This window comes from Haematobia irritans, chromosome 5 (assembly GCF_050003625.1).
Source record: "Haematobia irritans isolate KBUSLIRL chromosome 5, ASM5000362v1, whole genome shotgun sequence".
NCBI lineage: Eukaryota > Metazoa > Arthropoda > Insecta > Diptera > Muscidae > Haematobia > Haematobia irritans.
This window is the reverse complement of record NC_134401.1, coordinates 175,376,101-175,664,458: the sequence shown is the minus strand read 5'-3', so window position 1 is coordinate 175,664,458 and position 288,358 is coordinate 175,376,101. Positions and strand designations below refer to the sequence as shown.

General features: G+C 33.6%; 20 protein-coding genes and 1 long non-coding RNA gene across 73 annotated transcripts; 11 read left to right on the top strand and 10 right to left on the bottom strand.

Annotated features, from left to right (window-relative positions):
* The first annotated feature begins 30,305 nt into the window (after positions 1-30,305).
* Hdc (histidine decarboxylase) lies at positions 30,306-48,588 on the top strand. The gene is made up of 8 exons (XM_075312038.1): positions 30,306-30,695; positions 40,587-41,165; positions 41,242-41,351; positions 42,766-42,995; positions 43,058-43,326; positions 43,390-43,638; positions 48,137-48,279; positions 48,352-48,588. The coding sequence occupies exons 1-8, from the start codon at positions 30,668-30,670 to the stop codon at positions 48,586-48,588; spliced, it is 1,845 nt and encodes a 614-aa protein (XP_075168153.1). The 5' UTR covers positions 30,306-30,667.
* Positions 48,445-51,106, top strand: LOC142240338 (uncharacterized). Its single transcript, XM_075312042.1, has 2 exons — positions 48,445-48,584; positions 49,458-51,106. The coding sequence occupies exon 2, from the start codon at positions 49,490-49,492 to the stop codon at positions 50,105-50,107; it is 618 nt and encodes a 205-aa protein (XP_075168157.1). The 5' UTR covers positions 48,445-48,584; positions 49,458-49,489; the 3' UTR covers positions 50,108-51,106.
* LOC142240336 (uncharacterized) lies at positions 51,068-55,024 on the bottom strand. The gene is made up of 5 exons (XM_075312040.1): positions 54,702-55,024; positions 54,490-54,634; positions 54,302-54,427; positions 54,087-54,236; positions 51,068-51,356 (listed from the first exon to the last, which is right to left on the bottom strand). The coding sequence occupies exons 1-5, from the start codon at positions 54,818-54,820 to the stop codon at positions 51,189-51,191; spliced, it is 708 nt and encodes a 235-aa protein (XP_075168155.1). The 5' UTR covers positions 54,821-55,024; the 3' UTR covers positions 51,068-51,188.
* A 3-nt stretch (positions 55,025-55,027) lies between these two features.
* LOC142240337 (uncharacterized) lies at positions 55,028-56,271 on the top strand. Its single transcript, XM_075312041.1, has 5 exons — positions 55,028-55,325; positions 55,391-55,541; positions 55,599-55,724; positions 55,787-55,936; positions 56,067-56,271. The coding sequence occupies exons 1-5, from the start codon at positions 55,195-55,197 to the stop codon at positions 56,208-56,210; spliced, it is 702 nt and encodes a 233-aa protein (XP_075168156.1). The 5' UTR covers positions 55,028-55,194; the 3' UTR covers positions 56,211-56,271.
* LOC142240333 (uncharacterized) lies at positions 56,251-57,654 on the bottom strand. Its single transcript, XM_075312039.1, has 5 exons — positions 57,462-57,654; positions 57,262-57,406; positions 57,078-57,206; positions 56,576-56,728; positions 56,251-56,500 (listed from the first exon to the last, which is right to left on the bottom strand). The coding sequence occupies exons 1-5, from the start codon at positions 57,593-57,595 to the stop codon at positions 56,339-56,341; spliced, it is 723 nt and encodes a 240-aa protein (XP_075168154.1). The 5' UTR covers positions 57,596-57,654; the 3' UTR covers positions 56,251-56,338.
* Positions 57,655-57,693: 39 nt separating this feature from the next.
* On the top strand, positions 57,694-59,160 carry LOC142240186 (uncharacterized). Its single transcript, XM_075311886.1, has 5 exons — positions 57,694-57,773; positions 57,832-57,967; positions 58,595-58,726; positions 58,800-58,952; positions 59,026-59,160. The coding sequence occupies exons 1-5, from the start codon at positions 57,694-57,696 to the stop codon at positions 59,158-59,160; spliced, it is 636 nt and encodes a 211-aa protein (XP_075168001.1).
* Positions 59,161-59,194: 34 nt separating this feature from the next.
* On the bottom strand, positions 59,195-63,993 carry Syb (Vesicle-associated membrane protein synaptobrevin). 7 transcript variants are annotated; one of them, XM_075312043.1, is made up of 4 exons: positions 63,851-63,992; positions 63,025-63,112; positions 62,581-62,912; positions 59,195-61,021 (listed from the first exon to the last, which is right to left on the bottom strand). In XM_075312043.1, exons 2-4 carry the CDS (start codon positions 63,075-63,077, stop codon positions 60,945-60,947), a joined length of 462 nt encoding a protein of 153 aa, XP_075168158.1. In that variant the 5' UTR covers positions 63,078-63,112; positions 63,851-63,992; the 3' UTR covers positions 59,195-60,944. The 7 variants fall into 7 exon arrangements, with proteins under 7 accessions (XP_075168158.1, XP_075168161.1, XP_075168159.1 ...); XM_075312046.1 differs by having other exon boundaries at positions 62,581-62,855; positions 63,851-63,991; XM_075312044.1 differs by having other exon boundaries at positions 63,799-63,933.
* Positions 63,994-72,242: 8,249 nt separating this feature from the next.
* Positions 72,243-86,209, top strand: LOC142240815 (uncharacterized). 3 transcript variants are annotated; one of them, XM_075312557.1, is made up of 6 exons: positions 72,243-72,478; positions 82,424-82,626; positions 82,685-83,067; positions 83,123-83,252; positions 85,318-85,734; positions 85,849-86,033. In XM_075312557.1, exons 1-6 carry the CDS (start codon positions 72,461-72,463, stop codon positions 85,892-85,894), a joined length of 1,197 nt encoding a protein of 398 aa, XP_075168672.1. In that variant the 5' UTR covers positions 72,243-72,460; the 3' UTR covers positions 85,895-86,033. The 3 variants fall into 3 exon arrangements, with proteins under 3 accessions (XP_075168672.1, XP_075168669.1, XP_075168671.1); XM_075312554.1 differs by having other exon boundaries at positions 72,248-72,478; positions 85,872-86,209; XM_075312556.1 differs by having other exon boundaries at positions 72,249-72,478; positions 83,123-83,210; positions 85,872-86,209.
* A 7,090-nt stretch (positions 86,210-93,299) lies between these two features.
* Positions 93,300-96,231, top strand: LOC142241044 (uncharacterized). The gene is made up of 5 exons (XM_075312790.1): positions 93,300-93,556; positions 93,618-93,783; positions 93,839-93,938; positions 94,006-94,215; positions 95,371-96,231. The coding sequence occupies exons 1-5, from the start codon at positions 93,449-93,451 to the stop codon at positions 96,194-96,196; spliced, it is 1,410 nt and encodes a 469-aa protein (XP_075168905.1). The 5' UTR covers positions 93,300-93,448; the 3' UTR covers positions 96,197-96,231.
* Positions 96,232-96,681: 450 nt separating this feature from the next.
* CAP (Cbl-associated protein) lies at positions 96,682-175,369 on the top strand. 38 transcript variants are annotated; one of them, XM_075313561.1, is made up of 21 exons: positions 96,682-96,845; positions 96,974-97,029; positions 120,655-124,398; positions 129,819-130,043; positions 137,028-137,090; positions 149,787-150,161; positions 150,958-151,056; positions 151,428-151,567; positions 151,727-151,799; positions 153,541-153,573; positions 155,222-155,369; positions 155,433-155,553; positions 156,961-156,993; positions 158,722-158,774; positions 158,843-159,021; positions 163,853-163,912; positions 171,582-171,915; positions 172,000-172,114; positions 172,415-172,636; positions 172,703-172,941; positions 174,629-175,369. In XM_075313561.1, the coding sequence occupies exons 1-21, from the start codon at positions 96,697-96,699 to the stop codon at positions 174,795-174,797; spliced, it is 6,630 nt and encodes a 2,209-aa protein (XP_075169676.1). In that variant the 5' UTR covers positions 96,682-96,696; the 3' UTR covers positions 174,798-175,369. The 38 variants fall into 38 exon arrangements, with proteins under 38 accessions (XP_075169676.1, XP_075169679.1, XP_075169677.1 ...); XM_075313547.1 differs by lacking the exons at positions 96,682-96,845; positions 96,974-97,029 and adding exons at positions 117,900-118,029; positions 118,192-120,216; XM_075313546.1 differs by lacking the exons at positions 96,682-96,845; positions 96,974-97,029 and adding exons at positions 117,908-118,029; positions 118,189-120,216.
* A 3,769-nt stretch (positions 175,370-179,138) lies between these two features.
* Positions 179,139-187,412, bottom strand: Klp98A (kinesin-like protein 98A). Of its 2 annotated transcripts, XM_075308789.1 has the most exons (12): positions 186,839-187,412; positions 184,910-185,133; positions 184,354-184,837; positions 184,210-184,293; positions 183,829-184,144; positions 182,834-183,766; positions 182,638-182,760; positions 182,447-182,560; positions 182,190-182,377; positions 181,269-182,131; positions 181,031-181,206; positions 179,139-180,962 (listed from the first exon to the last, which is right to left on the bottom strand). In XM_075308789.1, exons 1-12 carry the CDS (start codon positions 186,886-186,888, stop codon positions 180,720-180,722), a joined length of 3,798 nt encoding a protein of 1,265 aa, XP_075164904.1. In that variant the 5' UTR covers positions 186,889-187,412; the 3' UTR covers positions 179,139-180,719. The 2 variants fall into 2 exon arrangements, with proteins under 2 accessions (XP_075164904.1, XP_075164905.1); XM_075308790.1 differs by lacking the exon at positions 182,638-182,760.
* Positions 187,413-188,239: 827 nt separating this feature from the next.
* On the top strand, positions 188,240-189,023 carry ND-B18 (NADH dehydrogenase (ubiquinone) B18 subunit). Its single transcript, XM_075312013.1, has 3 exons — positions 188,240-188,390; positions 188,461-188,871; positions 188,943-189,023. Exon 2 carries the CDS (start codon positions 188,465-188,467, stop codon positions 188,816-188,818), a length of 354 nt encoding a protein of 117 aa, XP_075168128.1. The 5' UTR covers positions 188,240-188,390; positions 188,461-188,464; the 3' UTR covers positions 188,819-188,871; positions 188,943-189,023.
* Positions 189,024-189,885: 862 nt separating this feature from the next.
* LOC142240185 (uncharacterized) lies at positions 189,886-193,226 on the top strand. The gene is made up of 4 exons (XM_075311885.1): positions 189,886-190,491; positions 190,550-190,684; positions 192,038-192,802; positions 192,859-193,226. Exons 2-4 carry the CDS (start codon positions 190,597-190,599, stop codon positions 193,224-193,226), a joined length of 1,221 nt encoding a protein of 406 aa, XP_075168000.1. The 5' UTR covers positions 189,886-190,491; positions 190,550-190,596.
* A 6,219-nt stretch (positions 193,227-199,445) lies between these two features.
* On the top strand, positions 199,446-201,226 carry LOC142240976 (trafficking protein particle complex subunit 2-like protein). The gene is made up of 5 exons (XM_075312723.1): positions 199,446-199,590; positions 199,643-199,815; positions 199,875-199,962; positions 200,776-200,855; positions 200,941-201,226. The coding sequence occupies exons 1-5, from the start codon at positions 199,558-199,560 to the stop codon at positions 200,984-200,986; spliced, it is 420 nt and encodes a 139-aa protein (XP_075168838.1). The 5' UTR covers positions 199,446-199,557; the 3' UTR covers positions 200,987-201,226.
* On the bottom strand, positions 200,869-208,631 carry LOC142240972 (endoplasmic reticulum metallopeptidase 1-like). Of its 2 annotated transcripts, none has more exons than XM_075312714.1 (13): positions 208,263-208,631; positions 204,583-205,090; positions 204,351-204,525; positions 204,198-204,282; positions 203,577-203,697; positions 203,165-203,319; positions 202,725-203,108; positions 202,490-202,670; positions 202,246-202,430; positions 202,047-202,190; positions 201,886-201,988; positions 201,316-201,713; positions 200,869-201,255 (listed from the first exon to the last, which is right to left on the bottom strand). In XM_075312714.1, the coding sequence occupies exons 2-13, from the start codon at positions 205,052-205,054 to the stop codon at positions 201,088-201,090; spliced, it is 2,571 nt and encodes an 856-aa protein (XP_075168829.1). In that variant the 5' UTR covers positions 205,055-205,090; positions 208,263-208,631; the 3' UTR covers positions 200,869-201,087. The 2 variants fall into 2 exon arrangements, with proteins under 2 accessions (XP_075168829.1, XP_075168828.1); XM_075312713.1 differs by lacking the exon at positions 208,263-208,631 and adding an exon at positions 205,166-205,302.
* On the top strand, positions 201,120-270,586 carry LOC142240974 (endoplasmic reticulum metallopeptidase 1). Of its 6 annotated transcripts, none has more exons than XM_075312720.1 (10): positions 201,120-201,259; positions 263,994-264,691; positions 264,755-264,839; positions 264,919-265,194; positions 268,215-268,779; positions 268,851-269,035; positions 269,312-269,455; positions 269,520-269,731; positions 269,792-270,074; positions 270,139-270,586. In XM_075312720.1, exons 2-10 carry the CDS (start codon positions 264,021-264,023, stop codon positions 270,304-270,306), a joined length of 2,589 nt encoding a protein of 862 aa, XP_075168835.1. In that variant the 5' UTR covers positions 201,120-201,259; positions 263,994-264,020; the 3' UTR covers positions 270,307-270,586. The 6 variants fall into 6 exon arrangements, with proteins under 6 accessions (XP_075168835.1, XP_075168833.1, XP_075168836.1 ...); XM_075312718.1 differs by lacking the exon at positions 201,120-201,259 and adding an exon at positions 244,073-244,261; XM_075312721.1 differs by lacking the exon at positions 201,120-201,259 and adding an exon at positions 244,381-244,545.
* Positions 211,272-218,049, bottom strand: LOC142238335 (endoplasmic reticulum metallopeptidase 1). The gene is made up of 10 exons (XM_075309946.1): positions 217,793-218,049; positions 214,013-214,680; positions 213,747-213,949; positions 213,537-213,691; positions 212,999-213,382; positions 212,572-212,937; positions 212,314-212,457; positions 212,156-212,255; positions 211,645-212,042; positions 211,272-211,579 (listed from the first exon to the last, which is right to left on the bottom strand). The coding sequence occupies exons 1-10, from the start codon at positions 217,796-217,798 to the stop codon at positions 211,412-211,414; spliced, it is 2,592 nt and encodes an 863-aa protein (XP_075166061.1). The 5' UTR covers positions 217,799-218,049; the 3' UTR covers positions 211,272-211,411.
* On the bottom strand, positions 222,867-229,423 carry LOC142238336 (uncharacterized). Its single transcript, XM_075309947.1, has 2 exons — positions 229,143-229,423; positions 222,867-224,207 (listed from the first exon to the last, which is right to left on the bottom strand). The coding sequence occupies exons 1-2, from the start codon at positions 229,144-229,146 to the stop codon at positions 223,390-223,392; spliced, it is 822 nt and encodes a 273-aa protein (XP_075166062.1). The 5' UTR covers positions 229,147-229,423; the 3' UTR covers positions 222,867-223,389.
* Positions 259,346-259,760, bottom strand: LOC142240977 (uncharacterized). Its single transcript, XR_012723445.1, has 2 exons — positions 259,655-259,760; positions 259,346-259,583 (listed from the first exon to the last, which is right to left on the bottom strand). It is a non-coding gene; the product is annotated as an uncharacterized LOC142240977 (long non-coding RNA).
* Positions 270,587-270,945: 359 nt separating the features above from the next.
* Positions 270,946-279,200, bottom strand: LOC142240973 (endoplasmic reticulum metallopeptidase 1). The gene is made up of 10 exons (XM_075312715.1): positions 278,475-279,200; positions 277,959-278,043; positions 275,954-276,229; positions 275,488-275,877; positions 272,459-272,639; positions 272,218-272,402; positions 272,013-272,156; positions 271,734-271,939; positions 271,392-271,674; positions 270,946-271,322 (listed from the first exon to the last, which is right to left on the bottom strand). Exons 1-10 carry the CDS (start codon positions 279,155-279,157, stop codon positions 271,155-271,157), a joined length of 2,601 nt encoding a protein of 866 aa, XP_075168830.1. The 5' UTR covers positions 279,158-279,200; the 3' UTR covers positions 270,946-271,154.
* Positions 279,201-281,095: 1,895 nt separating this feature from the next.
* On the bottom strand, positions 281,096-286,195 carry LOC142238141 (endoplasmic reticulum metallopeptidase 1). The gene is made up of 13 exons (XM_075309692.1): positions 285,923-286,195; positions 285,032-285,690; positions 284,876-284,960; positions 284,700-284,820; positions 284,478-284,632; positions 284,129-284,415; positions 283,975-284,071; positions 283,739-283,919; positions 283,493-283,677; positions 283,197-283,440; positions 283,030-283,132; positions 282,681-282,963; positions 281,096-281,402 (listed from the first exon to the last, which is right to left on the bottom strand). Exons 1-13 carry the CDS (start codon positions 286,019-286,021, stop codon positions 281,235-281,237), a joined length of 2,667 nt encoding a protein of 888 aa, XP_075165807.1. The 5' UTR covers positions 286,022-286,195; the 3' UTR covers positions 281,096-281,234.
* Positions 286,196-288,358: the final 2,163 nt, after the last annotated feature.

The window sequence follows — 288,358 nt, the reverse complement described above, 5'->3', positions numbered from 1 at the left end:
CTTTCACTGTGACCCACTGTAGCAACTCCATCTCTTTCAAATTGATATTTTGTTAAGATATTGTTTGTTAATAGGTTCTTAATAATGTTTAATCATGGCTGCGTATTTACTATTGGTCTGATCATGTAAAGGCTCTCCATTGTACCTGCTACAAAAAAAGGAAACTAACTGAAAATAGTTTCTCGCCATAGCCCGGTATTCCCGATCTCTTGAGCATTTAGGAAAAATTAATATTTTCTGGCGTTTGGTGGCCATACGTCAGTTTTTTCACAACCTTCAACAATTCGTGAATTTCGAAACGACAGATATATTCCGACTTGCCTCCCAGTACCAGTTAACTAAGGCTAGTATATTGGGCGACAATTCGCACTATTAATCCACGTTTCATCCACGCTGTTATACACACGATTGTTGTTGTTGTTGTGTAGTATAAATAGGAATTACTGATGGTGAACAAACAACATGGTGACTTGTATGTTAGAGTACGTGATAGTTTTATTGAAAAAAAAAATGTTTGGAGCCTATTATATGTTTCGATGTGTAGTAGTGTAGTGCATAAAATTGAATTGAAATTAATTAAATTCAATTAACTAATAATGAATATTTACGGCAAACATAATTTCTTTTTTTCGGCAAACATGTTACGTTTGACGAGAAAAACGAAAATATTCCGTGTTCCCCATTAAAAAGTAACATTACGTTCTAGAATCATTTTTGGGGTAATTATATTGCTTCCCTGAGTGTGAGATTCCTTTCAAGGAATATTTATCTAATAATTATATGACAATAAACAATATGGGAACGTAGATCGGTAAAAACAAAAACATAGGTAGACAAAAAAATCCAACTTACCTCTTATAGTGCTCGGCATTATTGAAACTTGTAACTAAATCTCTCTGTTTAATTGATATGCATTTATTTGTTTTTATTTTAATTTAAAATTTGTTTTTGTATACAATCTTTGTCATAATCACTCATCATCTACCATCTCTCAGTATTACATCGCTCTGACACATACGCGCCTGTGCCATTGTGTATTTTAGCACATATTTGAGTGTACGCGTGTATGTATCTGGGGGAGGTGATTTGCATATGCACATGTATTTGTATGATTTAGTGTAAGCATGTGGGTGTAATTCATATCTACATATTTTTGTTTTTGTTTATTTATCTTGATTTTCACGATTCACACACAGCCAACGTACATATCAAGTGGCAACAATCACGGGGACATGAGGCCAAACTTCTTTTGGCCACAAAATCGTTAGACACAAATGAGACACCAATGCCACAAACAGAAAGACATGATAATCTTGTTTGCCACCACATTTAGACCTGGTCTAGTTTTCAATGAGATCTGTTTCGAGGTGTGACGTCACAATGGCCTCGTTTATTTTCCTTTGCTGAGAAGGGAGGAGTACCTTGCAATTTGGACTAACATTTGGGACAATTTTTGTTTTTAATTTTCACGAATTATTGACCGTTTTTGCGTTGTTTTTTGTACGATCATGGAAAAAATCAGTTACGAGCACAATGGAATGATTTGGTCGTCTGGACTAACGGTTACTCACTGACACCACCTTTCCTTGCATTGATCGCTTAGAGGAACTGAGCCAATAAAGCCGTACTGTAATGTAAACAAAACAAAAAGCACCATCAACAACAATAACAATAAAACATCGGTCGCATCCAAATGCAATGAAATTTTGTTTGGTTTTATTTTTGTTCGCAACGAATGAAAACTCGACAGTAGCGGGAGATTTTACTTGAAGCTCGTTGGCAAGCTGGATCGTTTGATTGCCTCTGTGCAAACCAGGCAACAAAACCAAAAGAAACCGTGTTCGGTAGGTACTTCCCATGCATCCAAAGTTTGTTAGCAGCATCTTTTGCTTGGCCTGTATCATGTATTCATTGCCGGAATACTTGAACAGGTCGGCATCAGTTGCTATGAATTGTGGATAGATGCCACGGAATCAAAAGGATATTGGAGATTTATTTTTATTAAAGAGCCTAAAGCCTTAAGAAGTTTCATTGTTTTTATTCCACCCTACATATTAGAGTAAAATATTTCAACATTATAGAGATATTTGTAGCCAATTATTGAAAAAAGTTTATAATTTTCAAATATGAAGAGAGTTATAAATGGCGTCAATGGTTAGCGTGTCTGCATTTCACAAAAAGTGTCTTGGGTTCAATGCGGATTACGGTCAAGGACCAAAATGTTATTCAGTGTAAAAATCCTCTCAGTAATACTGGTGACATTTCTGAGTGTTGCATGTGTTATCACACGTTGTGCACGCAAAAAAATAATTCTTTCCTCCCAAACGAAATTTTAGACAAACAAAGTTCGTTTCTCATTTGCTTTTCGCTGTAAGGAAGTGTATTTGGAAGAAAAGTATATACTTTTTGTGATAAACGTTTATTCTTTTCCAGGATGTAAAAACCATTTCATAAAGACTAACTCAAAAAAATTTTTTTCTGGCTAATTGCATTTTCCCTCACATCTTTCTCACTTCCACGAAGATTTTTAGTTCTTAGCACCTTTTTCTGTAATACAAACAATGTAGAAGAAATTATACGATTTTATAAATTTTTAAAATTTTTTTACCTTTCGCCTGGACGGAGAATCGAACCGCGGACCATGCACTTTGTAAGCCAACACACTAACCACTGAGCTATGTACCTCTTATGGTTATCAATAGATAAATATCCATATAAGTTATATTTATATAGCATAGCTTGCGGCGCCCACGAACCGAATAAACAAAGTTTATTTAACAGAAACAAACATTTAGTTTGGCACCGTGGAGCAGTGGTTGCTACGTCTGACTCTCATGCCAAGGGTCGTGGGTTCGATCCCTGCTTCGACCAAAGTTTTTTTTTTTTTTTTTTTTTTTTACATACATTCTACATATGTTCGGAAGATTCCGAAAAAAATGTTCAACATTACATTGTACTATATTAAATTTTGAACTGTAAAATGTGTTTTATTAAAGACCAAAAGTCAGAAAAGAACAGTGTTTGATATAAACGAAATGGACTGTGTTGCTGTTTCAAAAATAACTTTTTTTATTGAAAAAATAAAAACTTTGTAACAAACGAATTTTTTTGGTGATAAAAGTTTAAAATTTTCGAAGCAATTCAAAAAACTCTAACAAAAGAAAAACGTTTTCGGTACACGTTTTCCAAACGTTTTTTTTCTTTGCGTGTGGGACCACGGTTGCCACCGTTGGTAGAATTCTACCAAAAATGGTAGATTTTTACTGTTTACTGGTAGATTGGTAGAATTTTTAATTTTTGTTAGATTTTGCAAAATATTCCTCTCCAAAGAGAGTTACTCCACAAATTTTCTCTAAAAATAACATTTTTCAATAGAAACAAAATTTTTATAGAAATAAAATTTTGAGAAAAGTTTCTATAGAAATAAAATGTTGACACAATTTTTTATAGAAAAAATTTTGGCAAAATTTTCTATAGAAATAAAATGTTGAAAAAATTCTCATTATATTTCATGTTAGCCTGATACCGAAACAGGCAATTGACGTCCAAATGCATTATATCTAATTATACAATTGTTTTTATGGACAGATATAGATTAAGGAACATGGTTAATAGAGCCATTAAAAAAAAATCTCTATAGAAATAAAACTTTGAGAACATTCTCTATAAAAATAAAATTTGAAAATGGTCTATGGAAATAAAATTTTATTTTCCCTATGGTAATTTTTTTTGACTGGAGTGGCAACTGTGTTATTCAGCTAAATCATAGACAAATTAGAAGAATACGCAGTCTTGTCATTGCAAAACTGAAGCACCAGAGGACTCTGTCAATAAAATATCATGAAGTTTGCGTCGACGTGTCTCTCAAATGTACTGCCGTTTGCTTCGGAAAATATCATAACATTTGTGTTTTTTTTTGTGAAATGTTAGGCTAGTACAAGGGTGATTCAATAAGAACTTAAACGCATCATCCGAAGATTTTAAAAGTTACATAGATGAGAAGTTAGAAAAAAATGTGCCAGTTTCAAAAAATAATTTTCTGACCTTCGTTTTAATTTTCCGGCTTTTGTTTTGCTAATAAAGAGCAAAATGCGACAGTAGATACTTCGAAAGATACCGTAGGTCAAAGTTGTCGACATGATTTCCTCATCCTGAGTCCTATTGAAAAATGAGACTTCTCGGAAAAAGGTATATTTGATGTAGGTTTTCTTTTAAGCAAAATACTACTCCGACCATCTTCGTATGGTAGGGTAATTTTTAAGTCACCTAGAGAGACCAAAGTGATCTTCAAAAATAAAACTGATACATGTGACCCGAACCATAAACCAGAAAAATTCACCACCACCCTTTCGCACACATGAGCAATACGGTGTCGTAATAGCCATCGCTATTCTTGAGTCAATTGCTTGCTTGCTGATTGCATGACGACAAATGTTTGCGCCGTGCGTTGGAGTTTGGCGGCAAAAACTATCATCGGATGAGGGAAAAATGAAACAAGTTTTGGAGTACCGCTATTTGACTGACTCAGCAATGCTGGATGGGTATACGAATTCTGTTCTTCTGTTCACCATACACTCACTCAACAACCATTTTCTCACAGGAACGCACGCACGCACACACATACCACCAACGAGAAACCACGATCGGGTTTTGTTCTTTTGTCGTTTGCTTTGTTTCCACTTGTGGAGCGTATTCTACGATCAATGTACTACCAACCAGCTTAACATGGGCTTGGGGTCAACGAACGTTCTTCCATCGGCTGCCATAAGAATACGGGAATCAAAACAATCAAACGAAACGAATAACGAGAAGTAAACAGAATGTGTGAAACAAAGGCAGAGGAAGAAAGCTGAAGCGAGCAGAGAATAACAGTAAGAAATAAAACGGGAATCAAGCTGAAGTGTATTTAAGAGCAGAGTATCAGTGTGTGTATATATGTGGCTCAGTCACCCAGTGGTTTTACACCACCACCAGTCATAGACTCGATGAGCATAATCAAAATAAATACGAAAGAATGTTAAGAATTGTCTGATAATACGGTCTGCCTTTTCTCTTTGCCTTTCCCTAGGCATGAAGTGCAGAACACGTACAAGCCAAGTTCAAATGCTTAGCAATGGTACGTGATCCCTGTGTGAAATGCAAAAACAAACAAATAATGAGAAGAGTAAAGGAGAGGTTTTATGATCTCTCTTAAGAATATAGTCTTAAGAGATTTGCTTAACTCTTTATGGCACACAATTCTAGACAAAGAAAGAGAGCAAAGAGCAACGATCCCGGAATTACAATCGTATATTGGTTTGTGGGTCACAGAATTGGTACAATGATCCTTTATGTATCATACTCATATACTTTTAACTTGAATTATGGAAGTCAACAATGCGTGATATAGGCAAATATGAAGGCGTTGCATTGAGTATCTTGATTATTGGTCCCAGAGATTTTCTACCCAATACGGAACTCATTATAACTTACACTTGGAATTTTTATTATGAAGCTATTTTCTGACATCCAACCACTATTACAAATCGATGAGTTAGAATATAGCCAACTTTTCGGATGCCGCCCAACAAGTTTCCCACACTGTTAGAAAAATATGTTTTTCATATGTTCCGATATAAACAAAATGTGTTTCGGGCACAATTTTAAAACACAATATATTTAAGTGCGAACATGTAATGTTCCTAAACTAACACTAAATGTTTGGGACATCTATGTTAATATGTTAGAATATATTATGTTTGGGGCATGAATGTTTCATAAAAATCATATGTGTGAATACAAACATATATAAATTTACAAATTTCGACTAAACATACATATGTTCAAAGCGACAGAGAGACTATAGAGAAAGAAATAGAGATGGAAACCGGGAGAGCTGACGAAAGATATCAACATAACACAGCAAAAGAATCAAAAGAGAACAATTTCTGTGAAACCGCTTGTATGTTGTTTCGGAAAACTGTTTTATGATAAGGCCAAAAATTTGATATGCTTAAGTCTAAATATTATTTAATTTGAATAAAGAGAATAGACATTCGGAACCAAGAGAATAGACATTTGAAAAACAAACAGCATATGTTTTCGCCTTGAGAGCAGCATTTTATGTATCTGTGGACATGTGTTTTGTTTATCATTTTAGCATTATGGGCTCAATTTTTTTCTTGGTTCGTTAAAAGAAATCAGGGGTCTTCATAAAAATAACGAAAGGGCCCTATACTCTTTTTAGAGTTAGGACAGTAATATGAAATAAGGGGGAAATAGTGAAAAATTACACAGTGAAATGTATAAAAACAAAGTTTAGTTCCTCTTTATTAATAAGTAGTCCACGAGGAGTTGACGGGCACCATCAAATATAAAAGCGGACATTAAGTTCGAGTTTTACAGCTAAAACAATTTAAAAAGTTTATTTTCTTTAAAATGAATTATTAAAGAAAAATAACAGGCATTTTAGAGCGATGGTGTTAAATGCTAGTAAAAAACTGTTCACGCCTAAATAAATTTATGTTTATATTATAAAATTATTTATATATGTTTATACTCGACTCCACGTTCTTCTTTTGTTAGAGTTTTTCCAAATTTCCAAATTTTAAAGTTTTGTACCAAAAACTGTTTTTTGTTACAAAATTGTTATTTTTGCAATAAAAAATAATATTTTATCCAAAAATCAGTCACTTTCGATTATATCAAGCACTGTTACTGACTATAAATCTTTAATAACCCACATTTCGAAGTTTCATTATAAAAATTTAATATAGTATAAATATATATGTGTAAATAAAAAAAGTGTTCGGTCGGAGCAGGGATTGAACCCACGACCCTTTGCATGCAAGGCAGACATGCTAACCACTGCTCCACGTGGCAAACAAATGTATGGTGACTATAACAGCTGGCTTACAAACTGTATGGTTCTCGGTTCGATTCTCCGCGCAGGCGAAAGGTAAAATTTAAAAAATTTATAAAAGTGAATAATTTTTTCAACATTATTTGTATTACAGAAAAAGGTGCCAAGAACTAAAAAATTCGTGGAGGTGAAAATTACGAGTATGTTAGGAAAAGCACAATCGTGTTTGGGAAAAATTCTTCCAAGCATATAATATTTTTGGCTAAAAATGCTTCCAAACATATAATATGTTCACATAAAACAAACATATTAATGTTTCGGCAGTATCCAATAATATATGTGCTTCCTGCAAAATATGTTTGGAACATATGTTAAAGAAGCGATTTTTTTTTAGGGTGCATGATCGCTAATTAAACTTGTGACATTAATTCTAAAAACAATTCAATAACCCACAAATTTCGTTATATTTATGAAATTGTTTTCCATTTAACAGGCTCAAGTTTAAAAATACTTCGTTGATTTAAACAGATCCATTCTTGTGCTAAATTAGTGGATTAGGCTGAAATTGCGACCTAGCCTGGGCTTACAGACAAAGAAAGTTTCTTTCAAATCGAGACCACGTTATATTTTCTTTGATTTAATGAAATATGAAAATGTTCGTTATATTTACGAATTTATTTCGTTGGCTCAATTTTAGTGGCACATTTCGTCATTGTGTACAAAAATGGTCATATGTTGCCCCACTCGGTTTACACACATATGCACTATGCTAAAATACCCCGTAGTGGTATAGGGTTTAGAAATGCATAAATGAGACATTTCATTCACAAGTTACATTGAGGTCTAAATTTTAAGAATATTCTATGGAATGAAAAGTACAATGTGAGTTGAAATCTACAAAAAATGTTTTTTACTTTCTTTCATACGAAATTCGTCACGATAAAATGTCATTGCCCTCGTGCGAAATTTTTAAAATCTTCTTTTTTTGATAGGAATATCGTGTACAAAGAGACAACAATTGGTCAACACATCTCACTGATGCATTGTTGTTGGAGTTGGACTGTCACTGTGCAGTGTCAAAAATAGAAATTCACTGACTTTATCACTTGCAACAACTGGCTCGGGCGAAACCCCTATTACTGTCGATTCAGTATATTTTCCTTTTTTTTTGCTTTTCATTTTGTGGCTGGTCTTTTTGTCATTTCGTACGATTCATTCATTTCGGTAAATAAGCATTTTTGTTAAATTTCATTAAAACGTGAAAAAGCAACAACAACAATAAATTAAAAAAGAATATTTCGCTTTTTGTATTGTTGTAGTTCACTTTTTTTGTATAGTGGCTGTTGTTGTTGTTGCTGCTGCTGCTTTTTAGAATCTCATAACATAGCGGTATTCTTACGAAATACCGTAGAGCCCGATAAGTAAAGCTCATTGACCCGATCCAGCCGAAATGTACGAAGCTCACACCTTCAGTCAATGCTCAGCTTAGCGATTTTTACCGGCATACTCACGTCTGTGTATAGGTGAGTCAGTTGGGATCTGCTGTGTTAACAGCATTCCCCCTCCTGCACTCGACGACGCCGGATTATGGATTGTAGTACGAATGTGATATTCATACTTTTGGCTGATTCTTGAACAGACGAGACGTTATTGATTGGATGTTGATGGTCGATCGGCTGTATGACTCCTATTACTCACCTTTTTTTCGTTTAGGGCGGAACGAATGTCTAAGTCTAACAAATGAGTATGGAGTCAGCGAATAGAAATATATAACGCACATCAACACCCAAGCAACATTGCTGAAAACGATTGCCCAGTGCAAATTTCTCTTTCTTTTAATATGAAAAAAATTTACGAGAATTTTTCAATTAATGTACAATTAACAATTTGATATGAGGATTCTTTTAAAAATTACACACAAAGAAAAAATACTATCCTCAGGAACCAAATGTTAGACAAATGATTTCCTTTTGTTGTGAAGTATTTCCTTTAGGTGGAAATAAAAACGAATTTGTAATAAGCAATGCAACGATTGGCTCTGTGTAAAAATTGAGAGATCTAATCATGTCTAATAATATCAAAGTATATATAATTATATCTGCTCAGATATGGTTGTAGATATAAATAGATCTACGGAGATATGTTATGTATAGTGTTATATATGATTAGATCTGATTCAAGATCTAATTATACATGTTGTTATATCTATTTATATCAGTCATATCTGGTAAGATCTAATTTTATATCTTCATATATGACATCATGTCTAATTATATATACTATATATAGCTCCATATCTAATTATATATATATATATCGCATTAAATCATGAACCAGTTCTGTAACACGGATAAAAAAATATTTGTATATGTTTGTAACGTGATATACTTGGTTACAAGCACGTATGTTTCGTCGCACATCAAAACAAGTGGTGAACATAACCAAACAATCTTTATATATTGCGACAGTTTCAAGAAACCCTTTTAAATATAATTTTGAAGTGTCTTCATAAAATGCTTAACTTTCAGACACAACTGTCTTTTTGTTTTCAAAAATGTCACCCCATAACTATCACCATTAGCAACGCCTGTTGTTATTAAATTAAAAAAAAATATATATATCAAATATTTGATAATGCGAGTTTGATATTTTTATTTCATATAAAAATCTAATGTCTTCTCATTTTTCGAGGAAGATAAAAGAGTAAGAGAAGCTGTGATAAGGTAAGTTTATTGTTTTATTGCAATTTTTATATATTGATGAAATGCAAATGCAAATAAAAAAAAACATAAAAAGACGTATAACTACGTCCAGTGACGAGGTAAGTTTTGTGTTTTGTTATTATCTATATATAAATATAAAAATAAATGGTTTTTCTTTCAGGAAAATGAAATTGAGGTTCTGCAAAAGAAAATAAGGGAGACGGAGGATCAACTAGAAGCTCTAAAACAAAGCCAGGCTTTACCAGAAATTACGGTAGAGCAATCTAATTCTAACTCAGATCTAATTCTAACTCCTTTAGAATTAGATCTGATCAGATATTACCATTTTTCGGATCTGACCACATCTGCCTAGATATACTACCGTATCTAATCAGATATGGCGGCAGATCTAATAATATCTGGTCAGACCTACCAATTTTTACACGGGATAACCATTTTTATTTGCCTTTAAAAAAATATTTTTTCGTTTTGTTTTTTATTGTCTTCAATCATATTTGTTGTTTTGATCTCAGCTTAAAACCATTGCGTCGACTAAAGAGTAGCTTAACCAACAGAGGAAATGAATGTATGTCAAATTTATTTATGTTATTTATTTATAGACTGCAAGATGGTTGGAATTACCACATTCCTCATCAGCATCCTGTACTTGCAGCAAAACTATCAACCAATTATCAGAATAAATTCGGGTTGTTCACTAAACCCAAGTGAACCACACTTGAACCTCCCGAAAAAAGGTTTATGATAGTCGGCTTTTGCCGAAATAAATCTTTGTACAAAAAAAAATTCTTTCAATGTATTTCCAAGAAAACGCACAGATTTCTTTCTAGAATAGAATTATAACGTAATAGCTTTTCGATGATCTTAACATCAGCATACCCCAAAATGTCAAGGGTATAAAGACCCTAAACCTCTACGTGGTCATCGGTCAGAATATCAACTTTGGATCGATGAGTAAATGTGCATAACACCCTAAAAAAACAAAAAGTTTACTTGGATCCAAAGGTTTTGACCTTCCCTTAATGATTTTGGTATTGATTCCGAACCAAAGATGCGGCCTCTTTAAAATAAGGACAGTTTAAAAAATTAAAATTAGAACACATAATAACACGTAATTCGTTAAATTGGCCCTGTAAAGGCTTTGAATTGCTTAAATAAATGGAAATAAATAAATATCTCATTTATCAAATGTTCATTCTCTTTTTGCGATTTATTAACAAAGTTATTCATGCATAAATAAAAGTCTGTTAAAAAGTTCGCACTATAATAGATACTTCAAATTCGACCGTAATTTAAAAAGTACATTTTTAAATCAAAGATTAAAAACTTCATTTTGATTAAAATTTCTTTATTTTGAAAAAAAAAACTTAATATTGTGTAAATTGAATATCTTAAAATTTAGGTTCCATAATCTTTCCCATTAGGTTAATATTTTTCTCAGTGTAGCTTTAAATGAAGGCTTTATAAATTTAATTTGGTCTTATCTGCAATACATCAACAAACGTATTAATATGCAAATAAATGTCAGTTTAAAATTCATATTATAACTGATAGCTCCAAGCAACAAATATTTCCTTAATTTCAAACAAAATTAAACCAAAGATGCAAAATCCTCGAAAAAAGTATTAGCTTATTTTAAAAGCTTTTTTACCTTTAATCCAATGATTCAATATCTTCAATATAATTTAAAGATTATTTCTTTCAATCTTAAAAGTTCTTCTTTACTTCAATGATATACGACTTTAATGGAATGATGCAAATTTCATAGATTCGTGTCCTACATTTAATGAAAACAATTCTTAAAGCTATGATCATATACTTTTATGTGTGATTTATTTGATTATTTTTTATTTATTTATGACATGTACAACAAGAATATTAGGTTAGAAAAGAAGTACAGGTTACAGTTATCCATTTAATATAAAATATTAACATTATAATACCTAAGAGTAAGAGTTTTGGTAAATTCACATTTGATATTGATTGATATTAGTTTAATTACAATATCTTTATTTCAAAGAAATTTGTCCTTAATTTTGGGTAAATTTTGGTGAAAAGGCTAAAATTTAGTTTGCATTAAATACTCGCTCAATATTTTTTCAGTGCAGAAATTCCCACATTAAATATGCTGATTGGCTCAGTATCACTGCTGGAGTCGATTTACACCGATATTTTATATGTTATAAACGAAGATTTCTTTCAACGTAATAATTTCTCTAAAAAACGCAAATTAATAATATAAGGAGCCACCGTGGTGCAATGGTTAGCATGCCCGCCTTGCATACACAAGGTCGTGGGTTCGATTCCTGCTACGACCGAACACCAAAAAGTTTTTCAGCGGTGGATTATCCCACCTCAGTAATGCTGGTGACATTTCTGAGGGTTTCAAAGCTTCTCTAAGTGGTTTCACTGCAATGTGGAACGCCGTTCGGACTCGGCTATAAAAAGGAGGTCCCTTGTCATTGAGCTTAACATGGAATCGGGCAGCACTCAGTGATAAGAGAGAAGTTCACCACTGTGGTATCACAATGGACTGAATAGTCTAAGTGAGCTTGATACATCGGGCTGCCACATAACCTAACCTAACCTAATATAAGGCAAACACTTTTTGTTTGGCTAAAAATTTGTTAAGGAGAATTTTGGCCTTGCAAGGGCCAAAATCCCACTTACGACGAACACCAAACCTATATTTTTTGTGGTATGAGGATTTCAAAGCTTCTCCAAGCCTTCCAAACTGAGTTATAAAAAGGATGTCACTTATTATTATTTAACAAGTAAGGAAAGTCTAAAGTCGGGCGGGGCCGACTATATTATACCCTGCACCACTTTGTAGATCTAAATTTTCGATACCATATCACATCTGTCAAATGTGTTGGGTGCTATATATAAAGGTTTGTCCCAAATACATACATTTAAATATCACTCGATTTGGACAGAATTTGATAGACTTTAACAAAATCTATAGACTCAAAATTTAAGATGGACTAGGGTGGAACACAATGTTTGTAAAAAAATATGGGAAACATTTAAATCTGAAGCAATTCTAAGGAAACTTCGCAAAAGTTTATTTATGATTTATCGCTCGATATATATGTATTAGAAGTTTAAGAAAATTAGAGTAATTTTTGTAACTTTTCGACTAAGCAGTGGCGATTTTACAAGGAAAATGTTGGTATTTTGACCATTTTTGTCGAAATCAGAAAAACATATATATGGGAGCTATATCTAAATCTGAACCGATTTCAACCTAATTTGGCACGCATAGCAACAATGCTAATTCTACTCCCTGTGCAAAATTGCAACTAAATCGGATCAAAAAGTTAGCCTCTGTGGTCATATGAGTGTACATCGGGCGAAAGCTATATATGGGAGCTATATCTAAATCTGAACCGATTTCAACCAAATTTGGCACGTATAGCTACAATGCTTATTCTACTCCCTGTGCAAAATTTCAATTAAATCGGAGTAAAAGATTGGCCTCTGTGGTCATATGAGTGTAAATCGGGCGAAAGCTATATATGGAAGCTATATCTAAATCTGAACTGATTTCCACCAAATTTGACACGCATAGCTATAATGCTAATTCTACTCCCTGTGCAAAATTTCAACCAAATCGGAGCAAAAAATTGGCCTCTGTGGACAAAGGAGTGTAAATCGGGCGAAAGCTATATATGGGAGCTATATCTAAATCTGAACCGATTTGGATGATATTTTGCAAGTTTTTCGAGACTCATAAAATATTCGGATGTACGGAATTTGAGGAAGATCGGTTGATATACACGCCAATTATGACCAGATCGGTGAAAAATATATATGGCAGCTATATCTAAATCTGAACCGATTTTTTCCAAAATCAATAGGGATCGTCTTTGAGTCGAAACAGGACCCTATACGAAATTTTAGGACAATCGGACTAAAACTGCGAGCTGTACTTTGCACACAAAAATACATCAACAGACAGACAGACGGACAGACAGACAGACAGACGGACATCGCTAAATCGACTCAGAATTTAATTCTAAGACGATCGGTATACTAAACGATGGGTCTCAGACTTTTCCTTCTTGGCGTTACATACAAATGCACAAACTTATTATACCCTGTACCACAGTAGTGGTGAAGGGTATAAATATGGGAAACGTTTAAATCTGAAGCAATTTTAAGGAAACTTCGAAAAAGTTTATTTATGATTTATCGCTCGATATATATGTATTAGAAGTTTAGGAAAATAAGAGTCATTTTTACAACTTTTCGACTAAGCAGTGGCGATTTTACAAGGAAAATGTTGGTATTTTGACCATTTTTGTCGAAATCAGAAAAACATATATATGGGAGCTATATCTAAATCTGAACCGATTTCAACCAAATTTGGCACGTATAGCTACAATGCTAATTCTACTCCCTGTGCAAAATTTTAACTAAATCGGAGTTAAAAATTGGCCTCTGTGGTCATATGAGTGTAAATCGGGCGAAAGCTTTATATGGGAGATATATCCAAATCTGAACCGATTTCAAGCAAATTTGGCACGCATAATTACAACGCTAATTCTACTCCCTGTGCAAAATTTCAACCAAATCGGAGCAAAAAATTGGCCTCTGTGGACAAAGGAGTGTAAATCGGGCGAAAGCTATATATGGGAGCTATATCTAAATCTGAACCGATTTGGATGATATTTTGCAAGTTTTTCGAGACTCATAAAATATTCGGATGTACGGAATTTGAGGAAGATCGGTTGAGATACACGCCAATTATGACCAGATCGGTAAAAAATATATATGGCAGCTATATCTAAATTTGAACCGATTTTTTCCAAAATCCATAGGGATCGTCTTTGAGCCGAAACAGGACCCTATACGAAATTTTAGGACAATCGGACTAAAACTGCGAGCTGTACTTTGCACACAAAAATACATCAACAGACAGACAGACAGACGGACATCGCTAAATCGACTCAGAATTTAATTCTAAGCCGATCCGTATACTAAAAGGTTGGTCTATGATTACTCCTTCTTGGCGTTACATACAAATGTACAAACTTATTATACCCTGTACCACAGTAGTGGTGAAGGGTATAATTATATATTTATTTAGCATAGAATCTCCCATATATATCCATGCTCGACTTTCATAAATTTAACCATCCTCTATTGTAGCGCCCTCTAGCGGATTTATTATATCTGAGGGATGAAGTTTTCTTTTGAACTTAACAAATTTTTCCATAAAAAATAATAGAAAAGGTTGGACACAAACTGTTCACAATGGTAAAGAAGTCGAAATATGTCATTATTAAAAATTCGTCGTACGTGATATTTAGGTAAAACCAAACATGGCACGCGACATTTGCGCTCATACACCCATTTAATATTTGCGTTCCTCCAAGACTCCAAATTGACAGTGCAATAATATATATAACAACGATTTTGACGATTTTTTCTCTTTTATTAAGTCTTCTCGTAAATTTGAATTGAACCTGTGCCGTTTGACTTTTTCACTTCCAAGGGAGTTCTTTTGAGAAGGTTTTGCAAATTACGATACTTTCTTTGTTTTTGTTGATTTTTAATGGAAAAAATAAATTTATACAAAAAATATATGCCGAAAAAAAAGAAAATAAAAGCGATGTATAACATAAAAAATATTTTTATAGAAAAATATTTAATAAAAAATTGCCGCTGGTGAGATTTGAACCAGCGTTCTTTTTTTTCATTCATAATAATAAAAGACATCTCAGGAAGTAGTTAGAATGTCACACCTTGGTGTCAAATTGGGTTCATATCACATTCTTCTTTTCTTTTTTTTTTCATTCATAATAATAAAGGACATCTCAGGAAGTAGTTAGAATGTCAATAAGGGTGATACGGTCAAAATTTGGTCAATATAAACTTGACGTATTTCTTTCAATTTTGCATTTAAAAAACCTGAACACCCCTCATTTTGATGTTGTGTGTGTGTAGAATGTTGCTCCTATTTTGATTTTGGAATTCACTCTTCAGTTGTCAAAATGCCGTCCAAGCAAGAAGAGCAGCGTATCAAAATTTTGCTCGCGCATCGTGAAAATCCGAGCTACTCGCACGCAAAGCTGGCAAAATCGCTAAAAGTTGCCAAATCAACCGTTACAAATGTAATTAAAGTGTTTGGGGAACGTTTGTCGACAGCCAGGAAGTCTGGATCGGGGGGAAATCGAAAACCGGAAGTCGCTGAGACGACAAACAGAGTTGCCGGTAGTTTCAAGCGAACCCCTAACCTCTCTCTCCGAGATGCCGCAAATAAGCTGGGTGTATAGTCTACAACCGTGCATCGAGCCAAAAACGAGCCGGACTATTGACTTACAAGAAGGTACACAGAAAAAAAAAGTGTCTTGTAAATTTAAGGACCATTTTAACTTCCACATAGTTCAACAAATTTACTCTAATATAGTTCATTTTTCGTAACCACAACGAAAATTAACTTAGCTAAAGGAAAACTTATAAAAATTCGGTAAATGTTTTTTAGTTCACTAACTACGAAATGGGAAGGATTTTTCCTTAAATAAATTTCCAACACAGTAGTTAATGCATCGTTGATTCTATTATAAATATACATGGGCAATATAAAAATCTTACTACGAAATGTGGACAATTTACTAAGAAAAAATTTTGTATGGAAAAAAATTTTTGTAGTAAAAATTAACTTAACGACATTACCGATTCGTATGATGGCTTCCTACAGATTATTTCCCTTTTTATTATAAGTTGGAGTGTTTTTCCTCACATTGAACATTTTAGATAAAGTAGAATAAAAAGTAGTTAATATAATCCTTGACGGGTGTATATAATTGTTTATAGATTCCTCATAGATTTGGTATATATTTTACCTTAACTTATAGATAGAATTCCAACTAATCAATAAACGTGCTACTGGAAAATGTGAGTGCATCATGCGAGGGAGTTCTTAGAGACATTTTGTGTATATCTCGTATGATTGTTTGTGTTTGTTATTGCGTCACTTATGCTGTTGTTGGTTGTTTTGATTCTAGAGACAATGGAATGTTCCTTGTGTGTTGTTGGTATCTTTTGTGGTGAGAGTTGTTTTCTTGCAATAGCGAGATCAGAAAGGGATCGTGTGTGTGTGTGGAGTTGTTTTTCTTTACGGCAGCTATGTATCCTTTATGACTATTTGTGTCTTTGAGTTTTATTGTTGCATTGAGTTATGTTGATGCATTTATGAAGTGCACATGTGGATTTAATTTTGCAAAATTGTACGTGCGGTATTGGTGTTTATTAATGAAAATACATTTATTTCGAAACATTTTAGAAACTGAGAAGTGAATGATGTGATGTTAGAGGAATCAAAAACGCTTTTTATTGATAAAAAACAAATACCAGATTAAGGAACTGTATATTTCTGTTAATATGTTAGTTTAAAATTAGTGCGGATTTTAAATTGATTTACATAAAAAATATACAACATGAGTGGTAATAGAATGATTTATATTTATTCTACATCTGGATCACAGGTTGAGAATCATCCATTTTTTTGAATCTATATTTTTTATGTTACAGCAATTCCTACAGGTGAGTACTAAGTTCGAGTTTAGCCGCTAAAATTAAAAATAAATCACTAAGCAAAGTATAAAATTATACGTCTTCGATACAAATTTAAATATAACTTGATGGAGAATAGCCCAAATCAAATTTTTTATAAAGATTATTTTTTATACTGGATTATTAAAGAAAACTTATCATGGAAATTGCAATTTTAGCCGCTAAACTCGAACTTAATATCCACCTTAAATACTAAATGCTATACTGACAAGTGGAAATTATGTCTAATTTCATAATATTTTTTATTTCAAATATATTCTGAGAATAATTTCAATAACGTCCCATTTGTCCATGGATATTATTCCAATAATGTACCTACTGGATGGATTTTTCAAAGTGGTAAGTTTTTCTATAAACGGTATTTTGTCCGTTTTTAATAAAACCAAAATTTCAATTTATTAAAAATAATTTTTTTCACTTGCAGTTAGACAGGTCTTGTAATGGTAATTTTTTGAATATTCTTACTGTTTAATGCTAATTAAGCTGATATCCTTATTGGCTCTAAGAAATACTCTTGAAAACCGTAAGTTAAAAATCAATATGAACGATAGAATTAATTAATTAATAATATTTTTCTTATATTTTGTATAACTTTGCAATTTCAGATGATTAAAAGACAAATCCGCCCAACAAAAGTTATCCAAAATCGATTAAATTGGACAATTCAATTGAATATAGCAACTTATGCCACATATATCTTTCATATGGATAGAAAACATGGAAATTTAAATTAATTACTTTAGTCCTATTAACATAGAATATTACTCTTTTGAAGAAGCAATTACTAACTACCGACAAGTAACTGCATCCAACGTACGAATAAAAATATTTCCTTTGTTGTATATCATAAGCCATAGTTTTGTGTAATATTATAAAATTTTTTTGAAATAAAATACTGGTGGTTATAGAAAATTGACTTGCTTTGTACGAAAAATTTCTTAGTTGTATAGAGGCTTGTTGTATCTTTGATTCCTCAATTTCTCTACTTTTTTGAAAATTATACTGACAAACAGTTTATTTCAAACCAATTTCTTAATACAGGTTTCCCAAAAAATTGTTCATTTTTCTGGATAGCAGGAATATTTTGAATGAGTTTAACTATATTCTTCCCACAGCATAGTAATAATGAACTAAAATACGATGCAATACATGAACTAATTTATAAGAAAATCATGAACTTATCTAGATGAAAAAAATCTTTGGCGCCAAATCATGGTCATTCTTACTATGGGTTAGTTCATTTTTCATAAAAAATAGTAAACTTTTTTTTCGGTGTAGTGACTCCAAATCGCGATGATAAACAAAATACGACGGCCAAAGCGCGATCCCGGAGGCTGTACACGACGATGCTGACGAAGTTTGACTGCGTGGTAATGGACGACGAAACCTACGTCAAAGCCGACTACAAGCAGCTTCCGGGACAGGAGTTTTATACGCCAAAAGGAAGGGGAAAGGTAGCAGATATTTTCAAGCACATAAAACTGTCAAAGTTCGCAAAGAAATATCTGGTTTGGCAAGCCATATGCACCTGTGGCTTGAAAAGCAGCATTTTCATAGCTTCCGGGACTGTCAACCAAGAAATTTACGTGAAAGAGTGTTTGAATAAACGTCTGCTGCCTTTCCTGAAGAAACACGATTGTTCCGTACTGTTTTGGATTTGGTATCTTGCCATTACGGTAAAAAGGCCATGGAGTGGTACGCCGCCAACAACGTGCAGGTGCTTCCCAAGGACAAGAACCCTCCCAACACGCCAGACCTCCGCCCAATTGAGAAATACTGGGCTATTGTCAAGAGGAACCTAAAGAAGACCAAAAAAACTGCTACGGACGAGCAGCAGTTCAAGGCAAACTGGCTTTCTGCGGCGAAGAAGGTGGACAAGGTGGCTGTACAAAATCTGATGACAGGTGTCAAGCGTGAGGCTCGGCAATTCGGATTTGGAAAAGCGAAAGCCTAACTGAATATTTTTCCTGAATTTTATATTAATTGAACTTGAAAAAGAAATTTAATTTGATTTTTTAAATAAACGATTTCACCGATTTACACGCGTTTTCCCTTGACGAAATTTTGACCGTATCACCCTTTACCTTTGTGTCATATTAGGTTCATATCACAAACATTTGAATAGATGTTTTAATGCATCGTATTCAATGACGTTAGTGGCAGAGTATGCAAGACGTCCTGGGCCAACAGACCCAGGTTCAACCCCCGATGGAAGCGAAGAAGTTTTTCAATTTGTAAAAATTAGATAATAAGAAAATAAAACGTTTTTTAGTTTTTTAAATTTCTTCCTCCAAATGAACTTCCAAGACACAACTTCAATGCAAAGGATCAGAAATGGAGTACTTCCGTCCTATGACAAGCCCATGTAAAATTCATTGGCGATGATCCAATTGTGCACTACTTCCGGATCACAAATTGGGTATCCAAACTACTTTTTTCGAAGGTCTTTTTTTGCTTGGCTGTCAATCCAATTTGAAAAGCTAATTTTACAATTCTATAGAAAAAGCTGCTCTAAATGAATTTAACCCTCTAATTCCCAAGCCCGCCTTTAGGCGGCCTTCATTTAATAAGGAAGCTTTTAATAAAACACACCTTAAGACAACAAAAATGGGCAAAATAAAAAGAAAACTTATTTGAAACTATTCAAGAGGCTTTGCAGCATATGCTGAATTTTACCGTATAAATTGTTGTTGCTTAGTTCTGTTGCTTTTGTGTCTTTAACATAGAAAATTTAATCAGCTGGCAAAAAAAATTGGGGCATTAGAGGGTTAATTCGTTTGTTTTCTTTCAAATCCTTTTTTTGCGAATAAACAACAATACGAATAAAATACTTCAAAAAATGGATCCTCCGATTTGGCCCCCATTGAGAAAACAAATTAGAAACTCTGTATAGTCTTCAATTTTCCAAAATATGCGTCCAAATATATCTTCGAATATAAGTGTTGGCATGAAATTCCTGAAAGTAATTGAGTAAATTAGCAGCTGTCACAAAAACTAAATAAATCCTTTTCTACGTTACTCTCAGCATCAATCTTGCTAAGTCCCTGTATCCAGTCTGGTGGTATTTCACATTAATGCGTACACACATACACATAAAAAAACTTTGTTTGACAAATACCCGAGCACACTTACACTTTCATGCACAGAGGGGGTAGAAAAGACAGAGTTGACTTTTCATTGGCTATTTAATGTCACTCTTGCTGCCGAAGGATGTTTTCTTAAATGAATGGAAACAAGTGTGTGTGTGTGTTTACGCACACACACACACACACACACACACGACTATCTGGTGTAGGGTATTACATCGGCATTCGTCAGGGCACTGATTGGCTTCGTCTACTTTTTAGCTGTCGGGAAGAATATAAAAAGGACCAATGGCAAAACCGATGTTACAGACCATCTGCTATAGATGTGTGTGTGTATGTGTGTGAGTGCAAAGGATATGTATCCTCACTGGACAGTGGCTATAAAAGACAGGCATCACCCATAGCAGTGCTCAGTCGAAATGTTTTTTTGATCGATTCTTCTTCAGTTGTTTCCATTACGGTATCCGCGAGTGTTCTAAAAGTGTTCAACAAGTGTGACTCCCATTTCATAGATCAGAATGTAAGCTCTAAAACAAAAAATGTTATCCAAATTATCATCCAGAACATCCAAAGGGTAAATATGAAAAATATGGAAAAAGCATCCGCTTACCCATTGTCCAATTTCCTTCAATCAGCTACAAACCACAACTGTGTCTATTGACTTGCGCCAAACATTTGAAATCGGAATGAAAGAAATTATGAATGTCGTCTTAAATTAAATTCGAAATTATACGCAATAATTTGAACAAAGCCAATTAACATTTCATAATTTGAGCACTGAGATTTATTTGCGAAAGTGCGATCGTAAATTTTATCTGAACGAAAATTTATTAGCGACATTCTTTTCATGGGGGGCCGGGGATTACCAACATAATCGCTCGATAAGTTTATGATTTCGTAATTTAAACGAAATATTATAAATAAAATATTATCAAATATTTTATTATAATTTATATTTTAGCGAAACTGTTATTCTCCCATTGTTTTCATATTTTGTGTGATTCTGTTTTTTCTTACTACACACTACATTATAGCATTTAAAAAAAAATGTGAAGTATGAATTGCAATAATTTCCATGAAAAAAGGCTCGCTTTGGTTATTTTTAGGATTTTTTTTGGATAAAAATACTTCCCTGATGGACGTAATTTTAACCAGCAGATACTTTAATTGTTATATAGATAATTGTGTTTTTTTTTTCGTATTTTTATAATTAATTAAGTTTCAATATATTTGAGGTAGTTAGAGGATTAGTTCATATCCTTTAACTACCTCTAATATATACACACACAAAAATAATAACATAAAAAAGGACACTAAAAAAGTTTTCTTATTTAAAATAAAGTCATTTTGTGGGGAGCTATGTAGCATTTAATCTAGACTCGTATCAATTTAAAATTAGGATACATATCTAATTTATCGATTTTTTGTTCTCTTTTTGCGATATATCATCAAACGTATACCATAAAAACGAGAACCTTGAATTTTCTTATTTTCAAATGTGTTTCAGCTTAAAGTTCAAGTTTAAAACAATCTTCAAATTTAAAGAAATTTAATGAAACATTTATAATTTTCTATACAATAAAAAAAGTCGTCATATTAGAGAAATTCGCCTTTTGTTTTAATTTAAGGACAATAAATCTAGCACTAAGATTTATTGTCCTTAAATAAGAAGAGAATGATTTATATATTTTTATAGTTCTCTCTAAGAATTTTAATTGACTTATAAAACATTGGCACATTTACCTCAAATTTTATGATGTTTCTTTAGGGCAAGAGTAGATAATGAGCTGTTAACCATAAATACAAATATGTTTCACACACACATATGTTATGCCCATTAGGTGTGGTATGAAAATAGGCCCCAGAAAACCACTTCGGATTCTGTCCACAGGAAAAGCCCTAAACCACGGTCGAAGGCCTGCCACTTATATCACTTTTTAATTTGGCCTAAGGCATGCAACTTTTATCAGCGTCCATAGTCCGAAGACCAGTCACTTTTACCACTTTGCAATCGCGTTAACCCACATAGAAACCCGACCATGTTCAAATCAAAGAAAACAAAAATAGTCTCACTTGAAAACGAAGCACAATCCCAAAAATGAATTTGGGGTGCAATTTTCATTTGTAATATTAGACTCCAATGGAGTTACACCCCAAAAAACATTTGGTGGTCCATATCCATAGAGCCCCATTAGGTATTGAAATGCAAAATATTTTTCGCACATTGCGGTAAAACCACTTAGAGAAGCATTGAAACTCTCAGAAATGTCACCATCATTATCACAATGGACTGAATAGTCTAAGTGAGCCTGAATCTTAATCGGGCTGCCACTTTAACCTTTAACCTAACCTATCATTACTAAAAGCATTGAAAAACTTTTCGGTGTTCGATCGAAACTGGGATTGAATCCATGACCCTTTGTATACAAGGAGGGTATGCTAACCATTCTACTAAAATTGTAGTCAAAACTCTCCAATTATATCTGCGTAGGGTATAAACTGAAACTCTTTTAAGGCTACTAAACGGAGAAGACAAATTATGATGCCTCTCGAATTTTTCCGCCTACGATCTTATTAGCACGCATTAAACTCCAGTTGTATTTGTGACGCACGCTACCTAATCTTTACTTTTGCTTGTTGACTTTTGCCTTAGTTTTAGGTCGGTAATGACAAAAAATGAAAAAATTGCAAAAGAACAATTTAACGATTGTCAGCTAAGCCTCTCATAAATTATAGTCGAAGTCACATTCTAAATCTTTTTTACCTAATCTCAGGGTGTGTGGCAATAGAAATATCGAATAGGAATCTACGAGGGGGGGCTACGGACATTTGTTTGCAATTTCAAAAGTGAATTTCATTTAAACACCCGCTGTAAATTTTGATTTGTTGGAAAGGCAATCTAATCGCTGAAATTTCTTTCAATCACTTAAAGACAATTCAGAGGTAATTGTTTTTCTCGAAGGGGTCGGTAGATTTGTTCGGGAGTCATAACCAACAGATACCAGTACACCAGAAAAACGTTACCTTCTAATAATTAAAAACATAAAAGACAATAAAATATTGGGTATTATTGCAAAAGTCGAGCTTTTAACGACACTTTCTGAGATTATGTAATAAAAAACCTCAAAGTGTCGATGCATACCATAGGGAATCGAGTTAACTTCAATGTGATTTCAAATAAAAAATCACTGTCCAGAACTCTCAAGATGTCAAATCTTTGAGTCGATTTATTTTTGAGGCTTTATTTAGTTATGTGTGCACAGAAAAAAATTTCGTAGTTAAACTAACGCTAAATTTAACTTATTTTTATTGGAAATAAATTATTTGCTTGTAGTTATATTTTATTATTTTTATCGAAATTTTCCACAGCTTAATGAAATCTTACTTTTTTAAGTATGTCTCAAAAATTTTATGAGCTAATCGTGAGTATAAAGTTCAATGACCATACACATAAATTCAATATGAACTAAAGCAAAAGAAGATTTTCGTACGATTCCCAAAAATAGTAAGAATGAACTACTGTATGGTTAAAATGGTCATGATTTGGCGCCAATGATTTTCTTCTTTACTTTTAGTTAGTTTTATCTCCTATGAGATGATGTAATTTCGTGAACTGCAGTTAAAAAGTACAACAGGGCATTAAAATTTCCTGGTTTCAACAACGCTTTGTGGAAATCTCAAAATGTGGAGTAAAATTTAGTTAAATTTTCGTGCGAGGTAGTTCATTTTTCCTATAAAACAGTTCACTTTTTTTCGGTGTGTGGATTTATTTTGAAACCAATTTTCAGTCGGTTTATCTCATTTTCTAAACCAGCAAATGAATTACAAGCACTCCCCGGAAAACACTATTGAAAACACACTTGATAAAATAAGAGTTGTAGTGTCAGTTCTACAAAATTAACATTTTTTTACTCTAAACGTCAATAATTTTAACTTTCAGTTGTACCGGAAGTATTCATAATTTTGTATATTTAATTGAAATTTATCATAAAATTTGCACAATATTGTTTAACCATTGGCATTGTATTCTGTTAATACAATATTGCTGGCAACCAATGGCGTACTTCTAAAATAATAAGAGGCCGATGGTGACGTTTTTTTCATAAAAAAAACAGTAGTCAGCTATTTCAGGGATGTCACACCTTGTTATTACTTCATGAAAAAGCACCTACACATATAATTTGTATAAAATCTGAGAACCCTTTTTCTGCCTGAACATTTTCAAGGAGCAAGGAGAATAATGCAAGAATAAGACAAAAAGTTCCCCTTTACCAAAATTGCAATATCGCTTCATCATGAAATAAAGGGTGATTGTTTAGCTATTATCTATTAGACAATACTGGTTTAAATAGCTTACGTACGTTTCGTGTGTTGTTTCACTGTCAAACATCTTCAGTTAGGTCTATAATCGCAAATAGGTCTATAATTTGCAAACGAACAAAGCTGCTCTGTTAGGAAAGTTCATCGCGCAAAAAATTGTGTCAGCGACAAGGTTTATCTTTGGTTCAATGATTACTAATTTTTTTATGTGTTTCTTTATTTTTGAAAAATGTTCCTATAGCTCATAAAAAATGACCATTTATTTGTAACTCTGCGTGTTTTATTTGAATGTGGAAATTTTAGTAAATATATATAAAATATTTCTAGATATGTTAGTGGTGACACCATCTAAAAGAATATGTCAAATTAAATATTTTTAATCTAATAATCTATATCTGTCCATAAAGCTCGAAAAATAATTGTATAATTAGATATAATGCATTTGGACGTCAATTGCCTGTTTCGGTATCAGGCTAACATGTAATTAAATATTTTTATTTCCTTATTTTTTATATTGTGAAGAAAAATGGACAAAATAATTTATTATTAGGTACATAAATAAATTTCAAATGTTTTTGTAATAGATCCCTTTGCTAGTGCAGTTTGTAACCAACCACACTATACCTTGGACCAAGCTCTTACAGCTTGTCATGAACACACAATTATCACTATAGCCATCGACCCTCAAGCAACACATACAATCAAGCAGTTCTATGTATAGATCAAACTATTGGGTACATACAAGCCAATTTACAGAAAACAATCCACTTTGCGGCGCCAATGATTTTCTTTTAATTCGTAATTAAATATTCGAAAATGTCAGAAATATTTTGTTATTTTAACAATTACAATTAATACAATTTAGTTTAACTTCTACACGTAGTTTCTTTTTCCCATAAAATATTATTCCCCGTCCAAAATACCATTTTGATCTTAAAACATGATTGATGTGATCGTATATCTTTTCTGCGTGTAAACACTATAATGTTTGTTTCTTAATAATTAGGATGAGTCGATGAGCCATCTTTCTACTAAAATAGTTATATTCATCACATGGAAATCACATCACATTAAGACTTTGCGTGATATTGAACAAAAAGATTGATAAAAATGTAATGTATGTAAAATTCATCCGATAACTATACACTTATTTGAGATTTCTATCGAAATCTTAACCGATTTTGCTGATATTGTAGGTTAGGTTAAGTATAGTGGCAGCCCGATATTTCAGGCTCACTTAGACTATTCAGTCCATTGTGATACCACAGTGGTGAACTTCTCTCTTATCACTGAGTGCTGCCCGATTCTATGTTAAGCTCAATGACAAGAGACCTCCTTTTTATAGCCGATCCGAACGGCGTTCCACATTGCAGTGAAACTACTTAGAGAAACTTTGAAACACTCAGAAATGTCACTAGCATTACTGAGGTGGGATAATCCACCGCTGAAAAACTATTTGGCGTTTGGTCGAAACTGGGTTTGAACCCACGACCCTGTGTATGCAAGGCGGGCATGCTAACCATTGCACTAGGGTGGCTCCCAAATTGTAGGAACCCCGAGATATCATAGATACATTGAACCAAAGTTCACTAAATACATGAGGGGAATATTAGGTTGGGTGGCAGCCCGATGTATCAGGCTCACTTAGACTATTCAGTCCATTGTGATATCACATTGGTGAACTTCTCTCTTATCACTGAGTGCTGCCCGATTACATTTTAAGCTCAATGACAAGGGACCTCCTTTTTATAGCCGAGTCCGAACGGCGTTTCACATTCCAGTGAAACCACTTAGAGAAGCTATGAAACCCTCAGAATTGCACCAGCATTACTGAGGTGGGATAATCCACAGGAATCGAACCCACGACCTTGTTTATGCAAGGCGAGCATGCTAACCATTGCACCACGGTGGGAATATTAATCAAAAACGGGAGATACATATGAATAGAAGCTATACCTAGATCTCCAGCGATTAGGGGTTTCTTTTTCCCGGACTTTTTCCATTCCCGGGAAAACGGGAATTTTTTCGAATTTACCGGGATTCCGGTCAAAGGGAAACCAACTTTGATGTGGTATACATTTGAATAAATTAGAAATCGGTTATAAGGTGCTGTCTGGACAACTGACAATATATATAATGTTGATCTCTTACATGAAACCTACCAGCGACATACCTGAACTTGAGTAAAAAATCCCGAATACTCAATATCATGAGGATAGGATAAAAATTGTCTATTTACATTGGGAAAATATTTAGATGGGCAGATGGACAAGCGAAACTAGGATTCTGGAGGTGATTCTGGCTTGATCAGTTCTTATAATGTGGGCACTCACATATAGAGGGTTTCGGCTATCGTACCCAAATACCGAATACTTTAAAAAATTAAACTGCCAGACACAAATTGATTGTATAGGTTTTTATTAATTCAATAACGACTAAATAAACAGATTTAAATAAAAACAAGTATGGAAAGTCTAAAGTCGGGCGGGGCCCTGCACCACTTTGTAGATCTAAATTTTCGATACCATATCACATCCGTCAAATGTGTTGGGGGCTATATATAAAGGTTTGTCCCAAATACATACAATTAAGTATCACTCGATCTGGACAGAATTTGATAGACTTCTTCTATAGACTCAAAATTTAAGTCGGCTAATGCACTAGGGTGGAACACAATGTTAGTAAAAAAATATGGGAAACATTTAAATCTGAAGCAATTTTAAGAAACCTTCGCAAAAGTTTATTTATTATTTATCGCTCGATATATATGTATAAAAAATCAGAGTCATTTTTACAACTTTTCAACTAAGCAGTGGCGATTTTATAAGGAAAATGTTGGTATTTTGACCATTTTTGTCGAAATCAGAAAAACATATATATGGGAGCTATATCTAAATCTGAACCGATTTCAACCAAATTTAGCACGCATAGTTACAATGCTAATTCTACTCATTGTGCAAAATTTCAACTAAATCGGTGTTAAAAATTGGCCTCTGTGGTCATATGAGTGTAAATCGGGCGAAAGCTATATATGGGAGCTATATCTAAATCTGAACCGATTTCAACCAAATTTGGCACGCATAGCTACAATGCTAATTCTACTCCCTGTGCAAAATTTCAACCAAATTGGGGTAAAACTCTGGCTTCTGGGACCTTATTAGTCCATATCGGGCGAAAGATATATATGGGAGCTATATCTAAATATGAACCGATTTCAATAAAATTTGGCACACTTGACTATAGTACTAGTTGTTCTTCTTTGCACAATTTTAAGCAAATTAGGGTAAAACTCTGGCTTCTGGGGCCATATAAGTCCATATCGGGCGAAATATATATATGGGAGCTATATCTAAATCTGAACCGATTTCTTCCAAAATCAATAGGGATCTATTTTGAGCCAAAACACATACTTGTGCCAAATTTGAAGTCGATTGGACTAAAACTGCGACCTAGACTTTGATTACAAAAATGTGTTCACGGACAGACGGACATGGCTATATCGACACAGGAGCCCACCCTGAGTATTTTTGCCAAAGACACCATGTGTCTATCTCGTCTCCTTCTGGGTGTTGCAAACATATGCACTAACTTATAATACCCTGTTCCACAGTGTGGCGCAGGGTATAAAAAGGCCACCATCACCTCCTCTAGTAAAGGCTAATGGACTGATCCTCCCATGCTGTGATTGTAATTGACAAAGAGTGTTGGCATTTGGAAGTCCACCTGCTCCCTCCGATACTTGCACGACCTAGTGGATGTATATGATCAAAATTGGTTCCTGATATATGATAAAATTTATTACTGATTTGCCCATTGTCCCCAAATGGTGACGGTCCGATAAAACATTGCCTGGTAGTGAAATTTTAAACTTTTATATTACAATAAACTTCCCAGTTTTATCTACATACAATCGAGATATTATATGCGAAGAATTATAGATTTTAGATCACTTGGTACACGTAAAACAATTGAAAATATTTTACGAAAGTTATCCGTATCAATAACAAGAATAGAACGCACTGAATATGACACTCTTTTATCAGATACGACCACGTGTCTTTGTTTATAGATCAGATGCTGTCATAAGTGTATTTACAATGACAAAAATAACGGGAAGAGAGAAGTTCATCAATGTGGTATCACAATGGACTGAATAGTCTATGTGAGCCTGATACATCGGGCTGCCACCTAACCTAACCTAACCTAAGAACGGGAAGCTCATAGTTGTATGACTTTAAACTGGTATCCTCATATGGGGACAGAGGGCGGCAACGGGATAAAGTGTATAGTCAGCAAAGAAGTTTTATAAAAACGAATGCCATGAAATCGTTAACGATCTGTTTTTAACAGTGTACTTGAAATACGAGTATGTAGACAAAATGTACACGCTCTGTGGAGGTTTGTTTGGAAGAAAAGTGTAGCCATCAAGGCACAAGCAACGCATACAGTCAAGCAGTTCTATATTAGTTATTGGGCACACACTAGCCGATGTAAACAAACTGTGTTTAAAGAAACGAATCACTATAGTCGGCCCCTTTCATACAAACGACGTATCAAATACAACTATAGTAAACGGAAATAATGCAATTTTCCATATTATATTCTAAAAATTTTCTCAAGATTTCAAACGAATGTTCGACATTGAAAAATTTGTACTATGAACCACACAAAATGAGTCTTATATGTCTGGAAAAAGCATTAAAGAACAGTGTTTTTATTAAACGAAATGGACTATTATTTTGCAATAAAAAGTATTGTTTTATTGCGAAAATAAAAAGTTTGTAAGAAAAAAATTTTGTTTGATGATAAAATTTGAAACTTTACATTTGCAGTAGTTTCAGTCTCTGATCGGAAGTTTATTTCTACACGGACGAAAAATACTGTTTTTCAAATGTTTGGGTGTACAAATTATATGTTTGGTACTCAAATTTTTTAACACAATATTTTCAAGTGCAAGCATATAATGTTCATAAACTAGCATAACATGTTTGGGACATATAACATATGTTAATATGTTAGAACATATCATGTTTGGGACATAAAATGTTTGTAAATATAATATGCTTAGATGCAAACATATATTAATTTGGAAATTTAGAAAGAGAGACCTAGAGAGTAAGCTGCAAGTAAAATAATGGAAGTAACCAATTGGCGCCTTAAAAATATATCCACACAAAGAAAATTTCATTAAAATTTTTTACTACCAGTGTATGCCCTAAGGTGAAACATAATATGTTTGAACAATACAAACAATATTTTGTTTGGACCAATCCCGAGACTTTTTCTATGAAAAAATCTCACCGACACTTTTTCTATGAAAAAGTCTCACCGACACTTTTTCTATGAAAAAGTCTCAACGACATGAATTTCGGAATATTGTGTGATTTACATACACAATGTAGAAAAATATTCGCATTTTCTCTAAGTGATTTTAAGATTTCATTATGTACAAGTTATGATACATTTGAATTTAAAAACAAATTGACTAAACAATGCCATTGTAATCACATGCTAACCCTTATTTTCTCTCAGTGTATTACAATGTTTCTCATCCAGTTAGCCCCCCAAAACAAAAGGCTATAGCTTCCAAAATGCTCGCATTAACGAAATGGGGAATACCGCTTTCGTTATCGGTTCTATTCTACTCAATCGAGATAGTATTCGAGCGAATACACGGTTCGGGTACTACCATTCCCCCCCAACAAATGCAAAATAAGTTAGAAGCCCTATAAAAACAATTGACGATTTTCATTCCAACGCTATTTCACGCAGTGACAGAGGTCTGTTTGGAAGGTTTAGTTGGATTTCCGATTCACATTGGCAGTTAGAGGCAATAATCATCAGACACAGAAAACGAAAAAAAAATTAATAATAAAACCTAATCCCCAAATCCAGCAGCCAAGAGCAAAGAAAACCTTGTGATCTAAAATAACACCATTCCAATACGGATACTAAACAGCCAATATTTCTTTTGTTTTTTTTTTCATCTAAATCACTGTGGATATAAAAATAATAAAAAAAATTAGCCTAATTGACATCGTTAGAAGATTGCAAGAAAACAACTGAATCAGTCACCCACTGACTTTTAACGGCCGAAAAGGATTAAACCAAAGGCAATCATGGATGTAAAGGAATATCGTCAAAGGGGTAAGTGAAAACTTTTTGTGTTGTTGTTCCGCTTCGTCTTGAAAGAATTTCCACATATATGGAAAACTCTGGGACAGTTTTCAACAAAACAATATCGGATTCCATGGAAATAAGATGGACTTTATTACACAAAACTGTCTGTTGGCATAAACGTTTATGGCTCGACAGACCACAAGAGGAGGAAGGGGGAGCGCAAATATCGACTGACATTCCAATTTGCGTTGAATAAATCCTATGATTTTTCATCGGATAATTTATCTAGGAATAAATTGCAGTTGGAATGGAATGGTCTGTTTATTTGTTGTTGCCTTAGTCAATTTGACATTCAATTTTCTCCCAACAGACATAAAATATAATAAAGCCTATTAGCCTAAAGTTCACACACACACACACGCACACAGCAAACAATGATGGACTGTAAGCCTTGGCGAGGAAAAAAAAAACAAAGTATGAACAAATGTATGTGATGGGACCAAATATCCGCAACAGCGTCCATGTCCCATGAGAGCTTAAATATTTCTTGGTTGCAGTGTATAAATCCTTCGAGAAAATGCTAGACATCTAGGACGACAAATGGTGTAGTGTAGCAGTTTTTGTTTTGAAATTTTATTTAAAAAAAAATTAATTATATTAAAATCTAGAAGCGTGAGTCTCATAAATATTGAAAAAACGCAAGTCGGTTAACAAGACAAATTATTGACCAGCCCAGGACACTACCTTTGGTATAAAATTTCGTTTGTCAGAAAAGAAATTATTTTTTCTTTTGAGTATGGTAGTATGATCTTTTTTTTTCAAATAAAGTTCTTTTCATATTTTACCCGGCATTCAAATACATATGTTACATTCTAGCACAGTGCTTTGGTAGGGTACTTTCTAGTTAATGCGGATTTATACTTTCCCTAAAAAAAATAATTTTATTTATTTACACAGCTATTAGCAGACGGGACTTACAAAATATAACTTAAAATCATTAATCAAATATCAATTTATAATTAAAAATGGGCCAGTATGGACCACAGCAAGTCAGTAGAGACTTCGTTTTTTTTTTCTTAGGACCAAAATTATGAATATATGGGAATTTCTTTGCACGCTAAACTAGTGTTTTATTAAGGGATGATATCAAAATATATTGGCATTATCAGGATGTTTTTTAACGTCAAAAAAACGACACTTTCATTATATCAAAATTAAAATAAAAAATATTTACTTTTCAAGAAAAAATGGTATGATACAATATAACAAATTATTAACAACCCAGCAAAAAAAGTGTCGCCAAAAATAGTAATGAAAATCTTCTTTTTGGATCCGGAAGTGGTGCAAAATTGACGCAGAAGCGATGAATTTAACATGGGCTTGCCATATGACAGAAGTCCTCCATTTCAATAGCCGTTGCACTGAATTTGATTCACTTCATTGGGTGTGATCCGAATTCAATGTTTTGGATGTAAAGTATTAAGAAAACGAACTATCATAATGTGGGCTCTTGAAAAATAGTTTTAAGTAGGCTTCAAATGTCTCATTGATAATATCCACCAAGGTCACGATTTACCAGGAATTTTGGTTCTACCAAATCAAGTTTGTTGCGAAAAAAGTAAAAGAATGTAAAAATATATTTACTTTCTTTACCGTATTCACACTAAACTTCCAAACTCCACTTGAACTACCCAGCAAGAAAAGGAATGAAAATGTTCTTTTTGGGTCCATAAATGGTGCAAAATTGGCGCAGAAGCGATGAATTTAACATGGGCTTCTAACGCTTGTCTGAAACTTTTGACTTCAAAAATTTTCAGAAATTCAGCAATTTGTGCTTGCATGTATTTTGCATTTTTTCGAATGAGTAATTTGTATCACTTTATTAATTCTTCTCTGTTCTTAACCTATTTGAAACAAAAAAGTTAAAAATTCCCATTAAAAAATGACAAAAAGCGAGTTATAAAAAATCGAATTAAAAGAATTTCCTTTTTATAAAATAAAAAACATATTTTGGAGGACATTTTTGGAAGTGGTTTTAAAGTAGTGCTTTTAGAAGAACTTCCAAATTTTTTGCTGGGTACAATTCGGCGGTCATTTACATTATAAAAAAGGTATTTCAAATTCACTTTTAGTAGCCTAATGTCTGAGGTATTATTACCTAGCAAAAGAAATCCTTTTTTAGAATTTCTAAAAATGTCCAAGAGTGGATCCACTACCACAAATTTTTATGTAGTTGTTAATATATTATTTTAGTTGAAAATCCCATTACCGCCAAACTTCTGTTACCAGACCGTAAAGGTCTTATCAGTTGACAACTCACCCTCATATGGTAGTACGGATTGGATTATCTGGGTGATTTAAAATCCAAAAATTGAAACTAATCCATAAACTATTAATCCATAAACTATATTTGCATTTTTTGTTGGCGTTATTCAATTGATTCCGAATGCTCACATTTCCGGATTTGTTTTTTGACGTTAATTGATAGAGATATTTTTTAAATTTACTATAGATTTAGTAAACATGGTAGGAAACTGGTTTTTATGAAGTTATTCTGGTTCCAAAGATAAGGATAAACCCGATAGCATTTATTCGTTATTAGTTACATCGGTTGGATTGATTGGCATTCTTGAATTTATCGTATCCAAACGCGTATGCCTTGGGTAAGGTCGATGAGACCCTGACCTAGGACGGGATATTGATTGCGCATTCTACTAATTTCTGTCTGTGCTACTGACAAAACAAACGTACAAACCAGTAATACCCGTATTCAAACCAATTTCTCGACTTAATCAAAGCATATTTTGGGTAGGTATTTTCATGCTATCGGGTGATTACAATTTGTTCGGTTTCGGCAGAAGTTCATTTGTTTATATTAAAATATATTTTGTTAATGCCATTGGCGTAACTAGAGGGATCTTATGGGTTTGCCATCTCCCTTTACCAAATACCGTGCAGTATTCCTTCAAACTATGATAAAACATGCTTGTATTAAATACTCCGTGTTCGTCCCATTTACTCGAATTGATTTTTTTCTTTCTACACCCATAGAAAAAATCATGAACGGCGTGGTCATTTTGAAACGATCCGTTCATGAAAGTGAATCAACACACATGTGTTGTCAAACTGAGAACAGATGGGGACAATCTGACAACGTAAAAATGACACCATAAGTTTTCAAAACAACAACCAGCGTTCATGATCTGAAAACGTAATTGTTACGAATTTATAAACAAAATTAAAAAAAGATTTCCCCTACCGTGACTCGAACCTGTGTTGCCTGCACGATAGACGTTAACAGTCGCCTTAGCACATTGCACCAACGGCGGAGTTGACATAACAACGTCTAACGATTATTTTAAGACATTTCATGACCAAAGAAAAACGAATGCCGTTCATGAAATCGTGAACGCCCGTGGACGAAATCGTGAACATTCCGTTTTGATTTTTTGTGAACGTTTCCGTTTCATTTTGACAACGTCCGTTCACGATTGTGAAACGCAATTTTTTCTATTAGTGTAAGGTACATATATTAACAAAACGCACACATTGTAGCTTTAACCCCTTACACTGACAAAATAATGACCTAATATGAAAGATTATGCAGCCCAAATTTTAAGAGATGCAATTTACACAACATTTAGGACAAATTCCATTAAAATAATGAAATTTTAATTAAAAAAAGTTTATAATCGTTGTTTAAAATGTTTTTATTTATTTTTTTTTTTTGATTTAGGATACGAATCTTTGTAAATTTGCATCTATCCGTTAAAGTAGTATGTTCCTTAAAGTAAAGAAAAACATTTTTATTACATTTAAGAAATCGTTTTTAAATTCATAGATATATGGAATCTTAGATTTAAGATAAAAACGCTTCAAATATTGGCTAAGATTTATGTTGAAGATTTTGCATCTTTGGTTAATTTTTTTTTCGATTTAAGAAACCACTTATTACATTATTACAGATACTTCAACTGTTATAATTTGAATTTTTAAAGTGACATTTATTTGTATGTGAATTGTTTTATTAATATATCGCAAAAACAAAGAATGAAAATTCGATAAATGAGATCTGTATCTGTATGATTTTTACTTTATTGATCCTAGATTTAAAGTTAAATAGTTCCCTAAAAAATGCCTTTATTTTAAGGAAGCCGCATATTTGGCTAGAAAGTAATAAACTTTTTGTTTTAGTGTGGGAGGAAGTTGTGATTAGCTGACAGCTTTGACAAATAAAACTAAAAATTCGAAAATAAAATTATTTTATACAGATAAAATTTGGAAATGTTGAACTTGCTTTAAATGATTGAATTATTGATATGAGGAGTCGTTACATATTTTCTCAAGCAAATATTGATAATGTTCCCAGCAAAAAAATCGTCGCCAAAAAAGTAATGAAAATGTTCTTTTTGGATCCGGAAGTGGTGCAAAATTAACGCAGAAGCGATGAATTTAACATGGGCTTGTCATAGGAAGGAAGTCCTCCATTTCAATAGCCGTTGTACTGAATTTGCATCACTTCTTTAGGTGTGATCCGAATTCAATGTTTTGGTTGTAAATTAAAAAATTCTGTGATATTTTGTCAAATAAATAGTTTTTATAATTTTTAATGGATTCTAACGCTTGTCGGAAACGTTTGACCTCAAATATTTATTTTCAAAAATTCACAATTTTTTCAGATTGCATTTAGCATTTTTTTTTTCGACAAAATTTAAATGATTTGTACCATTTTATGAATTCTGTCTATTTCAAACAAAAAAAGTTAAAATTACCCATTAAAAGTATGAAAAAACCATATTATAAAAAATTGAATTAAAAGAACTTCCTGGGTAGTTAAAATAAAGAACATCATTGGGAGTGCATCTTCTGGAAGTGCTTTTAAAGTTATGCCTCTGGAAGAACTTCCAATTTTTTGTTTGCTGGGTTGTAGTTTCCCTTTCTTTACATTTGCGACTTGTTGAATAATTTTTAATTTGATTGACAATCAAAATGGCAAAATGGCTTCTGACATTGTTGTTTTTGTAATACTGAAAGTAAGTTATTTAATATGCCGTAGAATACATTTGGGAAAAATCTGTTTTAAAGTTTGACTTAAGATTGCTTTTTGCGTATTTCGTTAAATATAGAAATTATTTTGTATTAAGACCTTGTGATTATTGTCTCCACTATTGACAAAACAAACAAATAAAACAGAACATAAATAAAAAGTTGTTGATATCTAAACTTTGTTTTTACAGTCTGTGCTACTGACAAAACAAATGAACAAAATAATAAATAAATATTTTTTAGTATTTAAACTTAACGTTCAAAGCCTTTTCAGTGTATGTGTCTAGCTTTCCCAGCCATTTTAACTATATTCTGAAAATGTTGGTTTTTGGCTTCATGTCCTAATTTAGTAGTACACCCAGAAAAAAGTGACCCCTTCTTTAAGTTAAAATGAACTCATTGTGAAGAAAGTTGAACTTCGTATAGCGCCAAAGACATTTTTATTTGTTTGAACGATGTGATTTTCGTAGAAATTAGGAATAATGCATTCCATATATTAGTTAACATTTTCCTATATTTATATACCACTATACTACAGAATGAAAAAATTTAACTAATTTGAATTCATATATGGAATGATTTTATTGAAATTTTTTCATTCATTTCGACAAATCTTACACATTTGTGGTAAAACTTTTACTTCATAATTAGAACTGCTTACCTTCGTTTTTAAATACAATTTTATTTATTTCTATAAGCAATTTTATCTTCAATAAAAGACATGTTTTATTAATATATTGAATATATTTATTAAGAATCAACAGCATCGAATCTCTTTGAAATATTAGTTTATTATTCCACTATTTCCAATTTCCGTGTGATATTATCAACTGTAAAACGCACTTTTTCTTCTTCTTGTACTTTTCACTTTTAATAAGTTGCTGCCTAACGATTTTGTCCTCCTTTTACAATTTCAATACCTACAAATATAAAAAATCATAAAACATTTTTGTTGCAAAAGGTTAGCGTCACTGAATATTACCTGATAATTGAAGATTCCAAAATGAAGACAAATGAAAGGGTTGTTATTCTGCTGGTGTTTTCTTTCTTTATACACTATCACGAACATTGATAGATTTATTTAAAAAAAAACGAAAATTTTTCTCACTAATTTAAAATAACAAATATTTTATATATTTTATTTGTTATTTATTATATTATTTTACCATATTATTTTTTAACAATCTCTCCGAAACAACGCGATTCCAACTAAAAAAACAACAGACGCGCAAATATATCGATTACACCCACGCGCAAACACATCGATTACGATGACAGGTATCGATTACAGGTAGACAATAGAAAAAATTTCCTATATTCTAACAAGTGTGTTTCCTTAAGTTTTGAAAGGATTGCATACTTCTTAGTACGAATGAACTAAAATATTTTTCTATGCCAAGTGTTGTTCGTATGTATGAAAAACTTTCTATTATAAAGGAAGTCGCAATTATCATTTTATAAGAAATTTTACTAATTTTGAGGAAACTTGGTTTTAGTTCGGTTTTTGTTTATTTTTACGAATGCTTTGTTATCGGCGAATAAAATTTTCTTTTTCAGTAGTAAATTCTTATACCCAGCGAAGAAAATAGTATGAGTAAAATTCCATGCCTTATTCTAGTTAATGAACTATTCCTAACTGCTTACAGTTTAGGATTTTTTTACTGAAACGAGTAAATTTTATTATTTTTCACAAAAATTTACCTTAATGGAAATAAAATGGATAAACTATATTGATGAACATTTTTTCCTTTAGTTTCGAAGGCACTTTTTTCTGGGTGTAGAAGTAGTACAAACAAGATTGTTAATAAATAAATAAAAATTCTTTGTTATATAATATTAACGTTTAAAGCCTATCTGCTATAGTCACAATCTTTTGAATGTATGTGTCTAGCATTTCAACTACATTCTGAAAATGTTGTAATTTGCCACTAGGGTTTTCTTTTTCCCGGACTTTTTGCATTCCCGGGAAAGCGGGATTTTTTTTTTCGAATTTCCCGGGATCCCGGTCAAAGGGAAACCTGCTTTGATGTGGAATACATTTAGACATTTGAATAAATTAGAAATCGCCTAAAGCTACGGTTATAACGCGCTCTCTGGATAACTAACAATATATATTATGTTGTTCTCTTATATCAGCCATATATCATACTAAACTACGAAATATTTTTTTATACAAAACATTTTGACAATGGTTAAGGCAGTCTCTTTCAGTATAGTTTTCGAAAGAACACTATTAATATAGTGGGATTTTTTGTAACACTAAAAAACTGTTTGGAAATGAAAGAAACTTATTTCGATTTCACCATCGTTAAACTGGTCAATAAATGCACATGTGCAGCCAATATTCACAAAAGGGAAACACTACCATGTAATACGACATTCACATTACACTTCCAAAATACACTTTAACTAGATTTCAGTTGTCGTATGATTTAAACCCCAATTTTAATAGATTTCAAGCTTAATGTGTATAAGGAATAAATTTGAAATTAGAAAAAAAGGTTGGAATTTTCTTATTTCATAAAAAAACATCCTTGCAATAATTATGAAATTTTGAAATTATGCAATTGCCAACGTGAGTTACATAAGGTAAAATGTCCCGTTGTTTTTAAAGGTTTACTCAGTCTACCAGTCTATCGGAATGTCGGTTTACAGAGAGCTCGAGCTCGTTTCTATCAATAATTCATTAATTGGAGAAGTATGACATTCATAAATTAGGAAGTGCAAACTTCTTTTTAACAATTGGGAGCCCGTTGGATTCTGGATTAGAACCCACGACTATGTATGTTGCACAAGGCAACTACTACGACTTGGTACCATAGTTATTCACATTACACTTCCAAAATCCACTTCAAATAGATTTCGACTGTCATTTGCCATATAAAACCCTCTATTATACATAAAATATTGTAAAGAAAATTTCCCGGGAATTCCCGCACTTCATTCCCGGGAAAGCGGGAGCGAAAAAATAGCAATTTCCCGGGAATTCCCGGGATCCCGTTCCCGGAAAAAAAAATCCTATTTGCCACAGTCCCACATGTTAGACTTCAGAGAGGGACACTAATGCAAGGGCTAAAGACATTTTTAAAAATTCCAACTCCATTTTTTTCTTAAAAATTTTCTTACACAAGACAAAAAAGTAATCGTGTCTAATAAATGTTAATGAATTTGCCAAAGTTAAACTACGGTTTCTTTTCTAATGTGTAGTTTAGCGTTGTATGTTACACACAAAACATTTTTTTTCTGATTCAATCATGATATCAATTGATCCAGTTATTTTTATACCCTGCGCCACACTGTGGAACAGAGTATTATAAGTTAGTGCATATGTTTGTAACACCCAGAAGGAGACGAGATAGACACATGGTGTCTGGCAATAATGCTCAGGGTGGGTCCCTGAGTCGATATAACCATGTCCGTCTGTCTGTGAACACATTTTTGTAATCAAAGTCTAGGTCGCAATTTAAGTCCAATCGCCTTCAAATTTGGCACATGTTCCTTATTTGGGTCAGAATAGAACCCTATTGATTTTGGAAGAAATCGGTTCAGATTTAGATATAGCTCCCATATATATCTTTCGCCCGATATGCACTAATATGGACCCAGCAGCCAGAGTTTTATACCGATTTGCTTAAAATTTTGTACAAACATAACACTTAGTCGTATAGTCAAGTGTGCAAAATTTGATTGAAATCGGTTCAGATTTAGATATAGCTCCCATATATATCTTTCGCCCGATATGGATTAATATGGTCCTAAAAGCCAGAGTTTTGACCCAATTTGGTTGAAATTTTGCACAGGGAGTAGATTTAGCATTGTAGCTATGCGTGCCAAATTTGGTTGAAATCGATTCAGATTTAGATATAGCTCCCATATATATCTTTCGCCCGATATGCATTTATATGGACCCAGAAGCCAGAGTTTTATACCGATTAGCTTGAAATTTTGCACAAGGAGTACAATTGGTAGTATAGTCATGTGTGCAAAATTTGATTGAAATCGGTTCAGATTTAGATATAGCTTCCATATATATTTTTCGCCCGATATGGACTTATATGGCCCCTGAAGCCAGAGTTTTGGCCCAATTTGGTTGAAATTTTGTACTAGGAGTACAATTAGTAATACAGTCATGTGTGCCAAATTTGATTGAAATCGGTTCAGAGTTAGATATAGTCTCCCATATATATGTTTTTCTGATTTCGACAAAATACCAACATTTTCCTTGTTAAATCGCCACTGCTTAGTCGAAAAGTTGTAAAAATGACTCTAATTTTCCTAAACTTTTAATACATATATATCGAGCGATAAATCATAAATAAACTTTTGCGAAGTTTCCTTAAAATTGCTTCAAATTTAAATGATTCCCATATTTTTTACTAACATTGTGTTCCACCCTAGTGCATTAGCCGACTTAAATTTTGAGTCTATAGATTTTGTAGAAGTCTATCAAATTCTGTCCAGATCGAGTGATATTTAAATGTATGTATTTGGGAAAAACCCCAACACATTTGACGGATGTGATATGGTATCGAAAATTTAGATCTACAAAGTGGTGCAGGGTATAATATAGTCGGCCCCGCCCGACTTTAGACTTTCCTTACTTGTTTTTAATTGAAATGTCTTCAATCACAGAAATGATAGTATCAATTAAAAAATAATTGAAAGTCTATTAAAAAATTAATTGATCAATTTAAAAAATGTATTTCAATTAACAAAATTTGATTCAATTAAATTTTTAATTAATCTTTTAATAGAATATTTTTTAAGGCTCAATTAAGACTTTAATTGGAAAAAATTTTGTAAAATAGTTTTCTGTGTACACACTTAAAAAATGTTCTTAGAAAAAAAACTTTGAAGTGTATTGTTTTTTAGGGAAGGAAATGGTGGACTATATCGCCGATTATTTGGAAAACATACGAGATCGCAGAGTTTTGCCTGACGTTAAACCGGGATATATGAAAAATCTTTTACCAGATTCGGCCCCCGTTGAAGGCGAAGATTGGCCAAATATTTTCGAAGATGTTGAACGAGTTATAATGCCCGGCATCACACATTGGCAAAGCCCCCACATGCATGCCTATTTTCCAGCTTTAAATTCATTTCCTTCTCTCCTGGGTGATATGCTAGCTGATGCGATCAATTGCATAGGCTTTACATGGGCAAGTTCTCCAGCTTGTACTGAACTGGAGATAATTGTTATGAATTGGTTGGGTAAAATGATTGGCTTGCCAGATGATTTCCTTAACTTACACAGTTCCAGTCGGGGTGGTGGTGTCGTTCAGACAACAGCCAGTGAGTCCACACTGGTGTGTCTCTTGGCCGGCAGAACCAGGGCGATACAACGGTTTCACGAGAAATGTCCTGGATATCAAGATGCTGAAATAAATGCCCGCCTTGTGGCCTATTGTTCAGATCAGGCCCATTCGAGTGTGGAGAAAGCAGCCTTAATAGGTACGTATAACGCAAATCAGTGGAATCCACAGCAGCAATGATATTTGTTGTATCATTTTACAAAAAAAAAAAATAGGTCTTGTTCGAATGCGATACATTGAAGCCGATCAGAACCTATCAATGAATGGACAACCTTTACGTGAAGCAATTGAAGATGATATACGTCAGGGTCTAGTACCTTTCTGGGTAAGTTACAAATGTATGAGATTTCATGTCCTTAAAATACGAATCCGAATTTTGCTTAGCATAGAAGATGCCTTACTCTGATATAAAGTTTTTTCCTTGTCCAAAAGCCGATAAACTTTTCAACGAAGTCGTTTTGTCCTTATACTTAAGTGATTCGACCTAAAATTGCGTATCATTAAGGTGAACTTGGCCTTAATAATTCTGAAAAAATTTCTACTTGTAGTCGAGTCCGAATTTAAGTTGTCGTTAACATGATTTAAAGGACTCTGAAGGCATATAAAGATAAAAGCTTTGTTTCCTAGAATTAAATACGCAAAACTTACATCTAAAAGAGAATTATTTCTTAAAAAATGCAATTGGCGCCTTAAAAATATATCCACACAAAAAAAAATTCATTAAAATTTTTTACTACCATTGTATGCCGTAAGGTGAAACATCATATGTTTGAACAATACAAACAATATTTTGTTTGGACCAATCCTGAAAATATATATGCTTGAAGCAAAATGTGTTTTGGGGTAAGGGGTTTTCCCTCGACTATAAATTAGGCACCTCAAATTTAAATTACACTTAACATAAAATTAGATAACACTTATTGACAATAAGAAGTTCACCACCTAACCCCTGGTTTTCATCAAGCTCCATTACTGCAGCTAACGAATTGCTCTAAGGAATACCTGCCATGCAATTTTCTCATATGCAAGTTAGAAACCTAACTGCTAAATTTTTTCAATTAAGAGAAGCTATCTGAATTCTAAATATTTTAACCCATTACCAACCGCCAGTATTTACAAGTCCCTCTTTATATTTTCTACAAAAAATCGGGTTGTCTTTCCAAAATCGATTTTCTTTTAATTAATTTAATAGCATCAATGTAACGGCTCAATAAGTTTTGAATTTTTTTTCTTTCACATAAAAATAATTGGTGTCCGTGTATGCTGCTCAAACAAACCTCTCTGGATAGGTGATACATCGACAAATCCATAACTGCGATGGTATTGTCTTGATAGACGGCCGACCATTTGATACCTGTCTAGTAATAATTAAGACAAAAGGATGATTCCTATTAGCTTTGTGGTAAACCCAACATGGGTACGATTTTATGTTTGCAGCAATTAAGCGTGGAGTGTTGAAGTGATTATTACAAAATATTCTGGCATTGCCAACAGCTGCGATTATATTGAAATATGATGCCCAAAGGCCTTTAGAATTCATTTGGGAAATCCTTTACAACATAGCTGAGGGTAGTCTGACTAGAGCTCAAGGGTTTTGTGTAGCAACAAGTGAAAGCCGATTAGGGACAAAATATAAAAGATTGGCCAATGGCATGCTCTCTTACATCAATCTAATAAAAATTTGTGTGTGTGTGAATGGGTGTTATATGTATGCGTGCTTTATTTTCTTATCCTTGTAGGTCTGCGCCACTTTGGGCACAACTGGAGCTTGTGCTTTTGATAATTTGGAGGAAATTGGTACCGTTTGTCGCGATTTCAATTTATGGCTGCACGTGGATGCTGCCTATGCCGGCAGTGCATTCATATGCCCAGAATTTCGTACTTGGCTCAAAGGCATTGAGAAAGCCGATTCTATTGCATTCAATCCTTCCAAATGGCTAATGATACATTTCGATGCCACGGCCCTGTGGTAAGTGTGGAGCCATGTGTAAATGACAAAACTCACTAATGCATTGTGGTACTACCGTTTAGGGTTAAAGATAGCGCCGCTGTACATCGCACGTTCAATGTGGAACCACTCTATTTGCAACATGAAAATTCTGGAGTAGCTGTTGACTTCATGCACTGGCAAATACCACTGAGTAGACGCTTTCGTTCCTTGAAAATTTGGTTTGTCCTGCGTTCGTATGGAATCAAGGGGCTACAGCGGCATATACGCGAAAGTGTAAGGCTGGCACAGAAATTTGAAGCTTTAGTTGCGGCCGATCATCGCTTTGAAATACCAGCCAAAAGACATTTAGGTAAGTTTGTTTTGTTTTTAAACAAATAATTAGATCTTTAATCTATTTTCCAAACCCAAATAGGTCTGGTAGTGTTCCGTGTGAAGGGTGACAATGAAATCACCGAACGTCTTCTGAAATGTCTCAATCATCGCGGCAATATTCATTGTATTCCCTCATCCCTAAAAGGAAAATATGTCATCCGATTCACCGTTACCTCTACACACACCACAGTCGATGACATCATTAAGGACTGGACAGAGATCAAGAATGCAGCCACCGAAATCCTAGGCGAAATTAATATCAGCATTTCGAATAGAGTCTATCTGAAAGGTATAAACCCCATGAATTGTGCTCCCACACCTTGGATGGCTGAAACACTAAAGGGATTGTCCTCGTGATATTTGCGCTTTCCCAAATTCCAAATCCCCTAGATAAGTGATAGCTGTCGTACAACTAGTCTTAGTTCAACAATATCAGTGGAATACATTTGCAACAAATGTTCTCATATATAAGTTATCAATCGACGAAATAAACAAAATACCCAATTACTTTAGTTTATAACAAACCAACAAACAAAAATGTAGGCTCTGACCAAGTCTCATTATCTTCATTATTTCAATATTTGGCAAAGTACAAATCTCTCATTTATTTCAAAACTGAGCTAGTTTGGATTCACAATAACCCATTGTGATGAAAAAATTCGTTATACAGTTTGATTTCAAATTTCAATACAGATTTATATTAAATTATGGGCAATGGTACATTATTTATTAACTCCAAAATAATTGCGAAAATAAGTTATCACTGCAATTATATACTGATCAGAGGATGAAGTATTTTTTACCAGCCCACGCCATCGCCAAATATGTCGAATCTTCTCAACTCGAATTTAGACGCCAATTAATCAAAAATATTTGAAAAATTTTCTGATAATTGTTGTATATTCGGCCAAAATTTTGAACCTTTAATTTCATAATTTTCCAAAATTCTTGCTCAAAAGGATCTGCTTCATTCTCTATAACTGACGTATATTGCCTTTATCTTGTCAATCAAACAAAGAGTAAGACAAATGAAAATTTTAGTGTACTATTTTCTGTTTGATTTTACATAGGTCTGATGCTTTCCAATCACCGCTATAAATAAATCAAAACCAATGTGACTGATAGTTTGCTATATCTATAGTAAATCCTATTAGACCATAAAAATTGTCTCAGGTGATAGTTGTGAGTAGTAAATATAATACTCGTAACAACATACTGGCGCAGTATAGACACATTGATAAATTAAAGCTTTATGACTTCTAACTTTATCTTTTTCAACCTTTATGAGGTTTAATAGTTTGAGATTTGGAGAATAGTTTTCAAAATGCATTGATCATCTATGATGCGCATCTCAAAATGGTAATACTAAAACAGCGTGATCCCAATAAATAGTGAACCCACTGGTGGAAAGTTGTACATCAAAAAAAGTTACTGTAAGTAACTGTTTTATAGGAAGAATGAACTAGCTCGTGCGAAAATTGAACTAAATTGTACTCCACATTTTGAGATTTCCACAAAACGTTGTTAAAACCAGGAAAGTAGTTCATTCTTACTATTAAAGGGTGATACGGTCAAAATTTGGTCAAGGGAAAACGCGTGTAAATCGGTGAAATCGTTTATTTAAAAAATCAATTTAAATTTCTTTTTCAAGTTCAATTAGTATAAAATTCAGGAAAAATATTCAGTTAGGCTTTCGCTTTTCCAAATCCGAATTGCCGGGCCTCACGCTTGACACCTGCCATCAGATTTTGTACAGCCACCTTGTCCACCTTCTTCGTCGCAGAAAGCCAGTTTGCCTTGAACTGCTGCTCGTCCTTAGCAGTTTTTTGGTCTTCTTTAGGTTCCGCTTGACAATAGCCCATAATTCTCAATTGGGCGGAGCTCTGGCGTGTTGGGAGGGTTCTTGTCCTTGGGAACCACATGCACATTGTTGGCGGCGTACCACTCCATGGCCTTTTTACCGTAATGGCAAGATGCCAAATCCGGCCAAAACAGTACGGAACAACCGTGTTTCTTCAGGAAACACTCTTTCACGTAAATTTCTTGGTTGACAGTCCCGGAAGCTATAAAATGCTGCTTTTCAAGCCACAGGTACAGATGGCTTGCCAAACCAGATATTTCTTTGCGAACTTTGACAGTTTTATGTGCTTGAAAATATGTGCTACCTTTCCCCTTCCTTTTGCCGTATAAAACTCCTGTCCCGGAAGCTGCTTGTAGTCGGCTTTGACGTAGGTTTCGTCGTCCATTACCACGCAGTCAAATTTCGTCAGCATCGTCGTGTACAGTCTCCGGGATCGCGCTTTGGCCGTCGTATTTTGTTTATCATCGCGATTTGGAGTCACTACCTTCTTGTAAGTCGATAGTCCGGCTCGTTTTTTGGCTCGATGCACGGTTGTAGACGATACACCCAGCTTATTTGCGGCATCTCGGAGAGAGAGGTTAGGGTTTCGCTTGAAACTACCGGCAACTCTCTTTGTCGTCTCAGCTGCTTCCTGTTTTCGATTTCCCCCCGATCCAGACTTCCTGTCTGTCGACAAACGTTCCCCAAACACTTTAATTACATTTGTAACGGTTGATTTGGCAACTTTTAGCGATTTTGCCAGCTTTGCGTGCGAGTAGCTCGGATTTTCGCGATGCGCGAGCAAAATTTTGATACGCTGCTCTTCTTGCTTGGACGGCATTTTGACAACTGAAGAGTGAATTCCAAAATCAAAATAGGAGCAACATTCTACACACACACACCTTCAAAATAAGGGGTGTTCAGGGTTTTTAAATGAAAAAATTGAAAGAAATACGTAAAGTTTATATTGACCAAATTTTGACTGTATCACCCTTTATTGGGAACCGTACGAAATTTTTCTCCTGCTTTAGTTCATATTGAACTTATGTATATATATTATTGAACTATCTATTGAAGATCATTAAATTTGGTATGAAAGGATTTCAAAAATAAATACATTTTTTTGAAAAAAACATTGTGAGGTGAAGAAAAACCACACCCACTTTCCATACAAATCTGAAGGTTTTATCAGTTCCTGCATTGTTGTAGTCAAAGTGCAAAGTGCAGGTCAATCGCTTAGAAATTGACATGAGTCACTTTTATCGAAGTGAATGGAATGGACTTCGATACATCAAGTCAGTGAGCGATTATGAGTGGATTAAAGCAAATCGAAGAACAAATGCGATTTGATGAATACATCAACAGACAAACACTGCGTATTTGACAGTATATAAATATCAGTGGCAATGTACTGATTTTTACATGTTTTATAAGATTTGTATCGAAAAAAGCGTATACATCCCGCAGATTTACAAACATATGCAAAACTTACTTATACAGATCCCGAAGTGGTGAAAAATGGGCGCAGAAGCGATAAATTTAACACGGATGTCCACTATTACAACAGCCGTTGCACTAAATTTGCATCACTACTTAAGGTGTGATCTGAATTAAGTGTTTTGGATTAAAAAAAAATTGTGATATTCTGCCTAATCAATAATTTTTGTAATTTTTTATGATTGTTAATGCATTCTAAGGCTTGTTTGAAACATTTGACTTCAAATATTTTCAAAAATTCTAGGATGAATTTGGCATTTTTTTCGACAAAATTTAAATAATTTGTACACTGAAAAAAATATTTAGGTGATATCAAAGATTACGCAACTTCAATTTTAGAATGCGCAATTTACACAATATTAAGGACAAATTTCTTTAAAATAATGAAATTTGAATTAAAAGAAAGTTTATAAGCTTCACTTCAAAATTTTGTTTCATTAAATTTAGGACACACATTTTGAAAATTTGCGTCCCTTCGTTAACGTTGCATGTCTTTAAACGAAGGTAAATTTTCCTTAAAGTAAAGAAACACGTTTTTGATTTAAGGAAATCGTCCTTAAATTAATTGAAATATTGAATCTTTAGATTTAACATAAAAACGCTTCAAATATAGGTCAAGACACATTTTGAGGATTTAGCATCTTTGGTTTAAAGTTTTTTTGGAATTAAGAAAATATTTTTTACTTCGAAGTATCCGTCATAATTTGGATTTTTAAACTGGCATTTGTTTGTACGTGAATAGCTTTATTAATATACCGGAAAAATAGAATGAAAATTAGATAAATGAGATCTGCCGCCTAATTTTGATTTTATAGATCCCACATTTTAAGTCAGATAGGTCGCAAAAAAGTTCCTTATTTTAAAGAACCCGCATCTTTGGCTCGGAATCAATACCAAAATCCCTACAGGAAGTCAAAATCTTTGGATCCAAGTAAACTTTTTTTTTTGAGTGTACCATTTTATTAATTCCTACTCTTTTTTATCCTATTTGAAACAAAAAAACTCAAATTACCATGCATTAGTTCATGGTTAAAATGACCATGGTCACGGAAATATTCTTCTGCATTAGTTCATATTATACGGTCATTAAATTTTATACCCACGCTTAGTTCATAAAATGTTTGAGATATACTTAAAAATGGAAAATTTCATTGGGCTGTGGAAAATTTCTTAAAAAATAATAACAATTTTTGATGTATTCTTCCAATACTTCCAATAAAGTATGTACCAACTTATTTTGGTACCTTTTTGAAAATTGTTGAACCTATAATAGGTCCCTTCCAAGAGTATAGAGCTTCTGGAGCTGAATATACGTTTGTCTTCTTCCTCTCGATATTGAATATGGTTTGGTTTGATTGTAGAGGATGCCCAGATTGATTCTAAATTAATTCAATATATATTTTTTTGCTAATATTTTATATATGCCCATAAATATTCTCTATCTTTTCAGATATCAAAGAGAAGTCCGATGGATTTGGTAGTAGTCTCCTGCTCTCAAATACCCCCTTGTCACCGAAGATTGTTAATGGCTCATTTGCCGCCATATTCAATGATGAATTTCTAGCCAAGACATATGCCGGTGTAAGGATTGCGGTATGTATAAGCACATTTCAAGGTTGCAGGATGTGACTCAATCACAAAGAGTTTTTTTTGGATTAATTGCAGCATCAGGAATCACCTTCGATGCGGCGACGAGTCCGAGGTATTATGATGTCAGGGAAACAGTTCTCATTAGATTCACATATGGATGTGGTGGTTCAAACATCCATGGACTCAAGAACAACCAATAACAAAGTTGTGGATAGCTATGGCAAAACTTCATCCACCGTGAAGCAGCAAGTAAAAGAACGTGAAACTATTCGCGAAGATGAAGAGACCCAGGAAGGTATGAAACCCAGGTAGTGTAATCGCCAATGTTCACACGTAAGCTTGATAACTCTCATACTAAATTTAAATAAGGACGTTTTAGCCGAAATCGAAATGTTGCTAGGTCAAAAAGAATACTTCAAAATGTTTGCTGCAGGATGCAATGACCTGGAAAGCTTTCTGCCTATCTGGGAAATTTCGATAACACCCCAATGTTTCTTTCGAAAATATAAGCCAATAATGATGCAAATGACATCCAATTTATGACAAATTCAATCGATGTTGAACTTCATTTATGCTAAAGAGAGTTCATATATTGAAGCCAAAAGAAAATGGTCCTCCAGAGAATAATTGCGTCACGTTGTATACGGTATAATAAGTTTGTGCATTTGTTGGTAACACCGAGCAGTCTGAGACCCATCGTTTAGTCTACTCATCGTCTTAGAACTAAATTCTGTGTCGATTTAGCGATGTCCGTCCGTCTGTTCATGTATTTTTGTGTGCAAAGTACAGCTCACAGTTTAAGTTCGATCACCCTAAAGTTTGGTACAGGCTCAAAGACAATCGCTATTAACTTTGTTTTCTTTTAGTACTTGACACCCAAGCCGTGACGGACTAAACGTACTTTACCCCCGCCCCGCCCGACTTTAGACTTTGCTTACTTGCTAAATTAGTACGAATTTTGAATAGTATTATTGAGAGTATCAACCTCCATGGATTTTTAATTTTGATCGAAATCCAGGCTACTCTTTTAGATATCGATTTCGCTTAGACGCTCTTTTTACAACTCACTTTCATTGCTTTTGTTAAAAATACCTATCCAAATATATGGTATCTCGATGTTTAAATCAATCCTCCGCTTATTAATACATTTTTGGGAATTTTTAAACGGTTTTACACTATAGATTGTGAGACGAACTGGTGGGATTTGGTGACAATGCCTCAACTGAAACCCATGCGAGCCAAACGAAACAGATCACCAGTCGCCACCATTCATCGCCAAAGTGAATCAAGTGGAGGCAGCCGAAAACATGGTCAACGACAACGACCCTCGACATTAACCACATCGGTGAATAGTGTCCGTGCACCGGTTACCCATTATCAGCTTTTATCCAAGTCCCCTCAACTTTCAACCATAATCGAGAAGGACAAATCTTCTGTTGGCAGTGATTCATTTTCATCTACGTCATCGTCTGGCATTGTCTCACAACCGTCCACAAGTGCAACCGAACATCTTTATCCAGGCAAAAGATTTCTATTTACCGAAGATAGTTTGAAGAACAACAGTACCTTCACTAATTCCGTATTTTGCCCACCAACACCAACCGAGGAGAATGCCATTAACCAGTCAATATGTGTAAGTTTCCACAGTCCTGAGGAAAATCCAGCCCACGACGGTGTTATCGGTGATCGTCTTCACAAACCACCAGATACCATATGCAACTCGGTTGATTCTTCAGGCTCACAAAATCAGCCATCAAGTGATTCTGAGGAATCATCGGAGGACACTTCAACCTCATCAGCCCTTGGTTATTCTTCCCTGGAATCAGTTTGATCGTACCTGATCAAAAGCTCCGCTGTCCTAACGATGTACTTCCCCCCAACACATTCTAGTCTGCTGTGCTAGCAATAATTATCTTTGTAAGTGCAAACCATAATCCGAGTACATGTCAATGTCTCAGCGAATTCCATCGCAAAATCCTTGTTCGTATAATCGTAAATGTTCAATGTTAAAGAATCCTTTTAATGATAATGATGTCTGATTGTATTCCTTAGAATGTAGTTTTCACTCTTAGTGTTGTTAACATTTTGCTTTAAGTACTCTATATTTATATATGTCGACAATGGACCATCCGTCCATAGGCTATATATCTATGTAGCTTTGCAATAGGAAATGTGAAACAATGGTATGAAATATTTCGATGTGCAATAAAAGAAATTTAATCACATTTATCGAAATCGTATAGATTCCAGAATAAAACCTAATAAAGATATATGAGAATAGGCCAAAGGATAAGAAATTAACTAAACTAAATAGAATATCCAATTTTAATTATATACTAAAAATATTATTTATTTAATCCATGCTGTTATATATGATCGTGTCACACTGAATAGAAAGAACAATGCATATCGCCCACAAGATATACATACTAATATTATTAATATTATCCATATAATCTATGCTAAATGTACTTGAGTACTTAATTACTACTCTCAAAATACTCATACTTATGAATGTCTAGAAATACTCACTTGTTACTAAGCGAATACTCGCCATTTATCCATGCATACTCAATATTTATACATACAACAACCACTTAGTACTAGCAACAACAACAACAACAACAACAACAAAATTGGGTTTATAATGATTAGCAAATACACATACAAATATTTATTAGCATACGTACACATTTATCAATGCATGCGTTTTTTCTCCTAATATTGTAATATTCAAAAAAAAAAAACATAAATTTATTCTATTAAAAATTACAAAAAAGGAAAATAATATACATATATGATGTTAAATAAATGAAGGCATAACAAAATACATATTGTCCAATTTTAATGGTATTCAAACGGTATGGAAACATTAACATCGCCTACCTTCAGAAGGTGGCTGAAAGAAAAGTTTACGATGCTTGTTTCAGACAACTCCACACTTTGGGCACAGAATAAAGTGACAGTAGCAGGAGTACAGTGAAATCGCAATATAAAATTATAGATGCCAGTATATAATCGGCCAAACGTAGTTCTGCATACCGGCCGCCATTTACAGTTTGAGTGTGATAGAATATAAACTAAAAAATATAAAAAATGAACAAAGAACAATGGTAATAATGCGTGATTAATCGATCGAGATATACTTTAGATTAACCTATATGCATAGAAAAAACCTGCAGTAGGTTAGGTGGCAGCCCGATGTATCAGGCTCATTTAGACTATTCAGTCCATTGTGATACCACATTGGTGAACTTCTCTCTTATCACTGAGTGCTGCCCGGTTCCATGTTAAGCTCAATGACAAGGGACCTCCTTTTTATAGCTGAGTCCGAACGAAACCCTCAGAAATGTCACCAGCATTACTGAGGTGGGATAATCCACCGCTGAAAAACTTTTTGGTGTTCGGTCGAAGCAGGAATCGAACCCACGACCTTGTGTATGCAAGGCGGGCATGCTAACCATTGCACTACGGTGGCTCCCAACCTGCAGTAGGGGTGTGCGCGTGACACAAAATTGTCGTGACACGCGTGAATTACGTGAATCGTGAACGAAATGTGAAACAACTCTCGTGAATGGGACTGAAACGTGTCGTGCGTCCCATTGTGTCGTGCGTGAGAAATAAAATCGGTTCGTGAATGTGCGTGAATAAAATTTCTGCAAAATCACGCTCACGAAAAAATTAAGATTTAATTCTTACTCGTATGTTAACTGAAATTAATTTAGCTGTCGAACTACATATATTCTATTCGTGAATTTTGTTACCTTTGCTGATTCCCGGTTGAAAAATATCGTGAGTCTCGTGAGTTTGTTGTGAGTCACGTGAATCGTGCGTGAGCGCGAGTCATTAAAAGTAGTTCGTGCGTGAGTACTCGTTTTCATTTCGTGAATGTGCGTGAGTGGCTACCACACGTATCGTGCTTGAATAAACATTTTGCTGTTTTAGCAGATTTTTCTGCTGTGACCAATTAATCTTACATATTTACAATATTTTTATACCCATCACAACTACTGTGCTATAGGGTATAAAAAGTTTATGCATTTGTACAGAAATTCCAGAAGGACTTTATGGATTCACAGTAGTACAGCACTCTTCTTTGACATAGAGGCGTTTTCGTAGAAATTCTGAAAATCTGAAACGGATTTGAATTGGAACAGCTCTGTTGGTCTACCAAGTGGCGAAGGGCATATTATGTTGGGCCCCGACTTTAGATTTTCGTTATTTGTTTTCGACTGCATTTCATTTAAACAAGTAAGGAAAGTCTAAAGTCGGGCGGGGCCGACTATATTATACCTTGCACCACTTTGTAGAACTAAATTTTCGATACCATATCACATCCGTCAAATGTATTGGGTGCTATTTATAAAGGTTAAATACATTTAAATATCACTCGATTTGGACAGAATTTGATAGACTTTTACAAAATCTATATACTCTAAATTTAAGTTGGCTAATGCACTAGGGTGGAACACAATTTATACCCTGTTCCACAGTGTGGCGCAGGGTATATATATGGGAAACATTTAAATCTGAAGCAATTTTAAGGAAACTTCGCAAAAGTTTATTTATGATTTATCGCTCGATATATATGTATTAGAAGTTTAGGAAAATTAGAGTCATTTTTACAACTTTTCCACTAAGCAGTGGCGATTTAACAAGGAAAATGTTGGTATTTTGACCATTTTTGTCGAAATCAGAAAAACATATATATGGGAGCTATATTTAAATCTGAACCGATTTGAACCAAATTTGGCACGCATAGCAACAATGCTAATTCTACTCCCTGTGCAAAATTTCAATTAAATCGGAGTAAAAGATTGGCCACTGTGGTCATATGAGTGTAAATCGGGCGAACGATATATATGGGAGCTATATCTAAATCTGAACCGATTTCTTCCAAAATCAATAGGGTTTTATTCTGACCCAAATTAGGAACATGTGCCAAATTTGAAGGCGATTGGACTTAAATTGCGACCTAGACTTTGATCACAAAAATGTGTTCACAGACAGACGGACGGACAGACGGACATGGTTATATCGACTCAGGGACCCACCTTGAGCATTATTGCCAAAGACACCATGTGTCTATCTCGTCTCCTTCTGGGTGTTACAAACATATGTACTAACTTATAATACCCTGTTCCACAGTGTGGCGCAGGGTATAATGAATATTTCATTTAAAGGGCTACACGCAAAGAAATTTGTAAATAGGCACAGCAGGAAAATCTGCTAAAATAGCGAACGACGTTTGCTAATCGCATTTAGAAAATTTTATACCTCATTCACAACATTATACTTCCGAAATCCACTTTACCCAGATTTCAAATATCATTTGCCTTCTAAAAAAGGGATTTCAAATCTACTTTTAGTAGATTTTGGGCCTAATGTGTATGGGCTATTACATTGGTCTCCGGAGCGACGATTTGGTCTCATTCGACTGTTATTTGTGCCTAACTAAGTGGCACGGACACAAATCGAACATGAGTTGTTGCGTTATTATGGAGACAAGCACATTTGGAATCGACCCAATAATTAGACCAGTTTTAAATACTGCTTTAAAGTCTGAATTGAGAAATCGTCTCAGCCATTACGGCGACAGCTTTCTTATGCCAAAAATTTATTTTTGAATGGCTAATGTCACAGATATCTCTTTCACTCTCAATGGGAAATATGACACAGTGGATTTTTTGTCTCGTTGCACGATTTATATTCAAAAAATAGGAATTGAACCACCAACCGATATTGCCCTTTTCCGTATTTCTCAAGTTCTCATCTTCTTTTTAACTAACTATATGGGAAGTGCTACTTACAATACACACAATGAATGTGACCAATCCATTAAAGATGTAAAAGGAAAAATCCACCTTGGCCACCGCAAACAAAGTCACAAAATAAACGGCAGCAATAAAAAATATGAAGGATAGGACAAATATGATGATCACATCCAAGGTAAAGTCATGCTATAGGTAAGAAACTGGGGATAATGCCTTTAATTGAAAGACTTGCACTAAGACAATATACAAACCGATAGGCAAGAGGCAAACAATATACAAACGGTCATGAGGATTGTTACATAAGCAAAACAAATCGACAACTCTTCCAAAGATATATAGGCTATAGTTCTAGCAACACCCGAAATGAAGCCTTGTACCTGCAATCAAAAACAAAATGACCCAAGTTGTGGCACCACAATTTCATCTGGATTTTTCTTACTATAAACAGAGCTAGCAGCCAGTTGAGGGGAGCAACGAAACGCACATTTTCCACAAACACAAATATGGTCAAAAGCATCAGAGCCATAAAAAAACAGGTCACTGCCAATTCGACATGATCAAATATGAATTTTGAAAGAGAATCACTGAAACGATAGAAATTTTGGTTACAGCAATGAATGCAATGTCCATCAGTCGGTACAATAGGCTTACAATTTTTTCAATGATATACACTCGGCAGCACTTAGGAGGATCAAAATTACAAATAAAAAATATGTTTTAAAAATAAAATATTTTCTAATATCTCGAGATCGTTGATTGGCCCTTTCCATTTTTGGGCTGTTGTTTATTTACTAATGTGTACAAATTTTAAATTTCAACTTCATGTCGAAGTAGAGGATTTTCCATTGCTTCCTAGAAATATATGTTTCAAGCCAGGTGTTTGGTGTCAATCCATTTTTGTCACAAATATTGTACATGCGATATATCCGTAAAAATTAAAAATTTCCATAATATTGTGAAATTCGGTCAGTTGGTCTATCCGTCATATGAGTCAGAAACTCGGGAAGTGTATTTCGTGCATAATCACTATAAACCCTAGAATGGCTATAGTAGTTTCAGGAATCCCTAGAGTATGACATTTCAATAATAAAAATATTTGTCATAAGTAAATGTCAGTTTACAATTTTACAAAACACCATGAAATATGGAGATTGCAGGACAATCCCTAAGGACTATAAGGAAAAGACACATTTCATTTGTGTACAAAGTGTATTTAATTGCATGTATTATGGTAGCCTGTTCCATCATCCAGTGGTTGGCAATAAATATCACACAGTGAGTACAGAGCAATCTAATCATATCTATAGGAATTGCACCAATTTACAATTTACTTTATTTAGGAAAAATTTTAGCAACCTGCTAAAAAAATATAATTCCATAATGGTGGGACTAACATTTCTTGCCTTCCTTGCATTATTGCCCGTTCAACATTTCTTGCACAATGAGAGACCCAAAAGAAAACTCATCCGTATCACTTACATATTTATAATTGTGAGTTCCTTAGTTTGTATGATTTCCTGAAAAGTTGAAACTAAACTCGTATTTTAGATGGAATTTAGTTCTTTCATTTTAGGCAGATCATTGGCTCAATCAACTACATCGCAGATTCTTAAGGCGAGTGTTCTAACATTAGTTGTCCTAGTAGCAAGCCTTTGTATCGCTTCCAGATATCATGTAAGTATTGCGTCAGATTTTGTGATCGATTCAATTTTGTTTCATCAGATGCCTGTACCTAGATGGAAGTAGAACAAAATGCAATTTACTTGGCAATGTGGACGATAAGATACTATTTGGCGACATCGGTTTATCATATGATGGCCTTAACGATTGAAAGTCAAAATGTTGAAATTAGTATGACATTGGTATTGATATTTTTCATATCTATTGTAAGTAGAACTTCTTCTCTGTAAATAAGCGTTGTGTTACTTTGTTTTCTGAATTGTAATGAGTTCTTAATTTTTTTGTTGCTAAAAAATGTTTGTTTTTTTTAAACACTTTCTTTTTCTCACTTTCTAGTTTGCTGTTGTATGGGGAAGATCATTGGGATCCTTGGTATTTTACAGAGACGAATCATGCCATCTAAGCTTGTACATAACTTTGGCTTATTTCATATTTCTCTCATTGTTTTGTAATTCAATTGAATTTTTTAAAAATATTTAAGACCTTGTACAAAGTTTAATAATTATAGCAAAAAAAAAAATAAAGTAATGTTATGAATTTATTTTCAGATGTATTTTCCTCTTCTGGATATTTGCATTATAACTTCAACCATGGGATCCATTTTCACTTTACATTACTTCCTGCTTTTGAAACACTCGCAATACCAGTAAACTAACCAAGTATATCATCACAAAATGCAAATAGACATTTCTAGCGGGAGCGACAGCTTTTATCAAGGCATCGCAGTGAAAACGTCCAGAGTTTACTATCATTCCTGTATAGATAATAGACTGTAGAATAGAACAAAATTGAAAAAGACAATACTAAGATAATGGGCATTGGTCCTTGACCGAAAAACTACTTACCGAAATAAAATACGGATATATTATCACTGCAAAAAGATACACACCCCATGAATAACTCTCTAAGGCATATACCACAAACAAGAGCACAATCATTAGGCCCAATGACATGAACCACCAGATTAACATAAAAGAAGCATATATGACAATGGAATCCTATGGATAAAAGAGGGCATTTTAATTATATTTTTTTGAAATCTAAAAATTGAAATTCAACCGCATGTTATCAATTTTTTTGGGAAATATTCGCCATTAACAATACTTTTCCAAAATCTACTTTAACTAGATTTACCACACTATCATTTTCCTCATTTTAAGCGTAATGTTGCTTATAAAATGAATATTTATTTCGAAAAGTTTTCATTCAGACTACGAGGCATTTCGTTGTATGACCAACTTCACTCTGGATGCATCCAACGTCTGGATGCATCAACATCATATGTTAACTTCAAATAAATGTTGGTCTATCCTTTAAATAGTAGGAAATTGCTTCTTTATACATTACCATTGAACATTTTGATCCAATAGCGGTTAGTACTACCATCAAGATAATCATATAAACCAATAAAAGAATAAATTCCAAGAATGTGGTTCCATTAATGATCCTTAAAGACCAAATCGTTACAGTACCTATCTAAAAAATTAAATCAAATCTACAAAATATCACATATTTTAGATTATGTATATACCAATAAAAATGTTAGAAACCATTCCCATCTTGGATGAAGTCTTTTCCTGGCCAAATCCATTGCAGTAAATGTAATTAAAATACTTAGCATTACAATTGAAGTACAAATGTGAAATAAGTCGCCAATTAAAAGTGTATTCAATTCCCTAGGAGAAATAAGTGCATTACAACATATGTATTTGTCACGGAATAAGCTCTTACAGTAATATGGTAAACAGCCACGATATGATCGTCATAAGAATAAAGGCCATTGTTAAGCCATAGATTTTGAAACCACATTTATATGATATATCAATCGATCCCAAGTTGCTTGAATTTCGGAATTCGCGCTGCATTGGAAAATTACAATAATTTTTATTTACACTCAAAATGTCAATTCTTAGGGTAAATTTTTTAATAACTTCAAAAAATGAAATACATATGTATGTACATAATGTCTACATGGAAATTACATCTTCTTACTATTATTCTCTTAGCAATATCTACATTGCAATGGCTAATTTTAGCTCTACTGTAAGTATTGCTGAATTTTCTTTAAAACTTAATGAATGTTTAAATTGCATTATTTTAGAGATTTAAGTGCTATGTTCGAAGATACAAATCTCTGTTTGGTTATATTTATTCTGGGTTTAACTGCTGTTGCCCTGGACAGATTTCTATTTGAATTGAAAAATTTGTGGATTCATCTAACTTTTGCTTTGACGATGGTAAGATGTTAATTTTTGCATATATTCTGATAGTTGATGTGATATACGTATGTTAAAGTTATGCTACCTTCCAAAAGAATCGATATTTATTTGAAATTTTGCAAAAGTCAACGAATATTGTTGAATCTGTATATTCTACATGAAGTTTCTTTGGCTTGAGGCAGATTCCTTGTTTATACAGACTGGCCAAATTAACAATTCAAATGCAAATTTCATTTGTGTTCTGTCAACGAAAAAGTTTTCCACTTCACCACTGTGGTGAATTGGTTGCATTATCTCCAAGGATTATGAGTAAAATCCCAAACTCTAACAAAAACACTGTCTTTACAAGTTATGCTTAACCCTGCATAGAGCGCCCTGAGCTTCTGGTATTCAAAAATATGTAAACAGATCAGTGGCATCGCTGGCCATTTTGTTCCAGACACATAAACTTGTACAAGCATAACTAAAACAGTTTTAAAGAGGCAGAGCTTTACGTCTAAATGGGCTATTGAGGAACCTTTTCCAGTAACGAATGAGAAATAAATTTCGATAATTAAATTTCATATCTGAAAATTCTAAGATACTTGACTGTTGTACTCAAGTTTTTGTTATATATAAAAAATAACCCACCATTTGTTGTTAAAGGTTGAATTTGTGACTTTAGGAGCAACGGCATATGTATTTAGTACATACTCTCTTCAAAGGATAGCAATATCTTTCGTAATTACTTTCATTCTTTTAATAACAATGGCTTTTATGGGTCCATATATGGCAAAGGTAAGTGGAATATTTATATTTTCACATTTTTTTTACTTTCTTCCATAAAGTTTGGATTTTGTGAATTTTCTAGCTCAATGTAGAAACTTTTCATGGGTGGATGTGTTTGGGCATATTTATATGTTTATTTACTGGCATAGTCATACTCACTGCAATGCTTTCCTCCAATCGCCAAATATCCTACGTGCATGTATTCCTCATGTTATCGCTATTTCTTGTATTAATTGTAAGTTCATTTCTATGACTTCTCATGACTTCACCATGTTCGCCATATAATGAACAATATTATCTTCTTATAGACTATGTTTTACGAATCATTTATAATACATCCTTTAGATGACTCCATGGGTTACAATGGCTTAGTACACTATTCGTTATTTCAATATGGTCAATTAATACTGTTCTTGGTGCTATTTTTAAAAGTAACGTATTAACAAGAAGCGAGTTATTGAGAAAAAAATTATTCCCTTGATAGATATTAATTAGACAGATTTTATTAAATATAATAATATTTTTATGCATAAACGCTCACAAAATATTTATTTGAATAATAATAATAATAATTGTAGTAGTACATATTTATATTAAATCTTAACATTTTACAATTGCTACCCTTTTTCATATATAACTATTATAAGATTAAAAATAATCAACGGACGTTCTTAGAGGTCAAGGAAAAAAAGATAATTTTGCCATGAAATGCGTGTTATTTTTCAACGATATGTGAAGGGATTCCTAAATGGAATGCCTCAGTACATATGGTGTGGTTCAATGGATGAATGATTATTATAAACAAAGAAATGACAAACAATATTAAGGATACGCAAAGCATCATCTAAGGATGACGTATCATTAGTTCTAATTAGTCTTGTGTCGTTCCGGAACGAACTAGTTCCAATGAACGGTTCACTAAAAGGAACGACCGTCACTAGTTCCATCTCTTTCGTTCTCATCGTTCCTTTTGTCATTTAGTTTAATTTTCAATTTGCGCTCCATCGTTCCGCGGATCGCAGTTTGATTTTTTTTACTTCTGTTTGAGCTATTTGCCAATTCATTCATTTTTGGCGCGTATGTTTTTAAATCATTGATTGATATGCTGCTATTTAATAGAATCATTAATTTCATCTCATGCTCTTCGAAAACGACAAAAAAAATCGTAATTTCTTGCAATGAATAATTTTGCACAGAGTGTAGTATTATTAAATGCAACAATCCATCCAAAGAGTTTGGCTTCCTGAGTTTAGTTACTTCCTTAAATTTTCCATTCCTTTCATTATTTTTTCTTACTATAAACTATTTGAAGTAATTTCACTAAATTTTCCATATTTTTGTATCGTTCAATTGACCACGAACTTCGTTACACAAAGTAAACAAACAATGTCATGTCTGCCTTTAGTAGATGACAGTGATGACAATTATAAAAATCCGGAACGAAAAGGAACGATGGAACGATTTGAAGGAACTAGTTCCTTTGTACAAAAGGAACGATGAGTCCGAATCACTACGGTGAACGATTTTGCCCAAGACTAGTTCTAATACATCCAACAACTTATCACTTTATTTGTTTCAACCAAACCACACACAAATTAAATAATAAAACTGCAATAATATTTTATATGAATATAAAATTACATTCTTTCAAATTGAATACAAGTATTTGGCAATTATTTTTATCGAATAATAGTCATAATGAAAACATCTTAACGAAAAATGCTGCTTTTGAATGTATAAACCGCATGTTTATAGCATTCAAGAAAAAGTTTACATTTTTCACTTTCACTCCAATGAAAAGAAAACAATACTTTTGTTTATAAAAAATACATACATATATATATGAAGAAATAACAGGCAAATGAAACACAATTCCATTTATTTTAATGGGGATTTTGAAGGTGTATTATTTACGATTTGGACTGATATGTTATTTTTTAGAGTTGTGCTTTTTAGGTTACAGCATCAACCATACAATTTAGTTTGTATAAAGTTTTTTTTTTTGTTTCTTGTAAATAGAGTCTCAAAATTGTACGATATTTTGTATATTTTTTATAAAAAATGTGTGCTTGTAAATAAGGCGCTTGTTTTGGCATACCAAATGTTATTGTATAAAGTTTAGTCTATTTTAAATATTTCCTTTAGTTATCTGTCGTTGGTTTATTAAGGTTTTCTCAGTTATAGTTGGATCAATTTCTGCAGAAATCATCTGTAGCAATCGATATCCTTAGGGATGAGGTGCCTGTGTAGGAGGTGGTAGTTGATTCTCACTGCTGCTACTGCCGCCAGATGGCATAAGAGATACTAAAATGTAAATAGAATTATTAAGATTTATAAAGATTTGTTTTCAGTGAAATTTGATCAGCTTCGGCATTGGAGTTAAGTTTCCTATACGATTTCATGATAAATGAGTTGATAAAGTAGCGAGTACAATATCATCCTAATGTCTATAGCATTATAGCGAGATTTTATCACTCCGGGGTTGCCCCTTTAGGAATAAATACTGGCTGTAAAAACAAACAAAAAATACAAACATAAGCGTCTGGGACGATAAAGACAATGAAGCAAAACCCCAAAAAACCTCAAACCATTAGTACTGCCAACACCTATATCTGCATATGAATATGAAATATTTTGGTACATTTTTTAAAAGGCAACAAGAAATGAAATTTTGTTTTGCAGAGAATGCACTGCATCCAGAACAATGCAAATGACCATTGAGTACTGGATATATGATATGTTCGATATATGGGATTTACTAATGCAAAATTAAATTAAACGGGGATGGAATTGTGGCCGCAGATAAATAACAAAAACATAATAATGATGGTGATAGTTAATAATGTTGGCCAATTAGATTCAAATTCCGTTGAGATGGAGATGGAATTAAAGTCCAATTAATAAAATGTTTATCAGATCTAAATTTTTCGATCTCTAGCTCTAGGATTGAGCTATAAGAAGGAGGTAATCTAGGAGGCTACCAAAACCATTGTAACTGTAGTCAGATGCAGAAAGTATACATGACTACGCGACTCTCAGCAATAAGAATTATGGCCAAAAAATAGATTCGATTTGTACCTACTGGTATTGTAATAAAAAACATCCAGTTTGACTAACGGCATGAATGAATGAAAGTTTGAAATGGCTTGGTCGCAAGAGCTATAGATTTATACAAGATAAATTTGGTCAATTAAAAATATTTAGCGTCTACGCGAACTGTGTAAACGAGTAAAAAGGACAGAAAAGGTTTGGTAACACATAGAAGACACTATGGGAAAATCCAAAAAAGGCAATCAACCTACAAATGTAAAAATAGGATAATAAGAGGGTACTTTTAATTGAATTGCGATAGATATTGGAAGAATAATTACTGAAAATATGGCTAGTACACTAAACATAAGATAGCATATGCAGAATAAGCGACAATGTTTGCCTCCATAGGTCTCATCACATGCAACATGCAACTTTGAATACACAAGACAAATTGGTGCGTAAATATGATTCCAGCATATAATGTTTAGCTAGCAGCAATGACTGCCACTAGTAAATGTATGCCAATGACCAAGATCTATATACAACAACCAGGGATATACAATTCCAATATATATACCCAGTGCCAGTGGCCTTCCTACTACCCTATGAGCTGTGGTCGGACTCAAAAAACAAGAGTAACCTCATAAATTCTCACCGCTTCAACTATAGTATCCTCCGGTAAGCTGCCTTATACAGACGAGCTCAATGAAATATAAGAATACCATATTAATTTCTATGTATATGGAATATAAATTTTTATGCCATGAAAAACAATTATGAACTTCCACCAATTGAATTCGAGGCATTTGTATCAAATGTAATTTTCTTACCTATGATAATGATAAGGAGCACCACACCAATAACTCCCATAATGATCATCATCTTCATGTTGGCCCACCATTGTTTGCGTTTCAGTTTACCAGCTTGTTGTTCGAATTGTGAAGCACCCTGTTCCAAGGCATCAGCCCGATCGCCCAGTTCAGATAGCTTTTGATCGCGTTCCAGAACTTTTTCTACATTGACTCGCATTATTCCCACAACCTCATCGACTTTAGCTTGTGTTTGCTGCAAACGCTTTGAAGCTGCGCTCTGTTGATTGTTATTGCTGGTGGGAAAGGAATTCGGTGAATTGGCAGATGGTGGTGGAGGTAAAACAGGAAAACTACATGCAATATTATTCATATTTTCAAAATTCAAAACTAAATTTTGCAAGCAAAGTTTCTAGACGAGTTGACATTTTTGTTGTTGTGTAGATTTAGCAAATGGATACTTACTCGGTATTTCCGGATGAACCAGATGCACCGGGGAAATCATTTTGGGAATCCATTGTTTGTTAGTTTCTTTGAGAAATGAGAAGAAAACCTGAAAAGAAAATCAAAACTAAGGCACTAGTAACACATAATGATATCCATAATTGGGAACTAACAGCGGACGCAGTGGTATGTATGTATGTCTTGTAAAATCTTGTACTCAGCTATCTGGGAATTTACTAATGAATATAAAACTCTAAACCAAGCCTGCTGAATTGGTGCAGTAAACGATCAACAAAAGCAAAACTGATTCCACTCACTATTCCTGCTATATAAATTAGGACATTACAGTCCATAACTAAATTTAGTCCGATTTTCCCAACTTCTCAATATGTGTTCGTATCAAATTTCACTGACACCGATTTTCTTTAACCTCGACAACTATCTTTTGCGTTTCTAGAACAGCAATAAATACATGACTTGGTATCCAATTCGAACGACGCCAATTCAAACTTTGAAGAAAAATCGAAATTCTGTTCTTTGCCTTAATAAACCAACATTGTTGGCCCCTATGTTATTCTTGGTTTTGGTTATAGGCCGCCGTTGTCGTGTGTCATCATTGTCATATCAAATGAATACGTTCTCTTATTGTCCCCCGGCATTCCACAAGTGAAACAAAAGAGGCGAATTATGAACTTTAGATTACTTTGACGTATCACCCTAAATGATTCATTGAGCTGTGTTAATTTCAAGAAATTTTCAAATCGAATTCGTTCGGTATGGACACTAGAACGTTACCTTTAATTGTTTGAAGTTGAATTATCACAAATTATGGACACTAGAACGTTACCTTTAATTATTTGAAGTTGAATTATCACAAAAATTCGACGACGAATTATCTGATGGCAGCAGAGATGGGACTATGATGGCTACGAAATAAACAACGCAGCCACCACCCTAGTTATTAAAGGCAACGGCGTTGAAAGTTTAATTCACAATTATTACCAAACAAACCCAAAGAGGATTTAAGGAAAGGGGCCCTTTACTCTCACAAACTGAGAGAGCAGTGGTGAAAGTTAATATGGGAACTAATTTATGTTTTTTTTTTGAGAAGGTCTATTTTTATTAGAAAACTAAAACAAAATAAAGCGACGACACGAAGTATGAAGCATGGTTGGATTTATGTATGGTCTCAAAATACACAACACAACAAAGAACAGCACAATCATTAAACATAACGGCGTTGAAAGTTCAATTAATTCACAATAATTCCATACATACGCAAAGACGATGAAGAGAAAGAGACCCAATAAACACAAACGTTTGAAAAATGCAAAATTTCAACAATTTTTCAAAGGATTAGGGTAATATTCAAGTTGAGAAATTGTTGAGAAAATCGCGTTCTCAACAAAAAACAGACATTACCCTCAACAGTGAAATTCAACACATTAGCAATAATAGCTCCGTTCGAGAACCCGATAATTTTTGATAATTATTACAAATTTTTACTGGAAGTCGTTCGTTTACACCAAAACGCCAACAAAAGAGAGCCGGAGAGAGACTACATTTGACAGTTATGAGATAGAGAAATTGCAAGTTTTTGCTAGAGATTTTTCCCCCAGTAAAATCTTGCAAACCAAAGCATAGTTTGTCAGCTGGTTTATGATAACAAACAAAGTACCAATACAATGTACATGTTCGGCAACTACGATTGGAAGTTAAATATACAGGATTTATTTTTTGTTGTCAATGTTTTAGCAGCTGAAATTTTCAATGTGCAAATAGTTACTGGATACCGTTCGTGTACTTTTCAGCAATTTTAAGCAAAGAGTGTAAAATACACTCTTACTCTCTTGCTAGTTTTTACTGGATATTTTTTACTGGAAAAGTACGCGAACAGACCTAATATTTCAAATTGAAATGCATCGCTACTCTCCAACAATTTTCGATGCGAGTCAAATTCAAAATTAACATCGTTGCAAATACTTTTCAACCTAAATTTGTATGAATGATATCCCCACTTCAAATTGAAAGTCAAAGCCAAAATTCTATGAATTTTGTATAATTTATTCATTTTTATCAAAATAAAATATATAATAATACACTACACTACATAATACACTACAATACCTATTGATAAATAATAATCATATTAAACATATCAACAAATAAGAAAAAAAAACAAACAACAAAACTTTAAATATCTTAAACATTATTAGTAAACACTTTTGCATTGACAATTCGATTTCCTTCCTTTTGGTGTCATAAAAAAGCATTAAAATTTATTAACATGCGGGCAATTTGAAATTAGGAACGTACTGGACCGCGTGTTAGAATTGATTTCCAGCAGAAGGAATTTACAAAATATCCATTTTAAACTGATAATAGCATACGAATTAAACTGACGATGTGATGCACATTTTCATCCAGAAGTTGTTGATTTCAACAATTTGTTGTTTTTAACAATTTTAATTGGTTGCACTTGTAATGTTTCTGGAAACTTTTTCTTGTCGATAAGCCACTCATTCTTCATTGGTCAGCTTCTTATTGTTTGCAAGAATGTAGCATCCAAAGATTTTAGTTTTCTGCAAAGAAATTTAAATTTAGTGACTTCTTTAAAGTGTTGATTTAATTTTTCATATTGACGTTAGAGGTGTGCACGTGACACGAAAGTGTCGTGACTCACGAACATTTTCGTGACTCACGCGTGAGTCGTGAGTCACGCTGACGGCAACGGCGTGAGTGTGCGTGAGCGTGATTAACCAACCAAATGTCGTGCGTGAGCGTGAGTCACGAATTTAATATCTTCGTGAGTGTGCGTGAGTAACGAATTTCGGAAAAACACGCTCACGAAAATAATCCCGCTTACGAATATAAAATGCTTACGAGTTGAATTCATTTATAATTTTAGTAACATCCTACGTGGTAAGAGTTTTATAACGCACTCGATTTTAACCATACTCATGTTTTCAGTCAGGTTCTATAGGTAAATCACTCATAAAATTATTCGTGAGTCACGAAGTTTTTCGTGAGTCACGATATTTTTCGTGAGTCACGACATTTTTCGTGAGTCACGATATATTTCGTGAGTCATGGCATTTAAAAGATTTTCGTGCGTGAGTGTGCGTGAGTATAAATTTTCTTTTCGTGAGCGTGCGTGACCGTGAGTCCTACCAAAAAATATCGTGCGTGAGTGGGCGTGAATAAGATTTCTCCGTCGTGAGTGTGCGTGAGCGTGAGCACAATATTACTCACGTGCACACCTCTAATTGACGTACCAATTATTATAAACTATTTGAAGCAGTTCCAGTTAATTGTCCACCATTTTTCATTGGTCAGCTTTTTAATGTTTTCAAGAACGTAGAATCCATAATTTTAGTTTTCTGCAAAGAGATATACATTTAGTGACTTCCTTAAAGTTTTATTTCATTTTTTATTTTCACTTATCTATTTTTATAAACTATTTGTTTATTTGTCTAAAATTTTCCATTTTTTTTAATTTCTTGCAATTGACCACGAACTTCGTTGCAAAAATAAGTATTGAAAACCACATGGTTTTTTCGTTGCATTTTAGGGTAGTGTTTTGTCAAAGTTTTCTCATATTATCTTCAACACCTTTTCAAAGATTTCATCAACATTTTGGCAAATTGGAAGTAATTCGCAAACAATTTGAAGATGTATTGAAGATGAGCTATTTCAAGTCAAGTTGAATTTATGTTGAAACTTATATTTACCCTCAAACTGAAAAGTTTTTGCATTTGAAAAACGCTCATCCTGTGTTTATTGGGGACAGCCAAATTCCAAGTTCGTAGGGCAATTAAACTACGAACAAAAACGAAAATACCATAGTGATCTGTGGAATTTGCATTATTCAATATTAAAAATTCAGGAACAACTTCACATTGGTGTAGAAGAAGGCATTTTAAAGAGAAAATGTTAAGTAAAAAATGGAGCAACTGCAGTTTATGAGCCCCTCACTGAATTGCTTAAAATTAATATATGTTGTGTCATTCGGTGAGCTGATTCCAACAAAGTGACCCATACCCGGGGGAAGTACCCGGGTCCTGAGATATAGCCCTCCAAAGGGTCAATAAAAACTTGATATATCTCTAGACAAACTTGGTGTCATATGAAAGCTTATTCAATGCACTTTTTTACGCAGCAAATATTTTTTTAATATTTAATTTAGTTTGAGAGATATAAATAAAAAAAGAAAATGTTTACCCTATTTTTTTGTTATTTTCGTTATATCTCAAAAAGTCTTCGATTATACACTAATATTGTTTATGCATAGCTTGAAAGCCTAGTTTCTGGCCTTTTGATTGATGTACTACATGTCTTTATAGGTCCATTTTTAGCAAAGTTATTGAGCTTTTATTCTGAGTAGAAAAAAATTGTTTTATTACTGAAATAATTTTTGTATGTTGTAAGTATTAACCCAAGGGGGAAAAGTGGCCGGCCGGACAGAGTCCAAAGTGGGCTAACGAGGACCCAAGGGGGGAGAGTAGCCGGCCTTCGGCCGGGGTTTAAGACTTTCTCCTATGGACGGAGTCCAAAGGGGGCTAACGCAGACACAAGGGGGGAAAGTAGCCGGCCTTCGGCCGGGGTTTAAGACTTTCTCCTATGGACAGAGTCCAAAGTGGGCTAACGCAGGCCCAAGGGGGGAAATTTAGCCGGGCGGACAGAGTCCAAAGTGGGCTAACGTGGACCCAAGGGGGGAGAGTAGCCGGCCTTCGACCGGGGTTTAAGACTTTCTCCTATGGACAGAGTCCAAAGTGGGCTAACGCAGGCCCAAGGGGGGAAATGTAGCCGGCCGGACAGAGTCCAAAGTGGGCTAACGTGGACCCAAGGGGGGAGAGTAGCCGGTCTTCGGCCGGGGTTTAAGACTTTCTCCTATGGACAGAGTCCAAAGTGGGCTAACGCAGACCCAAGGGGGAAAGTAGCCGGCCTTCGGCCGGGGTTTAAGACTTTCTCCTATGGACAGAGTCCAAAGTGGGCTAACGCAAACACAAGGGGAGAAAATATTTACTCTCCCCCCTTGGGTCCACGTTAGTCCACTTTGGACTCTGTCCGGCCGGCTAAATTTCCCCCTTGGGTTAATACTTACAACATACAAAAATTATTTCAGTAATAATACATTTTTTTCTACTCAGAATAAAAACTCCATAATTTTGCTAAAAGTGGACTTATAAAGACATTTTGTACATCAATCGAAAAGCCAGAATATAGGCTTTCAAGCTATGCATAAAAAATATTAGTGTATAATCGAAGACTTTTTGAGATATAACGAAAATAACAAAAAAATAGGGTAATTTTTTTTTTATTTATATCTCCCAAACTAAATTAAATATTAAAAAAATATTTTTCGCATATAAAAGTGCATAAACTTTCATATGATACCAAGTTTGTCTAGATTGACCCTTTGGAGGGCTATATCTCAAGACCCGGGTACGTCCCCCTGGTATGGGTCACTTCGTTGGAATCAGCTCACCGAATGACACAACATATATTAATTTTAAGCAATTCGGTGAGGGGCCCATAAACTGCAGTTGAGCTAATACAATAGCAGAAAGTCTGCTGCAAAAGGGACAGCAGTCACTGTTTGCAGAAATAGCGAACATTGTCTGCTTTTGTGTTTAGAATTGAAAAGTCTATACGCTGGCCATTCGGACAACTTGTACTAAAGCCAAAATTGAGAATAAATAAAGTAACAGACCTAAATTTGCAAAAGCATCGGATATGTCCAATTAATTCACGTACTTCTGAATGGTTCGATTCCGTTTTATATTCAATAGCATGGCTACTTGTTTTGTCAGCAAACTATTTAATTACACATTTAAATTCAAAAAATACAAAATGTCCATATTTTATCCTGATTAAAACCGCAGCAGTTCCCATTCAAGTACAGAATTTTTAGCAACAACTTCTCTCTAAAGAAATTACAGATTTGATGCTGTAAAAATTTCAGTAATTCATCTGTTAGTATTTCATACATAATCAGAAAAGTCTAATAAAATAGCAGAAAGTCTGCTGCAAAAGTGAAAGCAGTCACTGTTTGCTGAAATAGCTAACATTGTCTGTTTTTTAGAAACATGTATAAGTTTGTTTGAACCAAACATAAAAGTTAAACTAAGGGCTATCGTAACACAATAAAAACATTTTATTAAGAATAGGCAAATGTTAAAAATGCTTGTTTGTTAGACTAATGCGCTTTACAGACTATCAGTTATTCCGGACGGAATGTCGGTGTTTGTAAAGAATCTTACAATGTGTCGGATCGATACGACTTGTCGGCGATGACTAAATAATCGGTAAATGTGTTATCGATCCCATAAACATGCAGCATTATCGATTATGCCTTCGGACTTAACTTATAATGTGCACAATATATGGGATATGTTCGACACGAGCACTGTCGTCCGGAATAACTGATAATCTGTACACGGTTGAAAAAGACTGTTTTTCATATGTTTGGCTATAAACATTATATGTTTGGAACACAAATTTTTAAACACAATATTTTTGAGTGCAAGCATATAATGTTCATAAACTAGCATAACATGTTTGGGACATATATGTTAATATGTTAGAACATATTATGTTTGGGACATAAAATGTTTGTAAATATAATATGCTTGGATGCAAACATATATTAATTTAGAAATAGCCTATAAACATATATGTGTTTAGTAGCTTGGAGCGCTATTTAACAGGGAGCGATATTGAATTAAGTTGGTGGTTGTTGCTTGTTATTACAAAATTAACATTTTATTTTTCCTTGGGCAATTGATCAGCTACTTCTTTGATCCTTACAAACTGTGTGGTCCGCTGTTCGAATCCCCGTCCGGCAAAAGGTAAAATTAAAATAAAAAAAATCATACAATTGAATAATTTTTTCTACAATGTTTGTATTACAGAAAAAGGTGCTAAGAACTAAAAAATCTCGTGGATGTGAGAAAGATGTGGGGGAATATACAATTGGGCAGAAACAAAATTTTGAGCATTCAGGTCGAAAACCTATGTTGTTAGCACCTATATTACCTGTTTATTTTCATAATTCATTATGATTGTAAATATATAAATAAATAAATAAAATTCTGAGCACAATATTGTTTGGGAGAATTTTTTTAAGTATATAATATTTTTGGGTGCAAAATGCTCCAAACATATTATATGTTCACATAATAACATATTGTTTTTTGGAAGACAACATTATTGAATTTGGATGCAAAAATACAAAATGTTTGGAACTTAGACTACCCAAACATATATTGTTTAGACCAATATGCTTTCAAACATATTATATATTGGAAGAGATCAAACATATAAATGTTTGGGCAATACCCAAAAATGTATATGCTTGAAGCAAAATATGTTTGGGAGTATATGTTACAGAAGCGATTTTTTGTGAGCGTGTAGAGCGCATAAAAAATATAAAAATATAACAGCAAGTGTATGAGGGGCTATCGTAACACAATAAAAACATTTTATTAAGAATATGCAAATGTTAAAAATGCTTGTTCGTTAGACTAAAAAATATAAAAATATAACAGCAAGTGTATGAGTGCAGTCTCTTGCTCTTGAGAAATGTTTGGGGTGACCATAATCCTTCTCTGCGTGTAGAGTGTATGAAATATTAATATTATAAAAAAACGGAATATTATAACATTACTTTGTACACAATACTGATATGTTTTAATGATAGTTGCAAATGTTTTGTCCGATACTGTTTTTTAAGGCAGGCACAATGAAATATTTATTTATGTATTTTGTTTGTTTACATCGTTGTATTGTATCGTGATTTCTTCAGCATTTAGAATTTAGGAATTAAATACATTTACCGTTAATAATGAATGTTGGGCAAATACATTTTGATGATGATCTTTCGTGGATGTTTGCGTATCCAAAAACATCAGCTTTACACTGTTCTAAATGGAAAATAATTTTTGCAGTTTCATTTAAATAATTAAGCAAATGGGAGAAGAATCACTTGTACAATGACCTCTCACTAGCGAAGAGTACAAAAGTTTCACATGATTATTGCTAGTAACCCCCATTGTAATTATGACCCTATTCAAATATGGATTAGACAGAGTTATTTTTGTTTGCTTTGCTAACTTCAATTGGAATTCAATAATGAATCCTTTGAAAACCAATTAAATTTTTGTTTAATTTAATTTGGTTACTGTTTGGCAGTTATAAATTCCAGTTAGGTCTGAACTTAGTATAGGATATGTGGCGTACGAACGAATCGTTAACATTTACTAATGCTATCAATGACAATGGACAATAGCACTAGCAACGTTTATTATAGTTGGGGAATAAAACTTGTATGGTACTTGGCCGTTACTAATGGCTTTCACACGAATGGAATAATTTATCTTATTCAGAAGGTAATAACCTCAATTATTTTTCAGGTGTTGAAGAAAAGACACTACTCTCGGCGGTTTAATGTTAAAGATGTCAACAAAATAGCAAAAGTGTATCCTATTATTCTAAACTGGAGAACTCATTGCTTAGACGGACGGACACGTAACAACAAATCTAATTAATTTATAACGCATGACAAATTTATTAAAATGTTTGACTTGTTAAACTCTTTCTATCTCTCTCCATCGAACAATCATCTCGATATTAAATCATTGTAACGATTTGCCACCAAACTTCAACAAAGCGTAAAGATTATGTCACCAAAGAATCGCTACTCCCGCTCATACTGGATCGCACACATTTTCATAGTACATAACATGACATAGCTCTCCATAGATTAAAGGTGGGTATCCGTATAATCGTCACATCGTGGCTGTGGTTTTGGTATGGTGCGCTATTTCACGGTCACGGTCAACACCCTGTCCAAAAGGAATTGAAGTAAACGAATTAAAGCAAAGTTCAGATGCTTGGCTCTTAATTGCATAACCCCATACGCTACACCCAAATGCCAATTCCATCGAATTGAGGCATTCTTTGAAAATTTAAGAACGATTTTGAGGTGGCTTATTTGCCTGGGTGGCTACCACACAAAAGCAAAAAACTTCAATTCACTGGTAATCCTCTTGACATAACATACAACATACACACATACGCATGCACAGCACCTACCCCTTACACAAATACAACGGTCGAAGAAGAGAGCAGGCGGTGTGTTTATGTCTCTCGCCGCTTGCAACTTCCACCGGCTGAAGTCGCGAGCGTTCTCGCCGGTGCGTGAATATCACGATGGGAGTTATTCTATGCTGGCTGGCTGGCTGACTTTTTTTGGCTGTTCCGAATAAATATGGATTGTTGTCATTGTGGGAGCATCATTATAGTTTGGATTTCAACACAAAGCGGTTGTTCGTACTTGAATTCGTGGAGTGGATTGGACAGCAGTAGTACAGTGCCAAGGATTGATATATTGGAACATTTGTGATAAAGCTGGTGGTTTGGTGTATCACCAATAGAAAAGTTCGCCGGAATAAAAATGAAAATTCTGCAAAAGGTAGGTGCTCGGTACGAAAGTGTTATGTGTAGTAGTGAATCGAATACAAAAATATTTATCGGAAAATGTTGCCTTAAACAAAACGTAAAAGATGTTCGAAGCAGGAATCTATAAGTCAGCAAAAAAATATTAAAAGGCAATAGTGAAAACCAACTTCTTTGATATAAAGATATTTTCATTAAAAACAGTATCTATCCTCAGAATAAATTTAACGAGAATTTCTACAGCCGATTAAACTTTAGTTCATGAAAATTATATGATTTTAGTTAAAATATGAGAAAAATTTCCTTAAAGACATGAACTAAAAATGAGAAAAAAAGGATTTTTACAAATGATGGCCATAATTTTACTAAAATATGAGAAAAATTTCCTTAAAGACATGAAATAAAAATGAGAAAAAAGGATTTATACAAATGATGACCATAATTTTACTAAATTGGAAATTCGCCCAAATTAGTAAATTATTTTGTAACAATTTCTCTAAATTATGTGATCTTAAACTAAATTATTAACTCTAATTTTCCGTGCAAAATACTCCACTTCCAAAGTCCACTTTAAATAGATTTCAACTGTAATTTGCCTTATAAAAATGGGGTTTCAAATGTACCTTTAGTAGATTTCGAGTCTAATGTTAAAGGGCTATTCACAACAGAAAAATTAGTAAAATATTTAAGATAAAATTTTCTAAAATAAACAACTTTTTAACATATTCTAACTTTTTTTATGCAATTTTAGTTTTAAAGAATTTTTTTCCCGTTAAAGTTAGGGTACACGTTCTTAAAATTGGCTTCCTTCGCTTATTGTCGAGTATTTTATCACTGATTAAAAGGGCAAAATCTTTCAAACAACTGAGATATTTATATATATTATAATTTTAGTTAAATGTTGCCCTATATGGGCAAATGTTCCTAATTTTAATAATTTTTTGCTTACTTTAATGACGTGAACTAAAAATAAAAAAGAGTTGTATACAAATATAGTACATAATTTTATTAAATTCATATTTGCCTAAAATAGGAAAAGTTTGCTTAAATTGAGTTCATTAATATCTCAAATGATTAAAAATTACTAATATTTTACCTGTCTTGAACTTCGTATAGCGATAAAAACATTTTAACAATTTTTTCTTAAACAACAGAAAAAATTATTATTTTTATTATAACTTATTTGTAACATGTTGCAATTGGAAACTATTTTAATTAAAATTTTCTAAAACAAACTTACATTTTCTTTCACGGTGGGTTTACATTTTTTTGTGTATGCTAATGGCTACCTTCTCATTGGTTAAAATGCCCATCTTCATTACTCTGAACTTAGCAAAAATTTTTTTAACATATATTTGTTATAAAATTAATACATCTGAAGCGAAGATTGTTCGCAGCATATATACAAATTTGTCTGAAGAAAGTTAATAAAAATTCCAAACAGTTTTCCGTAAGAATTACGAAAGTAGAAGAAAATTTCGTATATATTTAATCAATAATGTATTTACGAAGAATATTAAGTATTCTTAAGAAGAATATTTTATAAAAAGTTAAGCAAATTATTGAGAACGATGCAACTTGGAAACATTTAGTGTAACAAAGTTATTTACCACTGATAAGACCCAAAAAAAGAGTCGTATAAGTCGTGTTTTTAAAGATCTATCAAATAGTGAAGCTAATACTTTTTGCCTTTTTTATTTTAGTACAATATAGATTAGGTCAGATTTAGTGGTTTACTTGGATAAAAAGAGTGTTAATTTCTCTTTAATATGTGAGTCCCTAAGATGCGGTTTCTTTAAAATAAAGAAACGTGTTATAAAGTTATCTAGATTTTAATCTATGCTCTATAAAATTAAAATTATATACATACATATTTCATTTATTAAATTTCATTAAAGCTATTTTCGTACGAAAATGTCAGTTTAAAAATCCAAATTGTAACAGATACTTAAAGAAAAAATATATCTCAGTAAACTTAGGGGTTATTGCTTTAAATGAAAAATTTGTTTTGATGATACTTTTTTTTGCCAATTTCATTACATTTATTTTAATCAAATTTTCTTTACTATGCATACAACTTTAATCGAGTAAGGCCAAGTTAAAAAATTCAAATCCTAAATTTAATGGGAAAAGATTAAACTTTCTTTTCATTAGGTTTGGTTAGGTATAGGGACAGCCCGATGTACCAGGCTCATTGAGACTACCAAATTCATTGATGATGATGGTGAACTTCTCTTTTTAAACTGGCAATTGTTTGTACGTGAATAGCTTTACTACGCAAGAAGAGAATGACAATTCGATAAATGAAAGCTCTATCCTAATTTTTGATTTGAATTGAATTTTATTGATCCTACATTTAAAGCAAAAAAAAGCAAATAAAAAAGATTAGAAACAATTTATTGCAATGATTGTCATAACTTCGGGTTCTTAAATGAAATTTTCCATAACAAAGGAGAATTTCGTTTGTCCAAAATTTCGTTCCGGGAAAAAGTACACCCAGAAAAAAGGGGCTCTAATGCCAACTGAACTTTATTTTAGTTCATGAAGATTAGTTGATTTTAGTTAGATTTTGCACAATATGAGTAAATGTTTCTTATTTGAATAATTTTTTACTAACTTTAATGACGTGAACTAAAAATAAAAATAAAAAAGTTGTATACAAATATAGTGCACAATTTTACTAAAAAATAAAATAGTTCATATTTTCCTAAAATGACAGAAGTTTGCTTAAATTGAGTTCATAGGTCTCTCAAATGAATAAATTTTACTAAATTTGTACCTGTCATGAACTTCGTATAGCGCTAAAGAGTTTTTTCGTTAATTTTAGAAAAGCAAAGTTTTCAAAAAAAAAGCAAATAAAAAAGATTAGAAACAATTTATTACAACGATTGTCATAACTTCGGGTTTATTTGCTCTTAAATGAAATTTTCCATAACAAAGGAGAATTTCGTTTGTCCAAAATTTCGTTCCGGGAAAAAGTACACCCAGAAAAAAGGGGCTCTAATGCCAACTGAACTTTATTTTAGTTCATGAAGATAAGTTGATTTTAGTTAAATTTTGCACAATATGAGTAAATGTTTCTTATTTGAATAATTTTTTACTAACTTTAATGACGTGAACTAAAAATAAAAATAAAAAAGTTGTATACAAATATAGTGCACAATTTTACTAAAAAATAAAATAGTTCATATTTTCCTAAAATGACAGAAGTTTGCTTAAATTGAGTTAATAGGTCTCTCAAATGAATAAATTTTACTAAATTTGTACCTGTCATGAACTTCGTATAGCGCTAAAGACATTTTAACAATTTTTAAATCCAATTTTTTCTTTCAACAGATGAAATTTTCTTAAACAAGAGAAAAAAAATTAATTATTTTTAATAAATTTTCTTCAATTTGACAAAAAGTATTAACTTCTTTGTAACATGCTGCAATTAGAAAACTATTTTAGTTAAAATTTTCTAAAATAAACCTACATTTTCTTCCACGGTGGGTTCACTTTTTTTTTTGGGTGTATTTTTCGTATTAGCAAAAATTTTCAAGTGTAGTTAAACTTCACCGTAATGTCAGATAAAATTAGTGAAAGTGATCACATCAGGATTTACAAATTTTTCCAGGAATTTCCTATAGCATTCCATTTGAAATATAGACATTGATAGTTTGTCATCATTCCAAAAAAATTAAGAGTTGATCCACAACAATAGACACGAAACGATTTATGGGTAAAAAATAAAAAAAATGTTGAACTGAGAAGATTATTGTAATTACATTTTGTCATTGTTCGTTAGCTCTGGCTGGTGACTGATGAATGGATTTGGCGATGAAGGTGCTGGTTATTGTCTGGGGTACTGATTGGATTGCGTGAGGGGGGAGGAGAGATATTTTGACAAAAACAGAACGATCCGCATAATTATAAAGTCAAATTGATAGAGCCACTGAGTAGACCCAGAATATGAAGAATACATGCAAAACCAACACACACACACATGTACATATGAATGAAGAATGAATCCAACTACTCTGGCCTTATGGACATGGACGAGTGTGTGAGTGCAGGTATTTAAACAAATAATTAACCCGAAAGGCGACCAACCGCACATTTGAATTATGAATAGGGGGAAAAATTATTAATCATCAGATATTAAACAAAATTCTAAAACAACAACGAAAACACAGCGAGAGAGGGTGTGCGGAGATCAATAGACAGACAGCAGACCATTGGTCGGTCGCTTGTTGGTCAGAGCTTCACTCTTGATGGAAGGTGACTTTTATGCCACATAGCAGCCGGAAATGGTCCCTGATGCTTGGCTAGCGAAGCGTGGAGAGTAGACCAATTTTGCAGCTTATGGAGAAGGTGATGTGTGATGTCAAATGGAAAATATTTCTGTATGACCGCCGTCACCCTGTACCCCTGCCGACATGAAGCCAGTGACGCTCAATCACTCCCTCGCATATTCACCCATATTAGCAAAACTTTGTGATTTCTTTTAGCATTTTGCAAATTTGCCGTAGTACTCTGTCCAAGTCTCTGGTATAGCTCTGACAATGTAAAGGTCATTTTTCTTTGTTTTCGCCAAAAATTCATAATGAAATCTGCACTGAATATTATTCTGGCGATGATCGATGGTCTGGTTAATGTCCATCCGTTCGTCTGTCCCCCGTCCTTCTACCTGACTTACGAAATATTTAGTTCACTTCATCTCATGCATATCTTTGACTGAGTGGCTGACGCTTTGATGGATAAGAGGGATAGGTAGAGCAACCTCCGCCTTTATCCAAGTGGACTTTGTCACTTTCATTCTATCCATGTACCATATGTGGTGATAGGTAATTATTTTAGCATTACCATAGAACATGACATCGAACATTTCCATACAGCCAGATTTGTATATTAACAACACTTGCGTAATCATTTCTCAAAATTTGGAAATTGACATGGTTTTCTAGTATAATTGGCCATTGTCATTTTGTAGCATTATTCAAAATATTTTGAGCGATTTTTACCACAGCAATTAAAAGTAATTGAGTCCCAATATAGACTTCCCCAAGGCAACGTTTAAATAATTATTAAAAAAAATCATAGATTATTTTCAAAGCTAGAGTACAGAATGGATATCAGCTAATAGTTAATCTACTTAGGAAAATACACTGTTTTCTTCATTTTATGCATGAATGAAAATCTCATTTGTTTTAAATAATTGACAAAATGTCATAGCTGTATTTTTTTTTTGTAATTATAGTTTAAATTTTAATTATGTTTATATGTTAAACATTTAAAGGAATCGCAAATAACTTTAGTTTGTTTATAGTTGTGAGATTTAGCTTTCTTGGAGTGTAGGTAGAGTTTGTTGTCGTACACTGGGAAACAAAAATGTCAATTTCCAAGGATTTCGTCTTTACACTAATGATCTTGGTATAGATTCCGAGCTAGAGAAGTGGAGACTTGAAGTAAGGGCACATTTAAGACACAATTCTCTTTTAAATTTTGAGTTTCGCGGAAACAAATATTACCCAGCAAAAAAAGAGCTTCCAAAACAACAGTTTTGATCCCCAATCTGTGATCCGGAAGTGGTGCAAACTTGGATCATCTCCAATGAATTTTACATGCACCCAGAGAAGGAATATGATCACCTCAAGAGCAAAATGTTATTTTTGGGTGGTGACCATGTAACATGGTTTTCGCAACCATGTTATTTTCTCGGAAATCATGTATCTGATTTCGGCAAGCAGTTTATATTTGACGATAAAATAACATTTTAGTGACAAACATGTTACATGGTCACCATACAAAAATAACATTTTGCTCTTGAAACATGTTTGAGGTGATCATATTCCTTCTCTGCGTGTGGACTTGTCATAGGACGGAAGTACTCCCTTTTTGGAACATTTGCATTGCTTTAGAAGTTGTGCCCTGGAAGTTAATTTGAATGAGGAAATTTAAAAAGAGAATTTTTTTTCAACCAATTTCACTTTTTTTCATCCATATGTTTTATTACACTATTATTTTCATGTTATCTAATTTTTTCAATTTGAAAAACTTTTTCGCTCCGACCAGGGGTTGAAACTGGGTTTGCTGGCACCATAACAGAATACCTTATAAATACCGAAAGGTCAATTCAAATGTTTGTGATATGATCGTAATACGACATCAAGGAATAATATTCTAATTGCTTCTCGAGGTGTTCTTTATTAGTATGAACGAAAAAATAAGAAACGCAGGTTCAAATCTCACCAGCGACAATATTTTTTATCAAACGTTTTTCAAAAAAAAAAAATATTTTTTATGTTATGCATCGTTTCTATTTTTTATTTTCGGCATATATTTTCGTATAAATATATTTTTTCCATTAAAAAAACAACAAAAAATTAAAAATTCTCGTAATGTGCAAAACCTTCTCAAAAAAACTTCCATGGAAGCGAAAAAGTCAAACGGAACAGGTTCAAATCCCAGCGGGGATGATTTTTTTTAATTATTATTTTTTTACTTTTTTATTAATTTTCAATTTTTTTATTAGTTTTCTATTTATTTATTTATTTATTTTTTTTTTGTAAAATTTAATTGTCCAAAATTTGCACTAAAAATAGCCTGATTGCGTTCTAATACTTGTCAACAAGGACTGCATCGGAAGTAGACAAAAAATCATTGGGGGATCCCAAGATGCGCTTTAGAAGAAATGTTTGTGCACTTGTCCAAAAGGACTGCATCGGAAGTGGAAAAAAATCATTGGCGGATCCCTCGATGTTTGTGGACTTGTCCAAAAGGACTGCATCAGAAGTTGAAAAAGCTCGATGGGGCATTCTGGGATGGACTTTAAAAGAAATGTTTGTGGAACAACTTCCAATATTTTTTGCTGGGTTATTTATACGTTTTGTTCAGCTTGTCTCTTCATGTTCCCGTAAAGTCCTTTAAAAACGTCTTAATTATAACTTAAATTTCCACATTCAGAATCGACTTCAAGTAGAAATTATGCTATGTTTAAAGTAGGTTAGGTTAGGTTAAAGTTGCAGCCCGATTAAGTTTCAGGCTCACTTAGACTATTCAGTCCACATTAACTAAAAGTACCTATTACCTCGTACATATACCCAGCAAAAAAAATTTGGAAGTTCTTCGCAAGGCACAACTTTAAAAGAACTTCCAAAAATGCTCTCCCAACGATGTTCTTTATTTTAACTGCACATGAAGTTCATTTGAGTCAATTTCTTTATAACTCGCTTTTTTCATATTTTTAATGGGTAATTATTTTTTTTTGTTGTTTCAAATAGGTTAAAAAGAGATTAAGAATTAATAAAATGATACAAATTATTTAAGTTTAGCCAAAAAAATGCTAATCCTTTCTAGAAAAATGTCGAATTTTTGAAAATATTTGATCACAAAAGTTCCAGACAAGCGTTATAATGCATTAAAAATCATAAACAATTTTAAAACTTATTTATTTGTCAAAATATCACAAAATTTCTTAATTCACATCCAAAACACTGAATTCGCCTCACACCTTAAAAAGTGATGCAAATTCAGTGCAGCGGCTGTTGAAATGGTGGACATCCGTCCTATGACAAGCCCATGTTAAATTCATCACTTCTGCGTCAATTTGGCACCACTTCCGGATCCAAAAAGAACATTTTCACTACTTTTTTGGCGACGCTTTTTTTCTGGGTATGTTTTAAGTAAAAAACTCCTTTACAATAAAGTATTGAATAACATGTCCTAGTTTTGAACGCTAGTCAGCAATTTTTCAAGGTTTTTTTTTTTAAATTATGATAGTCAAGTTGTCCTTGTTCAAACACAATTTTCTTTCATGTAAAATTAGTCTGGGTTAACACCGACATAAAATCGCCCCTAGACATAACAGGTTGGCTGATAAGTCCCCGGTCTGACACATAGATGGCGTCGCTAGTATTAAATACAAATTATTTTTATATAGTACCAACCTTCAAATGATTCGTGTCAAAATTTGACGTCTGTAAGTCAATTAGTTTGTGAGATAGAGCGTCTTTTGTGAAGCAACTTTTGTTATTGTGAAAAAATGGAAAAAAAGGAATTTCGTGTTTTGATAAAATACTGGTTTCTGAAGGGACAAAATACGGTGGAAGCAAAAACTTGGCTTGATAATGAGTTTCCGGACTCTGCCCCAGGGAAATCAACAATAATTGATTGGTATGCAAACTTCAAGCGTGGTGAAATGAGAACGGTGAACGCAATGGACGCCCGAAAGAGGTGGTTACCGACGAAAACATCAAAAAAATCCACAAAATGATTTTGAATGACCGTAAACTGAAGTTGATCGAGATAGCAGAGGCCTTAAAGATATCAAAGGAACGTGTTGGTCATATCATTCATCAATATTTGGATATGCGGAAGCTCCGTGCAAAATGGGTGCCGCGCGAGCTCACATTTGACCAAAAACAACAACGTGTTGATGATTCTGAGCGGTTTTTCCGTCGATATGTGACAATGGATGAAACATTGCTCCATCAGTACACTCCTGAGTCCAAGCGACAGTCGGCTGGGTGGACAGCGACCGGTGAACCGTCTCCGAAGCGTGGAAAGACTCAAAAGTCTGCTGGCAAAGTAACGGCCTCGGTTTTTGGGGATGCGCATGGAATAATTTTTATCGATTATCTTGAGAAGGGAAAAAAGTGACTATTATATGGCGTTATTGGAGCGTTTGGAGGTCGAAATCGCGGCAAAACGGCCCCATATGAAGCAGAAAAAAGTGTTGTTCCACCAAGACAACGCACCGTGCCACAAGTCATTGAGAACGATGGCAAAAATTCATGAATTGGGCTTCGAATTGCTTCCCCACCCAACGTATTCTCCAGATCTGGCACGCAGCGACTTTTTCTTGTTCTCAGACCTCAAAAGGATGCTCGCAGGATGGCTGCAATGAAGAGGTGATCGCCAAAACTGAGGCCTATTTGGAGGCAAAACCGAAGGAGTACTACCAAAATTGTATCAACAAATTGGAAGGTCGTTATAATCGTTGTATCGCTCTTGAAGGGAACTATGTTGAATAATAAAAACGAATTTTGACAAAAAAATTTGTTTTTCTTTGTTAGACTGGGGACTTATCAGCCAACCTGTTACTCATACGACTTTACGGAGACATGCAGATATACGACTTTAACGGAGGAGGCAAATTTGTGTCCTAAATTCAATAAAAAATGTTAATTAAAATTGCTCTATTTTAAAGAAATGTGTCCTTAATATTGTGTAAATTGCATGTCCTGAAATTTATGTTGCATAATCTTTCACATCAGATCAATATTTTTTTTCAACTGTATTATGTCAGTTGAAAATCTACTTATCGAGTACATCGTTAAAAGTCTATTAGTCAAATTTGGTCACTATTACATGTCCATTATTCCATTATGGTCAATATTGACTCGATTTTTTTAAAAATATCAACATTAACATTTTTACTTCGATATTTAGATCTGTTTCTTGCAAATAATCGACTTTAACCACATATCAATATGCTGAGAGTGATTCATATCTATCCATTTTTGGATATAAAAACACTCAAAAAAAGTTTACTTGGATACAAAAATGTTGATCTTCCCTTAAGGATTTTGGTACACGGACGAAAAAGACTGTTTTTCATAGGTTTGGCTGTAAAAATTATATGTTTGGAATTAAATTCAATAAATCAATAATTAGAATACAGATCTCATTTATCGAATTTTCATTCTCTTCGCGGTATATTAATAAAAAAACAAAACTTTAAACCGAAGATGCTAAATCCTCAAAATAAGACTTAGCCTTTCTTCTTTTCTCTAAATCTAAAAAGTGTTTCTTTATTTTAAAGAAAATTTGCCTCAGTTCAAAGACATACGTAAAATGCACATACTAAAATTTAGGTTGCATAATCTGTAATATTACGTAAATATTCGATGCTCTATCCAAGTACAAAAACTCTTATACTGCTATAGAATCAATAATCTCATGTACGCTCTCTTTTCAGATATCAGCATTATTTGCGACGCTTTGCGTTTTGCAATGGCAATCGATGCAAGTGAGTTCGGCCTCTACAGCATCATCCAGCCAGCTGAGTTATGCCAAAAGCTCTGGCGGAGATCAATCAAAGGATGGCTCTTCCTCTGGACTGTTGGGGGCGATTTATCGTAAGTCACGACAATCACGTTGTGTGACATGTTACGATGATAGGTAAGCTTTACAATTAAACCGGACAATCCAAAATGTTAACAACATCCTTCTATTGTAGGTACGATGATCGTAGTCGGTATTATGGTGGTGGTGCCGGTGCTGCTGGTGGTTATTCACGGTCTGGATCATCGGCAGATGAACGTGGCTGGTATTACCCTCGTAATGATCGTTATGACGACCGATATCGCGGAGCTGAAGGAGATTATGATCGCTATGGTTACGAATCACGGGGCTATCGTGGACGTTATGGCAGTGAAAGCAGAGGATATGGCTACGATAATCGTGACATTGAATATGACAGACGTGGGGAATACGATCGTAGGTATAGTGAAAAACGAGGATACGAACGAGGAGAGATGAGAGGTTATGGATATGGTGGAGGTTATGAAAGCCGCGATCGTTATTATGGTGGCTATGAACGTGGTGGCGATTATTCAAGAGGTTAGGTTTGCATAAATTCCATTGGTTAACATTTCCTTACATAATCCACTTGCAGATCGAGGTTATGAACGGCCACGATATGGATCTTCTGGTGCTGGAGGATATGGCTATGACCGTGATTATTATGATCGCTACTCTCCAAGGTATGGTTTTCGAAGTTATCGTCCTTGGGATGAGACATACAGGTAAAGTGCATTTGTCATGTACTTATACTGATTGTATGTGTGTGTGTATGTGCGTTTGTGTGTTGAAAAATGTAAATATTTATGTTAATCGTTCATTAATTAATCAAAAAACAAACACATTAATATTATAATTATTATTGTAAATATTTTATTCACCCGCTGTAAAAATGCCCATGTAACAAAAAAATATGAAGGATGAAAGGAGATTATCAGCCTTGATGATCAATTTATCTATCCTTCACTGTAGTAACTTTTTAGGGAAAGTTTATTATAACTTGATGATCCAAAAAAGTTTAATTATTTTAAAATGATTTTTTTTTAAAGTAACCTAAAAATGATTAGTTTAGCGGTGTAATGCGAACATAGTACTGGCCTTTAAGAATTTGCTTTTGACACATGGTCCTCTTTAAGAAAGGATATTCTCCTATGCCCTCTCTTCTGATGGAGAGCATATAAGACCTAAATAAGTCATTTGTTTCCCACCAGATCTATACTGTAGGCTATGGAAATGCACTTTCGCCAGGATTTAAACGTGTATAGTTAGGGGTGTTTTATTTGACATTTTCTTTTCAATAACTTAATAATATTGCTTCATTTTCTTTGTCTAAGAAAACTCATTTAACTTTGAATTTGGAGAATCACACATTTGGGCGTAAAAATCAACTGCATTGACATCAGAAAATCATGACAAAATATTTACTAACTTAAATGGAAAATTTTGAAAACTCTAAACCAGAATAAAATAATTCACTAGTTTGCCGTAGAAAGGATTTCTAGTAACTTAACTCGCCCTTTACTCATTTGTACTTATTGATACACTGAAAAAAGAGTTTAGTTTTCTGAGGAACGAAGTTTTAGACAAGCAAAATTTGCTTTTAACGCTAAAGAATTTTCTTTGAAGGTAAATAACATGAATTAGAGACAATCGTTGAATCGTCAATCGAAACTTTGATAAGTTTTTGCGTACGTTAAGTTAATGAACTAATAAAGTAGAAAAGATATACACAAATGAAGCATATATATTTACAAAATTTCAAAAAATTTGTAAATGTTGCCAATAATATGCCCATCTTGAACTTCGTATGGCACTAAAGACTCCATTTTTCCCCTTCAAACTACGATTTTTTTTAACAAGTAAATAAAAAAAACTATGTCTAATAAATTTTCTTGGATTTTTCGAAAAATATTTACTTATTTTATGAAAAAAATTTAGGAAAAGTACTTCTAAATATTAGTAGGATTAGAAGCACATGTAGTGGGTGGGTGTTTACTGCATTTGCTTAGTTTAGCTTAAGATGTGTAAATAGTATATTAAATAATTATTTTTTAATTTCATATTAACAACAACAAAACACATGTATAATACAAATTTTATGTTTTGAGAAAATTTCTTTGACTTTGATAAGTTTTTGCGTACGTTAAGTTAAATGAACTAATAATGTAGAAAAGATATACACAAATGAAGCATATAGATTTACAAAATTTCAAAAAATTTGTAAATGTTGCCAATAATTTGCCCATCTTGAACTTCGTATGGCACTAAAGACATTTTTTGACTCCATTTTTTTCCTTCAAACTACGATTTTTTTAACAAGTAAATAAAAAACTATGTCTAATAAATTTTCTTGGATTTTTCGAAAAATATTTACTTATTTTGTGAAAAAAAAATTAGGAAAAATACTTCTAAATATTAGTAGGATTAGAAGCACATGTAGCGATTCATATGTCAGGGGGTGTTTACTGCATTTGCTTAGTTTAGCTTAAGATGTGTAAATAGTATATTAAATAATTATTTTTTAATTTCATATTAACAACAACAAAACACATGTATAATACAACAACTACAACTACAACGACAACAAAACATTCTACAACACTACTCATAATTTGGTCCAACCAACTCTTCTCCACTACACTCTACAACAACCAATATTTCCAATATGCACATCTTCCCAAATAAAAAACAAACAAAAAACAAAAATGTCCCCAAAATACACCATCGACGACCGATACCACCTAACTACGAATACCAACCATCAATCTGTCCATCCTTCATCACAAACAGAATGCAAACAGGATACGAAAAGTCAACATCTGGAGGTTATTACTATGGCAAAGGAGTGAAGGAGGATCGCCGTTATTTACCCGAACCATCAGGTTATAGATCTCCATCAAGTTCGCCCTGCGGTGTTCAAAAACCCAATTGCCCCTATGCCCCACAAGATGGGGGTACTCGTGTATCTTCAGGTCCCATAGACAGCGGCAATCATCACATAGGTGTTCCACATTCCATATACAATCCTGGGGCAAATCAAAATGACAGTTCGAAGGGCAGCAGCTCAGGATGGTCCTATATGAGAGAGGAGGATGCAGATCGTCATCCTCCCAGAGGGACCAATGACAATAGTGGTAATGGTGGTGGTGTTGGCGGTGGTAGTAGTAGTAGTGCTAGTAATAGAGACAGGAATAGAGATCAACAAAGGTAAGTTGTAGATGGTTAAGCACCTTGTAAATAGACCACCTAACTGTATTGCGAAATGCTCCCAATTACAAATTGGATGGATGTGTCGATGAATAGTAAATTTATTGAGAAAAGATCTCTCCTCTCTCCTTTAATAGCCCTGCCTACGGTGCCCTATTAGATCGTGGATCGAACCTGATAGCCGTGGAGCCCGCCAAAACAAGCGAAGATGGTCAAGAGAACAATGACAAGACGCAATCTTCCTCTTCTTCCTCCTCATCCTCTTCAGCTGCGGTCGATAACAATGAACAAACTTCTTAAGAATGCTGCGCATCCAAGCATGTACATATGTGGTCAATGGAATTCACCTCTGGCGAGAACTATGTTTTATGTCTCCAGACCAAACTACTCGATAAGAAACAAGAAATCATTACAATGTGTGTTCAATTTACAAAATAAAATCTTAGTGTTTGTTTCCAAATGGAGAACAATTTGATTGGCCTTGTTTTTAATCAGCTCATCGAAAATAGGCCGGATTAGGTTTGTTACGGTGGCTGTCCGTTTTCGTAGCCACCCTTAGAGTGAGAAGTAGCGTTGCCCATTTGGGGGTTTACCAGTTTCCCACGATGCTCAAATTTGATTCTCCTGGTGGTGCAAGTTTCATGATATTGATATCCATCCTTTAACAAAAACACACGGGTATATTGGTCGGTATATAGCCCATATACACGCACAGAAAAACTATGTTTGGACATGATTGCCGCATCCATTTAATGCTTATCTAGAGCATGTAATTGCCGCGAAAACCATGTATTTTGTCTTTGTAAAAATAGTTTTCGAGCGGAGAAAAATGTATGGTGGCAATAAGCATTTGAATGGTTCTCAAATACCGCAAACATGTTTTATCATTTAAATGATAGAATTTGAAACCATTAAATGGTCGGGAAAATCATGTTCCTGACCATTCCATTTTTTTACTTTTTTACAGGGAAAATAGTATTTTTATAGGTTGAGTATAGACATGTCTAGAACCATTACATGGCCATAAAGACCATTTACATTTTTTTCGTGACCATTTAAATTTTTAACTTTTTTGCAGCGAAAAGAATTTTATAAAAACATTGACCATTTTGCGCGTCAGTCGTGTGTTGATTGTTTCTTGGAATGGACGAAGAATACGGATTTTTTGTGTTTTGTGTTAATTTATTTAAGGCACGTGGTTTTATGTGACCACAAAAAAAGGAAAGTGTAATTGAAAAAATGTACCTGTTTTTGTTCTGCATTTTGCTATATGGTATCATTTATTTTTATTTGCAGTTACATGATGTTTGCGTTTGTACATTTGATGGGCACGATGTAAATATGGAATAATTACTAATTGTTGAAATTGAAATAAAATAGAGTGTGTAAAAATATATGATGTTTGCTTGAACGGCATTATAAATACAAATAAACAATGAATTAGTTTAAAAATAAATAAAAACAAACAAAAAAAAATTAGTTTTGTGTTTTCTTTTCTCAAGTGGCGTCCTTTTTTCGACGATGAAAAAAGTTTTTTCATAAAGATCAAAACATTTTAGGTTGTGACCATGTTCTTTTAACTAGGAGAAAAACATTTTTAATGAATACCATAACATTTTAAATTGTGACCATTGTCTTTTCATTCAAACAAAATTCTTTTTATCAATATAATAACATTTTAGATGAGGACAATTATATTTTTCTTAGAATCATGTTCACTGAGCCAACATGGTTGCAGGTTAAAATGTTACATGGTCGCCGCAAAAATAGCTCCTATCATATTATTTTGCTCTTCGAATATGATTGTGACAATCATCTTTCTTCTCTGCGTGTATAAACTGATTGGTTCAAAGTTAACAGCCACAAAAAATTTAGCCTTTATCAGTCCATATAAAATATAACCCCATGTAAACCGATCTACACCCAAAGAAAAACTACTTTCCTCAACAACGAAATTCCCCTTTCATATAAAGTAGTTTCTTGTAAAACAAATAATCCCGAATTTATGATAAATGATTCAACGATTGTCTCTACACTATTTTATTAGCTTTTAATGAAAATTTTGTAGCGTCAAAAGAAAACTTTGCTTGTCTGAAATTTCGTTCCTCAGAAAAGAACACTCTTCTTTCAGTGTAGTATTCCTATACAGAAAAGGTGTGTATTCACCGCATGTTTGTACACCCAAAGAAGGAACATCATCACCTCAAACATGTTTCAAGAGCAAAACGTTATTTTTGGAAGGGAACATGTAACATGCTTGTCGTTAGAAAAGTAATTTTTATCGTCTAAATATACTCTCAGAGTTACTATAGGAATATTTGCATTACATTCCCCTTTTCAACTAATCTCGACCTTTCGACTTTTTCATTAAAAATTGATTTTGAGCAACATCCTAAAACGATTGGTTGATTTTCAAACATGTTAAAAGTCGATTAGTCGAATTTGAAGAATCGACTTTAGGGTTTTTTTAAACAAAAAGTCGATTATTAGGAAAATCGATTTTCGAATTTTTCATTTCTAATTTATTTATTAACATAAACAGTTTTCCACATTTGGCCTTTCCACCTTTATTACATTTTTCAATATGAGCTTTCAAAACAAAAATGGCCTAAATATGCAAGACTTTCATTGGGACCAACTTTTGACCAAGTTTTCCCTTAGGCTTATCAAACAACTACTTGTCTCGCAGGTCAAGTAACATACTAGCATCTTAAATAAACAGCAAAGCTCACCTCATACTTTTTCCATAATTAATGGAAAATGATAACATACCCTTACCTGTGGCTGCAAACAAGTAGAGCTAGGGTTGCAGAACACCTTGCCGGTATCTTCTATGACAGCGGCGGGAATGAGCGGAGACGAAGAATTCATTGTCAATCATTGTACTCGGGTATCTCTACATTGATACCACCAATGAAGGTACATCAACCGCAAGACAAAAAGTGCAAATTCCTTCTCCGATGTGCCTCAAAATGAAACCAAACAAATTAAAATCGTCTCACCTTAAAGAACAATTACATGTACATACACACAACTGAACGCTAATGACAATGACATCGACATCGAGCGACATATGAATGTTGCATTTATTGTGGAACAATGGGGCAGAGGTGGGCTAAAAGTCCACATATGCTAGAAATTAATCGGGTGCCAACTTTTTTACAAATGATTTTTAAAATCACCATATTCGAATTTATTCGCAAAAAAACATTCTGAGCATTTGAAATATTTGAAAACACCCAGAAAAAATATTTTTGTCTTTAATCCCGAAATTAATTGATCCAATTAATTTTTAATTGAAATTTCTTCAATCACAGAAATGATAGTATCAATTAGAGGTCTGCACAATTCCATTTGTAAATGCAGAGTACACGTGTACTTGCTACATGAGTACATCTATTTGAGAGAGTCGCAAAACTATTGGTACACATTTTGATGAACACCAAAAGCCACGAGTAACTTCTTGTTGCTACTCTGATGTCTTCACTACCAACAAACACATATTCCTCTCTCTCTCTTATTGAAATGTACTCAGAGTGATCACGTCGAGTATGTTGCGAAAACAAAACTTCATAGAGTAATCCATGTACCACGTGCAGTTTCAGAAATACAAAAAAACAGTTACTCTGAATAATATATGTTTTGGTTTGTTATAAAGAACGGCAAACGTTAAGGTAAGTGTGTGACATACATAAATATATGAAATATGTGATATACATACATATCATTGATTAATAATAATGGAAAGTTTTGCTTCGCATATAACTGAGAAATACTTGTGGTACCACGTGAAGTGAAGAGAATCCATGTTGTACTTTTTCTCAAGTACTTACATTTTTATTGTTCCTTTTTTTTCGGAACACATATTGTTTCGGATAAGTAAAGGGTGATTTGTTAAGAGCTTGATAACTTTTTTTTTAAAAAAAACGCATAAAATTTGCAAAATCTCATCGGTTCTTTATTTGAAACGTTAGATTGGTCCATGACATTTACTTTTTGAAGATAATTTCATTTAAATGTTGACCGCGGCTGCGTCTTAGGTGGTCCATTCGGAAAGTCCAATTTTGGGCAACTTTTTCGAGCATTTCGGCCGGAATAGCCCGAATTTCTTCGGAAATGTTGTCTTCCAAAGCTGGAATAGTTGCTGGCTTATTTCTGTAGACTTTAGACTTGACGTAGCCCCACAAAAAATAGTCTAAAGGCGTCAAATCGCATGATCTTGGTGGCCAACTTACCGGTCCATTTCTTGAGATGAATTGTTCTCCGAAGTTTTCCCTCAAAATGGCCATAGAATCGCGAGCTGTGTGGCATGTAGCGCCATCTTGTTGAAACCACATGTCAACCAAGTTCAGTTCTTCCATTTTTGGCAACAAAAAGTTTGTTAGCATCGAACGATAGCGATCGCCATTCACCGTAACGTTGCGTCCAACAGCATCTTTGAAAAAATACGGTCCAATGATTCCACCAGCGTACAAACCACACAAAACAGTGCATTTTTCGGGATGCATGGGCAGTTCTTGAACGGCTTCTGGTTGCTCTTCACTCCAAATGCGGCAATTTTGCTTATTTACGTAGCCATTCAACCAGAAATGAGCCTCATCGCTGAACAAAATTTGTCGATAAAAAAGCGGATTTTCTGCCAACTTTTCTAGGGCCCATTCACTGAAAATTCGACGTTGTGGCTCGTTAGTAAGTCTATTCATGATGAAATGTCAAAGCATACTGAGCATCTTTCTCTTTGACACCATGTCTGAAATCCCACGTGATCTGTCAAATACTAATGCATGAAAATCCTAACCTCAAAAGAATCACCCTTTACTTGGTGGTATTTGACAAGCAAGTGTTCTCTTCACTTCACTACTTGCGCTCTGAGAGAAAGACAGTGTATGTACTATATTCGACAGCGAATTGCATACATGTAGTGAAAAGTTACTCGATGCAGACCTCTAGTATCAATCATCAATGTCAATTAAAATCTAATCGACCCAATTAAAAATTTAATTGATACTGTAAATTTCTGTTTTTTTTTTCAATAAAAAAAATTTTGGAACTAATTAAATTTTTAATTGAATATTTTTTTAGAACTCAATTAAAATTTTAATTAGGAAAATTTTGGTGACATGTTTTTGTGTGCATGTAACACAGTGTAAGGCACACGAAGAGTAGGGATATGATCACCCCAAACATGATTCGAGACAAAATTTTATTTTTGAACGTTGAATATAGAACATTTTTGTCGCAAAAATATTGTTTTCTTGGCCCACACATTGCGACAAACATGTTCCTCCAAATATAACATTTTGCTCTTAAAACATGTTTAGGGTGGCCATATACCTGCTCTGGATGCACCATTTGAACAGACGCATCCTTAGCATCCTTTCGGATTTCATTCTTCATTCCTTCTTCTTATTGTCATTTATGATATGTATTTCATGTGTATTCTATGAGGATATCTCTAAAGACTTCTATTTCATAAAACATATCAAAAAGTCGGACGAATTATAATAGTTAGGTTAGGTTAGAAAAGTTGCAGCCCGTTATTTTAGATTAATTTTAACTACTCAGTACATCGCGTTGCCACAAGAGGTGAACATTTCTCTAATCAATCAGTGCTGCTCGATTCTAGCTTTGAAATGCTCCGGTGAAACACTTTTTGGTCGAAGCTGTGATTATCCATTATCCTTTGTATGCAAGGCGGGCATACGAACGATCATTGCAATACGGTGTAAAATCATTTCTTTTGGGGTAACATGAAACTGCCTCGTGACGGTGTGAGGCACCACATTGCACCCGTGTGTGGGGTGTTAAAGATTCCATTGGAGGAAACTGTCACAGTTTCATTTAAAATTTATACGATAATTAAAACGCCCACTGTGTCCACTCCAATACAATGTAATGTGTGTGTGTATGTGTTGGTCAAGAACATCCCAGCGGCGTAAATCGAGAGCACTTTCGATTTAAAGCATTCACGGAGCCCTTATTTTAGAGGCAATACTCATACGATTAGGTCTTATAAAATAATCCCTTTTGTAAGACCTCTTCCTTCTTTACAAAAAAAGTTGATACTCATTCATCATTCATTGCAAAAAACAGGCCTTAAAAAAGGTCTTTATTTACTAAGATCGCTATTCCTTTTCTCATAAAATACTTGTCGTGGCCTTTTGAAATGGCTTATCTGGGACATGTGTTTAAAGACACATTTTAAAGAACTCATAATAGGCCTTGTTTGGTACTGTGAATTACAATGTGTTCTTGCAACGAGGCAAAATAAAACGATTTTTAAAAAGCAACTCATATTCTCATAGCAAGATCTTATAATTTACGAGACCTTTGAAAAGCCCTTATGCCGTAAGCCAAGTTATAAGTTTTTCGACAACGAGTCACAAACATTATAACGGCTTTAAAAAAAAGACATGTTCTCACATGCGCACTTCTTTAATCTAAGAGACCTTTGATAAGCCCTTATGTCGTAAGTTTATAAGTAACCGAAAGTTAAGAATAAAAATAATTTTGCACAATTTAAAGCAACACGTGTTTCTTCATTCGGGTTTGTGATTTCGTTTGAGCAAGTCGAGGTATTTGTTTTTTATTTTAAGTAGCTGAAGTGTCAAATATGCGGTAAGTATATATTTTTTTACGAATATTATACTATATTGAATTGCATTATAATAATAATTTTATAATAATTTTACTTATTTATTTAGCGGCAACTTCTACCATGAAAGCCAATGATCTGTTCAATATGTGGAAATCAGACGTCCAATACGAAATCAGTTCCTATGAAGAAGGTGATTTATTTTTTATAGTACAATTTTATATAGTACAAAATAAAATAAAAAGAATTCTGCACAAATTTTGGGTTTCTTGTTTATATATGAAATTTGGAGTAGGTCCTTTATAAGGTATGTAAACAAGGCCTTTTAAACAGCCTTCATAAAAAGGCATTAAATTGGCATTATTTTAAACTCCTATTAAGAGGCCTCTATTTATATATGCTTCATAAAGCCTTTTGATGTATATATTATAAAAGGCCTTATTTTATCACACATTATAAAGAACTTATTTGAGGCACTTCCTAAAAGGCCTTAAAATAATGACCTTATATTAGCCCTTATGCTGTAAGTTGAAGTCGGAGCCCTTGGTCGGCTATGACACCCTGTGTAAAAATACAATGAATATGTAATGGGAAGTCAATGCCTTGTGTCTGCAAATAAATGCCTTTTAAAAGGCCTTATGAAGAGCGATTTCCGCCGCTGGGATGTGCACTATTACTATGACATCGTACGGACAATATTTGCTCTCACAGATCTTTGTGGTGGAACGAGAGGGTGGTGGAAGTGTTTTGTGTCTTTTATGTTTATTTGAGAAAGTGAATGTTTTCGATAGTTTTCGTGTTTTCGAAACAGTGGTGCTGTGGAACGAGAAAATGATAATAAACTCAATGGCTATTTAAGCATATCTACTATGTCTATGTCTCTTTTTGCCTCTTCCATGTGACGATGGAACGAATGGATAACACAAGCAGCACAAAAGCATTTGAGCAAAAGTGCAAATAAACAAAATACTTTCCCAAGAAGCTTCTGATAGTGCAGAACGCAGGCATTTTCAAAAGTGGTCAGACGGACGCACAATGTTGACGCTGTAACATTCGGGTGATACATGTAAGGATCTCTCAGAAATTCATTTCATTGATTCTCCAACGAACTGTGTGGCAATGTTGATTAATGACAATCAGCGCATTCAATATATTTATTTTCTCCTATCCGGTATTGTGGCAAGTAGCCTACTGATATTGGCCTATGTCTCCTTGACGACAAGAGCGGTAAGTTGCCTCTATGAGAGAATTGCTTTAGAAGATGATTTCAACATCTCGATTTGCTTAGGATGAGAAATTACAAAATGACATTAGAGTCATGCAATTATCGTTGGATTTAATTAAGCCCTCTTCGTTGATGTGGACCTATGACAATAGCTGGCGTTCTATTGGCTACAGTGGAATGAAACACAAAATTTACTCGGCCTATTTTGATCGACGAACAGATATCCTTGGTAAGCTAAGGTATTGTAGAAAATCCTAAAAAAATTATAACAAAATTATTCGTAGATTATCCCTATAAGTCAGACTATGGCATTGCTATTGGTTCCATAAGAATCATAGCAATTCTGCCAAGGAGATTTCGTGATGAGGTTTCTTGTGTTCTCAGGTATGGGCAAGGAGCATGATGAATTTTATACCATTTTGTGGCTAAATTAAATTTCATTTCATTGCAGGTCCGAAGATTTTTCACTGGCAAAAATTAAAGCTGAAAGCCTAAGACCACTGAAGGACCACCATGATGCCATTTTTGCTGCCTATACAATTGTCTGCCCCATTTACAAGGGAATGAGTGATAGTCTGAGGATTCGTTTACCCCACGCTGTGGCCATAACCTACAAATCGAATACGCTTAGCAAACAGAGTCCAACGTTCGTTTCCATAAGGTGAGTGTGTTAGTATGTACACTGAAAAAAAAGCATGCCCGGTTCTAAAGATTTTGTCTTTACTGTAAAAATTTTGGTATTGATTCCGAGCCAAAGAAGCGGAGAATACAAGTAAGGATACTTTTAAGACACATTTCTCTTTTAAATTTGGGTTTTGTGTACTTGCTTCTAGGAAGCAAATTTTAATTTTTCGTTTTTTCAGCTTTTTTTCTTTATATGCTATCAAAGCCCTTTAAAAACGAGTTAACAACAACTTTATTCTCCAAATCCAGACTCGACTTCCAGTTGAAATTATTCTATGTTTCAAGTAAAAAACGCCTTTAAAATAAAGTGTTGCAAAACATGTCCTATATTTTAATGATTTTTGCTTTTTAGTCAAGATGCAAAAAGACAACAAATTTAAAGACAATTTCATTTATTTTAAAGAATTTTTCTGAATTATTAAAGTCACGTTGACCTTAGTCCTAACATTTTTTCTTTCATGTTATGATACCATTTTTTAAGTGAAATCACTTAATTATAAGGACAATACGACTTCATTGAAAAGTTGATCGACTTTTGGACAAGGAAAAAACTTTATATTAGAGAAATGTGTCTTCAATGCTAAGCAAATTTTGCATTCGTATTTTAAAGACATGAAATCTTTGACCTCACAACAATATTTTTTTCAGTGTATGTTAAGTAATTAGTGGTCTGGCTTCCTTCATTTGACGCTTAACAGTCTATGTGAGGATAGTCAGACTTTCAGAGATTGTAGTCTCACAACTGTCGAAAAGTTTAATTTTTTATGCAAATCTTAAATAAAAACAAAAAAATCTTAAAGAAATGTCCTGAAGCACTTCATTCGGAGAAATTATGGGAAGTGCACAGTATTATCATGACCAATTTTTATTTGCCGACAATCTCAGATACAAACATTTTCATTGATATGAAAATGTAAAGATGTTTTAATTAAAAAAAAGTTTCTAACTTGCACTTTGAATTGTTTGATTAAATTAAGGGCACTAAACATTGAAAAGTGCGTCCATACATACGTTAAGGACGCATGTCTTTGAAGTAAGACAAATTTGCATAAGTCCATAATTTTACATTAATCTCAAACTTCCTATTCCCAGCAATTGTAAATTTAATATTTTACTCTCCCTTCTCTTGCAGCTATCCCCGTGATATGAATGAAATGTTCACCAAATCGAAACCAGTTCTATCGATTTGTGTTGCACCATTGGAAGCTAATACCACCAATGCCCTGAATGTAGTCGAATTTGTTGAAATGTACCGCTTATTGGGTGCCGGCCACTTTTATTTCTATACCGGCAATATCAGCAAAGAAGTCGCAGATGTTTTGTCTTTTTATAGAAAACAAAATTTGGTAGATGTCCTTCAATGGAATTTAGACGATTATACGGATGATTTGTATTCCCGCGGATTGATTGCCCAGATTAATGATTGCATTTATCGAGCCAGGGTTGTAGATAATTTTCGTTATGCTGTCGTTGTGGGTATGGACGAGATACTGATGCCTTTAAAACACAATTCCCTTTTGCAGTTTATGTTGCAGTGTGACGAAGGTTTGACGGCCACATATATTTTTCGTAATGTCTTCTTCTACAAAAGTGACCGAGCGGACTCTTTTAGCATTCCCGCAAAGACTCAAAATCGTCACTTATACACTCAGACAATGGTTCGACGTTCCGTGGAGATTTTACCGGCCCACATGAAAAGTAAATTCATTGTGAATACCCGAGCTTCAGTGGATATGGGGGTAGAGCGCATGTGGCGTGCTGCTCCAGGATACACAGATCACATATTGTCGCCAAGTGTGGGACTTTTATTTCATTATCGTGATCGTTGTGTAAATTGTCGAACGGCCTTGATCGTTGACTATACGGCAAGGAAATTTGGTTCATTGTTGTGGGATCGTGTGGATGACACATGTCTGCAAGCATTCTTAAGAGAAAAGGGTGTTTGTCCAAAAAAATAGAAATAAATGTTTTTCTAAAAGTACAAAAAAAAGTACACATATTGGTTTCATTTACTCGCAAGTATTGTTATAATGTTGGTATGTTCATAAAATTATTGATTTCTCTTAAATTAATGGCATCTCATTTAAGTTTAACAATGTCTACTATGATCATTTTATTGAGATTTCTTAGCTTGAGTAATGGAGTGATGTTGCTAAAAGCGATTCCATTGAACTCTGTGTTATCTTATAGCAATAGTGGATTGACTAACGTTTTCCAAATGCCTTTTATTTTTGAAAGATTAGATTTATGGAAAACACCAAATATGTCAATTGACAGATAATGAAGTCATTATCACAAATCTGTCCCTTCCACAGATTTCTTTCCCCTTCGAAAACTCTTCCACATTACCAAAGCCGTATACGCCCCCAAATATTTTTGAAGCAATTAATTTATCCAATCAGTTTCTTTCGATCTATTCAACTACGCGGACGGTTAATAAAAAATAAGTAAAGAAATTATGTTAAAATTTTGTTCATTGAAAATACGCAAAGAAAAGACACCAAGTGACGTATCGCCTTCAGCGTTCGGGCCAAGACCATCGCTTACTAATGATCAAGTTTTAGATTTGCTTAAGCAGCGGAAACCCATCATATTGGCTCTTAGCAGGTGAAAAAGTTGTACAACTTAAGTAGGTCTCTATTATGCGATAAATTTGGAGACAACAAAAAAAAATTGAGATCTGCTTTCGTTTAATTCTCATTTCGGAACTGTGCTATAACTTTTCTGCATTCCAGCAATGTTACATCCAAAGAGGACCAACCCCCAGCCTTGATTGGAAACAAAAATAAAGGTAACTATAGACTAAAATGACTATTGGTCTTCCAACAAGACAACATAGCATAGGAGTTTCATGCAATACATACTCCATATTGTATTCGGTTATGATGAGGAAATTTTAAAACTTAACTAAATATTCGAACAAATCATAGGTTTTGTGAAAGTGCTTCGCTAGTTGATGTCCAATGCATGTTTACATTCCTCTATAATTATTTCATGCATTGTAACCCCCCATGGCAGCTGGCCAATTATTTGGGGGGAAGAATCCCCAAATAAAATTTCTCGAAGAAAGTAATGACAAATCTAAAAAATCTAAGTAATAGCAAATATGTATAGAGTATTAGCAAATAGTTTGGTTCTCCCTAGTCAATGTGTGAGAGCTGAGTGGCGAGTTTCCCCAAGAAGAGCTTCAATAAACTGAAATGATCCATTCATTTAATACTCATTGATGTTGAGATGAGTAAAGAGAGGAGTCTAGTTACAACAGCCGAGCTTTAAACATCCTCATAGAGAATTATTGCTATGCGAGACTTGCCCCAATATTACATTTACAATGTGTACCAATTGCTTAGATTAAAAACTTTTATTAATTAACGAAATAACAGTGTAATCTACAGTTTCGACTAATCTACTTTTTATTTAAAAAACACAATCCACTTTTCTAGCTGGCTAAAATTGATAAATACAATTTTTTTATCGACTTTGGCTGTTAGTCATCTTTTTACGCCGACTCCACATTTTTATTTTAAAATAAAATATCCTATAACCAAAGATACTTACTTATTACACTAAAAAAATATTGTCGTGAGACCATTATATTACATGTTAGCCTGATACCGAAACAGGCAATTGGCGTCCAAATGCATTATATCTAATTATACAATTATTATTCGAGCTTTATGGACAGATATAGATTAAGGAACATGGTTAATAGAGCCATTGAAAAGAAAACGCCAGATACAAATCTATACACGCCTGGACTGTACATGTTTCGGTTCGGGCGAATGAACCTTTCCACAGCCTTTAGTATAGATCTGGCTGGGAGAGATAACTCAATTTTGGGCCCTTTATGCTAACTCCTTATGGAGAAAACATTTGGGAAATTTCCTCTTACAAATTGAATCATCTTTTCTCCCACTGTACATCATCTTTTCATATAACTTACAAGTCCCTTAATCTTATTTTTATTTCGTTTTGTTACATAGTAATGCAACAACACGAAATTTATTTTTAGAAAGCTTATTTGTTAGAATTCACCTAAGTGGTGAACAGTCGAACAATGCTTATTGTTTCTACAGTCAACTACAACATATGACAATTAACAGAAACTGGTTTCCAGGAAACAACAACAATTCTAACACGTACATTAGTCGTGTTTTTCCTAGTTTTACGACGGGCTCATCGTTGCTTATTATATTACATGTTAGCCTGATACCGAAACAGGCAATTGACGTCCAAATGCATTATATCTAATTATACAATTATTATTCGAGCTTTATGGACAGATATAGATTAAGGAACATGGTTAATAGAGCCATTGAAAAGAAAACGCCAGATACAAATCTATACAAGATTTCGTGTTCTTTAAATACGAATGCGAATTTTGTTTAGTATAGAAGACGAATTTCTCTGATAGTGGTTTCTTTGCTCAAAAGTGTTTTTGTCCTTATAGTTAATACATTTAACTTAAACATGAAAAAAAAATTTTGTTATACTAAGGTCAACTTTAAACTTGTTGACTTAACGTGACTTGACTCCAATGCTAAAAAGCGTTCAAAAATAGGATATGACTTCCAATACTTTATTCAAAGGACACTGTTTACTTAAAACATGTCATAATTTCTAATTGAAGTCGAGCCTGAATTTGGAAATTTTAGTTATTCTTACCATAACAGCTTTTTAAAGAACTTTGAAAGCCAATGAAGAAAAAAAGGCAGAAAAATGAATTAATTCAATTTTGTTTCGTAGTACCAAATTTCAAAGTTAATTGTGTCTGCTGCTTTGGCTCTAAATAATCTAACCAAATTAATTTGTATAAAGACAAAATCTTTGGATGTGAGTAAGCTTTTTTCAGTGTACTCCGAAAACGAAATGTGTGTGCAGATATACAACATATACCAGTAGGTTACATTGTTTGAAACTCATACAGTATCGTTTCTGATTTTCTATTCAAAAATTAATCGGTCTCAATTGCGTAGCGTCCATCCTTGTACATAAATAACTCTCCTATACAAAATTTGCTGAAGATACGATTGTGGTAGGGTGACAGAAATTTAACCACCTATCATGCATTCTCAATTACTGAAGTAACCATTTATTCGTAATATTTTATATGGGTCACTTCGGGTACCTTCCCTCGATATGCAATAAAAGAGAATTTACATACCATTTTCAATATGATCAGTGTCCATATTAAATACACCCACCCCAATTTGTCAAAACAATAACAGTCACACTGTCTACATTGGAATGCATACGCATACATTGTTAAAATTTTGATCCGACATAGACGCTCGCACACACACACACACACTACACGTAGTCACGTAAATTTAATTGCATACAAATAGTAGACCGACATATCGGACCAGAGGGTAATGCTGGCCATCATCATTGATTTGAGATTGAATGAATACACTTACATTCAAATGAGCTCGGACGACGACTAAGAGCCGTAAAAAACAGAGACCAAGAGCAGCCATCGATAGTTGCCGTAGCAATATTCTCGTGCTATCTTTACCTCTCCACCATGCAACTATCATTGACAGTCAAGCGAGCAAAAAAGAACTATCGGATTTGCGGTTCGTGCTATACGAATGACCCAACAAAAACGACTAATTGCACTAACAGTGTGACTGTTCAAGCGTTTTTTATGGTTTTTGTATTAGTCCTGACATTCAATGATAACATTCTACTTATACTGAAGAAACTGATCCAAAATTTATAAAAGCAATTTAACTTTATTTTAGTTATTTGATCTTGGCATACGTTTATCCTGTACTAGTGGGTCAAAATTGCCCAAACCATTTTATTTTTTTATAAGAATTTTATTCTAAGAACTAGTTGAGTTTAAAGCTTTGTTTGGCTGAGCATGCTCTTAGTGCCAAAACAATGTTTAAAATACATATATATGAATAAATTTATATTGGGAACATTTGACCCATTAATACAATATGTAGTACAGGATAAGGTTTAAGTACACGGACAATTTTTCATGACATTAATATTTTTCCTTACTTCAATATATAAAATAAGAGAAGATAAAATAATTATAAAATTTAAATTTATTAATTACCTTACATAAATTGCAATTTTAGGGAATGTTTTAAGGAATTTTCAATTTGTATTTGAAAATTGTCTTTTCATAATATCCTTGTAATGAACGCCAACCTATTCTCAAATTACTCGAACTTTTACAACATCGAGTATTATTTATCAAAAATTATTAATTAACAAACCTAAATGTTTTGCAAGAAAGTGTAAAATTCAATTATTCGCTAATCTCTAAACAATGAACAAGGCGAAAGTAATACTCATTGAAAGGTTTGCTCAAAGACGCCATCGTATTGTCTCTTATCTATTCAATTCTCAATTATACGAACTTTAATCAGCTTGTATACATGAGCAAGTTGGCGACACTGTCGCGCATTGCTTTGCTTTATGGCGCTTTCTACTCGCTTTTTTTTGCCGTTTTTGTTTAGCTGGCTCCTCATTCACTCTCTCTTTCCGCTGCTGTTGTTGATCACTGTATTATTTGTTTGAGTATGGCTCGAGAAGCATTCTGCTGTTTGCCATTCGAACCGTCTATTACCACCGCCAATAATTCAGTTAGTTTATGAATTTCGATAAGTCAAGTTGTTGAGAGTTGAATTTAATAGTGGTTAAATTGAAATCGTACTAGATTACAACGTCTGTACTGAGGCAGATAGTAATAATAACATTATGAACAACAACAACAATAGTGTACGAGGTATATCCAACAGATACTACAGCACCAACAGCAAGCATTAGCCAAACGTGACGTGAGTTTGTTTTAATTTCAAAGCGCCAAACTACCTATACTACTACTGATGACATCTTCTATCTATCTCTGTATGAATGAAGCTATCAAAGCGTACATACATACATATATACGCGTGTGTAATGTTGTTATTTACGATGCGTTAGACAACAACAATAATAATTATATTTAACCGAGTTGACTTATTAGGATGAAAAATTAAAACAAAAACGAACAAAAAACACCCATCTTTTGGTGATAACAGTAAACCGTGTAAAAGTGTATTTGTGTATGTTTCTATTGTGGTTCTTGCTAGATTTTGTTCTTCCCAATATTTGTTGCTAGTTTTCTATCGCTGTTTCAGAAGTTATAGACCGATGAGAGTTGTTTGCTGTTTTTGTGAGAGTGCGATTGAGAGGTGAAGTGAAGTTATCATTCAAAATTCAATTTAGTTTTTTATATCATTTAAATGGTGAAATACGCCGCAATAAGAGGAATTGTATTATGCCTTTGGTTTATTAGGCCTAGCGTAATTAAAAGAAAAAAATATTTGCCCCCATAAATGCTTTCGGGGTTGATGGCTAAAAAAATATTCTAGCTAATCGTCAAAATTCGAAATTATATGAACAATAAATTTAAGAAAAATATTAATTAGTAACGCGGTGTTAGTAATTTTCATTATTCTCAAATGGTAACTAACAAATTACGTCAGGAAATATTAATGAAGCAGATTGCAAAATAAATGCCCGCATACAGGCATAGTCGACAAAAATAAATAAACAATTACACTGTATATATGTATGTTGAAAATTGCATGTTTTTATTTGTTATTGTATCTACAACAATCAGCGAAAACAAACAAATAACATATTTCTTCTAGAGTATACCTCGAATGGTTACAATAGGCTAAATAAATATCACGATTTTAAAAATTCAATAAAAGTTCGCGAACAAACTCAGCAAAACAAGGGCTTCCATCTTGTGATCCGGAAGTAGTACAAATTTGGATCATCTCCAATGAATTTTACATGGTGCTGTCATAGGACTGAAGTACTCCATCTGTGGATCCTTTACATTGCTTTAGAAGTTATTCCTTGGAAGTTCATTTGATCAAAGAGAGGAAAATTACCAAATTGTTTTCATTACTTTTTATTACATTTTTATTTTTTTATTATCTAATCTTTGCAATTCGATAGGGTAAATTTGCTTACCCTAACATAATGGCGATTTGGATTGTGTAAAAAGGTGCAACATTCTTGAAATAGATTGCAACATATGGAGGACTCTGTCATAGCTTTTGGGTTCTGTATCCCTCACAATATTATGAATTAACGATAGCTTTGGAATCACACTATCATTTGGGAGACAATACAATGGGGGAAAAAGTAGTGTAACACCAAGGTAATATATTTTTTGCGAAACGAAAATGCCATAAATTTTACACTGAAGAAAAACTGTCCCATTATGCTAAGCATACTTTTTTGAATCTAAGTGGTATACCCATGATCCTAAGATATGAAACTTAATTAAATGTTTTCAATTATATGATTATTTAATTTAATTATATTTGTATGGGATGTATACACTGTTAGAAAAATATGTTTTTCATATGTTCCGATACAAACAACATGTGTTTCGGACACAATTTTTAAACACAATATATTTAAGTGTAAACATGTAATGTTCCTAAACTAACACTAAATGTTTGGGACACATATGTTAATATGTTAGAATATATTATGCTTGGGGCATGAAATAATAAAAAAGTAAACATATATATGTTGTGATAGTTTATTCAGAGATCGACAGAGAGAGTATAGAGAAAATAGAGATGGAAACCGGGAGGGTTGACCTTTCGTCAACATAACACAGCGAGAGAATCAAAAGGGGGATGATAAGGCCAAAAATTTGATATGCTTAAGTCTAAATATTATTTAATTTGAATAGTAGAATGAGTATTTGGAGTAAAGAGAATAGACATTCGGAACCAAGAGAATCGACATTTGAAAAAAAAAAAACAGCATGTGTTTCCGCCTTAAGCAGCTAAAACAATTGAAAAAGTTTATTTTCTTTAAAATGAATTATTAAAAAAAAGTAAAAGACAACACAGGGTCATTTTAGAGCGATAATGCCAACTTAATACCGGCTTTAAAGGTAAAAATGAAATTAAGTACAAAACACGATAAGTTTTAAATGCATTTAAAATGGTGTTAAATGCTAGTAAAAAACTGTTCACGCTTAAATTAATTTATGCGTATATTTTAAAATTATTTATGGATGTTTATACTCGACTCCACGTTCTTCGTTTGTTAGAGTTTTTGAATTCCTTCCAAAATTTCAAACTTTTATACCAAACACAGTCTTTTTGGTACAAAATTGTTATTTTTGCAATAAAAAATAATATTTTATCCAAAAGCTCAGTCCATTTCGTTTATATCAAGCACTGTTTCTGACTGTAAATCTTTAATAACCCACATTTCGAAGTTTCATTATAAAAATTTAATATAGTTTAAATATAAATGTGTAAATTAAAAAAAAATGGTGTTCGGTCGGAGCAGGGATTGAACCCACGACCCTTTGCATGCAAGGCAGACATGCTAACCACTGCTCCACGTGACCAACAAATGTATGTTTCTGTTAACCTTTAACCGGTGAGGTGAAATTTTTTTGCGTAATTTGCGACGTGTGGTAAATTTTACCCCCTCTTTTACATTAATATTTTTTCTGTAAAAAAATGTTTTTTTTGTATCATTATTATATTTGTTGATTAGTAAACATTGTATTTAACGAAAATAAAACAATATTTCGAAATATTATATGTTCTTTCAATGATTAACATATACTTTATTTCACACGTCTTTTTTAAAATATATGTAAACGAGTGTTCGAGGTGGTAAATTTTACCACCACGTACCCAGTTAAAGGTTAAGTAATGTTATGTTTGCATGCGCTCGTGGGCGCTGTAAACTCTGCTATATAAATGTAACTTATAACGATAATTGTCCACTGGTGACTATTACAGCTAGTTACGTAGCCCAGTGGATAATGTGTTGGCTTACAAACTGTACAAAAAACGGTGCCAAGAACTAAAAAAATTCGTGGAAGTGAAAATTATGTGAGGGAATGGGCACAATCTTCTTTGGGGAAAATTCTTCCAAGCATATAATATTTTTGGACCCAAAATGCTTCCAAACATATAATATGTTCACATAAAACAAACATATTAATGTTTCGGCAGTATCCAAAAATATATGTGTTTCCTGCAAAATATGTTTGGAACATATGTTAGAGAAGCGATTTTTTTGAGGGTGTATCAATCACAAGATGAAATGCTTTTGGCATTGTTTAAATAAACTTACACGATTGGTTTGTTTACTGAACGGCAAGTGCGTGCTTGGTGTGAGGCGAATGTAATTTATGTTTGGTCGAAGAGGGCAATGCCACCAAATTCTTTGTTTATAAAAATTTCACAATATCTCCCCACGGAAGAGGTTACGAATGTGGACTTTCCCTCTTAGAGAAGTGATTACAAATGAAATAACTCAGGATGAAGAAAAATCCTAAAAAACAATGGAAATAATTAATTCTGTTTTCTCATCTCCCTTCTATACCTTTTCCATGTATGTGAATAGAAAATAAAATATTAAATGGCCACAATTTCTGTTTTTCCTCCATTCACTTGTATCTCCATTAATACTGTATTTATTTCTAGTAATTAACCTTCGACCGCAAAAGTGCCAAGCATGGGCCACATGCTTTACACTTTAAATTAAGTTTTTACGATGTTCTTAGTTTAGGCATTACAATTAATGCTACGACGCATTGCCAATAGAATGAAGTGATTCATCGGCACAATAGACACCAGAAGCACAAACAGAGCCATCCCAGCAAAGGAACCACCGAAGTTAGGTAATAAAACTTTTAAACGCACGCACTATGAATTGAGTTTATTTTCTTTATATGAATGTTTATTAGAATGGAACGAAAGAAAATAATTCTCAATAATTGTTTTTATTGTGTTAGATACAAGTATTAATTAGCTTTAATTTTAGGACCATTTTTAATATTGATTTTGATTTAATATTGTTTTTTCATCAAATTCATTATTAACATATAATGAAAAGAGAATGAAAATTCGATAAATGAGATCGGTATCCTAATTTTAATTTTATAAAATTAAGATTTAAAAAGATTGATGAAAATGTCTTTATTTTAAAGTAGCGGCATCTAAGAATCAATTCCAAAATTCTTAAGAGAAGGTCAAAATCATTGGATCCAAGCAACTGTTATTGAGTATAGTTGTTAAAGATACAATTGGAGAAACATTTGGCAGAGATCAAGATGACCATTTGGGTCATATTGTATCACCAGATAGACAAGATTATCTATTAAAATACCATAGGTTGTCTTATCAATAAAACGTTCCCACTCCCATGTTTTAAAATGAATATCCACAGGATAATAATTCCCGACCAGTGTTCATGGCGCCGATATTTCTTTTATAAATATATAATTGATATACCCTGGTGTAAGGTATAAAAACGACGAATCCAAAAACATCATATCGAATTGGGTCTCCTCCCAGTTAACGTCCATTTTGAAATATAGGATATTCCAATTCCCAAACCCATTAATTTATTAGCGGCCTCTTCTGACGTATTTCTATTTTATTCTAAGAGTTAAGCAATGGACACGATTGAGTGGTTGTTTGTCCGACCAACAACAACAACTAAAGATAAACGCAAAAAATAAACAAGACAGAGAAATTGAAAATTCTGGCAATTTTTCGGTCGAGTCATTCGGCTTTGGTTTGAAAATATTGTGAAGTGTTTCTAAATATAATTAACGTATGTACGTGAAGCCCGTGCAAGAAATACGATGGTTTTACAATACCTCCCAAAATTCTCCACCATACCTCTCATCCGTTCTATAATCAAAAGAGCATACCATCCGCCGCTCTTGCCATATTCACATATGTGGTAATTATGCCAAATGAGAAGGAGGAGCAGGAAGTAGCGCAACATTTGTTTGTGCTCTCCTGCACATAAACAATCATTGAATATGTGTTGCGATCGATTTAGTAAAACCCCATAAAGCCTTGCTGATGGTAGTGCTGTATATGTGTGTATGTGTTTGTTGGTATATCGGTCTATCTGTCGTTTGGTGGTCGGCATTTCCATTCTATTTTGCCACCTGTAAAATTCGTTCAAATGAGAAAACTTGTGTTTAGCCCTCATGAGTTATTGCTTTTGCAATGAATCTCTCATGCCACTGGAAGGAAGAGGCCCTCTGGTAATTTTATTAGACATGAAGAGATACATAGAGAATCGAAGAGAGCAAGCACGAGTGTGTGGCCGATTTGTTTTTTTTTTTTTAGCCAGGCCAATAGGCCGACCAACATATTCGTATAGACTTGGGGAAGAAATGCCATTGATTCCCGAGTGCCTGAGAGTACGTAAGTGATTTATCAAAAAGTGCGTTGTGTTTCGCAGCAGTCGTGAACGATTTCGCTGCTATCATTCATGTTGTACCACAAGCACCACAACACCGTGGTGAAATTGTGTGTGCTCCCTACCACACAATTGCTAATTGCTGCATATCGTAGAACTACTCAACTCAACTCCCTTGGTCTGGTCTGTTCTCTGTTCTGTTCCGATCGATGAATGAATAATACGTGTCTCGCTGTCCCCCATAATTGTTGCGGTACTACAAATCGATAGAATTTTATATTTAATGTCCAAAAGAACAATTAAATCAAAATAAATTCGACAACGTGTCGTTCAAAAGGCAATCAAACAAAACAACAACAACAAGACAGCTAAACAAGCCAATTAATTGTGTGTGTTGAGTGTAAGAGTGAGTGTATGTTTGCGAGAGACTTTTTATGTGATACAATTTGGGAAAACAAATGAATCCCCTACAAACATATGTATGTACCTTCTAGTGAAAATGAACGAATGACAAACCGCCGCCAACAACAACAGCAATAAAGTGATATTTAGCATAAAAAACGACATAAATTTGTTTGTTCGTATATGGTAAATACGATTTGAGGAGAACTTAGAATCTATCCACAAGTGCAAAATCCCCATCCCCAAACAATAATCGTGTGTGTCCATGTACTTTCAATGACAAACATTGTAAACGTTCGCGTTGCTCAGTTCCAAAACAAACAACAACAACAAGCTAAATTATTTTCAATTACTAATCCAGGAATTCTATGAAAAAATGCATGCACTCTGTATGCTGACTATCGATTTGTTATCTTTTAATGTTTCAATCTAACCCTTCATGTTATCAGCTCCTATTGTCAAGTCCAAGGTTAAAGTAGTCTCGAGTATGGTGAACTAAAAAACAAAGGAGACCTAACTTTTGTGGTCATCGATCTCGATAAAAAAATTAGATATGGTTCGGTAATATGAACGTGTCCACCATTGATAGCCTTTAAATAAAATCGTGTAATAATTTACCTGGAGAAGTTATATTTAGAACAGAGTTTAGTAGTGAGGTCTTTTTAAGTTTTTTATCCTTTGATAATTTACAAATCATAAAATTTTTCTTTGATACATTTCTTGATTAATATGTGAAGATGAGAAGCTCTTTAGTGTGGTACATTTGCACATTACATACACATTTGTGTCCGAATGAGAAGTGACCGTCATTGCTGGAGTTGGCCTTAAACAAGGCATATATTCCGTCCAACGTAGTGGGACTAAAATAACTTCGAATTTTCTATTATTAATGTGATTTTGTTTATCATGATCACCACTGTTATTTTATGCTTATTTCTACAACGTCCACATGTTAGTGAAACTTTTATGCCACTGAATGATGATCCATTTTTATTTGTAATGAACTACAATGGCTATAATTACCATTTCAACTACTTTCATTTGGGAGACATGATTTTCAAACATGTCTTAATTGTCCATGGTCCCTCAAATCGAACATTAGACCTTAATCGACTAATCTAGATTTGATGACAACCAAGGACGATTAGTGGATTTTCTATGCAACAAGTCAAACAAGTCACAACTCGATTAACACATACTCGACATTTGGAATTTATGCTTTTCAAAATGTACTTTTTTCTATTTTATTTATTTAAAAGTTATCCTTGGGCATATGGCTGCATATTATTTATTGGAGGAATATACATGTATGGTGTGAAGGTTAAATATCCCAATGCAGTATTACTGCTTACCTATTTCCACATACTATAGCAAATTGTATGCAACTACGCAGCGTTCTTGCTTGTGATAATTGCGCAGTTTTTAATTTCGATTTGGAAAATGGAAATCTGTAGATACTGAATAAAATATTAGATTTTTCAATTGGATGATTGCCTAAAGTGTGAATATTAGTCAAATAATAATTGCCATCAAAGATCATAATCATCAGCGTCGTCGCATCAAAATTCACAGTCTAAAATAAATATCATGTCATACAGAGTATGTTGGTTTGAAAATTTTTACGTACCAACTGACCATATATAATTTAATAAATGTTCTTTATATTTTATTGGTTTGTCGAGTGTACAGTTGGGCTTGTTGGGTTGGGAATCACATATTGTTTTCGGTGTCCGTAAAGAAAAATAAATTTCGAATCTCTTCGTAGTTATCTTTTACTAACAAATTGATAGTTTACAATTTTTATTACGTTATATACACTTTTGAAGTGTTATGTGTTCATTAACCAATATTGCTGTAAAGGATCTGGCTGATACTGGACTCTTTTGGAAAATATTCCATAGAATTTGCAATAAACCAGATTTAATTAATATGACATATAACAAATATATGTACATATTTCCATTTTTGCAGCACTCATAGAACCTGCTTATGAAATACACAAAAATTGGCGACAGAATAGACTGGTGAAGAACAATCGGCGGCATCTAAACTATTCTTCAATACCCTCTATAAATACTAGATGGTTGGTTTGTAAAATTAAATTTTTAAACGGATTTCTATTCAATTCCTTCAAGTACAAAAGCCATCATTGTTTTGCCCATTAAAAGCCATAATTCAATAAGTCGTTATCGATCAGAGTTGGAAGTGAAAGCATATGGCTCGTTTATTAGTCGGCTAGATGGCTGGTACGTTGTGTAGATGCTATTTTTCCTCCATTCGCTGCACCATATGCGTCGTTTGGAGAGACGACCTCAAATGTCGGCTCTTAAGAATTTTTTTTGCCATTTCATTAAATTGAAAACATCTTCTGGGAAAATGTTGAACTATCTCTAGAGCTCACATCTGTATCTCTCTGTGCGGAGCAAATATTTAAAAAGGATATAATTGAAGTTACGTCATTACTCCGCCACTTCTAGCGTAGGCCAAAAGTTCTCGTTCCCTCCAGAAGCTTCAGTCCATGACTATACATGATCGCAGAGATATGGGCATGGATCAGTGTCAGTATGATACAAGAGAAAAAAAAGGATTGCCAACAGTGTCGACAGTGCTTGTAGAATCTTATTGTTATTTTTCTCGAAAAGTTAATTTTTTATTCTTATTACAATCTAAAAGTCAAAAGTCGAAAATCGACAAAAAATTGTAGTAATCTTAAAAGTCGTCTTTTGTATTTTTGACAATAATGTTAGTTAAAATTGACTTTTTATAGCGAACAAAATCGACTAATCGAAATTTAACGAAAGAGTCCAAAACTCACATTTGAAATGAAAGGGCAATGTAATGTAGACATTTTTTGTTGAAAATTAACAAAAAATCGCGACATTTCAAGTCGACTTTTCAATAATTACAAAAGTCGAAATTTACATTATAATTTTTTTTTTTTTGTTAAATTGAAATGTCGATTGTTGCAGTAATCGAATAGGCGACTTATTATAATTCTGGAAAGTTGAAATGTTCAATTTTGCAAATCTTGATTTTCATTGAAAATCCCTATGTCCTATGCGTATACGTAATGGATCATTAGGAAATGCTGCATAACTCATACGCTTCAGTGATACTTTTAAAATTAAAATGTCATATCAACCGTGATCAAAATGAACAATTTTGTCTTCATTTTTATACCCTCCATCATAGGATGCGGGTATATTAACTTTGTCATTCCGTTTGTAACACATCGAAATATTGCTCTAAGACCCCATAAAGTATATATATTCTGGGTCGTGGTGAAATTCTGAGTCGATCTAAGCAAGTCCGTCCGTCCGTCCGTCCGTCTGTTGAAATCACGCTAACTTCCGAACGAAACAAGCTATCGACTTGAAACTTGGCACAAGTAGTTGTTATCGATGTAGGTCGGATGGTATTGAAAATGGGCCATATCGGTCCACTTTTACGTATAGCCCCCATATAAAGGGACCCTCAGATTTGGCTTGTGGAGCCCCTAACAGAAGCATATTTCATCCGATCCGGCTGAAATTTGGTACATGGTGTTGGTATATGGTCTCTAACAACCATGCAAAAATTGGTCCATATCGGTTCATTATTATATATAGCCCCCATATAAACCGATCCCCAGATTTGGCTTGTGGAGCCTCTAAGAGAAGCATATTTCACCCGATCCGGCTGAAATTTGGTACATGGTGTTGGTATATGGTCTCTAACAATCATGCAAAAAATGGTCCACATCGGTCCATAATTATATATAGCCCCCATATAAACCGATCTCCAGATTTGGCTTGCGAAGCCTCAAAGAGAAGCAAATTGCATCCGATCCGGCTGAAATGTGGTACATGGTATTGGTATATGGTCTCTAGCAACCGTGCAAAAATTGGTCCACATCGGTCCATAATTATATATAGCGCACATATAAACCGATCCCCAGATTTGTGTTGCGGAGCCTCTAAGAGAAGCAAATTTCATCCGATCCGGCTGAAATTTGGTACATGGTATTGTTATATGGTCTCTAGCAATCGTGCAAAAATTGGTCCTCTTGGAGGAGCAAAATTCATCCGATCCGGTTCAAATTAGGAACGTGGTGTTAGTATATGGTCGCTAACAACCATACCAAAATTGGTCCAATCACACAAAAATTGGTCCATATCGGTTCATAATCATGGTTGCCCTAGAGCCAAAAATAATCTACCGAAATTTTATTTCTATAGAAAATTTTGTCAAAATTTTATTTCTAGCGAAAATTTTGTCAAAATTTTATTTCTGTAGACATTTTTGTCAAAATTTTCTTTCTTTAGAAGATGGTGTTAGGAGGTTTTAAGATACCTTGCCATCGGCAAGCGTTACCGCAACTTAAGTAATTCGATTATGGATGGCAGTGTTTAGAAGAAGTTTCTACGCAATCCATGATGGAGGGTACATAAGCTTCGGCCTGGCCGAACTTACGGCCGTATATACTTGTTTAATTTTAATTTTGTATGAAAAAACTAACGATTAAAACCAAGCTTTTCATACAAAGAGATTTCTGATGGTTTGGATCATTTTGTGTATTATTTGATATGTTAAAACAAAAGTCTTAAATTATTTGTACAAATATTCGTTAAAGAAATATTTCACACTATCGGGACCATTGTGTGACACACTGTTCGAACTCGACAATATGAATAGAGTCCCTTGTAATTCAATCAATTATGTCAAGGAGTGAATCTAATCTTAGATTTTCGCACAAAAACCCTCCGTATTAGCCTTTCAGTAACATATACTACATTTCCTTTTTGTATAATATTATTCACAAGAATTTATTGTTAATTTTTTTCTTTCTCATGGTATTTTATTTTTGGTAAAAAGAAAGCAATGCCCTTCGTTTTGTTAATAGTTTTTCTCTCACATTTTATTGCGTGTATAGTCTGCGTATTGTATATATTTTGGATGGGCAATGACCTTGTCCTTCATTAAGACCTCTTTGACAATATTATGGAAGTGTTATGTCATGATATTTAGGCTAGCACACTACAAAAAATATGTATGTAAGAAAACAACAAAATATATAGAATGAAATCGAACAACAAACATTGCTTCAAATATCTGAAGACAAATAATCGATCGCAGGTAATCACAAGACAGCGAAATGCTTAAATGCCTATTCGTTACATTTCAAATGCAATAAAATGCGCAAACTAACTTGGCAACCCTATAGAGAAGAAAGAATTTTTTGCAAAGCTTAGTAGATGACGCAAGATTCTCACTCTCATGTTGATATGAACTCATGACACTCACACTTCTACATGTGTACACAGTAATGAATGTGTAAGACTGTTTAGGGCACATATGATTTGCACATTACATACACACGTACTAGGTATGTATGTTTGCAGGCTTGCATGTAAGTGCAAATAAATACTGACAAATACACATAGCCACGGGTATGGATGCATGTTTGTATATAGGCATAAAATAACACTATTAGATAGCCCTAGGGCAGGCCGAACATACAGTTTAAGCGTTATAGAATCTATTTAAGAGTTTATGCAAATTAGAGATACGACACAAATAAATGGACGGACGCAAGCTAGGGCTATATCAAGTCAGAAACTGATTTTGAAGAGACCTGTTTATATAATATGAATTCTGGAATCAATGTTTTTGGTGGTGGTCTTTATCTCCTCTCAGTAATGCTGGTGCATTTGTTAATATTTAAAGGGTTCTCTAAGAGATTTCACACGTTGAAGTGCACATCATTCGAGCTGGATTATAAAAAGGAGAACCCCTGTCATTGAGAATTGGTCAAAACTCAATAAGAAAGAAGTTCACCAATTTGTCTTATTTGAAGAATATTTAGATTTAACGCAAAGACAAGTATTCAAAGTTTAACAAAAGATTAAGATAGATATTTTAGGCTAACTTAGACTATTTAGTCCTCTTTAATACCAAAGGTGAGGAACCTTCTTTTTATAACTGAGTTTGAACTATGTGTCAAACCATTTAGTGAAGCTTTGAAACACTCAGCTTATCTTCGCACACTTTCGGGTAATAAGATATTTTTGATTTTAATAAAAAATTTTATTTGCGTTGAAGATTATTCCTTTCCTAAATTATCGTCCCATTTCAATATAATCCATGTTCTTTTTTGATTGTGTGTGTATGTGTATGTATGACTTGCCAGTAGTATGTCCCATTGGCTGTGGCGTTTATTGTGCACATCATTTGGGCTTTGCAAAAGCAAAACAAAAAACATGGGAGTACAACTAAACTAAAACAAATGAAAGCCCTTCTGGTCCGTAGTACTGGCGCGATCGTTGAGCTGAAAATACGCGGATTTCGTGGCTTTCGAGACTGTTGTGACATGAATGCCGAAACCGTTGATCCCATGGACTGAGTGTGAAAATTGCCAATTGACACGATTAGAGCGTTCTGTCCGAATCGTCTGTCTGTCCGTCTGGCAGTCGGTTATTAGCTAAGGTGTAGTTTTCAAACTTAGTAAGTTTTTGCACCCAATAGCGGAGGGATTATTACCTAATTATCGAAAGCTCAAAAAGTGAAAATTTTGTAAATGAATGCAAAGTGAACTACGTATGGCGTATTTCAAATCGTATACTAACTCTGCCGAGTTAGGTTCTTAAACACAGTTCTAAAATCGTAGCGAATAAATTATTAATAAAAGTGCTAAATAACTCACATTCGTGCTCATTTCATTGCAAATTGAAATAGACACTATTGTGCTATTAAACCCATTACGTCGCGGCAGCATGACCAACAATGCAGCCACTTTAATTAACGACTTAAATGTCTTTGCGTCTTGGCAATATACGGGGTGGTTGGTGTGGTGCATCTGGCGATGACCGGCTTTTAATTATGAATGACATATCCGGCAAGATCCCATCTTCTTCGTCTTCATATTTAGTGAAAATCAAGGTGACAAAAAAGAGGGCGATGCAGAATGAATTAAATCCATTGAATGGAGACAACTTTGTACATTTTCCTCTTAGCTCGTTATTATTTCCAATTAACCCCAAACACTTAGATGCTCACATAGGCAAAAAATGGCTTGTAGTTTTGATTGGTTGGGTTATTCGCAGTTCGAAATTAGAAAAGGCTAATTATTTATGTTAGCTTTTTTGTTATTTAAAAAATCTCATCTTTTTTATATTTCTATCACGAAATTAATTACTTCAATTAGATTTTATTTGAAATTGCCGAAATTCAAAATTCAATTGATTTAATTAAACAAATTAATGAATAAATTAATTCGACAATCAAACATTTTTTCATATTCTATTGGAATTTTAATTGATAAAATATTGGTGAAATGCATTTCTGTGTATCTATGGCAGAGAAGTATGGTAAATTGGATATTACGTTTGAAATGTCTGCTTCTATTCGAAAAGCTGAAATGTAAAATTTACTCTTGATAAGAAGAATACTCCATACAGTCAATATCTAAATCATGCGCTAACCATGATATTAATGTGATATTAAAATTTTCTAAAATTCAAATGTAAGGATATTTTATGTGTGTGTAACATTTACTACCTTCCATATATGTACGTATATGTGAGTTTGTCGTTTGGCTTAAATTTAGTTTTTGCGTGTATATAACATTATATTATCGACGTTGACCACCCAGTTGGTAGATGGTATAACGTAGACAGCGGTTTACTCATAGTTCAGATTGGAAATTTATTGCAGAGCCCTTCCATCCAGTCCAGTATAATTAATTCTGGTTTAGTAATCCTATAGTTCTAAGCTCTAAGATCTTAAATTTATTGACAATAAATGGAATAAAAGAAAACAAAAGAGATACTGAAGAAGAATATCTCTACCGGACATTTGTTCAAACATTGGCAATAGCACGTAATATCCTCCTTTTGGATTATGGGAATTAGTTCTAGAAACTAAAACTGTTTTATCTTCCTAACTCTCTGATGGATATAAACAACATCAGTAGTAGCTTAACACAATATTCTATGATTTTTCATATACACAAATCAATTAGGCTCTACCAAATGAGTAAGTTCACAAAAAAATGTCATCAGTGATCTGAAAATACCGCTAATCCCCTAAAGACAAACAATCGTCAAAATTTCGATATGTCTAGGAGAGGACGGTGGTGGAAAAACCAAAAGAAGGCAACAGGAAATTGGACCGATGCCTATGATTTGATATTTTCCCAGAGAATTTGCGTGTGGCATCATAAAAAATGCTCTAGTGCTTGGAATTTTTCCCTACACTCACAATATTTTCTTAGTCCACTAATTTGTGGATCTCAAATGAAAATCCCCCAAATCTAAAAATTATGAAATAATATTTCGTGCGTTAATGAAATGGAAATATGAAGAACTATTGCTATTTGTGCTTTCCTATCAAAAAAAATGGATTTCATGCGTGAATTTTCTCTGTTTTCAATTTCTATATCCACGCGAGCACAGTGGGATGGAAGCAACGATATGTGCAAATATTCTTTCAATCCAAAATGTTTATTTCCACTCTTTTTTGTAGCAAGAAAACATCAAACTACAAATCGTTTGATTTTATGGAAACAATATCAGAACAACATAAAAATAAGATAAAATTTCTTACAATTATAAAATACTAACTCGTTTGATTTTATGGAAACAATATCAGAACAACATAAAAATAAGATAAAATTTCTTACAATTATAAAATACTAACTCAACAAAGGGAAATAAAAACCGAAAGTTTTCTTTAGTACAGTCATAATGAACTAAAAGTCCCGGTATTGGAAGTTCGCTATAACATACAAAAAAATATTATTTGTCTTCAATCACGAAATTAATTGATCCAATTAATTTTTAATTGAAATGTCTTCAATCACAGAAATGATAGTATCAATTAAAACATTAATTGAAAGTCAATTAAAAAATTAATTCATACTATTAATTTGTGTGATTGATTTTTGTTTCAATAAAGAATTTGTTGAATCAGTTAAATTTTTAATTCAACATTTTTTAAAACTCAATTATGATTTTAAGGGAAACATTTTCGTCAAATTTTTTTCTGTGAACAGTGTACACACAAAAAAATTTTTTTCTGATTCAATCACGAAATTAATTGATCCAATTAATTTTTTAATTGAAATGTCTTCAATAACAGGAATGATAGTATCAATTAAAAAATTAATTGACAGTCAATTAAAAAATTAATTGATCCAATTAAATATTTAATTGATACTATTAATTTGTGTGATTGATTTTTATTTAAATTAAAAAATTTGTTGAATCAATTAAATTTTTAATTGAATATTTTTTAAAACTCAATTAAGATTTTAATTGGAAAAATGTTCGTGAAAATTTTTTCTGTGTACGTAGCCTATCCCAATTCAATTCTGTATAGAAATAAAATTTTGGAAAAATTTTCTATACAAATAAAAATTTCGAAAATTTTTCTATAAAAATAAAATTTTGAAAAACTTTTCTACAGAAATAAAATTTTGGAAAAATGTTCAATAGAAAAAAAATTTTGGAAAATTTTTCTATAAAAATAAAATTTTAGAAAAATTTTCTATAGAACAACAAATTTTGGAAAAATTTTCTATAGAAATAAAATTTCCACTAAATTTTCTACTGAAATAAAATTGTGACAAAATTTTCTATTGAATTAAAATTTTGACATTTTCTCTCTGTTGCTTAAGCTTGGTGGAAAAAAAATTATATATTTTCTATATCGCATTATAACCATGCGATAACTAAATTACAAGAGTGCTTAACCAACAGAAAAAAGTATGTTTGTCAAATTTATTTAGGATTTTTTAATTCGGTAGATTTTCTTCAAATTTTGGTAGATAATTTTTGGCACGAATGGTACAGTGATTGTAATTCGATTTTTGAATCATAGAAATTATTTTGAAATCTTTACTTTAACGAAATCTATCCTTATTTAAGTAAAATAGTTATTCATATTGGGTCAATATTTTTATAGCCTATGTTCGAACCAATATATAAAATAAAATATTATATATTCGCTAAAAATTCTGTTGCATTTGTTTTTAGTTAAAACTATCATTTTGAAATCATTTGAAAATCTATAGCATTCATTTGTATTGAAAGGCAAGGCAACAGTAAAATCCCACACACCTTCCAAAAGACATTTTGTGTAAATTGTCTCAACTTTTTTTATCTTTCTCATACCACTGTGAATTGTGTGTCATCTATAGTATGTGAGTGTGTGTGTGCGAGAGAGTGTTTGTTGCTTCATTCTTTAAGAATCCCTGGTCACAAGTGTGGCAGCGCGCGCCTTCTGTTTACAAAGTATTTAGAGAAAAACATCAAACATTTTTAGAATAAAAACAAAAATGAGCCAACAGGAAAGAGGAAAAACAAATTCAGAATCGAATAAAAAACGACCATAGATAAGTACAAGCATATATGTATATAGAGCGCATATACATATATCTTTCGTCGCCGGTCGGGGACTCTGTCTGGGAATGAGTTTTGTGATCACAATGAGAAAGTGCCGTATTTCAGTCGATCAAAGTCGAATGTTCCGAACGAAACGACAATAATTTAGCGCACTCAGAAGAAAAGCCACAGTTCTATTAGTTCCCATTTTTTTGTTTTTTTTCAAAATTTGATTTTGTTGATAACTGAGCAAAACGTGAAAAGTTTTTTCACTGAAAGTACATGGGCAGAACATCATCGAAATCATCTTTCCCACTACCAGAGCCATCACCGTCGCTGTAGCCACAATCACCAGTAGCACCACCGCCACCACCAGCACCAGCGCTTTTTTCTTAATAATTTTTGCCACATACCAATCACCGGAAACCACAGAAACGGGGTAGAAAGAAAAAAACAAACTGAGAGTGGACACGACATCTTATGCAACAATCAGAGCACCAGATTACCCAAAAAGACACCCAAATATTCTGTGCCCAACTGCATTAAGCGATATAGCGGGGAGAATATTTGTCGTCAATTACATATGCCTTACAACAACAAAAACAACAACATATGTTTGAGTGGTTGTTATTGTTTTCGTATTGTTTGTAGAGAAGACAACAGACCATAACAGTACTCAGGTAATTGAAGAGATCAATTCTAGGAGTGAGTGCAAAGAGAGAAAAGAATGCCAAACTATCGCCAGAAGAATCGAAATCGCAATAAAAACAAAAACCGAAACAAACAACAGCAGCAGCAACCTCAACAACAACAACAACAGCCGTCCTCGTTGCAGTCGGGTCTACGGCCCGGGACGGACACAGGGTTTTCAACCCTGTCCAAGGACTGCAAACCCCCATTTGGAGTATGCTTATTTCCCGAAAAACTCGAAAATACCAACTCCAAAGGGCTACAACAACAACAACAACAACAACAACAGAAGTCACAGGCTCAACAAAAACAAGAAATTTCGGAAGAGGGGAAAAGCGCAACAACAACAACAGAGCCTATTACGACCAGTGTCGTTGAATCACCAACATCATCCCCTTGTCTATCACCTCCAACGCAATCTCCGCCACCGCCAGAAACTACACCATCTACACCACACCAAGAGAATGTCATCCAAAGCAAAGAGATTGAAATCTCTGAAGATGCGTCGTCTGTTGCAGCATTGAATGAGGAGGGCCATCGCAACAACGTCATCACGCAGTGTGGCACAGTTTCCACCGAACCATTGACAAAGTGCAATCAAAGTCCATCGCCAAAATGTAATGCCGAGAGTGATCAAAACATGGGCAATGAAAAGTCAAAATTAAGCAAAAGCCAGGACACTTTGGAAGGGACCAATGTGGATCCAAATCCTACCCTAGTACATGTGCCCTTAACGCCCAACTCGAGCCATCGGTTACAAGCGAAAGTTATCGTGCATCGTATCGTGTGTGAAGATTCTTTACCGGAAACCCAAACGAATATTCCCAAAGCGGAAACGGAAAATGCAAACAGTGTTAAAGTGAACAGTGCAAGTGTCTCTAGGGAAACAGAGAAAGCACCAAATGTTGATAGTGCAACAGTAGACATTCAAAATGTCCTTAGGGAATCGGAGAAAAAAGACAGTGCCAATGAAAACCTAAAGAAACCAGCCACGGTTATTGTGCATAAAATTCATTTGGAAAATAGTGATAGTGAAAATGACAGCAACAACAATACAACCCCCACCGCCCTATCTCCCGTCCATATTGAGGAAATTGGCGGCGATGAATCCTTGACCGATGTTGAGGAACTCAGATCGCCCATTGTTAGTGAGGTTGATTCAGCCACCGAAGGGGACGAGGGCGATTTCGAGCAATCGTCGGATACGGACGTCCAGTCCATGACTTTTTCGCAGCGAGAAAAACGTAAGCAAAAGCGCATTGCATTGGAGAATCATTTTTTGCCTCAAATTCTTAATCCTCGATTCCTCGATAGTATAATCGAGGAGAACAGTGATTTAAGTGAGTGTGGAGATACCCCTCTATCCAGATCGGCCTCTGGCGAAAGTGCATCAAATTCGGTTGATCAAAAAACACAAAAACTTAATGCCAAATATCCCAAAAGCTCCCTGGACTTTAGCAAGACTCACAAACACACCCTATCCCTTAGTACCCATCACCAAGCTAACAGTGAAGCCATTCGTGAAGAACCTTTGGCATTTGCCGTCGAAGCCCGACTCCAAGAAACCCCCTCGGCTGATGAGAGTTGCACCACCCTCAAGAGTTTTCTCTCGCCCGAGGCCGAATTGGCCGAAATGGTCTTTATCAATTCCGCCTCCAGCAGTATGTCCGATCTAAATGATGTCGACCTTATGGAACGCATCTCACTTCATTCTACCCCCTCTGTTGCTTTTGATTTGGATACAGATGCCAAAGATCTGATAAATAAACCTCCTGATGGCAGCGAGAACACATTGACATCATCGTCGTCACCATCATCATCATCGTCACTTTCGACAAGAGCTTCCTCTGCCGTCTCCGAATTTCTTCCAATGAACACAAACAAAGGCGGTAATTTTGTAAACAACAATTCGCAAATGCCGCTATCGTCGTCGTCGTCATCACCTGCTATTCATCAGCTCGATCAGCTAACTACAGATGATGGCAAACAAGAGCAAATTCCACAGTCGTCAGCAGCGATGCTTTTCTCTTATGGTTCCGGTGGCCAGCAGAGATTCGTCAATGATGATGACTCTGCTGCGGCCGCTCTTGCTGCCGCTGAACGTTTGTTGTTAGACACTCAAGCGAGATTGCTCGAAACTAGTTGCGATTCGGTAAATACAAGTATTGTTAGTAGTTTACGGGCGGCTAAAAACGCGAAACCATCACCAGAGGCTCCTACGGAAAACGTACAGAAAAATATGAACACGGTACGCGATTTAATAAACGCGGATAGCACACAAAAGCCAAATGCAAACGGTAATGACGTTGTCCACGACAACAGCAATAACAGTCCACTAGGTGGTGTTGTTGTACGAACCCATCAAATTCAGTGTCAGAATATGTCCCAAACATTACGTGGATCGCCATCACCCCCTCCAATTCCTCCGCCTCCCAAAACCATTGACATCGCATCGAATGAGTCTTTGTTACCTTTGATCGTCCAAAATGTCGAGCAGCACAATGACCAAAACAAAGAAAACAAACTGCAGCAGCTTTCATCAGCACTCTCCCTACCTCCCAATGCCATTACCCCTACTACCACCTCTAACAATGTTCCCTCTCCCCTATCCTCACTGACCCGACAGGAGTCCTTGGATTCCCATTGCTCCGATAGCACCACATTTAGCCAGTGTACAGCCATCAATGTTGGATCAAGTGTCAGCAAGGCTTCTGATAACACATCCTCAATTTCAGATCTCAAAACCAAAGTGACCACATCAACCACAGATAATAGGACAGCACAACAGCAGGAAGGAGAACGTGAGCGAGAACAAAACGCCAGTCCAACAGACCCGAAGAAACTGCGTTTGCTATGTGCCGAGACATTGGCCGCTCTACCATATGGTGGTGAAGTCTTGGAAGAGTTAGCTACTGTAGCGCAGAACATAGGTGAAGTGCGAGCTGTGAATGTAGTCAAAACACAAACCACAACAACCACATCGAGCACAAGCACTTTGAAGCACGACAACAATATGCCTTATCCCTTACCTGAATTGCCACACATTGACGATTTGCGATTGGCTCTGAACAAAGGTCTCGACGAACCCTCTACTCAAAGAACTTCATCTCCCTCTACACATCCTGAAGCCTGGTTGGGTGTACCCACATCCTCCGATCCTAAAGTTCTAGTATGTCTCTCTCCATCTCAACGCTCCTATATGGAACAACAACAACAGCAAACTGTGATCAAGAAAACTCTCATCAAGGAATCACACAAACCGGATGATTTGCTGGATGCCCATCAGAAGTTTGTAGAGCGACGAGGCTATCATGAATTGTCGAAGCAGCAACTGGCCGCTTTGGAGCAAGAGAAGGCGGCGGAGCAGCAATTGCTTCAAACTGCAGCAATGATGAAGAAATTACGTAAAAGCCTCACACCACCGCCACCCCAAATTCCACCACCTCCTGTGCCAGCGAAGAGTAGCGAAACGGCCACAATAGCACAAAACCTATCAAAACGATCAATAGCAGCACCACAACCAGTGTCCAGCAGTATCGCCACCACCACCACTAAGATAGCCACCTCGCACATAGCCAAAAGCAGCAATGACGTCACCGCTGCTAATGAGGCTGATAAAACAGCAAACGCTTGCCATGATGGAGAAGAGAACAAACACCGTTTGTTATCTATAATACAAGATACGAGCAATTCTCAATCGATTCACAGTCAACAAGAACAACAAAAGCCTCGCGAAATGGCTATAGCAGAGAAAGCAACATCATCGTATGAAAATAACTCAAGGCAAACGTGTATTCCTCAACAGCAAGAACACCAACAACAACCACCAGCAACACCTCAGCCATCTAAACCATCCACTTTCATCGTTCCAATAACATTAACCAACGGATCTTCGTCCACGCCATACAAAAATTTCCCACAGTCCTCAGCAGGTAATATGCAAAGTGTGGAGTCGAGTTTGGGCGAGATGTTCCCCACGCTGGGTTCATCGAACATCTTTGACAAGGAGCAAAAGCGATTCTCGAACATTGAATCCTCCAGTGCTAGCAGTGAACAACTTCAACAGGCTCTGATGGATGTCAAACCTAAACGTTATTCCAGCATAGAAACCCATTCGTATGAGAGCCAAAAGCGCATTGAAAACGGTCAGGTTGTCCATGACTACTCGAACTCAAAGCATGACAAACAGCAATTTGGTGATGCACCAGCTAAACCAAATGATGGCGAAATGAAGTTCCCCTCAAGAACGACATTCACAACAGGATCACCAAGCTTTGGTGGGGGAAATATCCAGCATCCAGTATCGGAACAATCATCTCTGCAGAGCATTCTGGCAACGGTCGACAGCGAAAAGTCAAAAACAGATGACCACGAAATTATGTCAGCTTTAAAATTAAACAATCATTCTTTGTCGGCCCCATTGAACAATAACAGCAAAATGGCATCCACCATCACCGCCACTGGCAATAGCACCACCACCACCTCCTCTTCCATCAGCACAACCAAATTTAACGAAAATTCTCAAAACAATCTGCGAGATGAAGTAGATTTCGTAAAACAAAACCAAAATGAACAGCAACGGCATGAGAATGCCTCCGAACGAATGACAGCACTACGTAGTAGTGGCATAGAAGATACTTATGAGGAATTTAGGCAACGTGCCAAAGAAGCTGCCGCCGCTACTACCAACGCCACCACCAAAGCCCACATATTTCCCACAGAACAAGTAACCTCGAATGGGGATTCGAATAAATCGACGGGCAATGGTGTAATTTCGACATCATCGTCCTCTGCCAACAACAGCAAAACGATATTCCAACATGACCATGAAAAGCTATTCAAAGAATTCGATGACCTATCCAAACAGCTTCATAAGGAATTGGAGACAAGCAAACTCCAGAGGGAGCAAAAGGAGCGATCTGCCTCTTTGTTCGACCTGAATCGGGTTCAATTGCGCCAGAAAGAGCAGATCGAAGAGTTCAATAAGATGCGCAAAGATCACATGAGTGAACTGGAACAGGAAATTGAACGATCCATGAAATCACGTCAGCAACGAATGAGTAGCATGGAACGTTCCCTAAGCAGTGGCAATGCCCCCTATGGGCGTACCTACCAAATTCCCATACAAATAGAAAATGGTGGCAATGGCCACCAAGCATTTAGCAGCAATGGTGAAGAAGCACCTCCTGTACCCGAACCTCCTCGAACATACCAGATACCAATACAAATCGATAATACAACAACCAATAATAGTGCAGATTCTAGATTCCGCCGCTCAGAATCCATGTTTAATTTGAGCGATGAGGGTCGTAGAATGCGTACGTATAGTGGTAACCCTCAAACTGGAGAGGACGATTGGTCCAAATACGCAAGTGACTTGGGATCATCGGAAAACATTGCTCGGCCATTCGCAAAGGAAGTGGAAATATGTTATCAACGTAGACCTGGAGGCATTAGGGCACCTAGACTCACTGCTTCCACCAATGATCTGTCGTACAATTCACACTCGTATGACCAGTTCAATGCCTACAATGTTCGTCGATCACAGGCACCCATGCTGAATAGGGCTCCCCAACAAACACGACCTCACTATGGCAGTTGTTATTCAATGATTGAGAGGGATCCTAATCCGAAATATATTAGTACCACCTCACGGCGTGGAGTATCTCCAGCTCCACAACCTTCTGGATTCCATCCCATTGAGGCTCACGTGAGCGATGAACAGATGCGCCAGAGACGTGCATCTCTGCCTCGGGAAATACACGAGCAACAACTGAAATACATTGCTAGCAAAGAAGAGGAGCTCCGGACAGAATTCGAGCGATTGCAGAAGGAGAGACAACGTCTTTTGGAAGAGGTAAACAAAGCCCCTGTCATGCCTATGCCTCAACCTTCGTCGCGTCCATTGCGTGAGGCATATCGTAGTGTACCAAAACTGCCCACCCTCACCGAAGATGAAGTCTTCAGACAACAAATGGCCGAGGAATGGCTACATAAGGTGGCAGAGCGTGAGAAGAGGCGATTACAGAACATAATAAAAATATCCAAAGTCCACGAGGAAGAGTCTGCCGAGCATAGAGCAATGCAAAAGAACATGGGAGATGAGTTTTTGAATCGCGTTAAGGAGAGACGGGAGAAACTGTCCATGCCAGCCGATAGCGACTGGGAATCGGGAGCCGAATCACACCCGGCAAATCAAGCCCATTTCAGTGAATCGGAAGAGGTGCCACCTGTAAAGATTCTCGAGGGAGAACATGAAGCCAATCTACGAAGTCTGCCACGGCATTTACGCGAATTCGCAAAATTTTCGAATCACCAACGTGACGATATCGAAGGTGGTCATCGGGAGCAGCATCAGGAGGAGGAACGTTCCCAGGAGGCAACAGAAAATTCCCTCAGTCAATCCTTCAAGAAGTCCACCATGGTGAAGACTGTGAAGAATGTGAGAGCTCCAATGCTGCCACAGAATGGCGGACAGGGTGAGTCCATGCATACCAATGAGGCAAAAAATGTCCACAAAGCTTCTGCAAATTCATGTAACACAAATGCCAATATTACTACCACTACTACTACTACTACCACCTCTAACATTGACCACATTAATACTCAAACAGATCCATTATTTTCTCTTGGTGTTGGTAGCGTCTTGGGCACCGCTGTTGTAATAGGTTTGTCCGCCTGGACTGCTTGGAGGAGATTCACCTGAGCGGCCGCCAAGCAAACCTACGCACTCTTGTACTGCACCGAATTTCTCTATCTGTACTACTCCATGAGGTATCACTACTATGGGACATCATTCACATTCATCCTCTCTTTCTCGTTCCCGTACATCCCAAATCTCTCTCACTCTCTATCACTCCCTCCTTTCGGCTACATAAGAGTCTATGTATATATAAATGTATGTATGTGTGTCTAGATGTGTGCGCTGTGTGTGTTTAATATATCACAAGGCCACAGGGTGTGAGTAATCCATCAATCATTTTGGCACATCTGTATGTACCTGCCACCTTTCACCACTCCAAAACCGAAAAGAAAGAACCACTCCGGTATCCCTCCCAATATGTACGTATTTGTTGTAAACTCACTCATTTTCTCTCGATATTTGTTTTTTTTTTCTCACATAATGGCGCCATTGTAAATTGTTCCTCTTCATTATCATGTTCTCTTGAGAATTATTTTGAATTGTTTGTTTTTTGGTTTTTTTCTGGTTTTTTATTGATGACACCTCCTACCTTCTTCAGAGAATGCTGATGGCGACCAAGGGCGCAATGATGTCTCAACTGCATCTAATCAAGCAACGCACGATATTTTTTCAAATTTATCTCCCACTCCTTCAGTGATAAATATCGACGATCTGGTTCCGAACGAGTGTCCCAGTACATTCGACGAGATGTTTGCCAAATCTCCATTTCATGGACGCATTTTAGAGGAGTTTGATAACTATTGGCGTAACTTTCAGAATGCCGGAAACTCCCATCTGAGCGGCAGTGCGAATGAACCTAAGCGACAGACAGCTAAGCCATAATTGCTACCACCAAGTGTCGTCCCACACAAGAAGCTCTCTTTCTATTTCACTTTTTCACAAAACTTTCACCCTCCATTGGTCATCTAGAATAGAATGAACCACTTTCGGGCACAAGATAACATCCTCCTCCCCCTATAAAAAAAATTACTCACCCACTTCCCTATAAATATTCCACTGTACTACATCACTCACTCAATTTCTTTATCCTACAACTTCTCTATTTTTCGGCTACCTTTTGTTAAATAACCAATACTTGTGTTTTACAAAAACAAACAAAAATCATGCAAATATTTTAACATATTCTAGTATAAAATTAATTGAATTGTGTGTATGTAAGAACAATCAAAAAAAAAAACAAATGAACCAATACTGTTACCAAAAATACTAAGAAAAATAATAGCAACGTACTTATTTAGTTAAATTAACCAAATCAAATACATATAAAGAATAACAAAAAAAAACTAAAATTTAGTATCTTACTCTTCCCGCATCCTCTTGTTTGAAATCCTAATTTACACAATGAGCCTCAATTACCGAATGATGAACGAACGAACGAAATGAGTTCTCTCTTTGATTTTTCTCAATTTTTTTTTTTGTTGAAATTGTTTATGGAATTAATTAATTAATAATAACAATAATAGTAATAATAAAAAAAACAAACTACCACACCAACAAATAAATTTAGTTTTGTTCTAATCAAAATCGAGTGTATACCCAGTGTTCCGTTTAGGTGTTTAGGTTTTTTTTTTTTGTTTCTTCTCTATGGAAATCATGACATGCATGGTGACGTCATTTTGTTTTGTAGTTGCCACATTTTTGTAATCGTGTATATTGTCCCCATGGTGTTCGATTATTTCAAATTGATTAATATCTCAGCAAAAAAAGTGTCGCCAAAAAAGTTGTGCAAATGTTCCCTTTTGGATCCGCAAGTGATGCAAGAAGTGATGAATTTAATAACATGGGCTTGTCATAGGGTGGATGTCCACCATTTCAACAGCCGTTGCATTGAATTTGCATCACTTCGTAATGTTTGATCCCAATTCAGTGTTTTTGATGTGACTTGAAATATTTTGGGATATTTTGCCAAATAAATAATTTTTATAATCTTTTATGATTATGATAATGCATTCTAACGCTTGTCTGGCACGTTTCACCTCAAATATTTTCAAAAATTCACAATTTTTCTAGAATGGATTTTTCATTTGTTTTTACGAAATTTAAATAATTTGTACCATTTTATTATTTCTTGCTATTTGTAACAAAAAATTTTAAGTTAATCATTGAAAAAACGACTTATACAAAATTTAATTAAAAGAACTTCCTGTGTAGCTAAAATTAAGAACATCTTTGGGAGGATATTTTTGGAAGTGCTTTTAAAGTTGTGCCTTTAGAACAACTTCCAAATTTTTTTGCTGGGTTATTGATTCTTACGGCCATTTTCATGTAGCTCCGTTAGACTTTAACTTCTAGTTAACAGAAAGTAAAATGGAAATATCTTCTCTCCGGTTAACTTTAACTGAAAAATTTTTAGCAGTTAGGTGCCTAAATGACATATAGAATATATTGGCGGGATGACAGATATGTCTATAGTACGGTTTAAAAGTTCGTTAGCTAACGTAACACTAACGGAGCTTCATGAAAATGGGGGTTAGAGTGCACTGAAAACTGAAAGTGAACTGTTGTATGAGAAAATTGAACTAAATTGCATTCCATTTTTTTTTTAAATTTTCATAATAGGGTTGTTAAAATAACGAGAATTTAATGAAATTTTGGAATGTTCATTATCATGAAAGTAAAGAAAAAATCATTGACGCCAAATCACAGACATATTAATCAGGCCGTAGTTGATTCTTACTACTTTTGAGAAGTGTACGAAAATGTTCTTCTCCTTTACTTCTTTATTTCATATTTGTACTTATAAGTAAATTGGTAGGTCTTAAGCTGATCTTATTGGGGCTGTTATTAAAATGTTTGAGAAATTTAATTAGGCGGGAAATTTTTCTTAAAAATTAAATAAAACCAAATAAAATTCTGCAATAAACATAAGTTATTTTGAGTATTAATTTAACAACGGTATAATGTCATTCCTTTATAGGTGACATTATATCACTTTATCCTCCATTTTCATGAAGCTCTGTTGGTGTTGCGTTAGCTAACCGTACTATGGACATGATACAGTCAGAGTTTGTAACTTAACTGCGCAAACTTTTTAAGTTAAAGTTAACCAGAGATTACATTTTACGTTCCGTTAACTGGTTAAACCACTCTTTAAAACGAACAAATTTTATTAGTTTTATTACCCGTCTCCAAAAAAAATTATTTTTTTATAATTTTTTATATATACAGTTTAATTGTTGTTGTTAGAATAATCAGAGGCCCTGACCACAGAAAAAGTATCAATCAATATCTTAGTTGAATCAAACAATTATTAAATCGAAACAAAAGTCAATCGCATATATTAATTGGATCGGTTATTATTTTGAAATTCATATCAGTTATTTATATTATGGAACAATAAATTTCTTGATCAATCCAAAATTCGATAGTGGACACGGTTACATTCAAAGATAGTATTTATTATGATGAGATGTATGAATTCACTTGATTTTTTTTTATTAAATTAAACTAAATTTCCAGAAAGATCGAAATACGATTTTCTTAGAACCTCTTTATAATCAACGACAATTAAGGAAACTTCGATCAGGGACAATTAAAATATCCCAATAAAACCTTTTATATCAACTACACATATATTTTTTTTATTGCCTTGGACCCTGACAATATGGTATCGTGTAGAGGTGTGCGCGTGACTGAAATTCACTCACACTCACGAACGTTCACGAAGCAAAATATTTATTCACGCTCACGCACGATACGTGTGGTAGCCAATCCCACTCACGCACGCTCATGCATGAACTACTTTTAAAGACTCACGTTCACGACAATTCACGTGATTCACGACAAATTCACGAGACCCACGATATTTTCCAAACGGAAATCAGCAAAGGTAACAAAATTCAAAAATAGAATACAATTCGAGAGCTAAATTAATTTCAGTTAACATACGAGTGTGCATTAAATCTTGATTATTTTCGTGAGCGTGCTTTTGCCGAAATTTTATTCACGTACATTCACGAACCGATATTATTTCTCACGCACGACATATTTATTTAGTACCATTCACGCAAATTCACGAGAGTTGCTTTGGATTTTGTTCAAGACTCACGTGATTCACGCCTGTCACGAGAATTTCGTGTCACGCGCATACCTCTAGTATTCACTGACAAAGTGCCCATTAAATGATATCTGATTTATGGTTCAGTTTCATGTTCAGTGCACTCAGTGTTTACTCTTCGAAAGAAATAAACCACACGCTGCAATGGTAAGAGATCCATTAAATGATAAACAAAAGGGGAATTTTCATTAAATACCACTCAAGTAGATCTTCATTTAAGTATTGGTGGGGCGAGGTAAACTGCAAAAGAACACAACAGGATGATAATAAAAGGTTACACAAACATGTGGGATATTTTTGGTTTTATTATTTTTTTTTTGTAGAAAATTTATAGATTTTTCTTGAGTACAAATTGCAAAATATTCGAAGTAAGTATCTGAAGCTTACCAAAGAGCACCATGTGAAAATCTGAAATTGGTCATAATGATATTCTATACTGAAGGAAGAGTGTTTTTTTTATACGGAAAGAAATTTTAGACAAACAAAATTTTCTTTTGGCGCTAGGACATACACTTTCAACTTTCAATTGTCCAAAAATTCGATCCGGAGGAAAACTCACTGTTGTATTAATGATCAAAATAAAAAAATATTTTAAAAGTTTTATTCTTCTTTATTCAATATCCTCATTTTTTAATTTTCTCAACATACTTAAAATTGAATTATTTCCAAAAATTAAATAAAAATAAAACTACAGGACAAATTTAAAGTAATACCGTCATGGGAAGAGGAACTATTGCTTAGGAATAATTTGGCATTTACGATTTTTTACATTTTTCTTTGACAAAGTAAAAAACATCGCCAAATTTATAACCAAAATAGAATTTGAATATTTAAAACATTGACCAAAATAGTTAACCTTTTCCTTTCTGTACCAATAATTATGTCTACACAGAAAATAATACTTTGGCCTATTTAAATAATGCGACCTTTTGTTATTAAAGTTTTCTCTTTAAGGAAAAAACTGAATTTATAATAACCAAAAAAGGACCAGTCTCCTCATTGTTAGATAGTTGTTTTTGTATTTCCTCATACCGAACACAAAGATTCACATGAAACACCTACCTACCAGTAATCCATTTGAAATTTTTATATTAAATTTTTATTTTATTTTAATTTTTTATTTTCGCCTCATCTAATAGTTACCAGATGGCCAAGTAATAAAATCAAAGACACTCATTTACCGAATCGAAACAAAGATCATCGTAACACTGATCGATCTACAGTAGATCATGAAAGTGTCAAGAGAACCAAGAAGCAAACACGTTTTGTACTGCCTTCTAATCGACGCAGCTGGTCAGAGAGCGATTTATTGCAAGAAATTGACAAGGAACTGAAGTTGGCCAAAGGATTTTTATTTCAAGATGGTGGGTGAGCTATGTGCAAACCTTTCAAGAAAATCCCTTCATAATGCCTGAAATCCTCTTTCCCCTTAACTGTTCGGCTTTAATGGATTAAAAAATTACGGAATTATTTAAATTTATACTTTCAAAACACACACAAAAAAGATCTGTGTTTGTCTACAATTTCAGATAAAATAATTTTTTTTATTTGAGTTAAATTGGGTTAATTGGCTACCGAAATGACATTTCATCCCGATCAAATTATGAATAAAAAATTTTACTAACCATTCACTTCACCTCCAATTGGCTAGTTTGCAAACCCTCATAAATTGTCCACAATATTCCCCGCCGCTAATACTGCACTAACGTTATGAAATATTCGACTACTGTCTGTTAAGTGAGAGTGACCCTCCGCGTCTATTTCACTTTATGTCAATTATATAATTCACTTGTTCAAAAGGCCCAAAATTATACTTTAAGTAAAGAAAAATTAAAAAAAATCTGTATGGTTTGTAAATAATTACAAGGTTTATTTTATTTATTTGTTTTGCCTTCTTTTGTCGATCGATGTATCCACTACAACTAAAGCAAAATTTTTTTACAGCAACATATTTTATTTTGGTTTTTGAATCCTCGTTATTAACGACCTGAAAAAAATGGAAAAGCTATTAAATATCTTTCACACTTTAAATATAAATATTATCGAAAATTTCAAATTAGTCCGTATTGGAAAACAAACAGCAACTGAATGAAAATAGGAAATTTTTATTCAACCTGACTGCCGTCTATAATTCATGGTAGCATTAACTATGGTATCTCAACAAAATATCAGAGATAAACATTTCAAAAATAAACGAAATCGTAGGAAACCCAAATAAAACTCACCACAAGCAACAAAAAGAGAAAATGCTCTCTTATACAGTTAGCAGTCTATACAGGGTGGTTGGTAAAATTATTTAAACGTGGGACAAAGCAGTAAAATATTGAAAACTGTAGCATATTTTTTATACGTACACTGACAGAAGAGTTTTATTTACTGAGGAAAGAATTTTTTGACAAACAAAGTCTTCTTTTGGCGACAAAGGAGAATTTCATTTGTCTATAACTTCTTTCCGGAGGAAACAAAACTTGTTTTGACGCTAAAAATGTTTCTTTAAAAACAAATAAAAAATTTAGACGCAATCGTTGCGTCATTTGGTATAAATTCGAATTTATTTGCTCTTAAAGAAAATGCTTTACATATCCTTTGTCCAAAATTTCTTTCCGAAGGAAAGTATTTTTTCTTTGGGTGCAGTATTAATTCGTACATGTTGTCATATGATATCGTGTTTGAGATCAGGTAAAATAGAGAGTTTTGAAATAATAAAAGTCAAAAACTTCTGAACAAACTTGTGAACATAAAATAAAAAGTCGATGTAAAGAACGGATACGAAGTCCTAATTTGCCAATGTCAATTCTACACTGTTAGAAAAATATGTTTTTCATATGTTCCGATATAAACAAAATGTGTTTCGGGCACGATTTTAAACCACAATATATTTAAGTGCGAACATGTAATTTTCCTAAACTAACACTAAATGTTTGGGACATCTATGTTAATATGTTAGAATATATTATGTTTGGGGCATGAATGTTTCATAAAAATCATATGTGTGAATACAAACATATATAAATTTACAAATTTCGACTAAACATACATATGTTGTGATATTTTATTCAAAGCGACAGAGAGAGTATAGAGAGAAATAGAGATGGAAACCGGGAGAGTTGACGAAAGATATCAATATAACACAGCAAAAGAGTCAAAAGAAAACAATTTCTGTGAAACCGCTTGTATGTTGTTTCGGAAAACTGTTTTATGATAAGGCCAAAAATTTGATATGTTTAAGTCTAAATATTATTTAATTTGAATAAAGAGAATATACATTCTGAACCAAGAGAATAGACATTTGAAAAACAAACAGCTTATGTTTTCGCCTTGAGAGCAGCATTTTATGTATGTGTGGACATGTGTTTTGTTTATCATTTTGGCATTATTTTTTTCTTGGTTCGTTAAAAGAAATCAGGGGTCTTCATAAAAATAACGAAAGGGCACTATACTCTTTTTAGAGTTGGGACGGTAAAATGAAATAAGGAGGAAATAGTGAAAAATTACACAGTAAAATGTAAAAAAACAAAGTTTAGTTTCTCTTTATTAAAAAGTAGTCCACGAGGAGTTGACGGACACCATCAAATATAAAAGCGGGCATTAAGTTCGACTTTTACAGCTAAAACAATTTAAAAAGTTTATTTTCTTTAAAATGAATTATTAAAAAAAATATAAAAGGAATTTTAGAGCGATGGTGTTAAATGCTAGTAAAAAACTGTTCACTCCTAAATAAATTTATGTTTATAAAGGGTGATTTGTTAAGAGCTTGATAACTTTTTTTAAAAAAAAAACGCATAAAATTTGCAAAATCTCATCGGTTCTTTATTTGAAACGTTAGATTGGTCCATGACATTTACTTTTTGAAGATAATTTCATTTAAATGTTGACCGCGGCTGCGTCTTAGGTGGTCCATTCGGAAAGTCCAATTTTGGGCAACTTTTTCGAGCATTTCGGCCGGAATAGCCCGAATTTCTTCGGAAATGTTGTCTTCCAAAGCTGGAATAGTTGCTGGCTTATTTCTGTAGACTTTAGACTTGACGTAGCCCCACAAAAAATAGTCTAAAGGCGTCAAATCGCATGATCTTGGTGGCCAACTTACCGGTCCATTTCTTGAGATGAATTGTTCTCCGAAGTTTTCCCTCAAAATGGCCATAGAATCGCGAGCTGTGTGGCATGTAGCGCCATCTTGTTGAAACCACATGTCAACCAAGTTCAGTTCTTCCATTTTTGGCAACAAAAAGTTTGTTAGCATCGAACGATAGCGATCGCCATTCACCGTAACGTTGCGTCCAACAGCATCTTTGAAAAAATACGGTCCAATGATTCCACCAGCGTACAAACCACACCAAACAGTGCATTTTTCGGGATGCATGGGCAGTTCTTGAACGGCTTCTGGTTGCTCTTCACTCCAAATGCGGCAATTTTGCTTATTTACGTAGCCATTCAACCAGAAATGAGCCTCATCGCTGAACAAAATTTGTCGATAAAAAAGCGGATTTTCTGCCAACTTTTCTAGGGCCCATTCACTGAAAATTCGACGTTGTGGCAGATCGTAAGTCTATTCATGATGAAATGTCAAAGCATACTGAGCATCTTTCTCTTTGACACCATGTCTGAAATCCCACGTGATCTGTCAAATACTAATGCATGAAAATCCTAACCTCAAAAGAATCACCCTTTATTATAAAATTATGTATGTATGTTTATACTCGACTCCACGTTCTTCTTTTGTTAGTTTTTGAATTCCTTCCAAATTTTAAAGTTTTGTACAAAAACAGTTTTTTATTACAAGATTGTTATTTTTGCAATAAAAAATAATATTTTATCCAAAAATCATTCAATTTCGTTTATATCAAGCACTGTTACTGACTATAAATCTTTAATAACGCACATTTCGATGTTTCATTTAAAAAAATTAATATAGTATAAATACAAATGTGTAAATTAAAAAAAAAAAAAAAAACAAAAAAAAAGTTCGGTCGGAGCAGGGATTGAACCCACGACCCTTTGCATGGAAGGCAGACATGCTAACCACTGCTCCACGTGGCAAACAAATGTATGTTTCTGTTAAATAATGTTATGTTTGCATGGGCTCGTGGGCGCTGCAAACTATGCTATATAAATGTAACTTAAAACGATAATTATCTACTGGTGACTATAACAGCTACGTAGCCCAGTGGATAGTGTGTTGGCTTACAAACTGTATGGTCCTCGGTTCGATTCTCCGTGCATGCGAAAGGTAAAATTTAAAAAATTTATAAAAGTGAATAATTTCTTCAACATTATTTGTATTACAGAGAAAGGTGCCAATAACTAAAAAATTTCGTGGAAGTGAAAATTACGAGTATGTTAGGGAATGAGCACAATCGTGTTTGGGAAAAATTCTTCCAAGCATATAATATTTTTGGCTCAAAATGCTTCCAAACATATAATATGTTCACATAAAACAAACATATTAATGTTTCGGCAGTATGCAATAATATATGTGCTTCCTGCAAAATATGTTTGGAACATATGTTAAAGAAGCGATTTTTTTTGAGGGTGTAATCATGCTATTGTTTTAATTTGCTTTAAAAATTGCCTAAAATGTCTTTTCGGAGAAAACAAATATAATTTCGCATGTAATCGCCGGTATTGTGTTGTAATAACCAGGTTATTATCATCAAGCTAAATATTTCTGTAAAATGTCAAGGTAATGAAAAGCCTAATTTGGCGCTACACTTATTACGTTTCTCTTCATTGGGTTTAATTGCCCTTAAAAAACTAACTGCTTTGAAAAAATATTATCATGATCACAAATATTTCTTGTTCTTGCTTAACATAGAATTGGATTTCCTCTGATATGATGAATGGGGGCAGTATGAACCCTTGTTCAAAAGTCTATAAACTATTCAATGAAGTTGTTGTGCAGTTGGTTATTCAGCTTAAGACTGCACGCTCACAAAAAATCGCTTCTGTAACATATACTCCCAAACATATTTTGCTTCAAGCATATACATTTTTGGGTATTGCCCAAACATTTATATGTTTGATCTCTTCCAATATATAATATGTTTGAAAGCATATTGGTCTAAACAATATATGTTTGGGTAGTCTAAGTTCCAAACATTTTGTATTTTTGCATCCAAATTCAATAATGTTGTCTTCCAAAAAACAATATGTTATTATGTGACCATATAATATGTTTGGAAGCATTTTGCACCCAAAAATATTATATGCTTAAAAAAATTCTCCAAAACAATATTGTGCTCAAAATTTTATTTATTTATTTATATATTTACAATCATAATGAATTATGAAAATAAACAGGTAATATAGGTGCTAATAACATAGGTTTTCGACCTGAATGCTCAAAATTTTGTTTCTGCCCAATTGTATATTCCCCGACATCTTTCTCACTTCCACGAGATTTTTTAGTTCTTAGCATCTTTTTCTGTAATACAAACATTGTAGAAGAAATTAATCAATTTTATGATTTTTTTTATTTTAATTTTACCTTTTGCCGGGCGGGGACTCGAACAGCGGACCACACAGTTTGTAAGGATCAAAGAAGTAGCTGATCAATTGTCCAAGGAAAAATAAAATGTTAATATTGTAATAACAAGCAACAACCACCAACTTAATTCAATATCGCTCCCTGTTAAATAGCGCTCCAAGCTACTAAACACATATATGTTAATAGGCTATTTCTAAATTAATATATGTTTGCATTCAAGCATATTATATTTACAAACATTTTATGTCCCAAACATAATATGTTCTAACATATTAACATATATGTCCCAAACATGTTATGCTAGTTTATGAACATTATATGCTTGCATTCAAAAATATTGTGTTTAAAAATTTGTGTTCCAAACATATAATGTTTATAGCCAAACATATGAAAAACAGTCTTTTTCAACCGTGTGGGTATCCTTACATAAAAGAAAATTCAATGAAACTGAGGTCAACTTGTCCTTTAAATCTGAATCAAACTTCACTAGTATTGAAATCGTCCATAAATTCTACGATTTTTGGTAACTTAACTATAAAGCTGCAACGTATTCAATTGGTGATTTTTACTTGAAACATGAAATTAAGTTGTGGAAAAGACGTTTTTAAATGGATTTATGTGATATATTTTGTTTACTAAGTTAATGTTGCAGCTGCAAGTAATTGCTTAGCGAATAATTTAATTCAATTGTTATTGGATTTATCTGATTATCCTTTTGTAAAGGATTATTAACAATTGATTCAGTTATATCTTCTGGTAGTTTTGCATATCTTGAAAAAATCACTTTCGATTTAGACCATCATGCAATTAGGGCAGTATTATGTTTGTATGGATACTCGTGTATGTATGTATCTGTACACACAAACATAAATATCTTCGTATCTCATCGTAATCATTTGGGGCAGTGGGTAAAATAAATGTTGGGCGAGTAAGTGGGTGGATGGTTAATTGGATATATGGACCAACAACAACGATTCGCTCTTCTGCTCTCAATCTCTTTCTCTCACCCACTACCACTTGTTCATCTCTGAGATCAGCACATAAAGAAGGCAAACCAAAAATTAAAGACAAATACCCCAAAAAAGAAAAACATACTGCCCCCAAAAATAATGAACGCTGAGTACACGAAACTCCTTTGTTTACATTATGATTTTCTTTTCGTTATTTTCTTCTCACTCTCTTTCCACTGTTTCCTTTGTACAATGGTGAGAGATTGAAGAGTCGTCATTCTTTGTTGGTTGATAATATGTTTGCAAACGGCCATCGGGGAGAAGATGCTAAATCTCAGCGACAGTGGTGATGAGGTGGTGGTTTTGATGGTGCTTGTGGTGAAATGAACATAATTTTCTTGAACATTTTCAAAACAAAAGTACGCGCGGATCAACGAGTTGAGTTTCGGACGTAAAAGCGTACAGAGTGTTCTTTACAGGTTCCTTTCATTGGTCGGCGCGCTAGCTTTGGTTTTTTTGATCATTTGTTTGTGTGATCTACTTAGCGAAATATGGGACAGGGTTAGTTGAAAAGAAAAAACTGCACACATACACTCTGTCAATCATATATAGGGGAGGTTCGTTGCATTCGAATGATTGCACACACCCCCGCCTACGCGTATCGCATGTTCATTCAAAAACATCCAATTCTGAATGAACAAATTAGTTACTCATATTGCATACAAAACACAAACAGCAACAACTACAACAATTAAAAAAATTAAAAATTGTGAAAAATATCAAAAATTCAATGGAACTCTCTATTGCAAGTGTGAGACGCCCCAAATATTCAATGGACGCTGAGAATTTCTTAAAGTGAACCGTATACCCTCTTTTCATTGTTCTTCTGTTGGTCTTCTTGGTCATTTTTACAGAAAAAGCCCAATCTCCCAGCATGTTTGCACCGAAATTCAAGGCGAAGGCTCCATCCGGATCAGGTAAATAGACATGAAACAAATTCTCGATTACTCATCATCTACATATCTACGTCGCCGATGCCACAAACAACAGCAACAACAATGCAAGTGTTGGGTTATTTGTTGTTGGTGCGAAAATCATTATCATTATTTTGTGATTGTTGTCCGTCGTCATAATCGTTGGTAGCCATTGGTTGTGGTAGATTTCAATGTCATTGCCAGTTTAGTTATAGTTGTCGAATCGATTCTCTCAATATGGAACACATTTCCATTATATCATTAAAAATTGGACCTTTGATATCGTCCACCGCCCTTTCGCAGTTTATCGGTTTTGGTTTTTGTCTATTCGATGTAATTTTTTGAGTTGGCGTTGGATCCATTTTGGCATATGTTGATAATATTATTTATAGATGGACATTTCAATCGCCACCATGGTTGTTAGTTTTGAATGACATCGCATCCATATTCGTTGTGGCAAGGGGCTTTGGCCTTTGCTCCTCTCCAAATTTGCATATTTACAATTGAAGGTTGCCGATATTGCTAATTTATATTTATCTAAATTCCATATGTTTGGCATAAGTCCATTCCAGAATCTTTTATTAGCTATAGCCAATGCTGGATTCTTAACATTTCTCCAAACGTAGGTATGTATACACAACAATTTGTTTGTGTGTTGATGTCTTTGTTTCTTTTTTATTTTTTTTTAATTCAGTTGTATTGAGTGGGCTGCAGAATGTAGAAGAGGGATTGTTAAAGGAATTGTGTTGATTTCTATTTTTAGACTTAATCGTTTTCATTTTCAATTCATTTCGGAAAATGTATGATTACGTACGTATGCCTGTATATTTTTGTTAATGTGTAATAGAGTGTCCCGACTTGGTTATGAAACGTGTTCTGTTGATGGCAAAAAATGATCATGGCGGATAATAAAAATAAACAGAATAAAAATAAACTATAAAAATGCAAACCAGATAAACATCATAGATTTTATTTTTCTACTAACATGTGATGATAAACTTTGCGGAAAAGCAGATTTATAAAATAAATATAAAATGGCCATACGCAAACAATAAAGCTGCAATATAGTATCGTCCAATGCATCGCTGAGATCGTTGGCATATCACTGTCGTTGACCCAAAAGTGCAGCTTTTTAATATTCTGTTCAGCGACATATTAAACATTCAAGAATAAATTAAATGTGTGTAGCAATATTTATGGAATAATTTTTATAAGAAACTCAGAAAACACACAATTTTTGTCTCTTATATGCGTTTTTTTCTTATAGGCAATTATTGTTCATAAGAAAAAGATATGTATCTAGATATGCAATTTTAATTTTGTACTTCTCATTTTAAAATATATTAAAAATATTTACCTGTGCCACACTATTGTTATTACTATTTCAACAGTATAATAATAATAAATTTAAAAAAATGTGTAATGTTTTTAAATAAACAAAAAATGATCTCAGTGTACTGATCGACTAGTTAACCAAAATACAATACCATTTATTAGAAATTTTTAAATTAAGCGTAAATTTCCAATATTTTCAAAATTCTCAATATAATGAACATCTAAAGATACTTTAAAGGTAACACATATTTACTACATATCGAAAATTCTGAATCTTAAATTTGTAATATTCCAATATTATCTACCATGTCCTTTTGGTACACCCTAATATCCATTTGTTTGTCTATTATTTAGATATGGGAGAGTGTATACCCATTCGTGTGTGTGTGTGTTTACGTGTTTTGTGTATATGGAGGAATGTGAATCCTCTGAACATTTAAATTTGTTTATTGTCTTAAATTTATTTAGTGAGTTGTTGTTTTTAGCTTTTCGCATTTTCTTATTTTTTTTTTTATTTATAAAAATTCAATAATTGAGTTTGTGTTTTTACTTTCGATGTTTTGTTGAATAATCTCCAGCAACCATTTGATAATGATGCCCATGACGCTAATTCGGATGATGTGTTGTTTTTTGTTTTTAGTTCGATGGGAAAAGATGCTCCATAAAGCAATAAATAAAATTTGTTCATATGCCAATCATGCGGCACCAAAGGAACTACATAAATCTGTAGGTGCTATAAAAACTGACGGACTGATTAGATCATTCATAAAACAGAATATCCGCACATTTATGACAGATTGTGTAGTTCATACCATGCTTACGACAAGTGGGACAGGGAGCGAGAGAGAGACGCGAAATGAAACTTTCAACAAAATTTCTTTTGTTTCGTTATTTTTAGTATTTTCTTCATTGATATTATAACCGCAGGTGTCAACGGACATATTTTTATGTGGCTTTTCCAATCACACCTCACTCACTCCATGTAATACCGTAGGAGAATAAAATGAAATTAAAATGATATTTGGAATTTGGGAAAATTGTCTTAAAAACTTTTGTAGAATTTATAGAATGAAAATCTCTCGAATGCTCTCTAGTCAAATATTTTACTACATATCAATTATATTTTGGTTTGAAATTGTTTTGTGTATTTTTTTATTATTATTACTTTCCAACAATCATCGTATCATTGTAAAATTCAAGATCAACTAAATCGTTTGGAAACTTTGCATGATTGAGTCTCTTGGCAAATCATTACGAAAAGTTGATTTTGAATAATAATATTCAAATTTCTATATCTTATTCCAATGTAGGGCGAATGAAATATGGCTTCGATAGTGTATTTTGATTCTCTACAAACTCATAATTTTTAAGGTTCACATATGAGGGATATTAAACTGCGTCTTATATTTCATGGTTGGCAGTTCTTCGTTATGATTTCTACTCACTTTAATAACATCTTTCGGATTTTCCAACCATTTTTCGCTTCTTTAAACTGTAAATTTTTCGTCCTACTATTATCTTTTCTTATCGCATAACATCCGCATTTAATTAAGGACATATTGTCATTGGGTAATTATGTTAATACTGTGTCACATGATAGACGAGGTTATTCGCATACACCAAAAAATCATTGGCCCACTCATTCCAATGTAAAAAAGTCCGGTAAAACAAACGTTCATCTTTAAAAATGTAGACTTCCAATCAATAGTTGGAATAGTTGGGGTTTGCAAAATGTACAATTTTAAAAAAGTCCCCCATGTTCAAATTTTTAACTGTCAATAAATTCTGAACCATATATTGCTAAGAAATTTCTTCCATGTAATTTCCTTATCCATAAGAACAATTTTTCGGAAAATTTTGCGTTTTGCAAATTTGTAAACCAGAACAGGGGAATGGTAGAAAAGTAAAATTGTTGATAGTTACCACCCTAACATCTGGTTGATTATGGAGACGTATGTGTAATCCCATTTGTTCTACGACCGCTAATCATACGCACACTGTTCTTTGCCTAGAAGGTAATAATAGTCTTGTTTTATTTTAATGCTCTAATTGTTGAAGTAGTAAGAATTATTAAATTAATCCCAATTGCTAGTGTGAATCAAAGAAACGTCACTTTACGAAAAATCAATCTGGCAACACTGATGAGATTTGCATTGATGCTATGTTGTGGATAAAACACTAATGCAATTTAATGTCTTGGAACAATCGTTTGATTAATTGTTCCTGTGTATTATTAAATATTCTTGTAGCACAAAGAAGAACAATATTATCTCTAAATGTACTACTTCAAATACTAATCTTGAAGTCAATGGCGTTGGAATTATCAAACGTGAATATTGGAAATGATCTAATAGTCATAATTCCATTTGTGTTCAGTTCAAATGTCAAGCATGAACTTTATGTGGACTTTAATGAAAATTTTAACCTTAATGTCATCCAAGGTAAATTAAAAAAAGGAAATTTTTCTTTCTTCTTCACATCGAATAAGGCAATTGAAATTTGCAATATGTTGCTCTTCTGATGTCACACTCTAAGGACTCTAGTCGTAACGTACATTTAGCACCAACCTTTGCTAACCGAATGGCCACTGATATCTGAGTGACATCAAGGTGGGTCCCACCTTTGTAATTTTATTTTGATTTAGAGACTGCTACAGATATGCTCGATGTTATGGTCATTTGAATAACACGCCAGTAAATGTGTTAGTTTCTATTGATTGGTTTTCATATAAATGCTTGCAGTACATTTACTTGCTTATCGAATATATTCCATTTTAGAGGATCCAATGGGGAATCCAAGTGTTTTCAGTTATTATGCGATTGAAGTGAACCTTAGAGTTTGTTGCTACTACTGTGGGTAATAGTGGTGCTGCTGCTGTGGCTGAAGCTTTCGATGATTTTCTCCTATTTTTGTATTGTCATGAAACACACCTTGTCCACACCTTAAGTGGAACGAACGAGCGAACAATCGAATCCCATGAATGATGAGAGGGTGGGGAGAGATTTCATTCGATTCCGCACTTTTATTGCTAAAGAATATTCATTCAATCGTATTATTTTTGCTATATTTCTATTTTTTGTATTTGAAAAAAAAAAACATTCACGAGGAGAAAGAAAAGAAGAAAAACTTTCCGATTGATTTGCTTTGAAATGATGTTCATGCGCTTTTTTGTGGTTCAATCCATTGCATACACTCGAAATTAAATGTCAATTGACAATAAACATGGAAAAATTCAAATAAAAAATATACCATATTTGATATAGTAGAGAATTTTGTTTCTGAAATTAAGAAATTTCTTTGCTCACCTAGCATTTTATTACATGTTAAATTTCTCAAAATCGTCTGTTATATGAATGTGAGTTAAAACGTTGCTAAAATCGTTAGAACGCCTTTAAAAGTGAATTTTCTATATACGATTCACCCTATCACATGACAATTTTTCCTCCAAAAAAATATATTCAATTAATGTAATCATACGAAAATTCCCATATCTTATAACAGCACTGAATGCTACATTGATGCGATATCGAATTAAGATATCGCATCAATGTAGATCGATCGGATGATAGTGATTGAGGTTAGTTCGAGGGCATATGATAAATTTCATCTGAAGGTTCAAGAAATCAATTTAAATGACATCTACATATACCTAAAAGTGGTCCGATATGAACCACTTTACATTTTTTATGATCTACAGTAAAAATACGTTTTTTTTTTTTAATCTTCAGAATGATACAATCACCCGAAAAATAGTGAACCTACCATCAAAGAAAATGTAGGTTTTACATTAATTACAATTTTAAATGCGAGCTAATTGGACATGAAGATTAAGGAATTGGTATTATTATGCTATTGAAAATAAAATGCCAGATACCCATCTTACAAGTCTGACTATACATATGTTTCAGTGTTGGCTAATGCACATTTCCATAGTCTCTAGTAAGATCTGGCTGGGTGAGGTGATTCAATTTGGGTCTTATATGCTAATTTCTTTATGGAAATTACACATGAGAATCATTTCTCCCAAGTTGAATCATTTTTTCACCACCACTGGGCATCATCTTCTCATATAGCTACAGGTTTGTTTTAGAAAATTTTAACTAAAATAGTTTTGTAATTGCAACATGCTACAAATAAGTTTATACTTTTTGTCAAATTGAAAGAAAATTTATTAAAAATAATATTTTTCTTTCAGTTGTTTAGGAAAATTTCATATGTTGAATAAAAAAATTGGTTTAAAAAATTGTTAAAATGTCTTTAGCTCCATACGAAGTTCAAAACAGGCACATTTTATTCATTTGAGAGACCTATAAACTCAATTTAAACAAACTTTTAAAAAATATGAACGTCTTTATTTTTTAGTAAAATTGTGTACTATATGTGGTTACAACTTTTTTTTTCTTATTTTTTCACGTTATTAAAGTAAGCAAAAAATTATTCAAATAAAGAACATTTACTCACATTGCGCAAAATTTAACTAAAATCAACCAATTTTTATAAAGTAAAGGGCTCCTTTTCTTGAGTGCTAGTAAACTTAAATTTTCACCTTAGGAATACTGAGTATACAACGTTTATTTGAGGATACTGTCTGGTTGACACTACACGGATGAAAAAGACTGATTTTTATATTTGTATATTTGGGTGTAAAAATTATATGTTTGGAACTCAAATTTTTTAACACAATATTTTTAAGTGCAAGCATATAATGTTAATAAACTAGCATAACATGTTTGGGACATATATGTTAATATGTTAGAACATATTAATTTTGGGACATAAAATGTTTGTAAATATAATATGCTTAGATGCAAAAATATATATAATTTAGAAATAGCCTATAAACATATGTTTTTAGAAAGAGAGACCTAGAGAGTATGCTGCAAGTAAAGTAGTGGAAGTAACCAATTGGCGCCTTAAAAATATATCCACACAAAGAAAATTTCATTAAAATTTTTTTCTACCATTGTATGCCATAAGATGAATCATAATATGTTTGAACAATACAAACAATATTTTGTTTGGACCAATCCTGAAAATATATATACTTGAAGCAAAATGTGTTTGGGGTATATATTACAGAAGCTATTTTTTTTTTTAGGGTGTACCTTGACTATATCTATTTCGCATTCGATTCTGAATTTATTTCAGGTTTACTTAGACCATTCGGTCCATTCTTATATAACATGTGGTGAACATCATTCTTATCAATGATAGCTACGCGACATTATGTTTGTCTCAATGGCAAGACACCGAACAGCGAGTCACATTACATTTAAACACTCTTGGAGAAATAACTTTTTAGCATTTAGCCAAAATTAGGATTGAACCCAGACCCTTTTCGTTCCGATAACTCGAAACTCGCTATATGGAGTTGGATGTGAATAAAATCATATAGGCAAAAAAATTATCAAATCTTTCAAAGTTTCACTGATAGACAAAACTTTGTTATATTAACGAAATGCGTCATTAACAACAAACCAATGAAACAATTTCGTTGATATAACGATAATTTTCCTTTCTATAAAGTATTTTCTGTCAATCAATCAACGAAACGATTCGTACTATTAACGAATATTTTGATTGTTTTAATGTAAATATTTCATTATATCAATGAAATTATTTCGTTGAAATGAAATTTTCTTTGTGTATAGTAGGTACTGTCTAACATCCATCAACTCAAATATATTTAAAAAATTATATAATTTGATATGTTATAAGCGATATCCTTCAAAACATCGATATGTGCTATCTAACATTCAAGAAATATGGCGTTTCAGTATTCAGTAGTATTACCAACTATACACTGATAGAAAAGGCTTCGTAATATTATGGAAATTTGTCTGTAATATTGAGCCAACGAAATAATTTCCTAAATACAATGAACATTTTCGTTATTATAATTAATTACAGAAAGATTTCATAAAATGTTCATTATCTTAATAAAGAACAAGTTCGCGAGTTTTTTAACCAAGTTATACACAGTGAAATGTACATATATATGTTTTCTGATATGTACCAGTATATTTAGAATTTTTGTGTGAGTGTAAGTTGTCGCATATGACAATGTATTTTTTTTTTTGTATAAACCGGAAGCTAATATAATTATTCAATTTAGGTTGCATTGTGATATCAGCAGCAGCAGCAACAACAACAACAATGGACTTAATCAAAAACAGGGTGAATCGAATAACAACGACATCAGTCATCATCTTTTGGACGAGTTAAAGTTTCCAAACTAAAGCAAAAAAAAAAAATCAAATCGATTGGAATTGTATTGACCCATTCCCATTTCCATTAGCATTCAATTTCAAAACAAATCAATTCCAACTAAATTGAATTGAAAAGTCAATAGACTGCGGATGACTACTTTTCCTTGAATGCGTTTTAAATATTTTTGCTATTTTTTGTTTTTGTTGTTTTCTTCTATCAAATATTCGCTGAAGGTGGACTAAAAGTTTGTTTTGTTTTTATTTTAAAAATTTCCAAAAACAAATGCGATCGCCCTCTCCCCCTCCCAATAGAATGAGGTGGGAGTGCATAGGTGAGTGAATACCAGAGCACATCATTACGTTTGGCTCAAACATGGAATGACTGAATTACGTTCGATTTTTTGCGTTCGCCAGCCACCGCGCAGCGCTCACCATAAAGACCACCACCGAAAGTTCAGCGCACACATCATATGTGTATGAGCTGGGTGCGCTAACTTGGCCGTGCGCTCTTATTTCCTATAGCTGCTACTCCCATTGTGACGACTGCTATGGTTTGAGAACAAGCCCGTTTTAATCTTTTGTCGATTATTGTTATTGCCATTGTTAAGGGGAGCCCATTAGGGGCTGGCTGCTGGCTAGTTCTGTGTGTGTGCTTGGCAAGAATAGCACCACAGCGAGCCGCTGCCATGCGTAAAGTGTTTGTGGCATGCTCGAAAGTTCAGTTGTTACTCAACATTTACGGAGTCAGCAGCTCTGACACGGTGTTCTCTAGTGAAAATTCTGAACAAAAAAAGTGACCCTTAGCCAAAGGACTTGCCACCAACGTTCATCTATCATCATAGCAAGTGAGCCAAAAGTCACTGAACTCTCAATGAGCACCCACCAATTTCTCCATACACCATAGATAACAATCTCCACACAAATACACCGAGATTTTGGCAAAAACAAAACGGAGAAAACACCCAACTAACAAGTGGATATGTTTTGCAGGAAGGTCATCCTTCAGTCATAAGACTAACACCTAACCACCAATATTAGAGTTCCGTGTAGAAAATCTACATTTCATTATCCCTCCTGCCTTCATTGGCTAGGGGATGGTGGGGGCGATGAACCTGCCTGTCTTCGTGTTTAGCGTGTTCGGACGGAATTAAAGAATTTTGTGAATTATGATTTTTTTTGCATTCCTATTTCTTCATCCAAATGCTGTTTTGCTACTTGCCCACAGTCAATTTGTATTCCAAATACCCGTAGAACCACTTTCGTTGATGTTATTGATACCCAACAACTAGAGTGATAGAATTGAAAATTAGAAGACCTACAAAAAAATATATATAAACAAGTTCAGAGATTTGGTCAACAAATTGAATTGAATGCTGTGCGATTTCTGTTCTGTATATCAGCATGGCTGAATATAAAACGCGCTAAAGTTACCACAATAACGAAACAAAATTTCAAATCATTTCGTATACGGGGCCAGTGGAGTGCGAAAATTCACATTAACTACAAATCATCAAATATATAATACGTTTCAATTAGCGTGAAAGGTATACCAAAAAAAAACCAAAAGTGTTTAGTGAAATGAAGCAAAAATTTTACTCAAATATCTGTAAAACACAATTGAATGAATTTGAAATTCGATATGCATACCTGTGATAAAGACCATATCTAATGCGCATTATTTCGCAAATAATTTAACAGAGTGACCATTTTATTTTAATATCAAACTGTTTTGTTATTCTCTAAGACCAAGTCAGAGATTTTGCATGTTAAAAGTGTTTAATTTATTCTTCCAATTTTACATCAATATGTCCAAATTGCTAAGTAAGCTGGCATTCATCTATCAATTATTTTTTGGAAGAAGAAGATAGTCGAGGTCATATTTGTGCCTTATGATCTAAATAAACATGCGAACTAATTTGGATAATTTTCGCTTAGTGGGTTATGAAGAATCCATGTCGAATTTTATGATCTTTAAAATCATCCATTCAACTGTTCCCTCTAACAGAATTTAAATAATCCCAAATTCGAAAAAAATCTGCTTTGAAGCTGTAAAATTAAATTTTGACTGCTTTAATTGTTGACTACATAGTTTAAATATCGATGAAAATAGTTTTTTTTTTAAATTTTTTAAAGATTAAAAGTGAATTACTAACATACAAATCAAAACACGAAAACGAGAAAAAAATATATAGGGGTATGCTCTGATATTCGGAATCGCAAAATTTAGCTTGAAGATATTTTCTTAACCCTAAAACATATAAAGCTAAAATTTTGCAACAAATTTCTCTTTAGTCGAGGAAGAAGTGTAAATGCAAATTGAATTAAAGTCCGATAGTATCACATTTTTTCTTTATAAGAAAACTAAATTATTGCGATTTGCAATTCCGAATATCGAAACATGGGGAATAGAATCTTTTGTATATGTATTTCGCGCATAAATCCCATAGAGGTACTATTCAATGAGTGTCCCCAGAAAGAAGACAACGATTTTTAATTTTATTTTAGTTCATGAACATTTTTTGATTTTAGTTCAGTTTTGCCTAATGTGAGAAAATTGTTCTTATTTTAATTATTTTTTGCTTATTTTAATGAAGTGAACTAAAAATGAGAAAAAAAGTTTTATACAAATGAAGTACACTAAAATGGCCCAATTTAAGTTCATAAGTTTCTCAAATGAGTAAAATTTACTTAAGTTCTGCCTGTCTAAAACTTCATATAGCGCTAAAGACAGTTTAACGATTTTTAATTCCATTTTTTTCTTCCAAAATATGAAATAAAAATATTAATAAATTTTCTTCAACTTGACAAAAATTATTAACTTATTTCAATCATGGCGCAATTTCTGAATTATTTTAGTTAAACTTTTCCAATATAAACCTACCCACCATGAAGGGTTTACTTTTTTCCGAGTGTCTAAGGGTCTACTTTTTAATGTTTACCATGCAAACAATTTGCAAAATGATATGCCTCCAACAATATTGAGGACTTGAAACACTGTGGAATTTTTGCGCGGGTTTGACCATAATATATGTATGCTGAGAGATATAAGTAAACTGTTTCATGGGGAAAAATGAACTAACTCGTGCGAAAATTTAACTAATTTGTACTCCACTTTTTGAGATTTCCACAATGCGTTGTTAAAAAAAGGAAAAGTGTCCTACAAATTGCGAAATTACACCCTCTCATAGAAGAACCAATGAATTGAAAGTAAAGAATAAAATCATTCGCACCAAATCATGATCATTTTAACCACACAGTAGTTCATTTTTACTTTTTTTTGGGAATCGTATGAAAACTTCTGCTTTAGTTAAAATTGAACTTATATGCATGGACATTGAACTATATATCCACTTGTTTGTGATATACTTGGAATAAGGAAAAAATGTAACTGCTTTAGTTCATATTGAACTTATATGTATGGATATTGAACTATATGTCCACTTGTTTGTGAATAAGGAATAAGAAAAAAATGTAACCACAACACAAATAATTTTTTTGCAATAAATTTAGGATTAGTTTAACCACAGACTTTTTTCCTGTGTACGACTGAACCCATGTTGTTCCTGTGGAAATGTGGCTAACCAATCTCCCAAAGTGGCTTAAAAATCCGAGGTCGCAAATATTAAAAAAAACACTTTTTCAATATTTAAAAAGGTTAAAAATTCAAGTTTTACCTAAAGCAGGACTTCTGAGATTTTTCCCAGCAATTTGATGTGGATTATTATAATTTTTTTCTCTTCCACCTGAAAACTATACTAATAAAATCTAATGACCATAATTTGTTCAAATTACAGCTAAAATATTTTCAAAGAAAAAATTAACCCACAAATGTTTTTGTTTGACACAATGAGATATTTTTAGTGAATTATATGAAAATTTTTCAAACATTTTATTAAAGTTTAAGTTGTGAATGCTGTTGAATGTGGAATATCTGAAAGAATAGTCCACAGCAACGTCTTGCAGTTTGAAGGTGTTTGTTCTACTCCTACTCTTGTAGTTTAGTCGACAGATGCTTTTAACATGAAATCGAAACATTTAATGTTAAAAAACATTATGAGAAATTTTAACTTTTAAATTAAAGTTTAACTAAATTTAAGCTTAGTGACTTCAGAAGATTACGTTTACCTTTTTTGAGTGTAACTTAAAATTCTTCGCAAAAATTTCAATATTGTAGGAAGTAAATATATGGATCGTATCCACTTATGATTTATTTAGAAGATCTATAAAAATTATTCATCACTTTTTATCTTTTATTTTATAGAAAATCTCACGATATTGTTATATATGTTGCAAAAAATGGGGATATAGTTTTATTTATTTTTTTGATTCTTATTTGATTGATTTTGATACCAACCTAGTGTGTACAGGGAACTGTTTGTTTCAACCCTTCAACCTTTAAATGTAAAATTAGTTACGCATATTTTCCACCTGACGCAGATAGATTGTCGCAAATATAGCTTTGAAAGGTTATTGCTTGACCAATACTCGTACACCAATGAAGGCATTAAGGATTTCCCCCCATGACATTCTGAGGTAATGCCATTCATTCAATTTTGTTTTGTTTTTTTGCGATTCGTAAATGGACTCATCGTTGTTCTGCCAACTAGAAAAGTGAGAAAAGCCAAAACTTAAGTGACTCATCATCCATCCCAACAGCAACAGCGCCAGCTATCATCGTCACGTTGTAGACAATGATGATGATGATCAATGCCGCCGTTGTTTTCGTGATCTTAGTTTTGGTTCTTATTTTTATAAATAGTATATTTTGATGTTTTTTGGTTGTATTTTTATTGGACTTTTGTCGCTGTTTCTGCGGTGTTTGTTGAATGGATGCCAAGTGTGATGTTCTTCTTATTTTGGCTTGTAGTGAACATTTGCCTTTCATCGAATATTGTCACCTTTTACAGGGGACGATTGTGATGATTGTTTGTAACAGAATTTCCATTCAATTTGGAGGTGTAAAAAGATCATAGATTCTTTTCATCTTGTTGTTCGTGTTTAAGGCATAATTCCAGGGATTAGATGTTGGTGTCTTATTGAAATCGTAGTCTCATCATTTCATCATCTCATTGTTATATTGAAGTCCTACATATGTTTGTGTGTGTCAGAAAAAATTGAAATTTGAAAAACAAAAATCCTCAAAATTTCCATTCAGGCATTTGGTCTCCCAAAAATCAAACACCTTCATCCTCCACCTCAAATCTGAGTGATATTAAATCAACGCCACCGACTCCACCACCGCCACCAACACATACGGTCTGGACCCCCCAACAATCACCGCAATCGAGCCGTAAGGAATATAGACCCGTACACTTTGAGTCGCCCACATTGTCGCGCAGACGAGTGCAATCATCATCCTCAGAATCACCATTGCCACCTTGGAGTTGTACAAGTAAAAATGTCGGTATACAAAGTCCCAATAGCTGCATGAACTTAAGTACGCCAACATCTACGATAGCCTCCGGAGAAGATTATACAGATTGTGTGCCTTTTGGTGGACGTTCTCATAGCGTTTCGGATAAAATCAAAAGTAAATGAACTTATCGGAGACATGTACAATTTAACAATTTTTCCAGGGCAGAGACAAAGTCAGCAAAAAAGTATGATTTTGATAATTCCATACAATAGATTTCTTAACAAACAAATAAAAAATCAATTTTATAGAAATCGGTTCATAGGATAGCACTTAGCCCGTAAAAAGGGTTACTCTTCCCAAATTTATATGGTAGACATTTATTTGAAATTTTCATGAATCAATTATCCATCCATATAAACAGCTAAAATGATATACAACTCTACACTAGGATAATAGAAAGTAGAATCTTACTCAATAAAGTTTCATTACCTTTCCACCGTGACTATATCCTTTTCATAACATACGGAATCAATAGTATTTTGCTATATTCAGAATAATAGCCAACGCTCGTATGATTTAATTCCTGTGGTAAAAAATTCCCCTAAATTCCTCTCATCACTTCGTGATAGGATTCACATTTGGTTACTGATAGGCATTTAATTCTCAACACTTTATTGAATAGAAAGCAAACACATTTCAATTGTCAGCTACAAAAGTTGCACAGATTTGTCTGAGACTTATATCTTAAGTAGGAGACAAAGACAGTGTACAATGCTTGATTTAGTGATTTTGATATTTTAGTATAATCTATTATGAATTTCTTATACAAATTGTTGTAGTATCTGACAACAGGATTTTTTTTTATTTTTAATGAAATTATCTTTTTTCTGTTCTGACTTTGGCTCTGTCCAGAATAATTGAATATTTGTTGTTTTGCTTACTTGACATCTTCATCTCATAACAAAAATAGCATTCGAAAGATCTGCATCTGCTTCCGACTTGTACAGCCGTCCTCAAATTAAACGGCTAGCCGATAAAGGCCGTCCCCTCTGCCGACCCAATGAAGTCAGTAAGTATTTCGAGATTAGAGAGTTAAAAACAAACAAATAATACTAGAGAACCACAAAAGTATTAAACCATATAAGAGAAAACTGAATCGATCACTCTCACAGACAGACTAAATAGGTAGACTCTCGACCACATCGATAAGTAATCGAAAGGAGTTTTAGATATTCCTTTAAATAACGCAATCCTTCTTTATTCCCTATATGTGTATGTGTGTGTTTAACGAAATACCTATATTGCATGCCAAAGTGGACATATTAATGTCTGATTTGTGTAGTATTTGATAGATAGAAAGTCTTCCTTATTCTAGTGGGACAGTATGGTCACTGTCACACCAACACCGATTTGACACTAATGTTTTAAGGCCTCTTACAGTTTATAACGTGAAACACGAGTATATGAGTGAACCGGAAACGGAAAACGATCGTCCAAGGAAAATGGCCCAATTAGGCAGGCGTCAATACGATGGCATTGGACCAATGACAGTTGACGGCATGCCCATCATCCTGAGATCGGTAATAGCAAAAATCCCATAAAATACACAACTCTATTGTCAACTACTTAACAGTGGAGTGTGTTTGCACTGGTATGGCGATCACTAAAGACAACTATTTTTCTTCTCTCTTCTTCTTCCTCCTCCTCCTCTTGCACTCTACTCTTTCGACATTGTCCAGGAAGTAAAGGAACCTCATCAACATGAATGGTACAAACGTTTATATCAGACCATTCACAAGCAGAAACATGGCGGTAATTGAGCAAACAAAAACAAAAAACCAATACTCTTAAAATAACAAAATAATTATCTTTTTTTAACATAATTAAATGACTGAAGAAGAGTGACAATTGAGAGAAAGCATTTGGCTATGGATATACCAAACATTGTCTTAATGGCCAAACATATGTATGTCAATCTCATCGATGACACAGAAAAGGTGTCATGTCACTCTTTTTAAAACAAAAAATAATATTTTAAACAAAGCAAAAACAAAAAATAAGATGCTTGACAAATGATGGGTCTTTAATGTGTCACTTCATCAGGTTCTTGGTTTGTCATGACAATTTCCATCACCTAAAAATGTATTATTATTATTGTAATTTATGATTATGGGTTTGATAAACTCTCAACTTTCCATATGCTGGGAACCTAACGCTTCTTAACATTATGTGGTCACTTGAAATGCAAGACAGTATAACTAACCACTGGAAAAATCATATCAATTAATTAATTTTCATCAGAAATTGTGTTTTTTTACATATTGCATTATAAAATTATTATTTTTTTGATAACTGATAAATTTTTGTTAAATTCTTTTTGTAAATCATTTTTATTTTCAATACCTCACGAATGTTTTCATTCATTCTGTAATTTTTTAAAATTAAATATTCAAATTTCATTACTCAATCAATTTTAAATTTCAAACATCTCAAATACGAACTTAGAATAATTAACATTGTCAAATCAAAGACTTTGTTTTAAATAGGCTATCATTATTGATTTGATTGAAAAAAATATATATATATAATTCAACAACAATGATATTTTAACTTCTTGGTGTGTTATGTCATTTTGCATTCCATGTGAAGTGTTAGATTAAAATACCATAAATTCCAAACACTCATTTTAAAATCTCCAATAAAGATTCTTTGGAAGTGTATGGAAATTGTGGATAAATGCCAAAGATTTGTAAAAGTAAATTAGGGGAAACTCTTTGCCTCCAGTAAGTAGGGAATGTCGGCAAGTAATTCCCACCGTACTAAAAATGCTGATCTCATTCCAAAATCAACACTTTGTGACAAATTGTCTGTGAACAGACCAAAGACTGTTTATGATGGCTGCTGACTGGCCCCATTTGTCTCATTTGGTGTTGTGATGTGTGTCGTACGTTCCGATTATTTTGTCTTTTTTTTTATAGACCCAAAAACGAACGAACACACGCACACACCAACTTACATATGCTAGATACAATTATCATTTATCTACGCTCTGCCTATTTATTATTTGCATTTAATTTTGTCTTCTATTTTCTACTTGACTTGCCATCTTTATTAAAACAAACAAACAAGCAAATACAATTTCTTTTTTCTTTTACTATTTTTTCCTTTGGGTTTTGCTCTCTGGCTCACACTCGGCTGGCTGGCTGACTGCGTTGATTATGTCGCGCGCTGCTTTTTTTACTCTCTCGTACTCGCCGAAATGCACATCTGCTATCATTGAAATGTACAAACTCTCCTGCATTGGGTGTTCATGTGAGTGTGTTCGTGTGTGCGTTGCAATATCCGTCCGTCTGTGGAACATGTTCATATGTTTCATATGTGCCATACACGTTTGCTCGTATACCCCGTGCAATGGCTTTACTCACGTGTTTGTTTGTGTGATCTGTCATGATGATGACAATCGGCAATTCATTCACATCAATCGTTTACTTGACGAACATCGAACGCCTTTTGTCGTCGTCACCACCGTCGTCGTCGTTATCTATATCCACAGATGATTATGTGATCCGCTACAAATATCCAAGAGGTGATTCTTAACTATGATCTAATTTGTAGTATGTCTCATACATACATTTTTACCTTTATAAACATACATACATATCCTATACATATTTACATGTGCATGTCTATACATAGTGTATGTGTGTACATTAGAAAATAATTCGTAATAATAATAATAATACGCTCCCATGAACATTGGATGTGTGTGATTGATTAGATCTTGATCGGCTAATCGCTTTGACCCAAGTATGTATGTTTGTGACATACGTATACCTATGCCATTATAGAGCACACATGTACATATGTATGTATGTAGTGCTTTATACACTGGTATGTAGAGGTATTTTGCATATTAACATACAAACATGTATACGTTTAATTTCTGTACATATTATGTGATCATTTAATGTTATGCTTGAAATATTTTATTCGTTTATTTATTCCTTTTTTATACTTTGTTATAACAAATTAATCCGAAAGTATAAACTGGAAAACTGCTGTTGTCTAATTAATCGGTAAAACGACAAAATTAAAATTCCATATATAATTGCATTCTAACAGATAAATAAAATATACATTTGCGTGTGTGTGTATACATATATTTTATATATGAACTGGTATAATGTGTGTTAAGAAGTTACTATGATTTCGATTATAATACTTCTAAACAAAAAAAAAAAAAAAAACAGATATTTTCGCAAGCAATCTTATTGTATTCATTGTTCTGGGTTATGCCAATCCGTAATAAACTCATTTTTCAGACACAATTTATTTAAAACTTCGTTTTCATTGACCTCTATTATAATTTAAATCAGAAACTTACAAAAAATTTATAAATGTAATTGTACCAAATATAAGTATGACATCGATTTACACCTAGGCTAAGATTGGTTTCATTCTTTATAATTTAACCTAACCTATATTTTCAAAATGTGGTACTAAAGAGTCTTTAAAAAAAATTGCAAAATAGTCCTTTGTTTATATAAATTCAAGAGGTCTGTCGCAACCTTACATTTTTTTAATAAATCAATAAAATAATGTGAGGGCCTTCAGAGCGTAATTGCAATTTTTTTATTTATCTTATGCAACTGAATCGCATATCAATTTGAATTTATTTTTTATTAAAAAAAAAACATTTTGATTACTTTTAAATAGTCCTATATAGATGCATTTATTTTTTAGAAGCTTATAGACGCATTTTTTTAGACCTCTTTACAATTGTTTTCACAAACAAAAGATGTACAATATTTTGCATGATTACTATAACAATTTCATATCATCAACCATACTTATGTAGAATAGATCTTGTCTATATTTAATTACATTTCGAAAATGGAAATAAAACAACTAACAATAATAACCGACGCAATAAATAGAATACAAGCTTATTGCCAAAACTTTATTCATAGAACTCATCCATGACCAGTAAGTAACGTTCAGAGTAACAAATAAAAGTAGAAAAGTTGATGATACCACATATGCTAGTGCTACAAATTAACTACAAACGAACTATCATTTATTGACATAGCTGCATAGCCTGCTTTTGCACGATATAACATATCTCAAAACAAAGAGAATATGAGGATGTGGACTAATAATATCCTTCACTAAGAAAAAGAAAAACAAAACAATAATAAAAATTTTATTCTCTCTGATATGGTTCAAAAATATAGGCCGCCATCAAGGCAAAACCAATGGTTATTTGTCCGAACCGGAGCCAAGTTATGATTCTGACTATTCCACTATCAAATATCGCCCTGTAAACACCCAACGTTTGCATTCGGTTTCGTCAGCTTTAAATGTACGCAATAGCAACGACAAGTAAGTTCCATTCATCTTTAGCATGTATGGATGAAATGATCGATTTGGTTCCACTATTTTCAGGATTTATGGTACATTGCCAAATCCTGTAAAAGCAGGCCTAAGTACGTACAAAAATCAACCAGGTCGTATTGAAGATTACGTCACTGGTCATTCATCCATCTCTGAAAAAGAAACGAAAGAAGTAAGTAAATTTTCGAACCTAAAGAATGTTTAAATTCCACAATTTTCCATGCATTCAAAATAGAATATTTCCATACGTTACATATATGCATCCATATGTATACCTGTTTTAGTATCCTTTATGCTCTCCATTTCTCATATGCATTACAACTTATCATCCAAAAGAACCACTCATTGCAAACATGAGAACTAATATTTCTTAATTTATTTTTTATATAATATCCAGGAAGTTCATTCATCCATTTAATAAAGTTTATCAGGCTGTTTTACGGAGGAATATATAGATTTTATGATTTGATAAATAAATATAGCCACTCGTGCGTAGGTGACACAATGAGCATGCTATAATTTAATCTTCTACTAAATTATTTTTTGACATCGTCTATATAAAGATATTTCCATATTTCGTATTTAGGAACAGTCTTCTGGATCGTACAACAACAAAAACTCCTTTATGAGAATATCTGTGGGCTCACATATAACTCCAAAAAAAAAAATTCGATCGCAAAGTGGAGACCTTTGGTTTTCCATCATATTCCACATTTTGGCAATTCTTGGATATGACTTCTATCTGGCATGCTCTACAAAGAATGTGTTTGCCTATATATTTAGATCCTTCTGTTTGTAAATTCCCTATGTTCACGTTTATGAATTCGAAAATCTCAAAAATGGCATTTTATTGTTATTAAATTTCTTGGCCCAACCAATATTGATTTTACTGGAAGTGATATTCAAATCTCTTATCACTTAATTAGAGGTTAATCTTCACACACTCTCAGATTTATTGTTTTAAATGGTAAATCACAATGTATTTGTCATCTAGAGCCTATTATGGGCCAGGGTAAAGACCGTTAATAATATCAAAAGAAAATATGCAATATTCCATAAAGAGCAACAAATGTACGAACTATAATTTTAATTCCCTTTTTTTTAAGACATACCTATTGTTGTAATCAATGCAAATTTTCTAGGTATTGTCAAGTAGAATTTCACATAAACTAAAGTAGTAGACATCATCTGTGCACATATACATTCTCATCACATCTCAGCCTAACCATCATTCATACACTACTAAGCGATTGATTAAAAAAACAAACTCTACTGCTTCCATTGTATCATAAACTCTCATACCATATATACTCTTTAGTCACTATTAACGAGGAAGCGAGAGAGATATAGAGCTTATTATATATCTCTTTTTTTAACTAAGTTTGCAAGATCTCTTCAAAATCTCATCCACATATCATTATCATCTGCTGATATTTAATCATGCCCTTTTGTATTTGTTTGGTTGACTGATTGACACCCTTCATCATTGGTTTTGCGTGCGTGTTATGGTTACGTGCAATTGATTCCTCATTTCTCACACATTTAATGAATCGCAATTATTTTATTCAAATTTTTTTAGTGGTGGGACGAAGTAATGGACATCTTCAATGTGGTATGCATCATTTGCTTACTTAAAAATCTTAGTCTTAATCAGCAACCTAACTGCTATTCAGAAACGTTAAACTAATGGAATAAGCAGTAAAGGTTTTTTCAAATATTTTTAAAAATTTAAGCAAATTGTATTACATCAACTGATAGCTACATAAAATGAGCTTTAAAATATCTTACGGTTTTTTTCTATGTGTATTTAAGTTATAAGATTTATTTAATGATCAAATTAAATTGTAAGGAATTTGCTAATGTATAGCAACGTGACGTGAAAATAAGATATTAGAAAGCTCTTTTTTTATGTAGACAATTATCAAAAGAAAATTACAAATATCCTTATCCATTTATTACTACCTCAAACTAGCTAAGTATGCTAAGTCTAAAATCCCAGTTATTCAGAGAAACTTATTTCGATGGACTATCTCATTTCTATTAAATGTTTTGATCCGAAATACAATTTATTTATTTCTTGGATTGACATTTAAGTGTTTGTTTCTCATAGATATTTCAAATTGACTTAATATACTTAGGGTATGACTACCATATACTTATAACCTTGTATAGAGATTATTTAGATCCAGCCTAATAACAGTTGAGAAGTGTAAAAAATCTATTCAGGCCTTGTTTTCATCTTTACATTACAGCCTATTTTCAATCCCTAAATGACATCATTATGACCCTATAATAAATCCTTATAGGCGACCCATACAATCGTAGATTGCTAGTCTCATATGATCTTGTGTTATGGCTGATCACTTTGAATCTTTGATCTTGAACCTTTCGACCTAGAAGAGCCGACTTTTTGAAATTTGATAGATATTACGATCTTCTAATAATGATTTTTTTATTTTGTTATGATAATTAAAGTAGAACTAAAATTAAAAACCTGTTCCAGCCAACATCAAAAGCCGATTAGATAAAAAAATAAAAAAAACCGATTAGTTGATTCGGGCACCTATTTAATATTATACCAAATCAATTGGCCGAATTTGAATGCCATAATTAGGCGAACAGTCAAGATAAGTCGTGGACAGAATTTTTTAAACATGACGAGTGATGTATATATCTGCGGTTAAAAAATCTTAAGCCTTTGACAATTTAAAATCACCAAAATAGTCTAAAATTGAATTTGCACTATCTTTAAGATAAACTAAATGCAATACGCTTAGCGACGTTATCCACCATAAAGATTATATTTGAAAATTAGAGTTATTCAGTATCTATTAAATATTGACTTCTTAAAATTTTAGAAATTCGAAATGTTTACAACTGTATTGTGATCTCTAGTCAAAATAGTATTATGAAGCTTTTGTTTGGGAAAAAGTGGCATATCGCCTCGATGGTTTAGAATACGGGCTGAAATGGATTAAATTGCAACTTCCTAAGGCCTATGGTAGAATATTCTAATGAAGCACTATACATTACCTATAAAATAATACAATCCCATACAACTCTAGACTAATTCTAACCTTTGCATATATTGTATTTTTTTTTTATTAAAACATACAAAAAAACATGCTAACAAAGTGGCTTCAGGAACACACACACATTCCATCAATAGTAATTGAATTTTGCGAAAATGAGAATGTGGAGCATGTAAGTGGCTCGGATTCGGCAGGTCTTGAAATTTATAAAATATTAAGTCTTTATTATTTTATTTATTTAAATATCACTCGAACAAAATGCTAATTTTGTTTTTTTTTTTGTGTTTTTCTTGATCAACCCTAATTAGCAACTGGATCAAGCCAAGCTTTCTTCACGCTATACAGAAGGAAATCTATCTAGGTAACATTTCTATAGTGAATGTCTTAAGAAAACAGCCCATTGAATTAATATCTATTTCTATTGTTTAGAGCATTGGCCAAAGAATCCGGATATACCAGCGATTCAAATCTGATACTACACAAAAAAGAACTTCCTCCGAATAGTCCATTAAGTCCTGTTGAACAGAAGCAGGCATACAAACACGTACAAGCGGGAGGTGAACCGCCCCTATTTGGCTTCCGCAAGCCAGCGCCGGAAAAATCAAGAGGTATGTATGACAAAACATGTTCTAGACAATGTTGAATAGGTTGAGGTATTAATGCCACTCACCACATATGCCAGTGGAAGTTTTTTTATTTATATGGATATGCCTTCCTTCAAGGATATCCATTTCAAAAATCTTCAACTGGGGTTTCATGCAAATATGTACTTACAAATCACTTCATCACAAGTAGATTGTTCAAATTCTCCTACCATACTGTGCTATTCCGCCTTTCCGATCACCCTATAACTAACCTATCTTTTGTCAATTGGAGTTTTTCTCCATCTGTCAAGAACATCACCATTCTTCACACACATTTTCAGTAGCCAAAAATATCCTTAAAGCGTCAGTATGTATTTTCCGATGGAGACAGTAACTGCACATTGAATAGATGACGTGGATTCTTGGAGGTCCACGTAACAACAAATGCAACTGCTAACAACAGTCGGAGTATTATTGCATTCTAATAGAGAGGGATGCAATGGGTATTTGACTCCAGTTATTCAAAGGAGTCCAGCACTTAGGTGTAATTAAAGGCACTGCACAAATGAAACTGCATCAAATTGAAAACAACAGAGATCTTCGGATCTATCGAGCACTTTTACCATTACCTTATACAGATTCCATAACAACATTTGTTTATTTTTTTCCTACGTCAAGGTAGGAAGCGCTGCCCATCGTCGATAGCCGTCTGAACGAACTGTTATTGAGTGAATAATGTTTCCAGAGTTTACAAAAGTTCTGCCGTCATTCATATCACTTGAGCAAGAGAAAAGAGAGACTATTATGCCACCACCGACACCTCCAAGTCGCAAATCCCTTTACGCCAAGTCCAATGGAAAGAAGAGCAGCAAAGGTTCTGCCATTCCTAGTAGTTCTTCATCGAGACATGAGAAATGTTTCAAGAGGCCAGAAAGTCCGGTGCTAGGAGCTAACAAGTATGGAACGATAACTATCAGGAAGTCTAGCCGTGGTCCTTTGTGTCGCTCGAAATCTGCGGGTGCTGTATCGTCTCTTCTTCCGAGATTGGCGGGCCATCCACCCCCACAAGAGAACAGAGTGACAGTTGTTCGAAAACAAAACTATTTGAGGGCGGGTAGTCCTCTAAGGAAGTCAGCATCGTCTTCTACTCAAGTTCTGACCTCACGCCACACTAGCCGTAGCCCAGTGGCTTTTGGACGCAGCATTTCAAAGGAAAGGACTTTTGCCGAAGAGAAGAAACGCCTTGAAAACTCATTGCCATTAGACCGATATACATTTGAGGCCAGCACTAACATTTTAAGGGATCCCGCTTTAAAATCGCCACAGGATGTAAAGAAGGCTGTGCGTTCATTGGCCACTTGTGCCTTCCAATCGAGAAGTCGTTCCGTTCCCCGATTTTGCACGGGTTGCCGCAACCATGCCGGTTTGGAGAGCAGCTATGCCTCCAGGCATAATCTTTGCTACCCAGAAGTGGAACACTATGGCTATACTGAATGGTTAAGGTCTCCGAATGTGGTGAGCAGAGCCAATGCTATTGAAAAAAAGAGAAAAGTGGAAAAACTTCCTTCGGCCAAACAAATGTCAAAAGCCCTTTCGAATGTAAGTTTGGCTGCAAGTAATTCAACATTTTCCATGGGGAATACTGCCACGTCAGGGCAATCTGCGAAACCTTCCGATACTAAAATCGATGTCGAACGAAAAATATGCAAGAAATTGGCTCGGGAAGCCAGTAAGACGAGAAAAACGACCACTACGAAAATTAATAACGAGGCAGGTACGACGGGAAATGTGGAGGAGCTCTCCTATGTTGTTCAAGAAAAGTTTCCAACAAATGCTAAAGAAGACATTAATCAGCATCAATCGGCCGATGAAACAGATAACACATACCACTCATCGGTACGTGATAAGGCTCTCTTTTGGAATGACTTCAATATGCAGCAGACTGCATCGCTTCCCTATAACCTGAAACATCAGTCTTCAACATATATCACCCATGTTTCGGGCCACAAATCCAGAAGTCTTAGTCCAAATCGTAAACAGTTCAATCGTGAGGAGATAACACAATCTCTGCCCCCTGCCACCGAAGTGGTCAATTATGATTCCACCTCTGAACCGGCGAGTCCGAAACTCAAAGAATTTTCTCCCACAAGAGAGGTACGCGTACCACCAAATTCGACAACCCGAAATGTAAGATCACCATCTCGTCGCCTTATAGAGAGTTGTCGAACTAACCAAAACAACAAGGTAATACGGGCCAGTAGCTTATCTAGTGCCGAAGACAGATCAAAGAGAGGCCTCTATCTGTGCGACGAGTTAGCCCATAGTGCAACCTCCCTGGCCAGCAACGATCGCCATAGTCCCACTTGTCGGTATTTGCATAACTCCGAACGCTTTGTTGAGCTTAATCGCTTCTATAGCACTCTAGAACGCGTAGGTCTACTGGAGAGAGCAACTTCGAAGACCGACTTCAAACCCATTCGAAAAGAGAGCGAACTCTTGGACTATGATGAATGGCGTCGAGTTCGCCTACATGAACGGGCCGAAAGGGAGTTGAATTATTTGGTGGGAAAACTTAAACACGACCAACATGAAAAGAACTTGCTTTTCTTGCCCAAAGATGTGGAGGAGGTTAAGTGGCGAAAAGAAAAGGATTTGGGACTCAATTTACGGGAAAAATCTGTAGAAGATTTACGCGAAGACTTTGAGAATATCAACTTTCTTCACGACTACTTGGAACAGTCAAAGAAACCCTGTTCTAACATGAAATATTGGCGCCGAAATACCGTGGCAGATTTGACCCATAGCTTAGAGGAGAAGATACAGAATACCGAAAGCGCAGCTCTCTCGAAGGATATGTCTTTCAATGAGCAATTGGTTAATACGCTTCCAAATGAGCAAATTAACAAAATCAATCGACAACTGAACGAGATCTATGCCTGTGAACCGAAACAAGCACAGACTGCTAAGGCTACCGAGCCATATGTGGTTACTGTGGAACATCACAATATGCCCACCTCTTCCCAGGCTCTTAAAGTTAGGTGCAAATCTTCAATAACAAGAGATGAACTTTTGGGTTCAATCCTCAAACGGAAGGAAGCCCTTTCTAGTATTTCCTTGAAAAAGCGAGAGAATCAAACTCCGGATTCGGATAAAACTATTGTCAATAAGTCGTCGGATATATCCGAACCAAATGAACCTCCCGAAATTCCACCAGCACCAAAAATGGAGTATAAACAAGAGACAAAACAACAACAAATGTCGAGTGCTGCGAAGGTAACACTGGCCCGCCGCGATATAACACCGGATATAACACAAAAAATCAAATACTTTGAAGAACGTAAGTATGACAAACCGCCAAAGACGGTCTATCACGCTCGTGAAGACTCCTCCCCGGACGAGGACGAGGTGATGCGTATGATCGAGGAGAAGATGCGTTTAAAGCAATATCGCAATGGCTGGCACAAACATAAGGAACTCAGTACATCTCTAACCGACTTGTGTGAAATGTTTGGCGAAAAGAATTCATCGCGGGCAAATTTTCACTTGCGTTCACCACAACAAAGACCACCAGATGAGTACCACCAAGAACACCACTATCAGCACGACGAGGTGCTAACGGAAATGTCCGAGGACTGTACACCGTACAGTAGTCTGGAATTCCTAGAGTCATATTGCAGATCGAGGAGTGCCTCACCTCAATCTCAGTGTTCCTCATACCTGCAACGGGTCAATACTGGAGACGTACAGAAAATTCGCAACAAGTTCGAAAGCTTGAACTACAACAGTTTGAAGACGAACCATTTTTTTGGGCTACGTAAGCTGAGGAAGGTGCGCAGCGATCCTGAATTGAACATTATCAAATCAGAGTCAAAAGACGCCTTAAAGAACGCCGATGTCTCGTGGATAACGCATAAATTCGAGATGCACAATAAAATCACCCAGACCAGCAAGGAAGAAACTGAACCCCAGAGAGGCCGTAAGCGCCAAATAATTTCGCCTCAGCCTATGACCTGTCGTCTAATGCCACGTATAGACCGCATCAGCAAAACGGCCAGTTTGGGAGCATGCAACAAAAAACATCCTCCCCCAAGTCCCGGATCTCAAAGTCCAACAAGAAGCCTCAGTAGCAGTAGTGCCATAGGAAAACACAGTCACATACTACATAGTCCCCACTTAAACCGAAAACATTTGTCGTTGTCATCACCAGACGTTCGTTGTGTCAGGGAATATTTACCCCAGTATTTGACAGCCAACTGGGTGGCCCACAGATACCCCAGCCCAGAGCATAATAAACTCAAGGAAGACGAAGAAAGATTGCGCCAAGGTAAACATTTGCGCAAGACTCACTCTCCAGTATCGCGGGCCCCAATGCCCGAAGCTCCAGTAAAATCTGATGATATTTTTGCCAATCAAAAATTTGACCCGAAGATTCATCAGCCGAAAGCTCGATATGTACCAGATGGAGTGCCCACCAAATGTCACCAGGCTCGTTTGCAGTGGGCCAAAACGATGCCGCGCAGAGGAAATGCAGTTACATTTCAAGGTTCTCTTAACATCCGTACTTTAGATTGAAACCATACTACATACAAGCTTAGATTTCTAAAATGCAACTATGACTATCTATCTATTCACCATCGACCAGCTTCTACTACCCATTTTAACCGTGCGGGCGAGGTCTCTTTTGGCCAAACATCGCTTTCATTTAGGCTTTTCGTATTTTTTTTTTATATTTTCGTAACGTATCATTAATCTGAACACTCTTAATTTCTCTCAACACTACTTTCTTCTATATCGATGTCCACATTGGCCTCTGAATTCGAAATTTTTAAAACCGAACAAAACAACATCGATTCAGATAACGATTTACCATGTCCCAAAGTTCCACCACCCCCTAATAGTGAATTGACAGATCAAGGTGAGTGTTTATAACTTTTTACCATGTCACACATTTTGGGAGCTTCATCGTAAGGGGTTTGCATGGTTATTATTATTTCCGGTATGAAATAATTTATGACAATTTATACATTTCCAAAGACAGAAAAGAAAGCAGTTGCAATCATTAAAAAAGCGTTCGTTAAAGGCTATTCATTTTTCCCGATGACTAATATACCATTACAAATTAATCTTTATTAAATGATTAGCATAATACATCTTTTGAAGGTTTCAATGTGTTCTAGTTTCCTAGTTTTATTCACAAAAAATCATCGACAATATAGTATTGACAGATTTGGAAAGCCGCTTCACCTCACTTCCACCATTTCAAATTTTCCACACAAATGTTTCATTAGGATATATAAAAGAACTGTTTAGTCAATTTTTCTTATATTTCGTATCACTTGGTACGAAATTTATAGTTCTCGTCTTATATCCCTTTTGAAGCCTTTTTTCTAACCCCGAGGAAAAGAGATAATGACAATGCAAACCCTATATATCACTCAACCAGTGCATATAGTTCCTTACTAACCCAATCATCACAGACCAGAGATATTGGTCTATTTAGTACTAGCATAGTGTGCTATGATAGGAGGCCAGATTATAATTGCAAAGAGAGTGAGTGTCAGAGTGACCCGATGGGAGAGTTTTACTCTTAGAAGAGAAATGTGCTAGGAACTAGGGAACCTCTCAACGAAAACGTTGAACATTGAAATCAATATAGACCATCAATCTCTACATAACTCAGTCAGTCAATCAATGACCCAATGGAACTGCGCAATGGCCACCACACATATACACCCTCAATAACCACAACGACCAGGTAGCATTCAAAGAGACCGTTACTATGTTACCAAACTTGCAAACACCACAATGTGCCACCGTTAAAGTGGAAACTGAAAATGTCAAAATAGTTCAAAAACCACCGCTAGGCAACCATCGACCGCGAAATATCGAACGGCATAGACCGGAATAGAACGGAGTGTTTTTAGTTACATGAGAGCAATACTTGTGATAATTTTGCTTTGCGTTTGATTTGCGAGTAGCATTAGAAATATTAAAAAGAACAAAACCAAACCGTCAGACTAGTAATGAGACGAAAATTTTGAACTAAACCAAAATGTACTATCACGACAACAATAACAACAATTATAATCATGAAATAATTAATCCATATCATCGCTATGGGGACGATATCGCGAACACAGGATTCAACTCACGCCAAACTCTTCCCAATCACAATTATGTACCACAAGTCGGAGTTGGATCTTTTAAGCCATCACTGCCATCATCCAGGCCACCAAATTTATTGAATGGGAGATGTCATCGATATAACAGAGATGATTACAACCAATTCAAGCCTATCCCAAATTCGGTAAACACATTCAGCCCTAATGATTATTGTGATGTGCCAAACTGTGGAAAACTTTTATGGGTCTCCCGCGATTTACAAAAAAGTCGCAGTACTCCCTCACTGCTGGATGCCAATGACGAGAACTATGAATACAACATTAGGACCGGCCTTCGCATTCAACCTTTTACACCGCAGCCTAGCCAAAAGCAATCATATTTGGCCAACCAGAGTGCCATACAGACGGCGCTACCATTGGTAATGCGTCACAGCCAAAAACGAAATGCATGTAAGGTCACAAAAACTTAAGAATTGTTAAGACGACACAATTTCAGCCATCACACTCACTACATTCATTAGAAGTGAAGGGTATGACAATAAAAAAGACCACACCAATAAACTTAGACCAGGGACAGCAGCACAACAAAATGCTTTTTCCATGAAAGAAAAATAAAAACCACAACATAGTTGGCAAGACCGATAGCACAATGCAACATATAACTTAACCTACACTGAACTAAATATTGTATTAGGGGCAACAATGTCTTTAAAATACGAATGTCATTTTTGCCTAGCATAGAGGATTGCTTAATATTGTGAAAATTCCGCGTCCTGAAATGTAGCATAATCTTTCAAGTTTTTTTTTCAGTGTAGTACTGGAAAATTACACAGTACAGAGTTTTGGATATTAGTTAGTAAACATTTTCATTTAACAGAACATTGGACGATTTAAAACCGGCAAGGACCACTCCATCAAAAAGAATCATTGTTTATGTTTGAAATTTGTCAGAATATCGAATGGACATGTAGTACTTCAATACACTGGGACAATTGAAAGTTGTAAAAAGAAATGAAAGTCACTTGCGTGTTCCTTTCATTAATTAATCTTCTCGCAAGTATTCTCTGTAACTTTATTGCTCATTTTTCTAGTGAAAGCTTTACATTCAGTGTGCTTGCAATAGTCAGGGGTCCGGAATATCTAAAAACGATGGCAAACATGAATAAAGAAGGTATTGAAAAAATAAAAAATAAAAACACTCATGCATGTGCTACGTCTCTTTTCTACAATGAAAAAAATCAACAAATTTAAAGACGATTTCATTTAATTTTGAAGAATTCTTCAGGATTATGCCCAGTTAACCTTAGCCTAACAACATTTTCTTTCATGTAAAAATACTTAGTTTTAAGTCGAATCACGTAACTATAAAACCTAACCACGATTCCATTGAAAAGGCATCTTTATATCAGAGAAATGCCTCTTTTATGCTAAGCTAACTTCGCTGCGGTCTTTGGCCTCACGACAATACCATATTTTTTTTCAATATAGTCTGTACAAAGGCTATATATGATTTTTGTAAATTATGAAGGTGAAAGTCAATTAGGTTTTTTTTTTCTAAAAAATAATCTATTTTGGTGTAAAAAATCTTAACTTACTGTAACCTTTGCTATGTTTGTCTCCAAACATATTTGCATATTCAAGGGTAATACAGGCAAAAGTGGGAATTAGCCTCCTGAGGTGAGATGAGGCCAAAAGATATCAAAACGTTGATAATATCATAATTATCATTCCACATAAACTCACAAAAAGGGCCACTATTACAGCCATTGCTTGCTCAAAAATATAACTCCAATGGTCGATTTGATTAATGACAGTTTTTGTATCGCAGTTTGCTGTTAAAAGAACTATAATGTTCCGAACCCTGACAATGAGAACCCTATATTCACACAAAAACCTGTAATACCGCCAATAAGCGTACTCTCAAAAGTACACAGAGAGCACAGCTCATTTCTCAGTTGAAATTGGCGCGATCGCTAACTATCTTCGGGCTAGAAACTTGTGCTGGCATACAATGATCGTTCAGTGCAGATTGATACGCGAAACAAGCAGCTTTATTGATTTCAACCAACCGGTCGTTTGCCAACGTGTGGTGCTTCATAAACCTCAGACGTATATTCCAACTTTTAATTGGTGTTTACATTTTCATTGTCACATTCATTGAATTGTTTACGTAGCGCCGTTGTCGTTTGTTCGTGTGAGTGTGCCTTATCTAATAAATAATCAAACGTTCATTTATCACTTTGCACGCCAGCAGCAGCAGCCCTAAATGGACTTCATCAGATGAATGAATGAATGGCCCAATAGATTTGCATTAAACCAAACCAAAGTAAAAAATGTAAACATATGAGCTCCCAAACCCTCTGTGCTCCTCCCTACTCCCAGTACAAATAGAAACAAATTTCGACTTGAGCTTTAGTTGATCACTACTAAAGCGAGTTCATGTCTCTACCACAAATCTCTGTATATGCATGCATGTGCTCAATGTAATGCTTGTTGAGTATGGATGTACTGTATGAATGGTCCGTCCACACGTAGCGAATTAGCACGATTTATGATCACAAAAAAGAAATTGGAAAAATACATACATAACTACTAGTGAAAGTGAAAATTGCCAAACATACATTGATAGATTAAGCACTCTTGTGTGTGTAGATGTGTGTACTCAAATATCTGCAATTGAAAAACAGATTTGTGTAACAAAGAATTTGTTTCCTAAATGATTCAATTAAAATAAGCGCGAGTGCGGGTCCGTGTGTGCAGCTGAAAGAAAAATTACAAACCAATGTCGTCTAGTCGATTCTTGAAGGGGGGAATTCCTTAGTCTCCCTTCTGACTAAGACTTTATAGCGGAACTACTATTGTCGTGTATGAGTCAATATACTACCAACTGCGCCGCAACTCACCATTGATGGGTGGTATCGGTCGATGGCATTGTCAGCCATCCATCCAAATCATGTGTGTGTGTTGTGTGTTATCTACGGCCATCGTTATATGAGCGTATCATTGTCGTTCCCATCGGTAACAAATGGTGTGGCATGAAAAACTAAGACGGTATTTGTCTTTGAATATTTAGCTTTTTGCACATATCAACGATAATAGCATACGATTGGTGATTTTAGCTTAAATTAAGCTTTCACTCATGGTGGTACATAAATCAATTCTATAAATCTTCCATAAAATATAAATCTTCTATAAATCTTCCAAAAAAAATCATTAGTTTGAAATATATACCCTTAGGAAGATACACTCAAAGAATATTGTTGGCATATACAATTTACTCAAATTTATATTTGGGCTACGATAACTTTGATGTGTATGGAAATGTACATACAATAGAATTGATCCTAGATCCCACAGCAAACTGATTGACATACAGAGTATGTTCGTAATTGGAGGCAGCTGGTTCCAAATGCCAAATTCATTTATAATCAAAATACGTTATAATGAAAAATTCCTCAGGAGTTTTTGTTCTTGAGAAAACAAAAGAATTAAATATTTGCTCTACCGTTCAAATTATCGTCGAATGATCGACTTTACTCGAACATGTCTGTGTCTCTTACTTTTGCCTAGGGCGAAGTCCATTAATAGGAATATTTCTCCTCTATCTTATATTTGAAATAAAACTTGAAACAATAGCAACACTTGTGTACACAATGGAGACATAAGCTTTAAGCAAAAATAAATTAATCTTAATGTGATAAATCAATGCCATACATTCACTAAAGAATTCAGGTATTTAAAACCATAATTTTCTTTAGAATTTATGAAAGCAGATCAAGTTAAATTTAAGATTCAATCCAACTATATGAGAAAATACAGTTCGAATAGAAAAAATTTCAACAAAATGATGTTTAAAATTGAAAACGTTAAAAAATTAATTGGTACAATTAACTTTTTAATTAAATTTAAAAATGAAGTCAATAAAGAAAACGATTAAAATTTTTTAGACTTTTATGAAAATATTAATTAACCCAATTAACACTTTAATTAAATAAAATAAAAATGCACTTCTTATTGAACTTGGCTTTAATAATTCTGAAAATTTCTTCAAAATTAATGAAATAATCTTTTATTTTGTCTACTTGAAGCATGTCTGAATTCGGAAATTCATATTTTTAACACGGTTTTAAAGGACACGTGAAAAAAAAGCAGAAAAAAATAAACTCAAAGATGTTTCATAATATCATATTATTATAACGAAATTTAGTCCTAATGAAAATGTTTCGTAGTACCAATGAATAATTGCGTTAGCTTAATTTTAATGTATTTTTTTTGTATGTAAGAAAGCATCAAAACACGATAAAATTCAAATTTATTTCCGAGTATCAAGTACGTAAATCTCAAATTTAAAGGAGAATTGCATCTTATATTTATCCTTATTCCAATTCTCCAATTACACCGAAAAAAAGTAAACTGTTTTATAAGACGAATGAACTACCTCGCACGAAAATCGAATTAAATTTTACTCCATATTTTGAGATTTCCACAAAGCGTTGTTAAAACCGGGAAAATTTAATGCACTGTTGTAGCTTTTAACTGCAGTTCACGAAATTACATCCTCTCATAGAAGAAAAAATTAACTAAAAGTAAAGAAGAAAATCATTGGCGCCAAATCATGACCATTTTAACCATATAGTAGTTCATTCTTACACCCAAAGAAATTTGTTAGTAGGGACAGCAGAAAAGTCTGCTAAAACAGCAGAAAGTCTGCTGAAAAAGGGACAGCAGTCACTGTTTGCTGAAATAGCAAACATTTCCTGCTATTTTTTAAGCTCGACTACACTAAATCATGTTTTATTTTGGCTGAAACAAATACAAATTTCAACTTAGGAGCTATCCTAACATAATTAAAACAATATTTTATGAAAATCTATACTAATTGATTAAAAATCTGAATATTTATCGATTTGCGGCATAACAGCAAACAAAATGTTTGCTGATCGTATTTATGAGCTTGTAAGTATGTTACACTGCAAAAATATACCAAAAATTACTTTTGGTTCTTAAATATGCTTTGGGGAAAAATTTATAACTTAAAAATTTTATAATTTATTGTTCATTAGGCCCTGAAGTACAAAAATATAACAGCAGACATCGACTGCTGTTATTTGCAGACTTTTTTCTATGAGTGTACGAAAATCTTCTTTTGCTTTAGTTCATATTGAACTTATGTGTACAGTCATTGAACTTTATACTCACGTTTAGTTCATAAAATTTTGAGACATACTTAAAAGAAGTAAGATTTCATTAAACTGAGGAAAATCTCGAAAACATTAATAAAATTTAACTACCAGCAAAAAAATGTTTCCAATAAAAATAAGTTGAATTTAGCGTTAGTTCAACTACACAAATTTTTTTTCTGTGTATATGGCTCGGAATCAATACCAAAATCATTATCGTAAATTACTTTAGTAAAATTCATTGGTACTTTATTTCAAGATGAGTTGTTTGTTATTTTTTTTTTTTAAGAAATGCTAATAAAATTGAAATGGTATTTTGTTTACTTAGTACCCATATAACATTTTCTAAAATGTACTTTCTACAATACCGTATCGAATTTTAGAGTTGCATTGATTGTGTCGTTTTTTATTATAATTTAAACGAATTTTTCATCAAATGTGTGTGATAGGTGCTTCTTTTGTGCTGACATAATTTCAGCAACTAAGTATAATGGTTTTCCATTCAATGTTTTGGCCACTTTTACCACACACAATGATTTGACAAAATCACATACGGGACAGATTTAGCTCGCAATGATAGAAAGTGGTACTAATTATGGCTACTTATCAACCAACTCGAATAAACGAATATGCTTCGTTTCAAATGATGTGAACAAAAACGTTTATTAAGCTGCCACATTCATATGCAGTTTACAATTTGCTACAACTTTCCAAAGTGAGATGGACAATTAGACACTCTAGGCAAAGAAAGACTCTAATTCGAAACCAGTTTAAATTGAAGTAGAATTTGAGGTTTCCAGTACTTATGGAAAACGTTAAATAACTCCTGAATATGAGTATGAATGGCGCCAAAAAATCTCGAATTACACCCAAAGAAATTTGTTAGCTAGACACAATCTATTAAAAGGGTGGAAAATTATAGCTGATAATCAAATAGGATATTTTTAGAAATATCCAAAAAAGTTTACTGTGAAGACCATTGAAATGAATTGGAAAAATTCTCGCAGGATACTTCAGAAAATTGCTATCATTTTAGCAACGTACAATAAAAAACTTTGACCAAATATGTATATATTTGATAAAATTGATCTCAAACTTTAATTTTTCAAGAGAAAATCACCGTATATAGAACTCTAATAAGAATCGACTTTTCAAACTATCAATCGGTCATCAAATCGAAATATGAACCATTACATGGTCACTTTGTTTGGTTTCAAGTTTTTTTTGTCGTCTTAAATCGTATAATTCATAATTTATTAATTTTGTGTCATTTCTTCAACAGTCTCACCCAATCGTTATTATGAATCGGACGTAAATATCCATTTCAAAACACCTGTACGCCAGGAATTTAAATCACCTATGTCCGAAGAGGAATTGGCCCTACGCCAAGCTGAACAAATGCAAAAACTCTATCAGGAAGAGAGACGCCGCAAATATTTACAAGAGCTACAAGATATGAATTCACGTCGTCACACAGACAACTTTACACCCTCGCAAAAATCGCCCATAGCCCTGAATCGTTACGATGATTTCCCAGCTGATTTAGCCCCAAAACCCTTAAATCAAAGCAAATCTGTAGCAAGGGCTTTGTACAATTTCCAGGCACAAAACTCCAAGTAAGTAGTGAAACATCTTTGGCATTTCCGTTCAGCTTATCGCCTTGAATTGTCTAATAATCTTCTCCTCTTCTTTTCAAATAGGGAATTGAGCTTCAAAAAGGGTGACATCATTTTCATACGGCGAGCGATCGATAAGAATTGGTACGAGGGTGAACACAATGCTATGATTGGTTTATTCCCAGCAAATTATGTCGAGGTATGTTTTTTTTTGTTTTGCGGACACACACATTATTTTGGAAAAGTACATTCGAATTTGCAGTGTGAATCATAAGATGTTTGCTGATCACATTTAAAAGTTTCTAAGTATATTAGAGAGCTGGAATATACTAAAAACATTTTTTTTTGTTCTTGGAAAACCTTAAGTTATTATTTTAAACCAAGACAATTACAAAAATATAATAAAAAAAATGTTTTGCTAACTTTACACTATAGTGAAATTTAGACTTAATAAGCTGTACAAAACAAAAATTTCGTAACACACTTTTTGGTGTTTCAGGTTATCAACAAAGATATCATGCCTATCCAGGTTCAACATACTACCCGCAGTAAACCATCCGAAGGTCAAGCAAGAGCAAAATACAACTTCCAAGCGCAATCTGGCGTTGAGCTGTCGTTAAACAAAGGTGAATTAGTAGCTCTAACCCGCCGTGTCGATGATAATTGGTTTGAGGGTAGAGTAGCCAATCGCAAAGGAATTTTCCCCGTATCTTATGTAGAGGTAGGGCTATTGTCAATCGCTTAATCTTTACGAATAACTAAATATCTTCTCACTTATGTAACACAGGTGCTAACGGACATTGGTGCTGAGGATATTGCCGCTAAAACAACAACATCCCAACAACAACAACAAACGAATGTGATCAATGCTCGCCCATCATTGGATACAATGCGCACAAATATAAATAACGAATTCAATACCTTGACAAGAAACGGAGTTCAAGCTCCCAACTCGATTTTAAGAGAAACTAGAACGAATCAAAAAACTGATTTTCTCCACGTCGACACAAGTTCTGAACCATTGGTGTAAGTATTTCAAACTTAATATAGCAATTGCTAAAAACAGAAAACAATCTGTTATTTTGAAACAGCACATATACTGTTGAAATTTTCTGCTGATCCTGGACCTCTAAATCATTCAAAGCAATTGTAGAGCTCATTAACCCCTTGACAACCAATGTCCACTTAGGAGGACATTCGAAAACGACACCAAACTCTATGTCCTCATTTAGTTTCGATTTAGTTACCGATGTTATATTAACCCTTAAATGCACAAGATCACCGATTCCTCCGAAAAAAAACTATATTCAAAATGCTAAAACAGAACATCTGCATACCACATTTTTTTCCAAAAAAAAAATGTGTTTTTTTTTTTGAAAAATAATGGTTGTCTTAAAAAATACAGTGCGCATTAAACTAAGTTTTTATTTACAAATAAACAATTTGATTTTAGTAGAGAATAGATATATTTTTACATTACACAGTTTTTTTTTTATCAACATTACTTCCATCTCTGGTAAATATTGTTTAACTTCAAATTTGTAGTTTTTTTATTTTTTGGTCAAAATTTGATTTTCAAGATTATTTAGAAGTACTACAAACCTATTTTTAGAAATAGCGTTATTATGTTTTAAATGCAACACACTTGTTTTCATAGAATTCGGTCAAAATTGTAAGACGTAAGAGTTTTTTTTTTGGTTGTATCTTAAAAGATGCTTCCAAACATATTATATGTTCACAAAATAACATATTGTTTTTTGGAAGACAACATTATTGAATTTGGATGCAAAAATACAAAATGTTTGGAACTTAGACTACCCAAACATATATTGTTTAGACCAATATGCTTTCAAACATATTATATATTGGAAGAGATCAAACATATAAATGTTTGGGCAATACCCAAAAATGTATATGCTTGAAGCAAAATCTCTTTGGGAGTATATGTTACAGAAGCGATTTTTTATGAGGGTGCACTTAAGGGTTAAATTAGAGGCTTTAATCTAAATAATCTATGTATATTTTCCATATTCGTGAGCACTAAAATGCATTTTTAGAAACTTCTTTAACAATAAACGAAAAATACGAAATTTTTGGCACCATTTTTCTACAAAAACGATGGCCAATATTATTTCAGTTTCTGTTTTGTATTTTTTCTCACACTTCGATAGATATCATAGGCCAAATAGTGCTTATTTTCGTTTGGTCATAATTCAAGAATGAAGTTTTCAGAACAAACTTATATAGCTCTTGAACTAATTGAGGTAAGTCCTCAAAATTACAATTTTTTCTACATGCCATTAGTACAAGTGAAAAAGAAAAAAAATTAAAGTTTCTAACATTGGGTTTATTTCGGTAGTGAAAGGGTTAAGCATTCTCTGTAATTTGTTTTGAATCAGAAATGAGACGAACGTCTTTCAGTACAAATTCATCATGAACTAATTTTCAGCAGTGATGTTAGTCAAAAACCTTTGGCAAACACGTTTGCTAATTCAGCAGTATCTGCTTGCTATTTCAGCAGTGAAAAATGTTTGCTATTTCAACTAACGGATGTTTGTTGAAAAAGCTACATTGAATGCTTTCGCTTTTTCAGCAGACAAAAACTGCTGTTTTAGCAAACTTTTTTGCTGTTATCAATAACAAATATTTTTTGAGTGGAATCATCATAAAAAAATCTTCTCTACATAAACGTATTTCCGTATTATTCTTTCAGATATCGTGCTCTATACAAATACCGTCCTCAAAATTCAGATGAATTGGAACTTTTGGAAGGTGATATTGTTCATGTTTTGGAAAAATGTGACGACGGCTGGTATGTGGGTACATCACAACGAACCGGCTGTTTTGGAACGTTTCCAGGAAACTATGTTGAGAGGCTGTAAACAGATCGTCCATCGCCAATCTACGCTAGCGCGTAGCTTAGTTTAAATTAGTCTCGATATACATAAAATATACTCGATATAATGTTACCAATGTAATTGTTATGATGTGTTGTTATATTTTTTTGAATATTTAAAACATAAACGCAAACCAAAACCTCTTAATCAATCGTACATAATCAGTTTTAGTTCTCTTGGCCGTGCATGCGCATATCGTAATAACAAAATGAATGTAATTCGCTCGATAAAAGTTCTGTTGAAAAACAAACATATTTTTGTTCAATATTTTCCCTCTGCACCTTAAGATTTTTTTCTTTTGTAATATTTATTGATTAATTATTTACTTTTTTCCATTTTGTTTTAACTAGTCAAAGCTAAAATCCCAAATATATATTTTTTTCATTTGTGTAATAGTTTTAAATTATTTATTATGTTGAGGTCTAAGTGTACCATCGTACCATCTAATAATAATTTTAATTATAATACATAATACTTAAAAGATCCGTTTTGTTTCCTAACCAAATAAAAACAAATAAAAAAAACACAAATAAATTATTTATATTTACACACACCAATTGACATATCTTTGTATCATGTTTCACCGTGAAATCCCAAATAAAAGTGCAAAACATTAATGAAAAAAAGTATTTTTACTACACCCAAGCCGAAATGGGAAAGTTATAAGCAAATTTTATAAATGTAGATTTGCTTAATATTTGCTATTGGAAGAGTTTGCTATTATAATCAGACGCTCAAAGAGGTACAGAATTGATTACAAATGTAAATTAATTAAAACTCGTTAATAGTAATATTATACAAATTAAAAAAAAAGAATAAATTAATAGTATCCCAATAAAAAAAATTTGGAAGTTGTTCTAAAGGCACTATTTTAAAGTCACTTCCACAATTATCCTCCCAAATATGTTCTTTAACTCAATTTTTTAGAGTTAGGATCAATAAATGGGTACAAAATAAAATATTTGAGATCAAGCATTTCAGACAAGCGGTAGAAAAAAAATCATAAAAAAGAATTTTAATATTTATGTATCAAAATATCACCTCACCCAAAACATTGAAATATCACCTCACCCAAACCTTAAGATATCATGCAATTATCACATATTGTAAAAAATAAAGTGGTGCATTTTCTAATATTTCAAACTTTTATTTGCAAAATTCTTCATTTCGTCTACATCAAAACTTCTGCTTCTAGCACTACTAGAGCCTCTTAAAAATCATAATGTTTGACTAAATAAATGAATTATCCTTCGGCAAAATAATCGTGCCTGTTCTGGTACACACAAGTATCGCTTTCGTCAGGTGTCACACTTAAGATGTGTTCTGGACCACACTATACACCGTCACAGACCTGTACACGAACATTTTTTCTGTATGGGCCAAGTGTACAGCTATCGTATGGAAAGTTAGAAGATTTTTAACACAAATAAATAACGTTTTGTTTTGTTATTAGGGCTGTTTTCTTTTAGCACTGGATGCAACATTTGTATGGGCTATCCAGAACATCGTTGCACTGGTGTTCTATCCAGAACAACTCATCAGTGCAAGTCGCGCCGATGTTGCCGGATTGTATTTTGATAAAGTGATTCACAATAGCAGCAGTAAATATTTATTACAAATTGGAGCATTTCATATATTAAAAATGCAAGATTTAACTTCTTTTCTGTGTTTGTTTTTAAACAGCTGATGACAGTGTTGCATATTTTTGGAGATGTTCTGGATAAGCGAGTACTCTGTTTTCTTTTAGTCCTTCACGGCTTAGGGTATCCAGTGCTAAAAGAAAACAGCCCTATTGTTGGTTTTTTTCGGAAGTTTCAAGTGTGGTTTACTTTTGGGTTTAGCGAACTGCCTGAATTTATTCTGATAACTGGTTGATAGTTTTGCTGCATGTAGAGGATGCTGATGAGGAATGTGGTAATTCCGAAACGTGCGTTCATCCAACAATCTTGCAGTCTATAGGGCTTTGCCCAAATAAATTTGACAAACATTCTTTTCCTCTGTTAGTTAAGCTACACTTGTAGTGTAGTTCACCACTGTGGTATCACAATGGACTGAATAGTCTAAGTGAGCCTGATACATCGGGCAGCCACATAACCTAACCTACACTTGTAGTTTTGTGAATGCATGGTTTTAAGCTGAAATAAAAAAACAAAAAATAAATAACATATTTCGAAACTTTAATGTGTTTTTTATATATTTTGCACATTTTATTGAGCAAAATAGTCACGAAATAAAATTTTATAAAACTATCTAAAATTTGAACGAAAAATTCTTCTGACTGGTGTATATTTTTGGTTTTTTTTTTCATTTTTTCCACAATCTTCTGTAATTTCCCTGTAAAATCGGTTATTGCAAGTAAAATGTATTGCAAAAAAAATCAACTGTTTACATTTTTCGATCAGGAATTCCAAAAATTTTTCTCACGTGTGAGTCAGAACAACTAATTTTTTAAGAGGTGTGAAGAATATGTGCTGTGTGGTGTACAGTGCAGTGAGACTCAGAATAGCCATGAATGTTCTGTTTTAAGGGGTAATTATACGAAGGAAGAAATATTTAATTTTAAGGATACAATTCTGTGGGAAATTAACCGGAATGGGTTATTAGTAGTATTTAATTAATGTGTCTTTTTATAACGTAGACATCGAAAACAAACGGGGATTGAAAAATTTTGGCAATTCAGGGGGCTAATCACGGCATTCGATATCGAGTATTTTTGATCGAAATCTAAATTTTTCGGATCACGGGAGTCGATATCGAGTTTTTTTGATCGATAATATTTTCGATTGGTAAATTGCAATCGTAAAACATTTTTCACTTGTTTTTTACATTGTTTTCGCAATATAGGAATTGTAAATATATTAGTTTTAATTCGAATTGTTGCTCATTTGTAGTAAATTTACATATAATGAACATATTTTGAATATTTAGGACTAATGCAACTCCAATAAAAGTTAAACAAAAATTGGTCATAGTCGAGTTCGGAAGCGAGCATCCTCGCTTGGCAAAGAACCATATATAAAGTGCACATGCTAGATCGATGTCCAAGAGATTGTGATCAACCAATTATCGTACCATTCCCGTGACAACATAACGTTTCTGCACCACCTTGTAAGAATATTGAATAATGAAGGCTTCCACTGGCAAAAAGTTTTAAGACGGCAGACAATTGTAAAGCGATAGAATTGACGTTGACATGCCACCAAAAATTATTTTCCATTTGAACGCCTCCTTCGTCAGCCGAAATCGTCCATTGAGCCTGCATAAAGGTGACTTTCTAACAGTGCACACCATTTCAAACCCATGTACTTACACCAATAACAATGTGCACTTTTATTCCGTATCTGTCGCCGAATTATTGTATATTCATCTCATCCTCCAATTAGGAAGGAATTCGGAGGAATGTAAATAGAGATATGGGTCCATAATATATAATGAAATAAAATTTACTTTTTACTTTGAAATCTTCAAAAACATGTGTTTTTCTACATTCTATTTTGTGCCGCTAACTTAATTTTGTCATTTCATTTCATCAAATTTCGATCGAATGGCGTGATCCAAACAATTTTTTCGATACGATTATGAATTCGATATCGAATGCCGTGGTTAGCCCCCAGCATGCATGTTATTCAACCGTGTGGGTAAATGATGATCATAATGATCATCATCACGGACGAACCTCACTGGTTTAAGCTATTTGTGACTTCGTCCATCTTATGAATATTAACTACCCGGGTCATATTTACGCCATCAACAGGTTTGTCTCAAAAATGGGTGATTGCGACAGAATTGTAGGTTAAAGTGCCAACACGATTTGATTCGGGCTCACGTAGACTATTCAGTGCATTGTCAGACAGAATTGTAGTTCTAGGTGACTTCAATTTACCTTTATTTGGTTCAGCTAATACTAATCTGCTCATATTATTCATCAATTTGTATTTGATAAGCAAACACTTGTTAGTTATATGGATTTTAATAAGGCATTTGATAATTATTTTAATAAAATATTGTTATATTATTGGAATGTGGTGTGGCTTAGGCTAATCATTTGGAACCAATTGTCTTATTGTTTAAAAATGTTTTGCCCACAATCCATAGTTTATGATATGAAGATTTTCTTTTCATTTAATAGCTCAGACGAATCATATTTGCTGTAAGATGACCTGAATCGTTTCGAAGACCTGTGAAGTAAGGACTTGAATCTACTGAAGTGCAAGCATATGCGCTTCTTCTGGTCAAGACCTATTAATGTTAGATTATTTTGGGGGGGGGGGGGGGGGGGGGGGGGCTCGCTTTGTTCAACCAAAAATATACATACATTAAAAGATATTCTTTTATTTTCTATTAAAAATTATAGTCTTTATTTGATTTGTAAAAACAAGTACATAATTAACCTCGATCAGGCCACATATTTTATTTCTATATGCAAAAAGTATATAAGCTTAAACTATAATTAGTCGGAACCGATCTAGAGCTCACATAAGATGCCAGATGAGACTCAGAACAGTCCCCAGTTATTATTGCACAATACCATACTATTGGGTACTTATTGTTCTTATATATCAGCAACAATTATTACTGAAGATATCATATTGTACTGAAGCTTCAAACTAATATCAATAAATTTTAACTTAAATTAATTATATATAATTCTCATACTGCAGATACATAGACGCACGCATTTTTCATCGTAACAAACTCCGTGCGGATATGCACACAGATATTGGAAAAAGAATGAGCGAGTGATGGAGAATAAAAATAATACTTTAAATAATTTTACTACATATATAAATTGAAATTAATTTAAAAATACAACAACCAATGATAAGTGTTCAATGAAAGCAGACATACATGAAAATAATTAAAATGTAACTGGTCATCATTATATGGATTGCAATGTTTATCACATATTGGGATTATAACATTTCTCGCATGTAAAGATCACGATCATAAGTAAGGCAAACGCATTAAACGCAAATCTAATAAAAAAAATGGTCGAGACAAAAGTATTTACATAATTGAAATTTGTTTAGTACTACATATCTACCTACATTCTAAATACCAATACATCTACTGCTAAACTTTCAATCCTACCTATCATTTCAGTGGTCTTTAAATTTAATTTAAATATTTACAGATTTCTCATAATATTGAGTGGTAATGGAATTTTACAGAATTTAATTTAGTGATCCGGGAAAACTCAAGATGTTACTTTCGTTAAAAAACTAGGTCATTTGTCCTTATCATACTTGCAGAGTTACACACTAAAAATAATTCGATTAATTAACTACACAACTTATTTTTAGTATTATTTTGTCGAGTTTAATTATTGATTGCGATATGCTATTCAATGGTCACAGGTCTGTATAAAGAACATATAACAATTTTTTTTCAGATCCTATCAACAAATTGAGGACGGAGGAGGTACGCATAGTATGTGTGTTTGTGTTAAGCATTCATCAAATGAAGGCTGCATTAACCAGAAATCCTCTAGTATCGAAAACAACGATGCTCTTCAACTTTAAATTAACTTTTGTTGCAATTTCTTTTATAAAACAACGGAAAAGAAAATTGTTTAAAAAAATGATCTAAAAAAATTGTTTTATTTATTATGTGGTATAAGAAATAAATTAATTGTTTATTTTCTTCGGTGACGACAATGAACGATCAACAAAACAAGCTAACAAACGATTCATGTGGGAAAGTCATGAGTAGAATGTTCATCATCAAGCCCCATCCTCTTTTCTGTCTTGTAACAGTATGGAGATGTTAGAATGCGGATGGGGAAGAGGCGACTTGACTTAAGGCTCAGCCTTTCAAATCACTTTTGAGACATATAACTTAACAAATAATAAAAATATATGAGAAGACACACTGTTGGTAAGAGATAATTTAGCAGTAGAGTAACTATTATCCCGTCCCGTGCCTGCCGTTCTCGAAGAGCCCCTTTTTGAAAAACGGCGAGAAGTCGGCTAAAGTTTTTCGTGTGAGGCCAGGAGCTCCAGGACCTTCGTATATGGGACATTGGGGTATTCTCGAGCATACAACAAAAAGGCGTCGCAAATAGAGTTCTAACAAACGACGTCGATGTTTGGCAACCGCCTCACTATTAGAGGCGAACAACTCTCTTCGAGGGAAGGGTAATGCGGCAATCTGAAATCGGAGAATAAGAACGTGTGTTAGGGGATTGTAAGGGGGTTAGCAAATAACCTTGCACTGACCTTGGCACCATAGAGATTCTTCATGCTCATATGTAGCTCTCGAAAGCGACTGTAACGCCGCAATATATTCAATTTTCCATCGGGCAATGCTATACGCACTTCATACTCATAGTGAGTTTGTTTGCCTGCCCCTCTTATGACAAACGTTGGTACGGTAATAAAATGTTCAGTCTCAGCTAAAGGAGTGTTTAGACAATTTCACAAATAATAGACACATTTATATTGTAATTTCGCTTACCGTAATCATCCCTAACCGATGGCCAAGACCTTGTCATACTGGGCATCATATAGGACGATGTACCTTCTGTGGGAGCATTGCTCTCATTATTGTCATCTTCGTTGTGATCATAGTCTTGTATAGGATTACAACATAGGTGATGATCTTCGATGCTATTAACATTTTCCAGTGCTTGTTTTTCCATTATAACATAACGTTTTTGAAGATCTTGCAACTCGGCTATTTGCTCGTCTAGTTTAGCTTTATTTACATTCATTTCAAGATTTTTCATTATTAATGCCTTCTGGGCAGCAATTTTACGCCTCAGATTGTGCATGGGACAATGAGAGTGTAAACTATCAATATTGGGGTTTATCTCACAGGAAGAACAAGATGCTGTTTCGTCGTCTGAATTGCAATGGACATTTTCACCCTTAAAGCCATTGGCGGTCGAATTAAGTTTCGTCAAATCTCCAGGAGCCTTTACAGAATTCATGCCTCGTATAGGATCCAAACAAACACCACTATCACTCATTACAGCGTTTGGTAGTCCGATTAACTTTTTGTGGCTGCCACTTGCAGCAGCACTACTGGTCGAATTCGGCTCTGTGCTGTTCGTTGTTGACGATGTGGGTGAGGAAGTCTTCGATTTCCTAATACCTGAATCGGAAATGGTGTCGTCATCATCCTCAATTTCCCCTCCGGAAGACAATGTACAATTACTGAGGGGAGTAATGTCGTCATCTGCTATTGTAGGTGAACTAAGATTCGAACTCAAGTTAGTTTGAGCAGTATGGAATGTGTCGCATGTGGAATATGAGACGTCGCTCTCGGTCTGCACATTCATATCGGTCGTGCCTTTTTTCGATAGTTGCAATTGCAAGCTTTACAAAATAAACTCCCCTATTTAAAGACGGTTGAAAATAGTAAAATCAGACTTACCTCTCCTTTTTCAACGCCAGCTGATTTTCATTGTCCATTTCTTTGTGCTTGCGTTCCAGTAATAGCTTTTGCAATTCTTCTTCAATTTGCAAAAGATTTTCATCGACCTGGGCGATTTTTGCCGTGCTTGAACTCAAAATAGATTCTTTATTGGCCACTTGCTCGTCCAAGCGGCGTATATCATCATTCTATCCAAGAAAATGAGTTATGTGAAAGTTTTATGAAATATTTTATGGGTCTACATTGTGATACATTACATTTCTTCTGACGGTATCCTTAATGAATTGCGATGCGAATAGGTCCAACGATTCAGCTGCCTGCAATAACAATTCGTCTGATAATGGAGTCGACGGATCCACTTTTATGTCGATCTAAAAGGGAAACATAGAAACAAATATAAAAATGTCATAGTGGCGTATGTGTATTCACACACTACAGAGACACACACCTCGTCCAATTTTCCACAGTCTTGAAGCTCTTGCAGTTCTTTGGCGACGTACTCAGAAAAATCACGTTTCTTGGAATCGAGCTGTGTCTGCAAGGCAGATATTTGTCTACACACAATATCAATCTAAAACGACACAATACCAACAACATAACGACACAAACTTGGCGATTTTTATACATACAGGACTTGGTCTTACCTGCACTTTCTCGTTGTTTTTCTCCCACAACAACATATCCTTTCGAGCCAGAAGTTCTTCCTCACGACACCTTAATAGATCTAAACTGTTCTTCTCCTCCTTTTCCAATTGTCTTAATTCATCGGTCAACTTTTGGACTTTGGTCTTGTACTGGTCATGCATTTGAACTCGCTCGATGTTCAATTGTTTTAATGCATTCTCAATAGTTTCCAAAATTTTACGATTTTCGTCCTGCAACTCGGGATCATCACGAGACATTGGTTTAGTGGGATAATATTGCCTATCATTTCTCTTTGATGGAGATGATATCATACTACCGCTCATCGAAGAATTTGAGTCGTCATCTAAGCAAAAGCTAGATGTTAACAGATTCTCTCGGGATGATGTTATAAGTGATAGCCGCGACATATCCAGCTGGGAACGATTGTATTCCTTGCGTAGACGAGCGGCTTCAGTGGGATTGTTAAAACGGAAAATGTTTGTTCGGCCTAGCAATATTATATCGCCCTGAGATATATTTGTGGGTTCGTCGATCAAATGAGCATTAAGCCAACACTGGGCCAATGGTGAGGGATGTAACGTACAAATGCCGTCCTTTAGAATGATGGTGCAATGTTGGGGTCGTATACCATCGCCGGTTAATTCGATATCTGGTGGTATTTCAGCCTCGTCTGTACCAATGAATGTTTCCCCTTCCTTGAGGCTATACAAAGTCACACCTGTGGTTATGTCATTGTGAATACCAATAAGATGTGGCATTTCCGAGTCCAATACTACGCCCACACCTGATTTTCGTAGTCCCAAACTTTTTTGCTCTTGCAAAATAGATTGGGCTTCTTTCCACTTCTCTGTCCATTCTTCGGTGAGAACTTTTTCTTGTGCCTCCTTTTTCTGTAGATCTTCCAACATCTTTAGCGAAGGTTGCAACGTTTGCTGAAGGCAATGAAATAGAGAAATAAAAACAAAGTGTTCATACCAACAATGGCCTAACTTACCAGATCGCCACTTAACATCGATTTCAACTTATTGATTTCATCTCTTAATTCTCGAATAAGTTTGACATTGGGATCTTCGTTAATTGTTGGTTTGTTAATAATGTTCTTGGCTCTATTCGCATAACGTAGGGTGCTCAAGGTCTCACTGTAATTACAGTCTGCAGGGGAAAGGGCGGCTATCATTATAGTCTTGCTGTTTCCTCCCAAGCTATCCTTTAGAAGCCAAGTTAGGATAGAATCCCTATAGGGTATATAGAGCACCCGTTTTGAGGTACTTCCATTGGCAGTGGTTTGTTCAGCCAAGGCGGATATAACGCTAAAAATTTAGACAAACATGTACATATATGCAAGAAATACATCATATGTTTGAATTGAATTTACCTTCCTAATGTCACCAAAGATTTATTAATGTGGGCTCCTTCTTTCAGTCGCTGTCCCGTAGCTCCGGTGGCATTTGCTCGTTCACTGAAAGTATACAATTCGTTCATTTCGACAAAAGTGGACAATTAAATAGGACGGAAATACCTTCCAGCCAAATCGACCAAATGAATTTTGGAAACAGTTTCACTCGGCATGTCATTCATGTAGCCGGCCTGCACAAAGGTAATAGTGAATATTGCGTGACTACGACTACTTGTATCGTTCATATTGGTGCTAGCTGTTGTGCGTTGTATATTTCCTCGTGTAATGCACTCCTGAATTTCATCGAAATCAGCCACGGAATGTTGAGACAAATTTTCCACATATGGACCCAATGTGCGATGTTCACGTACTCGGAGCCCATGAGCATTGGTTTGAGGGCCCAGAAGATCTTTGACACGTTCATTGTAAATTTCCAAGTAGCTGGCATGAGTTTTATAGCCAGTGCCAGATTCTTGACCAACTCGCATTCTCGCAAACAGTTCAGAGCAAATTCTTGGTATAAGCCCGGGATTATCTGGGGCACCCATCATGGTGAATGTTTTACCTGACCCGGTCTGTCCATAGGCAAAAACGCAGGCATTGTAACCTATATAGAATATAACATATTAGAATTGTCCGACATTCAAATGAAAATGTCTATTCTTTAGGGATGACTCACCTTGAAACGCACAATCTATTACATCTGTTCCCAAATCATTGTAAACTTGTTCCTGTGTAGCAAAATGGTTATCGTTTTTGTCGAAAGACCAATATGAATAGTCAAATGTGAAATCGTGGTAGTTTTCCCGTCCAGCATCTCTTTGAGCTTGTAATTTCGGTTTTGACAGTCGAGTTTTCTTATTGTCCATTTCAACGATACAAACTGCGTCCATATCCTCCTCCCTAATGACAAATACGAATTATACCAAAATTAATGATTATTCGCTTTTCTTGACAAATACGAAAAATGATTTTTTTTCCAAGAGAACAACATGACAACAAGTTCCTATACTAGAATGTAGTAGATTTCGATTTCGTTTCAGGGACAATACGGCACGTTAAATACTCGCAAGCTCTGCAAAAATTATTCAGTATTAAATAACCAATTTTCGTACCTACGATCGATCGTGTCTTTGAGCACTGCCTCTGATAAAAAATATCCATAGACACTTAATCCACACTGGAAAATTGGTAAATTGAAACCTGTTCATGGATCTCAATATCTAAACCATTTTGGCTGTTTCATTTTTCTGAATACTAACTAAAATTATTTAAGATATCTTTGTATCGGGACCCAACATTTTTCCCATACCATTACATTTGTTTCGAGATTTCAAACAAAATAAATAAATAGATATGAATGGCCGTAATTTTCCAGAAAAGAACTTAAATCTATACATCATTTAATTGGTAAATTCCTATTTCATGAATGATTGAAGCCATAGGTTAGGTTAGGTTAAATTGGCAGCCCGATTTAGTTTCAGGCTCACTTAGATTATTCAGTCCATTGTGATACCACATTAACTAAAGGCACCTATTACATATGGGCACTTATAGTTTTAACCGCTAAACCTTCTCGATTATTGATTGAGGCCATGATTTCGTTAGGGAAATCGGATAATTGTTGGATAATCTATTTCGTTTGTATTACTAGAAACACCATTTGTCTTCTCTCTGGTAAACTTTATCGTAAAAATGTATGTTCTAACTGGTATATGGGATATATAGATAGGCAAGGTGACAGATATGTCCAACGTACGGTTTAAAAGTTCGTTAGCTAAGTTAACTAACTTCATGAAAATGAGGGTTAGAGTCACATATATTCCGAGATTCAAGCAGCAACAGCTCTACGTGGGGCGCCATTTAATTTAAAGATTAAAGATTTAAGTGGGGCGCCATTTAATTTAAAGATTCTCCCTACATGGCCTCAATCCGGAGGAATTTGCTACCTTATTCTGGCCGTGCTCAGTCCTGGAAAACTACTACGACATAAATAAAACATCCTCACATCTTTTGAAGCTTCATCATCCCGAGACAAAGACTAATAATGCAGACATGAGCTATGTTCACAGAAAAAAAAAACTATGCAGAGTTTTTAGTTTTCTGGTATATATTCTAACTGGTATATGGGATATATAGATAGGCAAGGTGACAGATATGTCCAAAGTACGGTTTAAAAGTTCGTTAGCTAAGTTAACTAACTTCATGAAAATGAGGGTTAGAGTCACATATATTCCGAGATTCAAGCAGCAACAGCTCTACGTGGGGCGCCATTTAATTTAAAGATTAAAGATTTAAGTGGGGCGCCATTTAATTTAAAGATTCTCCCTACATGGCCTCAATCCGGAGGAATTTGCTACCTTATTCTGGCCGTGCTCAGTCCTGGAAAACTACTACGACATAAATAAAACATCCTCACATCTTTTGAAGCTTCATCATCCCGAGACAAAGACTAATAATGCAGACATGAGCTATGTTCACAGAAAAAAAAAAACTATGCAGAGTTTTTAGTTTTTACAAGTATTAAAACTTTAGGATATGATGATACTCCCACATTTTATTGATTGAATATACTACATATTGCAATAAGACTAAATTGTGGTCTTACCTTGAATTGAAAGGGCGAACCCTTACTGCAACTTTTATGGACGAAGACATATTCGCCTAATTTTTCAAACAAAATACCAAATAAAACTTGGTTACTTCCCACTTTTGTTCAGTAGTTTTTTCATTTGATGATTTTCTTTGTTTGTGTTGTTGATGCTTGGATGCTTTCGATTTACTTCTCACGAAAAACGACAATTATCATCACGAAACGGTTTCAAAACGAGTTTATTGTAGCCAACACTGGCGAGCAATCACCAAATTGCGAAACTTCTACAAAGTCTCATAACTTCTTCGCTCCAAATGATATTTTTCTTCTTAATTATGATGATGTTTATACTGGTATTGGATTTCTCGATTGGCAAGTGGCAAGACAGTGACTATGAATACATAACGATTTTCCCCATACACACAAACAAACACAATAGACAAATAACACTTATCTCCTTTATTTATATACAAAATAAACTATTAAGAGGAAACTTTTTTTAAATACATAAATTTCTACAATTCACTTCGCGATTCCCCAAATAATCAAATATATTGTGACATCATATATTTTTCAATTGCTCCAAATGTCATCCGAAAAATAGGGTTGTCGTTTCCAGATAAAATGTCAAACATAAAGATTTGGTTATGCATCTAAATATATAACGTAACGTTGACCTATGATTTTTTGCCGATTAGTCCAATTGAAAAAACGTACCATAGATAGGTAAATACAAATGCTAAAATTCCACAATATTTAAAACATGGATCTTAGTGTGTGGCCAATCGCTATAAATTGTCGGCGATGACTAAATAATCGATAAATGTATTATCGATCACATTAATAAGCAGAAGTATCGATTATGCCATTGAACATAATTTATAATGTGGCCAACATTTGGGATATGTCTCGAAAAGTTGGACAAGGCGTTATCGTCCTGATAAACATATGTACTGAACGGCACCTAAAGGTAAGTACTGTGTTCGCTTTTCGGGTTGAATTTTTCGTGGTTACTTTATTAAAACACAATACAAAGCAGACACATTGACTCAATTGATGCGTAGTTTCTTGTTCTTCTAGATTTCGACAAGACGTTACAGGAATAAGTTTGTTATCAATTATAATTTTGATTATTTAAAGAAAAGTAATCGCGAAAATAACGTGGTTTTCAACTCGAAAACCGAACATAGTACCCACCTTAAGAATAGATCTCCAGTAAAAACAATTCACAAAACAATAAATTAAACTGATGATTGGATGTAAATAAAACTGACACATTTTCTTCCAGAAGTTAAGGATATGGAAAAACATCAAGTTTTTACCAATTTCAATTTGTTGCCCTTTGAAAAAAAACATAAAATGTTTTGTATTTGAAAAACACTGTGTTTATCGGGTTGGCATTGTTCCATTTGACAGACGAAGCAGTCTTCCATTTCCCTTTAGGTAAATTTTGTATAGATACGCTTTAGTCGACGTCCGCCTTTAGGCAAGCTTTGCTATGACATACAGCTGCTTGCTGTCACTTCACACATCATATGTGTTTCCAAACATTTTAGCAGAAATTTACGTAATTTTCTTCAATTCGATTATTTTTTAAGAAAATTTATATTAATTATTGTAAGTTATTTATAAAATAGGAAAATGGGCAACGCATACGCACGAGCTGTTCATCCCGATGTAACGCCCGGTCCAGATTGTGTGCCTACTTTCGATCCTCTTTTGGGTGCACCAAATCGAAAAGAGCGTGTTATGAAGGCAACAACAGAAGAAATGATTTCGGCAAAATTACCATTGGCCGATCGTGATTATTGTGCTGATAAGCTTCTGAAATACCGTTCCTGTCGGGCTGATGTGTTTCCCTTCCTTTACAAATGCCATCATGAGAAGCACGAATACATGACGTGCGAATTTGAGGACTACGTCTTACGTATGAAAGAGTTTGAAAGGGAGAGGAGGCTGTTGGAGCGCCAGAAGCGGTTGGATGCTGCAGCTTAGACTAGTTAACAATTCCTGAAGTATATCACAATTCCGAAAAGCTGAGCTATAAGGTTTGGTTAACTTAACTTCGAACATGGTTTTAATGCTTATAAACGTTATATGCTAATTCTGTTTGTTGCAGGTTTTCTATTTGGAATTTATTTGCAAAGAAATTGTTTAAACGAAAATTGTGTGTCAATAAATCAATTTTTAGTTTAACAAATAGCCTTTTTTCTTAATGTGAACAATAATAATTTACTCGCAAATAAAAAAAATATTCAACATATTTGAGGTCTTAAAACAAATAGCAATCGCGATGGATCTGTTTGCAGTTTACATCAATGGGCACGATTTTATAACATATCGCTAGTTAAGGTCGGCTTGAACATAGAAAAGGCTAGCCAAAGATCAGCTTATTCCTATATACGGAAACTTTAGCTTAGTAGGTGATATTTTACAAATGTTAAAAAATTAGAGAAATGTTCTTTAATATAATATATACGTCTTCGCTTGTAATTTTGGGGGTTATGCTGTGGACCAAAAAATGGTACATTCGAATTTTTGCAACGCTTCGGGAGTGTTTTTATTATTAAAATTAATTTAAATTTAATGAAGCGATTTTGCGTGATTTGTAAAGCCACTATGGGTGGAAGAGCTACATTGTACTCATTTCGTCCACAAAATAAAGCGGAATGGTGCAATGTACTTGGATTGGATCCCAATAAAATTCACAGCAAATATCCCTGCCAACATTTTTTGAATTTGGGGACTCTTTTGAGAATCCCCACTACGTCGAAAACAATCATATACGACATCAAAAACTCGTCGGAAAAGCGCCGTCACTATTGAGAAGTTGTACCACGCCAAGTTACTACAAAAAGGTTTCGCATGAGTGCAATTATTAGGTGCCTTTATAGATCAATTTAGAACGACGCCAATAAGAGACCCTCCAAACAATCAGAAAAAGTGCATTTTAAGATAGTTGTAAAAGAATCATTGTGGTCGAGTAAAACACGTTTGTTTAGATATTTATTAATTTGATTAAACATTTACAAATTCTTAAAAATATAACATTTATACCACTATCACATTACATTTAACATAATTTTTGGCATTAATGATGATGTTGAGTTACAAGTAGCGAGTTACATGTTGCTGCGTCTATCAACCAGTGTTTTTATTCCATGGAGGCAGCGTGTCTGTAAAATATCTGAAAAACAATCACTTTATTCCATTTGGAAAATCACCAAATTGTTCACCAATAACCTTTCACAATTTTAAGCGTATAATCTATGTTTTCAGAACTTTATTTTCGTTTTTATTTAATTAAAATATAACAAGCTGGTTGCGCTTGGCGTTTCACAAAAAAAATGGCTTTTTTTACAGTAGGGATGGCAAATTACTTGCATGTACTTTTTGATGTACCTTTTCATGATGGTTGAAGTGACATTTACGAGTCTGTGGTAACGATGAGGTTGAAATGGAACTTTGAAATGCTGGCAGGGATGGTGTTTGTAGCGACCACTTCCTAACTCATACGGAACGACTTGCTTATGGGAACCCATCTGAGATGATGGAAGACTACGTTCCTCTGGAACATTTGGCTATGCCCCCAAGCCAAATAGTGGAACCGTAGCTCTTTGTTCGATCAATTTTTGAAGTTAACGAATATGAAGCCGGTGATGTTGAAAGTAAGTAGTATATGGTTAATCTGCTGCTGCTGCTTATAGACAGCTGCGCTTATTACAGGTCCGCTGGAGCAGTTTAATGGAAACGCCCAGGAGTATGTACCTGAAATGGACTCTTGTGGGGAATCACCTGATAATGATGTGCAGAATCAATATTTTACTCACAACGAATACTATAAGAGCACTTGTGGAGGGGGTATGTATATTTATACCCTTAGCACAGGGTATTATAAGTTAGTGCAGTAGTTGGTACACATACAGCGTTACCGGTGTGCCACTTTAGTGGCAAATTTGCCACTTTTTTTGGTTGGTGCCACTTTTTGTTTGTGCCACTAACGACCAATTTCATGTAGCTCCGTTAGGCGTTAACTCCCAGTTAACAGAAAGTAAATTGCAAATATCTTCTCTCCGGTTAACTTTAATTGATAAAATTTTCGTTAAGTTCCTAACTGGCACATGGAATATATAGGCAAGATTATATACGGTTTAAAAGTTCGTTAGTTAACAGAACTAATTTTTTGGGAAGTTTACACCCAACGTTGCGAAACTATGCATAGACCACGAAGCCAAATCACAAGTTATTTCAGAAACATTCCAAAAGCTGATATTACAGTTAAAACTAATATTCTAAAATTTTATTACACTTACGGCCATTTTCATGTAGCTCCGTTAGGCTTTAACTGTCAGTTAACAGAAAGTAAATTGAAAATATATTTTCTCCAGTTAACTTAAACTTAAAAATTTCTAGCAGTTAAGCTCCTAACTGGCACATAGAATGTATAGACAAGATGACAGATATGTCCATAGATCGGTTTAAAAATTAGTTAACTAACGTAGCACTAACGGAGCTTCATGAAAATGGGGGTTACAGTGAACCCACCAGGAAAAAAAGTTAATTGCTTTTATAAAATTTTGAATATTAAAAAAAAATAACATTTTTAGAAAAATTTAACTAAACAGTATTACAAATGCTGGCTTCCCGCCGATAACACAAAAATAAGTAAATATTTGTCGGCAAATTCAATAAAATTTATTAGACATTGATAATTTTTCGAAGAAAAAATTAAAAACTAAAAATTAATTCGAAAGGAAAAAAATCGAGTTCAAATATTGAAAAATGTGTTTAGTGGCATAGGAAGTTCAATTTACAAATTTAATCTCAAGTTAAATCTAAATCTTTATGATTATTCTGTGTACAATTTTTTAACGGTTTTTTAATTCATTAAACCAAAGTGCGCAAAAAAAGATATAATTCCATGAACACATTATTATCTTTTATAAATGTGTCACATTTTTTGGGTTATAATTTTAAAAAAGCTTTAAAGAGCATTGTTTTGCATGAATTCGCTAAATATATTTTAGTTTTCCTCATAGCAGCGGCATTTATTTTTTAATTTTTTTGGTATAAGTTAATAAAAAGAATGTGCCACTTTTCAAAAATAATTGTGCCACTTTTTTCGGCGTTTGCCACTTTTTGTACCACTTTTTGAAAATTCTCAACGGTAATAATATAGACGGCTCACTCCGTACTTCTTTTTATTTCTATTAGGTATTGGTCGCAATATTCCTGAAGTACTTAATTCTAGGCTCATTACTCGAGCTATGCCAGAAATGTATCCACAAGTTAAAGAAATACTAACAGCATTTGCGAAAAGTCTGCCGTCGTCGCAAAGTCGCAAAGTTTGTTTATCGTATGACGAAATCAATGTAACGGCTGATATTGACGATGATACACGTTTATGTCGAATATTTGCTTTGAATGGTATTGGAAGCGACTGGCAGTGTATATTGTCCTACGACATTATCGAAAATGGTCTAAATACAATCGGACGCTTAAAGAATTCAATAGCCCAACGCATTAACGTTGCCTATGAATGTGGATTTGATGTAATTTGCGTTTTCGCCGATCAATGTCCAATTTCCCAAAAATTGTATAGTATTTGTAAAACGTTTAATAGTGGGGATAATTTCAAGGCCAAATACTTGCCGCAATTGTCTTCCTGCAATCCGTTAGACAAGCAAATATGGTTCATTCAAGCAATCAACGTCAAAGGCCACTTTGACGTTGATTGCGACATGATAACGAGAGCTAAAAACTTTTACCCGGAAGCTTGCGTAAATCATTTCCGTCCAAAAGGATATTACTACGGCATTAGAGACTTTGAAGCGGTACAGAATGTATTCGCAAACGGAATAATAAATAAAATCAAGGAAATAAAATCAGAAAGTGAGACAAAAGCAAAGACGGTTGAGTTTTTGGAGAGAATGAAGGCATTCGTAGAATGTTTTTCTAATTTATCAAGAGACAATTATGGTAAGCGCTGTTCGCTAGCTACTTAAACTTAAAACTAAAGTGTATTCTATTTACAGAATCTGTTTTAAACGAATGGATAATATTTTTCAATTCGCATGGATGCAGTAAAGTAAAAAGTTGCCTGTCTGGGTTCAAGTTCACTGCCGATGATTGCTTTAATTGCAATGAAGATATATATTCAATAGACATCCAAAAATGTTTCACAGAATGGATAGAAGAATTATTTTTCTATATTAGGAGCTATCCGTTTACAACGAAATTAACTTTGGATGTTTTACGATTTCATATTGGGCGGATATTGTCCTCATATATCGCCAAAGGAACAGTTCGAGTGCAGTTATGTGCCAATTCCAAATTCTTATTAAACGAAATCAAATATTACGGTATTAAAACATCTTATTTACAAAATATCACGCCCTCGTAAATATAAACTCGTTTTTAAATTCATTCAAAAATTTATTAGGATTTTTAAATAAATTAAAGTCACTAATACTAATCGATGTCAATATTCTCAAGGAAATTTCATCCAATCGAAAATCCACAAGTTATAGTAAATATTTCATACGAAATTTAAAAAATAAAATATATAACTATAGTGTATATAGCATTTTCACTTCAAATGAAACCTTTTACATTTCCAATGAAACCTTTTTCAAACCAAATGAATCCTTTTCCAAAAATGGGTCAGTACACTTTTTAAATATTCCTTTTTTTTTGAAAAAATTTTTTTTTTGTTTGTTCTTACTTGTTTTATATTTGGTAAAATTCAGAAATAATTTTTATAAAGATAAAACAAATTTTTATAAAGATAAAACAAATTTCTTAGAAGTCGGTTGTAAACTAAGGGTTTGGTGAAAAAAAGTCAAAATATTTTTTTGTGTGGAACCATTTTTTTGGAAATTTTTCATATTCCAGCAAAAAAATACGGAAATTCTTTTAGTTTTGGGGAAGTTACTCAATATCAAAGAAGTGGCGAGAGAGCCCATTTGGGAGATTCCTCTTTCGATTGGAGCCTAACGTTAATTCCCCTCCATGGTTTAAAGATAGCTCGATGCAAAGAAATACTATATGCCTGATTAACAGGCTGAGATTTGGCCACAATCAGCTTAAGGCCCACTTGTTCGTCATTAATCTTGCACCAACACACCTATGTGACTGTGGGTTCTCTCAAACTATCGACCATGTTTTGTTTAGATGCAGATTGGTTGATGGCAGACTGAGAATTAATTTCTTTAAGGATCTTTATAGAATTGGCATTACTGCTCGCAACATAGAGGAAATCCTCCGCACCAAGACATCGAGGCATTTAAGATCTTACAGAGATTCCTCTCTAAAGCTCATATATGTATATGACATTTTCTATCGGGGTGGAACAAGACAAGGGTGGCGACATAGACTCAGTGTCTCATGCCACCATAAGCGTAGGAAGGCCTCTGGGGAGGGGGCTTAGACCCCCCCAGAAAAATTTTAGCCCCCCCAGAATTTGAAAACCTATTTACGATTTTACATTCTTATAAAAATTAAACAAGTATATACAACCGCACAAAGTTCCGCTATAGACTTTCATGCACAATCGAATTACTTGGGTTGTGGTATCAGTTGCCGATGGCAATGTTTGAAGTAAAGGTCTACACAAGTATGCTTGAAAGCGATTTCAAATGGCTTGAATTTTTATAGAACATTCAAAACATCAGCGCTTCGCAAAACAAACCGAACAAATACATCGTTCGACGGCAGCATGGCTTGAAAACACAAGCACAACAAAAGGCAATCGAAACCAAAAATAATAAAAGAGGAAGATGGGAGATTGGCTTGCGTCATACCAACTGTTGCATTTACCAGATTAGTTTAATACATGTTTGTAATCTTTTAGTTGTTTTTCGTTTTTATTTTTTAAATGAAAAATGTAATTTTCTTAATGAAACAATGTTAACTTTTAGGCAACAACAAAAAAAATTACATTTTCCCTTTATGGAAATTTATTTCGTGCTCTTAATTTCTTTTTATTTGCATTTTAATCCTATGTCAATACTTGTCGTATACGCGTTTGGATCGAGTATTAAACTAAAGGTGGGTACTATGTTTGTTGGCACGAAAAAAACTTCACTTAACCATTCTTTCGCGTTGAAAAATGAGAGTGTTGACAATACATTTCGAACGAAGAAAACAGCTATTTTGGAGCTATTCCACGTTTATTTCTCCGCAATTTAATTGACAACATCGCCAAATGTCATACTATTTTTACTTATACATACGCAGCAGCTGATTGTTTACATACACGCATTCATGATAATTGTTTTGAAAAGTGTTTTTCTACCAGTTTTTGGATTGTTTTGCAAAAAAATCTCATACAGCACTGGACACTAATAATTATTAAGAATAAAGCTCCAGCCGCTCTACCCCTGGTGTCTTACCACATTCTGCAACAGCTTTTACAACATGTGGTACATTGTCTTCTTCAGCTTTTCCAAATGGATACCGTCAATTTGTAACGCACATCAAAAAAACATATAATTCCGGTGTTATGCTAACTTTTACATCATGAGCAGCAATGGACTCATTCATCAACAAACTTAATTCGTTGGTGTCCACAATATCTACACAATCGCATTGCAATACCATGCTGTTGCCGCCTCACTAGCAATTTCAAATCCAGTGGTCACCACCACGGTTCCCACAAAGGATAATAATGCCATTTTATTTGCCAATGTTGTTACATCGGGGGGAACAACCAACTTAAGCCCATAACTCAAGTTCAAGGGTAGTTCCTAAGCCAAAGTCACTGTTCCCGACTTATATTTCGTCACAAAGGGATGTTAGTGTTCTATACCAGACTCTTCGTTGACTGAAATTAATACATTGAGAAGCAATTGGCTGGTTTACTGTAGGATGTTATACTCTCCCAATGTATAAGTTCCAATAACTATTTCAGTCACGTTATGAAATTCAACCAGTGTTTTGAATTGATAAAATGCAAGAATGCCGCTAACTGAAATTTAAAAGCCACAACGAAATTAAATCGTTTCATTCCAGCCTATCGCAATCATTTTGGACAAATGATGAATACATCATTGCTACTTAAATAAAAATTATTTAATTATTTGCTATAAACATTTGTTTTGGATATAACTTTGTTCAGAAAAATTTACTAATTTTATATTAAAAAGTATAAAACGTATAAGACCACCCAATTACCTATACCCCGGTATATAAAAATAAAAGTTCGATTATAATTTTATTATTATTTTTTTTTAATTTGTACATTTTTACACTAATTAAAGACACTAGAACACAATGTTTTCTTTTCTGGATTATCAGCTTTCTTTCATTAATATTGTTATATTTAAAAATTTTTAATGATCATTTCTCATATTTAGCTTTCATGTTGTTTCCATTAAAAATTAAAATTGCATTAACATTTCTTTTGTTCAGTTCTCATTCATTTACGCCTCTTACACACAAAAAACGAGCTCACTTAACAAATGGAAAAGGGAGCAATTACGAGGAGCGGTAAAATAATAAAAAAAAAATACAATTCATTTCTTTGTAATAAATGGGTGTTGAATGTAGAAGCACTGGGTTTACAGAGATAAGACGAAATCGTTTTTAAGCATATTTTAAAAAAGAAATCTTCATCGATTACATCTGCAGTATTATGACAATTAGCTTCTTCTACTTCTTCGTGTTCTGTGCAAACATTATGTTGCATAACATTAGTCAATTCTAAATTAGCAGGGGATGATGATAAATGGTGGCCTGGTTGTATCTCTACAATATGACGCTGATGGAATGCTATTGTTGCTGATGGCTGAAGCGATGATGGTACTGTTGTAATAGGCGGAGTTTCCAACGGGCACCGGTCGCCGATTGGAAACTCCTAGAAGACATTCCTTAGGGGTAAAATTTCACCCAGCCACTTCTTCGCCAGCAAAATCCAATTTAACAACATCACCTGGTAAACATTCCTCCACATCAACTTCATTCTCTGCCGTATTTATACGGTTCAATGTCATTGTAATATCTGGACCAGACTTAAGTCCCACGGTAGCTCCTGCTAAAGCCATTGTAGTGGTGGGAACAACAACATTCGATCCAGCTGCTGGTGATACTATTGTGGATGATTGTGAAACCTCCATTGCATTAGTATTGCATTTGTATTACTAACGGCAGCAACAGTCGATATTGCATTTGAAGAATTAGTAATAGTGGCTAATGTTGGAGTAGTATTTGCTGCCACCCCAATGAGACCACTCACTACTTGGGCGGCCGTTGTATTTGGTTGTTGCAATACAATATTTGCGGTCACAGCCACTGTGGTCGTGGCAGGTGTTGAGGGTGCTATGTTGGAGTTGTTCACTGTAGCTGATGTAGTGGCTGCAATTGTGGGTGTCAGGGATATGAGGGCAGATACTACTGTGGCAGAAACGGCTACAGAACCAGATGCTGTTATATATGTTATATACATATAGCACTCCGTTATTTTTATTTCGTCAATCGAATTGCAAAATAACAACGCGAACCACTTTTGTATTCTAATTTAACACAAATCATTTGAATAAATCAATTATTTCTTAATTCACATTACAAATGGCGCCATGTTTTGAAACTAACTAATCTCAACATATGGAAGGATTTAAAGCCGACCTAATTAGGGACTATGCACTTTATGTCAGTTTTTCAACTCGAAAAAAACAAAGTACCACAAATGAAAAAATATTTCGGTAGTTTTTCGCATTTTTGGTTTTGTATGGGATTTCGCTTCGGAAACCGAACATAGTACCTACCTTAATGCGGTAAATGGTTTGATGTGCTCAGTAGCCAATCTCCCATCTTCTTCTTTTATTATCTTTGACCTCAAGCAGCACAGCACATTGGTGTGATTTAATTTTGTTTATTTCTAGAGTCGAACTTTTAGGATTAAAAATGAAAATAAATTACATTGACTTTCAATTTTAACATAAAAGAATTTTTAATTTTATTTATAGGTTTATAGTAAAAAAATATAGTTATTTCATTTAAAATAAAGGAAAATAAAATACCATTTCATGGTTTCATTTAATAAAACTATCAGTTCTTAAAAAAAAGACAATTGTTTTGTCTTTTTAGTTTTGAAATAAAATAAACATTATATGTTCGTTTACTTCTTTACTATTATTTGAGATATCGAAATCTCTTTAATGAAAATCCATGGCTTTCAAAATTTTCCTTGCACACACACACAGTTCAATGACTACGCACCAACTGTCCCAGCATTTAATTTTTTGCTTTCAGCTCTTTTAGAAGATGTTTCAAGCATAACAAAATGTTGCAGAAACTTCAGAACATGCATACAGGTTCTATAATGCTTGCAACTTTGATGCTTGGTTTCGAATAGAACCTTCAAAACATCGTTCGTTTGCAACCAAATATGGGTAGGTTATGTTCTGATATTTGTTTTATTTGATGTTTGAATGTTTTGCTTATAGCTATGTTTTGAAAGTTCTATTCATGTTGCAGAACATTTTGAAATTTGAAAATTCAAATATGCTTGTGCAGACCTTTAGTTTGAAGTCTGATATATATGAAATAGAGCTGTGATTGAACTTATGGTTTAGTTGAATAACTAACAGCCTGTTTCTGTATGTCGAACGAGTTCAATCGATCGACTGAAATGCATAGAAACAGCTGTTTTTGGTTATAAATTCAGCTGTTTGTTTCCATTTTAGTCGATCGACAGAGCTCATTCGACATACAGAAACAGGCTGTAAAGCTCCTTTATTATATTGTTTAGTCTGGTTTAGTCATCTTAATTAAAAAATAGTAATTGGTATTAAAACTATTCTTTCATAAATTAATATCTTAATAATGCTGCAAAAAAGCGTCGCCAAAAAATAAGTGAAAATGTTCTTTTTGGGTCCGGAAGTGGTGCAAAATTGGCGGAGAAGCGATGAATGTAATAGGAACTCGTCATAGAACGAATGTCCAACGTTTCAACAGCCGCTGTAATAAATTTGCATCACTTCTTACGGTGTGATCCGAATTCAGAGTTTTGAATGTGAATTAAAAAATTGTGTGATATTTTCCCAAATAAATAATTTTTATTTATTCGGTTTTTATTTGATTTTTGGTCGACCTTTTGTTAGAATTATATAAATATTTATAAAGACCTCGAGCTTCAAGAAACATTAGTTTATAATATTTTTTATATTTTTTATGATTTTTAATGCATTCTAACGCTTGTTTGAATATTTTCAAAAAATATCGATTTTTCTATAATGGATTTAGCATTTTTGTGGCAAAATTTGAATAATTTCTACCATTTTATTTATACTTAATCTTTTTTAAACTATTTGAAAAAAGAAAAAATTACGCATTAAAATATGAAAAAACTGAAGTAAAAAACTTCCTGTGTAGTTAATATAATTAACTTCTTTGTGAGGACTATTTTGGAAGTGCTTTTAAAGTTGTGCCTTTAAAACAAATCCCAATTTTTTTGCTGGGAAAAGTGTGGAACTACTTTTAGTTGCTTTATTATATATTATTTTGATGTCTATTTTTTATTCTTTTTTATGAAATAAAACAATAATTGAACCTATAAGTTCAGTCTATAAATTTTTAGCTAGGGGGGGCTATAGCCCCCCCTAGGAAAATTGTCTAGCTACGCTAATGCATGCCACCATTTGAAACATCTGGCTTTCTACCTCGAACGTCAGACGAGAAGAAGAAGAAGAAGACTTATTCAGATTTTAACTAATATTTGATTGTATGTTGCGACAATGGCTGTTTGTGTTTCCATAATCGGGAAAGATGTGAGTTCTGTGCATCACTCTATAACCTTTAATAAAATCGTTAAATTTTCAGAACGCCCCACTTTATCTGTCCACGACAGACATGGAAAAAGAACTCGAATTGCAATATCGCGTTCATGCAGCCTTGGATGTGGTGGAAGAGAAATGTCAAACGACTGGGAAAGGTACGCCAGAAACAAAAGAGCTCTATTTGGGACTTTTGTATGCCACAGAAACGCATAAAATGTAAGTGACTTTGTTTCGAGTAATGTTGTGTTCGTCTTCTGATACTATTCCTTTTAAAGATATGGATTTGTGACAAATACGAAAATTAAATTTATCTTGGTAATCGATTCTGGGAACATTGCTTTAAGGGAAAATGAAGTGAGAGCGGTAAGTTATAATGGTATTTTCTATCCAACACTGCTTAAACGTAGACACTGCCTCTTAATTTAGTCCCCTTTTGACAACTAAATACAGACCAGTTTGTTCCTTGATGGTAGATCGTTGAGAATAAGATCAAAGAAAAAATTAATGTCTTGCTACAAAATTGATCTTTTTAATTTGTTCCGATAGAACTAATCGTCTTGTTTCTGGGACAGTTAGTGATAAGCAAATAGAAACTTATTCAGCAGCATTAATATTGGAGCTAGATTCAGATACCATATTTATGTATGGTTTGTCGGTCCAGAAGGATATGGCAAGAATAATTATAGGGAACGGATGTTTGTTTAATTTCACCCAAATTCCACATTAGTATAGTGTATCTCCATTAGTGTATCAATATACAGTATTTGTAGGGATATGCAACACTATAATTATAGGAGGAATAACGCTAGAGGAATCAAAATAATATTATATATGTTATTTTTGGGAGTCGACATGGTGTAATGGTTGGAACGACCACCTTGCATACAAAGGCCAATGAATTATCCTCTCGGCCTGTGATACTGGTGATGTTTCTGAGAATTATTTAAAACTTCTCTAAGTGGTTTCACCATAATGAGAAACACCGTATAATCGGGCAGCACTTATTGACAGTAAAGAAGTTCACCACTTGTGGCATCACAATGGGCTGAATAATCTATGTGAGAAATAACGAGATGTCATAATACCTAACCTATCGTATATATGGATAAGGAGTTTCTTGGGCGGGCTTAATATAGCATTTATATGGAAAATTTCATAAAATTTTGTTTTCTATAGATGTTCCGGAATCTACATATGCTTTACACAGATGCGGTGTGCAATCCATTCTTCTTACCTGGAGAACCACTTAATTCAAAGTAAGCAATTAACAACAACATTTTTTTTTTATTATTTGTAGTACTCTTAATTTTATATGCAAATAAAATTTGTTTTTTCTTTCAGAAAATTTGATCGATCTATCCAAAAGCTAATGAGTGGTAACATTTGAGCTAACAGGGGAATGTATACAATAACAAATGTAATGCTATGTTGTAAAAACAATACTATGTTTATAAGTTTTTTTTTCGTATCTATTTATTATCAGTATCATTAAAATATGTAACGTTCGTATGAACTAGGCCATTCCATAACATATATATGCTCTGGAAAACTGTTAATAAATTCCATTGTGGATTTACTGCGTGGGAAATCAAAGCTTACATAGTGGGCAGATATTCCCAATTCAAAATGAGGTTCGTCCATTGGATTTTCACCAATCTAGGTAAGTAGAAAAATTAAGCTTTAGAAATATTTCTTTACAAATGCTCTTACACATACGTTTATATCGAAGAAAAAGTTTAGTGGAGTGGACAGTTTTCCATACGAAAAGTAAATGTGGTATGGTGGTTGGTATTTCTCCTCATCTTGTAGCATCGCTTTTAGAAAATTCCAATCTTGAACTGATATACCATTCAGAGGTAATAAAAATATGCTCATATGCGGAGGTCCGCTAAGCTCAAAGTTGTATCGTACTATATTTGTTGTATTTTCCACGACAGTTTTGTTCAACAAAGCCAATGTTGGAGTTGCGGGCAATTCTATTGGGTCTTTAGTAGGTAGCCATTTGCCATGTATACGGGATTTGAACCAACGGTGATTAAAGAGTGGCAAACCGCACATCATCATTTCATCACAGTCTTCAGCAACACTCTCCATTTCGCTGAGATCAATGTGTTCTGTAAATAGAAAATTACACAGTACATACAGATACCCATAAAACAAAAACTGGTCAATAAAATATTAGGTAAAACCTTATATAGTAAAACGTTGCGTCATAATTATTTTGCCGCGACCCTAAAATCCATTTCCCACTTTTATTTTGTCTCTGTTTGATTAGTGAAAAATTACCTTCAATTGGATAGTGTATACGTCTGTCTTGGAAATCGAAATAATAACCGGATTCGTTATTGCTAACAGTTCCATCATATTCATAGAATACTCTTTGGACAGCCTGAAAGACATTTGGTTTTGTTTTAATTTCCATAGACGCTAATTTCCAAATTACTTACAAGAAAATTGACTCTGCCCACATTAGTTTTTGCGGTGTAAGGATACCCAATCGGACTTACGGCAATCATTGAAAACACAAAAGTCGTAGCCAGTAAAGTCAATAAAATGGACTTAGAATGGCGGAACATGTTGATCAATGGTGCCTGGTTGGAAACAAAAAATTAAACGAATTTAGGTTTATCTTCTTTGTCAACTTACCACAAAACCCATTGATAGAATTGTCCCTAGAGCACACAAAGCACCTATAAGAAGATCTGGGTTTAGACCAGGCCCAAAGCGACCCATCATTGGCATCAAGGTGGAATTTAAAGCAAGAAACATATAAGCGGTATACAAGAATGGCATAATTTGACTTATAACAACTAAAACGGTCCACAGCATACCTAAAATGTCAACATATATATTTACTTGTTTTGGAAGTTACGAATGCCACTGGACTTACCTCTATGCTGTAGAGTCATTACCAAATTTAAAATCAAGGCTATTCCATAAAAGAACAAAGGTATCATAACTAAGTACGAGCTACGTAATCCGACAAAAGTCAACACAATAAGAATTATGCCCATGATCAGAGCATGAGCATGCAATATCATTTGTATCTTAAATGATTTCCTCAATTTGTCCTGCAGTGAAATGAAATGAATAGAGTGGTCGCTTTCTTTATAATATGTACTCACATTTCGGTTGAAGCTTAAATACAGCAAAGAAGGTAAACACATGCCAATAAGAGATGGACATATGTACAGACCGAATGTTAACCATTTGTGGCTAAACCAAGTCATTGAACGGTCTCCAGCATCGAACATTACGGACATCAATAAAGGTAAGCCAATTGCTAGTAATAAACCACAAATATGCAAGACATTGATCAAAGCAAATGTCCTCATAATTTTTCCCAATGAAATGAATGAAATAGCCGCCATACGCCATATAGAGACACCAACAGATATGATGACAATCAGAGAGACACAAGTGTTTATTATTTGCCCTTCAGTTTCTGTATAGAAAACAAAGAACAAGCCTAGGAAATCATAGAATACGGAGTGCCCTTCTGAATATTTCTAAAAACACAAACATATAAATAAAAGAGACATTTCACTATATTCAAGTTTTAAACCTCTGTATCTTCCATCTCTGGGGCATTGGCAAAAGCCCTCGCAAGGTTAAGAATATTTTCACCTGTAGATTGTAACGTTCCCCTTGGTATAACGTTGAATTTATCGAACTTTGTATGATACACATAACCATTGTAACTGTGTGCAAAGTCCAATCCTTTGATTAGAGAATAAATAAATTTTCAATAAATTCATCACAAGAAATTTTATTAACATTCGAACGATTTCGATTGGATATGAGTTAATTATGATTTGAAATATGTTCACCTGAGTACTTTTGCTATCATTTGCATAGGTACTCACTTAAACATTGGGTAAAACTAAAATGGACCACGCCTAAAAGAAACTAATGTTGGCGTATTTAGTTTCGAGAAATGAGTTTTCAAATTCTTATGTCAGAATCCTCAAACTTACCTGGCACTTTTCCAAAGTCTCGGAAAATGCGAAAGTCCGTATCCGATGGTATTATATTGGCTTGAAAAAGTTCTTCGGCAACAGATGTCGCATACGGACGTTTGGCATATCCATTATAGTACTACATGAATAAAATCAAAGAATAAAAATGTAACATAACTTGATTATATGGCCTATATATACACTCCACATAGAGAAATCAAAACTAATATTCAGAATTATTGAATCACAAAAAATATTTGTCGCGCGATCAATGTCTTATCGATTTATGGGACTCATTTTTTGATATCACACTCAAATAAAACTTAATGATATTGAAATTTATCGCAATTATTTACTTATTAGGCAAGTCGATTTGTAAAGCGTGGGGTAATATGTGATTACTTTACGACGGTGTTTGCGGGCATTTTTGCTTAGAAAAGCTACGATAAGTGGACATGTTTATATTACTTTATTCCTCTGCCTGCATAAAATGGGGAATTGATAACTTAATAATTCCACTTAACTGGCCATCGTAAAATGAGGTTTATCAATAAAAACGTATACATGTTTAAATATTTCCGTTTCCAGGCTAGCCTACACACAAAAATGCGCGCCCTCACAAACATTTAAAAATCTCACCTTCATTAACCAAGGATGATTGGGCCCAGATTGGAAAAGAATCTCTTTGTGTCCACTGCCAGCCGAATCGAGATTGATTAGAGCCCTAAAAATAAATAACCATGTGTGAAATGGAAGTTATTTCGTTTTTTTTTTTTGTTTTTTGAGAGATACCTGCAATTCGGAGCCCACTTGTGCTGAGTTATGAATCCATGCGCAGCTTGAAGAGGGTTTTCTTCAGCGCCATTAAATAAAAACACTATAGGGTGAGTGAAAGTCTCATTTGATGTGGCCAAAACTCTCAAAATTTCCAACATTACGACAAGCATTGCGCCATCATCCCCCGAACCTGCAATAGCACTGTAATTCGAGCATATAACTTTTGAACCTATTTGATATGTTTTACCTGGACTTCCAGGTTTGGTATCAAAATGGCTATTTATTAGTAGATAATTTTGTGAAGTTGATGTCTTGCTACTCAACTTGACCACAAAGTTTTGTAAACCCTGGTACATGTTGATCATAGTCCAATGCATATAAGCACCAGATACAACCTGAAGATCCACTTCCATGTTGTATAGATCGTGGTTCATACTTTTGCGAATTCGTTCTACCTCATCATACAACAACTGGACAGTGAGATTTTCATTTGCAAAACTGCCAACGACTTTCGGTCCAATCAATTCAAAATCGAATAATATACGTTCCGCCCTTTCAGCTATGAATTCACCAGGCCTGGTGTCTTCATCTTGGACTCTTAAGCCTGTGGGCAGATGAAGAAACACCGGAATAACAACTGCCACGAATAATACCAGCCAAAATAGTAAAAATGCTGGGGCATAATACCATTCAAATCGTTTTATTTTCGCTGGAGGCATCTCGCTGTCTGAGTCCCTGGAAACGTCGTAGGTGGCCTGAAATTAAAAAACAAATAATATCCACATGTTATCCTTTTTTGTGTAATTTGAATTCTAGCATTGAATACTAACTAAGTTCTCCTTATCCGCCATCTCTTTGTGGATGTGATTTTGTGGCCAACTCTAACATAAGACTAAATCAAAATTCTTTTCAACTAAAGATATAAGCCACTTTCTGTTAAATCGCATTTCTAACATTTCTGATTGTTATCAGAATAAAAGGTGATTATTTTATCCTCAGCATTTTTATCATAGCAGTAGATAGAAACTACATTGGTGTGTGTAAATCTGGGTACTATTTTCGTGCATCGAAATTATATTTTTCCTAATAAGATTTATGTACAAAACACAAATCCTGTTTTTTCATTTATTTGTAAAGTTTCCTCTATGAGACAAACATGTTCTTTGCTTAAGAGGGTATAATATTGAAACATTTAGGATATATAGAAGGTTTCCATGGTTTCAAGTTCGGACTCCAAAACGTTTTTTTTAGCGATAGTCATATCTCTCAGTAATAATTGAATGGCATCTTAATTGCGAAAAACACTAAAACTGTATTATAATAAATAAATAAATGTTTGCTAAGACAGCAATTTTTGTTGCTAAAAAGGGAAAGCAGTCAATGTCTTCAAGAGAATTCAGCTGATTTTTAATAGAATTATTAGATTTGTTTATGCTCTCAATGTTCGTCAGCATGTGACACCATGTGTCATTGACTTTTTGGGATGTGAATTTTGCAAATTTGTAGATATTCGTGTTTTGTTGCATTTCCATAAGGTATATAGGACACAGACACCTAGGTACGTTGCGGAATTGTTTACCTTCTGCAGGTCGGTTCGTAACCCACAAATATTTATACCTAGGTTAACGACTTCATTAGAAAAGTCTTATTTTGTCCGCGTTGCTCGCATTTTCAATGCATTACCTATTTCTCTCAAGATATTTAATTGTTCCTCAACTACATTTCATAAAAGACTACATAATGAACATGTAATTCATGAGTCAAACGTGTGATAAGTACTAAGTCTTATATAATTTATGTCAAATAATAATTTTAATTTTATTTTTATTATTACTTTTTTTTTTTTGTTATGCTAAATGTTAATTTAATTTTTTGCTGCATGTATTGTCTCATCCCTAACGTTGTGTTAGCAGATGTTGACTAGTTACTGAGTAGCTGTAAATTCTTTAATTAATTTGTTTAATTTTTATTTATTTATTTATTTATTTATATATTTATTTTTTATTTAGTTTTTAGTTTTTTTTATTTAGTTTGTATTATGTTATATCATTTTTTTATTTATTTTATTGAGTCTCTTTACTAGCTTTTTATGTTAGTATTGCTGTCTTACTCACATATTCATGTTTTTTCTTACTTTTTTATTTTTTTTTATTGTTCTTATTTTTTAATTTTTTAAATTGATAATTTAATTTATATTTTTAATAGTTTTTTTTCTTAATTTTCATAATTTTTTTTGTTAATTGTTTTAATTATTGTGTATTTGTTTGTTTCAAATTCTGTTTAGTCACTTATTTATACTATTATTGTTATTAATTTCTAGTTTTTAAGCGCATAATTTTTATAATTTGTAATTATTGCTATGTTTGTGTAGTTTTGGAATCCGTATATGGCTTTGCGGCTTGGATTCGCCAAGAAAATAAATAAATAAATGTAGTAGTTTTAACAAACATCCGTTAGTTGAAACAACAAACATTTTTATTTGCTTCTGCTAAAAGTTTTTTTTTGCCAACATCGCTGCTGAAACCCATTAGTTGAAATAGCGGTACTTTTTTCTGTTATAACAAATGTTATTGCGCACTCAAAAACTACTAATCGCTTTTTTAATGTTTGAAGTTTTTGGAGGTCCAATGTATACTACACTCATAGAAACAAAGTCTGCTAAAAACAGCAGTCGATGTCTGCTGTTATATTTTTGTACTTCAAGGTCTAACGAACAACAAATTATAAAATTTATAGGTTAAAAAAAAATTTTTGGTTATAAAAGTAGTTTTTGATATATTTGTACACTGTAATATACTTACAAGCTCATAAATACGATCAGCAAATATTTTGTTTGTAGTTATGCCTCAATTTGATAAATATTCAGATTTTTGGGCAAATACTATAGATATTCATCAAATATTGTTTTAATTGTGTTATGAAAGGTCCTAAGTTGACAAATAATGTTTCTGCCAAACTAAAACATGTTTTACAGTAATCGAGCTTAAAAAATAGCAGACAATGTTTGCTATTTCAGCAAACAGAGACTGCTTTCCCTTTTTCAGCTTTCTGCTGTTTTAGCAGACTTTTCTGCTGTCTCTACTAACAAATTTCTTTGGGTGTATGAGACTGTTTCGGGCTTACTTACTTAGTTCTCTTATCAGATAGACCGAAGTGAATTTATAATTTTAGTGGAATCAGAAGAAAATTTCAGGAAGTTACCGACTTTCAGCAGTATGTCTGCTATTCCAAAGTAGCAGATTGTTGCTTTTTAGCAGATTTTTTTGTCTGCTTAAAAACAGTTGTCAGTATTTGCTATTAACCGCAGTCTTTGTTCTATTAGGTATTTAAATAATTCACGTTAAAATTTTCTATAGTTATTTGGACTTCTGCCAAACTTATAACTCATATCATATTAGGTTTTTATTGTGAAGTTTCAGAATGAATGAATGCAAAATGTTTCTTTCCTATTTTGGTAAAAATGTTCCGCTTTGGGTGCGTATATTATGAATGAAATTAAATGAAAAAAAAAAAAAAACAAACAGACAAAATAGGGACTGTGACCTATATTCTTATCGATGAGATCCCTGGAACAATGAAACAAAAGTCAGTTCATTAAAGAATATCAACAAGATACCATTACATTCAATTCTTATCATTGTTTTTAGACGTTAATTCATTTTATGATAATCCAAATCTTATTTTCATTTCATAGGACCTAAAATATACTATATAGTACGATCTAAATATGCTATGTATAAGTCTGGAATATTAAATTTTATGTGTTTTTAAAATCTAAGCCGATAGTAATTAGATCTGAACAGACATATGCATTCAATCGTTCAATTTTGACACGGGCTGTTGTACAACATCATTCTTATAATTTAATCAGGATATAGAGTAAAGTATTAGGAATAAGATATATTTCCATTGCCTTGGAATACATACCTATTATAGTTTATTTGGGCAGCATTCACAATGTCCAGATAAAATACACATTAGTTAGATTGCGTAACTTTGAATATGTGGCACAGTTTTTTTTCGTATTTTTAATCGTATTGTTAGCGCAAAAAAGTCGATATGGATACGGTGATGGAAACTCCAGAACTGTTTTCCACCTAAGGTACATAATCAAATAATGTCCCTCTAGATATCGTTTTATTTGGCGGTAATCTTTGACGAATTCTCCTAAGATATCAGCATCTGTTGTTATCAACGTGAATCTGGTTTCTAAAATAACAGCATCAATAGCGACAACAAAAAAAAAGAAAAACACAACTATGAGAGCAATGGAAAATAGAACAAATCTCAGAATGCGTAAGCAACCACTACTGAGAGCAAACAACCGGCGTTATATGGCCGAGAGAATTGGATCGAGTGTTTGATTACAGATGCAAATTCGTGGTTTTTGTGAAATCATTCATATCAAGCAAAACACTGCATAAACAAAGTGTCATTGTATTGGCATGATGAAAAGGTTAAAAATAACATCACAACGAAAGACACATTGAGTTTGTAGGGAAATAAAAATGTATGTCACTTTTGCGAGAAAATTTCCCTCATTGGCTCTGCTTTGGATGTTCGAGCTAAATATTTATCAGCTTCCACGGGTGTTTATTTTACGTGGGTTAATTTGTTAAAATCAAGACCACGAGATATTTTTTTATTTTTAATATTTTAGTTTTTTCCAAAAACAAACAGAAAAAAAGTTCTTATGAACAGAAAATGGGATTTTCTGTAAAACAAGAATATGATCTTATATAACAGTCATTACCTTTCCAAATAAATTTACAAATGCACTTTTTCTGTAAAATAATAACTTAAAATATAATTTAAGTATCCGATATTTGATAGGCATGTCGGAAAAATCCTTGATGAGCTTTTATGCTTCTAGTTTGGGCGACAAATGATGCTACAACATTTGCCACGCCTACTCTCACACCCTATTTAAATTCATATACAATTATATATGTACATGAGAGACAAATATTTGTATTTGTGTACCCATGTTAAGCCGAACAAACTAAATAAGAGAACCCGCAATATGGATCCGACTGAAAAAGAGGTTAGTTAGCGCAAAACAGGCCTTTTTTGCGAGGCACAAACAATATCTTTAAAAATGTTGCATTTTATGATGAGGATTTTTTTTTTGTCAACTACCAGAATTATTGTTTGTTGTCATTGCCGAATATGTCCTCCATTTAATTGTGGAACTTTTTCAAGAAAATAATGTTATAGTTATTTGCATTATGTTCACTGAATGAACAAGATTTTGATAAAATATTAGATGGTCTACACAAAATGTGTCCAATCTTTTGTTACTTTGTGCTGCGAATATGATTTGGAAACTATTTAAGAAACGAAAATGAACTGGAGTTTTATTTTCCAATAGAATCTAAAAAGGGCATTTTCATGGTAAATAAACATCAGAGAAACAGCCATTAGTTTATCCTCTATAGAATACATTTACGAGTAAAAATATTCACATTGCTTTTGTATGCATATCACTGTTAATGCACATTTGCTTTTTAAACCGATCTAAATATTGGGGAAATTGAAGTAAAAAATACTATTTTGTTTTTTTTTTTTATTAGAAAGATTTGTTTTTATTTTAGTCATCTGTGTCTGATTTCACACCCTTTTATTGTATTTTTTTAGGAAATGGATCTGCTGTGTTAACTTAACTATTTCTTTAATTATTATATTATATATAAATATAATATATGTTTATTTATATATAATACAATTTTATACCAGCTTCAATTTTTATACCTAATAAGGCCTTGCTTCGTATAATTTCTTTTAATGCTCCTATAGTGGGTAGTGGGCGTACAAGACCTTATATATTCGATATATACTCCTCTACTACGCAATGTTTTGTACGTATTTGATATCCAAAATACGACAAAATAATTGTCTACGTTAATTGCTCGAATTAGAGTATTGTATCAAATAATTTACAAGTGCCTGTATGTCTAATTTAAACAAACACTATTGAAAACACTAAACCTACTACTAAATATATTCAAATTGGTATCTGGCATTTTCTTTTCAATAGCTTCGTAATCAATCAATTCCTTAATCTTCATGTCCAATTAGGCTCCTATTAAATTGTAATAATAAAAATAATATTTAAAGCAATTAATTTGGACGAACCAGAACCAGCCTGCATTGTTATCAGGCTAACATAAAAAATATATTCACAACTATTATTTATTAATTACCCAGCAACAAAAAATTGCAAGTTCTTCCTAAGTCATTACTTTTAATGTACATCCAAAAATGCTCTTCAACAGATGGAGATAATTTTCACTTCATAAGAAGTTATTTTGAGGTTTAAATTAAATTTTAACGGGTATAAAACACAGTAAGGAAAATTAAAAGAAAAGGCTTTTACTTTCACTTTCACTTTTATTTATTTTTGTTTTTATTTTTTCAAATGCTGAATAGCATCATATCATATATGATAAACCTATGTAATATTCATTGTTTCTGATCAGATTTAGTTAGTTTTTATATCAAAGTATAATTTTGTTTTTGTTTTTTTTTTTTTTTTTGATAATCCGTTACTCTATTGAGAAATTAAATTAAAGTTCAAATTTGACAAGTTATAGGGGTTTTTTCACTAAAATTTTGTTTTGTAATCATTTTGTCATGGAAGAGAGAATGTGAATCAATGCACGTATGCTAATAATTAAAAATGTAAAAGGTCTTTTGATTCTACATATTTTGATTCACACCCTCGTGATTTGTTTGATGTTTTGAACAACCCATCCTATAAGTTCGAAAAATAAACACTGTCGAATTCAGAACACCAAATTTTCATGTTTGTCGATTTGTCGAGAGTAGTGGAAATTGAATTGTGTGGATATCCGAACATGGGAGATAATTTCCAAATAAGTGTCATTATTTTACCATAATAATCAACATAAATAATTAGGGGTTTTGTGACATTACTTCTATTTAGAATGATCTATTTTGCTTTTATTTCTTGGTTCGAAGTAAAATGAAAATATCCTTAATGTAAAACTATTATAATGTATAGAGTTTAAAGTCTAAATTTATTTAATATATTCTTTAATATTGGCATTAGATACCTAAAAGAACCAACTTTCATATGTGGCTATCCAGTCATTAACACTCGAGTATTCGGGAAAACTCTCCACAAATTGTTCATATTTTGGTGTTCGTTTCTTCTCTTGATGAATCCAATGACCACCAATGCCAATTTCTAAGGATGGTGTATCGAACGTTCCACTGGTTTTCTGAAAATTAATAAACGCAATATGTACACTTTTGATGGTTTTGACATATTATTCGAAAATATTACCTCTACATCGATGCTGAAGTCTAAAGCTCGAGTTTCATCTTTACCATATGAGAAATAAATAAAATAAGGTTGTTCCCATTTTTCTCTTATCATTGTGTCATTGAAAGACCATTTCACTAACTTTACACCATCCTGGAGTCCTATGAATATGGTCATGTGATCTGGTCCTTGTAAATTAAATTCGAAATGTTTCGTATTTTCTGTATCCAACGGGTAGCTGCTACTCAAGGTCAATATTGGTCTAGATCCCGGCAAATTTGGATCTTCTTCGGTAGGTATCCAGAAACTACGCTCTCTAGCCTTATGCCACCTGTGATTATACAGAGGCATACCACAAAACATTTCCACATCGCAATATTCGCTAATTTTATGTTTCTCTCCAATTGCTTCAATATATTCTAAAAAACAACAAAAGAAATTATTAATAAACGTATGTAAGAAAAAATTAGTGCTACAAACTCCCACACACGGAGAAATTTATGTGAACATGAACCCTCTGGAAATAACCTACCATCGGCACTATTAATTTTACGATCTTGTGGATAAACATAAATTCCCGACTCTTGCAGCCGTGTACTGCCATCGGCATTATGAAGGGTTCGTTGGACATGCTAAAAAGGTAATGAAATAGCAATAGAACATTCCAAGTATTGCATAAGAACTACTTACGATCAAGGAATATCTTTGGGTGGCCGTTTTAGCTTTGTAGGGAAATCCAGCAGGTGTAACAGCTATAATAATGAATAGTAGAGTAATAGCTAGGAATGAACAAATGATGGTACGGGTTTTACGGAAGAAAAAGAACAAGGGCATCTGTAAAAATATTCTGATATTAGGATAGGACTTTTGAGAGTGATAACATTAAGATGAACGTGGTTACAACTATCATATAATAATCGTTACGGCTATGTAGTATCATATACTCACAATAAATCCAGCAAATAACAATGTCATAAATATGGCTATACCAGCCATTAAAATATCGGGATTTGATGCTGAGCCCGAGCGTCCCATCATTGGTATCATTGTCATGTAAGTAGCATGAGCTATGGACGTGTAGTACAGGAAGGGTAAAATCTGACAGATCAATGCAGCAATGGCAAACCAATAAGCACGCCGATGCCATTTCGTAATGAGGTTTATTATTAGGGCTGCAATATCAAACAAAACGGCCATCATACACATAAAGGAAGAACGTAAGCCAATGCAGGTGAGTACAATGGTTAGAATAATCAGGAACAGGCAATGGGAATGCATAAATAGCTGTATACGGAAACCCAAGCTAAGCTTATCCTGAAATAGGGGAAGCAAAGACATTAATGATTTTCAATCATAATGAACCAATAACACGTACCTTTTTAGTCTTTTCCAAATAGTAGGCTGGCAATATGCCCATTCCAAAGAACATTGGACAAAAGTAAAGACCTATAAGTAACCAGGTTTCTGAGAACCATGTCATAGGTCTTCCCACACCATCCATGAATACAGCAATCAAAGCTGCCAGTCCCGCAGCCAAAGCCAAAGAAACAATTTGGATGGCAAAAATGGTCATGTAACGCCTTAGAACAGCTTTCCAGGACAACCCAGATCGGGCATGCATGAAGAACAGAGATACACCAATGGCTATTAAGGCTATAACACAAACCACCACATTGATCACAATTCCTATGGTTTGAGTGTAGAAAACCATGAACCATCCAAGGAAATCGTAAAATATGACATGTCCTTCAGCATGATCCTTTAAGAGAATTAAGTTAAAAACGATGAAGATATCACTAATACAACATGCAAAACTCCATTAAATAGATATTGAAACGAAGGAAATGTTGTGGCCCTTCTATCAGTAGTGCTAATTATTTCGAAAAACTTTATGTAGTTCTTCGTATGCTTACCTCTGGGTTTTCCATTTCGGGAGCGTTAGCCACACCTTTGGCCAGAGCAAGGACGTTATCCCCTGTATTCTGCAAGGACTGTTTCGAAATAATATTGACTCGATCATATTCGGTGTGGTAGACATATCCATTGAAAATATAGGCCATATCGTATCCTTGAATGAAATATTGGCTTAGAAAAATGAAACTAATACCAAAGCGATATCATACCAGGCACACCACCATAATCACGGAAAATGCGGAAGTCAGTATCTGAGGGAATAATACCAGCTTGGAAAATTTCTTCACCCATAGATGTGGCAAATGGATGGGGTACTTCGCGATAATAACGCATTAACCATGGATGTTCAGGACCAGATTGAAATAGCACCTCTCGACCTCCACTACCAGCTGCATCCAAGTTTATTAGTGCCCTGCAAAGGAATTGGAGACAAAATTAATTCTTCATCTACATGATTTCAATCACGATCACGTACTTGCAGTTTTTGGCCCACTTATGCTGGGTTATAAAGGCATGAGAAGCCTGAAGGGGATTTTCTTCGGCTCCATTGAACAGAAACACTATAGGGTGCTTTAGAGGACCATCCGATTTAGCTATTACCCTCATCACTTCCAACATCACAGCTATCATGGAACCTGCATCTCCAGCCCCCGGACTTCCAGGTACACTGTCATAGTGGCTATTGATTAGTAAATAATGGTTACTGGTCGAATCTTTGGCGCTCATTTTGACCACAACATTCTGTATTGATTGGTACATATTGACCATGGACCAATGAACATAGCTACCCGTTGCCAATTGTACATCAACTTCGAATTCGAAATAGTCACTGGCCTGAGCTTTGACTTCTTCGATTTGCTGCAATAGAAATTCCACGGCTGTCACCTCATTTGCCACACTGCCCACTACCTTGGGTCCAATGCGAGACAAATTGATTAATTGCAATTCGGCCCGTTCAGCTATGAAGGCATCTGGGTGTGTGGCTTCATCTTTCCTATTGAGAGCATTGGGAAGATGATTTATTTGCGTTACCACCACAGCCAGGTAAAGTATTAGCCAAAATGCAGCAAAGAAGGGTGCATAGTACCACGGTATCTTTTTGGGAACCTCAAAATCAACTTCTATGTGATACTGCTTTTTAAACTGAAATACGAACAAATGAAATCGATTCACATTTAATTGTAAATATAGATACGAGTATTATTTAGATTCATGCCACATACTTATTAAAGTATGTGGCAGTGAATTAGCTAAAGGAAAGATGCAATTATCAGGAAAGTTTCAAAAAATGAACTTTTATCACAAAATTCTAAATGATGTTAGTTGGTATAAAATTTCGTTTATGGAAGAGAATTATTTTTTTCGTGCACATTAAACTTGGTAACATCTTCTTGTCGTTAACACCTATTTAGTACACAAAAATTTAAAGCAAAAGTAGATAGGCCAACTCAGAATAAAGTTGACCTATCAAGTTAATAAAAAAAAAACGTTCATGAAAAGTTCGTCCTGACTGAATACCATAACAACTAGATAGCGTAGCATGATTGTTTCATTGTGTCTTTCTTTGCCTTTATCGTTTATAGGCTGACGATTCAAGGCATACATTTATGATCCTCTGTGCCAATTACACTATTTTTTTAAAAGACCTCTTTGAACCCCAAGATAAAAGCGTTATTGCATACACTACGATAAAATTTGCGGGATATTTCTAATTTCTTTTCAAATTTATATAAAGTCATAAAATTGTGGCTGATTAGAATGGACAGTACAATAATATCAACTTGCTGGTATTTATATGAGTTTAGTACATTTCTCAAAAACGTTCGATTAAATTTGACACACGTGTTTAATGGTTATGGTCTGTGCCATATTTGTATACATTTTTAAACTTCTTTAAATGCGAAAAGGAGAATTTAAGTTTTTTGTTCGCAATCGTATAATTTTGACCAAATACTATAATAATCAATACCACAGTGTCTTGTAAGAAATGAATGGTTAGTGCGGATAACACCGAACTGTAACAAATCCTTTAATATGACATTAATTTTGAAAAATTAGATTCTTAAAAAAATTTAAGATGGTAATTTTTTTTTTAATTGTAAAAATTTGGGTTATGATTGAGGAGCTCTCTGTTGTACAGAAAAAAAATTCCGTAGTTAAACTAATCCTAAATTTAACTTATTTTAATTGGAACAAATGTATTTTCTTGTAGTTGAATTTTATCATTTTTATCGAAATTTTCCACAGCTTAATGAAATCTTACTTTTTTAAGTATGTCTCAAAAATTGTATGAACTAAACGTGAATATAAAGTTTTATGACCGTACACATAAGTTCAATATGAACTAAAGCAAAAGAAGATTTTCGTATGATTCGCAAAAATAGTAAGAATATTAAATGGTCATGATTTGGCGCCAATGATTTTCTTCTTTACTTTTAGTTAATTTTTTCTTCTATGAGATGATGTAATTTCGTGCAATTAAAAAGTACAACAGGACATTAAAATTTCCTGGTTTTAACAACGCTTTGTGGAAATCTCGAAATGTGGAGTAAAATTTAGTTCAATTTTCGTGCGAGGTAGTTCATTCTTCCTATAAAACAGTTCACTTTTTTTCGGTGTGTTACAACAAAATTTTGTTTATATTTGATTTTATTTAAAAATTAAAATCACAATTCAAATTCCCTAGATGATTGAAAGCAGAATACATTTCATTCTGGCTTGCGTAACGTTTCGGCACAGGACATTGAACAAATATTTTCATTTTGCATCATTGTATTCCATATCACTTGACTATTAAAAACTCAAGGTTTCCTTCTGTGCGTTGCAATATTGTAGACTGTTTGGAAGCCAAATATGAGTTGATATACTTGTTAGTAACACCTGATAATTGCAAAAACGGTTTTTTATCGGTGGCAATTTTAGAAAGTTTACTGCCAGCATAAATGAGTGTTAGGTTTTATTTTTAAAAAAGTTTCCACAAATACGTTTATCTACTGACTAAAACCATATAATTGAGTATTTTTACTACTCTTTTCAAAATATTGCCGCCGGATATTTCGCTGCCAAACATCGTATGATTGCAGGCAAAGTAGTATTTGCCATAGTATCTACACGAAATATTTCCATGTTTAATATTGTTTAAGATCTTTTGGGCTGTGGTTTTATTTTCTATGAATTTTTATGAACATTTAAAAAATATATGTGTTCAACAAAACAACACAATAATAAGTGAACCGTTCATTGATGTAATTGGACATCATAGAGCCGATCATTTAATGGAAAATGTTGCAGCAAAATCCATTTCTACATTTCCATAGGAGCAATATTTATAGAAAGTTTCGGTTGTTTATCGGACTTATGTTTTTTCATTGAACATAGGACTCCAGCAATCATAGTGATGTCCCATAGAATGATTAATACCGAAATTCGAGCGCACAGCAACCTTATGAGCTTTGTGGTTTTTGATATACACAACGATAGTTTTTAAGTCTAAAATCTACTATATTTAATTTCCATTTGTTATTCGTAGCAAAAATGAATCTCCCGTGTACTTTTTCACATGATTAATTTCAATATACTATGGAACACGTTTATAACGGACAGTTTTTAGGTGCCAATATTTTGTTTTTAATTTTCTATAGAAATGACTACGTTAATAACTCATTAAAAGTACAATGTTTATGACGAAGAAAAAATAGATTTCTTTAAAAAATTTAAATTTGTTAAATTGAAATTTATAAAAAATCTAAAACCAACAGAAATATAAAAAACTTGTCTTTCAACGCAAGTATTGCTAATCACATGGGAAAAGTCAAATTTTGTAAAAATTTTAGTATACCAAAGTCATTTTCACATGAAAAATGTATTATCATTGTCCTTCGCTGAGAGGGAATAATCCATCGCTTGAACATTTTAATGTTTGGCCGAGACTGGAATTAAACCCACGAACATGCTAGCCATGGCAGCATGATGGCTCTCCTCATACATATGTAAATGTCCTTTGTTTCGATAGTCCTTTATTTTGTTTAATTTTTTATTAAGTGGTATAATGGTAATTGATATTGCAATTTAGAAAAATAAAAAATGAATCTCTTTTCATTTTTTCTTTAATATTTGGTATTTTTATAAATCATCTCAGTTTTGAACTTTTTAGTGGCAGTATCGACTTAATTTTTGAAATATTCCTGGGATGTTGTCTTTTTAATTTTATGTACGTTAATTATTGCTAGACTCAGCAAGAAATTTAAAGACCTACACCCATTTTTGAAGTTGTTATCCTCTTCGCCTGAATTTAGCACGCAAATACACACACACACACACTCGAAATGCAGTTATCGCGACAGTTATTTTGTGGCAGATCCTTTTGAAAAGGATATGCAATCCGTTACCGAATGCCTTCTTTGGGGCTCCGTTTTTGCTCCTTAGCACTTTGTTTCGTTTAAGTTTTACTCTCAAGAAGACGTCCGCACGGTTACGAGTTTCATATCCAATTGAAGAATTTCATCAATGCTCTGTGTTTCAAATATCCAGAAAAAAAGTTCACATAGTGCCTAGTGGAGACTTCATCGTCTTATCTCAGGTCATAGATATCGAAATCGATAAAAATAATAATTGAATGTTAATATCGTCGGCTGAACACTAATGTAAGTTTGTATCGTTTTATCACAAACACGGAACAATGTTGAATGAAAAATTTTGTGCAATGATGTTGTTCTCGCGTCCGCAGTTATCTCATTGTACTATTTCAGTATCATTTTGAGCAATGTGTCATCCTCTCTTGATTAACAAAAAAAGTATTTTCATTTTATATTTAAGCTCAGTATGATTTTATTAGGGTTTGCTTGAGAGGGAGAGAGACCGAGAAAACTCAAATCACATCAAATAGGAAATAACCTCTTAATTCATTTTGCACAGCGTACACCAATCGAAAATCTATTGTGAGCATTATAAATGCTTTCAATATAACATTATAAGAAAATTCGGTATGCATTGTAATGCAATATCAAGAGTCTGTGCTCCATATATGGGAGAAACACTCCGACTATTTTTACAAATAAATAATTTGAACAGAGGTCCAAAAAGTTCCGAACATTTCTATCCCTAAATTATTTTGGTATTGATTAAGATTAGAGGTCTGAACGTGGCAAGAAATTCCCGCTCCACGAATTCTTACGGCAGAATCAAGTGAATCGTTTGCAAAGTGCAAAGCCTCTCTCCTGAATGTTCGTGAATGGGACTAAAATAAATATGTCGTACATGAGGGAAAAATAAAATCTATTCGTGGGTGTGCGTGAATAAAATGTTTGCAAAATCACGCTCACAATAAAGATTTAATTCATGTTCATATGCTAATCACGTTTAGTTTTTGCTGGTTTTGAAAATGTAGTAAGCCTCGTGGAATGGGTCACGTGAATTGTCGTCAGTCGTGTGCACCCTCAAAAAAAATCGCCTCTTTAACATATGTTCCAAACATATTTTGCAGGAAGCACATACTGCCGAAACATTAATATGTTTGTTTTATGTGAACATATTATATGTTTGGAAACATTTTGAGCCCAAAAATGTTATATGCTTGGAAGAATTTTTCCCAAAGACGATTGTGCTCATTCCCTAACATACTCGTTATTTTCACTTCCACGAAATATTTTAATTCTTGGCACCTTTTTCTGTAATACAAATAATGTTGAAGAAATTATTCACTTTTTTATTTTTTTAAATTTTACCTTTCGCCTGCACGGAGAATCGAACCGAGTACCATACAGTTTGTAAGCCAACACACTATCCACTGGGCTACGTAGCTGTTATGGTCACCAGCAGATAATTATCGTTATAAGTTACATTTATATAGCATAGTTTGCAGCGCCCACGAGCCCATGCAAACATAACATTATTTAACAGAAACAGACATTTGTTTGCCACGTGGAGCAGTGGCTAGCATGTCTGCCTTGCATGCAAAGGGTCGTGGGTTCAATCCCTGCTCCGACCGAACACTTTTTTTGTTGTTTTTTTTTTTTTTAATTTACACATTTATATTTATACTATATTAAATTTTTATAATAAAACTTCGAAATGTGGGTTATTAAAGTAGTGTAATACGTATAGACTGATCCACTTTAATGGCCTTTTTTTATGGGCTTTTTTTAATGGGCTTTTTTTAATGGGCTTTCTATGATAGGTCATAAGGTCATCCAAAAAAAATTTTCCCTGTATGTATGAGTGTCATTGTATTGAATGCATTGGCTGGCGGTGTGGTGCATGTGCATGTATCGTGAAGATGAGATAGGGATGGGGAGAGATAAGAGTTTGGCTGTTGGGAAAAGTGTGTGGAGTTTTCTGATCGCCTAGTATTGAACAATCGTTGAAACCTAGATTTGGTGTTTATTTATGTGCCATAGAAGAAGGGATAGGGTGAAGAGATAAGTGATTCGCTGTTGAGAATGCTATTGATTTGTTTAGCATTCTAAAATGGGAGACAAAGTGACCGTCTGAGATTCTGAAGAAATGCATGTGCATGTGTCGTGAAGATGAGATAGGGAGGGGGTGAGATAAGATTTTGGCTGTTGGGAAATTTTGTGTTATTCGATTTGATTTCTTGGTTGACTGTGTGGAGTTTTCTGATCGCCTAGTATTGAACAATCGCTGAAACCTAGATTTGGTGTTTGTTTATGTGTCATAGAAAAAAGGGGTAGGGTGAAGAGATAAGTGTTTCACTGTTGAGAATGCTATTGATTTGTTTAGCATTCTAAAATCAGAGGCAGAGTGTCTGTCCATGGGCCTTTTTTTTAATGGGCTTTCTATGATAGGTCGCAAGGTCATTCAAAAAATCTTCGGACTGAGAAATGAAAACGAATATTTGTGTTATTCGTTTTCATTTCTTGATTGGCTGTGTGGAGTTTTCTGATCGCCTGGGATTGAACAATCGCTTATAAAAGCCATATGCTCTCTGGAATTATACCACAGTTCAGAAAACGTAATTGAATTAGAATAAATAAATAAATAAATATGTCCGGTGCTATAGATGTCGTGTCCATTTTCAATGAAAAAAATTTAAAACGTATCCTACATATTAAGGATATGGTTACACATAAGGACTATTCTATTGAAGGATGCTATAGGACAACTACAAAGTATGGGGATTCTATAGTGCTGCGTTTGGTGGATGATCAAATCTTATATTTACCCAAAAGATTTAACAGCCTGGATGATGATACAATTCAACGTATAGATTCTGGAGAATTTTCTGTTTCAAAAGTGTCTATTTCAGACGATAAGGAGAATCCAATTAGCAGATTGGAGTTGAAACAGTGTTTGTCCTCCGATCCATTTTACGCACCATATTAATTATTAAAAGAAAAAAATGAAAATTTTAAATAAAGAATGAAATTCGAAACAAAACCATTGTGTTTTTTTCTTGTCAATTTTTAGAATTTGTCATAGGGTTTGAGAAACAACAAACATGCAATAGAAATCGCATTTCATAATGTATTGCTTATAGAATATTTTGAGTGTTTTGAAAACTACAAGTGTCCAAACAAAAAATTATCTCAAATGCATCGAATTTCCATTCACTACAATGGAATTCGAAAATTTATGAATTTTCAGTTTTTCAAAGAGTGTCCAAAAGAAACTCATAGGGACAGTTTCAATTCAGCCTTCGTCAACTCAACATCACGAGAAAAAAAATGGCCTTACCACCATCCCAAATTATATTCAGCGATGATGAGGATGAAAACGTAAATCTGAATGATCGAATCCTAAACAACATGCAAGTGGAAGAACAGAATATACCGGAGGGCCAACATTTCCTCTGTGAAATATCATTGGATGACTTAATGAGGATTGCAGATAATGACATGGACCCGGAAAGTCATAGGGAAATGTTGGAAGATTTACTCTATTTACATCCTGATGCAAAAATTTTAAAAATAATTTAAGTTTAAACAAAGTAATATAAAATAAAATAACATTTTAATATCATATATGTTTCTTCTCATTTATTTGGAATTAGTTTGAATTTGGGTGGACAAGAACAAGAAAAAATTATAAAACTAAATAATCCCACCGCAGTATACATACTAAAGCATATGGGTTACTGTTGTGAACAATTTTCATTTTTTATTGTCTTACTAATCATGTCATCTATACAATCATGCCATTCTATATATCTTAATAGTTTAAATAGGTTACTTACAGCACACTTAAATTTCCTATCTTCATGTATAGGACAATGGGTATAATAGTTTCTCATATTTGGGAAAACAGTTCTATATTCTAGATTTACAACATTTGTGCTTAGATATTTTTCAAGAAACTCTTTTTTAATTTTTCCAAAGACAAACACGTACTTAAAACTATTTAAGGGTGCTAAGACCTCGCCGACTTCAGTGTAATTTACATCGCCATCTTTCCAATCTAAGCCAGTAATAAATTTCTTATAATGTACATTTTTCCGTTTGGCCTCCTTGACAAGTTCCCTCCTATCGAAAGGAGGTTTGAATAAAAAATAGTTTGGTACAACGGAACCGCCTTGCATATACGCCAATTCCTTTATATATATGCAATCATTATTTCCAAAACAATGTTGAAAGTCCACCAATACAAAATCTGATTTTTGAAAATTGACCATGATGAGAAGTATAACCGACAATTTTACGAAGCCAACTAAATATAAAAAAGTCTCATCTTGCTTTTATATTCAGAAAATGAGGGTGTTAAATATCAAGTTTACATTTCAGAGCTTTACATTAATTGATAATTATATTTGATATTGGAATACATGTAAAATTTATGAATTGAAACACAGATGAATTTTATTTTATTTAGATTTATTTATTTATTTATTTATTTTTGTTTAGAAATATTGTTTAGTTTTGTATTTCTTCATAAATAATTTCCTCTATAGATTCATAAAATTTCTCTATATATATAAATAATTTAAATATATTATTTACAGCACACTTGAATTTCCTATCTTTATGCATAGGGCAATGCGTATAGTAGCTTCTCATATTTTGGAAAATTGTTCTATACTCTAGATTTACAATATTTGTATTTAAATATTTTTGAAGGAATTCTTTCTTAATTTGTCCAAAAACAAACACATACTTATAACTATTTAGTGGTTCCAAGGCATCGCCAACTTCAGTGTAATTTATATCACCATCTTTCCAATCTAAGCCGTGAACATATTTTTTACAATATGTGTTTTTCCGTTTACCCTCCTTGACTAGTTCTCTGTTATCGAAAGGGGGTTTGAATAGGAAATAGCTGGGTACGACAGAATAGCCTCGCATATACGCCAATTCTTTTATATATATGCTGTCATCATTCCCATGACAGTATTGAAAGTCCACCAATACAAAATCCGGTACATACATGATTCGAAGTATAACGGACAATATTTCGTAGCCAACTAAATCAAGGAAAGTCTCATCTTGCTTTTATATTCAAATAACAGAGAACATTAAACATTATTTATTTTTTTTTTTTTTTTTTGTGATACAATTTGGAGTAAAAATTGTAAACATAAATGACCGCAATTGAATGCATTAAACCTTTGCACTCGTTGATAATTATATTTGATATTGGGACCTAAATAAACCAATATTTCTAGTGGGGGTTGAAGATTTCCAAAACTGTCAAAGTATTCAATTTCTTTGTGGTTTTTATAATATGCTACCCAATGAGTTCCAGATCCTATACTTGAGTCTAAGTTTACTACACCACATTCTTTTGTTTGACATTTTTTCGGAAGATTATCTCGCATAAAGACTCCTCGAAAATGTGGTATATATTCTTTCCCAAATATTTGGATGTCTATATCTGTCAGCGGTCTGTTAGGTAGCTTAGATATTAGTTTTTTGTATCCGTATTATTTAGGGTAATACCCATACCAGTTTTGTATGGTTTAAGATAAAGTCCTTTACCCATAGCAATTGACTCCATACTTTTGTTGTGACGCATACTCTCTTCTAGTTGCTTTTTAGCATCTTTAGCAGTGTTAATTGTTCTTGCTATCGATGATACACCCGAAGATATTGCACCCAAGGCACCTAGTGCTGTTATAATAGGAACCAATGGTAGAAAACCGCCAATTTTAGGAACATTAATAACTCTTGGGATGACGACATGTGACTTTTTCCCTTTGAATGATGAATTAATAACTTTCCGAGCGATTTTTATTGCAGAGTTAATATCAACAGGTTTTTGCTTCTTTAGTAGTGTGTTGGCTTTTTTAATTGTTGAATTGAAAATTGTACGTCCGCATGCTTTTTTCTTCCTCATACCCATGCCAAGTTTTAGTTTTGCTTTCATTGCGTTGGAGACTAAATAAGCATTTAATTTTTCACCCCAAGTACTTTCGGTAGCTTTTACTCTCTCCCACGCCCTCTCTAAGAGTTCCTTATCTGCTTTGTGGCGTTTTTCAATATCTGAGCTTCGTGAATAAGCTATATCATGAATTTTACAGGCTGCATCCAAAGCATTTATCCCTTTATCACCCCTTTTCAATCTTTTATCGAGTTTTGTTCCTGGTCCACAAAATTTGTATCCGGGTAAATGTAGCTCAATGGGTAAGGCGTTGATTAAATTGTTTACGAATCCTCTTCCTTGTATGGATCGTTTGCGATTGACTTGTCTCTTCCGAAATACAAACATATATATGCTCTCAACTAAAAATAAACACATAAATTTATTTGGTCAGTTTAATAATAAATTAGTCGTCAATATGCGTTTACTTAAACAGGATACAAGTATTTCTGTTCGTGATCTAGATTTTACGCAAGCGAAACCTAATAAATCGAAACATGGTTCATTGTTACCCGATTCCATTCGATGTCTAATTGTGGGCCCATCAAATTGCGGAAAAACTAATGTTATGATAAGCCTTATAGAAAGTGAAAATGGGCTAACATTTGAAAATATATATTTGTACTCAAAATCGTTATATCAACCCAAATATGAATACCTGAGAAGACTAATTGAGCCTATAAGTGGTATGGGATACTTCATATATAACAACAACGACGATGTTATACCGCCACATGAAGCAAAACGAAACTCTATAATGATATTTGATGATGTCGCATGCGATAAACAGAATAATATTCGTGATTATTTCTCTATGGGTCGTCACAAAAATGTAGACTCATTTTACTTATGCCAAACTTACAGTCGCATACCAAAACATTTGATACGGGACAACGCAAACATAATTGTTGTTTTTAAGCAAGATGAAACGAATATGAAACATATATTTAATGACCATGTGGGTAGCGATATGTCCTATAAAATGTTTGTGGATATATGTCGTGAATGTTGGAGGGATAGGTATGGTTTTATGGTTATAAGCAAAGACGATGAAATCGCTGATGGAAGATATAGAAAAGGTTTTGACATATTTATTACACCTTAGTAGTATATGTCTTTCCACTGTATGCAGACGTCTACTTACACCCCAACTCATCTGCAACCGATTTGAAATTATTTTAAGGGCGGTTCTTTACTTATCTAAGCAGTTCGAAAGCCGTACGAAAGCGATTCGGAAGCAGTTCGGAAGCGGTTCGAAAGCGGTTCGAAAGCGATACATCAGTTAGCATTATCGGTTTAAAATAATTCAAAAGATTTCTATTGGTGATACAATATGAATGAAAAAATATTGAAAGAATTAATAAAATCTCGAAAAATTTTGAGAAAAAAATTTCAAAGCATAAAATTAGGAGAAGACGACGCTTCACATAAACTGGAAAATGTATTCAAGCCTTTAACAGATCCATTGAATAATTTAATGAAATTAAAAAATGAGAAAATGAAACAGCGAAATAAAGAACTTCCTACTTTTAAGTTTGAAAGTAGCACACCAATAAAGACCGAACCTCCTAAATCAAATTTTGATAAACACTCTCAAAAAATTATAAATTCTAAACTGGATTCTCAAAGTGATGAAGACAGCGACAATAAAGAAAATTCAGAAAATTATTTTTCACAATTGGAAGATGATAATTTCTATACTATTAATTTAACTAAACTTTTTAATGATCAAACTCTCGATACTGTATATGGACCATATAAAGACGAAAATGGAGTGTGGAAATTGGGAAACAGTCCTATTAACATTAGCGATGATAAGATTGTTGTTGGGAATCAATCGTGGGCAAACACGCCAGGCTTGTTTGAATTAATTACCCAGAAACAGCCACAAAAGTATGATTCACTGGAATTGGATATATACAAGAAAATTCTTTTGGGAACAAATGCTCATCGTAAGAACTATGATTCTGTTGGTCAAATACGAGGGAATAAAGGATATAAATATAAAAAGATTATCCAGAAACTTTTTGGTGACACTTACACTGGTAAAGGTTTAATGAGCCTAAATTTAAATAAACCAAACTATATATATTGGGATGATCCGAATGAATTAGTTGAACGCTTAAAACTTCTTATTGCATCTCAACAAGCTGGCCATTCAAATCATAACAATGAAATAATATCTATAATTGAAGAATTAAGGGAGGCCAATATAATATTCTGATAATTGTCAATTGCATTCAATCGAGATATGAGCGTCGATAAGTTTGGTCACTTTTCAAATTCTAGTGAGTTGAAAAGATATGTTCCGAAAATATTTGGTATTGCTATTGACAAGCATAATAACATCGATTTCCAAAATAAAAAGATTAAAAACGTGGGGGTACCGGTGGAAAGTGCAGACGCAGTCAACAAAAATTACTTACAAAAACAAATCGAAATCTCACGTGAATTACTAAAAAAAGACTTAAATATTGAAGTCAATACAATACATCAAGAAATATCGCAGTTAAAAACTATTATCAAGGATATATTTACAGTCCTGTCGGATATGCGAATAACATCTCAAGTTCATTAATCAAATTTAATTACAAAGTAACAATGGCCAAAAGAGGAATAGTACAAGAGATACACACTCAAGCCCGGAAAAAATTTCCCCGTCGGAGATATATAATGAAAGGAATTGATGACTTTTGGCAGGCTGATTTGGTTGAAATGGGAACTTATTCATCTTTAAATAGAGGATATAAATATATTTTAACGGTCATCGATACATTTTCAAAATACGCATGGGCAGAACCAACTAAAACTAAGAATGCATATGATGTTTCCAATGCATTTAGAAAAATATTGAACAAAGGTCGAACACCTAAAAATCTACAAACAGACGATGGTAAAGAATTTTTTAATAAAGAGTTTAAAAGTCTTACGCAAAAGTACTCAATAAACCACTACTCCACATTTAGTGTGATGAAAGCATCCATCGTAGAACGCTTTAATCGTACGTTAAAAAATTTTATGTTTAAAGAGTTCTCATACAACGGTTCCTATAAGTGGATTGACATTTTACCAAATTTAGTTAATCAATATAATCGGAAAATACACAGAACAATAAAAATGGCTCCTATTGATGTCAATAAAAATAATGAGGATTATATTTTAAAAACTGCTTACAATCATCTTAAAGTATATAAACCCTCAAACTTCCATGTTGGTGACTATGTTCGCATAAGTAAATATAAAAATATATTTGAAAAAGGATATACACCTAATTTCAGTACGGAAATTTTTCGAATAAGTTCTATCCAAAACACTAATCCTACCACATATCTATTGGAAGATTATCAAGGTAATCCAATAAAAGGAGGTTTCTATAGAGAAGAAATTCTGCGAACGCGACACCCTGATGTTTACCTCGTTGAAAAAATTCTAAAAACAAAAGGTCAACAAGCATATGTTAAATGGTTGGGATTTTCTAATGACCACAATTCATGGATTAATAAGAATGAAATTTTATGATGTGTATTTAGTAATATAAAATAAATAAAGAAGATTGAAACTTAATTTTGTTTTTCATTCTAAAGCAAGTTTTCATAATGTCAATTACATTAGCCCTAAGCGGAAGATCGTCGGTGCTCATAACCAATTATTTCCCACCCATACAACTTAATGATGAATATGAATGTGCTTTAGTTGATTTTCATTCGTATAATTCAATTCCAAATATTGACTACGATAACAATCTTTTCCACATTGGTGGTGATTGCATTGAAATTCCGGTGGGATCTTATGAACTGGAGGATATTGTTAAATTTTTAAAACATGAATATGTAAAGAAAAATATCAACAAAATATTAGAGATTGAGGCTAATAATAATACACTTCAAATTGAAATATATTCCTCCCACGACATTATTGATTTTAACAAAGATCGTTCTATTGGCGCGCTATTTGGCTTCAACAATCGAATTTTGCTACCTAATGCACGACATAAATCACATCAATCAGTGAACATAATGAAAGTGAATGCCATCCAAGTCCAATGTAATATAATCACAGGATCATATATGAATAACACACCGTCGCATATAATACATGAGTTTGCTATGAATGTCTCTCCAGGATATAAAATGGATGAGATACCCAGGAATTTAATCTATTTACCTGTGAATGTCAAGGAAATAAGTTGTCTAAAAGTTTGGATTGTGGATCAAGAAAGGCGTATAATAAATTTTCGGGGTGAAGAGATTACTTTACGATTTCATCTAAAACCGAAAGCGAAATGATTATCTATAATAAATATTACAATAAAATAGGTAATGATTCCATTCCGGAACGAGCAGCCGAGCTAATTACACAAAATATACTGCCCCAATCTATAAAACGTAAATTAACTAAAGAAAATAAACTATTCCTAAAATCTTTAAAACTACAGCTTAAGAAAAATGTCTGAAATATTAAGCGTTGCAGAAAAACCATTTTCTGATGAAAGCATTATTAAGAAGGATTATCATAGCTATATGCCATATATACAGTCATATAAAAATAATGATGAAATTAGAATAACAATCCAAAATCAAGATCTCTATGTCTTACCATCTGAAAGTTATATCTACATAGAAGGCTTCATAACGCTGATGGATGGTATAGCAACACCAAATGCTAGACTGCGAAATAATTGTGTAGCACATATGTTTGATGAGATTCGTTATGAAATCAATGGGGTTGAAATTGATAGAACACGTTATTTAGGAATGGCGAGTACTATAAAAAATTATTTATCTCTCAATGAATTAGATTCGAATATGATGCTGAATGCAGGATGGAGTAAACACAATGACATGGAAAACGGGTCATTTAATTTTTATGTTCCGTTAAAATTATTGTTGGGCTTCGCAGAGGACTTCAATAAAATCGTGTTAAACTGTAAACATGACTTAATTTTGTTGCGCAGTTCAAATGATCATAATGCTTGCTTTTCCACAAAGCCTGAAGAAATGGTTAAACTAACGATACAGAATATAACATGGAGAATACCACATGTGCAAGCTTCCGATATAACAAAGTTGAAAATTATAAAAACGATTAAAGATGGTACCACATTACCGCTTGCTTTTCGGAGTTGGGATTGTCACTTTAATCCTACATTCCCAAATGCGACAAAATGTAATTGGAATGTAAAGCTTTCATTAAATAGAGAGCGCCCCAGATTTGTAATCGTGGTATTTGAAAAAAACAACAAGTTTATACATTGTAATCTAGTAAATTTAAAAGTTCATCTAAATTCCGATACTTACCCATATGATGATCTTAATCTCAAATTTGATGATAATAGATATGCTATTCTATATGACATGTACGCCAAATTTCAACACAGCTTTTATATGAAAGAACCACAACCATTACTAACAAGCGCTGAATTTAAGAACACCCCCATGGCAGTCATCGATGTTAGCCACCAAAATGAAATGGTCAAACAAGGTCCCATAGATGTCAGAATTGAACTCGAAACCAGTAAACCCATTCCTGCAAACACCATAGCATATTGTTTAATAATTCACGATCGCTATATTGAATATACACCATTGACGGGAAATGTGCGAAAAATTATTTAATTTTTTTTTTCAATGAACCATACATACCTTTATATCCATAATCAATTTTAAAATAAATAAAAATAAAACAAAAATGTATACATCAATTTTTTCATTTTATTTATTACATTTTTTTTCTATATAAATAACAATTCTTAATGTTAAATTTTTTAAATACATACAATACATAATAAATAGTTTAGTGTATTTACATTAAAATTATATCCATTAGATCATTAAAATCCATATCAAAATCAGATGTATATTGTTGAACTAAATTTTCTAAAGAGGAATCAGTTTCGATTGCACCTAAATCTAAATCTAGACCATTGCCATCTATATCAACTAGCATATTTTCCATACTTGATTCAATTTCATGGTGACCCCACGCGAAAGTATTAATTCCATCTTCCTTGATCATACGCTTTGTATCCAACGGACTTAATACAACTTTTTTCAAGGCATTCGTATAGATGTTGTGTAGCTTACACCTAAAAGTGAGCATTGTATCACAAACTTTTTCTTTAGTAAATAGACAATTCCTATAGTCATCAATTTTATAGTTGTCCATTACACTTTTTTTCACACCTTTAGCCTTTTTAATTTCATAACCATCCTCAACAGTATATGAATACATTTTTGGACCTAAACCGACAAACTCTGTCATAATCTTACCACAGTTTTCATCCTTCATTAATCCAATTTCCTTTTTATTTACAAGAGGAAAGTTGAAAGGGTTATCTTCGGAATACTCAGATGTATCAAAATGTGTAGTAAGATGAGGTCTAATTTCTTCATACACATCTTCAGATTCGATGGTGTATATGAAAGAGTCTGTATCCATATAGTTTAATTGTATTCTTTCACCAAACTTTTCTTTCATAAAGTTGTAGTGGAAGTCATACATTTTCCACTTAGCTAATTCTAGAATACAAAATCCTAAGTATATTGGCTTATCATAAACAATTTTTGTTTTATTCATTTGAATAGCCCAAAAATTGTCTGTGAATTTGGATATACTATGAAAGTTTGGTTTTGAAATTAGAGCTTCAGCACCTAACTTACGCCTGTCACTATATGCCCACTGTTTTACAATAGACACATCTTTTCTTTTTTCAACATTTTCCATTGTTTTGCCATATACTGCATTGTTCAATAGTTTAAAGAAATTTTTTTCAAAAACAATATTTGTTTTTTTCCTACAATCATTGTTTTTGTCAATATATTCCTTTAGCCATGGTCTTTGACTAAAAGTAAGCACCCTATGCACTTCATTTAGAACGTAGCCCTGCTCTAAACATTGTTTTAGTGTCATGTAGTGGATGGTATACCTTTCTTTTGGTGTAAGATCTGCAACAAGTTTGTTGTGTTTCGATCCTCCCACTTTTTTGTTTTCAGCCGCTAAAGGTAAATCATTAAATTTATTATGTAGATGGGGTGGACAACTTATTGAAACTTCATAAATATACCCTTCAGGAGAATCGAATTTAAAATTTTTGATTACGTTAGGATCCCTAATAATGTCAGCTTCTGCAACCCATTTAAAATTACCATATGGTAAGAATTGCTGCATCGCCCATCCATATAGGTTATTAACATCAAGATATAATAAAAATGTAGATACAATATCAGGATTAAAGTTTTTCATATATTTATTATTGGCTTTGTGATATCTTTTACTACATTGAGTAATACCTCCACGAATGCCATTTTTTATAAAGTTGTATGTGTCTACGTCCTTCAACAATTCTAGGCTAAAACCATCCGATGTTATCAGCTTTAGCATAGCATCATAAGATAGACCAGGCGCCGTAAAATATTGGCAAGGATCCAGCTTATGTATGCTTTTGCATAAGATTCGAAAGTTTTCGAATATATCTGTGAGTAGAAGGACATCCGTTTTTAAATATAACTCCATATAATCCTGAAGTGTTCTACAATTAAATGTTGTCCAAACTTCTATAGCGTGATTGTAGTCCTCCTGACTACAACTATTGTTGGTTAATTTACTGTAGAAGTTTTCTATAGAGGGAAGGTTTATATCTTTAAGTTTTTGAAATGAATCCAAGTATTCATAACAAAATACACCCTTCCTTCTCATTAATTTAAATTCGTGGTCATTTGAGAAATTAGATCTAACCGTAGTCATTTTGTCATCTAACAGATTTTTAGCTAAGCTATCCAAGCTTGAAGGCATAAATCTTAAAGAATCTAAAAACCTATATTCTAAAAGATCCCCATTATCAAATTTAATTTTATGAGATACCGATATATATAATTCTTTATTTAGCGGTATAACTGAGGTATTTCCAGGAATAAGGTTTAGTAAATCTTTAATAAATAGATGACAGTCATATGACGAAAAGTTATGGAAAAAGATTGGTATGAACTTTGGGATCTTATAATTTAAATTACATTCATTATGGGCCGCCCCCCTATATTTTCCAGTAATATGGCAATGATCCCTAACCCTATCCGTATCTAAATTTTTGTCACAAATGTGACACAATTGAGCTGCGTGAAAACTGGATTCCTCAATAGGTGATAAGGGACATATTGGTTTTTTTAATGATAAATACCTTTCGTATATATCTCTACATTCTAAATCTAAATATTTAACAAATTTTTCCCCAGCGTCCTCCCCAGTATAAATCTTAAATCTATCTAACGAACTATCTACACTACATTTTATATAAAAACTAAAAGCACACGGTTTGTGCTTATTTATTGTTGATCCTAAACTATCTTTCTCTAGTATACACTCAAAATCGGCATACACAACGAAAGGGACATCCATCGTTTTACTTATGTTTTTAAAGCGAATAAAATTATTACCTGCATCCGGTACGGTGGTTACAATGTTGGAACATTCCTTTAAGTGATTCGACCACTTGTCGGAGTTTGAAGTGTATTGCAGGCATCTGTCGCAAATTTTTAATTTCTTACAATTTTTGGTTAACTGCGAAGATAATAATCTACAACAAATAAAATAAAAAAAAATATTTTATTAATATTTAAGTAAAAAATGAAATGAAGGATTTTTTTTTCTTACCTTGACATGTCTTTAATCCAAATATAATGTGCTTTACCCCCACTCTCCAACAACAACAAGTTAATGTGTACCCCATTTGGAACAACATTCTGGGATATGTGGTATGGCCCGATGACAGTGTCATCTTTCCGGTTATACCCATATACATTAATACTAACTCCTGGGTTCAGCTTTTCAAATTTTGGGATTTCTTGCACAGGCATAGGGAATTCTAGCCCTTCAAAATTTAAATTTATATTGTTTTCTAACAAAATATTCTGCTGCCTGATATCTACTCGATAGGATGAAGTTCGCGTTGGGTGAGTCGGCTTTGGGGAAGTTAACGCCGAAATGACACTCCATTTGAAGCAGTATTCATCCGTATTTCTGACATTGATACATGCTTTTTTCGAATATAATTTTGGTGGCGTTGGAATATATTGGGAACCACAAAAGCCAGACCATTTGTTGATGTTGATTTCAAATTTTTCAATTCGAGTCAAAGTCCATCCAGAGTCTCTTTCCTGGAAATCCGCCATTTGACTCTTTATTTCTTCAATATGCCTTTTAATGAAATCCTCAATGTTGTCTGACATAACCAGTCTCTGCATTTTGGACACATGGTACATGTGTTGCATTTGGAGCTCTTCACCACCCAACTTTATGTATTCCCCAATTAGTTGGATATTTATCTTCAGACTTTTATTCTTCGCCAGTGAATTTAAAATTAACAGGTGTAAACTCTTATTACATTCTTCGAATACCTCATTTATATCTATGGTATTCATATCGGTTAGGTACGTATAAGTTCCTACACGATTTTTAAATCCTGTCATCGTCTGTCTAAATTGGTTATTTATAATAACATCACTTTTTTGTATGTGATTCGGAGACTGGTGATGTTTGAACCAATTCATTGGGTTTACATAGACGTTGCATATTTCACATACTTTATTTAAATTCCTCTGACCATGACTAGGCCCTGGTTGCTGGTCAAAATTAAACTGTTGCTGCTCAAATATGTTTGAGTGTTGCTCCAAGTTTTGATTTTGCTGCAGCAATTGTTGATGAAAGATAGGTCCTGGATGATGCAGCAAGTTAAAATGTTGTTGTTGTTGGGACCCTGGATTAAGCCCTGGTTGCTGATCCCAATTATATTGTTGTTGGGGGTAGATTCCACCTCCCACGGACATGTTTATGTGTTGTTGCTGTTGTTGTTGCTGTTGTTGTTCCTGTTGTTGTCCAAAACCTTGTCTATGCATTGTCGCTTGGTGAATTTCCATATGTAATTTCAATGCATAGACATTTCGCACCATCAAACCACATAAACTACACGTTTTGTGTGTCTGCAAATGTTTTTGGAGTGCATTTTGGCTTTTGAACATTTTTCCGCATACTTTGCACGTCAACATTTGGGATTCCATTTTGTTTAAAGTTCTTTCAAATATTTCTTTTTTAAATTTTTATAAATAAAACTTTTATTAATTATTTTTGCAGCACAAGAAACAAATCGCAATTTTTTATTAAAAGGTACGATTCTTTTCTTTTTTCTTTTTTGTTTATATTTATTATTTTGCAACAAAAAGTCTCAACGTATTTTACGTGTTTTGATTTATTTATTTATTTTTTTTTTTTTTTTTGTATAACACCAAAAAAATTCACAACGTCCGTTTCTGTTTTTTTCGTTTGTTAACAAATGTTGTTTTTTTTTTCACAACGTGTCCGTTTCTGTTTTTTTTTTTTCGTTTGTTAACAAATGTTGTCTTTTTCACAACGTAAAACTTCGATTTTTTTTTTTTTGTAAAACACCAAAAAAATTAACAAAATTCTGTTTTTTTCAGTTTTTTTAAATGTTGTATTCACAACGTAAAACTCCGTGCATATGAATTGCTAAGTCGGGGTTTAGAATTCAATTGGGAACTAAAATTTCAAATGAATATACTATATATTTCTTCGAGGAATGAGATATTTATCCCTTTATAAATACACATTTCTTCTCAAAAGTAACAAATACATAAGAATCTAAACAAATAGACACATTGCCTGATTTTCATAGATATTTTGTATGCAATTAGACATCAATGTTTACATCTTACTAGGCGATCAGAAAACTCCACACAGTCAACCAAGAAATCAAATCGAATAACTCAAATTTTCCCAACAGCCAAAATCTTATCTCACCCCCTCCATACCTTATCTTCACGATACATATACATCTTGGGTGGTCATTCTGTGCAATGACAAACAAATCAATAGGATTTCCCAACAGTGAAACACTTATCTCTTCCCCCTACACCTTCTTCCTCCAAATCTAGGTTTCAGCGATTGTTCAATACTAGGCGATCAGAAAACTCCACACAGCCAACCAAGAAATCAAATCGAATAACTCAAATTTTCCCAACAGCCAATCTCACCCCCTCCAAACCTTATCTTCACGATACATGTACATGCACATGCATTTCTTCAGAATCTCAGACGATCACTCTGTCTCTCATTTCAGAATGCTAAACAAATCAATAGCATTCTCAACAGTGAATCGCTTATCTCTTCACCCTATCGCTTCTTCTATGGCACATAAACAAACACCAAATCTAGGTTTCAGCGATTGTTCAATACTAGGCGATCAGAAAACTCCACACAGTCAACCAAGAAATCAAATCGAATAACACAAAATTTCCCAACAGCCAAAATCTTATCTCACCCCCTCCCTATCTCATCTTCACGACACATGCACATGCATTTCTTCAGAATCTCAGACGGTCACTTTGTCTCCCATTTTAGAATGCTAAACAAATCAATAGCATTCTCAACAGCGAATCACTTATCTCTTCACCCTATCCCTTCTTCTATGGCACATAAATAAACACCAAATCTAGGTTTCAACGATTGTTCAATACTAGGCGATCAGAAAACTCCACACACTTTTCCCAACAGCCAAACTCTTATCTCTCCCCATCCCTATCTCATCTTCACGATACATGCACATGCACCACACCGCCAGCCAATGCATTCAATACAATGACACTCATACATACAGGGAAAATTTTTTTTGGATGACCTTATGACCTATCATAGAAAGCCCATTAAAAAAAGCCCATTAAAAAAAGCCCATAAAAAAAAGGCCATTAAAGTGGATCAGTCTATACGTATTACACTACTTATTAAAGATTTATAGTCATTAACAGTGCTTGATATAAACGAATTTGACTGATTTTTGGATAAAATATTATTTTTTATTGCAAAAATAACAATTTTGTAACAAAAAACTGTTTTTGGTACAAAACTTTAAAATTTGGAAGGAATTCAAAAACTTACAAAAGAAGAACGTGGAGTCGAGTATAAACATACATAAATAATTTTATAATATAAATATAAATTTATTTAGGCGTGAGCAGTTTTTTACTAGCATTTAACACCATCGGTCTAAAATGCCTTTTATTTTTTTAATAATTCATTTTAAAGAAAATAAAATTTTTAAATTGTTTTAGCTGCAAAACTCGAACTTAATGCCCTCTTTTATATTTGAAGGTGTCCGTCAACTCCTCTTGGACTACTTATTAGTAAAGAGGAACTAAACTTTGTTTTTATACATTTTACTGTGTAATTTTTCACTATTTCCTCCTTATTTCATTTTACTGTCCCAACTCTAAAAAGAGTATAGTGCCCTTTCGTTATTTTTATGAAGACCCCTCATTTCTTTTAACGAACCAAAAAAAAAATTGTGCCCATAATGCCAAAATGATAAATAAAACACATGTCCACACATACAGAAAATGCTGCTCTCAAGGCGAAAACACAGGCTTTTTTTCAAATGTCTATTCTCTTGGTTCCGAATGTCCATTCTCTTTATTCAAATTAAATAATATTTAAACTTAAGCATATCAAATTTTTTGCCTTATCATAAAACAGTTTTCTGAAACAACATACAAGCGGTTTCACAGAAATTGTTCTCTTTTGATTCTTTCGCTGTGTTATGTTGATATCTTTTGTCAACTCTCCCGGTTTCCATCTCTATTTCTTTCTTATTACTCTCTCTGTCGCTTTGAATAAAATATCACAACAAATGTATGTTTAGTCGAAATTTGTAAATTTATACATGTTTGCATTCACACATATGATTTTTATGAAACATTCATGCCCCAAACATAATATATTCTAACATATTAACATAGATGTCCCAAACATTTAGTGTTAGTTTAGGAACATTACATGTTTGCACTTAAATATATTGTGTTTTAAAATTGTGCCCGAAACACATTTTGTTTATATCGGAACATATGAAAAACATATATTTCTAAGAGTGTGTGAGCAAGAGTCTTTAAAAGCTATTTGTGCGTGAGTACAGTTTTTCATTTCGTGAATGTGCCTTAGTTCCTACCACTGCGTGAGTAAACATTATCCCTCGTGAATGTGCGTGAATTAAATTTCGTACACCCTCAAAAAAAAATCGCTTCTTTAACATATGTTCCAAAGATATTTTGCAGGAAGCACATATATTATTGGATACTGCCGAAACATTAATATGTTTGTTTTATGTGAACATATTATATGTTTAGAAGCATTTTGAGCCCAAAAATATTATATGCTCGGAAGAATTTTTCCCAAAGACGATTGTGCTCATTCCCTAACATACTCGTAATTTTCACTTCCACGAAATATTTTAGTTCTTGCCACCTTTTTCTGTTATACAAATAATGTTGAAGAAATTATTCACTTTTATAAATTTTTTTAAATTTTACCTTTCGCCTGCACGGAGAATCGAACCGAGGACCATACAGTTTGTAAGCCAACACACTATCCACTGGGCTACGTAGCTGTTATAGTCACCAGTAGATAATTATCGTTATAAGTTACATTTATATAGCATAGTTTGCAGCGCCCACGAGCCCATGCAAATATAACTTTATTTAACAGAAACATACATTTGTTTGCAACGTGGAGCAGTGGTTAGCATGTCTGCCTTGCATACAAAGGGTCGTGGGTTCAATCCCTGCTCCGACCGAACACTTTTTTTTTTAATTTAACTTTAAAACTTTAAAATTGGGAAGGAATTCAAAAACTCTAACAAAAGAAGAACGTGGAGTCGAGTATAAACATACATAAATAATTTTATAATATAAACATAAATATATTTAGGCGTGAACAGTTTTTTACTAGCATTTAACACCATCGCTGTAAAATGCCTTTTAATTTTCTTTAATAATTCATTTTAAAGAAAATAAACTTTTTAAATTGTTTTAGCTGCAAAACTCGAACTTAATGCCTGCTTTTATATTTTAAGGTACCCGTCAACTCCACGTGGACTACTTATTAATTAAAGAGGAACTAAACTTTGTTTTTATACATTTAACTGTGTAATTTTTCACTATTTCCTCCTTATTTCATTTTACTGTCCCAACTCTAAAAAGAGTATAGTGCTCTTTCGTTATTTTTATGAAGACCCCTGATTTCTTTTAACGAACCAAGAAAAAAATTGTGCCCATAATGCCAAAATGATAAACAAAACACGTGTCAACACATACATAAAATGCTGATATCAAGGCGAAAACATATGCTGTTTGTTTTTCAAATGTCTATTCTCTTGGTTCCGAATGTCTATTCTCTTCATTCAAATTAAATAATATTTAGACTTAAGCATATCAAATTTTTGGCCTTATCATAAAACAGTTTTCCGAAACAACATACAAGCGGTTTCACAGAAATTGTTCTCTTTTGATTCTTTTGCTGTGTTATGTTGATATCTTTCGTCAACTCTCCCGGTTTCCATCTCTCTTTCTCTATACTCTCTCTTTCGCTTTGAATAAAATATCGCAACATATGTATGTTTAGTCGAAATTTGTAAATTTATATATGTTTGCATTCACACATATGATTTTTATGAAACATTCATGCCCCAAACATAATATATTCTAACATATTAATATAGGTGTCCCAAACATTTAGTGTTAGTTTAAGAACATTACATGTTTGCACTTAAATATATTGTGTTTTAAAATTGCGCCCGAAACACATTTTGTTTATATCGGAACATATGAAAAACATATTTTTCTAACTGTATACATACCTCTAAATAAGATACACCATTATTTGAAGCGTTAAAAGTATCCCTTCTTTTAATTAGGGTTTATATTAGGGTTAATTAAATAGTATTTCTTAAAATTAGGAATGTTGTTCTTTAGAATAATTCGCCTAAATAAAAATCACGCGGCATTTTTTACACCCTCAAAAAAAATCGCTTCTTTAACATATGTTCCAAACATATTTTGCAGGAAGCACATATATTATTGGATACTGCCGAAACATTAATATGTTTGTTTTATGTGAACATATGATATGTTTGGAAGCATTTTGAGCCCAAAAATATTATATGCTTGGAAGAATTTTTCCCAAAGACGATTGTGCTCATTCCCTAACATTATCGTAATTTTCACTTCCACGAAATTTTTAGTTCTTGGCACCTTTTTCTGTAATACAAATAATGTTGAAGAAATTATTCACTTTTATAAATTTTTTAAATTTTACCTTTCGCCTGCACGGAGAATCGAACCGAGGGCCATACTGTTTGTAAACCAACACACAATCCACTGGGCTACGTAGCTGTTATGGTCACCAGCAGATAATTATCGTTATAAGTTACATTTATATAGCATAGTTTGCAGCGCCCACGAGCCCATGCAAACATAACATTATTTAACAGAAACATACATTTGTTTGCCACGTGGAGCAGTGGTTAGCATGTCTGCCTTGCATGCAAAGGGTCGTGGGTTCAATCCCTGGTCCGACCGAACATTTTTTTTTGTTTTTTTTTTTTTTTTTAATTTACACATTTATATTTATACTATATTAAATTTTTATTATGAAACTTCGAAATGTGGGTTATTAAAGATTTATAGTCAGTAACAGTGCTTGATATAAACGAAATTGGCTGATTTTTGGATAAAATATTATTTTTTTATTGCAAAAATAACAATTTTGTAACAAAAAACTGTTTTTGGTACAAAACTTTAAAATTTGGAAGGAATTCAAAAACTCTAACAAAAGAAGAACGTGGAGTCGAGTATAAACATACATAAATAATTTTATAATATAAACATAAATTTATTTAGGCGTGAACAGTTTTTTACTAGCATTTAATACCATCGCTCTAAAATGCCTTTTATTTTTCTTTAATAATTCATTTTAAAGAAAATAAACTTTTTAAATTGTTTTAGCTGCAAAACTCGAACTTAATGCCCGCTTTTATATTTGAAGGTGTCCGTCAACTCCTCGTGGACTACTTATTAATAAAGAGGAACTAAACTTTGTTTTTATACATTTTACTGCGTAATTTTTCACTATTTCCTCCTGATTTCATTTTACTGTCTCAACTCTAAAAAGAGTATAGTGCCCTTTTTGTTATTTTTATGAAGACCACTGATTTCTTTTAACGAACCAAGAAAAAAATTGTGCCCATAATGCCAAAATGATAAACAAAACACATGTCCACACATACATAAAATGCTGCTCTCAAGGCGAAAACGTATGCTGTTTGTTTTTCAAATGTCTATTCTCTTGGTTCGGAATGTCCATTCTCTTTATTCAAATTAAATAATATTTAGACTGAAGCATATCAAATTTTTGGCCTTATCATAAAACAGTTTTCCGAAACAACATGCAAGCGGTTTCACAGAAATTGTTCTCTTTTGATTCTTTCGGTGTGTTATGTTGATATCTTTCGTCAACTCTCCCGGTTTCCATCTCTCTTTTTTTCTCTATACTCTCTCTCTGTCACTTTGAAGAAAATATCACAACATATGTATGTTTAGTCGAAATTTGTAAATTCATATATGTTGGCATTCACACATATGATTTTTATGAAACATTCATGCCCCAAACATAATATATTCTAACATATTAACATAGATGTCCCAAACATTTAGTGTTAGTTTAGGAACATTACATGTTTGCACTTAAATAAATTGTGTTTAAAAATTGTGCCCGAAACACATTTTGTTTATATCGGAACATATGAAAAACATATTTTTCTAAGAGTGTATAAACAAATAGTTCAAAATAATACATTTATGTCCTTATAACATTTCATAGTTTCAGAATTATATATGTGCCTGGTTAAGAGTACACAACTATTTCATCGGGAAATTTTTGAAGTAGGCGTTTTTTAATAAAATAATAATCTGATAAAATAAAAATCTAATATGTTACCCCAACATATTAGATTCCGATATTCGGAATCGCAAAATTCGTTGACAATATTTTCTTAAGCCTAAAACATACAAATTTAAATTTTGGCAAATAATTCTCTTTGATAAGAAGTTAAAATACACACAGAGAAGATATTGGTTGAAAATCGATTGTTGTAATGAAAATTCTGCAATTGGAATGAAATCACAGTTGTGTCAATCTATTTACTTTATTTACTACAACCATTATTTGGTTCGTTCTACCTTTCGGAGCTTATTATTATAGATTGTTGTTTGAAATACAAGTCAAATGGTTGTGTGAACTAATTCCCTCTCATGAAACATTTTGATCGAATTCGATACGCACAACCTACGTTATAAAACCTTCATAACCGTCATTTAGTATTCAGCAATTACAATTGATAGTCACAGCCGAATTCCGTTGCAAATATTTTTAAATGTCAATATTGTTATTATCAATTATTCAATGTCGAAGGAAAACGTGTTTTATTTTTAATTTAATATAAAAACCACTTAAAACTGAATATTTTTCAACCGTTTCTAAGTTTATTTAAATCCTCGGTGGACTGTCTGTCAAATATTTTCACGAACTACTCGCGCAATCGTCAGGATACTCAATGCTACGAGTCAGATAAACAGTGCGCATCAATTGTTTGGGATCAAATGGAGATCGAGTTATATAAAGTATAAATCATGCAACGACGTTAAAGGGCCTCTAATGGAAAAATCCATCTCCACGTCTTTACTTTATTTATGAAACCCCAAAGGAAGTGACCATGTAGAGTAGATTCTTATTAAATTTTTAAAACTCCACACTAATTTTCTAACTTAATTTGTTGTGTTTTTAGGCAAGCTATGTTGACCCATTTTTATGCTATGTGCTCAGTTTGGACTCCATTTATAAGTACTAATGTACTAAGAGTCCCAGAGATTTAACTCCCATTGCCTGTCAATTGTAGAACCCAAGCTGGCGGGTACTTTTAAAGGTGACAATTTTTGCTAAATTGTTATCAATGTATTGTATTTAGGTATAGTGTGATTTTATGTACCTTTCTATCATTTAAAAATGTAAAATACAATATTTTGAGGAAAAATGTATTTTCAATTCGGTTAAGGTGCTAATAAAGTTGGGTGATACAACCAAATAAAAAGGAGTAACGACCAATTGCATCGTCTAGTACAACCAACTCCATATATGGTATTGGTTGGATTTCCCATAGTTCGATTGAGTCGACCGAATTTATCGGGTATCACAACTGCCATCAGATAGTTGTTGCAACTGCAAAAAGGAGGTTGGCAATAAATTCGGTCATCACAACCAATATGTATTCTCTGTGTACAAATTGAATTTAAGTCCGTATCTCAATTTTTTTCTTTATATGAAAACTAAATTCCTGCGATTAGGGATTCCGAATATCGGAACATTGGGGGATTATTATGTTCTAGTCCTATTGATATCTATTACGCATAGCTCATATAGTAGGCGTCCATCTAAATTTTGAAACAGTAGACCTTTTGATTCCTGATTTATTTTCTCTTATAGAAAATAATTTATGATCAAAGAAATTTCGTTTGGGAGGAAAGTATTTCGTTTTTTCTTAGTGTATATTGTTTTATCATGATCTAGAGAGGGACATCATCAGTTATCAGAAAAAGTTCGAACTTGACCCATCGATCAATACGTGTGTTCAAATAAACTCAATTAAATAGCGAAAACCTCTTTTGGAACGTGTTCAGAACGTTTTTGTCATAATCACGATACATCTTTGCGAAAAAGCATGAATTGTATCGTAAGTTTTTAGTGATTACAGCCGATTATTAAGTCATTAAGCTACAATATCTAATCAGTAACAATTGTTAATTTTATTAGAACACTCATTTTTTAAATTCTATTGCTTTCATTTTGTACGCGCGGCAAACGGTTTCAAGTATTGTATTTTTGGTTACCGAAATGAAAATGAGTATTTATTGATGAAGTACTGCAAAGAAAGGGAGTGATAATAAGTATACTCTTGACGTAGACGATTAGGAAAATGTGAACTTTGGATCCAACATTAGTGCACTATCCCAAGAAAAGATTTTTTTTAAACATCTCACTCAATCTACATCATATAAAAAAAAAACAACAACCATGTTAGTATGAATCACCGAAGCACACGTTGAGAAATAAATGGTTTATTCAAAGATTGTCTGATTGATATCCCTTAAGTAGTAAGCATTAAAAATGTTATTGGATGGACTTGCGTCAGATTTTCTCATGTAAAAGTGATTTTGAAAATGTTTTGAAGTATTAATGCATATAATTTATAAGGTTATCGATTTCGCGATTAAATGTATTCGAGTACAAAAACAAAATTCAATCAGTGAATACTGTGTAAGACTTCGCAATATTGATAATATTTGTAAGGAGAGTATACATTTAGAGCTCTTAAACCAAATATAGAGTAATCATTCTTTCAACATTTGTCTTTATCTTCGTTCCATAAGAAATACGTTACTAGCAACATTTATATAAAGGGTTTCGAAAGAAAGTTTATATATATGCGGTGAAACTTTTTTCAAAATTTTATGCGAGGATGAAAATTTGCAGACAAAAGAATAAGCTATTGGTTCTGACTCCTGAAATAAGATTGGATCTAGTGTTATATCTAAATTCGATTTGATTATTTTAATTAGATTATTACAGATTATGGATTCAAATCCTAAATAGGAAAAAAATTTAAACTAATTGCATATCGGTGCACCCAAAAAAATCCGCTTGCCGTTAAAATTTTTCTTTCAGTGCAAAAGTTTTTTTGTTTGCTTTATCAAATGGTAACAAAGTGGGTGGTTTGAAGGAAGTATGAAATTAGATGTCTGAGAATATATCTCAATATATTTGATCATTTAAGGTGAGTACTAAGTTCGAGTTTAACCGCTAAAGTGAAAACTAAATCAGTAAAAAAGGCATGAAATTATACATATTTGTTGCAAATTTTATTATAACTTGATGGGGAATAGTCCAGAGCAAATTTTCACAAAGTTTGTATTCCTTAAAATGGATTATTAAAGAAAAGTAATCGTGAAAAAATGACGATTTTAGCGGCTAAACTCGAGCTTAATACTCACCTTTAATCGTAAAGAGATCTCACTTGCTCCCAAAACTCATTCACGACAACTTAACCATAGATAGTGTTGGACTCCAGAAAATCCGCAAAGAAAGTATCAACAGTGAATTAACCAATTGCCGCACAACAAAAAAAAACCTTACGTATCGAATTGAATGCCGATTGTAAATAAATAAAAAAGAACCATTATATGATTATAATGGCTGGGAATTGCTTTTGTTTTTTTATTTTGCCGTTTAGTAAAATTTTATAAAATCAAACTACTGAAGTAGCAGTAGGCTCAGTCATTCGTAAAGCACCAAACGGACGGGTTGTTGATGGTTGCTCCGGGAAATTAAAACTAAATTGTAGCGTTTTCTATCTACATGTGGATTATTTTCCAAAAATAAGCTTGATCGGCAACATTGCTAAATGAACCTCGAACCTCAATTAAGAGCAGCAAACAGAGAAATTTATAGTTTTCTACTCTTTATAGTGCCATAGGCAAGTCTCTTCTTGTTGAATTGATTTCAATTGATCTACATACATCTTTATTTTTAAATTTGTATAAAAAAGAGCACAACAGCATCAGCATAAGAGCACACTGAGAGTTGAGTGAACTTATTTATGTTGTGAGTTCGAATTGCAAGAATCCCCAAAGTAGTTGTGTTGCAGTGAAAATAGAAAACAGATACATTTTGAACGGCTTGCCGGCAGGATTGTTGAATTTCGGTTTCCGTCTAGAGTTACGTGTGTGCATATATGTATACCACGACTGCCCCAGACGGGTGGGTGAGAGCGGGCGAATGAGAGAAATCAAGCCTTTGCACCATTTGGTGTCAAACAAGAAGAACGTTGTCTAAGAAATATTTGTGCCGTAATTGTTTTTGGGAAATTTGCGGGCGGCAGACGCAGATGCAGAGACATTGTAGCCTCATATTTATTTTTGTGGCGCGTATATTTATGTTTTTTTTTTTCGGCGTGGAAAATTAGTCATATTTGTTGTTGAGTGAGAAAAATCAAAGAAAAATCAAAAACAATTATAAAAATAAAGACAAACCGGGAAAAGTATTGTAAACAAGAAACAAAAAACAACGTGTGGACGGACCAAACAGTTAGTACAACAAATCTTCGTCTTACACTTCTCTTTGGGAGAATTGCGTGGGTGTGTCTTACAATGAGCATGTTTATGTTAATTTAAGTGTAACGGATTGTTTGCCTTATTTTTTATGAATGGAAAACTTTGATTTATGAACAAACAAATGTAATGGATGGCGGAAACTAGTATAGTCTTCCCAAAACATCGATCGCAATTCAAATAGTAGCTGTTTGTTTTCGATATGAAGAGCGAAATACAATATTCCACTTCTGATTAAAACTTTTAAATATTTTTATTTTATTGGAATTTACCACACTTGATGGTGTTCACTATCACATTGTATTTAGAATGTGTAAAAGTGTAAACAAAAGTGGCGAATAAATTTACGAAAGTTGATCCTCGATTGCTAGCTTTTGATAAACTAATATTTATAGGAATGCTATTATAATTAACTTGCTTACATAGATGAGTCTAAATCATAATGCAAAAGAAACAGACATTTGAGCTCAGTTCTAGAATCTTGGATGACGCACAGTGGTATAAGATCTAAAAAAGTGAAATAAGTCAATCAGATTTTAAATAATACACCGATAAAAATGTAACGAAATTTTTTCAATAAAAGTCTTTTGAGTTTTAAAAAATATTTATTTAAAATTTTAATAGATTCAACGAATTTTTTAATTGATACAAAAATCAATCACAAAAATTAATATGTAGTATCAATTAATTTTTTAAGTTATACTATCATTTCTGCGATTAAAGACATTTCAATTAAAAATTAATTGGATCAATTAATTTCGTGATCGAAGACAAAAATATTTTTTATGTGTACTTAGCTTAATTGTTTTTATTTGATTTGATTAACATGATACTTGACATCTAGGGACCAATTGCTGGACCACTCCCCAACGGATCATCTAACAAACATTGTAGAATTCATCTTTTTTAACCTTGTTTTCCTTTCCAAACAATTTGTCGTAAAAGCCATTTTCATGGAGCTCTGTTAGTCTTTAACTAAATTGCTGGTATTTTCTTTATCAGTAACTTTATCTGAAAATGTTTCATATAAATTCCTAACTGTCATATAAATAAAGGGTGATTCTTTTGAGGTTAGGATTTTCATGCATTAGTATTTGACAGATCACGTGGGATTTCAGACATGGTGTCAAAGAGAAAGATGCTCAGTATGCTTTGACATTTCATCATGAATAGACTTACTAACGAGCCACAACGTCGAATTTTCAGTGAATGGGCCCTAGAAAAGTTGGCAGAAAATCCGCTTTTTTATCGACAAATTTTGTTCAGCGATGAGGCTCATTTCTGGTTGAATGGCTACGTAAATAAGCAAAATTGCCGCATTTGGAGTGAAGAGCAACCAGAAGCCGTTCAAGAACTGCCCATGCATCCCGAAAAATGCACTGTTTGGTGTGGTTTGTACGCTGGTGGAATCATTGGACCGTATTTTTTAAAAGATGCTGTTGGACGCAACGTTACGGTGAATGGCGATCGCTATCGTTCGATGCTAACAAACTTTTTGTTGCCAAAAATGGAAGAACTGAACTTGGTTGACATGTGGTTTCAACAAGATGGCGCTACATGCCACACAGCTCGCGATTCTATGGCCATTTTGAGGGAAAACTTCGGAGAACAATTCATCTCAAGAAATGGACCGGTAAGTTGGCCACCAAGATCATGCGATTTGACGCCTTTAGACTATATTTTGTGGGGCTACGTCAAGTCTAAAGTCTACAGAAATAAGCCAGCAACTATTCCAGCTTTGGAAGACAACATTTCCGAAGAAATTCGGGCTATTCCGGCCGAAATGCTCGAAAAAGTTGCCCAAAATTGGACTTTCCGAATGGACCACCTAAGACGCAGCCGCGGTCAACATTTAAATGAAATTATCTTCAAAAAGTAAATGTCATGGACCAATCTAACGTTTCAAATAAAGAACCGATGAGATTTTGCAAATTTTATGCGTTTTTTTTTTAAAAAAAGTTATCAAGCTCTTAACAAATCACATCATGACAACACAGCAAAAACTATTTAGTTTTGTGTAGGGTGACCTATTGACTTTTTAAAATCTCTGTAACTTTTTTGTTTATGAATATAATTAAATACTTCAAAAGCACAAGTTTCATATTTTGTTAAGATCTTTATAATGGTTATTAGAAGTGGGCGTCATAGGGGTATACGAAGCGAAATAAAAAAATTAAAAATCAAATTTGACGTTGGAGTCAAAAATGACCAATGCACGAAATATAGCCCCTGATCAACCACGAACAACGATATGCGTTTCTTTTCGATCGGACTTCAAATGACGACATAGCACAATAAATTGTATTTCGGGGGGTCGTAGGGTGCACGGAAAAAAAAGTTTTGGTGTTCTGAAATTGTCTTCGAATATGCTACAAAACTGGGGGGTGACCGCATCAACTTTTTTTTTCCTTTAGGCCGTGACCCTATCTAATGATCACCTAAACGTGTTTCAAGAGCACCATGTTACTTTTTCATGGGAAGCTTGTGTAACATAGCATTAACGAAGCTTCATGAAAATGGCGGTAAAACTTTCATTGGATTAATTTGTCTTTTTGTTTGCGGTAATTAGAGTATCACCCAGTAAAAATCTCTAATATAAATGTACTAGAGGTGTGCTCGTGACACGCGTGAATCGTGAACAAAATTCGAAGCAATTCTAGTGAATAAGTAAGTTTGAGTGAAAAATAAAATGGATTCGTGAATATGCGTAAATAAAATTATTGCAAATTCACCATACTCATTCTTGCTAATCTCTGCTGGCTGGCGAAACATATTCTAATTTAGCTATTTTAGTTCTTTAAAAATGTCACTAGTATCGTGAACTTGTGTGCGCGTGATTCTTTAACAGTTGTTCGTGCCTAATGAAGCATTTTCTCTCGTGGAAGTGTGTGAGTAAAATTTCACTCACGTGCACACCTCTAACATGTACTTTATATTGAAACTTATTTTTATTTTCTGTTCGCTTGTTGAGCGCATGAAGGAATTTATGATTTGGGAGCAAAAGTATTTTGCATCCGTCAGAGGAGTAATTTACGAACAGATGTAAAATTAATCTTTTCACCTAATTTGCCCTACATCTTAAGATATATTCGGCACACAAATATTTCCCAGATGCTATGAAGCTATTTTTTACAATTCACAATTTAATTAGAATTCTATAAATAGGATAAAATTTGCTTGCGGTACATTGCAAATTCGTTTTAGATAAATGTATTCATGATTTCAATTGCTAAATAGAGTAAAAGAATTAATGGAGTCTTGTGCACACAAGGGATATATTGTATTCTAGTACAAGTAGTAAATACAATGCTGTATGTATATTTTACAAACCTCTGTTTGCAATCTTTAAATTAAAAATTTTAAGTGTAATTTCCAATCTTGAGTATAAAAAAACTTAAAAGTTTATGCAATTTAAAAATATATAACTATTTCTATTCATTTAACATTTGTTAAAATTTCAAGTTTCAGTTGATTTCCAAAATATCTTAAGTCGAATTGTAGCGTTTTTTGATAAATTCGAATAGTATCATAGGATAGTATAAAATTTTTTTCTTTTAGATTACGGTAATCTAAAAGGAAAAGTGAGAAGTGTAATTTGTAATAAATATTTACGGCCATTTTCATGTAGCTCCGTTAGGTTTTAACTGCCAGTTAACAGAAAGTAATTTGCTAATATCTTTCTCTGGTTAACTTAAACTGAAAAATTTTCATCAGTTAAGTTCCTAATTGGTATATGGAATACATAACCATGATGACAGATATGTCCATAGTACGGTTTAAAAGTTCGTTAGCTAACGAAGCACTAACAGAGCTTCATGAAAATAGGGGTTAGTGTCACTTTTTATCATAAAGATAAATGACAAAGAATAACATTTGCATCACATTTTTATGTAATATTTTCCAAGTATTATGCCTGCCTTAAGGTCGGTACTAAGTTCGTATTTCACAGATGAAAGTAAACAAATTGTTAACGGTTACTTTTCTTCACTATATTAAGGGCCAGAGTCACTGAACTGGCTCTGGCCCTTAACCAAAAATCACTTTCCCTTGATTTTATTAAGGTTAAAGTATCAGCCCGATTTATTTTCAGGCTCACATAGACCATATCAGTCCATTGTGATATGTTAAAGTGGCAGCCCAAAGGCCTATCTTTGTAATTCATTAATCAAAGGATAAAAGTTTTATTTACTTCCACAAATTCTAGTATTGGGTGAAAGTCTTTTTTTGCCGATGCTTTTCTTTTTAATTTTTATAGAAACCTAGTTTGAGTTGGTTATGAGGATATACACATATTCAGATAAGCAGATGAGTGCACGAATGTATTTAAGTTTATTTTGCCTTCATGGTTGATATGCAATTGATGATTCTGAAAAGTCTCAACTGATAATGGTTTCTGAGCGCGTCCTTCCTAAATACACTATCAGAATGATTTGTAGCGAGTGGTGTTAAGGTAGACATCTGCATTGATGTGTGATTTTACCCGTAATGATTTAATCATCAAGGCAATCGTATGGATTGCAACAACGGTTCTTTGTACTTTAAGATGCTTTTATTCCAAATCATATATGAATGAAATTCAGTGATTATTGCTCTATACAGAAATAAAATTGTCAAGAACCAAAAATTTTATAGCTGCGTTTATTGTTTTGGTTCTGATTGCAAAAAGTTAACATCGATGGCCTTTTTAAGAAATAGACAAAAATAAATCTGAAAATATTAAGAGTTTAATCGTCATTCCTCAAGCTAAAATAGTTTTGCCATGTACTATTGCCCCACTGCAAGAAGATGATTGAAATTACAGACTTATTCAACCAAGTAAGAAATGAGTTATAGTCGAGGTCTTTAGCATCACCCATCTATTTTTCTATGTCATCTTTAACATCAAGGGAAGCCATAAAACACAACCCTTCCATGTAGTGAGTGAAAAATTGTTTTAGTACTTGTTCTCTTAAAAATGAAGAAAACCAAAAAGTAACACATTTATTTGTAGTAAATTTCTACGTTGGTTTTGTGATAAGTATATAAGTATATTTTTATAGAAATCGCAGTTACAGATTTATATAAAAATAATAAATCTGTATAATAATATAAGGGAGTTCATTTGAAATGTTAAATGTTTGTATATCAAATTAATTAGCTACTAAAAATATTTGATATATATATTTGCCAACCCGAAAGTTTAAACATTTTGAATGGGCGTCCTACCCCTTGACATTTTTATTTGCTATTCATAGCTGCGCATAAATAAGAGGCTACTCATTTTGTAATCTTTTAAATTTAATCTTTACATTTTCAACAAAGATACTTAATTTCCAAAAATTAGTGGCATCTAGGCATAAATAGTACGATTCAAAGTTATGTGATTATATTTTGAATATATTTCATATTAACCGTGAATGTATATTATATATAAATATAGATTCTTGAAGACACATATGTATGTATGTATTTGTTGGTGTGTTATGTCTTATCCGTCCATTCATTATTATTTTTTGAACACCTATGTGGACCTACATCCATAAGCGTAGGAAGGCCTCTGGGGAGGGGGCTTAGACCCCCCCAGAAAAATTTTAGCCCCCCCCAGAATTTGAAAACCTATTTACGATTTGTTATTGCTTTTATATAATATTAAACAAGTAAATAAAACCGCACAAAGTTCCAATAAAGAATTTCATATCTTTAGCACAAAGTTCCGCTAAAGAATTTTCATTTCAATTGCCGATGGCAATATATAGCTTTATTTTTTTATAAGTGAATTTTAATTTTATTTATTATAAGTGAATGTTTGAAGTCTGATATTTATGAAATAAAACTTTGGTTGAACTTATGATTTAAGTTCCTAAATTTATGTTTAGTTTAATAACTAAAGCACCTTTATTAATTTGTTTAGTCAGAGTTTTAGTCGATTTAATTACAAAAATTGTAATTGATATTACAACTATTCTTTTATAAATGAATATCTTAATAACGGTGCAAAAGAACGGAATCGCCAAAAAAGTTATGAACCTGTTCTTTTTGTGTCCGGAAGTGATGCAAAATTGGCGCAGAAGCGATGAATTTAAAATGGACATGTCATAGGACGGATGCCCACCATTTCACCAACCGCTGCACTGAATTTGCATTACTTCTTAAGGTGTGATCCGAATTCAGTGTTTTGAATGTGAATTAAAAAATTCAAATTTATATTTTCCCAAATAAATAATGGGAAATGGGAACGTTTGACCTAAACTGTTTTCAAAACTTCGCAATTTTTCCAGAATGGAATTAGATTTTTTTCGACATCATTTAAATAATTTTTGTCATTTTATTAATTCTACTTTTTTTATCCTATTTGAAACCAAAAATACCCATTAAGAATATAAAAAACGAGTTATAAAAATTGGGTTAAAATAATGAACTTCCTTGTGAGGAAGTGCTTTTAAAGTTATGCCTTTATAACAACTCCCAATTTTTTTGCTGGGAAAAAGTGTGGAACTATATTTAGTTTCTTTATTATAAATTAGTTGTCTAGTTATGATCAAGTCTGATTTTTATTTAGTTTTATAAAATAAAACAGTAATTGAACCTATAACCATTAATTTTTAGCTAGGGGGGCTATAGCCCCCCCTAGGAAAATTGTCTAGCTACGCTAATGCCTACATCAGAGTTCGAACAGATGATCACAATGTTTATACATATATCAATATACCTATAATTTTTATTATCTATTTATTGACATCTTTATTATAGTTACAAATTATAATAAATCTATAAAACAAAAAGTATTAGCAACTAAGGCTATCGCCTTAAATTTAATAAGGTATCCCTATACATAATATATCCAAATGCCAAGGTCAGAGAAGAATATTTTACGGACCATTCAAGCAGAGAAATATGTTACCATATTTAATGTTTATGTTGAAAAATTTCGGCGGTCTTAGAAATTTTCCCAAAGTTAGTAAGAATAAACTACTGTATGGTTAAAATGGTCATGATTTGGCGGGAACGATTTTGTTCTTTACTTTCAGTTCATTTTTTGTTCTATGAGAGGGTGTAATTTCATGAGTAGTCAATTTTATTTGCTATTAAACACTCAAAAAAAAATTTACTTGGATGCAAAGATTTTGACCTTCCCTTAAGGATTTTGGTATTGATTCCGAGCCAAAGATGCGGCTTCTTTAAAATAAAGAACTTTTTTAGTGACCTATCTGGCTTTAAATCTAGGACCAATGAAATTAAAATTAGGATACAAATCTCATTTATCAAATTTTCATTCTCTTTTCGTGGTTTTAATTATAAAGGTACTCACGTACAAACAAATGCCAGTTTAAAAATCCAAATTATATAGTATTGATATTAATGAGCTTAAATTTTGTTTTATAATTAAGTGTCAAACCAATGTAAAACTTTTGTAATCAATTTTGGCCTTATTTGAGCTTCAGATTATAATTATAAATAAAGTGAAATGACATGAAATTATAACGGATACTTCAAAGCAAAATAAGTCTTAGCCTATATTTGAAGCATTTACAAAATTTGTGTCCTAAATGTAATGAAAAAAAATGAAAAATATATATATATATATATATATATATATATATATATATATATATATATATATATATATATATATATATATATATATATATATATATATATATATATATATATATATATATATATATATATATATATATATATATATATATATATATATACAACCTAAATTTTAGGTTGCGAAATTTACAAAATATGAAAATTCTTCTTTCAGTGTATAATCCTCCAGCGAAAATCTCTCTTCCTTAGCGATAATACAGTTATCACAATTGATAGTAACTATTACTTTCGTTTTTATACTAAAAGTAACTATTTCTTACACTCATTTAAAAAAATTGTGCAAAAACTGAGTACACGAAAAAAAAATAATTCTTTCCTCTCAAACGAAATTTTAAACAAACAAAGTTCGTTTCTCATTTGATTGTCGCTGTAAGGAAGCTTATTTGGATGAAAAGTATATTCTTTTTGGTATAAACGTTTATTCTTTTCCAGAATGTAAAAACAATTTCATAAATCTAACTCAAAAAAACAATCTTTTCTGACTAATTGCATTTTCCCTCACATCTTTCTCACTCAACGAGGTTTTTTAGTTCTTAGCACCTTTTTCTGTAATACAAACAATGTAGAAGAAATTATTATCGCCTGGACGAAAAATCGAACCGCGGATCATGCAATTTGTAAGCAAACACACTATCCACTAAGCTATGTTGCTGTTATTGTCATCAATAGACAATTATCCATATAAGTTATATTTATATAGCATAGATTGCTATATAAACTTTATTTAAGAGAAATATACATTTAGTTGGGCACCGTGGAGCAGTGGTAGCTACGTCCCCCTTGCATGTCAAGGGTCGTGGGTTCTATCCCTGCTTCGACCGAACACCAAAAAGTTTTTTTTGTTTTTTTTACATATGTTCCAGATATGTTCGGAAGATTCCGAAAAGATGTTCAGCATCTTACTATATTAAATTTTACTAACTGTAAAATGTGTCTTACTAAAGATTTAAATTCAGAAAAGAACAGTGCTTGATATAAACGAAATGGACTGTGTTGTTGGTTCAAAAATATTTTTTTTTTTTGTATTGAAAAAATAAAAATTTTGTAACAAACAAATTTTTTTGGTGATAAAAGTTTAAAATTTTCGAAGCAATTCAAAAAACTCTAACAAAAGAAAAAACGTTTTCGGTACATGTTTTCCAAACGTTTTTTGTTTTCGTGTAGAACTTTTCTTTAAAGCCCGGTACACACAAAAAAAAAATCACGAAAATTTTTCCAATTAAAATTTTAATTGAGTTTTAAAAAATATTCAATTAAAAATTTAATTGATTCAACAAATTTTTTTAATTGAAACAAAAATCAATCACAAAAATAATAGTACCAATTAATTTTTTAATTGGATCAATTAACTTTTTAATTGACCTTCAATTAATTTTTTAATTGATACTATCATTTCTGTGATTGAAGATATTTCAATTAAAAATTAATTGGATCAATTAATTTCGTGATTGAATCAGAAAAAAATTTTTTTGTGTGTATGCAGCTCTAGTGAAAACTCCTATTACATGCCAATATGGCAGTTTTGCATTGTATTTCTTATGGGAATTCAAAGGAGCCAATGCATTTCTTATGGGAAGCAGAAATTCCGCTAGAGGTGCATATCGGGTCTAAAGGTACAGATTCAACAACATAGCTCTAAAATTTCTTTCAAAGAAATCTCCAATGAACAAAATCGTACAAACCCGTTACATGAAAGAAATGTGCCTTTCACATATATTTTTAGAAATCTTTGGAGACAATATTTTCTTCGGTGTATCCATCTTAATTTAAATCGTTTTAACTCAATGGAATTTTAACAATTTTCAGAGTTGATTTTGATTCAACATTGCATTGTGAGATCGTATTCAAAAAAAAATGATTTAACATTTCTCTTAATTCGGTAACCCCTGGGAAATGAAGAGTGTACAATCAGTTTATGTTGGATATGGCCTTTGTTTCAAACAATGATGGCGTTAATCATCCAATTTTCTCCCCCTTTGATTGATAGACGCAAACATTGGGATATTTGTTGTTTGTCATTTGCTTTTGTTCTGGATAATACGAAATTTTGGAAATTAATCAATCGCGACCCATATGCACACATCCATAACAGAGGGTTAACGGACAAAACAATTTCAAAAGTTATTCATGCGTTGGGTCCCAAAGCGAAAACTTATCCCTCTCTTTCTTTTCATCTTAATTATTATCAGTAGTGTGGTTCACATAGGCAGAATCCAAACACAAAGCTTTGTTTACACTTTCCATTTCGATGGTGGTGATGCCGATGATGACAAGGAAATCGGAAACAATTAAAATGCATATATAAACACATGTTTACTCAGTAAAAAAACACACAAAATCTATAGTTAAACTTATGCTGAATTTATATATATTTTTTCGCACTAAATGTGGGTAAAAAAAAATTAAGGACCGTACCAATAAATTCAATGTAAACTTAAAAAACAAACAGAAAAAAATCTTACAATCTCTAAAAATGGTCAGAATATTCTACGGCATAGTAATATGGTCATAATGTGACGCAATAATTGTTGTTCTTCTAGTCGCTAGTACCAACCATGGGCACTACTGTAGTTAGCATCTCTTCCCTGTGTTCGAAGGGACGTAGGTTCAATTGCAGTTTCGAATGAACGAACATAATTGTTGTTGACGTTCCCGAGTGTATCAGTCAGGACTGAATAGTTTAAGTGCACTGAAAAAACAGTGAAGCCATCAGGAAGAAAAATGTTTGTTAATTTTAGAAAATTTCGATTATTTTTAGAAATTCTTAAGTAAACAGTATTACAAACGCTGACATCACGCCGATATCACAAAAATAAGTAAATATTTTTCGACAAATTCAAGAAAATTTATTAGACTTAATTAATTTTTTGCACGTGTTGAAGAAAATTTTATAGTTTGAACGAAAAAATTGGAGTTCAAACTTGCAAGAATGTCTGCAAGAATGTAGTGCCATACGAAGTTCAAGCGGGGCGCATTATTGGTAAAATTTACAAATTTTAAGAAATTCTAAACTATTTTGTGGGAGACACGAATTTAGTTAATCTTTATGCTTACTTTGTTTACATTTTTTTCCTCTGTTTTAGTTAATTTAACTAACGTACGCAACAAAATATTAAAGTCATGGAAGCTTTCCTAAAACCTAATAGTTCCATGAACTAAAAGAGAGTTAAAATAATATATAGGATTCACTTTTTTTTGAGTGTGAGCCTCAAATATCGGGCTGCCAATACAACTAACCCAACTTTATACAAAAATGTTCATCATATTTTTTCACATACTTCTTTTTGAGAAGTCTTAGAAAATACGCTATTTGTCGATTAAATGTCGAAAAAAAAAAAAATAGAAAGCCAATAAAAAACAATGAAAATAAAAAGCTTACCCTACACCCAGAAAAAAGGAGCTCTAATGCCAACTGAACTTTATTTTAGTTCATGAAGATTAGTTGATTTCAGTTAAATTTTGCACAATATGAGTAAATGTTCCTTATTTGAATAATTTTTTGCTAACTTTAATGAGGTGAACTAAAAATAAGAAAAAAAGTTGTTTACAAATATAGTGCACAATTTTACTAAAAAATAAAATAGTTCATATTTTCCTAAAATGGCAGAAGTTTGCTTAAATTGAGTTCATAAGTCTCTCAAATTACTAAATTTTACTAAAATTGTACCTGTCATGAACTTCGTATAGCGCTAAAGACATTTTAACAATTTTTAAATCCAATTTTTTCTTTCAACATATGAAATTTTCTTCAACAAGAGAAAAAAATTAATTATTTTTCATAAATTTTCTTCAATTTGACAAAAATTATTAACTTATTTGTAACATGTTGCAATTAGGAAACTATTTTAGTTAAAATTTTCTAAAATAAACTTACATTTTCTTCCACGGTGGGTTCACTTTTTTTGGGTGTAGTAGAGATTTGAACCGGTGCGTTCAAATCAAATCACCGCCGATTGAACTGGCGTTTATATTCATAATAAAGGAATACTTAAAATAAAGGTGGGATCGAAAAAGTTTTTAAAGTTACAAAAATATGAAAATTAAAGGTTAATAAAAAATAATAATTGGGAAAAACGTTTTTGTAGTTTTTTTTTTGTTTCATTCAAATGAACTTTCAAGATATATCTTCTAAAACAATGCAAAGAAAACGGAACTCATTGAAGATGTCTAGTTCCGGATCACAATTTGGGGAGACAAACTACTTTTTGGAAGCTCTTTTTGCTGGCTTTTAAGTAGCGAGTTCAGTACAACGCATTAGAGAAATTAAAATAAAATGTAATACAATTTACCAAAATTTTCGCATGAAGTAGATTATTTTCACATAAGACAGTTGACTTTTTTTCAGTGTAAAGATACTAGAAAATACATTGATGCGAGTACAGTGGGATGATAAAACTGAATATCGGATAATAAATTATTCACCATTGTTTTTATATAATTCTTTAAAAAAGTCTTAAGATTATCTCTGTGTAATAGAGATGTTCAGTGGTGCATACACGCAAAAAAATAATTCTTTCCTCCCAAACGAAATTTTAGACAAACAAAGTTCGTTTCTCATTTGCTTTTCGCTGTAAGGAAGTGTATTTGGAAGAAAAGTATATAATTTTTGTGATAAACGTTTATTCTTTTCCAGGATGTAAAAACAATTTCATAAAGACTAGCTAAAAAAAAACATTATTTTCTTGCTAATTGCATTGTCCCTCACATCTTTCTCACATCCACGAGGATTTTTAGTTCTTAACACCTTTTCCTGTAATACCAACAATGTAGAAGAAATTATACGATTTTATAAATTTTTAAAAATTTTTTTTTACCTTTCGCCTGGACGGAGAATCGAACCGCGGACCATGCACATTGTAAGCCAACACACTAACCACTGAGCTATGTACCTGTTATGGTCATCAATAGATAAATATCCATATAAGTTATATTTATATAGCATAGCTTGCGGCGCCCACGAACCGAATAAACAAAGTTTATTTAACAGAAACAAACATTTAGTTTGGCACCGTGGAGCAGTGGTAGCTACGTCCGACTCTCATGCCAAGGGTCGTGGGTTCGATCCCTGCTTCGGCCAAAGTTTTTTTTTTGCTTTTGTTTTTTTTTTACATATATTCCAGATATATGCGGAAGATTCCGAAAAAATGTTCAACATTACATTGTACTATATTAAATGTTGAACTGTAAAATGTGTCTTATTAAAGACCTAAAGTCAGAAAAGAACAGTGTTTGATATAAACGAAATGGACTATGTTGTTATTTCAAAAATAACTTTTTTTATTGAAAAAATAAAAAATTTGTAACAAACGATTTTTTTTGGTGATAAAAGTTTAAAATTTTCGAAGCAATTCAAAAAACTCTAACAAAAGAAAAACGTTTTCGGCACACGTTTTCCAAACGTTTTTTTTCTTTGCGCGTACTAACGATCATGTTTTCTATTCCAGTATCGGCCTAATACAGAGTTTTTCAATAGGGGCTTGTCTCTACAGTGATCAATTTTTGTCTATTTTCGTTTAGCACCGATTCCATGTTAAGCTCAAAATCTATGATATTACTTACGTAATTTTTATTCGACGTAATTTGGTATACTTTTCTGTAGAACATGCGGCTTGTGATTGTTTTGAAACACAACAAAATGATTCTTCGAATGTCAAATCAAGGCTCTTCAAAATTGTCTTTAATAACATTTAAGAAATATTCACAAAAAGCAAATGGAACCAAAAAATAAAATAAAAAATCCATCATTTTAATAATTATCTACGGTATTGTTACGGCAATATTTAATTTTTATATTAGTATTGTTACCGCAATATTTCATTTTTACATTAGAACATTGAAGTTGAAGCGTTTTTGCGGGTTGGACCGGTTATGCTAATTTTTTTTTTTTTAACCGCCCACCGACTTTTAAAAACACCGTTTTTATCACTCTACTCCTATCACTGATTCTAGCGACATTTATGAGTATTTTAAAGCTTCTCCCAGTGGTTTAGCTCGCAGTTAGGACATAAGTTAGATAAAAAACAGTGGACACACAGTATTAAAATAAACATAGATCCTGACTGCACTCCTTGATAAAAGAGAAGTTCACCAAGTGGTAATACAACAGGCTAAAATAAATTATAGTTAACATAAATGCAACCTTTTACAAATCAAATAAAAGTTTTTTCAAATCAATGCTAATTTTGCGATTTGTTTTTCGCTGGATCTAGGATCCCAATTTCAAGTTTTTATTTATGGTATCGATTGAACAATTAAATTAAAATGAAAAAAATTGGTTTGGTATAGGAGTAATATCGTTTTGTTGAAATCGGTATACTTCCATTAAACGTGGTTCAGTTTTTATTTACACAGACGACATTTATTTTCAGCGTATTTTACATAATTGCTGCGGAAATTTAAGCTTGGAGATAACAGTTAGATACACCGAAAAAAAAGTTTACTATTTTTTATGAAAAATGAACTAACCCATAGTAAGAATGACCATGATTTGGCGCCAAAGATTTTTTTCATCTAGATAAGTTCGTGATTTTCTTATAAATTTGTTCATGTATTGCATCGTATTTTAGTTCATTATTACTATGCTGTGGGAAGAATATAGTTAAACTAATTCAAAATATTCCTGCTATCCGGAAAAATGAACAATTTTTTGGGAAACTTGTATTAAGAAATTGGTTTGAAATAAACTGTTTGTCGGTATAATTTTCAAAAAAGTAGAGAAATTGAGGAATCAAAGGTACAACAAGCATGTATACAACTAAGAAATTTTTAGTACAAAACAAGTCAATTTTCTATAACCACCAGTATTTTATTCCAAAAAATTATTATTATATTACAAAAAACTATGGGTTATGATATACAATAAAGGAAATATTTTTATTCGTACGTTGGATGCAGTTACTTGTCGGTAGTTAGTAATTGCTTATTCAAAAGAGTAATATTCAATGTTATTAGGACTAACTAATTAATTTAAATTTCCATGTTTTCTATCCATATGAAAGATATATGCGGCATAAGTTGCTATATTCATTGAATTGTTGTCCAATTTCATCGATTTTGGCTAACTTTTGTTGGGCGGATTTGTCTTATAAGCATCTGAAATTGCAAAGTTATACAAAATATAAGAAAAATATTATCGAATTCTATTGTTCATATTTTTAACTTACGGCTTTCAAGAGTATTTTCTAGAGCCAATAAAGATGTCAGCTTAGTTAGCATTAAACAGTAAGAATACTCCAAAAAATTACCATTACAAGGCCTGTCTACCTGCAAATAAAAATAATTATTTTTAATAAATTGAAATTTTGGTTTTATTAAAAACGGACAAAATACCGTTTATAGAAAAACTTACCACATTGAAAAATTCATCCAGTAGGTACATTATTAGAATCACATCCATGGACTAATGGGGCGTTATTGAAATTATTCTCCGAATATATTTGAAATAAAAAATATTATAAAATTAGACATAATTTCCACTTTTCAGTATAGCATTTAATATTTAAGGTGGATATTAATTTCGAGTTTAGCGGCTAAAATCGAAATTTTCATGATAAGTTTTCTTTAATAATCCATTATAAAAAAATAATCTTTATAAAAAACTTGGTTTGGGCTATTCTCCATCAAGTTTTATGTAAATTTGTATCGAAGACGTTTAGTTTTATACTTTTTTTAGTGATTTTTTTTTTAATTTTAGCGGCTAAACTCGAACTTAGTACTCACCTGTAGGAATTGCTGTAACATAAAAAATATAGATTCAAAAACAATTGTTACATCTCCAACCTGTGATCCAGATGTAGAATAAATATAAATCATCCTATTACCACTCATGTTGTATATTTTTTATGTAAATCAATTAAAAATCCGCACTAATTTTAAACTATTAAGAGAAATATACAGTTCCTTAATCTGTTATTTGTTTTTTATCAATAAAAAGCGTTTTTGATTACTCTAACATCACATCATTCACTTCTCAGTTTCTAAAATATATTTTCATCAATAAACACCAACACCGCACGTACAATTTTGCAAAATTAAATCCACGTGTGCACTTCATAAATGCATCAACAGAACTGAATGCAGCAATAAAACTCAAAGACACAAATAGTCATAAAGGATACATACCGTAAAGAAAAATAACTCCACACACCGACACACGATCCCTTTCTGATCTCGCTATTGCAAGAAAACAACTCCCACCCGACCAAAGTGCCGAGAAATAGCGAAGGTTCGCTAAAGCGAACATTTTTCGAAATCAATTAACGCGCACATTATTCGAGAAAAGTTCGATAATAGAAAAATTTCGAACGTTCGTTGTTTCGAAGTAATAACGAATATTTTCGGCTTACTTGTTGGTGTTCCGCCATGTTTGTTTTTGACAAAGACAGAGATTAAAAAGTCATTTCAGTTTAAGAAATTGTTAAGTGCGGGTGAAGTGTCTTAGCGAATCTAAAAGAGGTAAGTAATTTATTTATATATCTTTTAAAAAACTACCGGCTTAATAAACTTAAATCACTTTAAATATATATTCCTAAATGTAAATAATTTAAGTATTTTGTTCGCAACACTAATATCAATATTATTTTGTATTATAATTATCTGTATTGTGTTGTAATAAAATAAAAACAAAGTTGAAAATTTTCTTTTACTACACAACTTATAATGGGAACAAAATGGGAATAAAACAGTATAGAAAACCTTCGAAAGCGGAATGATATCGAATACTAAAACGAATTCGAAATAGATTCGTTAACGATCAATTATAGATATCGCGAAACCTTCTTTAACGAATCACTAGCAAGCCTTCGAAAACGAAGAGTTTGCTGGCAGTAACAGCACGACAGACGAACGTTTTTCGACATTTTTTCGAACCATTCTCGATATCGTTTTCGATAGTTTTCTTCGAGGAAAACCCGAGAATATTTCTATATCGAATACGATAACGAACGTTGTGGTCAGGTGGGCTCTCACCACAAAAGATACAAACAACACACAAGGAACATTCCATTGTATCTAGAATCAAAACAACCAACAACAGCATAAATGACGCAATAACAAACACAAACAATCATACGAGATATACACAAAATGTCTCTAAAAACTCCCTCACGTAATGCACTCACATTTTCCAGTAGCACGTTTATTGATTAGTTGGAATTCTATCTATAAGTTAAGGTAAAATATGTACCAAATCTATGAGGAATCTATAAAAAATCATATACACCCGTCAAGGATTATATTAACTACTTTTTATTCTACTTTATTTAAAATGTTCAATGTGAGGAAAAACACTCCAACTTATAATAAAAAGGGAAATAATCTGTAGGAAGCCATCATACGAATCGGTAATGTCGTTAAGTTAATTTTTACTACAAAAATTTTTTTCCATACAAAATTTTTTCTTAGTAAATTGTCCACATTTCGTAGTAAGATTTTTATATTGTCCATGTATTTTTATAATAGAATCAACGATGCATTAACTACTGTGTTGGAAATTTATTTAAGGAAAAATCCTTCCCATTTCTTAGTTAGTGAACTAAAAAACATTTACTGAATTTTTATAAGTTTTCCTTTAGCTAAGTTAATTTTCGTTGTGGTTACGAAAAATGAACTATATTACAGTAAATTTGTTGAACTATGTGAAAGTTACAATGGTCCTTAAATTTACAAGACACTTTTTTTTCTGTGTAGGTTCTTTCTCAATCGCTCGCATAATAAATCGGACTTAGTTTCAATATAGATTTGGGAATATGTTAGTATGATTATGTCGAATGCAAACTTATCTCCGTTGCAGTCAGATTAATGACGCACTCCTCTGCACGCCACGTAAAGTGGAAATGGAATTTGAATTATCGCTTTATAATTATTTTATGATTCTGCGAATTGCTCGCAGCTACTCATTAGATTTCCTATCGCGATACAATTACCGTTGGTGATTATCAGTGAGATTGATTGTGTTTGGCGGTTCTTTTGATGGACATAGTTGCAGAGAGAATACACACAAAGAAAATTTCAGAACAGAAAATTCGTTATAATAACGAAAAATTTCATTGTATTAACGAATTTGTTTCGTTTGCAGACTTTTAACGACACGTTTTGTTAATATAACGAAACTTTTTTTCAGCTTTTTTCAGCGGTGGATTATCCCACCTCAGTAATGCTGGTGACATTTCTGAGGGTTTCAAAGCTCGGCTATAAAAAGGAGGTCCCTTGTCATTGAGCTTAAAGGCAGGTACTCTGTTCGGTTTTCGCGTTGAAACTCCATACAAAACCAAAACATGCGAAAAACTAGCGAAATTTTTTCCATTTGTGGTACTTTGTTTTTTTTTTTTCGAGTTGAAAAACTGACGTAACTCGCGTAGTCAGTATTTTCATAACATGGCGCCATTTGCAATGTGAATTAAGAAATAATTTATTTATTAAACTGATTTTTGTGAATTTATAACACAAAAGTGGATCTGATTATTATTTAAAAATGTAATCTGATGATTGATAAAACAAAGTATAACATGGAGTTGTATTTCCATAATAAACTAGCAACAATATCTAGCCGCTCCCTACTATATGGTAGAATATAAATAATGTACATATATAACATGAAATTTAAACACAAATGTTAACAAAATAAAAGCTTTATTTGGTAAATTATATTTTACAATCGTTTCATTTGTACTGGGCATCGGGATAATAAACACAAAACATAATTTAAACAAAAGAAGGCACAGCAATTGATGTTCCAAAACAAGCATTAGCAGTTCAACCAAGAAGTATAGTACCGAGGTAGCAATGAATGGAATCACAAGAATTAATTGCTATGTTCCAAAAAATAAAATGCAGCACTGTAAAATTAGTTTTTTAATTCCAAAGATATTTGTAAAATAACTTCGCCTGCTTCTTCTTTTTCAAATTATTTATTTTGTATGCGTGTGTATGTAAATCGAGCCACTAGTTGCGTATGTATATGTAATCATTTCGTGACAGTCTGCGATGTTGTCAATACATTTCGACGAAATAAACGCAAAAAAGTCCCAAAATGGCTGTTTTTTCCCCTCAAAATATATTGTCAACACTTCAACACTATCATTTTTCAACGCGAAACAATGATTGAGTGGAACTTTTTTCGCACCAACAAACAGAGTACCGGCCTTAACATGGGATCGGGCAGCACTCAGTGATAAGAGAGAAGTTCACCAATGTGGTATCACAATGGACTGAATAGTCCAGAGCCACATCGTCTGCGTATGTCAACACTTTTATCCTTTCTTTTTCTAGGGAAACCAGAAGGTTGTTTATAGCAACGTTCCAAAGAAGAGGTGATAGAACTCCCCCTCCTCTCCCCTTATTAATTTCTCATTTTATGGAAAATTTTAAATTTAATGTACTTATTTAATTATTTGTACATCACAATTTTGCAATTTGCAGTAAAAGAATTAGCCACACAACACGTAGATTAACGACCAATGTGTCCGTATTGTTAACAATCTTTTTCTTTTCCTATATTTCCAGGATTCCTAGGCATTCGTCCTAGTCACAATGAATTCGAAATATGAAAATATGAAAATTATATACAATCGTAGTAAATTTGGCTGGTATTGGGCGCCAGTGTTTGTTGCCTTCTGGTTCCTTCTGTTTTATTTGATTGTCATACCCAGCTTCCATTATTTTCCCGAAACAATCACAATTGCTGAAGAGTCCAAAAATCCAGGTCGCTTTATTGGGGAGAGGGCAGAGAATACCCTCCTTAGACTTACAAAGATCGGACCGAAAGTAGTTGGCAGTCCAGCCAATGAACATGCAGCCGTAAACTTTCTTCTACTCGAAATATCGAAGATCAAAGAGGAAGCACGCTTGGATTTATATAACATTGATGTGGATGTACAACTTGGTTCTGGAAATTATGTTCTCTGGAAAATGGTGAACTGTTACCAAGTCATACAGAATGTGGTGGTAAAAGTTTCATCAAGAAATTCCAATAGTAATTCATCCCTACTGATCAACAGCCATTTCGACTCAGTGCCTGGTAGTTCGGGTGCTGGGGACGCTGGTATGATGATTGTAATAATGTTGGAAACCATGAGAATCATTACAAAATACGATACCCCCTTGGAACACTCCATTGTGTTCCTTTTTAATGGCGCTGAGGAAAATCCTCTGCAGGGGTCACATGCATTTATAACAAGCCATAAATGGGCAGAAAATGTTAAGTGAGTAATCTGAGGTGGAAATTTGGTTAGATTTAATCTACGTTGTTCCACTCCTCATTCCAGGGCTTTCATCAATTTAGATTCTGCAGGTTCAGGAGGTCGTGAAATTCTTTTCCAGTCCGGACCCGATCATCCATGGTTAATGAAGGTTTGTATGTGACATAGAATTACCTACGTAAACTTAGATATTGATATATATATATATATATATATTCTCAAATTCGCAGTACTATGGAGCACATATTATGCACCCATATGCCTCAACAATTGCCGAAGAGTTGTTCCAGAACGGTTTTATACCTTCAGAAACTGATTTTCGAATTTTTCGTGATTTTGGACACATACCCGGCTTGGATTTGGCCCATACTTTTAACGGCTTTGTTTACCATACAAAATATGACCGTTTCAATGTTATTCCCAGGCGTACATATCAGTTAACCGGAAATAATGTTTTGAATGTGGCAAAGGCTTTAGCAAATGCGCCCGAATTGGAGGATACAGAGGTAAGTCATTGACTATTTATCATTTCTAAATGGAAGAATATATTCATTCAACATAATTTTTTTGGATTTACATAATTACCTATATTGATCGGTTTGTATAATTGACCTACAGTAGGGAGCAAAACCGAGTGCATGTTTTCACTTTTTGCAATATTTATTAAATAGATAATGTCCAGTTAAGCCCCCAAAGATTGCACCGTTGATGACTGGAAATATGTTATATGATCAGATTAAACAAAAATAAACCGCTTTCCATCCGATGCAAAAGAATATTACTGGTAACAATCTCAAAATATTACTGTAATGACCTGGTAACGACAAAGCTTTCTAAAACACAACTTCAAGCGAACCGTTAAACGTGGTGGGGGCCGCTGGTTAAAACTGAATAAATCATGAAAAAGGGAGACTATCTCAATAGTTTGCAATCAAATTTCCCTAACTTTGTGGAGGTTTGCGTCTATCTTGAAGAGCAAATTTTTTTTCAAAAAGACGGCAAATCCAAGCTTACTTACAAAATAGTTAAGAAATGGTAAACATGTATATTGACAATTTTTGGTGTGGTTATTGATGATTACTATAGCCATCGGATTAAAATCAGCTTCCAGGACACTCAAGAAGCAAAATCTGGGGGTTCGATTTATATGTTGTTTATATATAATTATGAAGCGATATGATGCAATTTTGAGCACGGAGTTAGGTTAGGTTAGGTTAGGTGGCAGCCCGATGTATCAGGCTCACTTAGACTATTCAATCCATTGTGATACAACATTGGTGAACTTCTCTCTTATCACTGAGTGCTGTCCGATTCCATGTTAAGCTCAATGACAAGGGACCTCCTTCTTATAGCCGAGTCCGAACGGCGTTCCACATTGCAGTGAAACCACTTAGAGAAGTTTTGAAACCCTCAGAAATGTCACCAGCATTACTGAGGTGGTATAATCCACCGCTGAAAAACTTTTTGGTGTTCGGTCGAAGCAGGAATCGAACTTGTGTATGCAAGGCGGGCATGCTAACCATTGCACCACGGTGGCTCCCATGGCTAACCCATGCACCACGGTGGCACGGAGTTAGAGGGCATACACTGTTATCTTACACCAAATTTCAAATGCATCCGATGAAATTTGCTCCTCCAGGAAGCTCAAGAAATATGGGGAGAGTAACTTCATTTCACTGTTGGGGCCCGTTTGGATTATGAAAATAAACTCTAATAATTCAAATTTTTTAATTTGGATTGGACTTCGTTTTCAAATGGGACATATTTTTGCATGGGAATGGGACTTATTTCCTCCAGGACACTGAAGTATTTAAATTTGGGGGTTCAGTTTGTATGTATAATTATGAATCGATATGGACCAATTTGTGCATCGTAGTTGAATGATAAATACTGACATCACATATCGAATTTCAACAAAATCAGATGACAATTGGGATCTCGGGATCGGCTAATGTGAGGCCTATACACTCTGAGTTTGGTGAGAAAAAAACAATGCGACAAACATGTTACATCCCAGCAAAAAAATTTGGAAGTTCTTCCAAAGGCACAACTTTAAAAGCACTTCTAGAAGATTCACTCCCAATGATGCTCTTTAGAACTTCCACCCAGGAAGTTCTTTTAATAACTTTTTTTGTTTCAAATACATTAAAAACGGAGTAAGCGTTCATAAAATGGTGCAAATCATTTAAATTTTGTCGAAAAAAATGCAAAATTCAATCTGAAAAAAAGCGTTGGAATCCATAAAAAATATAAAAATTATTTATTTTGACAAAATATCACAGAATTTTTTAATTTACATCCAAAACATTGAATTCGGATCACACCTAAAGTAGTGATGCAAATTCAGTGCAACGGCTGTTGAAATGGAGGACTTCCGTCCTATGACAAGCCCATGTTAAATTCATCGCTTCTGCGTCAATTTTGCACCACTTCCGGATACTTCATTACTTTTTAGGCGACGCTTTTTTGCTGGGATGGTCATCATCAGAGAATTGCAACCGGTGCCTTTTTTTCGTATTGAAATCTTACCCACAAATGTCGGTGGCAGTGAGTAAAACACCAATGTCATCTTTTGCATTAATACAAATTCAGGAATACAAAACCACCGCTAGTATATACCAATAATCGTTTCAGTGTTAAACAATCGGCATCGCAGCAATGCTCGGTTAACAAAAAACGTGTGTGGTCGTATTAGAGAATTGAGAGGGTACAAAACTGCTGAGACATGAGGTAACCAATTTGAGTGATTTTTTACTATGTTGTTTTCGGGAGACCAACACTAATAACATACCAACTAGCACCGACAGTGGATGGTTGCGTTGAATATTGGTCATGTTACCAATTGACAATTTAAGATTGCAGATATTGGTGTTTACTAAATACACCGATCGGTTGCGGTAGATCTCATCCATTCTCTATATTGCTAGATTTAACGATCAACATCAAAAGTCGAAAAGTTCACTTCGACCACAGAGGTCCCTTGTTCCTGTTTTCTTATGAGTAGTCTACAGGCCCTTTTGATAGATTGAAAGGGAAATTGGGGTTTCGGCTCGTGATATATTCAATATTCTAACCAAACAACATTTTTGAAAAATTTTGTCAACTCATGTCCTTCGAAAGATGTTCATAAGTTTAGCTTCACTGAAAGTTCTTGTGATCTTGGCAGATGGCAATGAATTCTTCCGTCCTTCCAGAAAATCGATCCAATAACCCAGAGAAGGAATATGATCACCTCAAACCTGTTTCAAGAGCAAAACGTTATTTTTGGACAGAGACCATGTAACATGTTCGTCGCAACCATGTTATTTTCTCGAAAATTATGTATTTGATTTCGGCAACCATGTAGAGAAAATAACATTTTTAAGACAAACATACCCCATGTTCACCGTCCAAAAATAAAATTTTCCTCTTGTAACATGTTTGGGGTGATCATATTCCTTCTCTGCGTGATTCAAGCATGCGTTTGGTTTATCTATTTATATCTCTCATTGCATCTCTTATAGCATTTTACTTTTTTTCGTTGCAGAATCAATCCGAAGGCCACACTGTATTTTACGACATTCTCGGTTGGTTCATTGTTTATTATTCGGAACAGACGGGAGTGATTATAAATATTGTTGTTTGTGTTGCATTCATTCTAACATTGTTGGGCTATATTTGGAATATGGCACATCAGACGGGAATGTTCCGCCGCCGTATATTTACGAAGTTTGGTATCCTATTTGGTATTCAACTAGCTGCCGTAGTCTTGGCAATGGGGGTTACAATACTGATAGCTGTTTTCATAGATGCAGTAGGTTTATCCATGACTTGGTTTTCACGCCCTTGGTTTATATTTGGCTTATATTTCTGTCCAATGTTTTTCGTAATGGGAATATTGCCAGCAATATACCTAAGTCGCACCAAAGAACATGGTCTACCATTGGGTTATGGAATCCAGCTGCTAATGCATGCGCACTGTTTGATATTAACAGTGGTAACAATTCTCATGATTTCATTCGGAATACGATCGGCTTTTGTGATAATGCTGTGCATAGCCTTCTACACGCTGTCGGTGCTATTGAACATTGTAACACTTTTCCACAAGAAGAGTAAGTGATAATATGCCTCTTTACTAGCTTCCTGATGTTAATTTGATGTCTTTTCCTTCTGTTTGTCTTAGATTTCCTTTGGCTTATCCCACATATGCTATGTCAGATTCTGCCATTCTTGTTCTACACGTACATATGCTATGCCTTCTACGTAACATTTGCACCCATGCAAGGTCGTGATGGAGCCAATAGTAATCCTGAATTTTTAATCGGTGGTTTTACGGCTCTAATGTGCATTCTATTTGCTGCATTTCTGGTAATGTCCACAACAAATACAAAGCAATTTCTCCGAAAAAAAATTGTACACTATCGAAACCCTCATTTGTTGTAACAATTGTTTAGTTAGGGTAAAAAAAAATCTTTGGAAACTGTTTTAATTACGGTTGCCATTAAAATTTTGCCCTAGGAAAAAATTAATGTAACAACTAAAAGAATCTTGGATGGTGCCGATACAAATTTAGCTTCCGGAGTTTTTGCCTCTTGCTAAATCTGCAAGGAACCGGATACATTCTGAAAATAACTCTTCTTACAGATTCCGATACTCTGTTTATTCCGCAAGTCGAAAACCATAATTTCGTTATTCGGTGTGATTTGCATCATTTTCATTATATTGGCAGCTACGCCTGTTGGTTTTCCATATATTGAAAAGGAGACACCTCAAAGGTTTTATGCAGTGGTAAGGAAACGTCAGTTTGAGTCCAGTACAATTCCGATTTTAACAAATGCTTTTTGTTTGCCAGCACACAACCCGTACTTTCCATAATGGTGATCCCGCCATGACTGTGAGGAGAGAAGACTCGGGATACTATGTTGTTCCTGTAGATAGACATCCGCATTCAATTGACTACATGTTTGAAAACTCCAATTTAACCAAGGCCAGTCGAAATCCAGATTGTGAAGAGGAGTTACAATGCGGATTTCCAATCTATAGTACTCGATGGTTGGGATGGAAGTAAGGACATGCAATACTCGTATTATGAAAATAAATAATAACTAATATGCGTTCCTTTAGAAAACAAAGTTTCTGGGTACCGGCACCGCAGCCAAATTTGGAGGGTTGGCCAACACTACGAATCGTATCTAAAGAAATGTCCGATCCAGAGGAGATAGTCTTTGAACTAGAAATATCTGGTCCAAATCATATGAGCATCTTTATACAACCCTTGGAGAATGTCACCTTAGTCGATTGGTCTTTCTCAAAAGTTCCGTTGGAAGAGAATTTTGAGACGCCATATTATGTGTATTTCTCATATGCCATGGACCCATCGCCACTTCGATTTCAGTTAGCATTTAGGGTAAGTTGAAACTTAATTGAGTCCATTGAAAATGTTATCTAAACTATTTCTCTGTAACACACAGCACCAGGACTCTGAGTGGTCTGGTTCAACATTCGACATTGCTGTAATTGGCCATAAAGTCTACGACGACATCACAATCACAGAAGATTTTAGAGAGTTTGTTGCAAGTTTCCCTGCCTGGGCTCATGTCAGTTCATGGACAGGTTCCTATGAGTCCTGGAGATTGTGATTTCGGATTTTCTTAAACTATAGCCTAAGCCATTTACTATAGAGATTATTGTCAATAATCCAAATGAACAAATTGTTTTAAAACAACAACGAAAAGATCATAATTTTAAGTATATATTGCAATAGATAACTATTTATTCCGGTACGATATACATGTGTATGTATGTATGATTGTCCATGTATGTATGTAGCCATTTAAGATGATGATTAATAAGCCCAAAGAAATGTTTAAACACGTCTCGTGTAAAAAATAAAAATTTTGTATTTTACAGTAATGAGAATTGCTTATGTAGTTTGATTTCAAATGGCATACTCTTGGCGATTACGTTACGATATGCGTTTTATTAGACACAGAAGAAATGTTTACTAAAATAACATACACAGTCTCACACAAGTTTACATACGTTAAAGAATTTATTTAGAAAATATGCAAGTATATCCATTGGTTTTAGTAAATTAATTTGAAAAACAAAGTATTTGTTAATTTTCAAGAAGATTTTTTTGATATGGGTTATAAACAACAACAAGAAACATGTTTAGTCAAGAGGTAACAAACTCAGGGGTATGTAAACTTGTGTGAGACTATGTACTTTCTCCGTTATTTAGCTCTCCAGCTTTAGCTAGCAGTTCTACAAAGAGGTTTTTGGTCAACTATTTAATTGCTTTATTGCTATTATGAACACATTTTTTCGAGTTGGCAGGCCATAGAAATTGAATATGTATTTAGAATATGCTTTTACTAGCCTAAAAAATATTACATTATTTACTGTGCGATTTTGGATTGTTGCGAGTCTGCTGTAATTTTTTTCATTCTGAATTCTGTCTTGGTCGTATGCGATTCACGGTATACTAGAAATGCCAGCTTTCATAGGAAGCAACCCAATTGGTTGGATATGCCCATACTGGAAATGACGATAGGAATTCCTTAAATTCCTGAGTGTATGTGTGTGTATGATAAAGGAAATGGGCCCCAATGCCTAAACGGAAAGAAGGTCCTTCTTGAGCAGCAGATTCTCTCTAAACAAAAAAAAAAAAAAAAAAACTCTCTTAGAACATACAATTGTCATTCTGTTAATATCCATTTACCTCTACTTGAATCCAAAAGTCAAGTGGAGCATCATCCATAGAATATACGTGGTAAGCAAAATATGGTGTTTTATATCCTCCTTCCAACATTACTTTATTAAAGGACCAATCCACTATTTTATTTTTCTCATATGGATCCACATAGATAACCACCCTATCGGCAGCTTTCAAACTAAATGAATAGTTGAGATGTGTACCGTTTGTATAAGTTTTGGAAGTCAATTTTAAATCTGTGGGAATCACTATGTTGGGTGGAGCAGCTGGAACCCACTTCATGGAGTTTCTATGGAAGACAATTCATAAAACATTTGCATTGACGAGCTGTATGGACGAGCTACTCACTTCCAATCCATCCACCTTGTACTATACAATGGCAAACCACAAAAGGTCTCTGTTGCACATTCTTCATCGGTCCAAGACTGTGGTAAAGCATTCTGCAATGTAGAGTCATCCAAACTATTTGGTCTAGTGTCCACTGGCTGGACATAGAAACCGGTATCATTCTTCACCACTAATCCGGCATCGTCATGAATTATTCGTTCGGTATGCTGCAAAAAGAAGACGAAGATGTAATGTGCAGCATTATCATCATCAATTGGGATCTGTTACACTTGACATTACCAGAACATAAAACCGTTGAGGCGTTACATCTTTGGTATATGGAAAAGCGGCAGGAGTAGCAGCAATAATTATGAACACGATGCATAAAACAGCAAATATGGAAGAAATTATTTTCGCTTTACGGAATTTATTTAAAGTCGGTAGCTATAAGGAAGAAACAGTGTGTTGCATATGTGATCAATTGTATAAAATTCTCCCAACTCACAATAAATCCACCAAAATGGAGTACACATAGAGCTGAAAACATTGAAAGTAGAAGTTCAGGCCTGCTGGTTGGTCCATCACGTCCCTGCATAGGAATGAAAAACGTTAAAAAGACATAGGCCATGTAGGTGTAGAACCAGAATGGCAGCACTTGACAAATATAATGGATAACCAGGTAATAGTCCTCTGAAAAAGTGATATTTCTAAAAATGTGCGCATACATAAATCCTTCATATACGAACTTTTGGAGCATTTTGAGACAGCCATATTTAAAATGATAGAAATAGTGTAGAAGAACACTGCTATCATAACGAAGAACGATGATCGAATGCCCAATCCCGTCATTACGAAGCAGATTATCGACAGAAAAATACAGTGGGCATGCATGAAGCAAGCTATTATATTGTCGAGTCTCATAGTATTCTGAAAAAAAGAAGAAAATTATAGGTATGTATATGCGGATAACATATTTCTGTCATATTTCAGTCCCTGTTTGCCGAATGGTAAGTATTGTCTGCGATATTTAAAATTTGATTGCTCTAAAACAGGTTTTGGTTCGGCCAAAATAAACAAAAAATGTACACTGAAAAAAATATTGTCGTGAGATCAAAGATTTCATGTCTTTAAAATACGAATGCAAATTTTGCTTAACATAGAAGACGCATTTCTCTAATATAAAGTTTTTTTCTTTGTCCAAAAGTCGATAAACTTTTCAATGAAGTCGTATTGTCCTTATAATTAAGCGATTTCACATAAAAATGGGTATCATAACATGAAAGAAAAAATGTTTGGGCTAAGGTCAACTTGTCTTTATTAATTCAGAAAAATTCTTTAAATTTAATGAAATTGTCTTTAAATTTGTTGTCTTTTTACATCTTGATTACAAAGCAAAAAATCGTTCAAATATAGGACATGTTTTTAAACACTTTATTTTAAAGACGTTTTTTACTTGAAACATAGCATAATTTCTACTGGAAGTCGAGTCTTAATTTGGAAAATAAAGTTGTCGTTAACTCGTTTTTAAAGGACTTTGATAGCATATGAAGAAAAAAAGCTGAAAAACGAAAAATTAAAATTTGCTTCCTAGAAGCAAGTACACAAAACCCAAATTTAAAAGAGAATTGTGTTTTAAAAGTATCTTTATATGTATTCTCCGCTTCTTTGGATCGGAATCAATACCAAAATTTTTAAAGTAAAGACAACATCTTTGGAACTGGGCATGCTTTTTTTCAGTGTACTATAGGAGCCATCGTAAAAACAACACATTTACGTCCTTTTTCATATAGCTCCGTTGGCCTTTATATTAATATTGAATTTATTTTCGTGGCAGGTAACTTTTTTCTAGCAAATTGATTTTTTATTTTTGGCAACTTTGGTTTAAAAAGCTGACACACGTTTCGTGATTTGTTTCACTCTCAAACATCTTCAGTTTGGTCTATAATTTCATCACGAATCGTCTTACAAACACTTGCAAATTATTGAACTACTCCGTTAGGAAAATTCATCGTTTGAAAAGTTGTGTTCAGTGACATTTTTGGGTCAATGGATACGTAAAAAACAGAGTGAAGATCAGCCAGGAGCATTACAAAAGTTGCCAATACATCAAGGAAACAGTTTGGTGTAGTTTATGGACTGGTGGCATCAGTGGACCGTACTTCTACAAAGTACGATGCGAATAGTAACGTAATTGTGAACTTGTGAGCGCTACCGTTAGATAATATCCAACTTTTTTGCCTAAAATGATAAAGCTTGACTTGCATCATATGTGGTTTTAAGAGGACGCGCCACATGCCGCACAGCCCGCTACAAAACTAAGCTTTTTATACCTTATGTTTCCTCCATTGTATGTAGAATCCAGGTGATATAGAGAAAACAAAAAATATAGCCCAACTACCATCCACGTCCCCTTTCAGTTGGGGCATTGGAAGGCAATATTGAAGCATTTATTCGGAAAATGCCGGCGGAAATATTTAGGTTAGGTTAGATTAGGTATGGTGGTGAACTTCTCTCCTATCACTGAGTGCTGCCCGATTCTATGTTATGTTCAATGACAAGGGACCTGCTTTTTATAACCGAGTCCGAACGGCGTTCCACATTGCAGTGAAACCACTTAAAGAAGTTTTGAAACACTCGGAAATGTCACCAGCATTACTGGGGTGGGATAATCCACCGCTGACAAACTTTTTGGTGTTAGGTCGAAACTGGGTTTGAACCCACGATCTTGTGTGTGCAAGGCGGGCATGCTAACCATGGCATCACGGTGGCCGAAATATTTGAAAGAACATACCAAAATTGGTCTAAGCGGATGGACCATTTGAGGCGCAGTTACAGTCTATATTTTTTAGTTTTCTTATAGGTCTAAAAACCACCCTTAAGTTTGGACATAGCAGAACTTCATGAAAATGGGCGTAAAAATATGATCACCTGCTAGAGCAAAATGTTATTTTTGTATAAGGAGAAAACAATATGTTTGGCGCAAAAATGTTGTTTTCTCGTCAAACATAAAATGGTTATCGAAATCATATACATAATGTCCGAGAAAATAGCATGGTTGCAACAAACATATTATACATATTCACCGTTCAAAAATAACATTTTGCTCTAGGAGGTGATCATATTCCTTCCTTGGGTGTAGCTCTAGTCTCTGATTTTTTCTCAAATTATGGCAAACAAAATGTTTACTGATCGCATTTAGGAGCTTTAAGAAATATTGGAAAACGTTGGGTTTTTAATATTCTTTGGGTAACATTTTCCGAATAGTTATTCTCCAACGGTGTGTATAAAGTTCGACTTTAGCCGCTAAAATTGCCTTTTTAATTTTCTTTAATAATTCAATCTAAAGAAATTAAACTTTTTAAGTTGTTGCTTTGGATGATTCCCCATCAGGTTATAAACAAATTTGCCCCAAAAAAGATATATGTAATTTTATTCTGTTTTTACAGATTTATTTTCGATTTTAGCGACTAAACTCGAACTTAATACCCACCATAAACCACATAGTACGGAAATATAACAGTGGGGTGCCCACAGTCGGTGCGACTGTTGTTTATGGAAGACTTTTTTATGCAAATACCTAATGGACTTTTAAAATTACGAATGCTTTTAGTCATACTTTGAGAACGTCCGTTAAGTTTGCTTTTTAAGAACATTGACAGCTTTCGCTTTTGCAACACATTTTTTGTTGTTTCAGCAGATTTTCTGTTACGCCCACTATAAACACTTTTAGGGGTATTTACAATAACCGATTTTGACAAAAACTAATTTTTTGTACCTTATGTTTCCTCCATTGTATATAGAATCCAGGTGATATAGACAAAACAAAAAACATCGGACAAAAATATAGGCCAAATACCATCCACGTCTGCGTATACCATGATTGTGTTATTTTAAGAGCTTCAACAATGATAGCAATCAACAATGTCAATCCTACAGCGATGGCCACCGTAAGCAATTGAACTCCGAAAATAAGGAAAAATTGCATATAGACGGGCTTAGCTTGCCCCTTTTCTCCCTCACCCGACATTAGAAATACCGAGAGAAAGGTGAAAATAATTGCACAACTGCAAACGATTACATTAACAATAATGCCTGTGGTTTCTGTATAGGCTACCATAAACCAGCCCAGAAAATCGTAAAATATCATATGTCCTTCAGCATGATCCTGAAAAGTAAAATATTTTTTTAAAGCGTTTAAAAATATTTTTTTTTCTAACAAAACACAACAGAAGTTTACTTACTTCTGGGTTATTGAGTTCTTCAGCATTTGCGAGAGCCCAGGTTAAAGCCAATATATTGTCTCCTGTTGTCTGATAGGTCCCTCTTTCCAAATTGTGAAAATTATCGTATTTAGTGTGGTAAATATAGCCGTTCAATGCATGAGCCATATCCAGACCCGGTACACCGCGATGATCACGAAAGATTCGAAAATCAGTATCGGATGGCACAAAATTATTTTGAAACAATTCTTCGGCTAATGTAGTGGCAAATGGATGGGGTGCAGATTTTATATAGTACTAAAAATAATTAAATAGCGTACTTTTTAAGTAAAATAATAAATGGAGTACATTTTCTAATTAATCTTTACAAAATTATAACGATTTGTAAAGACAATATATTCTTATCAATATACAGTCAGCAAAAAAAGTTGTACACCAATTTGTGGTATGCACAGAAAAAAAGTAATCTACATTATGGGAAAAACGAACTATCTCGTGCGTAAATTGAACTAAATTAAATTGTATTCCAAATTATGAGATTCATTAAAATAACGAACAATTTCCGACATTTTTGGATTTTTGGATTTTTAACTATCATTTACGAAATGCATCTTTCTCGAAAAGCAAAAATGAACTAAATATAAAGAAAAAATCTTAGGTTCATCATCTTAGGTAGTTCATTCTTACTATTTTTGCGAAATGTACGTAAAAATTCTTCTGTTTTAGTTAGAATTGAATTAATTTGTATGTCATTGAAATGAATGTTATTGCCATTTAGTTCATACAATTTTTGAGACATAGTTGGAATAAATAAAAAATCGTTGGACTGGGGAAAAATTTCCAACAAAATTTTAAAAATTAACTAAAACAAAATAAAATGTTTGTAATAAATATTAGTTCATTTTAGCATCAGTTTTGAAACTGATTTTTTTCTATGTGAAAATATATATGTATTATACCTTATAAGTATTATACTTAATACTTTTCATATCGTTTCACAATTTATTTCAAATTGGTGTACAATCCCTGTAGGAAGTCTGGGGACATGTGTCTCTATGTCACCACTTTTGTCAACTATTATGGTGACATTGTCGATAATTTGTCTACAGCTTGTCTACAAATATTTCTCTGGCTTTAATGTGTAGAGAAATGTATGACAAATGGGAGTCAATGCTTCTTCTTCCTTTTCATTGTTACGCTTTTTTTGGTTGTTAAAACACGTGGTATCACAATAATTGGACAATAGTTTAAAAAGAAAAGTGAGGTTTATAAGTGAATTAAAAAATGAATAAAAGAAATTACAAAAGACTTGTGAAAAAGCAATTAAAATTGTACAAGGATAAAGCAAATGCTGAAGAGGAGTTAATTTGAAAAGAGAGCATTTTCATTAATTTTGTGCTGTAAGAAGAAAATTGTGAAACCTTTGAAGATTTTGAGTTAGCTGATATGTCCACTCCAACTCTGAATTTGAGGGAAAAACTGAAGCAGTGGTACATCGAAACATCGTCTTCCAGAAAGTGTTTGGAGAAGCTGCTCAGTATATTGCAGGAGGAAGGCCTAAACGTTTAATTTATTTAATTAAATATATATAATTAATTTAATTTAATTAAATATACATAATAAATAAGATTTTAGTTTCTAATTTTACGTCTTTTTATTTGGTAAAAAAGTGTTGACAAAAAGGCGACAATGGACTACTGATTTAGTGGATCCAATGTCTCCATATGGTTCCAAAAGTACCACCTAGTTAGTAGTTCTTGTGTCAGTAGTTCATTCTCAATGACAAGTACATGTTAAATGTCAATAGAAGTTTACATTGTCTGGGGTATATTTGGTCAGTAGTACTGGCGACACAGTCAATAGTAAGTCAGTACTGTTTCACTATTGACATTTCCTACAGGGATGTTTTTGCTTATTGTATACATATACATATATAGGCTTTTAATGACATTTTTATTGTTTTAGCTAATAATAAAGATAATTTGGAGAAAAGCATGATTAAAATTTATGACATTCAAATACAAACCTTTACTAACCAAGGATGGCCAGGTCCAGTTTGAAAGAGTACTTCTTTGCCGCCCGAACCAGTTGAATCCAAATTAATTAGAGCTCTGAAATTGTAAGCAAATGTTTGTAGTGGAACATTGAATACATAAATAGGTGTATGCTAAAATCACGATTACTTTTCTTAATTAATCCACTTTAAGGAATACAAACTTTGTGAAAATTTGCTTTGGGCTATTTGCTTTGGGCTATCAAGTTATAATAAAATTTGCAACAAATATGTATAATTGTATGCCTTTTTTACTGAATTAGTTTTCACTTTAGCGATTTTAGCGGCTAAACTCGAACTTAATACCCACCTTTATATTGTAAATAGGTATACACTTTGCCTTAATTTATTCTGGCATTTTTTTAAATAAGCAAGATTCGTGGTATTAAAACTATTTTTGTATTTTTGATTTAACGATTTCTTTGGCAAATTTCTCATTGTTTTTAATCAAATTGAATAGCAGGATATAGAAGACTCCACAAAACTTACTTGCAGTTAGGTGCCCATTTATGTTGCGTAATGAAACCATGGGCAGCCAAAAGGTTACTCTCTTCAGCACCATTCAGTAGAAGCACAATGGGATTCTTCAACTCTTTTTCGGATGAAGAAATAACCCGTAGAACTTCTAGCATAACCACAATCATTACTCCGGCATCGGCAGCTGCTGGCGAACCCACTTCAGAATCGTAATGAGAATTTACCAATAAATACGATTCACTTTTCGAGTTTTTTGGTGATAATTTAACAATTATATTGGCCACATTGTGATACGAGGTAGCCATGCCCCATAGCATGAAGTCTCCCGAGGAATATTGCACATCTACGTCAATATCATAAAGATCTTGACGTGACGCTGACTTGATCTTGTCTATTTCGTTCAGCAAGAAATCAAGAGCATGTACCTCATTTTCCACAGTGCCGGTTAACTTTACGCCTATCGAAGATAATTCCAGTAATTGTATTTGAGCCCTTTCGCCAATAAATTCGTCCGGATGATGTCTTTCATCACGAATAAGTTTAGTTTCTGGATAATTAAAAAAACTGGGTATTACGGTAACATAGAAGAGGAGAAACCAAACCGAGCAGAAAACTGGTGCCCAGTACCAATTTATCTTTTTTGGTTTATCCAATGCCTTTGGATCCGGATTGATATCGAAGCTTTTCGATTTCATTATAACTGCTCGGCTACTACTTCCATTCGGTAGGACACTACGTTTCACACTAAATTAATTAGTTCTCTAAAGACGCGAACATAGGCCAACTGATAGAGTTATCATCAACTATAATTAGCAATATTGGTATGATTATTACAATAATAAACGTATAAATTTGCGATTAAAGAAGGCATATCAATTGGAAAGGAAGCTAGTATAAATATGTACTTCTTAACAATTTGTTCTTTTGTGATTAAAGATTTTTGGTTAATCTGAAAGTAGTAGTGCCTAAATTACATTGATTGGATTAGATTAATGTACTTCTGATTTGGGAAAAAATCTTGATAACAAATTGAATTAATATTTAGACTTGCACCCAAGATTTTTACTACACTTCTTGCTTTGTGGGAAAAAATGTATGCATATAAAATATTTGTCATTGAGGGACTATAGCTTGCTGTTTTTCACAAAAAAGCTGCTAAATCAGCAGTACTTTGTTTGCCGAAAAGCAGCAGTCAGTATTTGCTATTAACAGCAGTCTTTTTTCTATGAGCGTATAGTATAACAAATTCAAATTCATATGCAATTTTAGAAAATAAAAAAAAGGACTTAGAGAGATATCTCACAAACTAATTGACTTACAGACGTCAAATTTTGACACGAATCATTTGAAGGTTGGTACTATATAAAAATAATATGCATTTAATACTAGCGACGCCATCTATGTGTCAGACCGGGGACTTATCAGCCAACCTGTTATTTATATTTCCATTTCCATTATTTTTTAGTTCCATATTTCTTTATTCTACTTCACAGCGTACTTCTGCGTACACTTATAGAAAAGTCTGCTAAAAACAGCCGTTGATATCTGAAGTAGAGGTGTGCACGTGACACGAAATTATCGTGACTCACGAACATTTTCGTGACTCACGCGTGAGTCGGGAGTCACGCTTATGGCAACGGCGTGAGTGTGCGTGAGCGTGATTAACCAACCAAATGTCGTGCGTGATCGTGAGTCACGAAAATAATATCTTCGTGAGTGTGTGTGAGTAACGAATTTCGGAAAAACAAGCTCACGAAAATAATCCCGCTTACGAACATAAATTGCTTACGAGTTGAATTCGTTTATAATTTTAGTGAAATCCTAGTGGTAAGAGTTTTATAACGCACTCGATTTTAACCATACTCATGTTTTCAGTCAGGTTCTATAGGTAAATCACTCATAAAATTATTCGTGAGTCACGACATTTTTCACGATTTTTTTCGTGAGTCATGACATTTAAAAGATTTTCGTGCGTGAGTGTGCGTGAATATAAATTTTCTTTTCGTGAGCGTGCGTGACCGTGAGTCCTACGCGTGAATATGATTTCTCCGTCGTGAGTGTGCGCGAGCGTGAGCACAATATTACTCACGTGCACACCTCTAATCTGAAGTATGTTTTTGTACTTCAGGGTCTAACGAACAACAAATTATAAAATGTTTAGGTTATAAAGTTTTCCCCAAAGCATATTTAAGAACTAAAAGTATTTTTTTTTTATATTTTTGCACTGTAATATACTTACAAGCTCCTAAATGCGATCAGCAAATATTTCGTTTGCTGTTGTGACTCAATTTGATAAATATTCAGATTTTTGGACAATTACTATAGATATTAATAAAATATTGTTTTAATTGTGTTTTACGTTGACATTTTTATTTGTTTCAGCCAAACTAAAACATCGTTTAGTGTAATCGAGCTTAAAGACACAGCAAACAATGTTTCCTATTTCAGCAAACAGTGACTGCTTTCCCTTTTTCAGCAGACTTTTCTGCTAACTAACTTTTCTACTTACTAATTTCCTAGGGTGTAGTGTTGAGAAACACCTATTCCATAGCTCTTTCTTGCTATTTCGCAAAAGATTGATAACAAACGAAGTTGTTACAAATAATAAAAAAAGAAACACAATAAAAGAAAAATTTTCCTGAACTGTATTTATTCAAAATAGTTATTAATAATTTAATATATTATTACTAAGTCAATAAAAGTTTCATTTAAGTAGTGGTTTTTAAAATTAAAATGTCATGGAAGAATTTATTTCTATTATGTCGATTATGTTTAAAAAATCCATGTATCATATGATGCTGGCCATGCAGTTACGTCAACATATTTTGGAAAACTACCGAGGAATTTTTTGAATTCGTCTGTATGGATATCTTCTTGATGGTTCCAATGGCCACCTATACCAATTTCAACATTTGGGGTACTCCAATCGCCATCTTTTTTCTGGAAAATAATAATATATTATTTTTATAAAATATTATTTTTAAATTAAATAAAATTAAATTCAAAGGATAAACGAAAAAATATATGTATCTTGTGTCCCACATAATTTTTGAAAATAATTTCAACAACAGTAATTATTAGTTCAACTATTAATTGACAAAAACTACTAGCATAGAATTCGATGACCGTTACTTAGCAAATCCAAATTAAATCTCTCTCGATACCCGTCTTCGGAGTACGAAAAATATTTCGAATTATTGGGCAGGTAGTTGTATAATCGGGCAACTTTAACAAGAAAGGAATTGTTCATATAACAGACAATTGTAATAATTACAATCAAAAAACAGAAACTGTGTGTTTAGTCACGTCGAACTTTGATGGACGTTTTCTTTGATAATTGTAGACAATGTGATTTTTTATATCATAAAATGTGTATTTTGCGTTACCATTAGTTATTTAACTTTAATGCCAATTGTACTAAATTGTAGTTATACTACTTCAGCTAAAACAATATCCACAAAATAATCAATCTTTTATTATTTGTTGACCTCTTAATAATATATATTTAATTTGTTCATTGAAACATGGCATTTTATATGAAAATGTGTACATGGGACAAAAAATTGTGTTCGTTATTGGACTTGTAATTATGCATTTTTGAATTAACGTGTGAGTTATGGTTGCGGAATCTGTAATCTTTGTTAAACACATAATTTTTAATATTAACCCAGATATGCCGACGGGCCGTTATATTCTGTAGCACACCAACAAGTAGATTAGAAAATGTAAATCACTGTAAACGCAGAAACCTGAACATAACAGGTGTACTACATGTAGTACGGTCGGCATATCTGTGTTAAGTTTGAATAATAAACAAAAAAAAGTTTGAATTAAATATTATATTGATAATAGGTAAAGAAATGTGCGTGTAGTTTTTTAGCTATTGAGAATATTGTATTCACATTAGTTTTAAGAATTGTTATGATTTTTTTTTCCTTTGCATTTGTAATTTCTTTAGCTTGTTGTACTTTTTTTCAAATCTATCAATGTATGGTCCAAGAGGACTTAATTGATTAAATAAATGTTTGAATTGAATTGAATTATTGCTTATGTAACAATATTATTCATGTTTGGTCCTGAAGCTCTTGGTATTATATCAGCACAACAGATAAATAAATTTATGTTTTTTCCCCACGTCTATTCCTAGACAATATATTCATCGGACCATCCACATACTCGGTATGCATTTTAAGGCTACACTCGCAAAAAAAAACGTACCTCAATTTCCAACCAAAATTTCAATGGATCACTATGAATACCATACGAGAAGTAGACAAAGAATGGTGGCTCCCATCCCATACGTAACGGAGTCCAATGGAAAGACCAGTTGATAACTTTTCCGCCACTTAGAGGTCTTATATATATTCCCATGTGATCGGGCCCAATCAATTCAAGATCATATCGTATTTTTGTTTTACTTATTTGATTTTTGGATGTCACTTTTAAAGCGGGCATGTTATCGAAGGATGGATCGGGTCCCGGTATCCAAAGGCTGGAAGCTCTGTTTAATTGAAATATAAGTATTATAACTGTATAAATACATATAAAATATTCAATACCGACTTACCTCGCTTTGTGCCACCTATGATTGTACAATGGCAAACCACACAACATTTCTTTTTCACAGTCATCCATAATGGGCTGAGCTAATGTCATATTGATGGCATGTTCTGTGAAAAAAAATATTTTTATTAAATCGAAAAATGGATCTACCCACAAAGTGTAAAATCTTACTTTTTACAGAATATGTCCTGCGATCTTGAGGCAAAATATAATAACCAGTTTCAACACGGCGAACATCGTTATTCATATCGCGGAATGTTCTTCGTGCATGTAAAATTGAAAATCTTTGTACATTTGTTTCAGACCTGTATGGGAATCCTAATGGTGTGGCAGCTATAATTAAGCAAATTAAAGTGATTCCAAGCAACGAGCAAATAATGGTTTTTGACTTGCGGAACAGATTCAAAGCTGGAATCTAAAATGACATCATTATTGAATGTAAATTAGTTGACATTTTCTTTACTAACCATAAATCCACCAGTCAATACGCCAACTCCAACTGTAAAGGCACAAATAATCAAATCAGGATTGACGGCAGCACCAAAACGTCCAGTCATTGGAATGAATGTTACGAAGAATCCGTGCGACAGGTAAGCATAGAATATGAAAGGAGGAATACCGCAAATGATGTGGGGTATTAACCAAGGTATTGCTGGAAGAATAAATCCATCTCAATAAAAAACTAACAATTTTGATAAAAATTAGCACCTTACATTTATTATGTAGTTTTGTCGCCAAATTCACTATCAAAGCCGTTGTATAGAAAAGAATGGAAATCATAAGCATGAAGGCAGAACGGATTTTACAAATGGTCATTATAAGAGTGAGAAATGACAAAAATAGACAATGGCAATGCAGCAGTAGCTGAACACGGTGTCCAAATGGGAATCGCTCCTGCAAAAAGTTCAAAATATATTCCCATCCTTATTTAATGTAGTCAAAAACATACGTCTTTTGTATATTGAAAATACAAGGCAGGTACTATGGCAAATCCGAAAAATAAGGGGCAGAAATATAAACCCAAAATTAGCCACGAATGAGTAAACCTGAAAATCAAAAAAATTTGAATAAACCGTAAATAAAGAAAATTAGACAAAACTTACCAGGCCATCGGTAAATGGATTAAATCCATGAAAGCACCCATTAAGAAACACAAGGCTGCAGCTAATGCAACCGCGAGCACTTGAACCAAAAATGTGTGCAATGAACGTCTAAGAACATGACGTAATTTTAAACCAGCATTATTTGCCATTTGGAAAAAGGAGTAGCCACAAGCCGAAATTGCAGACAAGCACACCACAATATTCAGTATTGTTCCCTCCGTTTCGGTGTAAAATACTAAAAAGGATCCCATGACATCGAAAAAAATGGTATGTCCTTCAGCATATTTCTAAGCATGCAACAAAATTATTAATTTAAAATGAACTCAAATGTTGTATTCTATGTACATACCGATGTATCTTCCAACTCGGGAGCATTCGCTATTTCCCTTACCAATGCCAAGACATTGTCACCAGTATTTTGAAAACTTCCTCTTGGTATAATTTCAGGACGATCGTAGCGTGTGTGATACACATAACCGTTATATTGATGTGCCATATCAAGGCCTAAAAAGATTTCCGATACATTAAGACATTTGGTCAAATTTATACGTTTTTGCGTTTGAATGCATACCTGGTACTTTTCCGTGATCTCTAAAAATGCGAAAATCAGTATCAGAGGGAATAAAATGCTTTTGGAACATTTCTTCAGCTACAGTGGAAGCATACGGATGTACAATAGCATTTTTATAATGCTTTCAATGGAATTAGTTATTAGGATGAACAAAGTTTATACATTTAGAAACTTACCTTCATCAACCAAGGATGATTAGGCCCCGATTGAAAAAGGATTTCTCGTCCGCCACTTCCGGCAGAATCCAAATTTATTAAAGCACTTATAAAGTGAGAAAAATATTTTTCATTTTAATTATGGAAAACAATTGCCAACCCACATTGAGATCATACTTGCAATTCTTTGCCCATTTGTGTTGAGTTATGAAAGCATGAGACGCTTGCAAAGGATTTTCTTCTGCACCATTAAAAAGAAACACTACGGGATTCTTCAATGGTTTATTGGACTGAGATAAAACTCGAATGGTCTCCAACATCACAGCAACCATTACACCGTCGTCTCCCGCTCCGGGTCCACCGGGTACAGAATCGTAATGACTATTCACCAACAGATATGAAGTGCCATTGTAGTTTTTGGGACCAATTTTTATAATGAAATTCTGAATGCTCTGGTACATGTTAATCATTTCCCAATGAATGTAACTACCAGATGCTATCTGTACATCAGATTCAATATCGTATATGTCCTTAGCCTCACTCTTTAATTTTTGCACAATATTCATGAAATACTTTATAGAACCCTGTTCATTTGATGAACTTCCCACAACGCGTGGCCCAAGATCAATTAGTTTCTGTAAATTCAATTCAGCCCTTTCGGCAATGAATCTGTCGGGATATTTTGCTTCATCTTTAATGTTTAAAGGCTTGGGTAGTCGGTGATATGCCGGTATGGCCACAGTGTAGTAGAGGATAATCCATAAGCTGAGGAACACGGGAGCCCATTGCCATTTGATTCTGTCGCGTTGAATAAAAAACCTTTTCAAACCAACACTCTGGAAAAAGAATGGTTTTATAACATTACTTCGATATACTCGTCTAGGGAAGAAATATTAGTAACCATGTACAGAAGTGATTAATTAGTAGTAGCACAGTAGCACCGTGATTAGAGTTGACGTTAAGTTATATCTTATCATCTAACCGTAAATGTAGATCTGAGAACACACATGCAAACGACACCAAAAAAACTTGGTCAATCTTTCACAATTTAGAGAAAGTTATCCTTACCTCGCCAGTATGTGTTTGACGCAACAATGGGTCTTGGGTGCTTTGATCGGCATTAGGCGTATTCACCCTTCGCCTTACACTTTTTTTCCTGTCATCCATGTTTGTTTGTTTCGATTCAAGCAAGTTGCACGATGGCGTTAAGAAAATTCTCACCTGTGCTTGTTTCTCAATTGGCAACCGAAGGTGTACTTATGGATGATTCTGAAAATAAACATTTTTTGACCAACAAATCGATGGAATGCATATCTTATCTATTGGATTTTCTATTTTCCATTATCCACACATACACCGGCATTGTATACAATGAAAGTTAATGCCGAATAGTGTCTTTAATCAAACGATTACTTCGAACCGGGTACTCGGTCCAAATAACTAATTTATATACCGGTACAATAGGTTTGTTTTCTTTTAAGGCCGGTACTCTGTTCGGTTTCCATACAAAACCAAAAAATGCGAAAAATTTGCGAAATTTTTTCCATTTGTGATACTTTGTTTTTTCGTGTTGAAAAACTGACGTTTATAGCACGGCGCCATTTGCAATGTGAATTAGGAAATAATTTATTTATTAAAAACTATTTGTGCGGGTTTATAAATCAAATACGGACCATATTTTTGTTCCGAAACTATACAAAGGATCAAAGGAATAGCAGATCAATTGCCCAAGGAAAAATAAAATGTTATTTTGTAAAAACAAGCAACACCACCAACTTAATCCAATATCGCTCCCTGTAAAATAGCGCTCCAAGCTACCTAAAAAAACGCCGCTTTCTATGTGCGAAATAATGGTTTCCATAAAAATTTTTCGCAAGAATGAACATAGTACCGGCCTTTAAAGGTAAGTACTATGTTCGCTGTTCGCGTTGAAATTTTCGTGGTTACTTTATTAAAACAGTTCAATATAAAGCAGACAAATTAACTCAATTGATGCGTAGTTTCTTGTTCCTCTAGATTTCGGCAAGACTTTACAGGAATAAGTTTGTTTTCATTTATAATTTTGGTTATTTAAGGAAAAGTAATCGCGAAAATAAAGTGGTTTTCAACTCGAAAACCGAACATAGTACCTACCCTAAAGGTGGGTACTATGTTCGGTTTTCGAGTTGAAAATCACTTTATTTTCGCGATTACTTTTCCTGAAATAATCAAAATTATAAATTAAAACCAAAATATTCCTGTAAAGTCTTGCCGAAATCTAGGGGAACAAGAAACTGCGCATCAATTGAATTAATTTATCTGCTTCATATTGAACTGTTTTATTAAAGTAACCGCGAAAATTTCAACTCGAAAAGCGAACATAGTACTTACCTTAAGGTGGGTATTAAGTTCGAGTTTAAGGTAAGTACTATGTTCGCTTTTCGCGTTGAAATTTTCGGGGTTACTTTATTAAAACAGTTCAATATGAAGCAGATAAATTAACTCAATTGATGTGCAATTTCTTGTTCCTCTAGATTTCGGCAAGACTTTACAGGAATATGTCTGTTTTCATTTATAATTTTGATTATTTCAGGAAAAGTAATCGCGAAAATAAAGTGATTTTCAACTCGAAAACCGAACATAGTACACACCTTTAAGGTGGGTATTAAGTTCGACTTTTTTCACTAAAGTGAAAACTAAAACAGTAAAAAAGGCCTAAAATTATACATATTTGTTGCAGATTTTATTATAACTTGATGGGGAATAGCCCAAAGCAAGTTTTCAAAAAGTTTGTATTCCTTAAAAAGTATTATTATAGAAAAGTAATCGTGAAAAAATGGCGATTTTAGCGGCTAAACTCGAACTTAATACTCACCTTTAGCCGCTAAAATTGCTAAAGTGAAAACTAAGTCAGTAAAAAAAATGGCATAAAATTCTACATATTTGTTGCAAATTTTATTATAACTTGATGGGGAATAGCCCATGACAAATTTTCACAAAATCAGTAAGAAAAATGCATGCAATTATACATATTTGTTGCAAATTTTATTATAACTTGATGGGGAAAAGCCCAAAGCAAATTTTCACAAAGTTTGTATTCCTTAAAATGGATTATTAAATAAAAGTAATCGTGAAAAAATGACATTTTTAGCGGCTAAACTCGAACTTAATACCCACCTTAAGTGAAAAAATTACGATTTTAAGCTGAGTACTATGTTCAGTTTTCAAGCTGAAAACCAGCTTGTTTTCACGGTTACTTTTTTTAATTAATTAATTTAGAAATATAAAATTATTTGCAATCAATTCTTTGGATCTTTTCCATCCACTATTTTGCAAGACTTGATCAAAATATAATCGTCTTCCTAAATATATTTGTACTTTTAATTTAAGGTTTTGGTGAAAACCCCGAACATAGTACTCACCTTTAAGGTGGGTATTAAGTTCGAGTTTTTTCACTAAAGTACTATGTTCAATTTTCGAGCTGAAAACAAGCTTGTTTTCACGGTTACTTTTTTAATTTGATTA

What these genes read in the sequence shown, in the direction of transcription:
- Hdc (XM_075312038.1), top strand. Translation starts at nt 30,668, where the DNA reads ATGGATGTAAAGGAATATCGTCAAAGGG. An exon ending in GGAGAAAGCAGCCTTAATAG is followed by an intron (nt 41,166 to 41,241) that starts GTACGTATAACG and finishes AAAAAAAAATAG; the next exon opens with GTCTTGTTCGAATGCGATAC. An exon ending in GAATAGAGTCTATCTGAAAG is followed by an intron (nt 43,639 to 48,136) that starts GTATAAACCCCA and finishes CTATCTTTTCAG; the next exon opens with ATATCAAAGAGAAGTCCGAT.
- LOC142240338 (XM_075312042.1), top strand. Translation starts at nt 49,490, where the DNA reads ATGCCTCAACTGAAACCCATGCGAGCCAAACGAAACAGATCACCAGTC.
- LOC142240336 (XM_075312040.1), bottom strand. Translation starts at nt 54,820, where the DNA reads ATGGAAAGGGCCAATCAACGATCTCGAGATATTAGAAAATATTTTATT. An exon ending in GGCTGCTAGCTCTGTTTATA is followed by an intron (nt 54,428 to 54,489) that starts GTAAGAAAAATC and finishes TTTTGATTGCAG; the next exon opens with GTACAAGGCTTCATTTCGGG. An exon ending in TCACATTCATTGTGTGTATT is followed by an intron (nt 51,357 to 54,086) that starts GTAAGTAGCACT and finishes TATATTTTTTAG; the next exon opens with TTTATATTCTATCACACTCA.
- LOC142240337 (XM_075312041.1), top strand. Translation starts at nt 55,195, where the DNA reads ATGGAGATTGCAGGACAATCCCTAAGGACTATAAGGAAAAGACACATT. An exon ending in TCACTTACATATTTATAATT is followed by an intron (nt 55,542 to 55,598) that starts GTGAGTTCCTTA and finishes CTCGTATTTTAG; the next exon opens with ATGGAATTTAGTTCTTTCAT. An exon ending in TGATATTTTTCATATCTATT is followed by an intron (nt 55,937 to 56,066) that starts GTAAGTAGAACT and finishes CTCACTTTCTAG; the next exon opens with TTTGCTGTTGTATGGGGAAG.
- LOC142240333 (XM_075312039.1), bottom strand. Translation starts at nt 57,595, where the DNA reads ATGCAGCGCGAATTCCGAAATTCAAGCAACTTGGGATCGATTGATATA. An exon ending in TTGGATCAAAATGTTCAATG is followed by an intron (nt 56,729 to 57,077) that starts GTAATGTATAAA and finishes TTTTATCCATAG; the next exon opens with GATTCCATTGTCATATATGC. An exon ending in TATATCCGTATTTTATTTCG is followed by an intron (nt 56,501 to 56,575) that starts GTAAGTAGTTTT and finishes TCTATTCTACAG; the next exon opens with TCTATTATCTATACAGGAAT.
- LOC142240186 (XM_075311886.1), top strand. Translation starts at nt 57,694, where the DNA reads ATGTCTACATGGAAATTACATCTTCTTACTATTATTCTCTTAGCAATA. An exon ending in TAACTTTTGCTTTGACGATG is followed by an intron (nt 57,968 to 58,594) that starts GTAAGATGTTAA and finishes TTGTTGTTAAAG; the next exon opens with GTTGAATTTGTGACTTTAGG. An exon ending in TGGGTCCATATATGGCAAAG is followed by an intron (nt 58,727 to 58,799) that starts GTAAGTGGAATA and finishes TGAATTTTCTAG; the next exon opens with CTCAATGTAGAAACTTTTCA.
- Syb (XM_075312043.1), bottom strand. Translation starts at nt 63,077, where the DNA reads ATGGATTCCCAAAATGATTTCCCCGGTGCATCTGGTTCATCCGGAAAT. An exon ending in GGTTCATCCGGAAATACCGA is followed by an intron (nt 62,913 to 63,024) that starts GTAAGTATCCAT and finishes TATTGCATGTAG; the next exon opens with TTTTCCTGTTTTACCTCCAC. An exon ending in GCTCCTTATCATTATCATAG is followed by an intron (nt 61,022 to 62,580) that starts GTAAGAAAATTA and finishes TTTACATTTTAG; the next exon opens with TATCTCTTATGCCATCTGGC.
- LOC142240815 (XM_075312554.1), top strand. An exon ending in TGGTGGCGATTATTCAAGAG is followed by an intron (nt 83,068 to 83,122) that starts GTTAGGTTTGCA and finishes ATCCACTTGCAG; the next exon opens with ATCGAGGTTATGAACGGCCA. An exon ending in CCTTGGGATGAGACATACAG is followed by an intron (nt 83,253 to 85,317) that starts GTAAAGTGCATT and finishes CATCACAAACAG; the next exon opens with AATGCAAACAGGATACGAAA.
- LOC142241044 (XM_075312790.1), top strand. Translation starts at nt 93,449, where the DNA reads ATGTTGATTAATGACAATCAGCGCATTCAATATATTTATTTTCTCCTA. An exon ending in TCGACGAACAGATATCCTTG is followed by an intron (nt 93,784 to 93,838) that starts GTAAGCTAAGGT and finishes AATTATTCGTAG; the next exon opens with ATTATCCCTATAAGTCAGAC. An exon ending in GAGGTTTCTTGTGTTCTCAG is followed by an intron (nt 93,939 to 94,005) that starts GTATGGGCAAGG and finishes ATTTCATTGCAG; the next exon opens with GTCCGAAGATTTTTCACTGG.
- CAP (XM_075313541.1), top strand. Translation starts at nt 117,957, where the DNA reads ATGCCAAACTATCGCCAGAAGAATCGAAATCGCAATAAAAACAAAAAC. An exon ending in GTACGCAATAGCAACGACAA is followed by an intron (nt 155,370 to 155,432) that starts GTAAGTTCCATT and finishes CACTATTTTCAG; the next exon opens with GATTTATGGTACATTGCCAA. An exon ending in AGCGCCGGAAAAATCAAGAG is followed by an intron (nt 159,022 to 163,852) that starts GTATGTATGACA and finishes ACATCGATTCAG; the next exon opens with ATAACGATTTACCATGTCCC.
- Klp98A (XM_075308789.1), bottom strand. Translation starts at nt 186,888, where the DNA reads ATGTCTTCGTCCATAAAAGTTGCAGTAAGGGTTCGCCCTTTCAATTCA. An exon ending in GTTCGCCCTTTCAATTCAAG is followed by an intron (nt 185,134 to 186,838) that starts GTAAGACCACAA and finishes ATTTGTCATTAG; the next exon opens with GGAGGAGGATATGGACGCAG. An exon ending in TCTTTGGTGACATTAGGAAG is followed by an intron (nt 184,145 to 184,209) that starts GTAAATTCAATT and finishes CTAAATTTTTAG; the next exon opens with CGTTATATCCGCCTTGGCTG.
- ND-B18 (XM_075312013.1), top strand. Translation starts at nt 188,465, where the DNA reads ATGGGCAACGCATACGCACGAGCTGTTCATCCCGATGTAACGCCCGGT.
- LOC142240185 (XM_075311885.1), top strand. Translation starts at nt 190,597, where the DNA reads ATGGACTCTTGTGGGGAATCACCTGATAATGATGTGCAGAATCAATAT. An exon ending in TAAGAGCACTTGTGGAGGGG is followed by an intron (nt 190,685 to 192,037) that starts GTATGTATATTT and finishes TATTTCTATTAG; the next exon opens with GTATTGGTCGCAATATTCCT. An exon ending in TTTATCAAGAGACAATTATG is followed by an intron (nt 192,803 to 192,858) that starts GTAAGCGCTGTT and finishes TTCTATTTACAG; the next exon opens with AATCTGTTTTAAACGAATGG.
- LOC142240976 (XM_075312723.1), top strand. Translation starts at nt 199,558, where the DNA reads ATGGCTGTTTGTGTTTCCATAATCGGGAAAGAT. An exon ending in GCCACAGAAACGCATAAAAT is followed by an intron (nt 199,816 to 199,874) that starts GTAAGTGACTTT and finishes TTCCTTTTAAAG; the next exon opens with ATATGGATTTGTGACAAATA. An exon ending in GGAGAACCACTTAATTCAAA is followed by an intron (nt 200,856 to 200,940) that starts GTAAGCAATTAA and finishes TTTTTCTTTCAG; the next exon opens with AAAATTTGATCGATCTATCC.
- LOC142240972 (XM_075312713.1), bottom strand. Translation starts at nt 205,186, where the DNA reads ATGGCGGATAAGGAGAACTTA. An exon ending in TACCAAACCTGGAAGTCCAG is followed by an intron (nt 204,526 to 204,582) that starts GTAAAACATATC and finishes GTGCTATTGCAG; the next exon opens with GTTCGGGGGATGATGGCGCA. An exon ending in TATACACTATCCAATTGAAG is followed by an intron (nt 201,714 to 201,885) that starts GTAATTTTTCAC and finishes TTCTATTTACAG; the next exon opens with AACACATTGATCTCAGCGAA.
- LOC142238335 (XM_075309946.1), bottom strand. An exon ending in TGATTATGGTGGTGTGCCTG is followed by an intron (nt 213,692 to 213,746) that starts GTATGATATCGC and finishes ATTTCATTCAAG; the next exon opens with GATACGATATGGCCTATATT. An exon ending in ACTTCAGCATCGATGTAGAG is followed by an intron (nt 211,580 to 211,644) that starts GTAATATTTTCG and finishes ATTAATTTTCAG; the next exon opens with AAAACCAGTGGAACGTTCGA.
- LOC142240974 (XM_075312720.1), top strand. Translation starts at nt 264,021, where the DNA reads ATGAATTCGAAATATGAAAATATGAAAATTATATACAATCGTAGTAAA. An exon ending in ATCATCCATGGTTAATGAAG is followed by an intron (nt 264,840 to 264,918) that starts GTTTGTATGTGA and finishes TCAAATTCGCAG; the next exon opens with TACTATGGAGCACATATTAT. An exon ending in ACTCGATGGTTGGGATGGAA is followed by an intron (nt 269,732 to 269,791) that starts GTAAGGACATGC and finishes GCGTTCCTTTAG; the next exon opens with AAAACAAAGTTTCTGGGTAC.
- LOC142240973 (XM_075312715.1), bottom strand. Translation starts at nt 279,157, where the DNA reads ATGAAATCGAAAAGCTTCGATATCAATCCGGATCCAAAGGCATTGGAT. An exon ending in TCCATTTTGGTGGATTTATT is followed by an intron (nt 272,157 to 272,217) that starts GTGAGTTGGGAG and finishes TCTTCCTTATAG; the next exon opens with CTACCGACTTTAAATAAATT. An exon ending in ACTTTTGGATTCAAGTAGAG is followed by an intron (nt 271,323 to 271,391) that starts GTAAATGGATAT and finishes TTTTTTGTTTAG; the next exon opens with AGAGAATCTGCTGCTCAAGA.
- LOC142238141 (XM_075309692.1), bottom strand. Translation starts at nt 286,021, where the DNA reads ATGGATGACAGGAAAAAAAGTGTAAGGCGAAGGGTGAATACGCCTAAT. An exon ending in ATTTTCAATATACAAAAGAC is followed by an intron (nt 283,920 to 283,974) that starts GTATGTTTTTGA and finishes AACTTTTTGCAG; the next exon opens with GAGCGATTCCCATTTGGACA. An exon ending in GACAAAACTACATAATAAAT is followed by an intron (nt 283,678 to 283,738) that starts GTAAGGTGCTAA and finishes TTATTCTTCCAG; the next exon opens with CAATACCTTGGTTAATACCC.